This window comes from Bombina bombina, chromosome 4, assembly GCF_027579735.1.
Source record: "Bombina bombina isolate aBomBom1 chromosome 4, aBomBom1.pri, whole genome shotgun sequence".
NCBI lineage: Eukaryota > Metazoa > Chordata > Amphibia > Anura > Bombinatoridae > Bombina > Bombina bombina.
In genome coordinates, this window is record NC_069502.1 from 468,175,230 (window position 1) to 468,463,587 (window position 288,358).

Consider the following 288,358-nt stretch of genomic DNA (forward strand, 5'->3'; position numbering starts at 1 on the left):
AATGTATGTCCGTTCAAAGTCCTCGGTAGAAAGCATTATACCTCCTGAAAATTTCATCTCATTTGTTATTGACTCCGAATCTTACCTAAAGGGAGAACAACTAAATGATACAAACAAACCTTTACATCTACTACAGAAAAAAAGTAACGGTCTCTACTATTTTCAGGACAAATTGTACATTCCACCCACTCTACGTCAGATGGTTCTTGAATCCTCACATGACTCTCTACTCGCAGGTCACCCTGGTGTTAGGAAAACCCAAGAACTTATAGGGAGGAATTACTGGTGGCCGGCTATGTCGCGAGATGTGAGGACCCATATACTCTCCTGTAGAAAATGTACCATATCGAAGAGGTCAAAACATTCTCCTTATGGTTTATTAATTCCTCTTCCTACACCCAGTAGGCCTTGGCTAGATATCGCCGTTGATTTTATCGTTGATTTACCTAAATCAATGAATACCACAACCATCCTGGTTATTGTTGACCTATTTAGCAAAATGTGTCATTTCGTTCCATATCACAAACTTCCGACAGCATCTGAAACCATCCAACTTCTCATCTCTAACGTCTTTAAATATCACGGAATACCTGATAGCATCACCAGTGACAGAGGAACTCAATTCTCTAGTAAATTGTGGTCTGAGTTTTGTAAAACCTTTGGAATAAATAAAAGATTAAGCACTGCATACCATCCCCAGTCAAATGGCCAAACTGAAAGATCAAACCAGTGGCTAGAACAATTCCTCAGAACATATTGCTCATCTCAACCTCAAAATTGGTCCACTCATCTATCGTACGCTGAATTCTGTTTTAACAATACCGTTCACTCCACTACAAAAGAAACCCCCTTTTTCGTGAATTATGGGTTCCATCCAAGGTTTCAAATTCTACCTAATCTTCAGACTCCCTCATTGTCTGTTTCAGAACTAGCTGATATGATTTCTTCTAATTTCACTACCATAAAGGCCAGTATCGATGAGGCTAAAAGAACTCAAAAGTATTATTATGGTAGGAAAAGGACTCCGTCACCGGTCTATTCTGTAGGTGACTTGGTGTGGTTATCCACGAAGAACCTCAACATGAACACCCCTTCTAAAAAACTCTCGCCTCTGTTCATAGGGCCTTATCCTATATCTCACATCGTTAACCGGAATGCTGTTCGTCTCCAACTTCCAGATTCCTTCAAGATTCATTCTACCTTTCACGTTTCGCTGATAAAACCCTACAGAGCACTCAGGGATTCTCTTCCTTCTTCTTTGGCTGTTCCGTTGGTAGTGGATCCAAACACCGAATATGAAGTACACTCCATCCAGGACTCTAGACTTTCCCGTGGAATCCTCCAATATTTGGTCCGTTGGAAGGGCTATTCTCCGGAGGATGACTCCTGGGAGCCTGCCTGCAACATATCTGCTCCTAGACTTGTTGCCTTATTCCATCGGAGGAACCCAGATCGCCCTCAACCTTGAGCCCCGGGGTTGCTCCTTGAAGGGGGGGTCCTGTCAGGATCCTCCTAGCTGACAGCCTCATTTTCTTTGACATTATACTGTTTCTTTAAATTTCAATTATCTTTTCCAGCCAGCCTATAAATCTCCCAGTATCCTTTACTTCATTGCTTGGTATTGGATTTTTCCTCATCTAGCTACTGAACAACACGCAGTTGTCTACTAACCTAAAGCTATTTTGATCTTTGTCTATTTTGATTGCTGTCAAGTTCAAGTTTATTATCCTCACTTGCCTGCATACCTCAACCAGGCTCCGCTATTAGCACTAAGCGTATCAACTCTCCTACGTTGTTTTCCGGATCTCTTTCTCAGTCAGCAGTACAGGGATTCCTCCGCGGTGACGTCACACGCCAACTTCACGGTACTCACCAGCTCCTCACTGCTTCTACCGCTCCGGATTTTTACACACAGGTCAGTCACTTGCCTTCCTGACTACCGAAGCAAACTTTGTAGTATACTCTAGCTTCACTGTTTTGATTATTATCGCTGTACCACCAACGACTTGTGTGTATAAACTAGTGACATTCCATTCTCTCTAGACTGCCTTATGAAAAGTTGTTACTAGCAATACCGGTTTATAATTCATTTACTGCCTTTATATTTTTTCCTTATTTTTTCTTGCATATTAAGTTTCTCATATTGGTTGGCGGAATAGTTCCCTGCTGCACATATTTCACACTGTGATACAAGATGCAGGAATAGAGTTCTATTTTCCAGTATTCCAATTACAATAAATGCTATTTGTTAATGGGGTTTGCAAATCACCTCTTAGGTGATTTATTTGCTCATCCCACACATCCTAGCTACAAACCTTAAACTATAAAAATCTCAGCAGTTGAGATTCACATTATTTTTAACACTTATTTCTTTAGTGTTCTAGTTCGCCTGACAGATACAAGCTCAAAGGGAACTATCCACAGAGGTCTGTTTTTTTTTGCTATAGACCCTATAATCCAAACTACATGTTTTCAAACCAGAATTACTCCTTACCATATCCTGGACGCAAATTCCCAGACTTTTTATGTTTTTCCCGTTATATTCCGTTTCAACAGCAATATATTGTTTATTTTTATTTTTGTCGATGCTCTTTGAAATTTATTAATAAAGCTTGTTATGCTATTTATTTATTTTTTAAATCGGACAAATCCAAATATTTAAAAAAAATACTAAAAAAATGTCTCAGCATAATCTTGTTTCCTACCTCCCTATGCTAGGTTTAAGTTAAATTGGACAAGCGTGCATTACTAAATCCAACATTTAGTGTCTTACTGGCTGTTCCTAACATCAGTTATTAGAAATACTATGGCAGGATTGGACAGGGAACAGTGGACAAGAATGGTCAGACCTCCTGTATTTCATTACAAACAAATGAGCTGATTAACCAAACAATAGAGATATATCACCAATTTTGGATGACTGCATTTGTCAGAAGCCCGCACATTTCTAGACTCTACTTCACTTAAAGGGATAGAAAGGTCAAAAATTAAAAGTGCATGAATGCATTTTGATTTGAAATATAAGCACTTTTGCAATATACTTCCATCAGCAAAAATGCTTCTAATACAAGTTATTGCTGTTTTTCTGGGGCATATATACATATCCTGTAAAATCTATATTTGTATAACCCCTGTACTGTGTTCGACAATAACGCCATTTGTAGATGTAGGTGTCCTGAAACAAGTTTTCCTGCAGATCTCTTTAGCTGTACATGATATCAAGTAGTCTTCAGATTTACATATGTATATATCCCTATACATATATAATTGGGTGCCCTGTTTACTGTATACAGCCTCCCCAATAGGGATGAATGGAGCTTTAATGAATCAATACCACATATGTAAATAAACCTCTAGGATGAATCTAGTGGCCATTTTAGAGTGTTTAACATAGATGCTATGTAGAAGACTTTGGAAATAGCTGTAAAGAAGTCTATCAAGTGGCTGAGGTGCCAAATTCAATAAGCCAAAACTGGTCTCAAAAAGTGGTTGAAAAGTGAGCTGAAAACAGATTGTGATAGACTAGATGTTTTCAGCTCCATAGTGTAAATAGGACTTTGAGCAGCTTAAAATCTGCTTGAGAGTATGAGAATCAGCCGAAATTGCACTATTGTGATAGCACCAAATAGAAAAGTAGCCTTTTCAGGCTCCCGATGGATTGTGATCAAGGCCTATATGTTTATCCCCTTAAGGACAAGGCCATTTTTCAATTTCTTTCCCTTAAGGTCCAGGGCTATTTTTACATTTCTGTGGTGTTTGTGTTTAGCTGTAATTTTCCTCTTACTCATTTACTGTACCCACACATATTATATACCATTTTTCTCGCCATTAAATGGACTTTCTAAAGATACCATTATTTTCATCATGTCTTATAATTTATCATAAATAAATATATAAAATATGATGAAAAAATGGAAAAACACACACTTTCTAACTTTGACCCCCAAAATCTGTTGCACATCTACAACCACCAAAAAACACCCATGCTAAATAGTTTCTAAATTTTGTGCTGAATTTAGAAATACCCAATGTTTATTATTTGCTTTTTTTGTAAGTTATAGGTCAATAAAAACAAGTAGCACTTTGCTATTTCCAAACCTTTTTTTTTCAAAATTAGCAATAGTTACATTAGAACACTGATATCTGTCAGCAATCCCTGAATATCCCTTGACAGGTATATATTTTTTTTAGTAGACATCCCAAAGTATTGATCTAGGCCCATTTTGGTATATTTCATGCCACCATTTCACTGTTCACTTTTTCACTAACTTTGGGTTGCTCACTGAAATTATTTACAAACAGCTTGTGCAATTATGGCACAAATGGTTGTAAATGCTTCTCTGGGATACCCTTTGTTCAGAAACAGCAGACTTATATGGCTTTGGCATTGCTTTTTGGTAATTAGAAGGCAGCTAAATGCCACTGCGCACCAAACTTGTATTATGCCCAGCAGTGACGGGCTTAATTATGTAGCTTGTAGGGAGCTTGAGGGCTTAATTTTAGCTTTAGGGTAGAGATCAGCCTCCCACCTGACACATCCCCTGATCCCTCCCAAACAGCTCTCTTCCCTCCCCCACCCCACAAATGTCCTGACATCTTAAGTACTGGCAGCTGTCTGCCAGTACCCATTTTGCAATAAAATAACTTTTTTTTTTCTCAAAAATCTAACTTTTTCTGTAGTGTAGCTGCCCCCCACCATACCCTACCCCTCTCGCTTCCAGATGCTTGAAACCCCTGACGATGTACAGGGTACATCGCTGGTCTTTAAAGACCAGTTTGTGTAAGACGTACCCTGTGCAACATGCGTTGTTAAGGAGTTAACCCCTGTAAAATTCAGCTTCTGAGCAGCAATGCACTACTCAGGTCTATCTATGTAGCAACCAATCACAAGCTCCCAATAATGCCTTGCTACTCCAGAGACTGTGTCGGATCAGGTCCGCCAGACCTTAATAACTAGAGGCCTTTATATGAACCAATAAAGATTCATTTTGACCCTCATGTCCCTTTTGAACTAAAAGACTTCATCAGCATCTTGTAAACATTGTTTCATTTTTAAAATCAAAATGCATCTTTCTATCTCATTATCTTCCTGGAATTTCATGTATGTCTTATGAGGTTTATATTATTATACTCCATTTATGTCTTGTAGATGAAATTGTTTCTTTATAAAAAAAATATTTTCATTTAATAAGCAATATTGCTATATAACACTATTTCTTTGTACATTGTTTTTGTTTAGTCTTTTGTGTTTAAAATGTAGCTTGCTTTGTTATTTCCATAGTTTAATAATCATCAAATAAATGAAAATTCTCGCCAAGTGTAATATGAATCGTTTTAAGCATCTCAGTCAATGTAAATTGTATTTCTAAACCTGTCATTTATGTGTTAGACTGCCAAGTTTTTGTACACAGTCTGTGGAACGAATTACAATCTTAAACACAGGATCCAAGAACACTTATATTTAATTGTATCTGAATCTAAATTTGCAGTAGAACAATAGACAGGCAAACAATAGATTGCTACTCAATTTTCAGGAAGTAATGGGGAAAAAAAATCACAAAGTGTTTTCCCCCCATTGCCAAATGGAAAAAAAAAAATGTAAATTATTAATTTGAGTACATTAAGGGGTGAATATATTGGTTAGACATTTTTAATTTAATAATAACACTAATAATGCAAAACAAAAACAAAAAACAAATTAAAGGGGCAAACTAAAAAAAATATTCTCCATAAAATGTTGCATAATTAAAAAAAACTTTGCACTTTATTTTTTGCTTGCTTTTCCTGTAATTTTACTCAGACAATGGTAGTGTTTCCTTTCCCCCAAGGAATCTTGAGTGCATTCAGTGGAATTAAGAACCTTGACACTCCTATATGCTGTACAATTTTTTTGTTGAAATGTGCAGGAGCTCATTAATAGCTCTCACTTATTGGCCACAAAACAGGAAGTAAGATGGACAACATTCAAGAAACTTTCGGCTAGATTACGAGTTTGGCGTTAGGCTTAAAAAGCAGTGTTGGCCGGTCCCAACGATGCTTTTTAATGCCCGCTGGTATTAAGAGTGTTGCAGGTACAGTTGTACCGCTCACTTTTTTGGCCAGACTTGGAAATACCGCAAAAAAATTTCTTTCATGATTCAGATAGAGCATGAAATTCTAAGCAACTTTCTAATTTACTCCTATGATCAAATTTTCTTCATTCTCTTGGTATCTTTATTTGAAATGCAAGAATGTAAGTTTTGATGCCGGACCATTATTGGTGAACAACCTGGGTTGTCCTTGCTAAATGGTGGATAAATTCATTCACCAATAAAAAAGTGCTGTCCAGAGTTCTAAATAATAATAAAAAAAGCTTAGATGCCTTCTTTTTCAAATAAAGATAGCAAGAGAACGAAGAAAATTTGATAATAGGAGTAAATTAGAAAGTTGCTTAAAATTGCATGCTCTATCTGAATCAGGAAAGAAAAAAAATGGGTTCAGTATCCCTTTAATCTCAGATGAAAAGGAACGTTTCTGAAGCTGTGGAGCTAATTTTCAGAAGTTTCTGAACTTTCTTCTGTGCAGACCTTAGGGGGTTAACTTTTTTCCCACCAGAAAAGTGCTCTGTGTTCTCCTTTCCCTTATAGACAGTTGATATCTTTGGTGACAGACTGCAATTTTGCTTTAGAGCCTTAGAGTGATAAGCACTCTTAATTAAAGAGACCGTTTATACCTAAATCTTTCTCCCCTTTAATTTAATCCTAATGATCTATTTACCTGGTGGAGAGTATTAAATTGTTTACAAATAGCCACTTTGCCTTTATATCAGCATTTTAAATAGCCAATTTTGCCTGTGGTATCCCTACCTATAATGAATGTTTTTATACTTAAAGGGACAGTTTACTTCATTTTTTAATTGTTTGTTTAAAATGATAGATATTGTCTTTACTACCCATTCTCCAGCTTTGCATAAGCAGAATTGTTATATTGATATGCTTTATAAACTTTCAACTTTCTAAGTCCATACAGACACCTCTTATCTCAGTGATTGTTTATAGCTTTTTACAGTCAGACAGTGCTAGTTCATGTACTCCATATAGATAACATTGTTCTCATTCCCGTGGAGTTATGCAGGAACCAACATTAATTTTCTTAAATAGAAGTTTGGAAAAAACATTGAGATAATGGGCCGTCTAAGTGCATGTAAGCAGAGGCTTCGTTACAGGTAATCATAGGGGTAAAAGTGTATTAATATAACTGTGTTGGTTATTCAAAACTGGGGCATGGGTAATTAAGAGATTATCTATCTTTTTAAACAATAACAATTTTCAAGTAGACTGTCCCTTTAAGTAAAGGCTATTGGCAAGCCAACAGAAGAAATCACACTTCTAGGGCGAGATTACATATGCGGCATAGGTTTCAGTGCAACTGCTGAAACCCGCGTCACCTGTAAATTCACCTCACACATAGGGGCAGATTTATCAAATGTCTGTCCGAAATGATCCGCTCAGTGGATCATGTCCGATAGACATCGCTGAATGCTGACAGCGTACGCTGTTGGCATTTAACATTGCACAAGCAGTCCTGGTGAACTGCTTGTGCAATGCCGCTCCCTGCAGATTCACAGCCAACCGGCCGCTAGCAGGGGGTGTCAATAAACCCGATCGTATGAGATCGGGCGGATTGATGTCCGCAGCATTAGAGGCGGTGGACCAGTTAAGGAGCAGCGGTCTTCATAACTGCTGTTTCCGGTGAGCCTAAAGGGGCATTGGCCCTTGATAACGTGGCCCCATAGGTTAAATCACATATATGGCGCCGGCAGATCATGAACTACCGTAAGTCAGATTAACTGACGACGGTCAGAAATGTGTGGAAATACACATTTCTGGCGTTGCCAGTAACTTACGGCAGTTTATGAACTGCCGCGCCTAAGTAAAAAAATAAATAACACGTATAATTCTAACCCATAGGAAAAAAGTAATCCGACACGTCAAACCCCAAAACCACCAACCCACCATATCGCAATCTACCTAATACAGTTATTAACGACTAACCCACCAATCCCCTTAATGCAAAATACCTTATTCCACTTTTTTTTTTTTTTTTAAAGAAATTTTTTTATTGAGGTTTTCAACAGGTACAATAATATGCTCATGTACATCAAAGTAGGAATGACAGTTTGCCAATTATTCTCATGCGGAGACAATAAGAATACTTAACATTGAAAATTGTAGAACAGCAAAAATAGTATAATACAATATAAAGGTAGAACCTCTTTTTATAACAAGTGTGATTTCCTTCAATAACAGGTGGGGACATTCATGGACACTGCAGGGTTTTAAATACTATAGAGGAGGAGTTATTTTCCTGTGCATAAGTAATATGGGAAAATATATCATTACATTGCGATAGATTCAAAAGCTGCAATAAAAGCTGGTAATAATGTAAAAGAAAAATGTTAAACAATCTTGCTAATCTATAAATGGGAAATATGATCAATCTTATGTTGCACTGCAAGATGTAAGTATAAAGATAGTAGTTAGGGTGCGGTATGGGCAAGAGAAACCGCCTAGTGAACCCTCCTAGATTAGGAGGTTTATTATATGAGGGTGGTGGGGGTGGTAATTTAATTATAGTAGAAGCCTACTTAAATATCAGAAGGCTACTTCTAGATAAAGATTGAAGACGACGCCTGGATGAAGACTTCTGCTGGATGTAGGACCTCTTCTGCACCACTTGGATGAAGATTTTGACCCAGTTGGGTGAAGACAGCTCAAGGTAGGGTGATCTTCAGGGGGTTAGTGTTAGGTTTTTTTAAGGGGGGTTTGGGTGTGTTAGAGTAGGGGTATGTGGGTGGTGGGTTTTAATGTTGGGGGGGTTGTATTTTTTTTTTACAGGTAAAAGATCTGATTACTTTGGGGCAATGCCCCTAAATACTTTGTAATTTAGAATAGGGTAGGGCATTTTTTTATTTTGTTGGGCTTTATTATTTTATTAGGGGGCTTAGATTAGGTGTAATTAGTTTAAACTTCTTGTAATTCTTTTCTATTTTCTGTATTTTTTTTTTTTTGGTACTATAGTTTAGTTTATTTTATTTAATTAATTTAACGATAGTGTAGTGTTAGGTTTAATTGTAACTTAGGTTAGGATTTATTTTACAGGTAATTTTGTAAGTATTTTAGCTAGGTAGTTATTAAATAGTTAATAACTATTTAATAGCTATTCTACCTAGTTAAAATAAATACAAAGTTGCCTGTAAAATAAAAATAAATCCTAAAATAGCTACAATATAATTATTAGTTATATTGTAGCTATCTTAGGGTTTATTTTACAGGTAAGTATTTAGTTTTAAATAGGATTAATTTCGTTAATACTAGTAATATGTATTAAGATTTATTAAAATAATATTTAAGTTAGGGGGGGGTTAGGGTTAGTGTTAGACAGGTTTAGGGGTTAATAATTTTAATATAGGTGGCGGCGGTATAGGGGGGGCAGGATAGGGGTTAATAACTTTAATATAGGTGGCAGCGGGGTCCAGGTGCGGCTGTTTAGGGGTTAAACAATTTATTTAGTTGTGGCGGGGTCCGAGATCCACAGGATAGGGGTTAATAAGTTTATGTAGGTGGCGGCGGTATAGGGGGCGGCAGATTAGGGATTAATATGTATAATGTAGGTGGCGGCGGGGTCTGGGAGTGGCGGTTTAGGGTTTAACATGTTTATTAGAGTTGTGGCAGGGTCTGGGAGCGGCGGTTTAGGGGTTAATACGTTTATTTAGTTGTGGCAGTGTAGGGGGGCAGATTTGGGGTGTTTAGACTTGGGGTACATGTTAGGGTGTTGGGTGTATACATCTCCAATAGGAATCAATGGGATATTGGGCAGCAGCGAACATAAGCTTTCGCTATGGTCAGACTCCCATTGATTCCTATGGGATCTGCCGCCTCCAGGGCGGCGGATTGAAAACCTGGTACACTGGCCTGGAATAGTGGCGAGTGTACCTGGTAGTAGTTTGATAACTACCAAAAGTAGTCAGATTGTGCCGAACTTGCGTTCGGAACATCTGTAGTGACGTAACCATCGATCTGTGTCGGACTGAGTCCGGCGGATCGTAGGTTACGTCCCTATATTCTACTTTTGCCGGGCTGTAGGGCTTGATAACTATGGCAAATCAGCCTCACCATAAATACACTGTGGAATTCCAGCGTATTTGCGGTTGACGGCTTGATAACTAGAGGCCATAGAGTGAATGGGCATATTAAGGTAGTGTTTTTTGTCAGCAGGCAAATACCGGTTATGATGGTATAGCTTCGAATAGCTGAAAGCATGGGGACACATGAAGTTGGGCAGACATGGAAAGAAATGCAGGGGAAAAATAAGTAACCAACCTATGAAGCTAAACTCTAAATTAAGCTATGATTAACCTATTCATACCTCAATGCTGTAAGATGTTATTCAGCTATTAAATTAATTTTGTGTAAAAACCCAATACTTGAGCTGACTTAAACATAATCTGTGATAGGCAAATATACATGGGAGGCTATTGGCATTCCTCAAACAATGTTAAGGCAAGTAAATTTCAAACTAAATTCTAGATCCATCTAAATGGTATATTTTCAACAAACTGCAACTGTGGAAACATACCTATAGGAAACAACATACCATTTTATATATAAAGTAAAGCGTATTATAAGCATTAATTAGAAATACACACAAAGATATTCCCCAACTGCAGTAACGACTAGAACTACCCTAGGCAATAATGGCTAGCACTGGTAACAGAGAATATCAATGAAGGTAGCCCCTAAAAGTTATGTAAACATTAACAACTGACGCATATAAATAACCCCCTGAATCTGCGGTGGGAGCAAAACAACTGTTGCTAGTACTTCGAGTCTATGGAATAAGACTGTTATTTTTCAATTGAGAGAAAGTGCAGCTTCACACGTTACATGAGGTGTGAGAAGCATGGTGAAGGCTAGAGATGAGATAACTGTATGTGAGAGGCATCCCCCTTCACCTCTCCTGCCCTGGGATCGATCTGTCTCGGTAAGGAGCTCTAACCCATGCCTGTCTTCCACATCTGCGTCACAAACTTAGGGTATAATCCATTGCCATATACCTGAAATGCCATGATCAGTGAGTCCCAATAGGCAAGCCGACGTAGGGTCCTCTGCTGTCAGGAAAATCCGGTGTGAAGCAACCCACTTACGTGCCCGTATAGCTTAGGACACCAGCCATAACTTGCTCTAGTTGTTCCCCATGAGGGAGGGCGGGTATTCCATCATATGAAAAAGGCAGATCGCAGAGTGCCATACTTGGTGGCTCCAAGGTGCTATCCTCCATGTTTAGTGACGGCTTCATTGATTCACTGAATACCGCTCTATGATTACAGTCAGGACTCTGCGAAGCAAGCTTAATAAACAACCCAGTTGAGACTGAATCTGTGCCTGCCGGGTCTTGACTAGGAGAGCAAAATGCTTCTTCTATAGATTCTAAGAGTCTCACGTGGTGTGAATCCAATAAGTCAGTCAGGGCTGCAATAAATGTAAGCGGCTTCATCTTCCGTCAGATACTTGTTGCTTTTGAATACTAAGGGTGTAATTTCTTTTCCTGAAGAATCAACAAAGCCAGGCCAACTCAGTTAGTGCTAGGAAATGTGGCGCAGCTAAAATTTGCCATTGCATGGGGTCAGTTCAGTAACATTCAGGCGGCATGCAGATCACTGGGTTACAGCCTAGAAAATAGTCATACGATGGTTCCTCCGTACAGCTGGCAGGTTTAAGCTTTCACCCCCAACTTTCAGCCCAATTATTCCAATTAAGTATGTGCTTTAGGCTCTTTTTTGGTAATCCTTGTATAGAGCTTCTCTTTTAAGCGGCCATCTCCAGTGGCACTTGGCTCCGTCCCCCCTTATTCCACTTTTAACCCCAAATCTTCCAACCCCCAACAACGCAAAGTATCAATCTAATCACTAAGCCTCCTAACCTAACAACTCCGAATTTACCCCAAATAAACTACCATTACTGAAAATTAAAAAAAAAAAAATTAGCAAAATAAAAAAATCTTCCTATTAAAATAAAAAACCTAACATTACAGTAAAACATTTCATATAAAAAAGAAAATCTAATTACAAAAATAAAAAAATCTAAGATTACAAAAAATAATAAACCAAATTAAGCAAAAATAAAATAAAATGGAACTATAGGATTTAAGCAGCTCTCACCCTTTTGGCTGATTTCAAAATTTCAGCCAATAGGAATGCAAGGTATCCTAATATAAAACGGGTACCTTGCATTCAATCTTCAGTATGCGGCAGAGATATTATTTTTTGTAATCTTAGATTTTTTTTATTTTTAGTAATATTATTTTTTTTTTTCTTTCCTAAGATATGATGACTCCAGGGAATCATCAGTTACTAGTGGGAATATCACTCCTGGCCAACAGGAGAAGGCAAAGAGCACTACAGCAAAACTACTGTATTTATCCCTTACCCATAATCCCTAGTCATTCTCTTTGCCTGCGGTGCAAGGAGGAGGTGAAGTTTTGGTGTCATCTACAATCAAGATTTTCTAATTTTAAAGCAGAGTAGGTTTGCTCTGATTTTTCTAAAGGGTCTAGCCTTAGTCCATGTCAATCTCTTCAGTAGGGCAATGGTGGCTTTTAAGCAATTGGGAACTTGTGGGGTACAATCCTCACTGCGTTTTCCCAAAACATTTTGCTGCCCTATTTAGATAGCCTGAGTAAGTTTACTCAGTCTTTCTGTATTTCCACAGGCCCATGTGAGGTATGCCATCCTCTCAAACCAGGTGAGCTGTCCTACTGCCAGACAGATAAATATTAAGGTAAGTGCCAGTTTTATTTTTCTATGTAGCAGGGAAACATTGGACACTTATTCAGCTACAACGCTGCAGGGGGTGTTTTTTTTTATCATTCCTGTCAGGGTGCAGGTTTTTATGGCAGTTTTTGCAGGCACTGTTAGTGTGAGGATCCATTTTTAGTAACCGATTATGTACTTTTTTGGGGGGTTTTATTGTTTGTTTTTAAGCCTGTGTTTCAAGAAAGATTGTGTGATGTCAGATTATTTTTGGCACTTTTCTTCACTTCCTTTAAGAGTGAGGTGCACATATTTCAGATGGCTCTGCTGTTTAGAAGGCTTCTTGCTGTTTTTGCCTCTCTGGAAATCCGGATTGTAAACAGGATCATTTTCTCACACATTGGTGTGTCTGGTCCACAGCTTCATCCTTTCTTGTGGGAATATTCTCTTCCCTAACAGGAAATGACAAAGAGAGCACAGCAAAAGCTGTCCATATAGCCCCCCCTCTGGCTCCGCCCCCCAGTCATTTTCTTTGCCGCTCTGAACAAGTAGCATCTCAACGGGGATGGTAAAGAGTATGTGGTGTTAGTTGTAGTTTTATTTCTTCTATCAAGAGTTTATTTTAAAATAGTGCCAGTTTGTACTATTTACTCTACAACAGAAAGTGATGAAGAGTTCTGTTAAAAGAGGAGTATGATTTTAGCACCAGTAACTAAAATCCATTGCTGTTCCCACGCAGGACTGTTGAAACCAGAGAACTTCAGTTGGGGGGAACAGTTTGCAGACTTTTCTGCTCCAGGTATGACTAGTCTCTTTTCTAACAAGACATAGTAATGCTAGAAGACTGTCAGTTTTCCCTTATGGGATCGGTAAGCCATTTTCTTAGACTCATAACAGAATGAAGGCTTATAAATGGGCTCTATGCTGGTTGACACTATTGTGGGCTAAATCGATTGATTTATATCATATTTATATGACTTTTGGAGTGTTTTGTGACTTTGAAACACTTTTGGGAACGTTTTTATTACGCCTGGCAGTTGTTTAGACACCTAATCTAGTCAGGAAGGCCCCTTCACTCTGGTATGCAGAGGGAGGAGGCCTCATTTTCGCGCCTCAGTTGCGCAGTTACTTCTAGAGGCAGTGCATGCAGCTTCATGTGAGAGGGTCCTGTGGCCATAAAAACGAATTCAAGAAGGCTTATTTCTGTGGTGAATAATCCCCAAGGAAGGTAAAAGCTGCAGCAAAGTCTGTGGCAGGGACTGTAGTGTGTTTAAACCGGTAAATTGAACAATTAGCTCCGGTTTGCTCATTTAAGGGGTTACAGACTTGAAATTTGGTGTGCAATACATTCAAAGAATTAAGACACTAGGGTGCAAATTTTGTAAAGATCGGATATTTCCTTCATAGTTTTTCAAACATTCAGAAATAAAGTGTGCTCTTTTTATTATTTAAAGAGACAGTAACGGTTTTGTTTAAAAACGGTTTTATTGCATTCATAGCCTGCCAAAGTCTGTCTAACATGTCTATACCTTCAGATAGCATATGTTCTGTGTGTATGGAGGCCAAGGTGGTTCCCCCTTTAAATGTATGTTCAAATTGTGCCATGGCGTCCAAACAAAGTAAGGACAGTACTGTCACATTTAATAAGGTTGCCCAAGATGATTCTTCAAATGAAGGTAGTGGGGATAGCTCATCATCCTCTCCTTCTGTGTCAACACCAGTTTTGCCCGCGCAGGCGATACCTAGTACATCTAGTGCGACAATGCTTGTTACTATGCAGCAATTAACTGCAGTAATGGATAATTCTATAGCAAATCTTTTATCCAAACTGCCAGCATTTCCCAGAAAGCGTGATTGCTCAGTTTTAAATACAGAGGATGAGCAAGTGGGCGCTGACTATAATTTATCTGTTATACTCTCACACCAGTCTGAATTGGCAGTGAGGGAGGGTCTGTCTGAGGGAGAAATTTCTGATTCAGGAAAAGTTTCTCAGCAGGCAGAACCTGATATTGTGGCATTTAAATTTAAGTTAGAACATCTCCGCGCCCTGCTTAAGGAGGTGCTAACTACTCTTGATGATTGTGACTCTTTGGTGATTCCAGAGAAATTGTGCAAAATGGACAAATTCTTAGAGGTCCCTGTGCACGCTGATGCCTTTCCGATACCCAAGAGGGTGGCGGACATAGTGACCAAGGAGTGGGAGAAGCCAGGTATACCTTTTGTCCCACCTCCTATATTTAAGAAAATGTTCCCCATTATCGACCCCAGAAGGGACGCATGGTTGTGCGCTTGGCCAACGTTGGGACTTAAGGTTGAGGGGGCAGTTTCAACGTTGGCCAAGCGCACAACTATTCCTATTGAGGACAGTTGTGCTTTCAAAGATCCTATGGATAAAAAAAATTGGAAGGATTGCTTAAAAAGATATTTGTTCAGCAAGGTTTCCTTCTCCAACCAATTTCGTGCATTATTCCTGTCACCATGGCGGCGTTTTTTTTGGTTCAAGGAACTAGAAAATTCGCTCCATAAGGAGACTCCATATGAGGAAGTCATGGACAGAATTCACGCACTAAAGTTGGCTAATTCCTTTATTTTAGATGCCACTTTTCAATTGGCTAAATTAGCAGTGAAAAATTCAGGTTTTGCAATAGTGGCGCGCAGATCGCTTTGGCTAAAGCGATCTGGATGTGTCGTCCAAGACAAAACTGCTTAATATTCCTTTCAAAGGTAAGACCCTTTTCGGGCCAGAATTGAAGGAGATTATTTCAGACATCACTGGGGGAAAGGGCCATGCCCTCCCACAGGATAGGCCTTTCAAGGCTAAGAACAAATCTAATTTTCGTTCCTTTCGCAATTTCAGGAACGGACCGTCTCCTAACTCTGCAGCCTCTAGACAAGAGGGTAACAATTCCCAGCCTAAACCAGCATGGAAACCAATGCAAGGCTGGAACAAGGGTAAACAGGCCAAGAAGCCTGCGGCTGCTACCAAGACAGCATGAAGGGGTAGCCCCCGATCCGGGACCGGATCTAGTAGGGGGCAGACTTTCTCTCTTTGCTCAGGCTTGGGCAAGAGATGTTCCGGATCCCTGGGCACTAGAAATAGTCTCTCAGGGGTATCTTCTAGAATTCAAGGAACTTCCTCCAAGGGGAAGGTTCCACATGTCTCGCTTATCTTCAGACCAGATAAAGAGACAGGCATTCTTACATTGCGTAGAAGACCTATTAAAGATGGTAGTGATACACCCAGTTCCAACAGCGGAACAAGGACTGGGTTTTTACTCAAACCTGTTTGTAGTTCCCAAAAAAGAAGGAACTTTCAGGCCAATTCTGGATTTAAAAATTCTAAACAAATTCCTCAGAGTTCCATCATTCAAAATGGAAACCATTCGGACGATTTTACCAACAATCCAGGAGGGTCAATACATGACTACCGTGGACTTAAAGGATGCGTACCTGCATATTCCTATCCACAAAGATCATCATCAGTTCCTAAGGTTCGCCTTTCTGGACAAACATTACCAGTTCATGGCTCTTCCATTCGGTTTAGCCACTGCTCCCAGAATTTTCACAAAGGTGCTAGGGTCCCTACTAGCGGTTCTAAGACCGAGGGGCATTGCGGTGGCACCTTACTTAGACAACATCCTAATCCAAGCGTCATCCCTTTCCAGAACAAGGGCTCATACAGACATTGTATTAGCCTTTCTCAGGTCTCACGGGTGGAAGGTGAACGTAGAAAAGAGTTCCCTGTCCCCGTCCACAAGGGTTCCTTTTCTGGGAACAATAATAGATTCTGTAGAAATGAAGATTTTTCTGACAGAGGTCAGAAAATTAAAACTTCTAAACGCTTGTCAAGTTCTTCAATCTATTCCTCAGCCTTCCATAGCTCAGTGCATGGAGGTAATAGGATTAATGGTTGCAGCAATGGACATGGTTCTTTTTGCTTGAATTCATCTAAGACCATTGCAACTGTGCATGCTCAAACAGTGGAATGGGGATTATGCAGACTTGTCTCCCCAGATTCAAGTAGACCAGGTAACCAGAGACTCACTCCGCTGGTGGTTGACTCAGGATCACCTGTCTCAGGGAATGAGTTTCCGCAAACCAGAGTGGGTCATCGTCACGATTGACGCCAGTCTCTTAGGCTGGGGCGCGGTCTGGGACTCCCTGAAAGCTCAGGGTCTATGGTCTCAGGAATAGTCCTGTCAGACATGAGGTGTATCTCTTTAAATCCAACTTTACTTAAGGCTACTCCTCCCCCCCTCACCTGCCGTTTAATTCAGTTGTGAACTCTCTCTCTAGCAGAGACGCTGCCACGACTAAATCTCCTGGCTCTATATCCACTGTTATTATAAAGAATACCATATATATATATTTCATCAATGATATATTCAGAGATTTATTGGACGTGTGCCTAGTGATATATCTGGACGATATCCTCATCTATTCAGATAACTTAGAGGATCACAAGAAACATGTACGCTGGGTCCTGAATCGATTACGAACCCATCAATTGTATGCCAAACCCGAAAAGTGTTCATTCCACACATATGAAATAACCTTCCTTGGTTATAATATCTCTTCCTCTGGTGTACGGATGGAAGACGGGAAGATTCAGGCTATCCAAAACTGGCCCACTCCAACTTCCAGAAAAGATGTCCAACGCTTCCTCGGTTTTGCCAACTTCTATAGGAAGTTCATCAAAGGGTTCTCTAGTTTATCCAGACCTCTGTGTAAACTTACAGGTTCTCACACTCCTTTCCTCTGGGATACTGATGCCCAAAAGGCATTTGAATACCTCAAAAACTCATTCATCACAGCTCCCATTCTCCAGTTCCCGGATACCAAACTCCAGTTCATTCTCGAGGTGGATGCGTCAGATTACGCTTTGGGGGCCATACTTTCCCAACGAAAGACTCCCTCTGATCCCATTCATCCAGTGGCATTTTATTCCAGAGTAATGACACCACCGGAACAAAACTATCCCATAGGTGAAAAGGAGCTTCTCGTCATCAAGGTCGCTTTGGAACACTGGAGGCATTTGTTAGAAGGTACATCTTATCCGATTCTCATATACACTGACCATCGCAACTTAGAATATCTTCAGTCAAGTAAAACACTGTCGGCTCGACAACTTCGCTGGAGTCTCTTCTTCACCAGATTTCATTTCCACATCACCTACCGTCCAGGGTCAAAAAATGGCAAGGCCGATGCTCTCTCCAGACACCTACCTCATCCTATTCAAGCCATACCTGCCCAGCCTATGCTATCCCCAGAACATTTCATCGGGATCCTTACCGATGAACACCGGTTCTTACGTTCCCATCAAAAAAAAGATACTACCTATCCAAAGAATCAACTTGAAACAGACTCAAACGGAATCAGCTATGTACAAGGGAAGATCTATATTCCACCAACTTTGAGAACTCACATTCTCCAAGCTCACCATGAATCTCCTTTGGCTGGTCACCCTGGGATTCAAAGAACTACTGAACTCATCAGAAGAAACTACTGGTGGCCAAATCTACACCAGACAGTGGAAGACTACGTTAGAACGTGTCAAGTATGCGCTGTCTCGAAACATGAACACTCCAAACCATATGGTATGTTAAGATCTCTTCCAGTACCAGAAAGGCCATGGCACACAGTTGGTATGGATTTTATCGTAGACCTGCCAAGTTCAAACCGAGCGACTGTTATCATGGTTGTTGTTGATTACCTATCTAAGATGGCTCACTTCATCCCATACGAAAAGCTACCCACTGCATCCGAGACAGCGGCTCTTTTCCTATCACATGTGGTGCGCATTCATGGGTTACCAGCGATCATCATATCCGACAGAGGTTCACAGTTTACCTCCAGATTCTGGAGGCAACTTTGTTCTGTCCTTAAGATTGACCACCGATACAGCACCGCCTACCATCCACAGACTAATGGGCAGACGGAACGAGTTAATCAGTGGATTGAACAGTACATCAGATGCTACTGTTCCTACCAACAGGATCAATGGAAGTCCCACTTACCTTTGGCTGAATACGCCTATAACAACACCCTAAATGCATCCACGAAGTGCACTCCGTTTTTTGCCAATTATGGCTTCCACCCTACTTTTCATCTCTTCCCACATTTGAATACCACTTCCCCTCTTGTGGATGACACATCCAACTCAATGACTGAAATCTTCACTTTCCTCAAGGAAAACATAACTGCAGCCCAAAACAGACAGAAGTATTATTATGACTCCAAAAGACGTCGTCCTCCGAATTACCAAGTCGGTGACCAGGTTTGGCTTTCCACCCGTCATCTTAAACTGAAGACACCCTGTTGAAAATTCTCTCATCTTTTCCTTGGACCGTATGAAATCGTTAAACTGGTCAACGACAACGCTGTGACCTTGAACCTCCCACCTGAGTTTCAGGTGCATCCCACTTTCCATGTGTCCTTGCTTAAGCCTTATACCCCCACTAGACAACAGACCTCTACCACTGGAACTCCGCCTATAGTGGTTGATGATGAAATTTATGAGGTTTCTTCCATTCTTGACTCCAGGCTATATCGAGGGGTTCTGCAGTACCTCATCCGATGGAAGGGTTTCTCCCCTGATGAGGATTCTTGGGAGCCCTATACTAACATCAATGCCGCTCGACTGGTTGCCCGGTTCCACAGGGCCAATCCGGACAAACCTGCTCCTCCTGCTGCGGTGCAGCACCTTTGATGGGGGGACCTGTCAGACATGAGGTGTATCTCTTTAAATCCAACTTTACTTAAGGTTACTCCTCCCCCCCTCACCTGCCGTTTAATTCAGTTGTGAACTCTCTCTCTAGCAGAGACGCTGCCACGACTAAATCTCCTGGCTCTATATCCACTGTTATTATAAAGAATACCATCAAAGGATTACAATTTATCAAATTGAACTTTCGTTCCTGCTCTGAACCACAGCATTTCACTGAACTTATAATCTACCAAGACCGCAACGCTGTGAAGTGTATTTCCTTGCCACTTACGGCTTCCCAGCCTGGAGGCAGATCACCAGTTACCGGTACAACTCCGGTGCTTGTAGTACTCGGCTCTCACTTCAACTCATCTCCTCTGATTCAACGCGGTATTAACCGCTCTCGATAAAAGACTGTGTCCTAAGCAGCGCGGGCCTCCCCGCAATCCGGTACACTCTGCCTGTCACTCAGATACGCTACACGGTAGCCTGTCAGTAAATCCAGACTGGTAATTGGTGCTTACGCACACACCCTCTTTACACGCAGCACTGACTCTGCAGCTGTACACCTCTCCCTCCTTTGCTGTCAGCTACAAACGTAAGCTCTACAAACCTCTCAACAATCAGGAGGATTCCCACTGGCTACTATGTACATAGACTTTCACTAAGTGTACGACACTGATAATACTGACCACCATACTAGCAGACGCTTCCAAGTTACTATATATAACTTCAACTTCTCTCCTGTAACCTGTTAAACGGAACTTCCACAGGAGTGCTAATTATTTCCTACCTCTTTTCCAATCACAGTTCCTGTGAATTGCTCTTAAACTCCTATATAGCAAATTACAGATCTGCAGTTGAGATCCAGATACCTAACTATACTTTAACTCAGAGGAAGAGTGTGACAAGTCCCTTCTCCCGATAAACATTTTGGAACTGAGAGCGATATTCAATGCGCTCCTGGCCTGGCCTCACTTAGCGAAGGCCAGATTCATAAGATTTCAGTCAGACAACATGACGACTGTAGCGTACATCAATCATCAGGGGGGAACAAAGAGTTCCTTGGCGATGACAGAGGTATCCAAGATCATCAAATGGGCGGAGGATCACTCCTGCCACCTATCTGCAATCCACATCCCAGGAGTAGACAACTGGGAGGCGGATTATTTGAGTCGTCAGACTTTCCATCCGGGTGAGTGGGAACTCCACCCGGAGGTCTTTGCCCAGTTAACTCAACTATGGGGCACTCCGGATATGGATCTGATGGCGTCTCGTCAGAACTTCAAAGTTCCTCGATACGGGTCCAGATCCAGGGATCCCAGGGCAACACTGGTGGATGCATTAGTGGTGCCTTGGTCGTTCAATCTAGCTTATGTGTTTCCACCGTTCTCTCTCCTTCCCAGGCTGGTAGCCAGGATCAAACAGGAGAAGGCCTCTGTGATTCTAATAGCTCCTGTGTGGCCACGCAGGACTTGGTATGCAGACCTGGTGAATATGTCATCGGCTCCACCATGGAAGCTACCTTTGAGACAGGATCTTCTAGTACAAGGTCCATTTGAACATCCAAATCTAGTCTCTCTGCAACTGACTGCTTGGAAATTGAACGCTTGATTCTATCTAAGCGTGGGTTTTCAGATTCAGTTATAGATACTCTGGTTCAAGCCAGAAAGCCTGTGACTAGGAAGATTTACCATAAGATATGGCACAAATATATCCGTTGGTGCGAATCCAAGGGATTTTCTTGGAGTAAAATCAAAATTCCTAGGATTCTTTCCTTTCTCCAAGAGGCTTTGGAGAAAGGTCTGTCAGCTAGTTCTCTAAAGGGACAGATATCTGCTCTGTCTGTCTTGTTGCACAAACGTCTGGCAGCCGTGCCAGATGTACAAGCGTTTGTACAGGCGTTAGTCAGAATCAAGCCTGTTTACAGACCTATGACTCCTCCATGGAGTCTAAACTTAGTTCTTTCAGTTTTTCAAGGGGTTCCGTTTGAACCTTTGCATTCCATAGATATTAAGTTACTATCTTGGAAAGTTCTGTTTTTGGTTGCTATTTCTTCTGCTAGAAGAGTTTCTGAATTATCTGCTTTGGAGTGTACTTCTCCCTATCTGGTATTCCATGCAGATAAGGTAGTTTTACGTACCAAGCCTGGTTTTCTTCCAAAAGTAGTTTCCAACAGGAATATTAACCAGGAAATAGTTGTTCCTTCTCTATGTACGAATCCGGTTTCAAAGAAGGAACGTTTGTTACACAACCTAGATGTGGTCCGTGCTTTAAAATTCAATTTAGAAGCAACAAAGGATTTCAGACAAACATCATCATTGGTTGTCGTTTATTCTGGTAAGAGGAGAGGGCAGAAAGCTACTGCTACCTCTCTTTCTTTTTGACTGAAAAGCATCATCCGATTGGCTTGTGAGACTGCCGGACGGCAGCCTCCTGAACGAATTACAGCTCACTCTACTAGAGCTGTGGCTTCCACATGGGCCTTCAAGAACGAGGCTTCTGTTGATCAGATCTGTAAGGCAGCGACTTGGTCTTCTCTGCATACTTTTGACAAATTTTACAAATTTGATACTTATGCTTCTTCGGGGGCTGTTTTTGGGAGAAAGGTGTTGCAAGCTGTGGTGCCTTCCGTTTAGGTAACCTGACTTGTTCCCTCCCTTCATCCGTGTCCTAAAGCTTTGATATTGGTTCCCACAAGTAAGGATAAAGCCGTGGACCGGATACACTAATGTAGGAGAAAACAGAATTTATGTTTACCTGATAAATTTCTTTCTCCTACGGTGTGTCCGGTCCACGGCCCGCCCTGGCTTTAAGTCAGGTTTAAATTTTTTTATTTATGTACACTACAGTCACCACAGCACCCTATAGTTTCTCCTTTTTCTCCTAACCGTCGGTCGAATGACTGGGGGGCGGAGCCAGAGGGGGGCTATATGGACAGCTTTTGCTGTTCTCTCTTTGCCATTTCCTGTTAGGGAAGAGAATATTCCCACAAGTAAGGATGAAGACGTGGACCGGACACACCGTAGGAGAAAGAAATTTATCAGGTAAACATAAATTCTGTTTTTTTTCCCACAGTTTGCTGCGGGTTGCAGGACAGGTAGGGCACTTCAGTAATTCTTTTTTTTTTTTTTTTGAGTTTTAAATGCTTTTATTATGATAATTCCAGGATATACAATGAAAAACATAGAGAAAAAAACAAAAAACAAAAACAAACAAACAAAAAAAACGTTCAAGTTAACATCAATTGTTACAGTGAATAAAACATTGTCACAGTTATTTCCATAACAGTTATTTTTATAACAATAGACTCGAGGTTAGCTACTATAGTTGGAATAGATTATAAGTGCCAATCAACCACCGCTTAGTTAGGTAAATTATCTATGGGCGAGCTTGTGGTAGAAATGCCATTCTCCTGACTATTGTAGGTTGGCCATAATCTGCAGATATGTTAGATCATGAGTTGTAGAGAAATGGAAAATAATAAAAGAAAAAAGAGAGGGCACCTGCCTCATGGTCAGTTGTTGGGGGTGTGTAGGAGGGTAGATAGCTATTGACTATTTGCATGTTCTTCCCATAGGAATAATATATCGTGAAATTCTTCTATCCGCTTGGTGTGGGTGTAGTGGTATTTCTCTAAATGAAGAAAGTGCGTTACTTTTGCCCTCCACACTGCAGGGGACGGCAAATTAGTTTTTTTCCAATTTAGTAGTATCAATCTTTTTGCGGAGTTGATCATGATAGTGACAAGTGTTTGTTTTAATTTGCATATGATTTTGGGGAGTTTGTTAAAGAGAAAAATCCAAGGAGTGAGTGGGAGGGGCGCGCCCAGAACCTTTTCTATTTCTGGTTTAAGGGAGAGCCAATAGGACATCACTATCGGGCAAGTCCACCAAATATGAGCAAATGTTGCTGTCCCCCCACAGTCCCTCCAGCAGGTGTTGGTCATATTGGGGAATAGGTGGTGTAATCGGACAGGTGTGTAATACCATCTGCTTAGCAGCTTGATATTCATTTCTAACATCGAGATTGATGAGGAAGCTTTCGTCATTTGGTGGAAGATGATAGACCAGTCAGATGGGTCTATATTGATATTTAGGTCCGCTTCCCATTTACTCACATATGTGGGAGGTGTTGAGTGGGACACCCGTGATAGCATTTTGTATATCAAGGATAAAATTCCCCTATGGGGGTGAGGTTGAAAGCACATTGTTTCGAATTGTGTGAGGTGCCTTTTTAACTGAGATCTAAAAGGGTGTGTCGATAGATAGTGTTTCAGCTGAGTGTAAGTATACCAGTTTTGAAAGTGCATCCCTAGGATAGTACAGATTACTTGTTGTGGTTGAATTTCCTTGTTTTCATATAAGAGGTGGTGTGGGATAGAGTGTTGTATGGAGGAGGTGGGATGGACTACATTAGTAGTTCTCATCATGGCTGAGAATGGTGTATTTTTGCTGACCGGTGTTAGGGGGGAGTATGTGGTAGAGACCGTGGGGTGTTTCTTGAGTATTTTGTGCCATAGTCTAAAGATTTCATGCACCACCCTTGGAGTTGTGTCTAATAATTTGCGTTGGGTGCTGGGAATCCAACAATTCCCACACAGATGATACTTATCTGAGAGCGTTTGTTCTAATTGGATCCATTCCTTATTCAAGGAGTGTTTGCACCAGTCTACAATTCGTGTCAGAAAAACTGCCTGTCTATAACGCAGTAAGTTTGGGGCTCCAGTCCCCCCTAACTCCCTGGGACGGTATAAAGTAGAGGTGGCTATGCGGGGTCTTTTGTGCGACCATATGAAGCAGTTAATTTGTTTTTGTAAGGAAAACAGCAGGTGATCTGGAAGGGGGATTGGAAGGGTTTGCAAAAAATATAGGATTTTAGGTAAAATGATCATTTTGATCGCGTTGATTTTCCCTAACCAAGAGAGGGATTTAAGGGTCCACGAGTTGAGGGTGGTCTGGGTTGTTGTATTGAGGGCTTTATAGTTTAGTTATATTATGGTTTCTGCAGATGGTGAAATATATACTCCTAAATATTTGATGGCCTTGGGCTGTGTGCGGAAATGGTATCTCTGCTGGATTCTATCTATTATATGTGGTTGTAAGTGAATGGGCAGTAATTCAGATTTTGAGAGATTAATTTTAAAATTAGAATATATACCGTATATTTGTAGTGTTTGCATCAGATGGGGTAATGATTTTTCGGGTTCTGTTAATGTTAAGAAGATGTCATCTGCGTACAAGGTTATCTTATATGTTGTTGGTCCAATCTCAAACCCCTGAATGTCGGTATTACTTCTAACATGTAAGGCAAGCACTTCCATTGCCATTATGAATAGGAGGGGTGATAGTGGGCAACCTTGTCTTGTTCCATTTGTAATTGTAAAAGGGGATGAGATGGAGTCATTCAATTTGATTTTGGCCTGTGGGCTATAGTAAAGAGTGAATATTTTCCCTATGGTTTCTTGGGGAAAGCCAAATGAGTGCATGGTTTGCTTCAGAAAAGACCAATCTAGCCTATCGAAGGCCTTTTCTGCATCCATGGATAGAAATACCGACGGGATTTTCTGTGTATTTGCATATTCCATGAGGTCAAGAATTTTGGTGGTATTATCCCTAGCCTCTCTTGAAGGTGTGAAGCCGGCTTGGTTAGTGTGTATGATTGAGGGTAAAATTAGGTTTATTCTAGTGGCCATAATCTTTGCAAAAAGTTTTACATCAAAATTCAAAAGAGAGATGGGGCGAAAGTTTGCAGGTGTGTCTGGGGGTTTGCCTGGTTTTGGGAGCACTACTACTAGGGCTTCTAGCATTGAGGAGGGGAAGGGATTGTCCTCAGTTACTTCATTAAACATCGTGGTGAGGTAAGGTGTCAGGGTGGATTGAGAAGGTCTTATAGTATTTGGCTGTGAAGCCGTCTGGCCCAGGGCTCTTTCCAGTTTTCAGGGTTGTAATGGCTGATTAGACTTCTTGTAGGGATATTGGTTTGTTAAGCTGTTTTTTTTTGGTCATCCGTCAGCACTGGCATTGAGTGTTTTGTAATGTATTCTATAAGCTTAGCTGGGTGGTCAGCAGTGGGGTCTTCCCTCTGGAGGTTATATAATAAGGTATAGTATTCGTGAAAGGATTGCAAGATATCTGGGGTAGTTTGGAGTGGGTTCCCCTTAGGGTTTTGAAGTTCATAGATATGGGATTTAAGTCGTTTTTTCTTTAATGCTCTGGCTAAGAGTTTACCTGCTCTATTTTTTTCTAAATAAAACATGCTGTTGGTTTTTTTTGCGTTGGGATTGGTATTCTATATCCAAGAAGTTGTCTAATTCCTCTTGGATTGCTTGTATATCAATTAAGAGATTGGTGTTTGTTGGGTGTTGTTTGTGTGCCTTTTCAAGCTGTGCGTATCTGGTTGTTAGTTCTTGATACCTTTTGCGGTGACTCTGAGTGTAATGGGCTTTTATTTTGATCAGCTCCCCCCGGAGGACACACTTGTGCGCCTCCCAAATTGTGTAATTGTTATCAATTGAGCGTGAGTTTATGGTGAAATATTCTTCGATGGATTTGGTTAATTTGGGAATTAAGTCTGGGTGGTCAAGAAAGCTGTCGTCCATCTTCCATTGGTATGGGGTGAGGGGGATGTTGGGCCAGGTGAATTTAAGTTGGACTGATGAGTGGTCTGACCAGAAAGTAGGTATTATGTCACATCTGTTTATATGGGAGAGGCCGCTCTGGTTTGTAAGGATATAATCTAGTCTGCTGTAAGATCTATTAGGGTGAGAAAAGAAAGTATAGTCTCTCCTCTGTCTGTGCATGAATCTCCAAGCATCGTAGAGATTCATATCTCTCATTCCCTGCCAAATGGTTTTGGAAAGTTTCTTGGGAATTTTAATATTTACATTTGTGCTATCTATAGTAGGTTGTATGGGTACATTGAAGTCGCCCGACAAAAAGACTGGGCCTTTAGCTATGTCCACTACTTTTGTGAAAATAGTACGAAAAAAGGGAAGTTGGTGAGTGTTAGGGGCGTATATGTTGATAAGAGTTATGGGTCTTCCATATAGTAGGCCCGTCAGACCTAGAAATCGTCCTTCCCTATCTGCTACTCTTTTAATGATGGTAAATGGGGTGGATTTGTGTATTAAGATGCTCACTCCGTTTTTTTTGTTCGGGCCTGTACTATGGAAGTGTGTGGTGAAGTGTTTCCCGAAGTATTTAGGTATGTTGTGTGATTTAAAGTGTGTTTCTTGCAAGAAGAGTATGTCTATGTGTCGCTTTGTCAGATCAGATAAGGCTTTAGATCTCTTTTGTGGCAAATTAAATCCCTTAACGTTTTGAGTCAGGAGGGTCAATTGAGGAGCTGGGTCACAGTTTAGTGGTGGCATTATAGTACAGTGGGCATTTGAGATGTGGTTGGCTGCTGGGGTGTGCGTTGGCATGAGGTTCGAGAGTAGTGTGTGCGATAACAATCACCGTAACAACTATTGAAATTTCAATAAAATGAGGACATATCGAGTAACAATATAACCATCTTTTCTGAAAGAAAAACATACTAAACAAAATAAACACAGTAATCAACATATTAAACAAATTTAACAAACAAATGGTTCTCTTCCTAATATAGGTTGTTTTTGAGAACCCGCTCATAGGGGAATGCAGCTGGCTAGCCCCTAATGTATATGTGTATACTTATCTATCCCAAAGTTTGGAGATAACAATAAACCTGTAGTAGCTTAAGATAGCTAGATGATACTTCATCCAGCAAAGTATGTAAGTTCTGAACTATGTTCTATCGGGAGTATCCAGATATCAGTCTTTTGCGGAATAGTGTTAATACCCTGAGTTAATATTTGACTCATTTGGTGTTTATATCATGGGTTACTTTATATGGCTATGTGGTTATGTTGTAAGTCTTCTAGGAGTTCTGTATATCTCTACTGAGGATATACTGCATATTTGCCTATAGCGATATTGACCAGTGGGTTGTGAGGGAAATGGATACTTACAAATGAAAGGCCACTAACCCTTTCCAAAATGTGTATGCAGGGCTATGTCAGGGGTATATGTTTACACTTCCCAAGATTAACAATTTTTAACAAGTCATGCAGAACCATTCACAATTAGAGACGCAAAGGTGTCTCTTACATACTTATCAAAGCTTCAATATAGGATGGAAGGTCTCCTTCAATATCAATGAGTAGAGTCTTTATAAGTATCTTGGTTTTGCGGTGAGGCAAGCGGAGACATTGAGTGAATATGAGGAGACTGTGACTGGTTAGATTTTTTGCTCTGCTTGTTTGCAACATTCTCTACAGAAATAGGTGGGTCTCTGATGTTTCTTGATGGTGGGGACCCAGACTGTCTCTGTATAGTGGAGTCGGATGGGGGATCCATCCCCAGTAGTTTGCAGAAAGAGTCAATATCTTCTGGGGATCTGCATATTATTCACGTATTATTTCTGAGAACCCAAACCTGGGTGGGGAAGCCCCATCTGTACGGGATTTTTTTGTTGCGGAGGAGTGTGGTTAGTGGGGTAAATTCCTTAGAATTGAAGGACATTGCCGCGAAATCTAATCGGCTGTAGCTTTCTTGATTGGTTCAGGAGCATTTCCTTTTCCAAGAAATTTTTAAAGCGAATGATGATGTCTCTCGGAGGTGCAGTGTCCAGAGGTTTTGGCCTTAGAGATCTATGGGCTCTTACCCATTGGATGTCCGTGGTGCATGCGGGTTCTTTTATTTGTTGAAATAGGGACTGGAGGTAGATCGGATAGTCATGGGGAAGGACACTTTCAGGGACTCCTCTGATCCGTATGTTTTTACGGCGACTCCTGTTTTCCAGGTCTTCTAATTTTTCCTGTAGTAAAGAGATAGTTTCTTGGTGCGATGTTACTTGGTCTGTGAGGGACTGGACGTCCTCTTTTATTTCATCTTGGTTGGTTTCCAAAGCATCCACTTGGAGCCCTATTGTATGGATGTCTTGTTTCATGCCTGCTAGTTCTTCTCTGATGCAGGTGCGAACAATGTCCGCAATGTCTTGTTTAGACGGTTGATCCTGAAGAATAGTTGAGGGGAGATTAGTGTCTTCATCTTTTGAGATAGGCATGTTTGCAGAAAGGCGGTCTATGGAAAGTCTTTTGTTTCTCGCATCAGGTGTGTCTGTTGATTGCATGTATGAAGATATAGTAGCCGTTTTTACTACAGATGCTTTAGGAGGCTTGTCGTGTTTTAATCTTCTAGATGTCATTGTATCCAACTCAAGAAAGAATAGGCGGTATTAAGTCTTATTAGGTATATCTATAGGATACTAACACAGGTTTTCTGTATTTAATGATGCTGCCTGCGAAAGTAGTTAAACCAAGTACAAGTTCTTTATTTTTATAGAAGGATCTACATAAATAAGGGGCAATAAAGAGCAGTGTGCACAGATATGTATCAGCCACCTCTTTTCTGTATCTCTCCCTAAGGACTGGGCAGATTCTCAGGAGGGTATGGTATATAAACTTTCTCTAATCATATCCCTAGGGGTCTGACACCAATTCCTGGCGTTTGTTAAGTGTTACTGCAGGGGTGTTGAGCCTAGTGTCAGCTCTCTGGTGATTATGTACACTATTTTGTGTATATACAGTTTATTAGAAGGCACTGTGTTAATGTATATACATTTGTTAGGAGTCCCACTCCATGCAACACGTTAAGATGCGTCCCTGTGAGTTGTGCTTTGTAGGCTGAGGCGCTCTTGTATGGAAAAGGGATGTAATGCGTGGAAACGACCCCTATCACATAGCAAGGTTTCCCCTTCCCCTGTGACTGCTTCTTGCTTTATTTTATATGTGGCACTGGTGGCTTAAGTGGTTTTGCCCCGTTGTCTAGCCACTTATATCTGAGGCTCTCCTAGGCGATTAGCTGCTTGTAGCTGTCGGCCACCTGTGAGTGCGACGCAATGTCGTGTTAAGGCAGTGATGGCGGCTTAGGTATTTCCGGGAGGACGCTCCGGTCCTGTATAGAGTTAGGTCTGATGTGCTGATGTGCTGGCTCAGGACTCCGGGCTTCCCCCGGGAGTTTCTATTGACAGGCGGCCAAAGCTCTCTTTGCTGTAGTGTGGCAGCAAGAGGGTGCGACAGTGATGTTTGCAGGCAGCATGGGGCGTGCGGCTCGTAATGGCGGTCGGGGCGCTTCCGAAGTTATCAGCGTGTTGCCCGCTGCTGCCGCAATAGAAAGGGGGACTCACCACCAAAGTGTCTGTCAGGTAGGATCCAGCGGCAATTATCTTCTTGATAGTCCCCGCTCCGGTTAAGGCAGGGCGGGAGTTCTTTTCTTCCAGTCGGGTGCAGTGTGGGGTAGGTTCAGGCAGTTCTTGTCCTCTGTTACCGCATAGTAACCAAAGTTATAAGATTATATTCAGTGTCCTTAGCTTATTAGCAGTAGTTGTAGCCATATCTGGTGTGGGGTAGATAAGATTATTCTAGGATTTTTTATATTTTAAGGGCTGCCAGCTCAGAGCTCCGGATTTACGCTGCACTCATGGCAGCAGCCGGCTCCGCCCCCGGGCACCTCAGTAATTCTGCTCAGGTGTAGAGTGTTGCCTGGGGTATGTTTTCTTGATTTGGTAAATTTAAAGGGAACATTTATTTAAGAACGTTTTTTTTTGTTCTGTATTATATCCTTTGTTAAAAGATATATAAAAAAGTTTTTAAAAAAGTTTTTTTAAAAAGATGGAAAAAAAAGGTTACATTTTTTTATTTGCTTCTTTTTTTGTATTATGGATCAGGAGGCTGTGCAGGATGTTACCGGTAGCTTATGTTTTGATGCCCAGGTGGAACCCCCAGTACTTTTTTGTTCTTCATGTATTGAAAGAACTTTAGCTTATAGAAATAGACTTTTTGACCCTGAGCCATCATTAGCTAAGGCGGATAATGTTCAGGAGCCTCCTGTTTCAGATGTGCCATAACTTTCTACTCAAGCGTCCCAGTCTTATTAATCTGCACATGCAGTGCCCCGCGTTTCCTCTCATGCTCCGTCTGGAGTTACTTTGCAAGATATTGCTGCCCAGGTATCTTCTGCGGTATCTGAGGTGCTGCAGGGATAACGCAAAAGGAAATTTAACAAAACAGTAAGTAAGGTTTCTGTTCCTGAGGTGACTAATCAAAGTATTTCCTCTCAGAAGTCTGAGGATAAAGATTCTTCCGGTGCCTCTGAGGGTGAAATTTTTGATTCAGGCAGTATAATTCCTTCTACTGATGCTGAAGTTGTGTCCTTCAGATCCTTGTTACTTAAAGAGGTTTTGGCTACCTTGGATGAATCCAATACAACTATCATTGTTAACCCTAAGAAGTCTAGTAAGCTGAACAAGTATTTTGATGTTCCCTCTGCGGTGGAGGTATTTCCTGTTCCAGACCGTGCTTCTGAGATTATAGTGGGAGAGACCTGGTATTACTTTTTCTCCATCTCCTATTTTTAAGAAAATGTTTCCTATAGCTGACTCTATTAAGGAGTCGTGGCAAACGATTCCTAAGGGGGAAGGAGCTATTTCTTGGCTAAGAGGACCACTATTCCCATAAAGGATAGTTGTTCTTTTAAGCATCCAATGGATAAGAAAGATAGAATTCAAGACTTTTCCTCTCAGAGGCAGTTTTTTTCTCTCAAGGTTATCTGTAGACCAGATAAAGAGAGAGGCGTTCTTAAATTGTATCAAGGATCTTTTTGCCCTGGGAGTTATAGTTCCAGTTCCCCCGCAGAAACAATGTCTGGGATTTTATTCAAATCTGTTGCGGTTCCCAAGAAAGAGGGATCTTTCTGACCTATTTTAGACCTAAAGTGTTTAAACAAGTTCCTCAGAGTACCGTCCTTCAAGATGGAGACTATATGTTCCATTCTTCCTTTTGTTCAAGAGGGTCAGTTTATGACAACCATAGACTTAAAGGATGCGTACCTTCATGTTCCCATTCACCGGGATCATCACAAGTTTCTAAGGTTTGCTTTCTTAGACAAACATTTCCAGTTTGTGGCTCTTCCTTTCGGCCCTGCCACAGTTTCCATAATTTTCTCAAAGGTCCTGGGGGCTCTTTTGGCAGTGATCCGGTCTCGGGGCATTGCCGTTGCACCTTATCTGGACGTCATTCTGGTTCAGGCGCCATCTTTTCAACAACCTAACTCTCATATAGAGATCTTGTTGTCTTTTATTCGCTCCCATGGTTGGAAGGTAAATCTGGGAAAGAATTCTCTGATTCCAGCCACAAGAGTAGTGTTTTTAGGGACCATAATAGACTCCCTACTAATGAAGATATTTCTGACAGAGGTCAGAAAAACAAATATCTTTGATCTTCTGTCTTGTCATTCGGTTCTCTCCTCGGCCGTTAGTGGCTCTATGTATGGAGGTAATTGGTCTGATGGTAGCTTCCATGGACATCATTCCGTTTGCTCGGTTCCATCTCAGATCTCTGCAGTTATGCATGTTAAGGCAATGGAATGGGGACTATGTGGATCTGTCTCCCCAAATAGTTCTGGATCAGGAGACAAGGGACTCTCTTCTGTGGTGGTTGTCTCAAAAACACCTCTCCCAGGGAACTTGCTTTCGCAGACCTTCCTGGGTGATTGTGACCACGGATGCCAGCCTTCTAGGTTGGGGAGCAATTTGGGGGTCATTGAAGACTGAGGGTCTTTGGACTTGGGAGGAGTCAGTTCTCCCTATAAACATTCTAGAACTGAGAGCGATTTTCAATGCTCTACTGACCTGGCCTCAGTTAGCCTTAGACCGGTTTATCAGGTTCCAGTCGGACAACTTAACATTGGTGGCGTACATCTACCACCAGAGGAGAAGTCAGAGTTCCTTGGCCATGACAGAGGTGACCTGGATAATCCAGTGGGCGGAGTCTCACAACCGTTGTCTTTCTGCAATCCACATCCCAGGAGTGGACAATTGGGAGGCAGATTTTCAGAGCCGACAGACCTTTCATCTGGGGGAGTGGGAACTCCATCCTGAAGTATTTTCCAGTTTAATCCTCAATTGGGGGCAGCCAGAAATGGATCTCATGGCTTCTCAGCAGAATGCCAAGCTTCTGAGGTACAGCTCGAGGTCAAGGGATCCACAGGCTTTCTTGATAGATGCTCTGGCGGTCCCTTGGAATTTCAGTCTAGCATACATATTTCCTCCGTTCGCTCTCCTGCCAAGAGTCATTGCTTGGATCAAGCAGGAGAGGGCGTCAGTGATTCTCAAAGTGCTGACGTGGCCTCGCAAGATATGGTATGCAGATCTAGTGGAAATGTTGCTCTACCTCCATGGAGACTCCCTCTGAGGAAGGACCTTCTACTTCAGGGTCTTTTTCTTCATCCAAATCTGATTTCTCTGAAGCTGACTGCGTGGAGATTGAATGCTTGATTTTATCTAAGCGTGGGTTTTCAGAGTTGGACATTGAGACCATAATTCAGACTCGTAAGCCAGTGAAAAGAAAGATTTACTATAGATATAGCATTAATATCTGTATTGGTGTGAATCCAGAGGCTACTCTTGTAGTAGAGTCAGGATTCCTAGAATTTTGTCTTTTTTCCAGGAGGGTCTGGAGAAGGGTTTGTCAGCTAGTACTATGAAAGGTCAGATTTCTGCGTTGTCTATTTTGTTGCATAAGCGTTTGGCAGATGCGCCAGATGCGCAATCTTTTTGTCAGGCCTTGGTTAGGATTAGGCCTGTGTTTAAGCCCGTTACTCCTCCCTGGAGTCTTAACCTTGTTCTTGAGTTTAACAGCGGACTCCGTTTGAACTTATGCATTTCTTAGATATCAAGATTTTATCTTGGAAGGTTTTGTTTCTTTTTGCTATTTCTTCTCGGAGAGTTTTGGAACTCTCTGCTCTGCAGTTTGATTCTTCTTATCTTATTTTTCATTCTGATAAGGTGGTTTTACGTACTAAAATAGGTTTCCTACCTAAGGTTGTTTCAAACAAGAATATTAATCAGGAGATTGTGGTTCCTTCTTTGTGCGTGCATTGAAGTTCTATCTTCAGGCGACTAAGGACTTTTGTCAGTCTTCAGCTTTGTTTGTTTCTTTTTCTGGGAAGTGCAAAGGTCAGAAAGTTGCGGCTACTTCTCTTTTTCTTTGGCTAAGGAGTATTATTCGTTTGGCCTATGAGACTGCTAGAAAGCTACCTCCTGAGAGAATCACTGCTCATTCCACGGGGGCTGTTTCTTCTTCCTGGGTACTAAAAAATGAAGCTTCTGTGAAACAGATTTGTAAGGCTGCAACTTGGTCCTCTTTGCATACTTTTTCAAAGTTGTATAAATTTGATACTTTTGTCTCAGCTGAAGCTTTTTTTGGTAGAAGGGTTCTTCAAGCTGTTTTGTCTTCTGTTTAGGTCTACCTGTCTTGCCCCTCTTTTATCATCTGTGTCTTTTAGGTTGGGTATTGATTCCCACTAGTAATTGATGATTCCGTGGACTCACCATATCCTAGGAAAGAAAACATAATTTATGCTTACCTGATAAATTTATTTATTTCCGGATATGGTGAGTCCATGGCCCACCCTTTATTTAAGACAATTATTTTTTCTAAAACCTCAGGCACCTCTACACTTTTGTGTTATCTTCTTTTTCCATTTTTCCTTCGGCCGAATGACTGGGGATTATGGGTAAGGGAAGTGACATATATAGCAGTTTCGCTGTATTGCTCTTTGCCTCCTCCTGCTGGCCAGGAGTGATATTCCCACTAGTAATTGATGATTCCGTGGACTCACCATATCTGGAAATAAATACATTTATCAGGTAAACATAAATTATGTTTTTTATGTAATCTTAGGTTTTTTATTTTATTGTAATGTTAGGTTTTTTTATTTTATTTGGATGTTAGGATATTTTTAGTTTGCTACTTAGTTTTTCCGGTAATGGTAGTTTATTTGGGGTTAAGTTAGGGGGTGTTAGGTTAGGGGGCTTAGTGATTAGATTGATACTTTGCATTTTTGGGGGTTGGCGGTTTAGGGTTTAATAGTGTAATTAGGTAGTTGGCGTTGTGGGGGTTGGCGGTTTAGGGGTTAAGAGTGTAATTAGGTAGTTGGCGTTGGGGGTTTGGCAGTTTAGGGGTTAGTACTTTAATTATGTTATTTGCATTGTGGGTGAATGGCAGATTAGAAGTTAATCACTTTCAGTTAGATTACGAGTTTTGCGTTCCGTTTTTTAACGCTGAAAATATGGCATGCACTGCAGCCATTACAAGTCTTGTCGGTATAGGTATACTGCAAGCCTTTTAGCCTGTAACGCAACTTCAATACCGCACTCGTAAAAATGAAAAAAAAAAATTATGGGTTTCACCTAGCTGGTATTACGAGTTTTGCGGTGAGGCTAAAAAGCTTGCATTACAGCCTATACCGACACGATCCGTACCGCCATCTGAGAGCAGTAGTTATGAGTTTTATGCTACAAAACTGTTACATAAAACTCATAACTAAACTGCTACAAAGTACACTAAACACCCATAAACTACCTATTAACCCCTAAACCGAGACCCTCTCACATCGCAAACACTATATTAAATTTATTAACCCCTAATATGCCGCTCCTGACATCACTGCCACTAAAAAAAAATGTTAACCCCTATTTTGCCGCTCCCCGACATCGTCACCACTATAATAAACATATTAACCCATAAACCGCCGTCTTCCCGCATTGCAAACACTATTTAAATATAATTAACCCCTAATTTGCTGTCCGCCCACATCACCCCCACTATACTATAGTTATTAAACCCTACACCACCACCACTATAATAAACCACCTATTAACCCCTAAACCGCAAGCCCCCTCAACAAAATATACTAAAGTAAACTATTAACCCCTAAATCGAAAGCCCCCCACATCACAATAAACTAAATTAAACTAGTAACCCCTAAACCTAACGCCCCTAACTTTAGATTAAAATTACAATTTATATATCTTATATTAAATTAAAACCTACCTGTCAAATAAAAAGAACTAAGTTTAAACTAACACTTAAACTAATATAATTATTAAACTAGAATTAAACTAACTACCAATTAAATAAAACTAAACTACACATTAAAAAATCCTAACACTACTATAACAATTACAAACTATCTAATTACAAAAAATAAAAATTACTAAATTACAAAAATAACAAACGCTAAATTATGAAAAATTAAAAAGGAATTACACCTAATCTAATAGCCCTATCAAAATAAAAAAGACCACCCAAATTAAAAACAACCCTAGCCTACAATAAACTACCAATAGCCGTTAAAAGGGCCTTTTGTAGGGCATTATCCTAAGTTAAACAGCTCTTTTACCTGAAAAAAAAATACAATGAACCCACCAACAGTAAAACCCACAACCCAACCAACCCCCAAAATAAAAAAACCTAAGCTACCTATTGCCCTGAAAAGGGCATTTGTATGGTCATTGCCCTTAAAAGGGATTTAGCTCTTTTACAAACCCAAACCCTAAACTAAAAAAAAAAACACCCAAAAAAAACCTTAAAAAAACCTATCACTAACCCCCGAAGTTCCACTTACAGTTTTTGAAGTCCCTCTTGAACGATCTTCATCCAGGCAGCGAGAAGTCTTCATCCAGGTGGCCTCTTCTATCTTCATCCTGGTGGCAAGAAGTCTTCGTCCAGACGGCCTCTTCTATCTTCATCCAGGCGGCGAGAAGTCTTCATCCAGACGGCCTCTTCTATCTTCATCCAGGCAGCATCTTCTATCTTCATCCAGACGGCATTTTCTATCTTAAACCCAGCGGCGCAGAACGTGTCCATCCTGAAGACATCCGGCACAGAGCATCCTCTTCATACGGTCGCCACCGTACACTGAATCTTCAATGCAAGGTACGCGATTCAAGATGGCGTCCCTTGCATTCCTATTGGCTGAAAATTTTGAATCAGCCAATAGGAATTAGAGCTGCTAAAATCCTATTGGCTGTTCAAATCACTAACCCCCGAAGAACCACTTACAGTTTTTAAAGTCCCGCTTGACCAATCTTCATCCAGGCGGTGAGAAGTCTTCATCCAGGCAGCCTCTTCTATCTTCATCCAGGCAGTATCTTCTATCTTCATCCAGATGGCATCTTCTATCTTCATCCCAGCGGTGCGGGTCTATCCTGAAGACATCCGGCGCAGAGCATCCTCTTCATACGGTCGCCGCCGTACACTGAATCTTCAATGCAAGTTACGCGATTCAAGATGGCGTCCCTTGCATTCCTATTGGCTGAAAAATTTGAATCAGCCAATAGGAATTAAAGTTGCTAAAATCCTATTGGCTGTTCAAATCAGCCAATAGGATTCAAGCAGCTCTCATTCTATTGTATGATGAATCTTTGGGGGTTAGTGATAGTATTTTTTAAGTTTGTTTTGGGGTGTTTTTTTTTTTAGTTTATGCTAAATGCCCTTTTTTCTGTAATGGTAGTTTATTTGGGGTTAAGTTAGGGGGTGTTAGGTTAGGGAGCTAAGTGATTAGATTGATACTTTGCATTGTGGGGTTTTGGCGGTTTAGGGGTTAATAGTGTAATTAGGTAGTTGGCGTTGTGGGGGTTGGCGGTTTAGGGGTTAAGAGTGTAATTAGGTAGTTGGCGTTGGGGGTTGGAGGTATAGGGGTTAATACTTTAATTATGTTATTTGCGTTGTGGGTGGATGGCGGATTAGAAGTTAATCACTTTCAGATAGATTACGAGTTGTGCGTTCCGTCTTTTAGCGCTGAAAATATGGCATTTTCAGCGTTAAAACAGCACCTCAGCCATTACAAGTCTTGTCGGTATAGGTATACTGGAAGCCATTTAGCCTGTAATGCAACTTCAGTACCGCACTCGTAAAAATTACGTTTTTTTATGGGTTTCACCTAGTATTACGAGTTTTGCGGTGAGGCTAAAAAGCTTGCATTACAGCCTACACCGACACGATCTGTACCGCCATCTCAGAGCAGTAGTTATGAGTTTTATGCTACAAAAATGTTACATAAAACTCAGAAATAAACTGCTACAAAGTACACTAAACACCCATAAACTACCTATTAACCCCTAAACCGAGGCCCTCTCGCATTGCAAACACTATATTACATTTATTAACCCCTGAATCAGCCAATAGGAATTAGAGTTGCTAAAATCTTATTGTCTGTACAAATCAGCCAATAGGATTTAAGCAGCTCTTATTCTATTGGATGATGAATCTTTGGGTGTTAGTGATAGTATTTTTTAAGGTTTTTTTTGGGGTGTTTTTTTTAAGTTTAGGTTTTGGGCTTGTAAAAGAGCTAAATGCCCTTTTTTCGGTAATGCCCATACGAATGCTCTTTTCAGGGCAATGGTTAGCTTAGGTTTTTTTAGATAGTTTTTTTTATTTTGTGGATTTGGGGTGGTGGGGGTTTGTAATGTTAGTGGGTCTTTGTATTTTTTTTCAGGTAAAAGAGCTGTTTAACTTAGGGCAAAGCCCTACAAAAGGTCTTTAAGGGCTATTGGTAGTTTATTCTATATTTGTTTCTTTATTTTGGGGTGTTTTTAAAAAAATTGGGTATTAAAATAGGAATATTTTTTATTATTTTTGATAATTTGTTTGTTATTTTGTGTAATGTATTTTTTTTTGTTTTGGGAGGGTTTTTATTTTTAGATTAGGGCTTGGGCATTTCACAATAGAGCTGAATGCCCTTTTAACGGCAGGAAAAATAGCTTAATGCCCTTTTAAGGGCACTGCCCATACAAATGTCCTTTTCAGGGCAATGGTTAGCTTAGGTTTTACTTTATTTTTATTTTGTGGGTTTGGGGGTTGGGGTTTGTATACTGTTAGGGGGTGTTTTGTTTTGTAGCAAAAGAGCTGTTAACTTTAGGGCAATGCCCTACAAAAGGCCCATTTAAGGGCCCTTAGTAGTTTATTTTAGATTAGGTTTTTTTATTTTGGGGTGGGTTTTTTATTTTTTTAAAAGGGTATTAGAATAGGAATAATTTTTATTATTTTGGATAATTTTGTTTATTTTTTGTAATGATAGTTAATAACTATTTACTAACTAGTCTACCTAGTTAAAATAAATACAAACTTACCTGTGAAATAAAAATAAAACCTAAGCTATCTACAATATAAATATTAGTTATATTGTAGCTATCTTAAGTTTTATTTCACAGGTAAGTTTGTATTTAGTTTTAAATAGTTATTATTTAGTTAATAGTTGTAACTTTAATTTAGTTCTATTTTAATTATGTTAAAGTCAGCCAATAGAATGTGAGCTCAACCCTATTGGCTGATTGGATCAGCCAATAGGATTGAACGTCAATCCTATTGGCTGATTGCATCAGCCAATAGGATTTTTTCTACCTTAATTCCGATTGGCTGATAGAATTCTATCAGCCAATCAGAATCTAAGGGACGCCATCTTGGATGATGTCACTTAAAGGTACCTTAATTCTGTTTTAGTCGTCGGATGAAGAGGATGCTCCGCATTGGATGTCTTGAAGATGGATCAGCTCCGCGCCAGAAGGATGAAGATAGAAGATGCCGTCTGGATGAAGACTTCTGCCTGTCTGGAGGACCACTTCTGCCCGGCTTGGATGAAGACTTCTGTCTGTCTGGAGGACCACTTCGCCTGGCTTGGATGAAGATTAGTGATGTCGCAAACATAGAAATGTGGGTTCGCGAACGGCGAACGTGAACTTCTGCAAAAGTTCGCGAACGGGCAAACCGGGTGAACCACCATTGACTTCAATAGGCAGGCAAATTTTAAAACCCACAGGGACTCTTTCTGGTCACAATAGTGATGGAAACGTTGTTTCAAAGGGACTAACACCTGGACTGTGGCATGCCGGAGGGGGATCCATGGCAAAACTCCCATGGAAAATTACATAGTTGATGCAGAGTCTGATTTTAATCCATAAAGGGCATAAATCACCTAACATTCCTAAATTGTTTGGAATAACGTGCTTTAAAACATCAGGTATGATGTTGTATCAATCAGGTAGTGTAAGGGTTACACCCGCTTCAAAGTGAAAGACCAAACTACCGCAGCGGGTACAACATCATCATCATCACACCGTACGTCCATGTGTGTAATGCTGCCTGACTGAGACATATCCCTGTTATCTACATCCTCTGGCAATAATGGTTGCGCATCACTCATTTCTTCCAACTGATGTGTAAATAACTCCTCTGACAGATCAAGTGAAGCGGCTGTGGTGCTAGTGTTGGTGGTGGCGGCAGGCGGGCGAGTGGTAACTTGAGAGGTGCCCGAAGCTAAGCTGGAGGAGGATGGTGCGTCAAGGTTCCGAGCGGAAGCTGTAGAAGATTGGGTGTCCTGTGTTAGCATAGCCAGTCAACTATGTCCTCAGAACTTTTTGAGTTCCGGGTACGTGGCCTCTGAACACTGGGCATTATTCTAGGGCCAAAGGGAATCACAGCACCACGACCACGACGGCCCCTGCGGGGTGGCCTGCCTCTGCCTGTCATTTTTTTTTCGATTAGTGGTACTATGCGTGCAAGCTACTGTGACAACAGATATGAGTGGCAGTGTGCACTGGCAGAAGTTGGCAGAGTAGACGCTGTAGGCCTGCACACACGCTTGCAAACAACTAACTGCTATTCAATCTATTACAATCAATTTTTTTTTTTTTTTTAATGTACACTACTGTTACACCAGATATGAGTTGCACTGGTGTGACACGGTGCCCTGGCAGGCCCTGAAACGCACACGCGTGAAGGAAACTGACTGCTATTATTTCACAGTCAAATTACTAGTTTTTTTTAACCCCTTAAGGACCAAGGCCATTTTTCAATTTCTTTCCCTTAAAGGGACACTGTACCCAAAAATGTTCTTTCTTGATTCAGATTGAGCATGAAATTTTAAGCAACTTTCTAATTTACTCCTATTATCAAATTTTCTTCATTCTCTTGGTATCTTTATTTGAAATGCAAGAATGTAAGTTTAGATGCCGGCCCATTTTTGGTGAACAACCTGGGTTGTCCTTGCTGATTGGTGGATAAATTAATCCACCAATAAAAAGTGCTGTCCAGAGTACTGAAACAAAAAAAAGTTTAGATGCCTTCTTTTTCAAATAATGATAGCAAGAGAACGAAGAAAAATTGATAATAGGAGCAAATTAGAAAGTTGCTTAAAATTGCATGCTCTTTCTGAATTACAAAAGAAAAATGTGGGTACAGTGTCCCTTTAAGGACCAGGGCTATTTTTACATTTCTGCTGTGTTTGTGTTTAGCTGTAATTTTCCTCTTACTCATTTACTGTACCCACACATATTACCGGTATATACCGTTTTTCTCGCCACTAAATGGACTTTCTAAAGATACCATTATTTTCATCATATCTTATAATTTATTATTAAAAATATTATAACATATGAGGAAAAAATGGAAAAAAACACACTTTTTCTAACTTTGACCCCCAAAATCTGTTACACATCTACAACCACCAAAAAACAACCATGCTAAATAGTTTCTAAATGTTGTCCTGAGTTTAGAAATACCCAATGTTAACATGTTCTTTGCTTTTTTTGCAAGTTATAGGGAAATAAATACAAGAAGCACTTTGCTATTTCAAAACCACTTTTTTTCAAAATGAGCGCTAGTTACATTGGAACCCTGATATCTGTCAGGAATACCTGAATATCCCTTGACATGTATATATTTTTTTTTAGAAGACATCACAAAGTATTGATATAGACCCATTTTGGTATATTTAATGCCACCATTTCACCGCCAAATGCGATGAAATAAAAAAAAAATGTTCACTTTTTCACAAACTTTAGGTTTCTCACAGAAATTATTTACAAACAACTTATGCAATTATGGCATAAATGGTTGTAAATGCTTCTCTGGGATCCCCTTTGTTCAGAAATAGCAGACTTATATGGCTTTGGCGTTGCTTTTTGGTAATTAGAGGGCTGCTAAATGCCACTGCGCACTACACGTGTTTTATGCCCAGCAGTGAAGGGGTTAATTAGGGAGCATGTAGGGAGCTTGTAGAGTTAATTTTAGCTTAAGTGTAGTGTAATTGACAACCCAAAGTATTGATCTAGGCCCTTTTGGTATATTTAATGCCACCATTTCACCGCCAAATGCGATCAAATTGAAAAAAAAAACTTAATTTTTTTTCGCAATTTTAGGTTTCTCACTGAAATTATTTACAAACAGCTTGTGCAATTATGGCACAAATGGTTGTAAATGCTTCTCTGGGATCACCTTTGTTCAGAAATAGCAGACATATATGGCTTTGGCGTTGCTTTTTGTTAATTAGAAGGCCGCTAAATGCTGCTGCGCATCACACGTGTATTATGGCTAGCAGTGAATGGGTTAATTAGGTAGTTTGTAGGGAGCTTGCAGGGTTAATTTTAGCTTTAGTGTAGAGATCAGCCTCCCACCTGACACATCAGACCCCTTGATCCCTCCCAAACAGCTCCCTTCCCTCCCCCACCCCACAATTGTCCCCACCATCTTAAGTACTGGCAGAAAGTCTGCCAGTACTAAAATAAAAGTTTTTTTAAAAAAAAATTACATATGCTGTGGTGTAGCATCCCCCCTTAGCCCCAAACCTCCCTCATCCCCCCCAAAACAGCTCTCTAACCCTCCCCATCTGCCTTATTGGTGGACATCTTGGGTACTGGCAGCTCTCTGTAATTATTTCACAGTCAAAAAAGTGTTGTTTTTTTAAATGTACTCTACCGTTACACCAGATATGAGTGGTGGCACTGGGCAAGTGGGCACAGTATACGCTGTGAGGCTGACACACACGCTGGCAGTCAGGCAACTGCAATTAGATTACACAGAAAAAAAAAAAAAGCAGACTGATGTTCTAGCCCTAAAAAGGGCTTTTTGGGGTGCTGTCCTTACAGCAGAGATCAGATGAGTCCTTCAGGACTGTAGTGGACACTGAATACACTAGCCTAGCTATTAATTTCCCTATTAAATCAGCAGCAGCTACACTGTCCCTCCTCTCACTAAGAATGCAGCTTCCGAATGAATCTAAAATGGATGCTGTCCAGGAGGTGGGAGGGTCTGGGAGGGAGGGTCTGCTGCTGATTGGCTGTAATGTGTCTGCTGACTGTGAGGTACAGGGTGAAAGTTTACTCAATGATGACAAATAGGGGGTGGACCGAACATCGCATATGTTCACCCGCCGCAGCAAACGCGAACATGCCATGTTCGCCGGGAACTATTCGCCGGCGAACTATTCGCGACATCACTAATGAAGATGTCTCCCGGTAAGTCGATCTTCAGACAGGGGGTTAGTGTTAGGTTTTTTTAAGGGTGTATTGGGTGGGTTTTATTTTTAGGTTAGGGACTTTGGGCGGCAAAAGAGCGAACTGCCCTTTTAAGGGCAATGTCCCTTCCAAATGCCCTTTTCAGGCCAATGGGGAACTTAGGTTTTTTTAGTTAGTATTTTATTTGGGGGTTGGTTGTGTGGGTGGTGGGTTTTACTGTTGGGGGGGTTGTTTGTATTTATTTTTTTACAAGTATAAGAGCTGATTACTTTGGGGCAATGCCCCTTTAAGGGCCTTTTAAGGCTATTGGTAGTTTAGTTTAGGCTAGGGTTTTTTATTTTGGGGGGGCTTTTTTATTTTAATAAGGCTATTAGATTAGGTGAAATTAGTTTAAATTTCTGTAATTTGTTTATTATTTTCTGTAATTTAGTGGGGTTTTTTTTGTACTTTAGCTAATTTAATTTAATTTATTAAATTGTATTTCATTTAGTTAATTTATTTAATTATAGTGTAGTGTTAGGTGTTAGTTTAACTTAGGTTAGGTTTTACTTTACAGGTAAATTTGTATTTATTTTAACTAGGTAGTTATTAAATAGTTAATAACTATTTAATAACTATTCTACCTAGTTAAAATAAATACAAACTTGGGCCCGATCTGATATGCAGCGCCGCCCGCAAAAGCCGGCGACGCCAGATTTTGCGCAATTTTGGTATTACATATACGGCGTAGCATACAAGTTACGCGCAATTTGGTATCCAATATACAGCGTAAGGACAGAATTCAGAAAATCTACTCCATTCTCATCTCGCCACAAATTTCAGGCACAGGAACCCTTGCACTGACTAAAAAAACAACGTTACTCCCTGGAAGCCTTAACAAACACATACATTTAAGCAGCATCTCAAGGTTAAAGGGACAGTATACTATGATATTGCTTTTTTAAGGTTTATTTGTGTATTTGAAATAGTTTCAAGCCACAACATAATCAAATGGATTGAGCTTGTAGGTACTTTATCACATTGGGGACATATACTTGCTTATTTACTTTAAATTGTATTACCTTCATCTCTTTAGAACCCACTGGAGTGTAATTTATTCTAATGCTAACACAGCTTGGCACTGATGCCAAAATATATAAAGGGACAGTCAAGTCCAAAGAAAACCTTCTTCTTTAAATAGGGCATTTTATTTCAAACTACTTTCAGATTTAATTATAACACTTGCTTTGTTCTCTTGGTATTCTTAGTTGAAAGCAAAACCTAGGATGGCTCATATGATCATTTCTAAGACCTTCTTGAAGGCTGCCTCTTTGCAATTGTGTCAAACCAGTCACAGACACCACAACCTCTCACCTGCAGACTTAAAACACCTGATAATGCCCACCCTATCAGTAACATCACTACTATATATACCAATGTGTCAATTTGTATTGGATGTGAGATACATTGATTTACATCTTAGAAGTGAATATTACTATATATACCATTCAGAAACAACTATTGTGAATGTGATTTATAGTACAAGAATATGTCAAAAACAGGATAATATTACCTTTTTTGGGTCATTTCCACACAGGCCTTATTATATGTTTTAACACTATTAGTGTACTAAAACACACCTCACATGGATGTGGATGACAATTATATGGTAAATAACAGAGGACAAGATTTATGGTGAACTATAATAATATTTATTTCTTTTTTGGCTTCTTGGATGAGGGAGCTGAGGTGGCTGTAGTGGATTGCCTTGTTCTCCTGGTTTGAGAAGATTCTTCTGTTTCTGCTGGTATGCTGGCCACAGATGATAGGCCGGAGGCAGTGTCCTACTGGTGTGTAAAGTGCTCAACCAACACACCCAAGAGTTGATTTTGTTCTCTCCATCTATTGTCCATTTGCATCTGCATATCAGACAGAATTCGCATCATCTGTGATTGGTTATGAACACTTGCACTTAACGATGCTGCTATGTCCCTCTGTAGATCTATGCTACATTGTTGTCTCCTCTGTTGGCTCCTGAAGAACCTCTCTTGGCCTCTTTGTATATTCTCCATGCTTGTTATGAGCCTCCTCTGGAGTGCAATGTATTCCTCACCCAGGGGTGAATACAATGCATCCACAGGCTCTTGAGCATCAGGGCTTCTAGGTGCTTGAGGTGCAGGTTCAGCTGCATCTGTTGGTGCTTGAGGTGCAGGTTCAGTTGCATCTGCTGGTGCTTGAGGTGCACGTTCAGCTGCATCTTCTGGTGCTTGAGGTGCAGGTTCAGCTGCATCTGCTGCTGCTTGAGTACTTTCAGCTATATGTTCTTCTGCAGATGGTGAAACTCTTCCAAGTGAAGAGGATGGTAGAACTCTCCCAAGTGAAGAGGATGGTGGTGCTCTCCCAAGTGAAGAGGATGGCGGTGCTCTCCCAAGTGAAGAGTATGGTGGAGCTCTCAGGGTGGATTGATAGTCCCACTGATGACCAGTGTGTGACCACTCAGCCTGTCCATTTGGCACTTCTTGTGACATAGCCTGTGTGTGTAAAAGCCATGACTGCCCTGAGATTGTGTTGGGGGGGGGGGGGTAAATAAATGGACACTTTGTGGTTGGCTTGGCTCCCCCTCAAATCCAAAAGAAGAATATTCCTCTGGCCAGGAATCTTGCCAGGGGTCATATGTCAATGGTGGTTGCATCACTTCCGGGTCCTCAACTGAAGCCATCCAACCCTGTTCATGCCTTGGAGCATAATGTTCACGTGGTTGCCTGAAGACTGGTGGTGGTGGCTGCATGCCTGTGACTGGTGGTGGTGGTGGAGGTGGCGGCATGCCTGTGACTGGTGGTGGTGGTGGAGGTGGCGGCATGCCTGTTTGCATCCTCATGACAGGAGTTTCTATGGAGGAGTCAAATGATGAGAGGGATTAGTACAGTCATATATATGTGGGCATACAATGTACATTGATACATGCTAGAGCCTATACTGATTCTCATGTCAAACTCTATAACATGCATGTGCACATTGTGATTTGTGATATGAGGGATTTTAATATGCGCAGTATACAGGTATGTGTTTCATACAATAGTTATGTGTACATGTCAATGATGTAGAAAATGTGTTTTTGAGTGACACTATGGTCCCACAATTTACTTTAGCCTGATGTAGGCACTGAACCTGCTTTCTTGAGCTTAAAGTATTGTGATGGCTATAGTGTCCATTTACTGAAAACTCTACATGTGGCTTGTGCCCTGTGTTACTCTGAGACATGTTAGTATTGCACTATTCCACTATTTTACCATATGCTTAACACTTCAAGACGTCTTTAGTTTTGTTTTGTTGTTTTTCTTTTTCAGTAAAGCATTTTCTTGGAGCTTTGAGATTCAGTTTTTTTCTCATTAAATTTAGGGCAATTTTCAGCTTAGCCACATCTGCATTCATGTGTGATGAACTGATTAAATGTTATAGGACTGTCATTTAATATTGAAAATAATATATAAAATTTATACTACACTTATAAATGTGAATACATAATATTTGCTTTTATTTGGATTTTTTAAATTTTAGACTAGCTTAATAGTGCCAATTAATACCCCCATATAGAAGTTGTTTATTTTTTAGACTTAGTTATGTGTTGGCACATTTTGAATGTAAAAAAAAAAAATACTTATTTGCTTATATCACTGTGCTAAAGCATAACTCTTGTTTTTACATGAAGAACCTAGAAATTTTACAGTTATCAGATTTAGGGCTAGATTACAAGTGGAGCGGTATTTTGTGTTTTCTGCTATAGTGAAAACTCCAATAGGATTTTCATTTACGCGCTAGTCAGATTGCGCTGGTATCTCAAGTTGAAAGTAAACAGTTTTTTCTCCAGTGGTAACCCAAATCACACTAAAAATCAATATTCAAAAATCGCAATTGTATTTTTGCATTGCCCCATAGAAGTCAATGGAGAAAAAAAGTTGAAAAAAAAAACACTCTCTCGCGCATACACCATGATATATTCTCAGTAGCGCAAACCCGACATGAAAATATGAATATTTCATATTTCAATGTTCTTTACATAACAGAATATGTTCTATTTATTCATAATTAAATATTTCTACATATATCTGATGGTGTGTGTATATATATATATATATATATATACATATATATATATATATATATAAATATATATATATATATATATATATATATATATATACACATAACAAGAACAGTTAAGGTTAAATAGTTAAAAAGACACTTACCTTGGGAGACCAAGCGCCATCGTCCATACGGCGGAAGCTAACACACTGGGAGTGCTGAGAATGGAGTTCAAATAAATGCAGGATTCCCAAGAAAGATTTGTAGTTAAAGCTCGTTAGTAAGAGCAAACATTTCCAACAACATTTCCTATCTGGTATAGATAGACACTATGCACTCAGCACTTGTTATAAAATTCACATGAAAAATTTTATTGAATCAAAGTTTAAAAAGTTCACACAGGAGCTGCGATAGAAACACTCACGGTAAGTAGAAGGACAGGGAGGCAAATGACGTCTTGTGACGCGTTTCACGCCGGTTGGCTCTTTTTCAAAGATAGTTTGGGAGGTGACCATTCTGGGGTTAAGTACCCAATTCTGCCTTAGGTCACTCCCTTAAACCAAACGTATTGTTATTGCAGCAAGTGAGTATATGTATGAGCCAATTATAAAAGCCAGCAGCTCTTAGTAATATATTACAGCTAGATCTAAACGCAAGCATATTCAGCTCATAAGTATATTCCTCAATCTGCAAATTCAATACTCGAAACAAGCAAGACAAGGAAAAAGAAAAATGAATAATACTTACGGCTAGATTTAGAGTTCTGCAGCCAAAGGAGTGCATTAGCTACGTGTGCTTTTTTTTCCCCGCACCTTTTAAATACCGCTGGTATTTAGAGTTCACAGAAGGGCTGCATTAGGCTCCAAAAAAGGGAGTGCAGAGCATATTTAACGCCACTGCAACTCTTGATACCAGCGGTGCTTACGGACGTGGCCAGCTTCAAAAACGTGCTCGTGCACGATTCCCCCATAGGAAACAATGGGGCTGTTTGAGCTGAAAAAAAACCTAACACCTGCAAAAAAGCAGCGTTCAGCTCCTAACGCAGCCCCATTGTTTCCTAAGTCTGCACCTAACACCCTAACATGTACCCCGAGTCTAAACACCCCTAACCTTACACTTATTAATCCCTAATCTGCCGCCCCCGCTATCGCTGACCCCTGCATATTATTATTAACCCCTAATCTGCCGCTCCGTACACCGCCGCAACCTACGTTATCCCTATGTACCCCTAATCTGCTGCCCCTAACACCGCCGACCCCTATGTTATATTTATTAACCCCTAATCTGCCGCTCCTGCTATCGCTGACCCCTGCATATTATTATTAACCCCTAATCTGCCGCTCCGTTCACCATCGCAACCTACGTTATCCCTATGTACCCCTATCTGCTGCCCCTAACACAGCCGACCCCTATGTTATATTTATTAACCCCTAATCTGCCGCCCCCAACGTCGCCTCCACCTACCTACACTTATTAACCCCTAATCTGCCGACCGGAGCTCGCCGCTACTATAATAAATGTATTAACCCCTAAAGCTAAGTGTTAGGTTTATTTAAGGGGGGTTTGGGTTAGATTAGGGGTTAGATTAGGGGTATGTGGGTGGTGGGTTGTAATGTTGGGGGGGGGTGGTATTGTATGTTTTTTTTTACAGGCAAAAGAGCTGAATTATTTGGGGCATGCCCCGCAAATGGCCCTTTTCAGGGCTGGTAAGGTAAAAGAGCTTTGAACTTTTTAAATTTAGAATAGGGTAGGGCATTTTTTTATTTTGGGGGTCTTTGTTATTTTATTAGGGGGCTTAGAGTAGGTGTAATTAGTTTAAAATTGTTGTAATATTTTTCTAATGTTTGTAAATATTTTTTTATTTTTTGTAACTTAGTTCTTTTTTATTTTTTGTACTTTAGTTAGTTTATTTAATTGTAGTTATTTGTAGGTATTGTATTTAATTAATTTATTGATAGTGTAGTGTTAGGTTTAATTGTAACTTAGGTTAGGATTTATTTTACAGGTAATTTTGTAATTATTTTAACTATTATAGCTATTAAATAGTTCTTAACTATTTAATAGCTATTGTACCTGCTTAAAATAATTACAAAGTTGCCTGTAAAATAAATATTAATCCTAAAATAGCTACAATATAATTATAATTTATATTGTAGCTATATTAGGGTTTATTTTACAGGTAAGTATTTAGCTTTAAATAGGAATAATTTATTTAATAAGAGTTAATTTATTTTGTTAGATTTAAATTATATTTAACTTAGGGGGGTGTTAGTGTTAGGGTTAGACTTAGCTTTAGGGGTTAATACATTTATTATAGTAGCGGTGTGGTCCGGTCGGCAGATTAGGGGTTAATAATTGTAGGTAGGTGGAGGCGACGTTGGGGGCGGCAGATTAGGGGTTAATAAATATAATATAGGGGTCGCCGATGTTAGGGGCAGCAGATTAGGGGTACATAGGTATAATGTAGGTTGCGGCGGTGTACGGAGCGGCAGATTAGGGGTTAAAAAAAATATGCAGGTGTCAGCTATAGCGGGGGGCGGCAGATTAGGGGTTAATAAATATAGGGGTCAGCTGTGTTAGGGGCAGCAGATTAGGGGTACATAGGTATAATGTAGGTTGCGGCGGTGTACGGAGCGGCAGATTAGGGGTTAAAAAAAATATGCAGGTGTCAGCGATAGCGGGGGCGGCAGATTAGGGGTTAATAAATATTATGTAGGGGTCGGCGGTATTAGGGGCAGCAGATTAGGGGTACATAGGGATAACGTAGGTGGCGGCGGTGTACGGAGCAGCAGATTAGGGGTTAAAACATTTTAATAGAGTGGCAGAGATGTGGGGGGACCTCGGTTTAGGGGTACATAGGTAGTTTATGGGTGTTAGTGTACTTTAGAGCACAGTAGTTAAGAGCTTTATAAACCGGCGTTAGCCCAGAAAGCTCTTAACTACTGACTTTTTTCTGCGGCTAGAGTTTTGTCGTTAGATTTCTAACGCTCACTTCAGCCACGACTCTAAATACCGGTGTTAGAAAGATCCCATTGAAAAGATAGGATACGCAAATGGTGTAGGGGGATCTGCGGTATGGAAAAGTCGCGGCTGCAAAGTGAGCGTTAGACCCTTTCCTGACTGACTCCAAATACCAGCGGGCGGTAAAAACCAGCGTTAGGAGCCTCTAACGCTGGTTTTGACGGCTACCGCCAAACTCAAAATCTAGGCCTTAGTGTGTAAACATCAACAAACTTCCGCTAGTATGACAACATAAACAGTTACCAAATTGCAGTATTGAGTTTCAGCAAATACAATAAGTGAAACAAACTAGCCAATTTGAGAGTTAATACATGTTGATAACAATATCAAGAAAGAATACAACAGTAAACAAAAGAAAAGAGACTGTTACAGTATTGAAATAACTCATGTACAAAGATATACATAAAATATTATTATTAATAAAAACCAGTTCAGTTTGTTTATATGAAAAGAGGTTTTCTATAACGATACTGAGCTCAGATTGATTCAGGGTTAATACATTATATAGATATTACAGGGCGGATTGCTTTGGGCAAGATCCCATTGTATATGTACAAAACTGTTAGTTTGTGTCATACATGTACATAGACACACAGAAGGTTGTACCCTTAGTGCTTTATTGCACTTGTATTGAGTAGATTTAAAATGGCCTATTGGCATAAAATATCTCATTTACAATCATAATCGGCATATATTAAATGTCAAATAATTTGTGAATAGTTAACCTCATGTGATATATCGTTTACACTACCATCCTGAGAGGACCCATACTAAAAGAGGCCGAGGAAAAAAGGCTCCAACTCCCTGAAGTTTCACCTATAACCGGGAAAGTAGAAGGGAAAAAGACAAGCTCGTTGTTTGGAAGTTTCCCCTATACCCTAAGGGGCCAAGCCTACTAAGAGTGACTTCCTGATGTGCTGTTGCCTTACCTCATACGATTGAGGTTCTTTTCTGTAAGTTTGCATTTCACCCACATCCCAAGTCTCGAATTCTACAATTGTATATATATATATACAACATACAAGTTCTCCAGTATTTAGGACATTTTATATTCAACTCTCCACTCTATGTTATAGTGTTTTTTTCACATTGTGTTTGATTTGCTGTGTATTCTGTATTATATTTGGCATTGAGTCACATAATAATTGTGTTTAACATTGTCTCCTAACAACCAGCGCTATTATATCCCTTATCACGACCTCTTAAGAAATATATATATATATATATATATATATATATATATATATATATTTAGAAATACATAGAATATATTCTGCTATGTGCAGAACATTGGAATGTGAAATATTTACATTAAATACATAATTAAACATATGTGTTACGGGTAAAGTCAGATATTGGGTCATCCTAGGATTACCCGGGTAAAACGGATCCCAAGTGACTGTGGGTGATGCCTGATTTATGATCATAAATCCCCTCAAAGTGAGGAGTCACTGTATCAAACATATATAGTATGCACTGTAATTCCCCTATCGTCACTATCTTTTTTTTGCCTGGGGGTTTGAAGGGGGGCTTCCTCATTCACCAAGGTTCACTTGGGGTGGATGCCAGAGCAGTGCCTTCCTTGTATCCCCCAGGTAGAGGCAAAATAAATAGTGTAGATAGGGGAATTACAATGCATCAGGAATTACCCACAGCCATGTGGGTAATGTCCATTTTACCCAGGTGATTCTAGGAATACCCAGATTTCTTACCTTACCCATAACACACAAATGTATAGTACACAAATCTTCAGACCAACCCACCAAGTGCCAGCTGCCTGGGTGCAAAGATACAATACAATACTAAATCAAACAATCGCACTTACAGGACTTTCACAAACCATCTGAAAAAGTTTATTGGAACGTTTTCGAGGATACAATCCCGTTCATCAGCATGCCAAAGTGATTAAAATACACACCTTTTATAGTGATCACAACACACAAAATTTCTTACCTTCCTCTCATCCTAGTGGCGCCAAAAAATGTGTTGGAATGCAAGCTTGCGTTCCACTGTCTCGTGTTAGCAGAAGTACGTATACGTCACAACCGGAAGTGTATCTATCAATAATTTGAAGCGTGTCTAAATTGTAACTACATACAAATCAAACAAATATGTAAATCAGCTTGTCATAACAACCTCATCTTAGAGACATTATAACATTGTGATATATAACTCGTGTTAATCTTAGAGTGATGCACAAAGCCCTAGATGCTGATTCTTAAACGTGTCCCTTGTTTGTGTATATAGTTGCCAGGGCTACCACCCACACGTGTCAATACGCAATAACATCTATGCAAAGTGTCATAAGGGTTATACGGGAGATAGTAATAGATGTATCCAAGTGACCTGTATATACAGTATTATTTACTTGCTCTAAATGCATCCCCATGTATTCACGTATCAGACCCTATACAAGGTGGTCTCACAACTGGCAGAAACCAAATGGCTTATACTCAGGAGCGTGTCTAAGTAGCCAAGTTAGAATCACACGATTTCCAAAAAATTGGTGCTATATCAAGTGTGGGCCACCTTAGCAGATGCATTAGAAAAAATGAGTGTATAAAGCCCCCCTTCTGCCCCTTTATGCCATATAACACCAAACTGATACTATACTTCGTCCTACTTAATAAGTGATGTGCGTAACAAATATATAAACTCTTGATACCATATCTGTAATGAAATATAACACTAAATAACAGAAAACACTTTTGCAAGAAAAACAAACACAGAAAATAAATAGAAAATATATACATAAATACTCTACTGCCTTTCGTCATGAATTTGACAACAATGTCACTTCCAAATACATGGCATTATTTCTCTGACCATAATGCAAGTATAGGGCACTCCAGCTACAGATAAAAAACAGGAGAGCTTGTGTACGGTTTTTACAATACCCAACAATCTTTGATAGATGATACATCTTATCAGCAATGTAGAAACAGATTTGGTATCTACTTGTATAACTGCTTCTACTGACTTTCATGTCATACAGTTGTAGCCTTTCTAGATAAGCAAAACATAAGCTGATTACACTACCAGTATACCATCTCATAAGTCCAACCTTATGCAGGGGTCTCTTGGGTACCCTTCCCGTTAACCACCTCACCATCCAGCTAGGAGAATGTGACTCAAGAGCTCGCACCCCTGGTTTGTGGTACCCATCCCATAGGTTAATGTCCACCTCCATGAATATGCTCGGATATATAGTCCAGTACCAGTATTTAATAGGAGAGTAGATTTATTGAGTGACCACCTAAGCATATCCGGTCCACATGCAGAATCTGGGGCTTTTTCAGGCTCCAAATACTTGCATGGTATTGGTACTCAGATCACCCTGCTCAGAATTGCACTCCTGGAATATACCATACTCTGATCCTATGTTAGTAGTTTAAAATCTGGTGCAGAGTTAAGTCCTCCTGGGTGCACTGTGCCCAGCCTATAGATCCACTGGGCCTCATGGATCAGGAGTGCCTTGTTCCTATCTCCACCTCTATCAAGACTTGGAATGTAATTGATCAATATGTATCAAATGGATGATACTGGATGTTGTCTCAATGCACAGTGCTTTGCTACCGGTTGATCCGATTCACCCTTCCCGAGAGCCTGACAAATATTTTGTCTATGATTTGCCATACGTTCTCGTAATGTACCAATTGTCTTACCCACATAAAAGCTGGAATAGGGGAAGAACAACAAGTAGACCACATACGTGGTAGTGCAGGAAAGAGAATGCCTGATGGTGAACTTTTGGTTGGTGTGAGGATGATGGAAGATCTTTGTGCTAATTAAGCCATTGCACATAGTGCAGCCTAGGCATCTGTAGGAGCCTTTCATATTCACCTTGGAGTTAGTGATGTAGCTGTGTTTATCTCATAGGTTGGTCCCTCTTTTGTACCGCACCATAGGACTCAGATCCTTTGTAAATGCAGTTTAGGGTCTGAGGATACTATTGACCAGTGATTCCTTAATATCCGGCCCACATTCGTGGTTTTGGGTGTACACGTAGTTGCCATGATCAGCTTGACCTTTCCAGTTTCCTTTGGTCTCTTGTCAATGAGGTCAGCTTGGGAGAGATGTGACACCTCTTCCAAAATACAGTTTACTGACCGTGATTTACAACCCCTCTGACAGAATTTATTTCTGACTCCATCCAACTGGGAGACCCCTGTATGCTTGCCTGAGTTATTCCGCACAGTTCTGATCATCTGTGACCTAACTATTCCATTACAGAGTGCTGGAGGATGACAGCTGTCTGCCCTAAGGATAGAGTTCCTGTCTGTGGGCTTGCTGTACAATGTAGTCCCTAGTGTTTTGGTCAGCTATAAAAATACTAAGGTTTAGAAAGTGTATCTCTTGTTCACACTGAGTCATTTTAAATCTAACCGTAGTTTCAGTGCCGTTGATATTATCGAACCACTCCAGGACACTTTGCCAGCATTAAATGGATCCAGAAGGGAGTCTTCATTCTGAACTACTATGAAGATCATACACACTGATGAACCAGACATCCAGGCTAAGGTAGCCCAAATTGGGATGGCTTCCTATACCCAGGATGATGCGGCCAGGATTCTCTTTGCCCTGATCTCCAGGACATCTTGTGAGACCCCTGTTAACTTGTATTATGCCTTGTTGAAACTCAAAAAACAAGAGATTGATCTATCCCTGCATGGGAGTTACTTATCAGAATATTATAGAGCTATCAATATACCTAGGGGCTTTAGGGTTTATAATATACCAACTATAGGTAGCGATAATCCTGAGTTCAGAAAGAAATGGTGTTACATTCTGAACAAGTGCTCCTTGGACCTTGTTTTATTAGTAATAGAAGAGGTTACTACTATTCTAGCCAAGGTCAAAAAAACAAATCCACACATTTGAACATTTACATAGTAATACTCTCTCTAATGATCAGCAGGAGAATTAGATGACTAAAATCAGTCAGCAGATTGAGAAATATCAGAATGATCCCATTATATTCAAAAACAGAAAACTTGATACAGTTAACTCCGATTATGTACAAGACAAGGTATACAAATAAATTAACTACTTCACAAGAAGGACACAACAGAAGAAGACAGAGAACTAGGAGGGTGCAGTTTGACACGGTGGATACTAGTGGAGCAGAGTCCTCAGACACAGATAGGAATCTTTCCACTACATCTCAACCATCGCCCCCTGCACATAACACCCAAGCTCTGTATGGTTTTCCTAATACACATAAGGCCCATTCCACCCGAGTAATTTTTTAGGGGTGACCACGAGATCTCGAGGGGGAGGAACTATAGACCCCATATAAGGAGGATGCAGCAACAGACACAGACCACCCCGACGGGGCAGACAGAGAATATAGTTGTTAATTTAATCACACATAATCTAACATCTGATAAATGAGAGGTATTCAATAAAGGTCTTTCTTTTGTGCCCAGCACTAACATTTCGGAGCTGGACCTCAAGCTAAATATTTATAAATTTAATAAAGCTATGAAGGTTAAAGAATTTTTTCAAGACACCGATAGGAAGACAGTAACTACACCTTTTGAACATAAATGTAAGAAACTGAGTACATTTGAGCCCACTAACTGCAGTCCTAGTACAAAAGCTTTTATTAGGCTGGTGACACAGGATTTGGATTCTGAGCGGCAATACAAGGCCTGGAAGAAAAATGTATCCAGGTGTGAGATAGAGGCAATTAAAACTCTTCAAGTAGACTCCTCTATAGTCATAAGACCAGCCGATAAGGATGGAGCCATAGTGCCTTTAGACTATTCTGACTACAGAGGGGATATCCTTGAACAGTTGGCCGATCAGAACACATTTTAAGTCTTGTCCTTGGATCCTACTTTTATGTACAAAAAAGAGTTGGATGCACTAACTAAATTTGGCTTTGAACAAGGATTTATCACAGAGCAGATTCATGAATTTTGCATAACAGCATACCCTATCCTATATACCATCCCTAAAATTCACAAAACCCTAAAGAACCCCTGGGATGACCCATTGTGTTGGCTGTCCAGTCACTTCTACAGCCAGTGGCCCATTACATAGATTTACTCCTTCAACCAATTGTAAGGGGTATTCACTCTTTCATTTTGGACACCAATTACCTTATCAGACAGTTGAAAGGGGTACAAATCCAGACAGGAGACATTTTGGTCACCTTAGACGTTAATAGTCTTTACACTATTATCCCCCACAAAGTCGGTCTGTCAGCTGTTAAGGAGAATCTTATTCACCACCAGGAGTATATTGGCTCTCCAGTTGAGTTTTTGATGGCCCTCATTGAGTTTTGCTTGAGCAAGAATTATTTCCGTTTTGAACAGAGGTTCTACCTCCAAATTGCTGGCACAGCGATGAGGTTGAATATGGCGAACATTTTTTTGTCCCACTTTGAGGATAGATACCTCTGGGGTAAATGTGATGAGCCTATTATCTTCTACCGAAGGTATATAGACTATGGCCTCTATTTATCAAAGTCTGGCAGACCTGATCTGACAGTGCGGATCAGGTCCGCCAGACCTCGCTGAATACAGAGAGCAATACGCTCTCCGTATTCAGCATTGCACCAGCAGCTCACAAGAGCTGCTGAAGCAACACCGCCCCCTGCAGAATCGTGGCCAATCGGCCGCCAGCAGGGGGTGTACATCAACCCGATCGTACTCGATCGGGTTGAATTGCGGAGATGTCTGTCCGCCTGCTCAGAGCAGGTGGACATTTTATTGAGCAGCAGTCTTTAGACCGCTGCTTCATAACTGGTGTTTCTGGCAGGCTCACCAGAAACACAGGGCCTCAAGCTCTATCCAGAGCTTTATAGATATGCCCCTATGTCTTTCTCATATGGTGTGAGGGTCAGCAAAATCTCCTGGAGTGGTTCGATAATATCAATGGCCAGTATTGAATAGGAGAGTAGATTTATTGAGTGACCACATAAGCATATCCGGTCCGCATGCAGAATCTGGGGCTTTTTCAGGCTCCAAATACTTGCATTGTGTTGGTACTCAGAGATTTAGTAGCCCCACTCTGTAGGGCCACTGTTTCTCATTCCCAACCCGGATCACCATGCTCAGAATTGCACTCCTGGAATGTACCATACTCTGATCCTATGTTAGTAGTTTAAAATCTGGTGCCGAGTTAAGTCCTCCTGGGTGCACTGTGCCCAGCCTATAGATCCACTGGGCCTCACGGATCAGGAGTGCCTTGGTCCTATCTCCACCTCTATCAAGACTTGGAACGTGATTGATCAATATGTATTGAATGGATGATACTGGATGTTGTCTCAATGCACAGTGCCTTGCTACCGGTTGATCCAATTCACCCTTCCCGAGAGCCTGACGAATAGTTTTCTATGATTTGCCATACGTTCTCGTAATGTACCAATCGTCTTACCCACGTAAAAGCTGGAACAGGGGAAGAACAACAAGTAGACCACATACATGGTAGTACAGTAAAGAGAATGCCTGATGGTGAACTTTTGGTTGGTGTGAGGATGATGAAAGATCTTTGTGCTAATTAAGCCATTGCACATTATGCAGCCTAGGCATCTGTAGGAGCCTTTCACATTCACCTTGGAGTTAGTGATGTAGCTGTGTTTTGGGTCTGTTCTAACCAGCATATCTCGTAGGTTGGTCCCTCTTTTATACCCCACCATAGGACTCAGATCCTTTGTAAAATGCAGCTTAGGGTCTGAGGATACTATTGACCAGTGATTCCTTAATATCCGGCCCACATTCGTGGTTTTGGGTGTACACGTAGTTGCCATGATCAGCTTGCCCTTTCCAGTTTCCTTTGGTCTTTCATCAATGAGGTCAGCTTGGGAGAGATGTGACACCTCTTCCAAAATACAGTTCACTGACCGTGGTTTATAAACCCTCTGAAAGAATTTATTTCTGACTCCATGCAACTGGGAGACCCCTGTATGCTTGTCTGAGTTATTCCGCACAGTTCTGATCATCTGTGACCTAACTATTCCATTACAGAGTGCTGGAGGATGACAGCTGTCCGCCCTAAGGATAGAGTTCCTGTCTGTGGGCTTGCTGTACAATGTAGTCCCTAGTGTTTTGGTCAGTTATAAAAATACTAAGGTCTAGAAAGTGTATCTCTTGTTCACACTGAGTCATTTTAAATATAACCGTAGTTTCCATGCCGTTGATATTATCGAACCACTCCAGGACACTTTGCCAGCATTAAACGGATCCAGAAGGGAGTCTTCAAGCTGAACTACTATGAAGATCATAGACACTGATGAACCAGACATCCAGGCTAAGGTAGCCCAAATTGGGCCGGCTTCCTATACCCAGGATGATGCGGCCAGGATTCTCTTTGCCCTGATCTCCAGGACATCTGGTGAGACCCCTGTTAACTTGTATTATGCCTTGTTGAAACTCAAAAAACATTTGATTCTATCCCTGCATGGGAGTTACTTATCAGAATATTATAGAACTAACAATATACCTAGGGGCTTTAGGGTTCATAATATACCAACGATAGGTAGGGATAATCCTGAGTTCAGAAAGAAATGGTGTTACATTCTGAACAAGTGCTCCTTGGACCTTGTTTTATTAGTATAGAAGAGGTTACTACTATTCTAGCCAAGGTAAAAAAAAACAAATCCACACATTTGAACATTACTCTCTCTAATGATCAGCAGGAGAATTGGATGACTAAAATCAGTCAGCAGATTGAGAAATATCAGAATGATCCCATTATATTCAAAAACAGAAAACTTGATGCAGTTAACTCAGATTATGCACAAGACAAGGTATACAAATGATTAACTAATTTAGAAAGAGAATTTGACTGTAAAGGCTGATAGGGAATCTAGCTCACCTTCAAAAAACGTTATCCCAAAAAGTTTCCAAAAATATATGCAATATAAGGTGGCGCAATAAAAATTGCAATTCCCAATGTAATATAAAATAATTAATGAATTTAGGAATTTAATAATATATGTAATAAAAATATGTGGGGATGTCCTAATTACTGGTGGTGGACATAAATTCAGATTATGGTACCAAATAAAACCAATAAACTGTATACTCCAGTTACTTAGATAAAATACAATAATATCAATATATATATATATATATATATATATATATATATATATATATATATATATATATAAATGAAGCAAGAAAGGCACTCTCCGTGTTAACCACCAAATTTTACTTTAGGTGAACGTTTTCGGTGTTGCCACCGTCCTCATACCTGAAAACGTTCACCTAAACTAAAGTTTGGTGGTTAACACGGAGAGTGCCTTTCTTGCTTCATTTTTATATTACATTATTTTAAGTGCACCCCGGAAGCTGTGTTGCAATAGTGAGTGTGGGATCCATTTGGAATACTATATATATACAGGGAGTGCAGAATTATTAGGCAAGTTGTATTTTTGAGGATTAATTTTATTATTGAACAACAACCATGTTCTCAATGAACCCAAAAAACTCATTAATATCAAAGCTGAATAGTTTTGGAAGTAGTTTTTAGTTTGTTTTTAGTTATAGCTATTTTAGGGGGATATCTGTGTGTGCAGGTGACTATTACTGTGCATAATTATTAGGCAACTTAACAAAAAACAAATATATACCCATTTCAATTATTTATTTTTACCAGTGAAACCAATATAACATTCACAAATATACATTTCTGACATTCAAAAACAAAACAAAAACAAATCAGTGACCAATATAGCCACCTTTCTTTGCAAGGACACTCAAAAGCCTTCCATCCATGGATTCTGTCAGTTTTGATCTGTTCACCATCAACATTGCGTGCAGCAGCAACCACAGCCTCCCAGACACTGTTCAGAGAGGTGTACTGTTTTCCCTCCTTGTAAATATCACATTTGATGATGGACCACTCAATGGGGTTCAGATCAGGTGAACAAGGAGGCCATGTCATTAGATTTTCTTCTTTTATACCCTTTCTTGCCAGCCACGCTGTGGAGTACTTGGACGCGTGTGATGGAGCATTGTCCTGCATGAAAATCATGTTTTTCTTGAAGGATGCAGACTTCTTCCTGTACCACTGCTTGAAGAAGGTGTCTTCCAGAAACTGGCAGTAGGACTGGGAGTTGAGCTTGACTCCATCCTCAACCCGAAAAGGCCCCACAAGCTCATCTTTGATGATACCAGCCCAAACCAGTACTCCACCTCCACCTTGCTGGCGTCTGAGTCGGACTGGAGCTCTTTGCCCTTTCCCAATCCAGCCACGGGCCCATCCATCTGGCCCATCAAGACTCACTCTCATTTCATCAGTCCATAAAACCTTAGAAAAATCAGTCTTGAGATATTTCTTGGCCCAGTCTTGACGTTTCAGCTTGTGTGTCTTGTTCAGTGGTGGTCGTCTTTCAGCCTTTCTTACCTTGGCCATGTCTCTGAGTATTGCACACCTTGTGCTTTTGGGCACTCCAGTGATGTTGCAGCTCTGAAATATGGCCAAACTGGTGGCAAGTGGCATCTTGGCAGCTGCACGCTTGACTTTTCTCAGTTCATGGGCAGTTATTTTGCGCCTTGGTTTTTCCACACGCTTCTTGCGACCCTGTTGACTATTTTGAATGAAACGCTTGATTGTTCGATGATCACGCTTCAGAAGCTTTGCAATTTTAAGAGTGCTGCATCCCTCTGCAAGATATCTCACTATTTTTGACTTTTCTGAGCCTGTCAAGTCCTTCTTTTGACCCATTTTGCCAAAGGAAAGGAAGTTGCCTAATAATTATGCACACCTGATATAGGGTGTTGATGTCATTAGGCCACACCCCTTCTCATTACAGAGATGCACATCACCTAATATGCTTAATTGGTAGTAGGCTTTCTAGCTTATACAGCTTGGAGTAAGACAACATGCATAAAGAGGATGATGTGGTCAAAATACTCATTTGCCTAATAATTCTGCACTTCCTGTATATATATATATATATATATATATATATATATATATATATATATATATATATATATAAAGATTTAATAACAATATTGCTAAAAACAAGTTGACAAAATTAATAAAACATTCATTAATGTAAACTTATTAAATGATCTGGACAACGGTGTCAGCAAAAAGTAAATCTTAATATGGTAATAATAAGCTCTAATAGAGATCACGATTTGTCACAATTTATACAGTAAATAGGTAACTACAACGTGGCAAATATAAGTAGCAATGTGAGAGCAGCCCTAATAACGAGCAGCTTAATTGGTAACAATGTATGAGCAGCTAAGATAAATAGGTTGCAACCTTATGTAAGCAGTTATATTGTGATGCCAACAATGTTGCTATTGATCACTAGGGATTTGTTACTGTCAGATCTTAATGCTGTATTTTTATATATCCAGGGTTAAGTTATTGTGCTTTAATAATGTCTTCTAGCTGTGGTTTATTGCAACAAATTTCTCCGGCTAATTTACCCTGCAGTACCTGATAGTGTCCCGTATGGATACACTATTATATGTTGTAGCCAAGAGGGGAGCCCCAAAGTATTCTGAAGAGGACCTGGCTTGATGTTTAAACAAATCTTCTTCTGTGTTTATCCTCCACACTGGACTCTGATTGTCTATTCCAGTCCCTGAAGGTATAGCAGTCCTGCTATTTGGAGCGTCTGTACTGTGTGATATCTTCACCTTTTCTCCGCGGTCTGTGATAACCGCTTGTTGCAGTGCGGTGACGGATCAGCTTTCGGGACCCCTTTGGAGCTGAAGTGATGATGAGAAATAATTAAAATCTGATGTGCTGGATACTCAATGACTGGAGATGAGAAACAATCAAAAGCAGCAGCAACATATCCTCTGTATTAGAGAGAAAACACTTTAACAGCCCAGCCTCACTCTGGGTAGATTCATTAACTCTGAGTCTGCAGCAGTGAAATCTTTCAGATGTGCATAGTGTCTTAGAAAATGAAGGGAAACCAATTCCTCTTTGGAATACTTTGGAGATCTCCTCTTGGCTACAACATATAACATATAATAGTGTATCCATATGGGACACTATCAGTTACTGCAGGGTAAATTAGCTGGATAAATTTGTCACAATAAACCACAGCTAGAAGACATTATTAAAGCACAACAACTTAACCCTGGATATATAAAAATACAGCATTAAGGTCTGACAGTAACAAATCCCTAGTGATCAATAGCAACATTGTTGGCATCACAATATAACTGCTTACATAAGGTTGCAACCTATTTATCTTAGCTGCTCATACATTGTTACTAATTAAGCTGCTCGTTATTAGAGCTGCTCTCACATTGCTGCTTATATTTACCACGTTGTAGTTACCTATTTACTGTATAAATTGTGACAAATTGTGATCTCTATTAGAGCTTATTATTACCATATTTAGATTTACTTTTTGCTGACACCGGTGTCCAGATCGTTTAATAAGTTTACATTAATGACTGTTTTATTAATTTTGTCAACTTGTTTTTAGCAATATTGTTATTAAATCTTTTATGTATATATATATTGATATGATTGTATTTTATCTTAGTAACAGGAGTACACAGTTTATTGGTTTTATTTGGTACCATAATCTGAATTTATGTCCACCACCAGTAATAAAGACATCCCCACATATTTTTATTACATATATTATTAAATTCCTAAATTCATAAATTATTTATATTCCATTGGGAATAGCAATTTTTTTTGCGTTACCTTATACCGCATATACAAATGATTAACTACTTCACAAGAAGGGCCCAACAGGAGAAGACAGAGAACTAGGAGGGAGCGGTTTGACATGGTGGATACTAGTGGAGCAGAGTTCTCAGATACAGATTGGAATCTTTCCACTACATCTCAACCATCGCCCCCTGCACATAACACCCAAGCTCTGTATGGTTTTCCTCACACACATAAGGCCCATTCCACCCCGAGTCATTTTTTAGGGGTGACCACGAGATCTCGAGGGGGAGGAACTATAGACCCCATATAAAGGGCACAGCAACAGACACAGACCACCCCGATGGGGCAGACAGAGAATATAGTTGTTAATGTAATCACACATAATCTAACATCTGTTGAATGAGAGGTATTGAATAAAGGTCTTTCTTTTGTGCCCAGCACTAACATTTCGGAGCTGGACCTCAAGCTAGATATTTATACATTTAATAAAGCTATGAAGGTTAAAGAATTTTTTCAAGACACTGATCGGAAGACAGTAACTACACCTTTTGAACATAAATGTAAGTAACCAAGTACATTTGAGCCCACTAACTGCAGTCCTAGTACAAAAGCTTTTATTAGTCTGGTGACACAGGATTTGGATTCTGAGCGGCAACACAAGGCCTGGAAGAAAAATGTATCCAGGTGTGAGATAGAGGCAATTACAACTCTTGTGTAGGCTGTCCAGTCACTTCTACAACCAGTGGCCCAGTACATAGATTTACTCCTTCAACTAATTGTAAAGGGTATTTGCTCTTTCATTTTGGACACCAATGACCTTATCAGACAGTTGAAAGGGGTACAAATCCAGACAGGAGACATTTTGGTTACCTTAGACGTTAATAGTCTTTACACTATTATCCCCCACAAAGTCAGTCTGTCAGCTGTTAAGGAGAATCTTATTCACCACCAGGAGTATAGGGGCTCTCCAGTTGAGTTTTTGATGACCCTCATTGAGTTTTGGAAAATGGCAAATAGATGGCGCTGGTCTGTACAGTGATGTTTCTCTATATAGTGAAGAGAGAAAGGGCTTGAGGTGTATGTAGAATCCGATCAATATAAGTGCAGTATACTCACTCCATAAGTAGTGGGAGTTCAGCTGCGATGTAATGTGTCTCCAGAGTAATGTAGTTCCCCGGAATAAAGGTATGGTTTCAGAATCTCTCAAAAACCTGTTAGTAGGTCTGTAAGCAAATGAAGACTCAAAGTGACCAAAGGTGTCCAGTAAATCAAGAAAAAACAAAATAGTAACTTACTCCATGTATAGGAGAATCCAGCTTGTCTCAGCAAAGAAGGATATCAACAGTCTTCCAACTTTGATAAAAAGATATTTATTTAAGCTCAATGTGTTTCAACTTTTAGCAAGTCTTTCTCAAGTGCAATATAAAATCAATAAAAGCAAGTAGCTGTGTTTATATACAGAGGTGATGCTATCCAATTTCCTGTATAAAACAGGAAGTTGGATTTACAATATACAATTTAAAAAACAAAATAAAGAATATGGATTGGTGGCAGACTAATTATATACTTAAATTGTTATCAAAATTTCAAATGCCGATATTTTTAAGTAAATTTGTAGTTAAAATACATAGTCTGGCGTCAATCCGATTTTTAACCAATCAGAAGCGGTATCTATAAGTTGACCAATCAAGAATGACTCGAGATTCAGTCCTCAAACAGGTAGTCTGTGGTGTATATGTTCCTTTTCAGGTCCGGTTGGAGTCATGTGAGTCAAACTACCAATCCGTGCAAAGTTGTGTGGTAAACGAAGACGGCCAATCTGTATGAAGTTTGCAAAACTTTTCCGTCCGCAAGGGAGTTGTTGATAGGTCATTGAGTTTTGTTAATAGGTCATTGAGTTTTGCTTGAGCAAGACTTATTTCCGTTTTGAACAGAGGTTCTACCTCCAAATTGCTGGCACAGCAATGGGGTTGAAAATGGCAAACAGTTTTATGTCCCACTTTAAGGATAGATACCTCTGGGGTAAATGTGATGAGCCTATTATCTTCTACCAAAGGTATATAGACTATGTCTTTCTCATTTGGCGTGGGGGTCAGCAAAATCTCCTGGAGTGGTTTGATAATATCAATGGCACGGAAACTACAGGTACAGTTAGATTAAAAATGACTCAGAGTGAACAAGAGATACACTTTCTAGACCTTAGTATTTTTATAACTGAAGATTTATGTTTGTCTGAAGATGGGTTAGAACACTAAAACATTACACATTAAAGGTGACCCTTTATTAAAGTCCTATTAAAAGTAACTAGGAGTGCATAAAACAAATCAGGCTAAAGTGTGATAGGGGTCAATTTATTAAAGTCTGGCGGACATGATACGCTGTAGCCAGACTTTAATAAATTTTATTTTATTGTAATAATTTTATTAGATGGTGTTATTATGAGTGAAAGTGTACTTTGTAATGTATTTTTGATGTGTTTTGTGCAACTTTTAAGTTTCAGAAAACAGTTAACCACAGCTCTGAGATGGCAAGAATTATAGCGCAATTAAAACCTTTTGCGAAAACACAATATCGCTTGCTCAAAAACGTTAACGCCTCACTTGTAATCTAACCCTTAAATGGTAGATTTGACTTTCTTTTGTTTAGGAGCATTTACATTACTATGGAAGTTTATTTGCATATAGATCTTTTTTTGTGAGCAAAATACACTATCTTTATCATATATCTTAATTAAATATTTTAGTAAATCACGTAACATTCACATGTTTTAAAGTTCTAGTCATTGAGTATGTGACTTCTTAAGTAATAATTTAGATAAACACGTACTTAAATACTCTGTTAAAACTATTAGAAAATGCCAGGCTCTTGTAACAGATGTGGGATCACATTGTATCAGCACATTTATGATGGAGGTAGCCAAACATTATATTACTTAATCCAAAAAATATGATCCTGAAATGGAATATATTAACAACAGATGATAATCTGCCCTTTGAGGACATGGATCCCCCATGTTTGGGTTTCTATAGGGCAAGATCTTTAAGAGATATATTGGTTGTGACTGATCTTAAGAATTGCTATGTAATACATCTTGGATGGCAGATCCTAAATCGGGTTGCTATAGATGTTTGGGTTGTACTACCTGTAATGGTTTAACCTCTGAAAAGTTTTCTTGTGCATCCTGAAACCAGCAAAAGGGTTTTTAAAAAATGTAGAGTAACATATACTACAAAATGTGTTTTCTATTTACTCCATTGCCCACGTTGAAAGTATTATTTTGTCAAACTGGTAGATGATTTGTGAACTCAAAAGACTAATCATTGAGCGGCCGTTTGCGCAGAATGGAGAGATTGCAATTCAGAGCAACCTGTAGCCCAACAAGGATTGTGATATGTAATCGACCATGCTCTGTTGATTCCTGAGAAACTTAATACGTATTTGGTTTGTTGAGGTTGCACATTTTGATAATGTTTTAATAAAGTTTTTCTATCTGTATTTGCATTTCTCTAAGCAGTTTTTTAGTTTAACAACAACAATGCTTCTATGCTGTATTTATAGTTTTGTATTTGTTTTTAATATATCTGGTGTCCAGTTACCTAGGCAACCCTAGTGTTTGTGCATTAATGCTTGTGTCTTTTCCGGTAGTCAGAAATATGTGGTGATTGGTGAGCTATTTAAGATATGTTGTTTTAATAACACTTTATGTTTGTCTGAAGATGGGTTAGAACACTAAAACATTACACATTAAAGGTGACCCTTTATTAAAGTCCTATTAAAAGTAACTAGGAGTGCATAAAACAAATCAGGCTGAAGTGTGATAGGGGTCAATTTATTAAAGTCTGGCGGACATGATACGCTGTAGCGTATCATGTCCGCCAGACATCGCTGAATGCGGACAGCATACGCTGTCCATATTCAGCATTGCACAAGCAGTTCTAGTGAAATGCTTGTACAATACCGCCCCCTGCAGATTTGCGGCAAATCGGCCGCTAGCAGGGGATGTCAATCAGCCTGATCGCATAGGATCAGGCAGATTGCTGTACACAGCCTCAGAGGTGGCGTATGAGTTAAGGAGCAGCGGTCTATAGACCGCTGCTTAACTCCTGTTTCCGGCGAGCCAGAAGGCTTGCGCGGAAACAGGGTGAATTGGCCCAATTTGGCCAATAATAAATTGACCCATAGAATGGTGATATTTTAAAATTAAAAATCAATATATTATTTATTTTTACAAATTTAAATGTAGTATAATACATCAACATAAACAAAAAAACCAGTTAATAGTTTTATGGACTGGTACCATAGAAAATCTTTAACATATATGCGCATATAGTAATACGAATGTCCAAGTTGTGTGAAAAATGTCCAAGTCTGTGTAAATAAAATGTGTACAAAAGATGTATCCAATATAGAATGTTCCCTAATGAGTGATAAAAATCATATATAATATTTGTAGTCTTTATCCATAGAAAAACTCTGTGAAGACCGTAGTACCTAAAAAAATAATATATGTGTACATAGTGCAAAAAACCTGTGAAAGTAAAAATGAAAAGCCACCTCTATTATAAAGGCTTACCAGATACAATCTTGGATTAAACTTGAACTAATAACACCTCATGTTTCAGCCCTCATAAGGGCATTTATCATGACTAGTGAAAGCTCAGTAAATTACACAAGTCTTCTTTCTTCATGACGGCGGTCCTCCAGGGAGGTCCTTTTCATCTTCATGACAGTGGTTCTCTTCCATCTTCCATCCAATGCTTCTTTTCTTCTTATCTTCTTGCAGCGGTCTTCTTCATGTGGTCACCGCCGCACACTAAAGCTTGAATGTGAGGTTCCTCCTTATATAGGAGTTCCCTTTCATTTCTATTGGCTGTTTTTTTAATTCTGGGTGTTTTTTTTTTTTTTTTAAAGGGACTTTAGTTTTAGGATAGGCATAACTGTTTTTTTAATTTATTTTGATAGTGTTTTTTTTTTTAAATTTTGTTTTTTTATTTTGTTTAATTTTATTGTTTGTTTTTTGAGTAACTTAGGGGGTGTTAGCATAGAGTCTTGGATGTTAGCTGTTAAGTAGTTTAGTAGTGTAGGGGTAGTTTGCATTGGGGGTTGTGGCGGATTAGGGTTTAAAGATTAGGGTTCTTATTGCAATTGGGGGTTGTGGCAGTTTAGGAGTTAATAGGTTTGGGGGCTTATTGTGATGGGGGGGGTTGTGGCAGATTAGGGTTTAATAGGTCAGGGGTCTTATTGCGATGGGGTTGGGGCAGTTTAGGGGTTAATAGTTTAGGGAGTGATTAGGTATTTAGGTTAACCCAGATTAGGGGTTAATATTGAAGGTTGTGCTGGGGCTGAGGGTGCATAATGGGTTAATATTTTAGTGTAGTATTGCATTTATATACAATGTTAAAATTATATGATTTGTCATGTATAATGCATATTATTTTAAGTATTAAATATAATTTTAAAATGTAGTTATTTTTGCTTGTTCAATTTATTATTTTAAAGATAAATATATATTTCTTTCATGTAATTGGCAAGAGTCCATGAGCTAGTGACGTATGGGATATACAATCCTATCAGGAAGGGCAAAGTTTCCCAAACCTCAAAATGCCTATAAATACACCCCTCACCACACCCACAATTCAGTTTTACAAACTTTGCCTCCTATGGAGGTGGTGAAGTAAGTTTGTGCTTGATTTTTATGATTTCTTCTGTGATAAGCGCTTCTAAGCATTCTGAAGCCCAATTCCTCTCAGAGTACAGTGTTTGTCAGAGGAATGTGAAGAGAGTATCGCCTGTTTAATTTTATAGTTTTCCTCGCTGGGGCTGGAAATCTTTTCAAAGGTTCTCTGTTATCGGTCGTAGGGATTCATCTCCTACCTCCCTTTTCAGATTGTCGATATACTCTTATATACCATTACCTCTACTGATAGTTTTCAGTACTGGTTTGGCTATCTGCTATATGTGGATGGGTGACTTTCGGTAAGTATGTATCATTATTTTAAGACACTCTCAGCTATGGTTTGGTGCTTTATGTTTTAATTTAAAGTTTTAAATATATGCATTTTACTTATGAGTCAGGTCTATGTGTATTTCCCTTTGCAGTCCAGCAGTTTCGTTATGGGAATCATGTTTAGGAAGTTTGTCTTACCTGGGGTATAGTCTTTTTTCAATTTGACTTGTTTTTTTTGTAAACTTGCGGGCAAATTAGGCTCGTGAGGGCGCAAAATGCTGTTATTTATTGCGTGATTCTTGGCGCACAAATTTTTTTTGGCCGCGAATGTGCGTCTGTCATGAAGTTGTGTCTTAGGTGACGCTAGGTTGTTTGGTGCAAAATTGTGTTTGTTATGGCGCGAGTTGCATCATTTCCGGATGTTTGTTGGCACCAAAAAATTTTCAACTTCCTTTTGCGTTGTGCATCATACTTGGCCCCCCAAAAAAATTAGTTTTATTTTACCTCACTTCATATATGCTCCTTGCCTTCTTTATGCTCAGAGGGATATGCTATTTGCTTTTTTTGCCAATTTTAGTATTTGCATTTTTTCCCATTCCTGAAACTACTATATGTGGAAAAAAGATTTTTCTGTTTAATGTTATTTTTATTTTTTTATATTTTACAAGATGTCTCAATCTGATTCTGTCTCAGAAGCTGCTGTAGGTATCATGCTGCCTGAACACAGTTCTACCAAAGCTAAGTGTATCTGTTGTAAGCTAGTGGAGATAGTGGGGCATATTTATCAAGGTCTGGTGGATCTGATCCAACACTGCAGATCAGGTCCGCCAGACCTTGCTGAATACGGCGAGGAATACGCTCGCCGTATTCAGCATTGCACCAGCAGCTCAAAAGAGCTGCTGGTGCAATGCTGCCCCCTGCAGTCTTGCGGCCAATGGGCCGCCAGCAGGGGGGTCTCAATCAACCCGATCGTACTCGATCGGGTTGTATTGTGGCGATGTGTGTCCACCTGCTCAGAGCAGGCGGACAGGGTTATGGAGCAGCGGTCTTTGTGAGTCTGAGGACTCGCCAGAAACAGGGGCCATCAAGCTCAATACGGAGCTTGTTAAATAGAGCCCTATATCTCCAGCTGTAGTATGTAACAGTTGTCATGATAAGCTGATTATGTGGAGAGAGTGGTGTGTATATGCAACAACACACCACGCCCTTAGGGGGCGCTTCCTCAATATCAACTTAGTGTTAGATAGTGGAAAAAATATCAGAAATATAAGGTATTAGAATGGCATAGACTATCAGCCTTAGCAGAAATGGATGTCAGCAGATGTAATACTTGGTTAGCAAATGTAAAATAATGTATAAAAATATACAAAAAATAAAAAACAATATTGATAGCATACAATAATATTGTCAGTGTAGGTAATGACCAGATGACTGTAAAACAAACATAAAATCAAATGGAAAACAAAAATTCGAAAACAAATATAAAAAGTCCTTAAAACCAAAATATTGATGATCCAGACGTAAGGCTGCACTCTGTCAAAGGATGGCTGTCCTGGTAGTAGGTATCTAAAAAAGAATAAAAAATAGAGGCGCCAACATGGCCTAATATCGCCCAAACAGTAGATAATATCAGCACAAAGATATGTGAATACTCACAAACAAAAAGCACCCAGTTGGTGCTAATGGAGCGGGCTGAAACTTCACAGTGGTCCAGCACACTGAATCCTAGGCACAGAGACAGTCATGTATCCTCAGGAGGTCCAATGTTCAAGTGCCTATAAGTGTGTGAGAAGACAAACCAACATAGTCCAGTATCATCAGGACAAGGAAACAATGGCTCCAATATAGAGCACTTACTAGATAGTGAGCACCTGCAGGTGCATAATCAGCAAACTGGAACCAAATCGTCGCCCAGTAGACTAAATTAGCATAATCCTCAGCAAAGATCAGGAGCAGTACAAAATTATCACAATAAGTGATGAAAAACACAAGAGCAAGTGTATATAAAAAATTAAAAAGTCGGGGGCGGAGCCGGCCAGCGTGAGAGATGGCCGCACTTTAATGTGAGCTCCGAGTACAAGTGCCCTAGATCGCTTCTGCAGGGACTTATTAGAAGCCATCCAGCTGTAAAATTATTCACATACAACTTTGGGACAGATGGAGACTTGATTGAACACAGGCTGTATCGTTACAGCCCAATGCAGACCGCAGCTCCGTTTTGAGGCCTCAACAACGGCTGCCATCTTGGGAGCCTGAGGCTGGAGTTTAACACGCAAGATCCCACCGGAGCACTAAGGACTGTGTGACCGATGTCCTGAAAGACTGCAGAGACTGCACTAGTCACCGGATAGATCACTGACAGGTACTTTTAAAGCGCGGTGTGCGCTAGGCTTGGGGACTCCTGACATAACCGCTATCCTTTACAGCTCATGGGCTACGCATGTACTATCGGACCTTTAGGGGCTTAAAAGAGGCATGAAGCAATTGATATGGGAGCCATGAGACACATGTCTGCCAATTTACAAGGCATTATTAACCATTGAAACACAGAGTTATACCCGCACAGGCAAAATATATCCTCTATAGTATTAAGCACACAGATGTACACAGATAATGGGCCTTGAAAGGGAATCTACAGCAATACCTGCAAAACTGAGCTTTTACTAGCTGCTCCCATAAAAGAGCGTTATCATCATGCCTAGCAAGGACATACCCTTTCACAAAAAATAAGTATGCAAAGAGATCTCGCATGAGATTGCAGGGACATCACATGTTAAATTAATCATTGCTCATAGGTGGTGAGGGAGAACCTTATAACCGAAGTATTAGCACTGCCGCACACCCTGTTGACAAGTCCCTGTGCACAGTTTGAAGAGAGAGGGTAATAACATATAAAGTGAGACCAGAGGCAACCTATCATATTAACCAAAATGTCTCCAAAAAAAATAACAGCAAAAGGTAAAGAGGTCAAGAAACCTGCTGCCTCACGCAACTCAGTAAGCTCTTTTTTCAGACCCACTGAACCCTCCCAATCTACTCTATCTGACTCTAATACCCCGCGGAGGTCTGAGATGTCACCCTCCGAAAGTGAGGACAGTGACCTGGAAGAATCTGTTCACCTAACTAAATCCTTTCTGGCCACTATAACATGGCCACTAAAGTGATTTGGACAATATAGTTGTTAAGGTTCGAGATTGCATTAAAGAGGAGCTGGCTACCCTGAGAAAAGATATGACGGAGATAAGTAACAGGGTGGAAGCCATAGAAGAAGACAATGAGTTTAACCAGCAATAAATCTCCAGCCTGCAGACCACAGCTCAAATACATGATTCATTATTCACACAATTACAAGACAAGTTAGAGGACCTGGAGAACAGGGAAAGACGCCAGAATCTCCGAATTAGGGGAATTCCAGAAACAATCCTGCCGAACACTATCCCTGAATTCCTAAAAGGCCTCTTTTCCTCTATTTTGGGCCCATCTTCTACCACAGATCTCACAATGGATAGAGCCCACAGGGCACTCAGACCGAAACCCTCAGACCAAGCACCTCCAAGAGACGTCATACTCAAATTGACCCACTTCCAAACGAAAGAGGATATCTTGAAAGCTGCTAGACAACTTAAGGATATAAACTTTCAGAATTGCCATTTACAAATATTCACTGATCTCGCTCCCCGTACTTTGCAAAGGCGGAAAGAATATCAGCATTTAACAACGCTGCTCAGGGGAAAGGGGATCCCATATTGTTGGGGTTTCCCCTGCTCCCTTAATGTTTCCCATAATGGCACTAAACATACCTGTAAGTCCCCAGATGATATACCAGATCTCTTTGTGGCCTTGGGGATTGATCCCCCTCACCAAGCACCAGTGAGAGAGGATGAAGAAAGAACTGTGGGGGCGAGACCTGAAAGACCTCCCAAAGCTCAGTAGCAACAGCAAAAGCCTAAGAAGGCGAAGAAAGTCCAGGACACTTTACCTGCTAACAGCTATGGATGAATCTGAGGAAGCCAATTGGGTGAGATAATTCCGTGTTTTGTTACCTTATAAATCTTCCTTTAACTGGAGCTTCTTTGCTGTTATCTGAACTTTTCCAGTGAAGAGACTGAACATTTTACTATAATAACTTTTAAACTGATCAGGGTTGAAAATTTTTATTTGCAAAAATGTTCTTGTATTTTTCCTTTTTTTTTTTTTTTTATTACATTAACTTCTAAATTGCTCAGGGTTGAAAGCTTTAAGAAGCAACAATGTTCTTGTATTTTTATACCTGTTCAAGTATAAGCTTTAAATAGGGGCAAGCTATTCTACCCCTACGTAGTGACATATAATATTAGGTTATATGTTCAAGTTAAGTTTATTGTTTTTGTTATTTATGTTTGTGTTGTTGTTGTTTATGTTTAAATGCAATCTATCTGCCCTTAACAAATTTACAATGTGGGACTTTTGTAGACTATATTGGAACAGACTTCGTAGCTTTGTGACGAGACTTGACGATCAGACACATGCTGACCTAGAGAAGTGGACATGACGGGCTCTCAGCCAATTACTTTCATGACACAGAATGTCAAAGGTTTTAACATACCCCATAAAAGACGTATTGCATTTAGCGATATTAAACATAAGCAGGTAGAAGTATTATTCTTGCAAGAGACACATTATTTAGAAGGACAAGAACCTAAGTTCTTTACATCCACCTACACCAGCCACTACCACAGCAGTCATCCGACAAAGAAGATTTCTGGGGTGAGCATTTTACTTCATAGATCACTACAGTTTCATGTCCAACATGTAGATAGAGATAGTGAGGGGAGATATTTGGCACTAATGGGTCTACTACACGGGAAGCCAATTACATTGGTAAATGTCTACGCCCCAAACACACACCAGGCGTCCTTTTTTCGCAAAATATCTAACAATATCATGGCTTTTCATAAAGGCTCTCTTATTATTGGGACTGACTTAAATACGCCTCTTGATCCGGGGTTGTATACCTCTAATGCACATTCACAACTGTCAAGGAAGTCACTTAGATCTATCAAGGAGGATTTGACGCTATTAGGGATCCATGATGTCTGGCGTGTCCAGCATCCACTTAGTAGGAATTACACTTTCTATTCGGCACCACAGTACACCTACTCTCGCATAGATTATATCTTTGTAGACCACTACACTATCTCCTCCATATCATCTACTGACATCATACCCACTAGTTGGTCTGATCACTCTGCTGTGATCTGTAAGATGCAATGGTCCACACTCCCTTTCAAGCCATTTCAATGGCGCTTTGACGATACACTGCTTAAAGAAGACTTGCTAACACAACAAGTAGAAAAATCCATTAGGGAATATTTTGAAAATAATAACACACCAGGCATTGATGTGTTCACCTTATGGGAGGCACATAAGTGTGTTATCAGGGGGGAGATGATAAAGCTTAGGTCAATGCAGGGTAAGGCATATAGGCAGCAATATACAGACCTATCCGCTACATATCAGCACACTGACAAATTATATAAAAATAACCCACAGGATGTTTCCCTAAAACATCAACATGAAGAAGCCAGACAAAAACTTACAAAATTCCTTGACCAGTCGGCCCAGAAACAGGCACTAAAATTGCGACAGAAATTCTTTGTAGAAAGTAACAAACCTGGCAGACTCCTTGCCGGAGCACTTAAAGCAAAGCAGTCGGCACATTACATCCCTATGCTACAAGATCCCCCTAATAAGCCCACGGTGGAAACTCAGAAAATAGAAGAGATATTTAGAAGGTACTATGCTGCTCTATATAGTTTGACGCCATATAGAAACAAGACAACTCATCACTTGCATTGTCAACGATATTTAGATACTATAAAATTACCAAAGATATCCAGTGAGGAGCTAGACTCCTTTCACTCTGCGATAACGGCCGAAGAGATAGGAAATGCCATACACTCACTTAAGCAAGGGAAAAGCCCTGGCCCGGATGGCCTTACTAGTGGTTATTATAAAAAATTTAAGCACCTCCTCCTACCTCATTTGCTCTCAGTTATTAACAGTATTGATGAGTCCCATAATATGCCCCCTTCTATGCTTTAAGCTATCATCACAGTTATACCGAAACCGGGCAAAGACCCAACGGTCCCATCAAATTATCGCCCAATTTCTCTGTTGAACGTAGATATAAAAATCTATGCAAAAATTTTGGCCACAAGAATTAACAAAATCTTACCCGGGTTGATTCATCCTGACCAGGTGAGCTTTGTTTAGAGAAGCTAAAGACAATACAGTAAAAGTTCTTCACCTGATACAATACGCAACCACACATGACATACCCCTAGTTTTACTATCGACTGACGCTGAAAAAGCTTTTGACAGACTTGACTGGACCTTTCTTAAACTTACCCTACAGAAATTTGGCTTCCCCGACGGTTTTATACAGAAAATATTAACCCTTTACACAAGGCCCACTGCTAAAATTAAGGTTAATGGTGCATTATCTAGCCCCTTTTGTATATTAAATGGCACCAGACAAGGGTGCCCTCTATCACCCCTGTTATTCGTACTATCAATGGAAGTACTAGCTGCTAAACTACGCGATAATCTTGCCATCACTGGACTTCCCATAAACAATACCCACCATAAATTAGCACTTTATGCTGATGACTTACTATTGACTTTGACTCACCCGACCTCATTTCTCTCTGCGGTGCAGAGCAACCTGGAAGAATTTGGCTTATGTTCTAATTATTTAGTTAACAAAACTAAATACGAATTACTCCCCATCAATCTAACCGAAGCTGAGATTCACACACTTAGTACACAGGTGCCATACTCGATACAGAAGTCCTCACTGAAATACTTGGGTATTAACCTAGCAAATAACGTACAACAGTTACAGGAACTGAATTATGAACCACTCTTAGCAACTATTACCAAAGACACATCGAGGTGGCTAAACATAAAATATTTCCTGGCTGGGTAGGATAGGGGTAGCTAAAATGACTATCCTCCCTAAGATCTTATATGTATTTCAAGCACTCCCCATACCATTATCTGACACTTACCTTAGCAAACTGCAATCAGTGATGAACTCGTACATCTGGAGGAAAAGACCTCCCAGAATAGCCAGGTCCACTCTATCAAAAAATATGGAGGTTTGGGTGTACCAGATCTGAGAGGGTATCGTACAGCAGTCTTTTTACGTAGAATAGTAGACTGGTGCACACTTCCCTTAGTACACGACAAAATATGGATGACGTTGGAACATGACCTGACTAACCAGGCCCAACTTGGGGTATATTGCTGGCAACCTAAAGGACACCAGCCGGCCATAACAAAAGTGTACCCTATAATTAGGTAGACATTTGATGTGTGGTCCAAGGTTCTAACCATGTATCCACATCTTTCCACAGTCCCCTCCCCCTTGACGACAGCCCTTGCCAACCTTGACTTTATAAGCGGAATGTCGGTTACACCTAGCGTACAGGGCTGTTTGGATAGATTTCTCCCACTATATACAATACTGGACTCAGGCAAACTGATGCCTAGACAGCATTTATCAGACTTAGGAATCACACAATTCACTAACTGGTTTGGATATTTGCAACTTTAGCACTTTGTACACACCCACAAACTTAGACACCTAACCACTAGAGAACGCTCCCCATTAGAAAGATTATGTACTCTTGACTCGCCCCCACCACATGCTATCTCCACCTTATACCAATTACTAATCACACCCTCTGACTTCAAACAAACCTCGACTATACTTTATTGGCATAAAGAACTCCCTTATACACTCTCGGAAGACGAATGGTACACTATATTTATGCATACCAGCGAATCCGCACACTCGGCTGCATTATTAGAAACTAACTATAAATTTCTACTTTGTTGGTACCTTACTCCCCATAGATTAAAATATATTTTCTCGGAAGCATCGGATAGATGCTGGAGGAAATGTTCAGGAGAGGGCACGCCTTACCATATCTGGTGGGAATGCCCCAAGGTTCAGAAGTTCTGGACAGAGGTAAACCAGGAGATGAGCAGGTTATTGAATCACGATCTTCCAGTAGACCCCTTAGTGTACCTGTTTCATGTCTTGCCTAAACTCCCATTTAAACACTACTCATCCCTCCTTCAGTTAGCTATCTGTAGCGCCAAACAAATACTTCCCAGACTATGGAAATCTGAAGCCATACCCACTCTACAGATGTGGAGATCACAAATGGAAACAAACCTGTCACTAGAGAGGTACTTTTATTACACTACAGGTAAATTGGATTTCTATGCTGAAATGATGTTCTTTTGGGAATCCTATCAATGCCCCAGACAGAGGGGAACCCCCCATATGGATACCCTGGGCTTATATAATAGAGGAGTTTAGCATGGAGCTAGTTAGAAAGGGACTTAAAGCTCACGCTAGTACAGTAGTGAGAGAGGACACTCCTTGATAGTTGAGGGCACAAATGCACCCCTAGGGATGTTCAACATGACTTGGGTTGCTGGGAACTACATATATGAATAGAGGATGACATCGCCGAAGCAGCCACCTATACAGAGTATTATGGATACAGACCTTTCGATTTTAACATGGAGTCCATAGCTTGTTCTATAGGTTTTCACAGACCGGGTGGGAGGGAGAAGTCTTATCATGCTGAAGTCTGCACACATATGGGACTCATTATTACTGGAAAGGGGAAGAAGTCATGTGCTCCCTTTTACATGTACGTTTTATAAAAGTATCACAGGAATCACCGACTGTTAGGCTATTTATGAAATAGTTATGTGTTCTGCTGAAGTCCTGTTATTGATGTATTGTTGTATTGCAATTTTTATTGTACTGTGAAATTTGACATAAATAAAAGATTAAACAAAAAAATTAAAAAGTCTTTATTTACACAGCGACACGTTTCTCAGCCTACTCAGGGCTGTTTCATCAGGCTATAACAAACATTGTAAAACTTAGTTTAACAAGAAATAGCAAGAGCACTACACTGGTAAGTTTGGAACGCTCTGTGTATTCTTTTAATAAATACAGAGAATATATTTAAGTTGTTTGCAAACAACGTATCCTTTTCTATGACTATGTCTGGATATCGTGCATATGATTATCAAATTTCTGTATTTTTAATTTTTAATATAGGGTATATACATATACCTGGTGAGCTTGAGTGCTTGTGCATGAAATGACAACGATTGCGAGAATAGTCTATATCATAGAAGATATAGACTGAAAGAATGCACCTTGGTAGCACTTCGGTTCCTAATGCAAATATTGATATAGATATGAAACTTAAACAACCATTGTAAACCAAAGGTTTGAAAAAAAGAAAATTAAAACATAACTTTTATTAAATCAACATTGGATTAAAACCGTTCTTGATTGTGTAAGTGTGTGTACTTTAAAAACACATAGCAACTTTACTGAATATAAGAAAGTGGCACTGAATTTCAAATGGATAGATTGCCTCTATTATAGAATATTCAGGAATATCTGAATAGGAATTATTAATCTATCAAATAAATAATTGGCTGGTATTCTGGGGTATTCTACACCGCTGATTATTTCAACAATCTGTCATGCAGACATTCCAGTATATAGTTGAAAAACCGTATTTGAGAAATATATACTAAAGTACTATCAGTGGAGGTTACTTTAGTAACTGGTATATTTGAATAGTTTCGTGTTTTTCACTTGATGGATATATGAATATCTGTGTGGGTATTGTTAACTCCTTCAGTTAGATTACTGAGTTCCAGATAGATGTAAGTTCTTAATACAGCTTAAACTTTATCTTAGTATATTGTCCCTTGGGTTGCAATAGATTATATTATAGATATGTATACATAATATAGCTTTATGAATATCAGAAATGCTTTAGATATCTTTAGTATATATTGTGAAATTAATCAATTTTTGCAACAGGGTTTTTTATTAAGGATATCTTGGTTAGGAGTCTGGCAAATGTTGGTGCTTTGGTGTACAACCTCCTATGGTCTATGCTTAGTGGCAAACAGTATGTCTTACTAAGTATATTATCAACTGTTTTTAGTCACTTTGCAGCCTTGACAAATTTTGCTTGCATATTGTAATACATGAGAGACGGTATTTATAGACAACTTACTTAGAGTAATATATTCTGTGCAGCCTACTCAGGTTTGTATATCAGTAACCTGTCGCTACTAGTTATAGTGTATGTATAAGTAGCCAGTTGTAGGTTCTGTCTATTGTGGCATAAGAATATTCACATAATATTAATCTTAGCTATGTGTTAAAGAGGCTGTCTTTAATTTCTTTTAGAGTTGGCTATTGCAACTTTATACCGTCTAAAATAATTGAAGTAGTCTTAAGGTACTATTATTGCTAGTACCCAGCTTTTCTGCAGTTATGCTAACAACAGGTGATTGTTGTAGTATAATTTTGAGCTGCCTGTATGTGTGGCTAACAGTTAAAGTATTGGTCCGTAATTGGCTTTTCAAAGTTGTCACTAGCTGACCGCTATTGTTATAAGGTATTATTATATAGCTTTTTAAAGTCTATGTCAGTGCGATTGATTTCGCAAATTGACCGTTAAAGCTGTTATTTCTATTACCCTATGAATAGCTTCTGACAATTGCCACTAGCGGTTTTCAAAATGCCCCCAAATTATTAATACTAATTTTGCCCAGATGCCACTATATCGGAACGTTTACTAGTTAAAGTTGGCTATGCCATTAAAAAGAAAAACAACAGGGTATTGTCAGATACCCATCCCTAACATGTTTCGCCGATAGCGTTTCGGCTTTTTCAAATCACCTGTTGTTAGCATAACTGCAGAAAAGCTGGGTACTAGCAATAATAGTACCTTAAGACTACTTCAATTATTTTAGACGGTATAAAGTTGCAATAGCCAACTCTAAAAGAAATTAAAGACAGCCTCTTTAACACATAGCTAAGATTAATATTATGTGAATATTCTTATGCCACAATAGACAGAACCTACAACTGGCTACTTATACATACACTATAACTAGTAGCGACAGGTTACTGATATACAAACCTGAGTAGGCTGCACAGAATATATTACTCTAAGTAAGTTGTCTATAAATACCGTCTCTCATGTATTACAATATGCAAGCAAAATTTGTCAAGGCTGCAAAGTGACTAAAAACAGTTGATAATATACTTAGTAAGACATACTGTTTGCCACTAAGCATAGACCATAGGAGGTTGTACACCAAAGCACCAACATTTGCCAGACTCCTAACCAAGATATCCTTAATAAAAAACCCTGTTGCAAAAATTGATTAATTTCACAATATATACTAAAGATATCTAAAGCATTTCTGATATTCATAAAGCTATATTATGTATACATATCTATAATATAATCTATTGCAACCCAAGGGACAATATACTAAGATAAAGTTTAAGCTGTATTAAGAACTTACATCTATCTGGAACTCAGTAATCTAACTGAAGGAGTTAACAATACCCACACAGATATGCATATATCCATCAAGTGAAAAACACGAAACTATTCAAATATACCAGTTACTAAAGTAACCTCCACTGATAGTACTTTAGTATATATTTCTCAAATACGGTTTTTCAACTATATACTGGAATGTCTGCATGACAGATTGTTGAAATAATCAGCGGTGTAGAATACCCCAGAATACCAGCCAATTATTTATTTGATAGATTAATAATTCCTATTCAGATATTCCTGAATATTCTATAATAGAGGTAATCTATCCATTTGAAATTCAGTGCCACTTTCTTATATTCAGTAAAGTTGCTATGTGTTTTTAAAGTACACACACTTACACAATCAAGAACGGTTTTAATCCAATGTTGATTTAATAAAAGTTATGTTTTAATTTTCTTTTTTTCAAACCTTTGGTTTACAATGGTTGTTTAAGTTTCATATCTATACAAACATTGTAAAACACTTGGGCCTAGATTTAGAGTTTGGCGGTAGCCGGGAAAACCAGCATTAGAGGCTCCTAACGCTGGTTTTAGGCTACCGCCGGTATTTGGAGTCAGTCAGGAAAGGGTCTAACGCTCACTTTTCAGCCGCGACTTTTCCATACCGCAGATCCCCTTACGTAAATTGCGTATCCTATCTTTTCAATGGGATCTTTCTAACGCCGGTATTTAGAGTCTTGGCTGAAGTGAGCGTTAGAAATCTAACGACAAAACTCCAGCTGCAGAAAAAAGTCAGTAGTTAAGAGCTTTCTGGGCTAACGCCGGTTCATAAAGCTCTTAACTACTGTGCTCTAAAGTACACTAACACCCATAAACTACCTATGTACCCCTAAACCGAGTTCCCTCCACATCGCCGCCACTCGATTAAATTTTTTAACCCCTAATCTGCCGACCGCCAACTACGTTATACTTATGTACCCCTAATCTGCTGCCCCTAACACCTCCGACCCCTATATTATATTTATTAACCCCTAATCTGCCCCCCTCAATGTCGCCTCCACCTGCCTACACTTATTAACCCCTAATCTGCCGAGCGGACCGCACCGCTACTATAATAAAGTTATCAACCCCTAATCCGCCTCACTCCCGCCTCAATAACCCTATAATAAATAGTATTAACCTTTAATCTGCCCTCCCTAACATCATCGACACCTAACTTCAATTATTAACCCCTAATCTGCCGACTGAATCTCGCCGCTACTGTAATAAATGGATTAACCCCTAAAGCTAAGTCTAACCCTAACCCTAACACCCCCCTAAATTAAATATAATTTAAATCTAACTAAATAAATTAACTCTTATTAAATAAATTATTCCTATTTAAATATTCCTGATCGGAACAGCCAATAGAATGCAAGCTCAATCTGATTGGCTGATCGGATCAGCCAATCGGATTGAACTTGATTCTGATTGGCTGATTCCATCAGCCAATCAGAATTTTTCTACCTTAATTCCGATTGGCTGATAGAATCCTATCAGCCAATCGGAATTCGAGGGACGCCATCTTGGATGATGTCCCTTAAAGGAGCCTTCATTCGTCGGTAGTCCGTCGGGCCAGCAGGATGTTCCGCGTTGGAGGTCTTCAAGATGAACATGGATCCGGAAGAAAGAAGATTGAAGATACCATTGATAGAAGACTTCAGCCAGATCATGGACCTCTTCAGCTCCCGCTTGGATGAAGACTTGAGCCGGATCATGGACATCTTCAGCCCCCCGCTTGGGCTTGGATCAAGACATTGGAGGAGCTCTTCTGGATCGATCGGTGAACCTGGTATGGTGAAGATAAGGTAGGAAGATCTTCAGGGGCTTAGTGTTAGGTTTATTTAAGGGGGGTTTGGGTTAGATTAGGGGTATGTGGGTGGTGGGTTGTAATGTTGGCAGGGGGGGTATTGTATGTGTTTTTTTACAGGCAAAAGAGCTGAATTTCTTGGGGCATGCCCCGCAAAGGGCCCTGTTCAGGGCTGGTAAGGTAAAAAAGCTTTGAACTTTTGTAATTTAGAATAGGGTAGGGCATTTTTTTATTTTGGGGGGCTTTGTTATTTTATTAGGGGGCTTAGAGTAGGTGTAATTAGTTTAAAATTGTTGTAATATTTTTCTTATGTTTGTAAATATTTTTTTATTTTTTGTAACTTAGTTCTTTTTTATTTTTTGTACTTTAGTTAGTTTATTTAATTGTATTTATTTGTAGATATTGTATTTAATTAATTTATTGATAGTGTAGTGTTAGGTTTAATTGTTGGTAATTGTAGGTATTTTATTTAATTAATTTATTGATAGTGTAGTGTTAGGTTTAATTGTAACTTAGGTTAGGATTTATTTTACAGGTAATTTTGTAATTATTTTAACTATTTTAGCTATTAAATAGTTATTAACTATTTAATAGCTATTGTACCTGGTTAAAATAAATACAAAGTTACCTGTAAAATAAATATAAATCCTAAAATAGCTATAATATAAATATAATTTATATTGTAGCTATATTAGGATTTATTTTACAGGTAAGTATTTAGCTTTAAATAGGAATAATTTATTTAATAAGAGTTAATTAATTTTGTTAGATTTAAATTATATTTAACTTAGGGGGGTGTTAGTGTTAGGGTTAGACTTAGCTTTAGGGGTTGATACATTTATTAGAATAGCGGTGAGCTCAAGTCGGCAGATTAGGGGTTAATGTTTGAAGTTAGGTGTCGGCGATGTTAGGGAGGGCAGATTAGGGGTTAATACTATTTATTATAGGGTTAGTGAGGCGGATTAGGGGTTAATAACTTTATTATAATAGCGGTGCGGTCCGCTCGGCAGATTAGGGGTTAATAAGTGTAGGCAGGTGGAGGCGACGTTGTGGGGGTCAGATTAGGGGTTAATAAATATAATATAGGGGTCGGCGGTGTTAGGGGCAGCAGATTAGGGGTACATAGGGATAATGTAGGTGGCGGGGGTGTATGGAGCGGCAGATTAGGGGTTAAAAATAATATGCAGGGGTCAGCGATAGCGGGGGCGGCAGATTAGGGGTTAATAAGTGTAAGGTTAGGGGTGTTTAGACTCGGGGTACATGTTAGAGTGTTAGGTGCAGACGTAGGAAGTGTTTCCCCATAGACAACAATGGGGCTGCATTAGGAGCTGAACGCGGCTATTTTGCAGGTGTTAGGTTTTTTTCAGCTCAAACAGCCCCATTGTTTTCTATGGGGGAATCGTGCGCGAGCACGTTTTTGAAGCTGGCCGCGTCCGTAAGCAACTCTGGTATCGAGAGTTGCAGTGGCGTTAAATATGCCTGTACGCTCCCTTTTTGGAGCCTAACGCAGCCTTTCTGTGAACTCTCAATACCAGAGCTATTTAAAAGGTGCGGCCAGAAAAAAGCCAGCGTTAGCTTCGCAGGTCTTTACCGACAAAACTCTAAATCTAGCCGTTGGTATTTGACAGAAATATAAAATACAAGAAACTATTGTGATTGGATAATCAATGAAGTTACTGCACCTGTCTTTAATCACCTTTGTCTGGTTGTTTAGGTAACCCATGTAAACACATATAGATAAAATGTAATCCAGCATGTCATATCTCATTATAGTACAATGTATATCACAATCATATAATACAAATGACATAATGCATAATAGATGTACTAGAGTATAAATATATATAAAGAACCTCTTATGCTTAAACCGTCTCAATTAAAATAAATAAATATAACCAACATTGAACAGTGCAAAAACAATTCCTAAAGCCAGAACATAGCATCAGAAAATCAACAGAAAGCATCTGTTATTAGATCCATAATCCTAGCAATACCATGTACCCTTATTTTGCAATATGTTAGATAATAATAAATAATAAGACCCGTTGTAGTGGTTTTATGTCTGCTATATTTGACACGGATTTCTCATATGTGATGATACCCGTTAGAGCTGACTTGCTGTGTATTTTTGAAATGCCTTAAGAGGAACTTTTTTCTTAACTCGTTAGTATTAGGGTTTGTGTAAGATCAGTATTTTTCTTAACTCATTAGTATTTGTGTTTGTGTAAGATCAGTATTTGTTTCAGAAATCGAGCTGTGACCGGGTAATCAGTAAAAAAAAACCTTTACCGGATAACATCACAGCAAACAACATATCTCCAGGGACGGCTGTGTGTGATACATCAGCTGACAGCTTACGAAATATGCACTGTCGATAGGTCCATTGGAGAAAGGGAGTGTAATGGTACTACCAATCAGCAAAGGTTTGTGGTCGGCCTATCAAGTGGAGTCTTAGAAAAGCGGTCAAGTGTTGCTAGTTGCACTCTATTGTCAATGATAATTTATCATACATGCTTATTACATGTTTACCATTATTCTTTTATATTAGATTTTATTTATCTATACATTACCCATTACCTTATTGGTACAGTATAAATTGGTTATACTGATCTTTGACTACTATTTCACAATTAGTCCTTCACCATGGACTTTTGATTGTTATATATAACTAGTTTTTTCATGTTAATAGTATATATAGCAGGATATCTCCTACAGATCACTTTCATAATTATAAAATTTATAAAATGTATTAATCACTTTTTAATTCGTCTAATGTGTTGATCACAAACACATGAATATACTAATATATAAAATAATATCAGTTGCTAAAGAACTAAATTACACTCTAATATTTAGGTTTTACACTTACACATGTTCACTGAACATGATCTTCTATACACCTTTCTCTATACACTCCCATCTCCCTTACTCTTTTATCTAATATATTATATTGCTCCCAAGCCACCTATCATGTCTCCAATTTAATTTTATATCCCTCACATAGATCACAGTCCCAATTTTTAGACTTATAAACTAATAAAACTAATAACACCAAGTAATGTTACACTTGTACATATAGTGTCAGTCACACTAACAAGTTAACTTTTGTTTCTACTCTAATAAGAATTAGAATACACTACTCAATATATCTAATATAAACCATATGTTCATTTTGTGTATATATCAAACAGTAGCCCAAGTATTATGTTAAGCGGAATCTGTTCTTTTCAACAGTCTTTTTATTTTATACCTTTTTAGACTGTTCACTGCAAGTGTATTTTTCACCAAGGAATACATTACTATCACATAACCCATTTTTGATGATGATACATTGATTCACCTTAAATTTTCATGTTTAACATACAATCTAATATATTCATAATCCTGTACTTCTGTTCCCACCCCTAGCAATCACTACCGACAGGCACGAAATGACATACACTAGTCAGTACGATTCTGGTTTTTGATTGACCTTTGGATTAACCAATCATGAGTTTCCATTATCGGAACATATTACACACCTAGGCATTGTTGAAGGCGCGACAGTTTACAGTGCACGCCCTTACATGTATCCTTATTTGATGTTTCTTTGACCGCTTTTCTAAGACTCCACTTGATAGGCCGACCACATACCTTTGCTGATTGGTAGTACCATTACACTCCCTTTCTCCAATGGACCTATCGACAGTGCATATTTCGTAAGCTGTCAGCTGATGTATCACACACAGTCGTCCCTGGAGATATGTTGTTTGCCGCGATGTTATCCGGTAAAGGTTTTTTTTTACTGATTACCCGGTCACAGCTCGATTTCTGAAACAAATACTGATCTTACACAAACACAAATACTAATGAGTTAAGAAAAATATTGATCTTACACAAACCCTTATACTAACGAGTTAAGAAAAAAGTTCCTCTTAAGGCATTTCAAAAATACACAGCAAGTCAGCTCTAACGGGTATCATCACATATGAGAAATCCGTGTCAAATATAGCAGACATAAAACCACTACAACGGGTCTTATTATTTATTATTATCTAACATATTGCAAAATAAGGGTACATGGTATTGCTAGGATTATGGATCTAATAACAGATGCTTTCTGTTGATTTTCTGATGCTATGTTCTGGCTTTAGGAATTGTTTTTGCACTGTTCAATGTTGGTTATATTTATTTATTTTAATTGAGACGGTTTAAGCATAAGAGGTTCTTTATATATATTTATACTCTAGTACATCTATTATGCATTATGTCATTTGTATTATATGATTGTGATATACATTGTACTATAATGAGATATGACATGCTGGATACCATTTTATCTATATGTGTTTACATGGGTTACCTAAACAACCAGACAAAGGTGATTAAAGACATGTGCAGTAACTTCATTGATTATCCAATCACAATAGTTTCTTGTATTTTAGATTTCTGTCAAATAGCAAGTGTTTTACAATGTTTGTTATAGCCTGATGAAACAGCCCTGATTAGGCTGAGAAACGCGTCACTGTGTAAATAAAGACTTTTTAATTTTTTATATACACTTGCTCTTGTGTTTTTTATCACTTCTTGTGATAATGTTGTACTGCTCCTGATCTTTGCTGAGGATTATCCTAATTCATTCTACTGGGCGCCGATTTGGTTCCAGTTTGCTGATTATGCACCTGCAGGTGCTCACCATCTAGTAAGTGCTCTATATTGGGGCCATTGTTTCCTTGTCCTGATGTTACTGGACTATGTTGGTTTGTCTTCTCACACACTTATAGGCACTTGAACATTGGACCTCCTGAGGATACATAACTGTCTCTGTGCCTAGGATTCAGTGTGCTCGACCACTGTGAAGTTTCAGCCCGCTCCATTAGCACCAACTGGGTGCTTTTTGTTTGTGAGTATTCACATATCTTTGTGCTGATATTATCTACTGTTTGGGCTATATTAGGCCATGTTGGCACCTCTGTTTTTTATTCTTTTTTGTCATGATAAGTTTTTGAATGCAGAAAAGGTTTCTATTAGTGCTAGTACAATATCTGTTGTTCCTTTAACATCTGAAGTACATGATATCCCTGTTGATATGAAAAATTATATTGCTGATGCGATACAGAAGGCTATGGCTGCTATACTGCCTTCAAATAAACGTAAAAGGTCTCAACGTAAAAGGTCTTCAAATAAATGTAAAACTTCTCATAATACTGATGAAATTTGTAATGACCGGCAACATACTGATATATCTTCCTCTGATGAGGATCTCTCTGATTCAGAAGATCCTACTTCAGACATTGACACTGATAAATCATCTTATCTTTTTAAGATTGAATATTTTCATTCTTTGTTAAAAGAAGTGTTAATAACTTTGGATATTGAGGAGTCTGGTCCTCTTGAAAATAAATCCAGTAAACATTTAAATTCTGTTTATAAACCTCCTGTGACTACTCCTGAGGTTTTACCTGTCCCTGATGCTATTTCTGATGTGATTGCTAAGGAATGGTCTAAGTTTGTTCCTTCTTCAAAGTTTAAAAAGTTGTATCCTTTGCCAGTGGCTAAATTAGAGTTTGGGGGAAAAGTCCCTAAGGTTGATGGGGTTATTTCTACTCTTGCTAAACATACTACTATTTCTAGGATAGTACTTCATTTATGGATCCTTTAGATAGAAAGATTGAATCTTATCTAAGGAAAGCTTATTTGCATTCTGGCTATATGCTCAGACCTGCCATTTCTATGGCTGATGTTGCGGTTGCATCAACTGGGAATCCGTTCCATGTGGTTGCAGATTCTGGATTGCCTTCATCGTTCTATGCAGCGCCAAAAGTTCCAGGCTGACAAGTAGAAAACAATTGGATTTACAGGAATTGACGAGCCTACAATAGTTGTTACGTAAGCCTTGAAATGTTATGTCTCATCTGCTAGCTCTGAAATATAATAGGGTTCTTTCAACAAATCCCCTCTAAATCTAAAACTGGGAATCATTATTTCTTAAGGTACTGTTCCCACAGGTTAGACATTTCCGCGTACATATCCATCTTAAGATTTTTAAGATAGTAGTACTCTTCTATATTAAGTAATTCTGTAACTCTATTTTGTCACATGAGCAAGGTAGGGGCCTCTTTAGACCTCCAATTTCTAGCAAGGAGATATCTCCCACCGTTAGACATTATATAAAATAATTTGAGGCAATGTTTAGTTTTAATTTTGGGGGGTTTATTCAGAAACCATATTATAGGGTCCAATGGAAATTGGACATCAAATATGGACTCCATTTCTCCAATTATAGATCTCCAAAAGGTTTGAATTGAGTTGCACCACCACCACATGTGTACTAGGTTGCTGAAGCCATGCCCACAACTCCAACAACGCCTTGATTTGTTACTATATAAACGGTTTAATTTAACTGGGGAAAGATACCATCTATGCAGGAGTTTTAAGTTTATCTGTTGCATGGAAAGGGAAACCGAGGATTTAGTTACATTTTGAAATATGATGGCGCTAGTTTGTGGTAATATTACTATACCAAGTTCTTCTTCCCATCTTTCAACAAAAGAGGGCAAGTGACCCGGGAGGGTTTGTGTCAAAATTTTGTATATTGTTTACAGGGTATGGGTTATTGGAAGAGTACTTACACATAAAAGTTCAAAGTTAGTCAATGGTCTGACCATGTTCCCAAACTGTTTGTGGTGTGTTATAAAATGATGAACACGAGTGTAGTGGAACCAGTTTCGAAAAAAGGTATATCCTTTATATATTATAGCGTATTGGGGAGAATTTTTTCATTTGATGAAATAAAGTATATGGGAACGTCTCTATAGAAAGAATGTGGAGCTGCCTCTAAAAGGTGAGGTCCTAGTGTAAATTGGTAATTGTCAATAATGGATGTTAGTGGAGAAGGTCTCGAGGAGATAAACGGGTGTGTTGCTAGTATAGTGTTCCATATTTTATATGTTTCAGCTATCAATAAAGAACTAAGTCCAGCTTTTGGTGTCAGTTGGGTCAGGTTCCAGCAAAGTCCTTAGTTAAAGCTTTTTATTCACAAGGCTTATTTGGAGGTGGGACAGTCTCCACCTCAGAGAATTACAGCTCATTCTACTAGATCAGTTGCCACTTCTTGGGCTTTTAAGAATGAAGCTTCGGTTGATCAGATTTTCAAAGCAGCAACTTGGTCTTCTTTGCATACATTTACTAAATTTTACCAGTTTGATGTCTTTGGTAGAAAAGTTCTTCAGGCAGCGGTCTCAGTTTGATTCTTCTGCTTATGATTTAAGTTTTTTCTTGAAATTTATGTGAAATTTATAAGAAAGACTTATTTTTTTGTGGATTCAATTTTTTCAGCAGAAATAGCTGTTTTTATTTTATCCCTCCCTTTCTAGTGACTCTTCTGTGGTCTCCCACATCTTGGGTATTTCTATCCCATACGTCACTAGCTCATGGACTCTTGCCAATTACATGAAAGAAAACATAATTTATGTAAGAACTTACCTGATAAATTAATTTCTTTCATATTGTCAAGAGTCCATGAGGCCCATGGAGGTGGTTATGATTTTTGTATATAAGCAGCATTATATTTCCAGTTCCTCTTTTTGTATGATTTTTTACTCCTTTTTTATCACCCCACTACTTGGCTATTCATTAAACTGAATTGTGGGTGTGGTAAGGGATGTATTTAAAGGCATTTTGAGGTTTGGGAAACTTTGCTCCTCCTGGTAGGATTGTATATCCCATATGTCACTATCTCATGGACTCTTGCCAATATGAAAGAAATTAATTTATCAGGTAAGTTCTTATATAAATTATGTTTTTGAATTATATATTTATGTTTAAATCATAAAGGAGCAAGCAAAAATAACTACATGTTAAATTATTTACAAAAATTTAACAGGACAGTCTAGTCAAAATTAAACTTTTATGGTTCACATAGGGCATGCAATTTTAAACAACTTTCCAATTTACTTTTATCATCAAATTTGCTTCGTACTCTTGGTATTCATAGTGGAAAGCTAAACCTAGGTAGCTCTTCTGCTAATTTCTAAGCCCTTGAAGGCTACCTTTTATCTGAATTAATTTGACACTTTTTTAACAGCTAGAGGACTTTAGTTCATGGCGCCATATTGATAACATTGTGCTCACACACATTGAGTTACCTAAGAGTCAGCACTGATTGGCTAAGAAGCAAGTCTGTCAAAAGAACTGAGATAAGGGGGTAGTCTGCAGATGCTTAGATATAAGGTAATCTCAGAAGTAAAAAGTATATTTATATAACAGTGTTAGTTATGCAAAACTGGAGAATGGGTAATAAAAGGATTATCTATCTTTTTAAACAATAAAAATTCTGGAGTCGACTGTCCCTTTAAAAAATCAATACATATCTTTTTAACACTGTGTATAAATGTAGCAACTTAACTCCTATAGTTATAATAAGGAGACGCCTGTTTTTGCGCGGGTTTGGTATCCTATATATTTATATATTTCACCCATCGGACGTAGTTTTTTACCCATAGACTAACATAGAAAAGCCGCGCAATTTTGTATTCAATATCCAGCGCAAGGCCTTAAGTGGCGAAAATTGAGAAAACTTACTCCATTTTCACCTCGCCATAAAATGCAGCCATAGCAGGCCTTGTGCTGAGTATGGGAGCACCATAACTCCCTAAAATACCTGCAAATAAAAGCCTAACACCTAACGCATGCGCAATGTCTATCTACCTGTCAACCGCAATCCCCCACCGCAATACCTAATAAAGTGTATTAACCCCTAAACCGCCGCTCCCGGAGCCCACCGCCACCTACATTATATGTATTAACCCCTAAACTGTCACTACCGGACCCCGCCGCCACCTACATTAAATTTATTAACCCCTAATCTGACCCCCCTACACCGCAGCCACCTACATTAAATATAGTAACCTCTAATCTGACCCCCCTACACCGCTGCCACCTACATTAAATATAGTAACCTCTAATCTGACCCCCCTACACAGCCGCCACCTACATTAAATTTATTACCCCCTAAACCTAGGTCTAACCCTAACACCCCCCTAACTTAATTATTATTCAAATAAATCTAAATAATATAACTATTATTAACTAAACTATTCCTATTTAAAACTAAATACTTACCTATAAAATAAACCCTAAGATAGCTACAACATAATTAATAATTACATTGTAGCTATTTTAGGATTTATTTTTATTTTACAGGCAACTTTGTATTTATTTTAACTAGGTACAATAGCTATTAAATAGTTAATAACTATTTAATAGCTACCTAGTTAAAATAATTACAAAATTACCTGTAAAATAAATCCTAACCTAAGTTACAAACACACCTAACACTACACTATCAATAAATTAATTAAATAAATTAACTACAATTATCTAAAATAAAATACAATTAAATAAACTAAACTATAGTACAAAAAAAACAAACACTTAATTACAAAAAATAAAAAAATATTACAAGAAGTTTAAACTAATTACACCTAATCTAAGCCCCCTAATAAAATAAAAAGCCCCCCAAAATAATAAAATGCCCTACCCTATACTAAATTACAAATAGCCCTTAAAAGGGCCTTTTGTGGGGCATTGCCCCAAAGTAATCAGCTCTTTCACCTGTAAAAAAAAATACAATACCCCCCAACATTACAACCCACCACCCACACACCCCTACTCTAAACCCCCCCTGATCCCCCCTTAAAAAACCTAACACTACCCCATTGAAGATCACCCTACCTTGAGCCGTCTTCACCCAGCTGGGCCGAAGTCTTCATCCGATCCGGGCACAAGTGGTCCTCCAGCCGGGCAGAAGTCTTCATCTGATCGGGGCAGAAGAGGTCCTCCATCTGTCAGAAGTCTTCATCAAAGCGGCATCTTCTATCTTCATCCTTCCGGCAAGGAGCGGCTCCATCTTGAAGACCTCCGGCACGGAGCATCCTTCCTGCATGACGACTACCCGACGAATGGCTGGTCCTTTAAATGATATCATCCAAGATGGCGTCCCTCGAATTCCGATTGGCTGATAGGATTCTATCAGTCAATCAGAATTAAGGTAGAAAAATCCTATTGGTTGATTTAATCAGCCAATCGGATTGAACTTCAGATTAGAGGTTACTATATTTAATGTAGGTGGTGGCGGCGGTGTAGGGGGGTCAGATTAGAGGTTACTATATTTAATGTAGGTGGCGGCGGTGTAGGGGGGTCAGATTAGAGGTTACTATATTTAATGTAGGTGGCGGCGGGTTCCAGGAGCGGTGGTTTAGGGGTTAATACATATAATGTAGGTGGTGGTGGGCTCTGGGAGTGGCGGTTTAGGGGTTAATACTAGGATAGGTTTATTGCGGTGTGTGCTATGGCGGTTTAGGGGTTAATAATTAGGCTTATTGCGTTGTGGGGGGTTGCGGTCTAGGGGTTAATAAATTTATTATTAGGAGTGAGAGGGGGGATTGTGGATATAGGGGTATACGTATCGGGCTGATTTTTGGAAAGGCGTGTTAGACAGTAACGGGAGATTTAATATTTTAGTAAGTCACTGGCAACTCTAGAAATTTGTAGTTATGCTCATTTCTGGATTTTATCCGACTTACAGCACTTTAGCAACTGCCGGCGGGGTATATGTAATACCCCGATGTGCAAGGTGAAACTATGGGTGGCGTGGGTTCCCTCGCTTGCGCTGAAAACGATGCTGTATATCGGATCGCGCCCCTGACGTATTACATAGGTGTACACAGTATTAAGGAGTTAGCTGAGCATTTCAGGGGGAGTATAGCTAAAGAGTTACGTAGGTGTAGGCATTCTGTGGGAGTTAGCTGGGCTTTCCAGAGGAGTCACCTGCCAAGGCTTAGATGCACAGCAGTAAAAAGTATATTGATATAACCTCCTTGGTTATATAAAATGGGGAATGGGGAATAAAGGGATTATCTATTTTAAAAAAAAAAATTAAAAAAAAAATCTGGAGTAGACTGACCCTTTGCTATAAAGTTTTTTGGGACAATATTTTCTGAGCACATGTGAATGGATTATAGATATAGGATGAGTTTTACTTTGATTACATTCTTTATTTCCTTGTGTAGTCATATTTCAATGGTTGTTAATCCACACATTATTTACTGTAATGATACAAACATGGGGATTTGACTAGGGGTACATTTGTGTTTTGAGTTTGCATACTTAATGATGAAGTCATAAGTTGACAGATGTTTAAAAGAATTATAATCACGAAGGTGTCTTGCTACTTTAGGTTTGCATAACCGCAGGGTCCATGGTACATAATTAACTGCACTGCATATTAATTTATATAATTGTTCTATTAGAATTGAAGTTTTGTCAGGTTTTTTTTTCTCTGTTCCTTTACTAGCTCATGTTTTTTTACAAAATTTGATATACAGTGCAAGAACAATCTATTTTGATGGCACTGCTGTTTTATCTTTGCCAACAGGATGAAACAAAGTATTATGGTTTCCATGGGCTATGGGATAAAGTTATCCATAAACAATTATTTTGAGTTCTATAGAGCTCCCTTGAAATAGAAATGGTATTGTTTACTGCAGGAAAACTGTTCTTATTCTATAAAAAATAAAATGGGAAGAACAGCTTGACTTACTGCTTTGAATGCAAGTGCTCAATGAATCAGTTCCACAGAACAACAGCATGAAGTGATATTTACCTCTTGTGAGTAAGAATAAAATATATAGTACCAAATAATCTGTTTTCAAGACATTGGTTCCAAAAGAGGTTTTATAGCAAATATTCCCAGCAGCAATTATTTATAAATTTCAAAGAATCAAAAGACTGCTTTTGATTCAGGTTTGTTGGTGAGAACATTTCTAGATAAGCTCAATTATTTTGTGTTATTTATGAATAAAAAAATCATATTGCATATGCCTTGTTTTTGAAAAATGTCAAGTATGTCATGGATTTTGCATATTTATTTAAGAATATGTAATATTTGGGTTATTATACAGCCAACATGGTTACTGTAACACCAACCATGAATTATTTTTGAGTATTATGTAGTCAACTTTGAATTGGGAAGCCCTTCTTATTGTAAGCACATTAATGAAGTAGAGATAGCAGTAAGGAAATGTATTATAGTATGCAGAATGTCCTCGTGAGACACAGCGGGTTATCCATGGTTACCATGGGATTCAGACTCCCACAAATTAATTCAACACTGCTCATTTATAGACTTGCCAGGAAGGAACAACATCTTAATAAAAATAGATGGGAATCAAAAAAGAAATGTATTGTTCAATTGGAAATACATAATTGGTTTTGAAATTTATAATATATTCTGAAAGTGGTTAGTAAACAGTGTTGTCACACATGAGTTTGTATCTGTAAGCTTTCATTTGTAATGTTTTACCTGCAGGCTGTATAATAAAGTATTGTCAGTGAAATCCCGTGGAATCGAATTGCTGTTCAAGAATAATTATATTGATTTTTTTTTTTTCAACGTGAAAGTTATAAAGCAACATGCAAAAGCATTTTTATTTGTAACAAAAGTAAATATATTGATGGGGAAGTTGCAGTTTCTTTTTTTTATTTCATGATTCAAATAGAAAATACAATTTATATTTTTTTTACAATTGACCTCTTTTATAAAATGGGCTTCATTCTAGGGGCGCAATCCGATATAGATCGTAGTTTGCCCCTAATCTAAATCCCCCTACACCGCCGCCAGCTATATTACATTTATTAACCCCTAATCTAATCCCCCTATACCGCCGCCACCTATATTACATTTATTAACCCCTAATCTAATCCCCCTATACCGCCGCCACCTATATTAGATTAATTAACCCCTAATCTAATCCCCCTATACCACCGCCACCTATATTAAATTAATTAACCCCTAAAATACTAAACTATCCCTACCACTAAACCTAAGTCTAACCCTACAAATAGCCCTGAAAAGGGCTTTTTGCGTGGCATTACCCCAAAGTAAACAGCTCTATTGCCAGCCCTTAAAAGGGCTTTTTGCGGGGCTTTGCCCCAAAGTAATCAGCTCTTTTACCAGCCCTTAAAAGGGCTTTTGGCAGGGCATTGTCACAAAGTAAACAGCTCTTTTGCCTATAATCTAAATCCCCCTACACCGCCGCCACCTATAATAAATGTATTAATCCCTAATCTAATCCCCCTACACCGCCGCCACCTATATTAACTATATTAACCCTAATTATATTAGGGTTAATATAGTTAATATAGTTATTATATTATATATATATTAAGTATAATAACCCTATCTAACTCTAACACCCCTAACTAAATTCTTATTAAAATAAATCTAATTAATATTAATATTATTAATTAAAATATTCCTATTTAAATCTAAATACTTACCTATAAAATAAACCCTTAGATAGCTACAATATAATTAATAATTACATTGTAGCTATTTTAGGGTTTATATTTATTTTAGGGTTTATATTTATTTTACAGGTAACTTGGTTAATAACTATTTAATAGCTACCTAGGTAAAATAAATCCTAACCTAAGTTACAAATACATCTACATTATCAATAAATTAAATAAACTACAAATCTTTAAACTAAAATACAATTAAATGCACTAAACTAAATTACAAAAAAAAACAAAACACTAAATTACAAAAAATAAAAAAAGATTACAAGAATTTTAAGCTAATTACACCTATTCAAAGCCCCCTAATAAAATAATAAAGCCCCCCAAAATAAAAAAAATGCCCTACCCTATTTTAAATTAAAAATTAACCAGCTCTTTTACCACCCCTTAAAAGGGCTTTTTGCAGGGCATGCCCCAAAGTAAACAGCTCTTTTGCCTGTAAAAAAAAAAACACAATACCACCCCCCAACATTAAAAGCCACCACCCACACACCCCTACTCTAAACCCACCCAAACCCCCCTTAAAAAAAAAACTAACACTAAGCCCCAGAAGATCTCCCTACCTTGAGTCGTCTCCACCCAGCCGGGCCGAACTCTTCATCCAATCCGGGCGATGTCTTGATCCAAGCGGCAAAGAAGAAGTCTTCCATCCGGCGATGTCTTCATCCAAGCGGCAAAGAAGAAGTCTTCCATCCCGGCGATGTCTTCATCCAAGCGGCAAAGAAGAGGTCCTCCATCGGGGCGAAGTTTTCCTCCAAGTGGAATCTTCAGTCTTCTTTCTTCAGCCCTCCGACGCGGAACATCCAGCTGGCCCGACGACTGAAAGACGAATGACGTTTCCTTTAAATGACGTCATCCAAGATGGCATCTGTCGAATTCCGATTGGCTGATAGGATTCTATCAGCCAATCGGAATTAAGATAAGAAAATCTGATTGGCTGATTCAATCAGCCAATCAGATTCAAGTTCAATCCGATTGGCTGATCCAATCAGCCAATCAGATTGAGCTCGCATTCTATTGGCTGTTCCGATCAGCTCCTATTGAGCTACCTATATATAAATGCTTTATTCCAGAGTTAAAAGCATACAGGAGACATGTGGGTTTCCTCCATGGCAATACAGAAGTCTGACTGGTTTCAATCTAACTGACCATAATCATAGACTGATTAGTCTCATGTGAAACACCAATTTAAACACAGTGCATCACCCCCTGATAGGTTAAAAACAACTGGCCAAGAATTAACCCTATACATTCAAGAAAAAGTTACACACACTTAACCAGAAATTGGTGCATGTTCAGTTATATTACACTATATATATATGTATTCAAAAGAACAAAAACCATATTATTGATAACATGTCAATTCTGGACATACAATGAAATGATGCATAAACATAGATAAAAAATATACACACTCTTAATAATCAAGCGTTTTGTGAGCAACAAGAAATCATATGTTCATTAACTCCTGTAACACTTAACGAAAGTACTTAATTAAACCATCAATAGATAGTACTAGTGAACTTGTATATTGAATGGGCAACTGTGATAACGTGGTTGAAATGCAGGAGTAAATAAACAGTATAAAGTATGGTGTAAAATAATTTCCCTTTATACGTTCTATTAATCAAAACATGAAACAAAGGCCACTTATAGACCTCTACCTTTTTAGTCACTAATATAATTGGATCTATATTTAAGCATTACCACAAACTATAGAGAACATATATTTATCTTGAAGCATACTCAAAACGTGCATTAAGATGATATGCTAATGAATATTCTGATGTACTCAAAAATAGTAGCATTGTGCATAAAATCAGATAAATTAATATTATTGTTCAAGTTGTACTGGATAAGAAAATCAACCCTTTATTCCAAAGAACAAAAGGAGGGGGGGGGGGGAGAAAGGGCAAGTGAATTTAGCATGTTATTAAAGTATAGGAGTAAAATTATTTGAAAAATAAAATTATATTAAGTGGAGAAAAACAACTATCTCTGCCAGAAATTGATTATGTCGAATCCTGAGTTAGAACCTTGTGGAAGCACAATGTGGATGTCGTTTCGTTGTACTCCTCCATACCATATACCAATGGCCTGACTGCTGTGGTTACTTTTTGGGTCTGTATACAGATCTGTTTCCAACAGAAAAGAGCTTTGATTATCAGAATAGTCAAGTTTCTCTTGGAACATCATTTTTTTATGTTTCAGGGGCGCTACTACCTCCAGAGGCATGGGACTGCGATGGGAGCAAAATTTGCCCCATCATACACCAACCTGTTCATGGGTTGGTGGGAAAGGTCCCACATCTATGGAGATAGTACCGTCCCCTCAGACCATATTGTTAGATATTGCAGATTTATTGATGATCTGCTCATTATTTGGTCATCCGATTCTCAAAATGCTAGTGAATTTGTTAACACATTAAATGTAAGCAATTTTGGCTTACAACTCACTTTTGAATGGCGGAAGGAGAAGATTAACTTTTTTTAAGTGTTTCTTTTTGGAGACGCAAAAAGTGGAAAAATGATCTCCACTATCTATAGGAAGCCCATCTCGGGTAATAGCTTGCTACATGCCCGTAGTTGTCACCCGAAGCATGTCTTCAAGGGCATAGCTAAGGGACAATTCTTAAGAACCAAACTGAATTGTACATTAGATGGTGCCTTCAAAATAGAAAGCAGGAATTTAAAATAAAGATTGACTTGTAGGGGATACCCAAAATAGGTTATAGACAAGGCATATTTTGAGACTCAGGGAATAAATAGAGAAAAAGTATAACAAAATAATGGTTAAAGAAATATGAGGGCTAAGTCATATGATCAACAGAAACAAAAATTCATCAATTCTTATGCCAGTCAATATGAAGAAGTGTTTCAGGTGGTAAAAACAAATTTACCAACCCTGATGGGTGATAAAGGACTAAGGAAAATTGTGGAAAAAGGCTGCTTGTATATAAGAAGAATGTTACTCTTGGCAATATACTCGCACCTAGTATGTTAAAGGAGCACAAAAGTACTGCCAGTTCCTGGATGCGCTTTAATGGCACATATAAATGTGGTAGAAGGACATGCACGTCCTGTGACTGTGTTAATCTATCAACCTCATTTAAATCGCATATCACAGGGGAGGAATTTCCAACTAGGTGGTGTATAAATTGTAAGAGCACCTTTGTTATATATCTAGTCGAGTGCACATCATGCCAAAAAGAGTATATAGGCAGGACCACTAGAGAGGTTGGAAAACGCATCAGGGAACATTTGTCTTATATTACTGGAGAATGACCTTGCTCTGCCCTCTCGAAACATTTTATTGACAGACACCACAAAAATGTTAATACATTCAGGGGGCAAGCGATAGAATAAACCGATACATTTCCAATTCTGTGTAGACAAGAAACTTACTGGATCTTTAAAGTTTGCTTCCACAAGGTTTTAACTCAGAATTCGATATAATCCATTTCTGGCAGAGATAGTTGTTTTTCTCCACTTAGTATAATTTTATTTTTCAAATAATTTTACTCCTATACTTTAAATATACTTTGGAATAAAGGGTTGATTTTCTTACCCAGTACAGCTTGAACAATAATTTTAATGTATCTGATTTTATGCACTATACTACTATTTTTGAGTACATCAGAATATTCATTAGCATATCATCTTAAAGCATGTTTTGAGTATGCTTCAAGATGAATATATATACTCTATAGTTTGCGGTAATGCTTAAATATAGATCCAAGTACATTAGTTACTAAAAAGGTAGAGGTCTATAAGTGTGGTTTGTTTCATGTTTTAATTAATAGAACGTGGGAATTATTTTACACGTGGGGAATTATTTTACACCATACTTTATAGTGCTTATTTACTCCTGCATTTCAACAATGTTATCACAGTTGCCCATTCAATATACAAGGGCACTAGTACTTTCCACTTGATGGTTTAATTAAATACTTTCGTTAAGGAGTTACAGGAGTTAATAAACATATGATTTCTTGTTGCTCGCAAAACACTTGATTATTAAGAGTGTGTATATTTTTTATCTATGTTTATGCATCATTTCATTGTATGTCCAGAATTGACATGTTATCAGTAATCTGGTTTTTGTTCTTTTGAATACATATATATATAGTGTAATATAACTGCACATGCACCAATTTCTGGTTAAGTATGTGTAACTTTTTCTTGAACGTATAGGGTTAATTCTTGGCCAATTGTTTTTAACCTATCAGGGGGTGCTGCACTTTGTTTTAAATTGGTGTTTCACATGAGACTAATCAGTCTATGATTATGGTTAGTTAGACCAAAACCGGTCAGACTTTTGCATTGCCATGGAAGAAACCCATGTCTCCTGTATGCTTTTAACTCTGGAATAAAGCATTTATATTTTTTTAAGGCTTTGTTTTGGAATTTTCTTTTTTAGAATTTATATACAATGTATAAATGGTATGCATTTTCTTGTATAATGCATATTAATATAAGTAATATACATATATATATATATATATATATAAAAAAATTATTTTGCTTGTTCTTTTTATTATCATAAACAATATATCATTTAAAAGATATAATTAAGGTATAAAAGACAGTAGCTGAAAATGTATAGTGTTAAATAACTGCATATGTTTAACTTTGGACAGTTAAACAAATGCTGTTATTTAAAAATTTATATTTTCACCTACTGTCCTTGATAACATAATTATATATTTTATATTAAATATTAATGTTTAAAATAATAAAAATAACATAAAAAAGATTACAATCTATACAATATTTAAAATAACATGCACTATACAGGGCATTTGGTAGGACATTGTCCTAAGGCGATTAAGCGATTATAGCTCTATTTTTTTTAATTAAAAAAATCCCTATTCTGAAAAACCTAATCTAAAAAAAACTCTACCCTAAAAAAAGATTGCCCTGATTATGGAATTTGGTTGGGTATTGTCCTTAGAATGGCCTTTTGTAGGGCATTGTCCTTAAATGATTAAGCTCTTTTGCCCAAAAAAATAAATAAAAAATCTTGGTTGTAAAAAATCCTAATCTAAAAAAAAAAATGGCACTGAAAAGAGCATTTCGTAGGGCATTGCGTTAAAGCAATTACAGCTCTTTTTTTAATTAAAATAAATAATTCTATGCTTAAAAAAAGCCTATCTTTAAAAAAATTAAAAAATAAAAAACTAAGGGAAAAAAAATAACAGCCCTATTATAGATAAAATCCCGCCCAAAAAAATCCTAACTCTAAACCCCAAAGTTTCTACTCACCTATCTTGAATCCGGCTCCTATGTGATCAGCTATGGCAGTGCTCCTCTTCATCCATGACTGCGCTCCACTGTGACTGTCCTCTTCCACCTGGTCTTCATCCATCTTCCATCTGATGCTTCTTCACTTCTGATCTTCCTTCCGACGTCCTCTGCATGCGGTCACCGACGCACACTGAAGCTTGAATGCAAGGTACCCCTTTGTATATTGGTGCCTTGCCTTTATATTGGCTGAATTTTTTTAATTCTTAGTCTAATCAGCCAATAGAATGAAAGCTGTCTCTTGTAAGGTGTATCCAGTCCACGGATCATCCATTACATGTGGGATATTCTCCTTCCCAACAGGAAGCTGCAAGAGGACCACCCACAGCAGAGCTGTCTATATAGCTCCTCCTCTCCCCACCACCTCCAGTCATTCTCTTGCAGCTCTTGACAAGAAAGGAAGTAGCTAGAGATGTGGTGTTTTTATTTAGTTTATCTTCATTCAAAAGTTTGTTATTTTCAAATGGTACCGGAGTTGTACTATTTTAGCCTCAGGCAGAAAGTAGAAGAAGAGTCTGCCTGTGGTCTTTAATGATCTTAGCAGGTTGTAACTAAGATCCATTGCCATTCTCACACATAACTGAAGAGAGAGGTAACTTCAGCTGGGGAATGGCGTGCAGGGTTTCCCGCTATGAGGTATGTGCAGTTTAAATTTTTCTAGAGAAATGTAAATGCTAGAAAATGCTGTTAATACCGGATTTATCTGAGGTAAGCCTGATTACAGTGATTTAACAACAACTAGTATCATGCTTGCTGTTAGAGGTAATACTCTTTTTTTCACATTTCTGACATATAAAAAGTTTGCTGGAAGTGCTTAAACGTTTTTTATATGCATATTGGTGATAAAACTTTATTGGGGCTTAGTTTTTTCCACATGGCTGGCTAATTTTGGCCTAGGGATAGTTTTGTTTGGCCTCTCACTGTGAATACATAAGTGGGAGGGGCCTAATTTCACGCCTAAATGCGCATTAGATTTTGCAGTCTGAGACATCCAGTTTCCCTGAAGGAGTCCCCTGAATGCTTAGGACCTCTCTGAAGGGTTTTGTGCTTTCCAAAGTCGATTGTATGGGAAGGTAGGGCCACAGCTGTGGCAGTTTGTTGTGACTGTTAAAAAACGTTTATTTTGTTTTTTTGATCCGTTTTTGAAACTAAGGGGTTAATCATCCATTTGCAAGTGGGTGCAATGCTCTGTTAGCCTATTATACACACTGTAAAAATTTTGTTTGATTTACTGCTTTTTATCAATGTTTTTCACATTCTGACCTTTTTTATTCTTCTTAAAGGCACAGTACCGTTTTTATTTTTTGCTTGTTTACTTTCATTAAAGTGTTTTCCAAGCTTGCTGGTCTCTTTGCTAGTCTGTTTGAACATGTCTGACATAGAGGAAACTCCTTGTTCATTATGTTTAGAAGCCATGGTGGAACCCCCTCTTAGAATGTGTACTGATTTTACTTTAAGTTATAAAGACCATATTCTGTCTTTAAAAGATTTATCACCAGAGGAAACTGACAAGGAGGAAGTTATGCCGACTAACTCACCTCACGTGTCAGAACCTTTAACTCCCGCTCAAGGGACTCCTGCTCAAGAGGCGCCAAGTCTAGCGCGCCCATGGCGTTTACTTTACAAGACATGGCGGCAGTCATGGATAATACCCTTTCAGCTGTATTATCCAGACTACCTGGGTTACGAGGAAAGCGAGACAGCTCTGGTATTAGAAGGAATACAGAGCACTCTGATGCTTTAGTAGCTATGTCTGATACCCCCTCGCAATATGCAGAAGCTGAGGAAGGAGAGCTTCTTTCTGTGGGTGATTTTTCTGACTCAGGGAAGATGCTTCAACCTGATTCTGATATATCAACATTTAAATTTAAGCTTGAACACCTCCACGTGTTGCTCAGGGAGGTTTTAGCTACTCTGAATGACTGTGACACCATTATAGTGCCAGAGAATGTGCAGATTGGATAAATACTATGCAGTGCCTGTTTACACTGATGTTTTTCCAATACCTAAAAGGTTTTCAGAGATTATTACTAAGGAATGGGATAGACCAGGTGTTCTGTTCTCTCCCCCTCCTTTCTTTAAGAAAATGTTTCCCATAGATTCTGCCACACAGGACTTATGGCAAACGGTCCCTAAGGTGGAGGGAGCAGTTTCTACTCTAGCTAAGCGTAGTACTATCCCTGTCGAGGACAGTTGTGCTTTCTTAGATCCAATGGATAAAGTTAGAGGGTTACCTTAAGAAAATGTTTATTCAACAAGGATTTATTCTACAGCCTCTTGCATGCATTGCCCTGGTCACTGCTGCTGCGACCTTCTGGTTTGAGTCTGGAAGAGGCCTTACAGGTAGAGACCCCTTTGGATGATATACTTGACAAGCTTAGAGCACTTACGCTAGCTAATTCATTTGTTTCTGATGCCATTGTTCATTTAACTAAACTAACGGCTAAGAATTCTGGTTTTGCTATTCAGGCGCGTAGGGCGCTATGGCTTAAATCATGGTCAGCTGACATTACTTCAAAGTCTAAACTTCTTAATATTCCCTTCAAGGGGCAGACCCTATTCGGGCCTGGATTGAAGGAGATCATTTCTGATATTACTGGAGGAAAAGGTCATGCCCTTCCTCAGGATAGGTCTAACAAGTTATGGACCAAACAAACTAATTTTCGTGCCTTTCAAAACTTTAAGACGAGTGCGGCATCAACTTCCTCTAATACAAAACAAGAGGAAAATTTTGCCCAGTCCAAGCCGGTCTGGGTCTGGAGACCTAACCAGACTTGGAACAAAGGTAAGCAGGCCAAGAAACCTGCTGCTGCCTCTAAGACAGCATGAAGGATTGGCCCCTGATCTGGTAACGGATCTAGTTGGGGGCAGACTTTCTCTCTTCGCCCAGGTTTGGGCAAGAGATGTCCAGAATCCCTGGGCATTGGAAATTGTGTCCCAGGGATATCTTCTGGACTTCAGAGCTTCCCCTCCAAAAGGGAGGTTTCACCTTTCACAATTATCTGCAAACCAGATAAAGAGAGAGGCATTCTTACATTGTGTTCAAGACCTCCAAGTTATGGGAGTGATCCTCCCAGTTCCAAAGGAGGAACAGGGTCAAGGTTTCTATTCAAATCTATTTGTGGTTCCCAAAAAAGAGGGAACCTTCAGACCAATATTAGATCTCAATATCATAAACAAATTTCTCAGGGTCCCATCATTCAAGATGTAGACTATTCGAACCATCCTACCTATGATCCAGGAGGGTCAATACATGACTACTGTGGACTTAAAGGACACTTATCTTCACATTCTGATACACATAGATCATCATCGGTTTCTCAGGTTTGCCTTCCTAGACAGGCATTACTAGTTTGTGGCTCTTCCCTTTGGGTTAGCTACAGCTCCAAGAATCTTTATGAAGGTTCTGCGGTCACTTCTGGCAATCCTAAGGCCGCGGGGCATAGAAGTAGCCCCTTACTTAGACGACATTCGGATACAGGCGTCAAATTTCCAAATTGCCAAGTCTCATACGGACATCGTTCTGGCATTTCTGAGGTCGCATGGGTGGAAGGTGAACGAAAAGAAGAGTTCTCTATCCCCTCTCACAAGAGTTTCCTTTCTGGGAAATCTGATAGATTCTGTAGAAATGAGGATTTACCTGACAGAGGCCAGGTTATCAAAACTTCTAAATTCTTGCCGTGTTCTTTATTCTACTTCTCGCCCTTCGGTGGCTCAGTGTATGGAAGTAATCGGCTTAATGGTAGCAGCAATGGACATAGTTCCGTTTGCCCGCCTACATCTCAGACCGCTGCAACTCTGCATGCTCAGTCAGTAGAATGGGGATTACACAGATTTGTCCCCTCTACTAAATCTGGATCAAGAGACCAGGGATTCTCTTCTCTGGTGGCTATCTCGGGTCCATCTGTCCAAAGGTATGACCTTTTGCAGGCCAGATTGGACAATAGTAACTACAGATGCCAGCCTTCTGGGCTGGGGGGCAGTTTGGAACTCCCTGAAGGCTCAGGGATCGTGGACTCAGGAGGAGGTTCTCCTCCCGATAAAAATTCTGGAACTAAGAGCGATATTCAATGCTCTTCAGGCTTGGCCTCAGCTAGCGACAATGAGGTTCATCAGATTTCAGTCGGACAACATCACGACTGTAGCTTACATCAACCATCAAGGGGGAACAAGGAGTTCCCTAGCAATGTTGGAGGTTTCAAAGATAATTCGTTGGGCAGAGATTCACTCTTGCCACCTATCAGCTATCCATATCCCAGGAGTAGAGAACTGGGAGGCGGATTTTCTAAGTCGACAGACCTTTCATCCGGGGGAGTGGGAGCTCCATCCGGAGGTGTTTGCACAGTTGATTCAACGTTGGGGCAAACCAGAACTGGATCTCATGGCGTCTCGCCAGAATGCCAAGCTTCCTTGTTACAGGTCCAGGTCCAGGGATCCCAAGGCAGCGCTCATAGATGCTCTAGCAGCCCCTTGGTCCTTCAACCTGGCTTATTTATTTCCACCGTTTCCTCTGCTCCCTCGTCTGATTGCCAAGATCAAGCAGGAGAGAGCATCAGTGATTTTGATAGCACCTGCGTGGCCACGCAGGACTTGGTATGCAGATCTGGTGGACATGTCATCCTTTCCACCATGGACTCTGCCTCTAAGACAGGACCTTCTACTTCAGGGTCCTTTCAACCATCCAAATCTAATTTCTATGTGACTGATTGCCTGGAGATTGAACGCTTGATTTTATCAAAGCGTGGCTTCTCCGAGTCAGTCATTGATACCTTAATTCAGGCACGGAAGCCTGTCACCAGGAAAATCAATCATAAGATATGGAGTAAATATCTTCATTGGTGTGAATCCAAGGGTTACTCATGGAGTAAGGTCAGGATTCCTAGGATATTGTCTTTTCTCCAAGATGGATTGGAGAAGGGTTTGTCAGCGAGTTCCTTAAAGGGACAGATTTCTGCTTTGTCTATTCTTTTGCACAAGCGTCTGGCGGATGTTCCAGACGTTCAGGCATTTTGTCAGGCTTTAGTTAGAATCAAGCCTGTGTTTAAACCTGTTGCTCCGCCATGGAGTTTAAATTTAGTTCTTAAAGTTCTTCAAGGGGTTCCGTTTGAACCCTTGCATTCCATAGATATTAAGCTTTTATCTTGGAAAGTTCTGTTCTTGGTAGCTATCTCCTCGGCTCATAGAGTTTCTGAGTTATCTGCCTTACAGTGTGATTCCCCTTATCTGATCTTCCATGCAGATAAGGTAGTTTTGCGTACCAAACCTGGGTTTTTACTTAAGGTGGTATCTAATAAGAATATCAATCAGGAGATTGTTGTTCCGTCACTGTGTCCTAATCCTTCTTCAAAGAAGGAACGTTTATTACACAATCTTGACGTGGTTCATGCTTTAAAGTTTTATTTACAAGCTACTAAAGATTTTCGTCAAACATCTGCATTGTTTGTTGTCTACTCTGGACAGAGGAGAGGCCAAAAGGCTTCGACAACTTCTCTTTCGTTTTGGCTAAGGAGTATAATATGCTTAGCTTATGAGACTGCTGGCCAGCAGCCTCCTGAAAGGATTACAGCTCATTCTACTAGAGCGGTAGCTTCCACATGGGCTTTTAAGAATGAGGCTTCTGTTGAACAGATTTGTAAGGCGGCAACTTGGTCTTCGCTTCATACTTTTTCTAAGTTCTATAAATTTGATACTTTTGCTTCTTCAGAGGCTATTTTTGGGAGAAAGGTTTTGCAGGCAGTGGTACCTTCCGTTTAAGTACCTGCCTTGTCCCTCCCTTCATCCGTGTCCTATAGCTTTGGTATTGGTATCCCACAAGTAATGGATGATCCGTGGACTGGATACACCTTACAAGAGAAAACATAATTTATGCTTACCTGATAAATTTGTTTCTCTTGTGGTGTATCCAGTCCACGGCCCGCCCTGTCATTTTAAGGCAGGTATATTTTATTTTTAAACTTCAGTCACCACTGCACCCTATGGTTTCCCCTTTCTCTTGCTTGTCTTCGGTCGAATGACTGGAGGTGGCGGGGAGAGGAGGAGCTATATAGACAGCTCTGCTGTGGGTGGTCCTCTTGCAGCTTCCTGTTGGGAAGGAGAATATCCCACAAGTAATGGATGATCCGTGGACTGGATACACCACAAGAGAAACAAATTTATCAGGTAAGCATAAATTATGTTTTTTCTATTGGCTGATTAGTCTAAGAATTAAAAAATTAACCAATAGAAATGCAAGGCACCCGTATATATTATATATTGTAGAATAGTTTTTTTTCAACTGGCAAAAGAACTATAATCACATATGCCCTTTTCATTGCATATTTTTTGCCAGATAGTTTTTTAATGTAGGTTTTTGTTAGTGTAGGTTTCTTTAAGATTGCTCTTTTAAAAAAAAAAATCCTAAGATTAATTCACTGATCTCAGGGCAATATTTTTAGGATCGTTTTTTTTAAAGATATTTTTTTTTTTTTAGTGGGGTGGTTACTTTGGTTTTAGTATTGGGATGGCACTGTCCGACAAAGGGCAATTTTTGGAGTAGGTTGTAGAGTTAGTGTAGGGTTAGAGGTGGCCTTTTATAAGGGGACTTTAGTTTTAGCATAGGTTGAGCTGTTTTGTTTTTTATTTTTGGTATTGTGTTTTATTTTTTGGTAATGTTTATATTTTTTGTAATGTTATTTTTTTATTTTTTATACCTTTGGGATAGTGGTTGTTAGGGGGTTAATAGTTGAGGTCATTGGCGGCTGGTGAAGTTTTAGAATGGGGGTGCACAAGACCCTGCCCCATTTAGAAAGCCACGCCCCTTTGAAAAACATGACCCTTTTTAAAAACCACGCTGCTTTTAACAAGCCACACCCATTTTTAAAAGCCACACCCCTTTGCGAAAGTCTGCAGCTGTTAGAAAATATACAACTCAACTTGAAGTAATAGTTTAATATTTTGGCGGTTGTTATCTAATATTATATATATAACTTGTAGGTAGGTAGCTCTGCAGCTGTTATAAAATATACAACTCAACTTGAAGTAATAGTTTAATATTTTGGCGGTTTTTATGTAATATATAACTTGTAGGTAGCAGGTAGGTAGCTCTGCAGCTGTTATAAAATATACAACTCAACTTGAAGTAATAGTTTAATATTTTGGCGGTTGTTATCTAATATTATATATATAACTTGTAGGTAGGTAGTTCTGCAGCTGTTATAAAATATACAACTCAACTTGAAGTTATAGTTTAATATTTTGGCGGTTGTTATCTAATATTATATATATAACTTGTAGGTAGGTAGCTCTGCAGCTGTTATAAAATATACATCTCAACTTGAAGTAATAGTTTAATATTTTGGCGGTTGCTATCTAATATTATATATATAACTTGTAGGTAGGTCGCTCTGCAGCTGTTAGAAAATATACAACTCAACTTGAAGTAATAGTTTAAATAGTTTGGCGGTTGTTATCTAATATATAACTTGTAGGTAGGTAGCTCTGCTGCTCTGCAGCTATTAGAAAATATCAACTAGAAGTTGAACTAAATTGTTAAAGAACTCCCTAAAACTCCAGTATACTCCTAAACTTGCTAATCTCAGACTCAGACTGTGTCTGTTGTTTAAATTACAAGTAGAAAAATAAATTTATTTTTTAACACTAGTTCAAGTTCAAGACTCAACTCAAGTTACTCTATATCAAAAGCAATCTCAGACTCAGACTGTATCTGTTGTTTAAATTACAAGTAGAAAAATGAATTTATTTATTTATTAACACTAGTTCAAGTTCAAGACTCAACTCAAGTTACTCTATATAAAAAGCAATCTCAGACTCAGACTGTATGTGTTGTTTAAATAACAAGTAGAAAAATAAAAATGTTTTTTTTTTTAAACACTAGTTCAAGTTCAAGACTCAACTCAAGTTACTCTGTGTTGATGGCTGCCAGCAGGCAGCAAAACAAAATCGTTTTTTGCAGTTAACAGATTTTTGCACAACAGAGCTGAATCTAAAGTTAAGTTCTAAACTCTATTGCTAAGCTAAGCTAATTGTAATAATGGCTAACTGAACTCTAACTCACTCACTCACTGTCTATATTAGCCTATATTTATTAATTAGCCTAAGGAGCCCTAAGGCTATTTGCACACTGCAGCTCAGGCTCAACAGCAGCAAATATGACTGTGTTGACTGTTGATGGCTGCCAGCAGGCAGCAAAACAAATTCGTTTTTTGCACAACAGAGCTATGCAAAACACCTCCTCTCAGCTCAACGGCTATCTCCACAAAGATTTTCATGCCGTTGAGCCGGGAGGAGCCTCGTGGGGACCATCACGTGAGCCAGGGAGCCCTCTCAGCCTATCACACAGTCCGGATCAAGAGGCTGGGGGAGGAGACAGAGCACAGGCTGAACGACCGCACAGTTTAGCCTGTGCAATTATGCCTCTATAGGCATGAAGCTGGGGAGGAGCTACGCCTGCACAGTGAATACATTGCGATCACTGTGCAGGCATATAGAGCTCCTTACCGCACGTGCGAGTGGGGGGTGGAGACTGGAGCCTGACTGTCAATCTATGACTCACAGACTCAGCCTCTCTCAGCCCCCTCAGGCAGCAGTGCGACGAGCGCTGTGGTGCTGTGGTGTGTGTGACGTCACGGACGTCAGCACACACTGAAGTGTCCACCCGGTCCTAGCTCCTGCCTCCTGCCTAATAAACTCAAATGTACCTGGTACCAAAATGAAAATATCTGATGTGATAGCATTGCAAGCAGCTTAAGCTGGCAGCCTGGCATCATGATCATGATACTGATAGTATACACTGCACACTGCACAATAAATATAATAAATACAATATAAAATAATATACATAAAAAATAAAAAATAAAATTTTTCATATTTTTTTTCCTGCTCATTTTTTTTTCCTGCTCATTTTTTCCCCTCCTCTGCCCCCTGGGGTTCACGTGCGACAGTGCACATATGGAGGAGCCTCCACTGGTTGAGGTAGTATTTTGCAGAGGGGGATGGTGGTGGTTAGGGGGTTAATAGTGTAGGGAGTTTATTGAGGTAGGTGTTTGTGGTATTTAAGCAGAGTAGAAAATGTATTGCTATTTGGGGTTGCGAAGGTTAGGGGGTTAATAGTGTAGGCAGTTTATTGCAGTGAGGTATTGGCAGTTTAGGGGTTAAACAGAGTAGGGAGTTTATTGAGGTGGAGTATTGGCAGTTTAGGGGTTCATAGTTTTGTTTATTAGGTTTGGTGATTTATTTAAAAGGGATCCTTTACTTTAATCACCAATGTTGGTGCCGATGGTGCTTGGAATATTTTGCCAGCATCACTACCCATTGAGATATATAGTAAAACCACCTCTCATTGGCTGCCTTTAAACAATGAAGTCAGCCAATTGGAATATTTTGCCAGCTTTCTCAACATTTCATCAGATCCATTTTGAACATATCTCCACATTGCAGCACTTTCGATCATCAGGGCCTTATGGAGACTCCCCAAGGGTCATAATTTGCACACATTAAAAGAGAGAAGCGCTCAACCAGGGAATGAACTATAGCATAATAGCTTGTGCTATGGCTAGTTACAATTGAGTAATAGCTTGTGCTATGGCCAGTAACCACCACAGAAGCAGCCTCTCTTTGCCCAGCATGTGCCTTTCACAGAGAACTTTCCTGCAGTACATCAGTCTGATCCTGACTAAACAGTGCAATCCAGCCCTAAAGTACCAGGCAATCCCTCTTTGAACAAAATACTTGGCAAACCTCAGACTTATGTTTCAGCCTAGTGTAGACCTTGTCTTGTTTCAGAGATAGTCATGAACACAATATATAAGGTATATAAGGTTTGGGGTGCTGTTTTGAATTCTTTTTTCACCTCTTTTCCACACCTTTTTGGTTGCTTTTTTGTTACTTTCATAATTGTTATATGAATTGTATTATCCACATAATAGTAAAAATCCTTCAGTGTCAGGTCCTTTATTATCAGTTTTTCACTTTAACCTGGGTCTCCTCTAAGGTTCCTCTTCCATAAAAAATATTAATGTTGTTAATCTTCCTTGGTTCATGATATCAATAAATCAGAATTGAAAATGGGTTGTCAAATTGATTTTTTATTTTCTTCGGATCCATTAATGTGATTAATTATGGGGCTACAAATGGGAATTTGGAATTTCTTGGTTTGTGTTTATGTTCAGAGTATCCTGTATAGGGGGTTTAGAAATATGGGTGTTGCATTGAGGGTCCTGTTGAGTGCTATTATTAGTATTGTGTGGTGGCCTGACCGCCAGGTCACAGTTAGGGTTAATGTATATGGAGAAAGATTTGCTTACTGGGTTATTTGTAATGTGGAGGGCTAAGTCATTAAATAGAGTTAAATCTGATAGGATAAGGTTGCAGCTAGGGAAAGTGAGCACTAACATAGTTGATGACGGTTGAAAAAAGACAAAAGTCTATTGAGTTCAACCTATACAATAAAAGCTCCAGTTGAGCTTAAATTAATCCCATTAAAAAATGTAACCCATTTAACACTTGAAATCATATCCCTGAATTCTGTTTCTAGCCAGAAATGTATCTAAGCCATTTTAAATGTATTCAAGTTATTGGCATTTACTATCTCCTTAGGTAATGAGTTCCACAATTTGATTGCTCTGACAGTAAAAAAAAAAGTTTAGGTTGCTGGAGGTTAAATCTCCTTTCCTTTAGCCTTAAATTGTGACCTCTTATCACAAACAATTTTCTTGGAATAGAAAGAGCTTCTGCCATCTCTGTATAGGGGCCTTGAATATATTTATATAAAGTAATCATGTCAACTCTCAAGTATCTTTTTTTCCTAAAGAAAACTGACCCAGTTAGGCTAACCTCTCTTCATAGCTTACATTCTCAATTCCCCTTATTAGCTTTGTGGCCCTTCTCTGAAATTTTTCTGTCTTCAATGTATTTTTTTTAAATTGGTTCTAAAAACTGCACTGCATACTCAAGGTGAGGTCTTATCAGGGATTTATATAGTGTCAGAGTTATTCGTTCCTCCATTGCATCAATGCCTCTTTTAGTTATTGCTAGTATCTTATTAACCTTAAAAGCTGCTGCCCTGAATTGTGCACCCATCTTTAGCTTGTTATCTATAATCCTGAATCCCTTTCCTCCTCCTGTTTTGCAAACTCTAGTCCCATTTAAATAATATGTTGCCTGCTTATTTTTACTTCCAAAATATAGAACCTTACATTTTCATTTCCTTTTACCTGCCCGTTCTTCTATTTTTTGTAGATCCCCTTGTAATGCCATTTCATCTTGCACATAATGACCTTAAACAACTTTGTATCATCTGCTCAAATAGAGATGTTGCTATTTAGGGGTATATTTATTAATGTGCGAGCAGACATGATACAATGTAGCATATCATGTCCGCTGCACATCGATAAATGCTGACGGAATACACTGTCTGCATTTATCATTACACAAGCAGTTATTATGAACTGCTGGTGCAATGCCAGCCATTGCAGATGTATGACCAGTTCACTAGCAGGGGGTGTCAATCAACCCAATCGGTTGATTTCTGTCCGCTGCCTCAGAGCAGGCAGACAAGTTACGGAGCAGCGGTCTCCATACGGAGCTTGATAAATTGGCCCCTTAATCTTTGCTCCAAATCATTATAAAAAATATTAAAAAAAGAACAGGGCCCAGTACTGATAGGTATCAGTCTTATTGCGACTGAGTGCAAAAATTACATGGTTTCAGGGGTCCAGTCCAGCGGAAACGCATGGGAACGGCGTTCCTGCACTATTATTGCAGGGGGAACAAAGTTCCCCCTAGAAAAATAGTCCCTCACTAACTGGAGAAGAAATATCTCTACTGCTACTTCCCTCTCTAGTCCCACCTCCCACCCACAGCAAAGTTCCAGTACAGGTCAGGTAGCTCACAGCCCCATCCCAGTGGTGGGATTTAGCCGGTTGTTCTCAGCTGCCTATATAGCGTGCTTCACTGCTGAGCATTGTACTAGTGACCAGCTGTCATTATTAAATCATTGCTACCTAGATTGGTATATGGCGGCAGTGCGGCACCCACTCAGCTCACATTTAACACCGTGGCCCCTATTTATCAAAGGTGTTGCGGACCTGATCCGACAGTGCGGATCAGGTCCGCAACACCTCGCTAAATGCGGAGAGCAATACGCTCTCCGCATTTAACATTGCACCAGCAGCTCACAAGAGCTTCTGGTGCAACGCCGCCCCTGCTGACTCGCGGCCAATCGGCCGCCAGCAGGGGGGTGTCAATCAACCCGATCATACTCGATCGGGTTGATTTCCGGCGATTCCTGTCCGCCTGCTCAGAGCAGGTGGACAGGGTTATGGAGCAGCTGAAGACTCGCCAGAAACACGGGCCCACAAGCTCCATACGGAGCTTGATAAATGGGCCCCAAAAAATCAGCTTGAAACCAAGTGGTAAAACCCACCAGCTTGCTTACCGGTACATGCGATCTTGGGAAACCTTTGGAACTTGATCGCAATTAATATTCCCCCGCATGCTCTGCTGACTTATTCGCACAGACAATGCCAGGAGTCAGTGTCACTCAGCCTGAGTGTCTGTCAGGCAATTGTTAAATTCTGTGGCCTGGAGAGGAACTGAAGAAAAGGTAATGTCAAATGGTGCCATGATCAAAGGGCTTGAAACTAGGCAGCCCCTATTTAATTTGTAATATTATATTGCTAAACCACTATTGTAGGTAATATATACATTTCCAACAAAGTACATCAATATACTGTTCGAGGGATTTCTTTAAAATCTACTATAGTGTCTAAGTTATTAAGCACTTGGCAAAGTTACACTTTATAATCACTTTATTAACTTGGATGTAGTGGAGGAAAATATGAAGAAAAATAACTTTTAAAGCTAGGATTGTCTTCTTACTTTATTTTTTGTTTCTTCATATTTTGCTGCACATCCAAGTTATTATGAATAGTGATTATGAAGAATGCCATTTAATACATGTAATTGTACAGAAATCCCCAAAGTAGTAAATGAAGTTAATATACTGGTTGGGGGATTTATTTCTGTATATATCGACAATGGTGGCTAATTAAGCACAAGTAGTGCTTGAAACTGTGCATAATAACTTTTCCTATAAACATGGATGTGTGTGTGTATGAATATATTGGTGTGTGTGTATTTATACAGTATATATTTATTTCCTAATATATGGTGAGTCCACAACGTCATCAATTACTGTTAGGAATATCACTCCTGGTCAGCAGGAGGAGGCAACCAGCACCACAGCAAAGCTGTTAAGTCTCACTTCCCTTTCCACAAACCCCAGTCATTATCTTTGCCTTGGTGCATGGAGGAGGTGAAGTTTTGGTGTCTGATGAAATTTGGATTTATTTCACTTCAATCAAGATTTTATTATTTTGAAAGCCAGGATAGGTTTGCTCTGATCTTTCCTGTGTTCTGGGTATAGCTGTACTCCATGTTAATCTCTTCAGTAGAGTAGTGGTAGCTTTAAAGTAGTTTGGAACTTGTGAGGTGGGCATTGCTGCATTTTCCTAACATTGCTGCTGTCCTCAAATAGAAAGCCAGAATAGGTTTACTCTGTTCTCTCTTTTTTCTACAGGTCTCTGTAAGGAGTGGCATCCTATCATATCGGGTAGGCTGTCCTCCTGCCGGTCGGCTAGATACAGGTAAGTGCCTTTTGTCTTCTAAGTAAGGGAGACTGTGCACTTTAAGGACTAGCTAGGATGTTAATAATTGCAGTGTGCAGGCACTTATTGTGAGATGTGAGAGAAACTATTTCCCTTTTAGTGATTGGAGGGGTTAACAGTTACATGAGGCTCTTTTATATTTGTACAATATTGCATGTATGAGACTTTATGGGCTTATGTGTGATCGCTTTATGTATAGCAGTCTGGTGGCCTGATTACCGATCTTTTCAAGGGGTTTCTGAGATCTTTGCTCCTGTTACAGAGAGGCGCCATTTCCTCACTTATACATGTATAAGTTTGTAACAGACTTTACTTAGGCAGTCTCAGCTGTAATTCCCCTGCAGTTTTCTCTCTCGTACATAGGTTTATTAACTTTTTAGCGCAACATTTTTATTTTTGCTACTCACTTTCTAGCAGTTCTAATAACTCCGCCTCCTTCTTGGAGGATTGGAGCAGAGAAATTTTTTTGAGTTTCTGTGGCGCTCACGTGACCCAGGTTCCGTCTCAGACTGAGAATGGAGTGGCGGGCTGGTATACAGTCTCGAGCTGTTTGAAGCATGTATTTTTATCGGAGCCCCTGATGTTACTATATGCTTCCTGCATATGTAAAAACGTCTTCTTTGTTTTTTTCCTTTGTTTTAGGAATTATTTTTATAAATGCCTCATTATTGACCTTTCTATAATTGGAGGGGATTAAGCTGATATTGATGTTATGTATCAGGGGTCTAAGATTGTCATCCATGTACATATGTTTATGAAGGAATTTCCTTCTATTAAGGAATTATTCACATTAATGTCCCAATAAAGAATTTTCTATAGATAGAGAATTGGGGGTTTTCATGGTTATACTACAGGAGTATAAGTTTGGAACAGAGGTCTGTTCCTATTTATATGTATGTTTGTCCTGTTTCACGGCAAGTCTCTATACTCTTAAAGTGACAGTGTTCATTTTTAAGAAAAAAAAATATATATATTTTTTTGCAAATTTATTTTGTTAGCCTCATGTTTCTCAGGAGGATGCTGTTTAGGCAATGCCACAACTTTTTCCTCAAACATCCCAAGCCTCCTTGGCATTACATGCAGTGCCTTGTGGTTCCTCTCAATCTCCTGAAGGAGTGAAATTTTCCTACAGGTTTTGCAGCTCAGGTATCCTCTGCGGTATCTGTGGCTGTATCTGTTTTTCCTTACCTACAGGGAAAATACAAGAGGACATTAAAGTTTTTCAGATAGTAAGGTTTCTGCTCCACATTTGGCTACACAGGCCGCTCTATCTCCTAAGTCTGGTGAGGAGGATTTGATGATAGCTTCTGAGGGTAAAATCTCATATTCGGACTGTATAATTCCTTTATCTGATGCTGAAGTGGTCTCCTTCAGATGTATGCTTGCACACCTCATGTACTGTTAAAGGATGTTTTAGCTACTTGGACATCGATAACCCTGTTATTGTCAACCCTTTGAAGTTTGTTAACTTTATCATTTCTATGATGTTCCTTCCTATGAGGAAGTGTTTCTAGAAATGTTCTCAGGAATAGGAGAAGTTACGGTAGCTTTTCTCCCTGTCTCCCATCCTTTAAATGATTTTCCTGTCGCTGACTCTATAAAAATGCCTTAGGTAGAAGGGAGCTTTTTCTACTATGGCTCGGTGTACTTCGATCCCTATGGAGGATAGCTGTTCCTTTACGGATCCATGAATAAGAAGCTGGAGGTTTATTTGATCATCTAGAGTGATGCCTTGCCTATTTAGACTTGCTGTACTAGTCTACAGGGCATTGTGGCTGAAATTTTGATCAGCTGAGAAGCCTATCCGTGGCTTAGTGGCACAGCCTTGGCTCTATAATACTGCAGATGCAAGTTCAATATCTAATTTGACCAAGACATGTATCATTATTTGGATTATATTTAATTTTTCTTCCAAAATCTAAGCTTCTGGCGCTTCCTTACAAGGGTGAGACCTTGTTTGGACCTGGTCTGGCAAAAAGGTCTTTCTAACACATGTCAAGTTGAATAAACTAGAGTAAAGTCTTCCTTTCACTGTTTCTGCAGGGTCAGTCCACACAACCCTGAATGCGCCCAATCTCGTCTGATCTTGGAAGCTAAGCAGGGTTGGGCCTGGTTAGTACTTGGATGTTAGACCGCCTGAGAATACCAGGTGCTGTAGTAGCAATCTAAGTTTTTTCCTCCCAGGGGCAGATTTCACCTTTCTAGGGTATCTGCAGTCCAGGTCTAATGAGAGGCGTTCTTGAACTGGGTTCAGGACATTCCTTTCTGGGAGTGATAGTTCCAGTCCCATTCAGGGAACGGGATCTAAGTTTTTGTTTCAAGTTTTTCAGAGTATAGTCCTTCAAAGTATTATTCATGCTCTTTTGATTCTAGAGGGTCTGTTCATGACAAACATAGACCTGAAGGATATGCATCTTCTTGTTCCCATTATCTGGGATCTTCTCAAGTTTCTTTCCTTGAAATACTCTTTAGGTCTTGGAGGATTGCAGGGGTGCCCTCCTGGACATTATATGAGCAAACTCTTTTTCAAGAGATCTTGTTTTTCTACATTCCCATGGAATGAGAATTTAGGGAAGAGTTATCTTGTTTCAACTACAAGGGTGAGGGATCTTATTAGATTTTCTATCTATGAATATATTTATAAACGGAGGTCAGACAATCAAATATTTCTTCCTCTTACCTCTCTCTTCAGTCTACTGTTTGGCCAACAGCAAGCTATAGCAAACCAGTATATAGCTTAGCCATCCTGTAACCAAAGTTGGGAGTTTGAATCCAGCTGTAGCTGATTTTCTCTTCACTTTCAGTGCCTAATGTATGGAGGTAATGGGTCTGAGGGTCCCAGGGACGTCATCCCTTTTCTCAAGTCTATTTGAGTACTCTGCAGTTATTCATGCTCAGTCAATGGAACGGTGACCATTCAGATCTCTTTCAGAGGATAGATCTGGTTCAGCTTTAAGAGATTCATTTTAGTGGTGGTTTCTCAGGAGTATCTGTCTCAGGGCGCATGTTTCTGGAGATATTCCTGGGTAATGTTGACCACGGACACCAGTCTGCTGGGTTGGGGAGCAGTCTGGAACTCATTAAAGGTGCAAGAACTTTGGACTCAAGGGGAGTCTGCTCTCCCCATCAACATCTCGGAGTGGAGAGTGATTTTCAATGCTCTGAGGGGCTTGGCCTCAGTTGTCCTTAGACGGTTTATCAGGCTCCAGTCAGATACTATCACCTCAGTGGCATGGGGAGGAACAGAGTTCCTTAGACATGAAGGAGATGGCTCGGCTTTGTTCAGTGGGCAGTAGCTTGCAATTGCTGTCTATAAGCCATCCACATTCTAGGAAGAGGACTTCCTGAGCAGACATAATTTTCATCCCAGGGAGTGGGTTCTCCATCCGGAGGTGTTCTCTAGGTTAACCCTCACATGGGGGGGGGGGGGGGGGGGCTGGAATTGGTTCTGATGGCGTTGCTGCAGAATGCCAAGCTTCCAAGGTACAGTTCAAGGTCAAATGATCCGCAGGCTGCTATTTTTCATGCTGATAAGGTGGTTCTTCATTCGAAGTTGGGTTTTCAGATGCTTGCTGTTCCTTCTCTATGTCCTTATTATTCTTCATAAGGAACATTTGTTGCACAATCTAGATGTTTTGCGTGCTCTGAAATTCTTCATACAGACGACTATTGATTTTCGCCAGTTCTCTGCCCTGTTTGTGTGTTTCTCATAAAATGTTGGGTCACAAAGCTTCTGATACTTTTCTTCTTTATGGTTGAGAGGTTTAATTAATTTTTCTTATGAGACTGCTGGTTAGCAGCCTCCTGAGAGAATTGCAGCTCATTCCACAAGGACTGTTTCCTCCTTTTGGGCATTCAACAAGGCAGCTTCTGTAAAATAGATTGCAAGACTGCAACTTAGTCTTCTCTGCATAATTTTTCCAAATTTTTTAAATTTGATTTCTTTTGCCTCTGCTGAGTTTTCTTTTGAGAGTAAGGTTCTTTAAGAGGTGGTGCCTTTGGTTCAGGTCTACCTGTCTTGTCCCTCCCTTGTCATCTGTGTGCTCTAGCTTGGGTATTGGTTCCCAACAGTAATTACTCAAGCCATGGACTCAACATATCTTAGGAAAGAAAAGCAAAATTTATGCTTACCTGATAAATGTATTTATTTCCGACAGATGTCACAAAGGCCCTGAGCTTTTAATGAGTTCCAGACTTCTCCCCAGCCCAGCAGGCTGGCGTCCATGCACATGATCACCCAGGCAGGTCTCCGCAAGCATGTTCCCTGAGACAGATGTTCCTGAGAAATCCACTATGGGAGAGAGTCCCTTGATGACTGATCTAACTCTATTCTCTGACATAGATCTGCATGGTCTCCATTCCATTGTCTGACCATGCACAACTGGAGAGCTCTCAAATGGAATCAAGCAAAAGGAATGATGTCCATGGAAGCCACCATCAGACCGATTACCTCCATACATTGAGCCACTGAAGGATAAGCAGTAGCCTGAAGAGAGAGGCAAGAAGAAATTATTTTGTTTTTTCCTGACCTCTGTCAGAAAAATCTTCATCAATAGAGAATCTATTATGGTCCCTAAGAACACTACTCTTGTATCTGGGGAAAGGGAGCTTTTTCCCAGACTCACAATCCATCTGTGGGAACGAAGAAAAGACAATATCTCTGTGTGAGCTTTTGCTTGTTGAAAAGATGGAGCCTGAACCAATATGTCATCCAGGTAGGGTGCCACAGCAATTCCACGAGAACACATCACTGTCAAAAGAGCCCCCAGAACCTTTGAAAAAAATTTGGGAGCTGTGGCTAGACCAAATGGAAGGGCCACAAACTGGAAATGTTTGTCCAGAAAGGCAAATGTCAGGAATCTGTGATGGTCCCTGTAGGAACATGAAGATATGCATCCTTTTGGTCTATGGTTGTCATGAACTGACCCTCTTGTACTTAAGGAACAATGGAGCATATAGTCTCCATCTTGAAGGATGGAACTGTGAGAAACTTGTTTAGACCCTTCAAGTCTAGAATTGGATAAGGAAAGTTTCCTCTTTTTTTGGGAACCTCAAATAGGTTGGAGTAGAACCCGAGACCTTGTTCCTGCACTGGAACTTGAACTATCACTCCCAGGGAGGAAAGATGTTGTATTCCTTTCTTAAAGAACACCTCTCTCTTTATCTGGTCTGCAGATAATTTTGAGAGATGGAATCTGCCTCTGGGGCAAACCCTTCATGCTGATTTGGAATCAGCTGTTGGTTTATTTCATTGTTTCCCCTTGTTCCAAGACTGATTGGGTTTCCAAGAAGACTTGGATTGTTCCTGCTTAGAAGAAGAAGTGGAAGGCTTTTCTCTGAAGTTACGAAAGGAAAGAAAATTACTCTGATGTCCTTTAGGCCTATTCTTCTTAAGTTGAGGTAGAAAATACCCTTTTACACCCGTAATATCAGAGATAATTTCTGCCAAACCAGGTCCAAACCAGGTTTTGCCCTTGTAAGGAATTGCCAGAAGCTTGACTTTAGAGGAAAAGTCTGCAGACCAGGATTTCAACCATAATGCCCTGTGGGCTAGGAGAGTGAAACTAGAAATTTTAGCTCCCAGTCTAATAACCTGTAAAATGGCATTTGCAATAAAGGAATTGGACAACTTAAAAGCTTTAATCCTATCTTGAATTTCATCCATGAAAGTCTCTACTTGAAGAGGATCAGACAAGGCGTCGAACCAATAAGATGCCGCACTAGTCACAGTGGCAATACACACCTCAGGTGGCCATTGGAGACCTTGATGAACATAAATCTTTTTCAAATAAGCCTCCAGCTTCTTGTCCATTGGATCCTTCAAAGAACAGCTATTCTTACTAGGAATAGTGGTTCTCTTAGCCAGAGTGGAAATGGCCCGTTCAACTTTGGGTACAGTATATGAAGGGTCTTTAATGGAGTCCTCAACAGGAAACATTCCCTGCTTTTATTTAATTTAGCTCTGGAGCCACTCATACATCTCCTAAAAAAAAACTCCCCAGGTATCTTGATCGAGAAAACATACATACAGATGGCCTTATTTGTAGATGATTTACTACTTTTTGTATCAGATCCAGAAACATGTATAGAGCAGATTATAGAAAGTATTTCTCTATTTGGATATAATTCAGGATATAAGATAAATATGAAGAAATCCCAGATATTATGGCTATATGAAAAAATGAAGGAAAAAAAATATGCTTTTGAGGAAGTAGTAGAGATCATGACGTATTTGGGAATAAAAATATCTAACGATCCTAATAGAATATATGATCTTAATTTTCCACCGTTAATTAAAAATATTCTTAAAGATCTTAAAACATGGCAGAACTTAAATCTAAATCTAATGGGTAGAGTTCACGTAATTAAAATGTCTATCTTACCTAGGTTATTATACCCTATTCACATGCTTCCACTAAGAATCTCCACTAAAGATTAAAATTACTCAATACTCCAATAAGGGAGTTTTTATGGAATGGAAATAAATCAAGAATTAGTGCCTCTAAGTTACAATTGCCCGCAAAGAAATTAGGATGGAGTCTGCCAAATATAAAATATTACAATTTGGCGGCATTAGCAAGATACAATATGGAATGGATAACAGGAAAAGATAAATATGTCAATGTGAAACTAGAGAAAGAATTGATTAAATCTATATCAATAGCATATTTACCCCATGCTGAGGTCACCGAAATTCCTAAAAATATTAAAAACCATATAGTTTTCCGAGATTCTCTGGCAATATGGAAACTTAGTTATAAATAGATTCTTAGGGATAAATTACAAGTATTCACAATATATTCCTATTACAGGCAACCCTAAATTTCAAATGGGTAATAATTACCCATTTCGTAATTGGGGAAATTGTGGAATTAATAAAATAGGGGACCTCTATCATGAGAATAATAAAGTTGTATACTCTATTCAAGAGATTTTTGAAAAATACGAAGTTAAAATTAAAAATTATTTTTATTATTTTCAGATTAAATCATATTTAAAAAAGGTTATGTGAGATTTAATAAGTAATTGTACAAAGAATATAACAGAATTGTGTGAAAATTATGAAAAAGGTAACCACAAACTAACCAACATATACAATAAATTAATAAATATGCTAGTGGAGGTAAATAACCCCAAGACGGTTAAAAAATGCAACCAGTTAATGGACATAGAAAACACTAAGAAACAACTATATTATAGTGTGAAAATTGTGAAGCAAACTACACTGGCAAGCGATTTGAGAGAATCACAGTACAGAATTTTACACAACGACTATATTACATCGACTAAAAGATATAAATGTGCAAAGGGAAACTGCCCAATTTGCCCAAAATGTTCATACCCATTTCCTAATCTATCACATTATTTTTGGGAGTGCCCAAGGATATATCAATATTGGGCACAGGTTTAATTTTGGATATCTCAGATAATCAAAATGAATTATATCATTCACAAACAAGCAATTTTTCTATTACAAATATCTAATCTAAAGATGTCACAATTTAAATTATTTATTGTGATGGTTATAGTTTTGGCAAGAAAAACAATTACAAAATTGTGGATTGAAAGAAAGTGTCCATCTTGTACAATTCTTAAGAAAGCAATATGGCAAAAATTAATAATAGAGAAATATGATACATTAGGTGACATTAGAGGGAGAAAACTTGGTTTTATGAATAAATGGGAACAATATATAAATACACTGAACGAGGAAACTCAAAACGTGGTATATAAAGGTTTAATATAGAGATCATACCAACAGTAAAGATAATAAAGTTTTGACTTAAATATTTGAACAGATGTTAAAGGGGGAAAGGGTGAGGATGTCGTTGTTATCTGCTTTTTTTTTTCTCTCTCTCTCGTCGTCTCTCCTTATATTTTATAAAACTATATCATCTAGAAAATTGGAAGAATTCCCTGGTACTTAGATGTATGTACTTAAATAAATGTTCAACTGATACCTTCTATGAATTGTTATATAAAATTGCTATATAGACATGTGCGTGCTTTATATATATATATATATATATATATATATACACACACAACACATAGAAACACCCAGCACTCACCAGCTAGCTCACAGCTAAGATAAAATCACAACTGGAAAGGTTAGTCACCGCATCTGGCCAAATGGGAAAGCTCAGGCACCACGTCAAGGTCCTTTCCATTGCCTGAGTCCCTAACACAGCCATACTATCATGCGAGCTCACAAAGCCAAACAGACTGAGAACAAAGAAGGGGTGCACAGGTGGCTGTAATCACCCATAGAAAATACAAAACATGGAAGGGATCTGCACTCCAAGACCGGATCAGGTACACATCCTGTAACTCAGCAACATCCAGCCCTGGGTGCTAAATAGCACTCCAAAAAAGCTGTGATGTCACCAGAGCCACAGGCAGTTAACCCCAGTCCGAAATGGGTGCAAGAAACAAGGGGGATTACAAATAAAAAGTAATACAACACATAGAAACACCCAGCACTCACCAGCTAGCTGACAGCTAAGATAAAATCACAACTGGAAAGGTTAGTCACCGCATCTGGCCAAATGGGAAAGCTCAGGCACCACGTCAAGGTCCTTTCCATTGCCTGAGTCCCTAACACAGCCATACTATCATGCGAGCTCACAAAGCCAAACAGACTGAGAACAAAGAAGGGGTGCACAGATGGCTGTAATCACCCATAGAAAATACAAAACATGGAAGGGATCTGCACTCCAAGACCGGATCAGGTACACATCCTGTAACTCAGCAACATCCAGCCCTGGGTGCTAAATAGCACTCCAAAAAAGCTGTGATGTCACCAGAGCCACAGGCAGTTAACCCCAGTCCGGAATGGGTGCAAGAAACAAGGGGGATTACAAATAAAAAGTAATACAACACATAGAAACACCCAGCACTCACCAGCTAGCTCACAGCTAAGATAAAATCACAACTGGAAAGGTTAGTCACCACATCTGGCCAAATGGGAAAGCTCAAGCACCACGTCAAGGTCCTTTCCATTGCCTGAGTCCCTAACACAGCCATACTATCATGCGAGCTCACAAAGCCAAACAGACTGAGAACAAAGAAGGGGTGCACAGGTGGCTGTAATCACCCATAGAAAATACAAAACATGGAAGGGATCTGCACTCCAAGACTGGATCAGGTACACATCCTGTAACTCAGCAACATCCAGCCCTGGGTGCTAAATAGCACTCCAAAAAAGCTGTGATGTCACCAGAGCCACAGGCAGTTAACCCCAGTCCGGAATGGGTGCAAGAAACAAGGGGGATTACAAATAAAAAGTAATACAACACATAGAAACACCCAGCACTCACCAGCTAGCTCACAGCTAAGATAAAATCACAACTGGAAAGGTTAGTCACCGCATCTGGCCAAATGGGAAAGCTCAGGCACCACGTCAAGGTCCTTTCCATTGCCTGAGTCCCTAACACAGCCATACTATCATGCGAGCTCACAAAGCCAAACAGACTGAGAACAAAGAAGGGGTGCACAGGTGGCTGTAATCACCCATAGAAAATACAAAACATGGAAGGGATCTGCACTCCAAGACCGGATCAGGTACACATCCTGTAACTCAGCAACATCCCGCCCTGGGTGCTAAATTGCACTCCAAAAAAGCTGTGATGTCACCAGAGCCACAGGCAGTTAACTCCAGTCCGGAATGGGTGCAAGAAACAAGGGGGATTACAAATAAAAAGTAATACAACACATAGAAACACCCAGCACTCACCAGCTAGCTCATAGCTAAGATAAAATCACAACTGGTAAGGTTAGTCACCGCATCTGGCCAAATGGGAAAGCTCAGGCACCACGTCAAGGTCCTTTGCATTGCCTGAGTCCCTAACACAGCCATACTATCATGCGAGCTAACAAAGCCAAACAGACTGAGAACAAAGAAGGGGTGCACAGGTGGCTGTAATCACCCATAGAAAATACAAAACATGGAAGGGATCTGCACTCCAAGACCGGATCAGGTACACATCCTGTAACTCAGCAACATCCAGCCCTGGGTGCTAAATACCTGATCCGGTCTTGGAGTGCAAAAGAAAATCTTGACAATTACAGACTCCGAATTCTATAGGTAGTTTGCCTACCCAAAAAACAATATTCCATCAAAATACATTACCACAATATAGTCCAGTGAAGTGTGCCTTACTTCACTGGATCTCATTCCATATTTACATTATTATCAAGTCCTGGTGACTCTAGGACCCAAAAGAAACAAAAAAGAGGGAAAAGAAAAAAGAAAAACCCCACCCGAGAAGGAGAGGGGGCAATAAATCCCCCTCTCACCGACAGCCTAGTCAAATGACCATGTTCTTGGGAACTCCTATCTGTATCTACTGCAGGAACCACTCGGGCTTCTTAAAGACTACCACTATTTGCCTCTGAATGGTTAAGGGAAGGGATAGAATCATCAATTTCCATTTGGTAAAAAATTGCCATAGTTTTTTATTATTGCTGATTTTTATATTGTGCTGATCCAATATTATTTGATACTGGGCTTTCCTACAAAATTCAGACAACTTAAGGTCATCTCTACTCTTCCAGTTAGTGAGGATCACATTTCTCCCTACTAATATCATTGCGTTCAGGAATTTGTGGTTGATTCCAGGTTTGCTATTGTTATATTGAAATAGAAAAAATACCTCAAGCTGTGAGAAATCCACCTGGATTCCCATGACCTTATTGCACCAGTAATTAACTTTATTCCAGAATTGCCTAACTTTAGGACACTTCCACAGGCAATGAATTAAATCTGCCCTTTCTTGTCTACATTTGGGGCACTCCCCTGATACTATATTACCACTCCATATAGATACTCGGGCAGGGGAGAAATATGCCATATTCAATAGTTTGATATGGGATTCCCACCAGGCAACTAGAGTCGTTGCTTTCGTTCTTAACCTAACACTGGTGGTGATCCGCTCTTTTTCTACTATGTCCCCTTTCCCAAGTAATCTGTTCGTATGAATTTCCCCTTGGGTGATAATTAACATTTTGTATACTTGTGAAATTCTTTTGACCTCATCAGTGTAGGATTGGATTACTCTACCTAATTCCCCCCTTTCTAATTCCATCCCCGTTTCAGTTCTTAAATTCGCAATCCAGTGGCATATTTGTAGATAGGCATAGAAGGATGACCTTTCTAGATTATATTTACCTTTCAACTCCTCAAAGGATCTTACTACTAGCTTATTTTCCTGACATAATTGGCCTAGAAAATGAAGGCCAGCTTGCGCCCATCTAGAAAAGACCGACATATTCAGCCCTGGCGAAAAGCTTAGATTTTCTGTTAGTGGGAGAAAGACCGACTTGTGAAAATTAATTTTAGTTCCTAAACACACTTTCTGCCACATCCTAACAACATCTTTAATGGTAACATATTGTGTTATATTAGTCTGCAATTTTATCGCTGGGTTATGTAAAATTGCTTTTAGATTAAAAGTGGGAATCAAATGCGATTCCAGGTCATACAGTGTAACGTGGCCTTTCTCAGTAATCCAGTCTAACGCAAACTTGCACACAGCTGCATAATAATAAATTCTAATATTTGGGCATGAGAGGCCTCCACAATGTTTTGGGAGTGTTAGGGTTACAAATGCTATTCGTGGCTTTTTCCCTCTCCAGATAAGATTATTAAAAGCCCTCTGTAGCATAAGAATGTCTTTATTATATAGTAACAATGGAAAATTTTGAAGGAAGTATAACAATTTAGGAAATATGATAGCTTTTATAAGCATGATTCTAGCCGAGGTGCTCAGTGGTAAATTGGACCAAATTTGAACTTTTTCTTGTATTTCTTTAATACATTTAGGAAAGTTCAGTCCATACCAGTCCCTAGGATTTCTACTCAAGCTTATACCCAAATATTGTATACACGCAGTTTCATGAAACGGATGGGTTATTGCCTGGGCTGGTTTATATATCCATAATAATTCCGATTTCTCGTTATTAATCCTATAACCCAAAAAGGATCCAAACAGCTTAAATATGGATAGAACTTGTGGTATGGACTGGGCTGTACTGCTTAGAAATAGTAAAAGATTGTCCGCAAAGAGTGAGAGTTCTAAATCCTGAGGGCCTATTCTAATCCCCTTCAACTCCTGTCTTAAATAAATTGCCAGGGGTTCTAGGGACAAATTAAAAAGTAATGGGGATAGAGGGCAGCCCTGTCTTGTCCCTCGCCCCAAAGGGAATCTATCTGATGCTTCACCATTTACTATGATTGCTGATAGTGGATTTTTTATAAATTCTCTGTATGAACTGATGGAATACCCCTGTCAGTCCAAATCTCTCTAATGAGTTAAAAAGATGATCCCACCTGATCGAGTCGAACGCCTTTTCGGCGTCGACTGTGAGAATTGCAAGGTCGGGTTTGGAGTGTGCTGTCTTATAAGCTTTATTTGCAAAATAATCCAGGACCAGCTGTACTCTTCGTATATTTTTGACTGGATTACGTCCTGTCATAAATCCTGACTGGTCTGGATGTATAATGTAGTGCAAACATTTTTTAAGACGGTTAGAGATAATAGCCGTCAGCAATTTATAGTCCTGATTTAGGAGGGAAATAGGTCTATATGATGAAGGAGAACTAGGATCTTTTCCCTTCTTTAAAATCAGAACTACATTTGAAGCTGTAAACAGTGAAGATTGTGATTTGTTTCCAATAAAATAATCATTGAATAACACATGTAGAAGGGGAAGAATTTGTTCTCGCAAGAGTTTATAAAATTTGGCTGGCAAAGCATCCGGCCCTGGGGATTTACCTCCTTTGAGGTTGGTTATAGCATCTGATATCTCTTTTATTGTGATTGGTTTGTTCAACATTTGTAAATCTTGATTTGTAATCTGGGGTACTTCAACCTTCTGCCAGAACTTCTCTTTATTGTCTTGTTCTATTACACTAGGAGAATATACCTTTTGGTAGTAGTCTAAAAAGACTTGTCTTATTTCTGAACTCTTGTTAAATCTCATATTCTGATAATCAATAACTGAGATAAAGTTTTTCTGTTGTCTAGTTTTTGTGATTTTAGCTAATATTTTTGCCGAAATGCCCTGGCTCCCTGCGAAAAAAGCTTTTTGCTTCTGATCCTCTTCTACCATCTTTTGTTTAAGAAAGAGATCACGTTCCCCTCTAATCTTTCTGTATTTATCCCAACTAAGTATAGTTTTATCCTGGATATAGCGCGTATATGCATTTTTGAGTGTATTGGCTAGTTGTTCCTCTCTCTGATCCCTTTTTTTCTTCATCCTAATTAGGTATGCTTTTATTTCGCCTCTAAGGACCACCTTTGCGGTTTCCCAGAGGATTCAGGTTTATTCAAATAATCTTTGTTGTGGTTAAAAAACTCTCTCCATCTTTCTTGCAGCCATGACCTAAATTTGATATTCTGATCCAGATATTGTGGAAAAAAAAGCGCGCATTACTGCTCCGGATGGGGGCCCTATATTGGATCTCCAGTGAGATGATTGCATGATCAGATAGCGTGATATCTTTGATATCCGATTTTATGTCGGATTTCATCAATTGGCTAGAGACTAAGAAAAAGTCTATCATAGAGAAGGATCTGAATGACCTGGACTCGCACGTATACCGCCTCTGATCTGGGTGTTGAACTCGCCAAACATCCTTAAGTGCCAGTTTCAGACAGAACTTGTGTAGTATCTTAGTTTCCCTTGTCTTTTTGTCCATCGATCTGCTATTAAATCTGTCTAAAATATCTGAAAAAGTCATGTTGTAATCAACAACTACTATTATGTTTTTGCCGACAAACTGAAAGAGTTTCAATCCCAATATATCCCAGAAGTCTCTATCTGTTTTGTTGGGGCCATAAAGATTGCAAAAAACATATAATTTTTTGTCTATTACAATTTCTAAAATTTGATACCTTCCATCTGGATCATTATATGATGCTAGAATTTGATAGTCTAAATGTTTGTTAAGCAATATAGCTGATCCTCTTTTCCTTTGACTATAGGGTGTAAATAATACCTCCCCTACCCATTTAGTTTGTAGTTTAACAGCTTCTACCGGGGGTAGGTGAGTTTCTTGGATTAAAGCTAAATCCGGTTTGTGGGATCCCAGAAGTTTTATCATTAACTTCCGCTTAATAGGTGAGGAGATCCCTCCTATATTCCAGGATAATATATTAAGTTTGTTCATCTCTATTTATCAGGTCCTTTGCTAGGTCGCGGCGAGAGAGAGGGGAAGAAAAAAAAAAAAAAGAAAAAATAGGGGGAAGTAAATTAAACATGTAGGGAGGTCCCGAGTCCCAGCAGGCAAATTGCTAATACTGCAATACCTGAGCTTAACATTCAAGTGTCTATTAAAATGAACATATCTCAATGGTTGTTGGGGGGCCTGTGCTCCCCCAACACTACTAAACAGAATTCCCTTCCCATTTTTCAGCATGGATGGAAAAGTAAACAAAGAAAATAAAAAGAAAAAACATACATCAAAACACCATAAACCTAAAAAAAACAGCATTCTCAACATTAGAACTAACATCATTCCAGTAATTACAGATTTCCGCCTAAGGCGCCTGATAGCATCACTGTACCCCATTCTTTTGACAGTAGGCCTTGATTTCTTCAACTTTCGAAAATGTGAGTATGGCGCCATCCTTCTCCAGCACAATTTTAGCAGGATACAACAATCTAGCCTTCAAGTTGGCATTAATAAGCCTGGAGCAGTATGGCGCCATTTCCCTCCGCTTTGTTTGTGTTTCTATCGAAAAATCCTGAAACAATAGTAATCTCGTCTGGCCTACCTTAATTCCATTATTCTTATGATACAATCTTAAAATGTGAAACTTATCTTGGAAGTTTAAAAATTTTATTATTACTGGTCTGGGTTTATGTACAACAACAGATTTGTCACGTACTGGCCCTAATCTGTGTGCTCTCTCCACTGGAATCACTAAATTTTCTATGTGACTGCCAACCATTTGCGGGAGTGTAGTAGAGGCAAATTTTAGAAGATCGGAATATTCTGCTGTTTCAGGGAGCCCAATAACCCTAAGGTTATTGCGCCGCGACCTATCCTCCAAATCCTCTAACTTAGCTTGTAATATATGTAGGGTCTTGTATTGTGTCTCATTTATCTGTTCCTGAGTGGAGAGTTTATCCTCCATGTCGGAAGCTCTCGTTTCCAATTCCATAAGTCTAGGGGAGAATTGCTTGACTTCTGCCGATAAATTACTTATTTCTTGTTTCAGGGCATCAAACTGAGGCATTAACAGTTCATATATTTGATGTAATAGTGTTGTAGTATCAATACTACTCAGACTTAAGTCGCTGCAGGCCTCCGGCTCACTGGGCTTGGTCCTTTTGTCCTTCTGTTTTGGTGGCATCGCGGGTGAATTTGGTTTAGAGTGGGACATATATTTGTCCATGAGTAGGGGAGCAAAAGAGCTTTGTTCCAGTTAGGTGTGATAAAAAGAAAAATGAATCCAATTGGAGTGGTTCTGTGGTAGTGTAGAAAATCAAAAAGGTGAATAGGAAGTGAGAATAGTGGGGGTAGGGGTGAAGGGAAATGGGGAAACTCAAGAAGAGGGGGTAAAAGACACGAGAAGACCCCCACAAACCAACCCTAGTGACACTAAGTGAGAGAAATTTATCGCGTCACCACCCAAAATCGGGACCTAAATTTCAGGACCACCTGAAACAGTTGGTCTGAATACCCCAGCGAATTTGTCTGCAACCTCTAACTGAGTCTTTAGCTCTAGCAGTAGAGCCTTAGAAAATTGCTCTTAAGATGTTAAGATATACTATACCCTGCAAATAGTGGGCCTAAGACTTCCGTATACTTGTTCTAAGTCTCAATGGACTGGCACCTTTTAATTTGTAACAACCTAGAGGAGTCAAAACCCACCTAAACAAATCACAGTCTTATTTAACTAATTATCTGGGAGAAGACACTAGGAATACCCTTATTTAAGTGTCAAAACACCCTATCCAGAATGATATGCTCAGACTCAAGGCCTATGGCCGTTTAACCTCTGTCTGTACAACCTGCTGGCAGCAAGTATAAACAACTTTTTTATAATTAGGTCCTTAAACCGGTATAGGGATTTTTCTCATTACATACTTAAACTCACATTAAATATTCATATCCCTAATGAGTACACACTGAGAAACCACCAGATACAGATATTCAACACCTGCAAAGCCTATAAAAAAGTTAAATTGTAATCACATCAGCTGCCTGCGGTATCTTCTCTACTAATCAGCGTTAAATACCGATATAATGCGTACAATAAGATGGCAGTCAGTCCAAATGTAAATGGCATCCGCTAAAAACCATCTGGTGAACAAAGGCCTATAAACTATGATACTTGGGTTCGCGCCCCAATCCTAGTCAAATATTGGCCCACTGATAGAGAGATGACCTGTCTCTGAATCAAGAATTGCTTCTCCTAGTGGCTAAGTATGCCAGGGTATGCCAATGTCCCTATTCCTGGCAGGTTTGTGAGGAGCCTGCGACTCCCTGCTCTCCACACTGAAGAGATTACTTTCCCAGCTCCTGATGTGCCTTGCCCAGTCTGTGCCGGCCTAGGGTATTCTAATCTGTAGTAAGAAGAAGCCCTCCAATCAGATTTAAGCGTTTCCCTTCTCCGGGTAATACTCAGTCGTCTGGTCGTATTCTAAACCAGACCACACAAGGTTATAGAGTATTGATACTAAAAGTCTTGGTTATCTGAGCACCTTATATTCCTTGATCTCCAGTCTCAAATGTAAACATCTGCCCTTCTCAGGGCTAGCTGGGTTTAATCAGATCCATGTCTAGTAGTGGTGAGCCAAAAAACATTTCCTGAATATACCACAGGGGGTTCAGTTACAAGGCCAAACCATCGCCCCAACCTTAGCAAAATATGAGACCCAGTAAAATTAGTAGCAAAAGTCTTTCCCAGATGCGTTCCAAACTTTAATATAACTTGCCGCTATTAACATATATTGATCTTCAACAGTCATATCAGATACGGGACAAGAATTAACCTGTAGTATCTAGTTAAGGCAATATATACTTCTGGGCCATATTCCCTTCAGTACAGACGTCAAGCACTCTTTAACTTGCTTAAGATTGGATCTTAGTCACTGTAATTTAGGCATAAGCAAGCAGTGTGTGTTAGTGCAAGCAAGCTATATTTGTTAGTGCTATTCAAGAGGCCTATTATGAGCCGTCACCCTTGCCTCTCCCTTGTCGGCACCTTCCTTCAAATAAGTCCCACAGTAAAAAATAAAACATAGAGTATCGCAGGATATAACTCACGAGTCAGTGAACTCCTCCGGCAGGTCTCCTTGTGTTCACTCAGGGGCCGCTCGTATCTGGCTGTGCAGCTACGTGCCCCCAATCTCCAGCATGTTTTTACACGCTCCTCCGGCGTCTCTGAATGACCCGGCTCTCCTCTGGTCCAGCGCGCCTAATTGCGCTGTTACTCCAGCGTCATGTGTAGTCTGTGCCGGTCCTTGTCAACAGGAACTTGTTTTGTCCGTCTTAGCCGGTCAGAAAGCCCAGCTGTTTGCTTTGATTCCCTTCACATAGGCGGTCCACAGGTAAGGTTCACAGAGGGAGGGCACCTTTGTATTCACACCACATCACCTCCGCCTGGAATGCAGCTTGCCTGATAGGTGTTTACCTGGATTCCCTTAATGCCTCCGTATGCCGCGGCACTCTCCACTTGGCGTGTAAACACTTCTGGTGTCACTCCAACTTCCTGTGCAGATTGAGCTCCCGTCCACAGGTCAAGGTATATGTTTAAGGTAACCTAGCCTGCTACTGTGCCCTCACCGACAGGGCCGATAGGTGATAGAAGGCTTCCTAGCGACAGCTAATGCTTCCAAACCCCTTTGGATTTTGGGTCAAGGAAAGTGGTCACTTGGGTCCGTTAGAAACTGGCTCTTTCCCACAGAGCGTCGTGCTAGCGCTCCCTCTGCTAGCTCTGCCCCCACAGGAAGCCACCTCCAGTGTAATCTAATTGCAGTTGCCTGCCTGCCAGCGTGTGTGCCAGGCCCACTTGCCAACTAGTGCCACCACTCATATTTGTTATAACAGTAGTATAAATATAAAAAAAAAAAACTTTTTTGACTTTAAAACGTCAGTCTGCTAGTTGCAGTTGCCTGCCTGCCAGCGTGTGTGCCAGGCCCACTTGCCAACTAGTGCCACCACTCATTTATTGTAACAGTAGTGTAAATATTTAAAAAAAAAACTTTTTTGACTGTGAAACATCAGTCTGCTAGTGTAATCTAATTGCAGTTGCCTGCCTGCCTGCCAGCGTGTGTGCCAGGCCCACTTGCCAACTAGTGCCACCACTCATATTTGTTGTAACAGTAGTGTAAATATTTTTTTAAAAAAAACTTTTTTGACTGTGAAACATCAGTCTGCTAGTGTAATCTAATTGCAGTTGCCTGCCTGCCAGCGTGTGTGCCAGGCCCACTTGCCAACTAGTGCCACCACTCATATTTGTTGTAACAGTAGTGTAAATATTTAAATAAATAACTTTTTTGACTGTGAAACATCAGTCTGCTAGTGTAATCTAATTGCAGTTGCCTGCCTGCCAGCGTGTGTGCCAGGCCCACTTGCCAACTAGTGCCACCACTCATATCTGTTGTAACAGTAGTGTAAATATTTTAAAAAAAAACTTTTTTGACTGTGAAACATCAGTCTGCTAGTGTAATCTAATTGCAGTTGCCTGCCTGCCAGCGTGTGTGCCAGGCCCACTTGCCAACTAGTGCCACCACTCATATTTGTTATAAAAGTAGTGTAAATATTTAAAAAAAAAAACTTTTTTGACTGTGAAACATCAGTCTGCTAGTGTAATCTAATTGCAGTTGCCTGCCTGCCAGCGTATGTGCCAGGCCCACTTGCCAACTATTGCCACCACTCATATTTGTTGTAACAGTACTGTAAATATTAAAAAAAAAAACTTTTTTGACTGTGAAACATCATTCTGCAAGTGTAATCTAATTGCAGTTGCCTGCCTGCCATTGTGTGTGCCAGGCCCACTTGCCAACTAGTGCCACCACTCATATTTGTTATAAAAGTAGTGTAAATATTTCTCCTACATTGGTGTATCCGGTCCACGGCTTCATCCTTACTTGTGGGATATTCTCTTCCCCTACAGGAAGTGGCAAAGAGAGCACACAGCAGAGCTTTCCATATAGCTCCCCCCAGGCTCCGCCCCCCCAGTCATTCTCTTTGCCGCTCTGAACAAGTAGCATCTCCACGGGGGTGGTAAAGAGTATGTGGTGTTAGGACTACTGGTTGCGGCAATGGACGTGGTTCCTTTTGCTCGAATTCATTTAAGACCATTGCAACTGTGCATGCTCAAACAATGAAATGGGGATTATGCAGATTTTTCTCCCCAGATTCAGATGGACCAGCAAACCAGAGACTCACTCCTCTGGTGGTTGTCTCAGGATCACCTGTCTCAGGGAATGAGTTTCCGAAGACCGAAGTGGATCATTGTCACGACCAACGCCAGCCTTTTAGGCTGGGGCGCGGTCTGGAAGTCCCTGAAGGTTCAGGGTCTATGGTCTCGGGAAGAATTTCTTCTCCCGATAAACATTTTGGAATTGAGAGCGATATTCAATGCGCTCCAGGCATGGCCTCAACTAGCGGAGGCCAAATTTATCAGTTTTCAGTCGGACAACTTGACGACTGTTGCGTACATCAATCATCAGGGGAGAACAAAGAGTTCCCTGGCGATGAGGGAGGTATCCAAGATCATCAAATGGGCAGAGGATCACTCCTGCCATCTATCAGCAATTCACATCCCAGGAGTGGACAACTGGGAAGCGGATTATCTGAGTCTTCAAACTTTCCATCCGGGGGAGTGGGAACTCCACCCGGAGGTTTTTTTGCTCAGCTGACCCAGCTATGGGGCATTACAGATCTGGATCTGATGGCGTCACGTCAGAACTTCAAAGTTACACGTTACGGGTCCAGGTCCAGGGATCCCAAGGCGACATTGGTAGATACCTTAGTAGCGCCTTGGTCGTTCAATCTAGCTTATGTCTTTCCACCGTTTCCCCTTCTCCCCCGGCTAGTAGCCAGGATCAAGCAGGAGAAGGCTTCGGTAATTCTAATAGCTCCTGCGTGGCCACGCAGGACTTGGTATGCAGACCTGGTGAATATGTCATCGGTTCCACCATGGAAGCTGCCTTTGAGGCAGGACCTTCTAATTCAAGGTCGATTCGAACATCCAAACCTAGTTTCTCTGCAACTGACTGCTTGGAGATTGAACGCTTGATTCTAGCTAAACGTGGGGTTTCGGAATCAGTTATAGATACCCTGATTCAGGCTAGAAAGCCTGTCACCAGGAAAATTTACCATAAGATATGGCGGAAATATCTTTGCTGGTGCGAATCCAAGGGTTACTCATGGAGTAAGATTAGGATTCCAAGGATACTATCTTTTCTCCAAGAAGGATTGGAGAAAGGTCTGTCAGCTAGTTCTTTTAAGGGACAGATATCTGCTCTGTCTGTTTGGTTACACAAGCGTCTGGCAGCCATGCCAGATATTCAGGGTTTGTACAGGCTTTAGTCAGAATCAAGCCTGTCTACAGACCTGTGGCTCCTCCATGGAGTCTAAATTTAGTTCTTTCAGTTCTTCAAGGGGTTCCGTTTGAACCTCTACATTCCATAGATATTAAGTTACTATCTTGGAAAGTTTTGTTTTTTTGTAGCTATTTCTTCTGCTAGAAGAGTTTCTGAATTGTCTGCTTTGCAGTGTAATTCACCCTATCTGGTGTTTCATACAGATAAGGTCGTTTTACCAAACCTGGTTTTCTTCCAAAAGTGGTTTCCAATAAGAATATCAACCAGGAAATAGTTGTTCCTTCTCTGTGTCCTAATCCAGTTTCTAACAAGGAACGTCTGTTACACCATCTTGATGGGGTTCGTGCTTTAAAGTTTTATCTAAAAGCAACTAAAGACTTCAGACAAACATCGTCCTTGTTTGTCGTCTATTCTGGCAAGAGGAGAAGTCAAAAGGCGACTGCGACCTCTCTGTCTTTCTGGCTGAAAAGCATCATCCGGTTGGCTTATGAGACTGCTGGAAGGCAGCCTCCTGAACGAATTACAGCTCACTCTACTAGAGCTGTGGCTTCCACATGGGCTTCCAAGAATGAGGCTTCTGTTGAACAGATTTGTAAGGCAGCGACTTGGTCTTCACTGCATACGTTTGCCAAATTTTACAAATTCATTACTTTTGCTTCTTCGGAGGCTATTTTTGGGAGAAAGGTTTTGCAAGCAGTGGTGCCTTCCGTTTAGGTTACCTGACTTGTTCCCTCCCTTCATCCGTGTCCTGAAGCTTTGGTATTGGTTCCCACAAGTAAGGATGAAGCCGTGGACCGGATACACCAATGTAGGAGAAAACAGAATTTATGTTTACCTGATAAATTTCTTTCTCCTACGGTGTATCCGGTCCACGGCCCGCCCTGGCATTTTGGTCAGGTTTAAATTTATTTTTTGTAAACTACAGTCACCACTGCACCTTATGGTTCTCCTTTTTCTCCTAACCGTCGGTCGAATGACTGGGGGGGCAGAGCCTGGGGGGAGCTATATGGACAGCTCTGCTGTGTGCTCTCTTTGCCACTTCCTGTAGGGGAAGAGAATATCCCACAAGTAAGGATGAAGCCGTGGACCGGATACACCGTAGGAGAAAGAAATTTATCAGGTAAACATAAATTCTGTTTTTAAAAAAAAACTTTTTTGACTGTGAAACATCAGTCTGCTAGTGTAATCTAATTGCAGTTGCCTGCCTGCCAGTGTGTGTGCCAGGCCCATTTGCCAACTAGTGCCACCACTCATATCTGTTGTAACAGTAGTGTAAATATTTAAAAAAAAAAACTTTTTTGACTGTGAAACATCAGTCTGCTAGTGTAATCTAATTGCAGTTGCCTGCCTGCCAGCGTGTGTGCCAGGCCCACTTGCCAACTAGTGCCACCACTCATATTTGTTATAAGAATAGTGTAAATTTTTTAAAAAAAAACTTTTTTGACTGTGAAACATCAGTCTGCTAGTGTAATCTAATTGCAGTTGCCTGCCTGCCAGCGTGTGTGCCAGGCCCACTTGCCAACTAGTGCCACCACTCATATTTGTTGTAACAGTAGTGTAAATATTTAAAAAAAAAACTTTTTTGACTGTGAAACATCATTCTGCAAGTGTAATCTAATTGCAGTTGCCTGCCTGCCATTGTGTGTGCCAGGCCCACTTGCCAACTAGTGCCACCACTCATATTTGTTATAAAAGTAGTGTAAATATTTTTTAAAAAAACTTTTTTGACTGTGAAACATCAGTCTGCTAGTGTAATCTAATTGCAGTTGCCTGCCTGCCATTATGTGTGCCAGGCCCATTTGCCAACTAGTGCCACCACTCATATCTGTTGTAACAATAGTGTAAATATTTAAAAAAAAAACCTTTTTTGACTGTGAAACATCAGTCTGCTAGTGTAATCTAATTGCAGTTGCCTGCCTGCCAGCGTGTGTGCCAGGCCCACTTGCCAACTAGTGCCACCACTCATATTTGTTGTAACAGTAGTGTAAATATTTTAAAAAAAAACTTTTTTGACTGTGAAACATCAGTCTGCTCATGTAATCTAATTGCAGTTGCCTGCCTGCCAGCGTGTGTGCCAGGCCCATTTGCCAACTAGTGCCACCACTCATATTTGTTGTAACAGTAGTGTAAATATTTAAAAAAAAAACTTTTTTGACTGTGAAACATCAGTCTGCTAGTGTAATCTAATTGCAGTTGCCTGCCTGCCAGCGTATGTGCCAGGCCCACTTGCCAACTAGTGCCACCACTCATATCTGTTGTAACAGTAGTGTAAATATTTAAAAAATAAACTTTTTTGACTGTGAAACATCAGTCTGCTTTTTTGTGTCAGGCTCACAGCGTATACTGTGCCCACTTGCCCAGTGCCACCACTTATATCTTGTTTAATAGTAGTGTAAGTGTACATTTAAAAAAAATAAACTTTTTGGATTGTGAAACATCAGTCTGTTTTTTTTTGTCAGGCTCACAGTGTATACTGTGCCCACTTGCCCAGTGGCACCACTAATATTTTGTTTAATAGTAGTGTAAGTCTACATTTTAAAAAAAAATGACAGGCAGAGGCAGGCCACCCCGCAGGTGCTGTCGTGGTGCTGTGATTCCCTTTGACCCTACAATAATGCCCAGTGTTCAGAGGCCACGTACCATGAACGTGAAAAATTCTGAGGAGGACCTAGTTGACTGGCTAACACAGGACACCCAATCTTCTATAGCTTCCGCTCGGAACCTTGACGCACCATCCACCTCCAGCTTAGCTTCAGGCACCTCTAAAGTGACCACTCGCCCGCCTGCTGCCACCACCAACACTAGCACCACAGCCGCTTCACTTGATCTGTCAGAGGAGTTATTGACACATCAGTTTGAAGAAATGAGTGATGCACAACCATCATTGACAGAGGATGTAGATAACAGTGATATGTCTCAGTCAGGCAGCATTACAGACATGGATGTACGGTTTGATGATGATGATGTTGTACCCACTTCTGCTTCCTTGGTTGATTTGTCAGATACAAGTGAAGCGGTTGATGATGATGCGTCCATGGATGTCACGTGGGTGCCCGCTAGAAGAGAAGAAGAAGAGGGGGAAACTTCAGATGGGGAGATAGAGAGGAGGAGGAGACGAGTTGGAAGCAGGGGGAGGTCGTCGCAAGGAGCTAGTGGCACAGTCAGACAGCATGCATCGGCACCCGGGGTCAGCCAGACAGCACGCCAATCAACGCATTGTGTTGCCACCACCAGAATGCCGTCATCGCAGAGCTCAACAGTGTGGCAATTTTTTTTTTGTGTCTGCCTCTGACAACAGCGATGCCATTTGCAACCTGTGCCAAAAGAAACTGAGAAGTGGGAAGTCCAACACCCACCTAGGTACAACTGCTTTGCGAAGGCACATGATCTCACATCACAAACGCCGATGGGATGAACACATGAGTAGAAGCAGCACACAAACTCAAAGCCGCCATCCTCCTCCTGGTCCAGCATCTTCAGCCACGTCAACCACTGCTGTCCTCCTTGCCCCCTCTCAACCATCCGCCACTCCGTCTCTCTTCCGTAGCAGTTCCTGCTCATCTGCCCACAGTCAGGTGTCTGTCAAGGACATGTTTGAGTGTAAGAAGCCAATGTCCCAAAGTTACCCCCTTGCCTGGCATCTGACAGCTGGCTTGTCTGAAGTCTTAGCCCGCCAGCTTTTACCATACAAGCTGGTGGAGTCTGAGGCGTTCAAACAATTTGTAGCTATTGAGACACCATAGTGGAAGGTACCCAGCCGAAATTTCTTTGCACAAAAGGCAATCCCCAACCTGTACTTGATTGTGTGAAAGGAAGTAATGGCATGTCTGGCACACAGTGTTGGGGCAAGGGTCCATCTGACCACTGATAGCTGGTCTGCAAAGCATGGTCAGGGCAGGTATATCACCTACACTGCGCATTGGGTAAACCTGCTGACGGAATGCGTGGCTCTGCAGAGGAGTTGGTGACACAGCCACGACTTGCAGACAGGCCTGCTGCCACCTCCTCTACTCCTCCTACTCCATCCTCTTCCATAACCTCTTCATCGGCTGAGTCCTCTTCTGCTGCTGCTCCTTGCTCCACATCAATGGCACTCCCCCAGCTCCGCAGGTACTATTCCATATCCTGGATACGGCATTGTCACGCCGTCTTGGGGTTGACTTGCCTGAGAGCAACTCCTGTCCGCCCTGAACGCACAGGTGGATTAATGGCTGACTCCGCACCAACTGGAGATCGGCAAAGTGGTTTCTGACAACGGAAGTAATTTGTTGGCGGCATTGAAATTGGGCAAGTTGACACATGTGCCGTGCATGGCACATGTGTGTAATCTGATCGTACAACGCTTTGTGCATAAGTACCCAGGCTTACAGGACGTCCTGAAGCAGGCCAGGAAGGTGTGTGGCCATTTTAGGCGTTCCTACACGGCCATGGCGAATTTTGCAGATATCCAGCAGTGAAACAACATGCCAGTGAGGCGCTTGATTTGCGACAGCCCGAAACATTGGAATTCAACACTCCTAATGTTCGACCGCCTGCTCCAACAAGAAAAAGCCATTAACGAGTATTTGTATGACCGGGGTGCTAAGAAAGCCTCTGCGGAGCTGGGGATTTTTTTGCCATGTTACTGGACACTCATGCGCAATGCCTGTAGGCTCATGCGTCCTTTTGAGGAGGTGACAAACCTAGTCAGTCGCACCAAAGGCACCATCAGTGACATCATACCATTTGTTTTCTTCCTGGAGGGTGCCCTGCGAAGAGTGTTGGATCAGGAAGTAGATTAGCGTGAAGAGAAAGAGGAAGAGTTGTGGTCACCATCACCATCAGAAACAGCCTTATCAGAATCGCTTGCTGGAACAGCGGCAACGCTGGAAGAAGATTGTGAGGAAGAGGAGTCAGAGGAGGAATGTGGCTTTGAGGAGGAGGAGGAAGACCAACCACAACAGGCATCCCAGGGTGCTCGTTGTCACCTATCTGGTACCCGTGGTGTTGTACGTGGCTGGGGGGAAGAACATACCTTCAGTGAGATCACTGAGGACAAGGAACGGGACATGAGTAGCTCGGCATCCAAACTTGTGCAAATGGGGTCTTTCATGCTGTGCCTGTTGAGTGACCCTTGTATAAAAACGCTGAAGGAGAAGGACCTGTACTGGTTGTCCACGCTACTAGACCCCCGGTATAAGCATAAAGTGCCTGAAATGTTACCAAATTTCCACAAGTCGGAAAGGATGCAGCAGTTCCAAAATAAATTAAAAAGTATGCTTTACACAGCGTATAAGGGTGATGTCACAGCACAACGGGAATCTAACAGGGGAAGAGGTGAAAGTAATCCTCCAACTCCCACGACCACGCCAGCAAGGACAGGATGCTTAACAGACGTGTTGTTGATGGAGGACATGCAGAGCTTTTTAACTCCTATGCATCGCCACAGCCCTTCGGGGTCCACCCTCAGAAAACGACTCGACCGACAGGTAGCAGACTATCTCGCCTTAACTGCAGATCTCGACACTCTGAGGAGCGATGAACCCCTTGACTACTGGGTGTGCAGGCTTGACCTGTGGCCTGAGCTATCCCAATTTGCTATAGAACTTCTGGCCTGCCCCGCTTCAAGTGTCCTGTCAGAAAGGACCTTCAGTGCTGCAGGAGGTATTGTCACTGAGAAGAGAAGTCGCCTAGGTCAAAAAAGTCTAGATTACCTCACCTTTATTAAGATGAATGAGGGATGGATCCCGAAGGGACTGACATTAGGCGATACATTCGAGTAACAAAGGCCTAATGAGATGATCTGCCTTGGGCTATAAATGGTCTACAAGCTGCTGTATGTTATCTTCGAATGCCGGATGACTTGAGTGACTTATCCGCCACCAACTAGGGTTCAAGCCGCAATTTTTAGGGCACTTTCTGCCAGGGAAACAAACATCAATTTTTCTGGCTGCTGCTACAGCAGCGGCTGCAACAATACCTAATTTTTCAGGCATGTGTACATGCAAAATTTTTCTGGCCTTTGGTGCTGCACTGTGGCTTCAAAAAACAAAACAAAAAAAAGGCACGTAACAGGGATTAAAGTGATAGGAATAGTACTACTTAACACACCACTCATATCTGGTGGCACAGTAGATTGCACGCGCAGTGCCCCAAATTTGAAGTAGGAAGACCGACCAAGCATCTTTTTCCATCTCCCAGTTCCTAAAATCCATGCCATATACACGACCACGTCCCCTGATAGGGGACACCGCAGTGGAAGGTACCCGGCCGAAATTTCTTTGCACAAAAGGCAATCCCCAACCTGTACTCGATTGTGCAAAAGGAAGTAACCTTACCATGGGTCCCAGACTGCACGTCTTGTAATTCTCTGTCTGGGAAATTATCTATCTATCAAATCTATCTATTGCTCTATCAAATCTATCTATTGTATCTATCAAATATAGCTATTGCATCTATTGATCTATCTTTCTTATCTATGTATCTATCAAATCTATCTATCTCGTGGCCAGACCGACCAAGCATCTTTTTCCATCTCCCAGTTCCTAAAATCCATGCCATATACACGTATCCTGATAGGGGACGTAACAGGTATTAAACTGATAAGAATAGTACTACTTGACAGACCACTCATATCTGTTGGCACAGTAGATTGCACGCGGTGCTCTGACAAAATGCAGAAGGACATTTGGCAGACAGACATTTGGCAGACGGACATTTGGCAGATGGGCATTTGGCCAACAGATAGAAAGCTCAAGAATGTTCCGATTTCGGCCGAGGGCAGATACGTTCCAGAGTGCTCTGTTCTAATCAGAGCCTCGGGCGCCGCAACTGCCTCTGGGAACCTTACTATGGGTCCCAGACCGCACGTCTTGTAATTCTCTGTCTGGGAAATTATCTATCTATCAAATCTTTTGATCTATCAAATCTATCTATCTATCTATCGTATCTATCAAATGTATCTGTTGCATCTATTGATCTTTCTATCTAATCTATGTATCTATCAAATCTATCTATCTCGTGGCAATGGGGAATTTGCAGTTGTGCAAATGGACTGTTTGCGGTTGTTTGCGGTGCGTTAAATGGGGAGTTTGCTCTGTCACTGTGAAGCGGGCGTAACCCTTACACTACCCGATCGATACAACATCATACCTGATGTTTTAAAGCACGTTATTCCAAACAATTTAGGAATGTTAGGTGATTTATGCCCTTTATGGATTCAAACCAGGCTCTGCATCAACTATGTAATTTTCCGTGGTAGTTTTGCCATGGATCCCCCTCCGGCATGCCACAGTCCAGGTGTTAGTACCCTTGAAACAACTTTTCCATCACTATTGTGGCCAGAAAGAGTCCCTGTGTGTTTTAAAATTCGCCTGCCTATTGAAGTCAATGGCGGTTCGCCCGGTTCGCCCGTTCGCGAACAGTTGCGGAAGTTCGCGTCCGCCGTTCGCAAACCAAAATTTTTAGGTTCGCGACATCACTAGTGTCTGGATACACAGATTTGCGACTAAACAGCAGACCTTAAATTCAGGATATTTAGGTAAGTACATTGATATCAAGAACCACATGTATATAAAGTTAGATATCAATATACATAGGTATGAAACTAAGTGGCAGAGCTGATACTCAGGTACACTGTGATTCAGGAACACAGGAGTGTAGGAATTGATGTGGGTTCAGGGGCTGTAGGAAATAGACAAACACTAAAGTAATGGTCAGCTAATGCTTTTTTAATGACAACAGGAATTTGAGAAAACAACTGGAATTGTAGATTCAAGCTTCCTGAATTGCTACTAATAGCAGTGGATAAGACACCAGCGAGTCATGTGCAGAGAGCCACAGCTATAATAAAATAAAGTGGTTGATGAAATATTGTCCTCTCTGCTAAAAATAAACACACACACAAGACTCTCATTTTAATAAGAAATAGCAGGGTCTCTACTATTATATAAAAATAATTTGACCCTTTAGAAATCACATAGTTCCATTTACAATGATTCTAGCAGCAAGATTTATAAAGATCAACTGTGTGATTGCATGTTTATTATGCTATAATAAAGTCCATATTGGTCAAATCATAAGAGTTTTTCATGTTTACTTAAAAAAAACTTCTTTTTTTTTTTATCCCTTCTACACTTAACAAATGGATTCTAGTCTCAAATTTGTTTCCCTGAATACAAAGGGACTTAATTCACCATCCAAAAGAAGCTTATTACAATCGTTCTTGAGAAAGCTACATTGTGATATAACCTTTCTACAGGAGACACATTGGGCTTCTACTAAAACTCCAATCCTTATGTCCAAGCATTATCCGGTGGTACTCAGTTTGGTCTACCATGAGAAAAGCAGGGGGGTATCCATATGCATCAGCAAGGAGGTGGCTTTTCAGCAGATACATGTGGAAACGGACCTGGAGGGGAGGTTCTTGTTGTTGGTCTGTAGACTTAATTCACATCTTTACACTCTTGTAAATATATATGCCCCTAATCAGGGACAGATAAAAATTTTGCGCAGAATATTACATTTCATTGAGGGCCTGAGACAGGGCACATTGGTGTTAGGAGGAGATTTTAATTTAATTTGGGACCCGCAGACAGACAAGAAACTCCCAAGTGGTAAGGCACTTGACAATTACTCACTGTCCACAGCCCCTAAATTCCAGAACCTTATTTATCAGGCCTCGCTATATGACGTATGGAGAGCTTGCCATCCAGACTCTAGGGACTATATGTATTTCTCGCCCCCTCATCGGTCCTATTCGCGATTAGACTATTTCTTCGTAGATTCCTGGACTATGAATTTAATCACAAGCTCTAACTTGTGCAGCTGCCCGTGGTCAGGCCACGATGCTGTGACAATGTCAATAAAGGTAGGTGGGTATGACTTGGTCAGACCGTCTTGGAGGCTCCCCAAATTTTTATGGGAAGACGCATAATTTGCCCCTGAACTGATGGAGAAGATAGATGAGTTTCTAGAGATGAACCAGCCCAATCAAACTTCACATCAAATCAGATGGGCAGCCTTGAAGGCCTATCTTAGTGGGTTTTGCATTGCAAAAGCTGCAAACATAAGGAAAAAATGGGGCGCCCCGCTAGGCAAATTGACCTGTGATTTAAGAACAAAAGAAAGACAAAATAAATTAGCCCCCACCGCCGGCTTGTCTAATGACATTCTGAGTTTAAAGTCACAAATTAAAAACTTGGAATTGGAAAAAATTAAACTGGCACTCTCCAGGTTTAAAATTGTTATGTACTCCAAGAGCAATAAAGCGGGCTCGATGTTGGCAAACAAGCTAAAACAGCGGACTGCTACCTCTAGGATCCCGTATATTAATCATGATGGGCGTAAGATATATGCTCCTGAGGATATAGGGAAAGCTTTCGCAGACTTTTACAAGCGGCTCTATAATATTGAATCTTATGAAAAACCCAAAACGGCAACAACCTCGGACATTTCCTCCTTTTTGGGAAGTTTAAACTTACCTTCACTGCCGGAAGAAGATAGAGACAGACTTATAGAACCTTTTACTGAAACAGAGATAGAACAGGCAGTCAAACAATTAAAAAATAGTAAAGCTCTGGGCCCGGGTTGGGTTCCTGGGACAATTCTATAAAAAAACTGCAGATACAGTTGAAACCCCTACTATGCCAGGTCTATAATGAAATTAGTTTGAAAGGTGAGATGCTAGAGGAATACCTTGAGGCGACCATTATCGCTATCTCGTTGATAAATGTTGATACAAAATTATACTCTAAATTATTGGCAGACAGGTTGGCATTTTTCTTACCACCCTTGATAGAGGTAGACCAGGTGGGTTTTGTGAAGGGTCGGCAGGACAACACACAACGTTTAATAACTATATTATCGGAGGCAAGGAAATCTGGAACCCCCCTAATGGCCCTGTCACTGGATGCTGAAAAAGCATTTGACAGGGTCAGATGGGATTACTTGTGGGAGGTCTTGGAGGTCTTTGGATTTCCACCTAAGGCTATTGATATGATTAGGGTTTTATACTCAAATCCGAGAGCCAAAGTGAGAGGGATGGGCTTCTGCTCCCCGGCATTTGCCATTTCCAATGGCACCAGGCAGGGGTGTCTATTGTCCCCCCTGCTTTTTGCCCTGGCTATGGAGCCACTTGCGAAGGCAATTCGAACTTCACCTGATATTGAGGGCCTGCTAATGGGCTCTAGTCAAGAAAAAATTGTTCTATACGCTGATGATGTTACCCTCCTTCTCACAAATCCTACCTCTTCAGTTCCAGCGGTTTTTACTGTATTGGAACAGTTTAGTGCATTCAGTCATTACAAAATAAACATGGCAAAAACCGAGGCATATTGTATCAATTTCTCTCAGGAACAGCTTTTAGATCTACAAGGGAACTATAATTTTCAATGGTCCAAGGAGTCTATAAGGCACCTGTGTATTCAATTGAGTGATAAATTAGACAAAATAATAACACTAAATTTTGATGCTCTGATCACCGAACTGAGGCTATTAACAAATAGATTGGACTTCAGAGAGATCTCATGGATGGGACGTGTGGCCATGGTAAAAATGTCACTGCTCCCTAAGGTACCATATTTGTTCCGATGCATACCTTTAAACATCCCACATGTTGTTTTGCAAGAGGTCCATCGGATCTTCTCCAGATATGTCTGGATGAAGAAAACCCCATGTATCAGTCACAAAATTTTACAGAGAGAATTCTCAAGAGTTGGAATTTCCTTCCCTTATATATTTCTCTATCATGAAGCAACAAGATTGTCACAGATTACAGATTGGGGTCCTGGTACTGAGAAACCAGGCTAATTCAGATTAGAGGAACTATACTTACCTGAGGGCTTGGATCTTCCAAGCATCCTGTGGGTTACTAGCTACAAACAATTAGTTTACAAAGTTACTAACCCTATCATCCATCAAAATATACGACTGTGGCACACGCTTAGACATCATTCAGGGATCGCTCCACATCCCTCCCCAATTCACCAACTAAGGGGTCTATTATGGGTCCTCCCTAATATTCATGTGGAGTTCTGGATCGAACATAATTTCACTGTGGTTGCACAACTATTCTTTAATAACAAGTTGTCGACGGTCGTTTCGGACCTTGATTCTCTCACTGGACCACCACTATGGTTCCATTTCGAATGCTACAGAATACTCAGTTTATTACCCTCCTGGAAATTCAAAACTCAAGGACTTAGGCCTTACTCTAAATGGGAAGAGAGATGGATGAGTGGAATGGGGACGTATAAACCCCTTACATTTCACTATAGGGCCATGCTGCAAGACCATTCTGTTGGCCTCCCAGGGCAAATCAAAATGTGGTGCAGGGAGCTAGACTTGAGAATAACAGACTTGGAGCTTAGTACTGCAGTAATTCTGACAAAAAAACTATTCATTGTGTAACAATATTTGAAGGGTACATGAAACTCATGCTAAGATGGTATAGAGTTCCCACTAGATTGTCCAAAATGTTTGCTGGTTCCTCGTCACGGTGCTGGAGGCTATGTGGGGGTGAGGGCTCTGATTCCCATGTATGGTGGACCTGCCCGAAAATTCATAATCTTTGGAGGGATGTTGAAATACTTCTGCAATCCATGAATATAGATATACAGCTGACTCCATGATGTGCTCTCTTCCATGTCTTTGATGATGGGCTATTTAAATGTACTAAACAACTTGTGATCTATATAGTGGCCGCCACCAAGCTCTGTATCGCCAGGGCTTGGAAACAAATTGACCCACCCACAATATCGGATGTTTGTGATGTAATACAATATCTGGCCAGTATGGAAAAGTTTGCGTATAATGCCCTGGAGGGTATGGAGGACTACTGGATGATATGGATGGATTGGTTACAAATTCAGTAAAACCAGACATGATCTGGTAATATCATTTCTCAGTCTAAAACATGGAGACCAGAGACAATATGTATCACATAATATCATTATTTTCACTTCCTCCCCCCTCCCCTCCTTTTTTTTTTCTTCTCTTCTCCCCTGTTTGTCTGATTGTTCTCTTCGCTCTTTTTCTACCCTCTTTAACTTCCCTAATCCTTCCCATTCCCCTTCATAATATGACCCCTTTCCCTTATCTTTCCCTTCTCACACACTACCCCCGACTAGACAGGATGGGCTAGACTTCAGGGACCATTATAAAGTATCAAATCTATGGGTACGTTATTCATGTCAAAGTCTTGATTTATGTGTTTTATTTAGTTGAGATCAACATTGAACCGGAAGATATTTCCTAACTATCATTCACATATGTGCATGCCATTTAATGTATATATGTACACTTTTCATTTTGTGTTTTATTTAGATGCAGTATATTAGATTTCTGTATTTCCTCTTTGTTTTATATGGAATACTTAATGGCTGTATGATATTTTTTATCTCAATAAAGAAATATTTAAAATTTAAAAAAAAAAAGGTATGTAACAAATCACCACAACCTATATATCGTATACAAATAGAAAACTCAATGCTATCTTTAAAAATCATTTGAAAGCTTGGGGGGGGGGGGCGAGCCAAGCCATGCAGGTAAATGGCCGCATTACATTAGGAGTGCTCTGTACTAGTCTAAGCTCTTACCTTGCTAACCAGTGGTGGTGGTCAGATACAGACCTACAAGTGGTCGGAGTGGGAGCCTCTGAGGAACCCGCACCACAACCATTCCCCCTCAAGATCCCCATAATGCTGCACTGAAGCCAGGTTCCTAGTGAGCACACAGAGCACCACCATCTTACCATGCAAGACCTTCTGGGCTTCTTACCTACCCGCCCGATCTCAGGGCTGTGACCCCAAACGGACAACCACCTGTTCTCTGAAACCGGGTGATCTTGGGAGGCATGTCACTGTGGACTGGTACTGTCTGGCCGCATGCTGACAGTCTCCAGGGCCAGCTCAGAGATCGGCCCCTGCCAGGTTATAACCATGATGAACTGCCAGTAATATAAGGGGATATATTTACTTTTTTGACTCACGGAGGTGGGCTTGGGAGACTTTAACTTTGCCAGAAATACAGCAAGATATTATAAGCTACAAGAGTGTCTTTTACTTTCGAGGGGCCAAGCCGCATACTATCAACCAACCCGATAATAGAGGGGCAGATAATTTCTTTTTTGGCACTCCATATTTATTCCATGGCTGTGTTTATACCACCCACATACAATGATGCCAAAAAAGGGCCAGAAGACTGACAAACCATCCAGGGCCCTTACACAGACCCCCTCTGTCTCTAGCTTTTTTCACACTAGTGATCCCAATGCTCAGATAAATTACTATCAAGCTACTGCAGGTGCCCAGGGCCACATGTCCAGCCAGCAGGACTCCCTTCAGGCCATTCAGGTACAATTGGCAACATTACCATCTAAGTCTGACCTGGAGTCCTTGAAATCATTTATAAAAGAGGAGATCAGGGACTTAATGAAAGAACTAAACGAGATGGGCTCGAGGATTGATTATTTAGAGGAGGGTCAGGACACCTTGAATAATCTTGTCAGTTCAAACACCCAGCAACTTTCTATTCAAGATTCTATGGTTCAATCATTGCAAGATAGAGTATCCGCGGCATTCCTGATTATATTCAGCAAGAACAACTGAAGCCCTATCTGATCGGTTTATTTCTACATCTCTCTCCAAACTCATCCCCTCTACTCCCTGAGGACATTGATAGAGCCCACAGGGCCATACGGCCCCCTTTCAAGCCCCCCCACCCCCAAGGGATGTGGTCATCAGATTTCTTTGGTATACTGCGAAAGATGACATCTGGCAGGCTGCCAGAACTAGCTGCACTATTTCCTATCAAGGCCACTCTCTATAAGTCTATCAGGATCTGAGTCCTCTCACTATACAAAGGTGCAGAGAGGTTAAATTCATCAGGCCACCTTGCAGGAACACTGTATAAAGTACCACTGGGGCTTTCCATTCAGCCTGATTGTTTCAAATAATGGCTCACAGGTGGTCTACAAGGACTTTAATGACCTTGAGCTCCTCTCCAGATCTCTCAACATCAAGTTCTGCTCACCTGCTGATGCTGCCCTCAGTGTGCCCCCTATTCCAGCTGACCCTGGTCCTTCAACCGCAAAGGAACAAAGGCCCCAATGGCTCAGAGTTCAGTCTAAGAGAAGGAAGATGTGCCCATTACCCTCAGAGGAAGGCGATCCCCCACGCTGAAGAGTTTGCTCCCCCTGTTCTTATTTGTCCCTTGTTTCCCTTTTCTTGGCGAGTACAGAACATGTGACTGTTCTCAGGACAGAGTCTACTTGAATCGCCGGGATGATTCAGGTGATATCTGGGACTGAGACTGGTAATATGTTGATACCTATAATGTTTAACATCAATGTCAGGAGGTTAATGTAGGGGATGATATGTTTATTTGCATGTAACTTGTTTTTCCCTTTGATAACACAATTACTTTAGCGCAGTAATTTGCAACCTTTTTTTTGCTGTGGCACACTTTTTTACATTAAAAAATCCTGTGGCACACCACCATCCCAAAATGTTACAAAATCACACATTGTAGCCTAATACAGGATATATATATATATATATATATACATACATACACACACACACTGTACTGTGCTGTCATGCCATGCCTTCTACAAACTATACATTACATATTGACATTCATTCACAAACAATCAAAATGATTGTCTGTGAATGAATGTCAATATGTCATGGTTGAAAATGATGCCTGATGAGCCTGTCACATACCTCCCAATATTTCAAAATTTGAAAGAGGGACACCCCCGCACTGTTGTCAGTCTGCCACGGCACACCCGAGGATCTCTCACGGCACACTGGTTGAAAAAAACTGCTTAAGCGCCTCCTTGCTGTATTTTAGAAATGCTACATTTTATTACAATGACATCACAGTCATGGCCCTGCAGTCCTGCTCGATTGTGGCCTACCCTGCTTGGGCCATAAGCCGCACTGCGACTTCACATTGCCATCAGTCTCTTATTACATTCTAATTACTCCCCTTCTAACCTACTACGATTATCCAGACCCTGGTCACATGTTAGGAAGCATAATAACTTCCCTCTCTAGGTCTAGGGCCCACTAATGTTCACCCCCATAGCCAACTCAGTCCCCACTGGCCACCGTATATATTATTGCCTTCATAACTCGGTTATAGCGCCTTGAACTAAGCAGGTCTGACCCATTACCCGTGGATAGATAAATCAAAAAAAGAGAAAATAGGGCACTCTTATGGTGAAGTATATCTCAGTAATCTTCCAAAAATAGCTAGCGTATAAACAGAATACTCACAAACATATCACACTCAATAGTGCAAATGGGGCAGGCTGAACTCTCAGAGTTTGTTGCTGATAGCGTATTTGTTGCTGATATGGCAGCACGAAGGTGAAAAGGGAAATCACATATTAACTTTTTCCATCCACTGACTAGATTTCGGTTAGAACCTATTACATGCTTTGGAACAGGTGGAAGTTAAAGGTACCAACACTTGCAACTGGAAGTCAGCAAGCAATCACCCTACAAAAGGCCCATTACCCTACACTCTAATTACTCCCTCGCTAACATGAGAGCTAGTTAGGCTATACTTCTCCTCCCCATGGTATGGTGTATTGTTCCTATATGTATGCACTTATTACAAATGTTGTTGTTAATTTTTATTTGCGTTTACTATTGTATATTCAAATTATCAATTGTACTGTTTATTGCCTGTCTCAAATTGTATGCCTAACTCAAGATATTGCAACAGTTCCTGGTTTTCTGAGTGGTCCTAGGGCTTTCCCTAGCTATTATGTGCCATATAAATCCCTGAACGACTATGGCTGACACCCTAGCTAAGGTCACGGTTATTTCCCATAATGTTAAGGGTCTTAATACTCCTCAGAAAAGATCTATGGCCCTGAGGGATTACAAAAAGAGTAACGGAGACATCCTGCTCCTCCAAGAGACCCATTTTAAAAGAGACTCAGAGCCTAAGTTAGCCTTAATGAAATTTGGACCGACCTACCTCTCCTCCCACTCCACTAAACGTAACGGCGTAGGGACCCTAATTAGTAAAAAAACTTCCCTTCAGGGAAACCTCTGTTTATAAAAATAAGGAAAACAAAATCATATGAAAGCTTGTATGTTTGCAAGGAAATCACATGAAAGTTTGTAAATTGTCATTCATACGACTTTTCATAAGACTTAGATCAATGCACATCTGCAATGTAGCATGTATGTTCCTTAGGGATGCGTGGGGATTATTTTCTGATTAGCAGTGAGTGCCAAGCCCCTTACAAGATTAGAAATGACCCATTTTATAATAAAATAAAATTAAATATTTTTTTTTTTTTTTTAACAAATGTATTTTTGAGGTGTTTTCCTCTGTATTATCAACATATCACTATTTCAGTCAAATAACATAGAGCACGTAGGACTGTCAAATATGTTGAAATCAAAGGTTTTTAATCAATGGAAATTATTAAATTCTTATGCTCCATTAAAAAAAATTCAGGGAAAATGTGAACATAGATCCCCTATCTAACATACAGAATATACAAACAATCGGCCAGATTACGAGTTTTGCGTTAGAGGCTGTGCGGTGCTAACGAGCAGTTTTTTGTCACCGCTCACTTACCTGCAGCGCTGGTATTACGCTTTTTTACAAACCCGGCGTTAAAAGGCAATAAGTGAGCGTTGAGAAAAATTGTGCTCCTTACCACAATTCAATACCAGCGCTGCTTAATTCAGCGGTGAGCTGGTCGTACGTGCAGAGCCGGATGAGAAAAAGTCTAACACCTGCAGAAAAGCAGCGTAAATCTCAATAACGCAGCCCCATTGATTCATATGGGGAAATAAAATTTATGTTTACACCTAACACCCTAACATGACCCCCGAGTCTAAACACCCCTAATCTTCCACTTATTAACCCCTAATCTGCCGTCCCCGACATCGTCAACACTATAATAAACATATTAACCCCTAAACCGCCGCACTCCCGCCTCGCAAACATTAGTTAAATATTATTAACCCCTAATCTGCCGTCTCTAACATCGCTGCCCCCTACCTACATTTATTAACCCCTAATCTGCCACCCCCAACGTCGTCGCCATTATACTAAATGTATTAACCCCTAAACCTAAGTCTAACCATAACCCTAACACCCCCTAACTTAAATATAATTGCAATAAATCTAAATAAATATTAATATTATTACCTAAATAATTCCTATTTAAAACTAAATACTTACCTGTAAAATAAACCCTAAGCTAGCTACAATATAACTAATATTTACATTGTAGCTAGCTTAGGTTTTATTTTTATTTTACAGGCAAGTTTCTATTTATTTTAACTAGGTACAATAGTTATTAAATAGTTATTAACTACTTAATAACTACCTAGCTAAAATAAATACAAATTGACCTATAAAATAAACCTAACCTAAGTTACAATAACACCTAACACTACACTACAATTAAATAAATTAACTAAATTAAAAACAATTAAATAAATTAAATTAGCTAAATCACAAAAAAAAAACCCACTAAATTACAGAAAATAAAAAACAAATTACAGATCGTTAAACTAATTACACCTAATCTAATAGCCCTATCAAAATAAAAAAAATCCCCCAAAAATAAAAAACCCTAGGATAAACTAAACTATCAATAGCCCTTAAAAGGGCCTTTTGCGGGGCATTGCCCCAAAGTAATCAGCTCTTTTACCTGTAAAAAAAATACAAACAACCCCCCCAACAGTAAAACCCACCACCCACACAACCAACCCCCCCAAATAAAATACTAACTAAAAAAAACTAAGCTCCCCATTGCCCTGAAAAGGGCATTTGGATGGGCATTGCCCTTAAATGGGCAGTTAGCTCTATTACAGGCCCAAACCCTAACCTAAAAATAAAACCCACCCAATACACCCTTAAAAAAACTAACACTAACCCCCTGAAGATCGACTTACTGTTCTGAAGACAGGACATCCATCCTCAAGGAAGCAGCAGAAGTCTTCATCCAACCAGGCCGAAGTCCTCAACGAAGACGGGAGAAGTCTTCATCCAAGCCGGGTGAAGTGGTCCTCCAGACGGGCAGAAGTCTTCATCCAGACGGCATCTTCTATCTTCATCCATCCGACGCGGAGCGGGTCCATCTTCAAGACATCCGACGCGGAGCATCCTTTTCATCCGGAGTCTTCTTACTGAATGAAGGTACCTTTAAGTGACGTCATCCAAGATGGCGTCACTTAGATTACGATTGGCTGATAGAATTCTATAAGCCAATCGGAATTAAGGTAGAAAAAAATCCTATTGGCTGATGCAATCAGCCAATAGGATTGAAGTTAAATCTTATTGGCTGATCTAATCAGCCAATAGGATGGAGCTTGCATTCTATTGGCTGATTGGAACAGCCAATAATTTGTTTATTATTTTCTGTAATTTAGTGTTTGGTTTTTTTGTACTTTAGCTAATTGTATGTAATTTATTTAATTGTATTTAATTTAGGTAAGTTATTTAATTGTAGTGTAGTGTTAGGTGTTAGTGTAACTTAGGTTAGGTTTTATTTTACAGGTACTTTTGTATTTATTTTAGCTAGGTAGTTATTAAATAGTTAATAACTATTTAGTAACTATTCTACCTAGTTAAAATAAATACAAACTTGCCTGTAAAATAAAAATAAACCCTAAGATAGTTACAATGTAACTATTAGTTATATTGTAGCTATCTTAGGGTTTATTTTACAGGTAAGTATTTAGTTTCAAATAGGAATTATTTAGGTAATAATATTAATTTTTATTTAGATTTATTGTAATTATATTTAAGTTAGGGGGTGTTAGGGTTAGACTTAGGTTTGGGGGTTAATACATTTAGTACAGTATGGCGGCGATGTTAGGGACGGCAGATTAGGGGTTAATAATATTTAATTAATGTTTGCGAGGCGGGAGTGTGGCTGTTTAGGGGTTAATATGTTATAGTGGCGGCGACGTTGGGAGCGGCAGATTAGGGTTCAATAAGTGTAGTTAGGTTGTGGCAACATTGGGGGAGGGAGATTAGGGGTTAATAAATATAATGTAGGTGTCGGCGATATTGGGGGCAGCAGATTAGAGGTTAATAAGTATAATGTAGGTGGTGGCGATGTCCGGAGCGGCAGATTAGGGGTTAATAAGTATAATGTAGGTGGCGGCGATGTTAGGGGCAGCAGATTAGGGGTTAATAATATTTAACTAGTGTTTGTGAGGTGGGAGTGTGGCGGTTTAGGGGTTAATATGTTTATTATAGGGGGTTAATATTTTTATTTTTGTGTTTGCGATGTGGTAGGGCCTCGATTTAGGGGTTAATAGGTAGTTTACCGTGTTAGTGTACTTTTTAGCATTTTAGTTATGAGTTTTATGCTACAGCGTTGTACCATAAAACTCTTAACTACTGACTTTAAAATGCATTAGGGATCTTGGAGGTAGAGGGTGTACCGCTCACTTTTTGGCCTCCCAGGACAGACTTGTAATATCAGCACTACGGAAGTCCCATAGAAAAAAGACTTTACAAAGTTTACGTAAGTCGTTTTGCGGTAAGGCCAAGGAAGTGTGCGGTGCCCCTAAACCTGCAAGACTTGTAATAGCAACGGTAGTGAAAAAGCAGCGTTAGGACCTGTTAACGCTGCTTTTTCAGCCTAACGCACAACTCGTAATCTAGCCGAATATTTCCAAAATTAGCTTACAATATTTCTTGCAACCATATGTAATATGATCTTTTTCTTGAGATTTTACTGCCACCATCAAATCCCTTAGGCACTGAGAACAGAGCAGGATCTACTTGAGAGAAAATCTAATATTTAACATTAAAAAAAAATCACTGAGCATGTCCACCACTTATGGAAAAGAGTAACCAAATGTCCAGAGTTGTATCAGTAGGGAAAGATGAAGATATGTTCTATATAGTCAGGAGGGATCCCAGTATTATATAAATCTTATCCTGAGAGCAGATTCTACATTGCAAATTTAAAGCTAAATAATACTGGCATTTCTAAAAAAAATTTGAGGCTTGTATATGTGGGTATATATTATACATTTCTCTCATGCAGCTTGGGATGTCAGAGATGGACAAGTGTTATCTGAGAAAAAAAGAAGGCGTGAAACAGTAACCTCTTACAACACTAGTAGTAAAGCACTTTTGGTATAATCCATTGAATCATTGATCTTTCAATTGATAAAATGTCTTAAAGGGACAGTATTCACCAATATTCATATAACTGCATGTAATATACTTTATTATAAAGAAGAATATGCACAGATACTGATAAAAAACAAATATAAAACCTTTTAAAAGCATTCTTAGAAGCTCCCAGTTTAGCACTGTTGATGAGGTTAGGCTGGAACATCCAGTGAAATAGGCTGGGAAAGCATGAAAGGCAGAGACTTCCCCCTCCCCATGCCCTGCATATGAAAAGACCCATTACACAAACAAGAGTCTGTAGACATCCATATACATATAAAACTTTGGAGCTTGGTTGGGAGTCTAAAAATCAGCACAATTTTATTAAAAAAATAAGCAAAATATTTATGCAAAGAAAAATCTAGTGTACAATGTCCCCTTTAAGTTAAAAAATAGCATTAGGCAACAAAGAGAGTACATCTGAGGGTCAATGCTATTGTAGCTTTTGTTTTAAAGTGAATAAAGAAAACCTGAATCCAGCACAACATATGTGCTGCATCAATCACATGTCAGTGATAAACATGTAGATGTCCTTTTAACCCCTTTCTGCACTTAGGACGTTCTATGCCATCCTAACTGCACTGAGCTTTAACGCCCTTAGGACAGCATAGAACGTCCTCATATTTTGAAGCCAAAGCCGCTTCCTGAATGGGATTGTGGGCTGGAGGGCGTGCCTAGTGTCATAGGCATTCCCCCCAGACACAATCCCATCATTGAAATCACTTGATCGTGTGATTTCACTTTTTAACTTATTTGTTTACATTGGAACTTTGTTCAGTTGTAGACAAATAAGTCTGAGCAGGAAGGGGTTAATAGTTACTGCTAATTATATATCTTTTGAACTTTTGATTCGTTGTACCTTCAACTTAAAAGTTGTAAATGTTGACTGAAACAAAATCCCTGTTCATTTTTTTTTGCTTTCAGCTAAACAATGTGAAACATTTTAACCCATTAACAACCATTGCACCCTGTACATCGCACGGTCATAAAGGGTAACAAAGAATAACATGAGAATGTAATGAAGCAAATTTGATAAAAGAAGTACATTTTTTAAAATGTAGGTTTCATGTCCCTTTAATAATACTCGGTAAAACAACTTTGCAATATATTTACAATATTTATTCTGCCCCATTATCCTGAAATTTAATTCTGGAAGTTGTGGATTTTCCAGTCTATATAAATGTAGGAGCGCATGGTAGGATTCACAATTCCTCCCTAGCAAACATTAGAGATTTTGTTACCACAATGATAATTCCAAGCTCTTTCTTCTCAAGACTTGAGTCCAGATTGCCTCTCCCAAATAAGGAAAGTTCTGGGTGAAGGTTGACCATTGAAAAATAATTGAAGCAAACACATTTTTATTCTGCATTAATAGTGTCCACACCCTGATGATATATTAACGTATTGGAATACTGGAGACAATTTTAATTATAATGTTTACTGTCCCTTTAAAGGGTAATGAAACAGTGCTCTTTTAGTAAAAACTTTTAAAATGAGGCCACTACCTGCAGCTAGATAAGGGAGCAGACATGTTTGAAACTTAGGTTACATGTTGCCTGTTCTGAGCATGGGCAAACCTAACTCTCTGTTTATCTAGTATTAACTTAATAGAAAACCAGCTCATGTTACTCTAGAAGTTTTATGACATCACGTTATAAATGCCTTTCTACAGAGGCCCCAGTCTCCTCCAAATGAAGTTTAAAAAGATAATTAAAAGATAAAATCAATTTAAAATGATGAATAATAAGTATTTAAATTATTTATAATAAGCTTAAGCCACTGTTTAGTCTTGATTTTTTTATTTCAACAATATAAACAGACTGTTTTATATCCCTTTTTTTGTCTACCCAGAAATGAGGAGTACTCTTTACACATAATTAGGATCACATTTGGAGAAGGATATTAATAGAGATCTTATAATGACTTCTAACTTTTCATGGATAGAGTGATTGGGTATTTGGAACCCACTAATGCTATTATTGATTTATTAAACAAATGTATGAGTTAACTGTTTATTTTTCTCACTCTTGCAATTTTTACGGTAAATATGTTTATTTTTCTAATGATTGCCTCCCTCCAACATGACAGTAATAAGAGATGACAGATTCTACTTAAAGGGACAGTCCGCCATTTTTTTATTGTTTAAAAAGCTAAATAATCCCTTTATTACACATTCCCCAGTTTTGCATAACCAACACTAATATATAAATACACTTTTTACCTCTGTGATTACCTTGTATGTAAGCCACTGCAGATGGCCCCTTATGTCAGTTCTTTTGACAGACTTGCGTTCTAGCCAACCAGTGAGCACAGGAGTGAGCACAATGTTACCTATATGACACACATGAACTAGCAGTGTTTAACTGTGAAAATGCACTGAGATAAGAGGCAGTTCAACAGCTTAGAAATTAGCATATGAGCCTACCTAGGTTTAACTTTCCACAAAGTATACCAAGAGAGTGAAGCAAATTTGATGATGAATGTTAATTGGAATTTTTTTTTAATTGCATGCCCTATTTGAATCATGAAAGTTTAATTTTGACTTGACTGTTCCTTTAATTTTAAAACCTTACATGTGATTGGTATATTAGATGTAGCTTTCATGTTAGTCTATTTCAGACATCATGTGTATCAAGCATGAAGTCTCATTAACCCTCTGAAAGAACTTCACACGATTCTCAGGTATACCTTTATAAGACTTCACTGGATATGCTAGCAGCATGAGGGTTTGTTTCATTTTGTTTCTTATAATCATGTCAAGAACGAAGCTTTGGTCCTTAGTATTCATTTTACCTTAATTCATACTAAATGAAGTATAGGTGTTCTGGTTTTTGGGGGCTCTGGTTAATTTATTCAAGGTGTCACTGCCCCATATTAGAAGTGAGATCTGCGTCGTAATGTGTTTTTACATTTGTAAAAAACTGGCAAGATTGATAACCCAAAAACACTGTCTGTCTGGTCAGCAATCAGCAAGTTCTTAATAAAATTGTATTTACTTGGGGGCATGTCCAGCCTGCGGCCATGAGGAATCGCAAAAACAGAGGCTCCTATTACTCTAATGATAACCCATTGATTATCTAAGGAACTAATAATAATCCAAGATCCTTCTTAAGTGATCCTTCAGAGGGAAACATATCTCCCGAGATAGACTTCATTTCAAGGTGAATGCACTATCTAGAGCCCTAACTCAGGCGGTTAGTAAAATACGGTGGCAGCCTTGAGACAGCTATCGTAACCACAGTATGTACTAACACTATAGTGGGACTTGTGGAGGTGAGATATAAGTATGCCTAGAAAAAGGGAACTCCTGGAAAATTCTCTTTAAGATGCTGTTTGATGCGTCACATAAAAGTCACATTTAGAATGGAAGCGGCAGCTATATTACTCCTGAAGAAAATGGAGGCATCACTAGATGATCACTAGCTCAAACTCCATGTAGTATTTACAGAGGGAAGGAACCCCTGAGAAGCAGTTGCTGGTCCCTCACCTAAACACTTGTTATATCAACAGATGAGGATTTTACCAAACGAAGAAGGCGAGGGGGTGAGAAGAAAAGGGGGGACCTAAAGTAATAAAAATTAACTTTTAATAGTAGTAGTAGTAAATCCCTCATCTAAACAGCCAGAGCCTCTAGCAGCACTCCCAATACCTCACCACTCACCTGCTGCATGTGAACCCAAGGTACTCAGTCTTAATGCCTTAGTTACGCTCAGCAGCTCTCAGTATGGTTTTCTGGTGGAAAAGGATAGATTCAGAGAGTGTTTACGATGGGCACACCGTGAGTTTCTTCCAGGCGGTCACTTAATTGAATCATACAGTGCAAGCGGCATATCGGCTGGAGAAAAACACGAGACAGCCAACCTCATAGCTGATACTTGGAAAAGAGACCACACTCGTGGATCACAACCACTAATTCCCCAGATTGCTACGACTTGGCCGAAAAAATCACTACCGACATGAAGCTCAGCCAGGGCGCACAACCCACTGAGGGTACCTTGCTGAACATATTTCAGACTCTTGCAGTCATCCATTTAATTCAGCCACAATGTTTTCCTTGCACTGAGATTGGGAGTCGGCTAGAGTTTTAGAATAGTCCTTGTTTGTTTAGGTTTATAGCGTGACAAATTATTTTGCAAATATGCTCCTTTTGCTCGTTACTGTTTCAAGTATATTATGCTCACATTACGACTACAATCTCTGATTCTCAGTCTCATGTTATATATTTTTAATACAAAGGAGGTCTAGCCCCTAGCTTATTTAAACCGATTGATTTGAGAGAGGTGACCCTAGTCACTATCTGCCTGACTCTCATTATGATACATCACCACACTTTTGAGTTGTACTTTAAATAATTTTATAGAAGTTAACATAAGTTGGAATTCTAGTATACCATTAGCAGGGTTACTCCACTTACATTCAGCAGCAATGTAAGCGTAACATGCTATTTATAAATACCTATCTGGTCCCTGTAGACCCTCCTGTCGGCGGCTGAGATGTTGGGGTCTGTTGTGTCCAGAGCAGAATAGCTATTTTCAAGCAGAACCCCTGACACTATAATAGATAAATGGCATCCTCCCTACTCACAAAGAATGTATAATTTTCATTCTCATTCTGATGCTGTCACAGATGACATCAGGACCTTGTGAAGCTAAGGAGGTTTGTAGCACAGCGATGGACAACATTTTTAAATATATATGTCTATGAATATATACATATATATTTATGTGTTAATATGAGTATATACACATATGAACAAATACATATATATGTATATAACAATATACATATATATTTTCATTGTGTTCTATGGGAACACACAGTTCCCATAGACAGCAATGTAAAGGCACACCACTCCCACCAACTTTAAAGCCCAAAAACTGCTAGTACAGTTTTTTTTTTAAATAAAATAAAATGCTATATTCTATTTTTAATTAAAAAAAACTACAATGCCGTTTATTTTGAGGGCATTTGGGGCACTTTAAGAAAATTAACCAGAGATCTAATCTCTGGTTAATTTTTGGAGCGCTAATTGCACTTTTAATGGCTGGTTAATTATTGAGCTCAGCTCCCTCAAATTGGCAAATTTGCCAATTTGCGGGAGCTCAATAATTTAGCACTCCACTTGTAATCTAGCCCTTAATGTTTGCTTTTTTACCATCTCCCTATGTGCATGTGAAAACAGATATGTGAGGGCATTATAGACAGAAGGAATAGATATTTTATTCTCACTGGTTTTCTGTGGTTTGACATAAACAGGAATACAGTTTTGCTATCCCTTTAGAAGGTGGAGAAACAGTTTAGGCACATGTAATTATATAGCCTTTTATGAAAACTATCAGTTGATTATGAGTTGAAGATTACACCTCTATGCCGTACAAATGGATAACTCATTTCGGAAAAATATACATTTCTTATAGTCTATGTAGTGTATGGTGGGTAATTACTACTTCATTTACCTATTTAAGCTATTCTAAACAAGAAAAGATGGGATTTTTATTTCTACATTGCAGACTTTCTACAGAAAATAATACTCTGAGTTATATATATATATACATATATATATATGTGTGTGTGTGTAAATGTTTTGCTATTTATTTATTCATAACTGTTTCACAAATATTAATGTTGCACTAAGGTACTGAATATCAATAATTATTTAACTATAATGTTTGGGTTTATTTTTTATAGATTGTTAAAAAAAAACTGACTACAATATGTTAATAAATATCTGCTACGAATGTGATTTAAGCTCTTGTCTGACTTCCTATGGTATATAAATGTGTGGAATGTTAATTAGGATCTATGGTCTATCTCTAAATCTCCTTTACTGCAATAATCTAGGACACAGTTCCTCAAATAGGCTGATGCGTTGCAGACCAAAAATAATACATTTAAAAAATGATCTAGTAAAGAAAAAATGTCTGATACTCATTATAGAGAACTGAGAACATTATGGCCTCTAGTTATCAAGCTCCATAAGGAGCTTGAAGGCCCGTGTTTCTGGCGAGTCTTCAGGCTCGCCAGAAACAGCAGTTATGAAGCAGCGGTCACAAAGACCGCTGCTCCATAACCCTGTCTGCCTGCTCTGAGCAGGCGGACAGACATCGCCGGAAATCAACCCGATCGAGTACAATCGGGTTGATTGACAACCCCCTGCTGGCGGCCCATTGGCCACGAGTCTGCAGGGGGCGGCGTTGCACCAGCAGCTCTTGTGAGCTGCTGGTGCAATGCTGTATACGGAGAGCGTATTGCTCTCCACATTCAGCGAGGTCTGTCGGACCTGATCCGCAGTGTCGGATCAGGTCCGACAGACCTTGATAACTAGAGGCCTTGGTGTATGTTGAATAATTAAGTATTCAATTTAAAGAACTTTTTAAAAAAAAAAAAAAATCAATGTATTATTTGTGTGAACTAACAAATGAAAATGCATGTGACAAATGTGCTATCAGTTTTTTTATTATGTTTTATGTCTTGTGCTTGTTCCATAAAGGTGTTGCCTGGAATTCTGCAGAAGCATTGCTGTATTTTACCAGACAGAAACACAGGTAAAAAATGACTCTTGTTGTCTTGTCTGGGATGATTTTCCTTACTGTTAACTTGAATATTTTAAGTATTATAACAACAATAACTGAATATATTTGACAGCATTATATCTATATATTACTAGTAGAAATATATGATGATTCATTTTCCATTCATTTCCAATTAAAAAAAGCAGAACTTTGAGTAACAAGTTTATGTTTTAATTTTGTGTAAAAATGGTTTCATTTTAAAATAATTTGAAATCAGTGGGAGCACAATTTGGCTGATTTACAAATCTGTACCCCAAGTTACAGATAAGCTTATACTTTTTGTACTTTTCCAGTAATAGTCCTGCCAATATTAATTAACAATAAGCATACTGTAAAAGTGTCCAGCCATTGAAAACATTTTTTCTCATTATTTATTCTCTTATATTAAAAGTTTGTCAGTTATATTTCCATTGTAACTATGGACGTGTTAACATTTTTGCTGATAATGAATTATTGTCTTCTGTAAAGCATTAACTTTTCCTGTTTAAGACTTAAAGGGACAGTCTAGTCAAAATTAAACTTTCGTGATTCAGACAGGGCATGCAATTTTAAACAACTTTCCAATTTACTTTTATCATCAAATTTGCTAGGAAGGCTTAAACTGATTTCTAAACCGTTGAAAACCGCCTCCTAGCTCCGAGCATTTTTAAAGTTTTTCACATTTAGACTGTACTAGTTCATGTGTGTCATATAGATAACATTGTACTCATTCCAGTGGAGTTATTTAGGAGTCTGCACTGATTGGCTAAACTGCATGTTTGTCAAAAGCACTGAGATAGGGGGGCAGTCTGCAGAGTCTTAGATACAAGGCAATCACAGAGGTAAAACATATATTAATATAACTGTGTTGGTTATGCAAAACTGTAGAATGGGTAATAAAGGGATTATCTATCTTTTTAAATAATAAAAATTCTGGTGTAGACTGTCCTTTTAATGTCCCTCAGCAATTTACATTGACTTAAAAAATCTCATCCATGGTTATTATTTACTATCAATCCTCACTCTCATAGTACAGGCGGGGGTTTCTCTTCTCCGCATTTCTATAGCTGTTAGAAGATAGCGGTTACACAGGCAAGACTGAATGACAAATATTTAAAGGGGCAGTCTACACCAGAATTTTTATTGTTTAAAAATATAGATCATCCCTTTATTACTCATTCCCCAGTTTTGCATAACCAACACTATTATATTAATACATTTTTTTGCCTCTGTGATTACCTTGTATCTAACCCTCTGCAGACTGCCCCCTTATCTCAGGTCTTTTGACAGACTTGCATTTTAGCCAATCAGTGCTGACTCATTAAATAACTCCACAGGAGTGAGCACAATGTTATCTATATGACACACATGAACTAGCAGTGTCTAACTGTGAAAAACTGTCAAAATCCACTGAGATAAGAGGCAGTTCAACCTACCTAGGTTAATTTCCACAAAGAATACCAAGAGAGCAAAGCAAATTTGATGATAAAAGTAAAATGGAAAGTTGTTTAAAATCACATGCCCTATTGAAATCATGAAAGTTTAATCTTGACTAGACTGTCCCTTTTACTCCAGAGAGTAACCTTGTTCTAAGGACAAAAATACTATACTTTACCATCTCTAAAATGCAAGTATGAAATAACATGAAAGATCTTAATTGTGTGTTTGGTAAATGCCATTTCTCGATGTTGTAATTTCTGGTTTCTCGTTTCTTTAGATCACGTTAGCTGTACAGGGTATCAGGTATATGTATATTAATATAATATACATAAGTAAAAACTCAGTACCCCCCACTACTTACAGACTATACAAAAACAATTGTGTCTTGCTTAGTCAAAACTTTACAACTGCCGATTATTGGCAAAAATGTAAACGCATGCCCATGTAGGAGTATACTGAGCAAGAAATAAGAGCTAAAATGTGTTTGCGCTTTTAATTCTGGAAATCTTACAATATGCTCAACTAAACCATATTCATGTTGTATAATCTTAAGTTTTAAAACCATGATGTAACAGCTTTGGATGACTTGTGAAAACGTTTGTGAGACATCTGTTTCTATGAGAAATACTGAGTACATGCATCAGGGCAAATAAAGAATTATTTCATCATGATTTCAGTTCCAGGGTTGTCTGTTGCTTACTACTAAAATTGCTCTAAACTGTTTTCTCTGCAATTTGATTTCATATTACACGTTTGTTTTTTTTATAATGCTGCAGAATTATGAATATTTTAATGTATACAATTATGAGTTGTACACGCATGTTTTACATATGATTTCATTCATTATCAAAGTATTTATTTGAATTTCTGTTCCCAGGGTTGGACATATTAATCCTGAGATGTTCAAAAATGATAAAATATACTGAAACGTATACTGAAAAATAAAGAGAATTTGATGGATATATTTTATGGCCAAATGTATATTCACTACATGAAGTTATTTACACGTCTGCTGTCTTTTTAATCACTCAGAAATAATTAAACATGAATTTTCCAAAAATCTGAAGCGATTTCCTTGTTTGTCTTTGTTATGAAACCCAAATACTTGTTGGTGATATTGTGATTATAGAGTTTCTTGGTTCACTGTGAGAAATAATGCTAGGAAATCTATTAGAATGACTGGGGATAAAGTATTTTTGTATTGTCATGGCAGAGTGGAAAATATGCTTTTAAATGCGAAAATAAACTGTGTCCTTTGCAATTTGATTTCATATTACCCTTTTTTTTATAATGCTGCAGAATTATGGATATTTTAATGTATACAATAATATGTTGTATACACATATGTTTTACATATGTTGTTCATTCTCAAAGTATTTATTTGAATTCCTGTTCCCAGGGTCCGAGTATTTATTTGAATTCCTGTAGAATTCTGAGATGTTTAAAAAATGATGAATTATACTGAAAAATAAAGAAAAAGTGATGGATATATTTTATATGGCTACATTTATATTCTTTACATGAATTTATTACACGTCTGTTGTCTTTTTAATTACCCAAACATAATTCAATAATATTTTTCCATAAATCTGAAGCTATTTCCTTGTTTGTCGTGTAATGAAACACAAATACTTGTTAATGATATTGTGATTAGATAATTTTTTTGGTTTACCGTGAGAATTAATGCTATGAAATCTATTAGAATGCTATGGAATAAAGTATATCTGAAATGTTGTGGCAGAGTTTGAAATATGCTTTTAAATGTGAAAATAATTTAATTAATTAACCCCTTGAGTGCTAACGACGGCTCTTAGCTGTTGCTAGCACTCACCCAACTTGAGGGCAATCTGGGGGCTCCCACCCGCTCCCACCCCAGCGATCTGGCTTGTATAGTGACAGGCATCGCCGGGGCTTCACGTTTGATGTGGTGACATCACGCACAATGATGTGATGACGTCACTGCGCACCTTTATTGAAAACTGACAGTTATAGGGAGATTGGGGCATGCTGCTTAGAAGCCTGTATCTCAGGCATCTAAGCAGCTACAGACCCTCAAGACCCACCATTGGAAAGGTAATTGCCTTACCTTTCCAACTATATAAGTCTTGTAAAAAGTAATGTGGGGGTCTTTAGGGGCTCATAAATACAGATCAAAATTGCCTAGAGACCCCCAAAATCTATTTTTCGAAAAATAAACTAGTATATCTTTAAAAAAATATATATTGGTTTATGTATTCTAGCTAAATGATCACTGTAGTAATCAGTGTAAATGCAGTGATCACTTAGCTATGAAATGTCACATTCCCTTTTCCAATATGGCTCCTCCTGATATTATATTTGTAATTCCACGATCACCTAGATCATGTGGTTACAAAATACCAATGGTAGAGGGATGTTTTTATGAAAAACAAATAATATTTTTATTATCAGTCTTTTGGCCTGTGTGGTAGGTGAGTAAACATCCCCATAGTCTAAAATGTATATCTTTAATTTCTAGCAGCATAATTTATTTTAAAATATCTTTATTTTTGTAAAGAGAATTATGGCTATGTGTCTGATGAGTGCTGAGGAAGCAGCTGAGATTCTTATGAACTCAGACTCTGATTCCTTTTCTGATGACACATCTGCTGCAGAAGATTCTGACAACTTTTTTCCCTGGGCTGTCATTATATAGTGACAGTTCAAATAAGACAGATGAACTAACTGAGCTACGGCATGGCCACAGACAGTTCAGAGCTGTCAGTTCCCATGGCAGAGGGATGGCAACAACATCCACAGTGGCCCCACAGGATACTGTTGGAGTCATGGGAATGGGGGATGTTGCAACAGCATCCGCAGTGGTCCCCCTATTAATATTACAGTATTTACAAATTTAAAATTAACCTGGAGTCTAGGTGTTTGAAACATAAAGACAATGTCCTCTCTATCTAGCTTGACCTCTACTTCATTAATTTTATTTAACCAGTAATTGAGTTTATGCCAAAATTTTTGAATTTTTGGACAGCTCCAAAACAGTGAACTAATTCTGCCAATGGCATACTACATTTCTCACATTTATTCAATTATGTTTTGTCCCACTTTGCTTTCATTACTGGCGTAATATAAGCTTTATTGACCAATTTAATGTGCGATTCTCTCCACGCAACTGATAGCGTCGCTCGATCCACAAGATCAAAGCTTTTTTGGAGTCTTTCTACTGATTGATGCCAACTGAATGCTAACGCTCCTATTTTTGTCCATTCTTGAAACTTTTTAATTGTTTTTTATAAAAAAAGGAGATTGAATGATTACCTTGTTTATACAGATTAATCACTGTCTTTAGATTTTCCCATTTATCCCATTTATCCTCTACTTCCTCTTTATTAATTCCCTCAAAAAAATGTCTTATTTGTAGATATGCATAAAATTCTTTATTTATTCTTTATTAGGGATTCCAAATTCATTATTTAGATCTTGAAAAGTTCTACAGCCCTTAGTTTCATTATCTCTTAATTGATATAGAAATACTAAGCCCTTAGTTTTCCAATTATCAAATAATTTAGCGTCTATTGCAGGAATAAACTCCGGGTTCCCTTTTATTGTCAAATAATGTGAATATCTGGGATTAATATTTAATATCTGTAATATTTTATGCCATGCATAAATTACATTTTTTATCGTTTTTAAGCTTTTAACCTTTTCTGGCAGTTTTTCCCTGCAATGAATAAGGGCTTTTAAAGTATATGGTGTAACTAACTGTTCTTCCACTTCCGTTACTGCATAATAATCCACTTCTGTCAGCCATTCCATTAAAAACTTCCCCATGCACACTAAATTATATATTTCTAAATCTGGAAAGGCTAGACCTCCTCCTGACTTTAGAAGCATCAGATTATGTACGGAAAGAGCTCTACGTTTTTTACCCCATAAAAATTTTAAACAATTTTGTTTAAACATTCTAAGGTCCTTAGATTTAATAAAAATCGGTAAATTCTGTAACAGATACATTATTTTAGGGAATACTACCATTTTAATTAAATTAATTTTACCTGAGAGGGTCAATGGAAAGTTGGCCCATCTTGTCAGTTCTTTAAATACTTTCGTCCATATTTGAGGATAATTTACTGTATACCATTTATCTGGATCTCTGGCCAAAACAGTACCTAAGTATTTCAATTGTTCCTCAGCCTCTTTAAAAGGTGGATTCTTATAGCTATCTTTCTGCTTATATAACCACAAGATCTCTGATTTATTTATATTAACTTTATAGCCAGCAAAACTACCACATTTTTCTAATATTATTTTTTTTTACAAGTGTGATATTCACTTATTTGTTGCACACTTTAGATTTGTGATAAAAATACAAATAAGACCTCATTTGATGCAGCTAGGGGTGTAGTTTCTAAAAATATATAGTTTTGTTGACATATCTTAACTTCCCAGGCAACTAAAGCTGTTTAATTGCTGGCAATAATACATTAAATTTAAAGATGCTTTTTGTTAAGGTCTATCAAATTGACACGTCAGCAATAAAACAGTAGAAAACACAGTGAAATTTTATCATTTTCTGCTTATTTTAGACAGGTTACCTACTGCAAATATTTAGCAACACAGGTTTTGATGATAGAGTTTCGAAAAATAAAATTACAAACTAATTTGTATTGAGTATGGAGTAAAAAAATACACTTTATTCATATTTTATGCTTTATTTTTAAAACCTGTTGAGACATACGCATATAATAATGGTATATTTGGCATCTGCTAGGTCTGCTAAGAAAAACAATATATAGTTTGTATAGTTTATTCACAAAAACTGTACTTCTAAAAGTGTTTAAATGTGAACTGCAACAAAAAGCTCAAAATCAGCTTAGCACACATGTGGGAAATGGCTTAGCAGCCACAGGGTTAAAACAAACATTCCTGTCCACATTTTTAAGAATTAGGTTTAATTATTGATATGATTGATATTGCAAAGTGTAAAATTATCAAATCCACTATTTAGTTAACTATCTGAAAAAAGGAGATACAAAGAATAAATTAGGATTAAAGGGACAGTCTACACCAAAATTTGTATTGTTTAAAAAGATAGATAATCTCTTTATTACCCATTCCCTAGTTTTGCATAACCAACACAGTTATATAAATACACTTTTTACCTCTGTGATTACCTTCTATCTAAGCCTCTGCAAACTGCCCCCTTATTTCAGTTCTTTTGACGGAACATCCATTTTAGCCAATCAGAGCTGGCTCACTGGAACTCCACATGCATGAGCACAGTGTTATCTATATGACACACATGAACTAACACCCTCTAGTGGTGAAAAACTGTCAAAATGCCCTGAGAGAAGAGGCAGCCTTCAAGGGCTTAGAAATTAGCATATGAACCTCCTAGGTTTAGCTTTCAAATAAGAATACTAAGAGAACAAAGCAAAATTGGTGATAAAAGTAAATTGGAAAATTGTTTAAAATTACATTCTCTATTTGAATCATTAAAGTTTATTTTGGACTAGACTGTCCCTTTAACATGCTAAATACACGTGAATTTAAAGTATTATAATAATATTATTAGAATAATAACTATAATAATAACTATAGTTAATTGTTTCTGCTCTATGTACTATTATTATTATTATTATTATTTTATTATTATTATGATTTATTTGTACAGTGAGTGCAGAATTATTAGGCAAATGAGTATTTTGACCACATCATCCTCTTTATGCATGTTGTCTTACTCCAAACTGTATAGGCTCGAAAGCCTACTACCAATTAAGCATATTAGGTGATGTGCATCTCTGTAATGAGAAGGGGTGTGGTCTAATGACATCAACACCCTATATCAGGTGTGCATAATTATTAGGCAACTTCCTTTCCTTTGGCAAAATGGGTCAAAAGAAGGACTTGACAGGCTCAGAAAAGTCAAAAATAGTGAGATATCTTGCAGAGGGATGCAGCACTCTTAAAATGTCAAAGCTTCTGAAGCGTGATCATCGAACAATCAAGCGTTTCATTCAAAATAGTCAACAGGGTCGCAAGAAGCGTGTGGAAAAACCAAGGCGCAAAATAACTGCCCATGAACTGAGAAAAGTCAAGCGTGCAGCTGCCAAGATGCCACTTGCCACCAGTTTGGCCATATTTCAGAGCTGCAACATCACTGGAGTGCCCAAAAGCACAAGGTGTGCAAAACTCAGAGACATGGCCAAGGTAAGAAAGGCTGAAAGACGACCACCACTGAACAAGACACACAAGCTGAAACGTCAAGACTGGGCCAAGAAATATCTCAAGACTGATTTTTCTAAGGTTTTATGGACTGATGAAATGAGAGTGAGTCTTGATGGGCCAGATGGATGGGCCCGTGGCTGGATTGGTAAAGGGCAGAGAGCTCCAGTCCGACTCAGACGCCAGCAAGGTGGAGGTGGAGTACTGGTTTGGGCTGGTATCATCAAAGATGAGCTTGTGGGGCCTTTTCGGGTTGAGGATGGAGTCAAGCTCAACTCCCAGTCCTACTGCCAGTTTCTGGAAGACACCTTCTTCAAGCAGTGGTACAGGAAGAAGTCTGCATCCTTCAAGAAAAACATGATTTTCATGCAGGACAATGCTCCATCACACGCGTCCAAGTACTCCACAGCGTGGCTGGCAAGAAAGGGTATAAAAGAAGAAAATCTAATGACATGGCCTCCTTGTTCACCTGATCTGAACCCCATTGAGAACCTGTGGTCCATCATCAAATGTGAGATTTACAAGGAGGGAAAACAGTACACCTCTCTGAACAGTGTCTGGGAGGCTGTGGTTGCTGCTGCACGCAATGTTGATGGTGAACAGATCAAAACACTGACAGAATCCATGGATGGCAGGCTTTTGAGTGTCCTTGCAAAGAAAGGTGGCTATATTGGTCACTGATTTGTTTTTGTTTTGTTTTTGAATGTCAGAAATGTATATTTGTGAATGTTGAGATGTTATATTGGTTTCACTGGTAAAAATAAATAATTGAAATGGGTATATATTTGTTTTTTGTTAAGTTGCCTAATAATTATGCACAGTAATAGTCACCTGCACACACAGATATCCCCCTAAAATAGCTATAACTAAAAACAAACTAAAAACTACTTCCAAAACTATTCAGCTTTGATATTAATGAGTTTTTTGGGTTCGTTGAGAACATGGTTGTTGTTCAATAATAAAATTAATCCTCAAAAATACAACTTGCCTAATAATTCAGCACTCCCTGTATAGTGCCGCAAAATTTGCTAGCGCTGGGTACAGAGATAGGGTATACAATGAAAAGGGGTATACTAGTAAAAGAGGAAGAGGGCCCTACACCTAAAAGCCTACAGTCTACAGGTTGAGGGTTCAGAGACATAAGGTTTGGAGCAACTTGTGGATTGTAGTTGCAGCAGTGAGTCAGGCATTTCAAGATTTATTTTGGGTAGGATGAAAAACAGAAGAGAGATGGTAAGCCTCTCTGAATAGGTTGGTTTTCAAAGAGTGTCTGAAGCTATTCAAGGTTAGAAACAGTCTTAAGGAGTGTAGTAGAGAGTTCCAAAGGACAGGAGCAGCACATGAGAAGTCCTGGTGACAGGAGAGGGACGTAGAGATAATAGAAGTGGAGAAGCGTAGGTCAGAGGTTGATAGAAGAGGACGAGTTAGTATTTGGAGATGAGAAAGGAAATATTTTTGGGAGTGGGACTGTGCTTCATAGGTTAGGGTTGATACTTTAAATAGTTTTCTGGAATGTATGGGGAGCCAGTGTAGAGACTGGCAGAGTTGAGCAGCTGATGCAGGTCGATGACTTAGGTGGATGAGTCTAGCTGAAGCATTCATAATAGAATGGAGGGGAAGAGGCGGTGTTTGGGAAGGTAATTTAGAAGTAGATTGCATTAGTCAATGCAAGACAAAATGAGGGAATTATTATTTTTGCAGTTTCTCGATTAAGGAAAGGTTGCATTCTGGAAATGTTACGTAGGTGTGCACAGCAGGATTTGTTGATCACTTGTATATGTGAAGTGAATGTGAGTTCAGAGTCAAGTTTGACCCCAAGACAGTGGACCTGTGGTGAGGTGTTGAGAAACAGACAGATTGAGTTGGAGATAGTACGAGGACATACACAAGGAAATTGCAGAGACACAGTTAGTAGTAATCTGGTTGAGTAAAGAGGGAGAGATATCAGGAGAGGACAAATAGGTTTGAGTATCATTAGCGTACAAGTGATACTGGAACCCAAAGGAGTATATAGGTTTTCTAAAGAAGGATTTGTAGAGAGAAAAAAGCAAGGGACCCAAGACAGAGCTTTGTGATAACTAACTGAGAGAGGCAAAGGATCAGGGGATATTCTGTTAAAGGAAACTGTAAACAAAAGGTTGGAGAAATATGAAGCAAACCAGGAGAGGGCTGTGTCTTGGATACCAAAAGAATATAAGATTTCTAAGAGGAGAGAATAGTTAACTATGTTGAAATCAGCAGATAGATCCAGGAGAATTAGTTAGGAGTAGTGTCCTTTTGCATTAACTGATAGCAGATCATTTGTTACTTTAGTAAGAGCAGTTTCTTTTGAGTGTTTAGGGCAGAAACCAGATTGTAGTGGATTAAGTTAGGTGATTATACACTAGTTGTTCTAATGATTTAGAGGCAAAAGGGAAGTAAAGAGACCTGCCGATAGTTAAAAGGGTTGGAGAGGTCAAGCAAAGCCTTTTTTAGGATTGGTGTGATTGATACATGCTTGAATGTATCAGGACATGCACCCGTGGTGAGAGGCTGGTTAAAAGATGGGTTAGGTCAGGGGTTAGAGAAAAAGAGAGAGGGAAGACGTCACAAAGTAATAGGGTCAAGTGGACAGGTTGTGAGATAAACAGAAGAAAGGAGTATACATACTTCTTCCTCTGTTACAGAAAGAAAGTAGCAGAGAGCTTTGTTAATAGAAGGGGGAGTGTAGGAGGGCTGGGTTTTAGGGGTGTAAGGGAGAGAGCTCTTTTCTAATTTTGTCAATTTTATTTTTGAAAGGATCAGCAATAATCTGAGCAGTGAGTTTGGTAGTGGGCGGATTTGCAGGTGAGTTAAAGGTGGAGAACAGCCTTCTGAGGTTGGATGCATGAGTTGACACAAGGGAGGAGAACTAGACATGTTTGGCCAGAATTTCCAATTGGTATGTTGAAGTCCCCTAAGATGAGAGAAGGGATATTACAAGAAAGGAAGTGTGGGAGCCAGGCTTCAAATTGGTCTAGAAATTGTTATGAGCCAGGAGGTTGATAGATAACAGCAACACTGAGATCTACAGGGTAAAGGATGTAGATAGCATGAAATAAAAAAAAGATGAAAAAGAAAGGGAGGGGGTGAAGGAATGCAGTGAAAGGTAGAGTATGGAGACAGAAGAGTGCCTACTTCCCCTCATTGTCTGTTTTCTGGTCTGAGAGTGTGACTGAAGTGCAGACCACCATAAGTCATAGAGGCTACAGGAGTTGTGCGGAGAGCCAATTTCTGTGAGGCTAATAGATTAAGTGAAATGAATGAAGGATGGAGGCTCTCCAAATATGCCAATATTGCATCTTTATTTAAATTGTTGCAAAGTCAAACAACCACAACGTTTCGGGGCAGCATGCCCCTTAATCATGTGATCATCGCATGATTAAGGGGCATGCTGCCCCGAAACGTCGTGGTTGTTTGACTTTGCAACAATTTAAATAAAGAAGCAATATTGGCATATTTGGACAGCCTCCATCCTTCATTAATTTCGTAGATTTTTTGGAGTTTGGTAGTAACTCCAGGGGGCTCTAACCATTGGGATCGTGTGCTGGATACAACTCGATTTGAATCTAATAGATTAAGTGATCATGAAATTAATAGGTTGTGAATAGAAGTGAGCTTATTGCATACTGAGAATGCATTCCAAAGAGCACAAGAGAATTGTGGGGTATTAACAAAAGGGCAGTTAATGAGGTTGAAAATGTTACATGGGCAAGGTTTTGGAGGTGTCAGCCGGGGTAGTGAGCAGAGAGAGGCAGAGGGGGGACCTGCGTTAGGCAAGACATTCCCACCTTCAAGGAGAAGAAAGATGGTAAGAGAAAGAAGATGACAGTGTGTCTTATGTGAGTCTCTTAGTGAATCATGCTTGGCTGAGTGATGCGAGATAGTAATAGAGTGCATGTGTGTTGTAGAGGGGGAAGATAGAAGAGAAGGAGAGATATGAATAGCCTGAGTGCTGTTTGCAAAAGGAAGAGTTGTGACTTTAACGAGAAAGGAGGATAAGGTAAAAGCATATAGGAGAAAGTTTAGCATATTTAACAGGGGAAATTTATGGATATTAAAAATTAGAAAGTACCTTTGTTTATCTCTGTGTATAACTCAATACACTTACAGACTACAGACTACACAATATAAAATACAGAAATGTTGTCCATGTTTCCACAGGATTTTATTTTCATATACTTTTCTACTAAATGTTCCAGTAAAATCTGCCAGTGAATTTCATCCTTTAGTTAATAGTGAATTTCAATTTAAAACCAAGAAGCTGGAGCCAGGCAAGTTAAAACAGTAAATATTATATATGGTTAATGAGGGGGTTAATACAGCACCCCTAGTAATTATTAGATTGCCTATTTTTTAAAAAAATATAAGGGACATTCAATTCTATTTTGTATTTATTTGTGGATCAGAAATGAATCAATGCTTTGCAAATTATCTGTAAGCAAAACAAAAACATTTAAAACTTTTGTTAGAAATATATGCGTTGTTTTCCAGGCCTAGGACACATCTCTTAAAAAGCTTCTTGAATGTTATTTATCTTAGTTCCTTTGACAAATAGGGACATGTATAAATGACCTCCTGTACTTCAATCAATAAATCGCTCAGCTGCTTTGAGAAGTGTCAGTGTTCTAAATGCCATAGAATGCACCCCAGCGTCTCCAGAAAGAGTGGGAGTATTACAATATTCAGAGTTAATTTACAGGAAATGCAGGCAAAATAAATAATTACATTACACTGCAAAGTTGTTTTGTTTTTTAAATTATGCATAGTAAAATGTTTAGTTTAATGTTCTGGAAATGCACTGCTCAGCTCAGTTACTAACTACTAATGCTCCACACATCTTAGTCTGTCTCCTTAAATCTCCCCCTAAGCCTTATTATTATTACTATTATCGGTAGATTATTGTAGAGCGCCAACAGATTCCGAAGCCTTAAAGCAGCATTGGACAACTAAGGCTATGAGAGAGGGTTTGTAAATCCTAATGATATAATATAGAACTATTGCTTAATAGGTCCCTTTTACTTCCAGTGAAATGAGACTGCACTATACTGTGCTGATAGCTTAGCCAGCTATGTTACAGCATCAGTATATAAATTAATTTCAAAATACTGCAATGGTTGAATGCAAGACCATATAGAAACACTTCATAGGTTACAGCTTTCCTTTAAAACAATAGGACTTATGTCCTATAAACTAGGAGTACCCTAGTTTGGTACTCATTTAATTCTAGCCACTGGTATATCCTGAAGACTTTACTTGGGCAGCTCTGCAGTAAACCAGTAGCACTGGAAATACTTTCCCAGGATATGCTACAGACTGCAGTGTGTTCATATGAAATAAATCTTGTAACTCAGATTTATAATAATGTTTTCTTATACATTTTAGATGATAATATACCAGTGAGCTATTCATTATAAGGGTTTTCAGAAATTAGCTCCTTTTCATCTTATTTTAAAGTTTTGAATTAAAATGATGTAATTTTATAATGGCTGACAAATTACTCTTACAGAGAAAATTTGCTTTAAGGGACCCATTATTGAATGGCCACAGGATAAGAACTGCCCTGTTGCTTTCAATAGGACAAACATCACATTCAAGCTGCATAAAAGCAGAGTGACTCAAGCACTTCAGCCTCTCCCAGGTAATAACATAGTAACATAGTAACATAGTAGATGAGGTTGAAAAAAGACCGAAGTCCATCGAGTTCAACCTATACAAATCTAAAATATAAACAAAAAGCTCCAGTTTAGCTTAAATAATTCCACTAAAAGGTGACCCATTTAATATTAGCAATCATATCTATGAATTTTGTTTATTGACAGAAATGTATCCAAATAATATTTAAATGTATCTAGGGTATTGGCATTCACTACCTCCTTTGGTAATGAGTTCTACAATTTTATTGCTCTTACAGTGAAAAAACGTTTCAGTTGCAGGAGATTAAATCTCCTTTCCTCCAACCTTAAATTGTGACTTCTGGTCACAAACAATTTTCTTCGAATAAACAGAGCTTCTGCCATCTCTGTATATGGGCCTTGAATATATGTATATAAAGTAATCATGTCACCTCTTAAGTGCCTTTTTTTCTAAAGAAAACAGACCCAGTTTGGCTAGTCTCTCCTCATAGGTTAAATTCTCCAATCCCCTTATTAGCTTTGCAGCCCTTCTCTGAACTTTTTCTAGTTCTGCAATATCTTTTTTTTTGCGATTGGTCCCCAGAACTGCACTCCATACTCAAGGTGAGGTCTTACCAGGGCTTTATATAGTGACAGAATTATGCTTTCCTCCCTTGAGTCAATGCCTCTCTTAATACATGCTAGTATCTTATTAGCCTTTGAAGCTGCTGCCCTGCATTGTGCACCCATCTGTTATCTATTACTACCCCCAAATCCTTTTCCTCCTGTATTTGGCTAAGTCTTGTCCCATTTAAATAATATGTTGCCTGCGTATTTTTGCTTCCAAAATGTAGAACCTTGCATTTTCCCGTATTAAATCTCATTTTCCATTTACCTGCCCATACTTCTAATTTTTGCAGGTCCCTTTGTAAGGAAAGTTCACCCTGCACTGACCTAATGACCTTACTTAATTTAGTATCATCTGCAAAAATAGAGATGTCCCTATTTAATCCTAGCTCCAAGTCATTTATAAAAATATTAAAAAGAATAGGGCCCAGAACTGATCCCTGGGGGACTCCACTGATTACCTTTGTCCAATCTGAGTATGATCCATTTACTACTATTCGTTGCTCCCTATATTTTATCCAGTTATTTATCCATAAGTTTACATTTTCAGCTATTCCCAGTCCCTTAATTTTGTGCATTAATCTCTCATGTGGCACTGTATCAAACACCTTTGCAAAAGCTAAGTATATCACATCAACCGATTCCCCTTTATCTATATTTTTACTTACTTCCTCATATAATCTAATTAGATTAGTTTGACATGATCTATTTCTCATAAAACCATGCTGATTAGAACTCATAATCTTGTCTACATGAATATGCTCATCAATATAATCCCTTATAATCCCTTCAAATATCTTCCCCACTATTGATGTCAGACTAACTGGTCTATAGCTTCCTGGATCATCCCTACTTCCCTTTTTGAAGAGTGGCACCACATCAGCTTTACACCAATCCTTGGGTATCATGCCTGAGGATAATGAGTCTTGAAAAATTAAGAGTAGAAGTGCTAAATTCCCTTAACACCCTTGGGTGTATTCCATCTGGGCCTGAAGTTTTATTTACCTTAATATTATCCAATTTGTTCCTGATATCCTCTATACATAACCCAATTAATGGTATGGGCTGGCATGTTCTATTTTGATCCAAAGTATCATCCAATGGTTCCTCTCTTGTGTATACTGAAGAAAAAAACTGGTTTAGTAACTCAGCCTTCTCCCTGTCACTGTTAATCATGCTACCCTCCCCGCATTTTAATGTACCTATATTGTCTTTCTTAGATTTTGCTATTTATGTACTTAAAGAACCTTTTAGGGTTAGATTTAGAATCCTTTGTAATTAATTTTTCATTTTAAATTTTGGCTAATTTGATTGCTTTTTTTGCATGCTTTGTTACATTCCTTATAAATATGGAATGTTAAGTCTGTACTATTTTCTTTGAATAATTTAAATGCCCTACGTTTTTTCCTAATTTCTCTCAACACATTTATATTCAACCACATTGGCTTGGATTTTTATTTTTATATCCATATGGTATTTGTTTGTATGTATATTTATTTAACAAAGTTTTAAATGTTATCCATTTATCCTCTGTATTTTTATTAGAGAAAACATTGTCTCAATTTATGTTATTTAATGATTTCCTTAAATCGTTGAATTTTGCTTTCTTAAAATTAAAAGTCTTGGTTAAACCTTTAAGACACTGCTTATGAAAATAGATTTCAAATGTGACCATGTTATGATCACTGTTACCCAAACGTTCTTTGACTTCTATGTTTGATATTATATATGTATTATTTGATAGCACTAAATCCAATATAGCGTTACTCCTAGTTGGCTCCTCTATTAATTGTGACAAGAAGTTATCCCTGAGAACATTTAAAAATCTATCCCCCTTAGCTGAATTACTAGTTTCTTTGGTCCAGTTTATATCAGGGTAGTTAAAATCTCCCATAATTACAGCACTGTTATTAACAGCCTTACTTATTTGTATTAGTAGTTGAGTTTCATCCAGGTCACTAATGTTGGGGGGCTTGTAGCACGTTCCTAGTAATATTTTTTTAAGATTTTTCCCCCCACTCTTTATTTCCACCCACAGGGTCTCTACATTGTCGCCTGTATCAGAAATATCTTCCCTTATTGTAGGTTTAAGGTTAGGTTTAATATACATGCAGATTCATCCACCCCTTTTATTATTCCTGTCCCTCCTAAATAAAGTATACCCTTCTAAGTTAACTGTCCAGTCATGTGAATCATCTCACCAAATTTCAGTTATACTGATAACATCATAGTCCTCTTCTGCAACTAAGAGCATCGGCTCCCTCATTTTACCTGTCATGCTTCTTGTTGTCATACATTTAATTTCCATGTGCTTTCGGCTGCTACTTGGTGTGCTTTCCTCCATACTTTCTAATGTGACATTTCTTAAGTCATCCCTTCCTTGAGATATCAAAGGAGTGACAGAATCACAGACTGATCCCTCTATTCTATTGTGTTCTAACTGACCCTCCCCCCCTTTGCCTAGTTTAAAAGATTCTCTAAACTTGCTACCATCCTTTCCCCCAACACACCTGCACCCATGTCATTCAGATGCATTCCATCCTTACTGTACAAATTGTACCCAAATGAAAAGTCAGCCCAGTGCTCTAAAAAGTCAAACCCCTCATTTTTACACCATGTTTTTAACCATGAATTAACAGACCTTAGCTCCTTCTGCCTTACTGAATTAGCACACTGCACTGGTAATATCTCCGAAAATATTACTTTGGAGGTCATTGCTTTAAGTTTGCTACCCAACTCCCTAAAGTAATTTTTTAGGACTCTCCATCTCCCGCTGATTCCTTCATTAGTACCAATATGCACCATGACTGCAGGATCAGACCCACATCCCTCTAACAATCTATCAATATGCTCCACAATATGCCTAACACGAGCCCCTGGAAGACAGAAAACTGTTCTATTTAAAGGGTCTATTTTACAGCACTTACTATATGAGTCATAAGAGCAGAAGAGGGAAAGTATTCTATGGGGCCGAATTATCAAGCTCCTGAAGACTCACTGGAAACAGAAGTTAGGAAGCAGCGGTCTAAAGACTGCTGCCCCATAACTTGTCACGCTGCTCTGAGGCCGCTTACAGAAATCAACCCAATAGAATACGATCGGTTTGATTGACACCCCCTGCTACCGACCGATTGGCCGCAAATCTGCAGGGGACGTAATTGCAAAAGCAGTTCTGGTGAACTGCTTGCGCTATGATAAATGCCGACAGCATATGCTGTCGGCATTTGTCGATGTGCAGCAGACATGATACACTACATCGTATCATGTCCGCTCACACTTTGATATATATGCCCCATGACTGTTGTTATTAAAAGGGAATGGCCACAGTACACACCCTGACTTATTTTAGATAATAATACCTTGAAGCATTTCTACAGAAGATTTTAGCTGTCATAAACCAGTTAAGGTAGGTAAAATTGAATGCTAAGGAGCAAAAATAGTTAAGTACCCACAAAAGTTTATCTATAGTCACAGTCACCCAAACACCCCAGCATTGTTTACACTCACCAGGTCTGACTAGACCCCCTACTCCTATTAATTCTATCTGCAGACTCCTCACACTATAAAGAAACAAAATGGCTGACTGAGCCTCCATGGCTACTGTCTCCACAACATTCACTTCTCCTTATCTACTGGTAAAACACAACCTACCTCTTAAACTAACCTTTGTATTCATGATCACTCCTTGCAAACCATCCAAACATCCAAATGCTTTCACAATATTTTACCAATTTAAAACCAGTTATGTAGTGATACAATAACAAAATAACAAAGTGGATATGCCCTTGCAATCAAATGACCTTGAAGTGTATATTTTTACTGAAGTTTGGATGCCAGACTGTAATCAGAATAATTGCAAATATTTCAGTAGCAAGAATTGAGCTATGGAATCATGAGGGTTTTTTCATTATATACAACTGTAAAAAGGTTAAACTTTCCATTTAAAATATTTGTACTTATTTTCAATTGAAGAATTCTTGCACACTATAATTATTTACCTTTAGTTCACTCTGAGGATATTAGAGCAAACATATTTGAAACAAATATATACAAAGTATCGAGCCTTTGGGGAGCGCAGCGTCAATCTTAGCTCCTCCTCCGTTAGTATCCAGACAGCACAATGGAGAGTTGGCGGGCCTGCAATGCACGCTATGTAAAGTAACCTAAATCCAAATAGTAGAAGAAGCGCACTGACAGGCAACGGCTACTTAAAAAAAATCCAAAATGTATTGAAGACAAAGATAAAACCAAGTCATACGGTCAGTAATAAAACCAAAAAGACCACCAGGTGTGTGAACAGGAGCTCCACGCAGACGCGCTTCGTGCGCTTGCGCACTTTGTCACTGCATCACAGTGCGCTTCTTCTACTCTTTGGATTTATGTCAGTGAGCTTCTTCTACTCTTTGGATTTATATTTGAGACAAAGATGGTTCTGGGGGTACTTCTGCTATTTGTGATGTTCTCCATTTTGTTACAAAGTTGTATGGTATGTGGTGAAACAGGCACATTATTCCACTTCTGACACATTTTTCTAGAGTTTGTACTCATCTTGGGAAATACATTAATTCTAATTAGGAAAACAGAATGGTATTTATGCAATTTATTAAGCCTCAGATTAATATTTTAAAAAAAGAAAATATAATCAAGAGTTGCAATTCCACCTTGAAAAAATATATAAACAATGTTAAACTAATATCAAAATATCACATTTTCAACAACAAAAAATTTCTATTAAATACACTGCAACAAAAGTCTCTGAGAAATTATGCACTTCTACTAAGTTACCAAGTGCATAAAAGTCTTTTAATAAATTAGTGATAATAATGTAGTAAAAAAATGCTTACAATACTTACTATTGTTTATTCAAAAACACATTAAAAATCTATGGACATGAATAGAGGCAAATTATGTCTTAATAAATGTAAAACAAAGGTTTACTAAGAATAAAAAAATACTCTGGGTAAGGTATTAAAGAGAGAAGGTATTTGACAAGGGATGAGAGTGGGAAGGGGTCAAGGGTGTTTTATATGTAAAATTTACGTTAAAAGTGTATAACAAAGAACTAAATAAAAACTTCACTACTTTAGCAGAATTTTTAGCTCAAACATTATTCAACAAAAATAATTTTAATGTGGGCCCACATAGAAATCCGTTATATGAGGCAAATTACTAATTTGCATTATCCAACATTAATACTGTAGCGCTCATGATAAATATTTAACATTGACTTACAACCTGAGTGCTTTAAGTCAAGTGGTAGGGATTGTGCTTAAGCAGTCTTCATGGTACCCTTTTATTTTTGCACTCAGAGTGTTATCTAAACCTTAGTGTTTTGGTAAAATTCTCAGAAGTTTCAGAGAGATGTGAGCTACATTCCATAGAAAGTAACAAAACTTTCTGGAACAGAGGAGCCCCAAGCGCTGATATAAATTTCGGTTTGCATCAAATGCAAATGAAAGAGGATTTGTATTTGCATCTAGTCTAGATTGCATTACTTTTCAGTCAATTACAAAAGTTTATATAAAATTTTGACCAAACTTAACCAAGTTGTTCCCCCCCTCACAGAAATATATAAGTATGGCACTAATTTGTTAAAGTTACACAGAAACATTCATGCAATCATAATTTGTAAAATCACAATCATAAATATGTTGATGTATACAAATGTTAAATGCATTAAAACACAAAATAAAAATGGAAACTAATAACTGCTACAACATCACAACTTGAAAATGGCAGAATTACTTCTCACCATAGAATGAGTTCAAGTGCCATGAAGGATGTCGGCGTCACAAAGATGCCTGCAATATAAATAATGAAACTAAAACAAACAAATAAAACACCTTACACACAATAGTTCACTTAAATCTACACACAAAAGAGAACTTTGGAAAAGTGAAATAAAAATAAAAACAAGATAACTTTGTCTTTGAGTAGAGAGAAACGACTGTGAGACTAGGCACCTAACAGAAGTAATAGAGTCTTTATGAACTCCATGTGCTTGGCTGAGGTTTTGGTGAAAATCCTCACTCATGCCCCCCACCCCCACCCAGAATGCCCAGGGCCAGCCCTTTATTCTAAATGTGAGGTTTCTGAGCAAAACTCAATTTCTATAACAGAAAACAGACTTACAATTATTCTACACTTACATATACATGTACTGTGTTTCAAGTACATGTATACAAATAAGCCTTAAAAAAGCAAATCTCATACATTTTATACTCTGCAGCTGGTAAAAAAAGTAATTGGAAACACATTAAGGGAAAAACAATTTTATAGTATACTGTCCATTTAAGGCAGTTCTGAAGGTAAAAAGGGGTCCAAACTGGTACCTAATAAAGTGGCAGGTAAGTGTACATATACAGTATATATATGTGTGTGTGTTTGTGTGTGTATGTATATAATTATATATGTGTATATACTGTATGTGTGTATATATATATATATATATATATATATATGCGTGTATATATATATTTATATATGTATGTATATATCAAACTAATGACTTTACCAAGTAAAATATCTCAGACATGGGGGCTGTAGCGAATCATGTCTGCCTGACATCGCTAAATGCTGACAGCATACGCTCTCTGCATTTAACATTGCACAAGCATTTCTGATAAAATGCTTGTGCAATGTCACCCCCTGCACATTCGCGGCCAATCGGCTGCTGGCAGGGGGTGTCAATCATCCTGATTGGATCTGGATGATTGCCATCCGCCACATCAGTGGTGGCGGACGAGTTAAGGAGCAGCAGTTTTACGGTCGCTGCTTCTTAAAGGGACACTGAGCCCAAAATTGTTCTTTCGTGATTCAGATAGAGCATGCCATTTTAAGCAACTTTCTAATTTACTCCTATTATCAATTTTTCTTCAATCTCTTGGTATCTTTATTTGAAATGCAAGAATGTTAGTTTAGATTCCGTCCCATTTTTGGTGAACAACCTGGGTTGTTCTTGCTGATTGGTGGATAAATTCATCCACCAATAAAAAAGTGCTTTCCAGAGTAGCGAACCAAAAAAAGCTTAGATGCCTCCTTATTCAAATAAAGATAGCAAGAGAACAAAGAAAAATTGATAATAGGAGTAAATTAGAAAGTTGCTTAAAATTGCATGCTCTATCTGAATCATAAAAGAAAAAAAAAATTGGGTTCAGTGTCCCTTTAACTTAAGTTTCTGGCTTGCTTGAAACTTCGGGGGTAGATTGCAGCATCCGCTGCTTGGTAAATCTGCCCCATGGTCTAGATTTGAATGTCATTGACATAAGAATACTACAGTAAGCGACAGTAGTTTATTCATAATAAACATAATAATAGGGTGAAGAAAATGGAGAGCAACTGAGTCTTTTTGGACATTAATAAGAAAAGGAATATGTTTTAATTATAAGCAACATAATTTCTTTTTTATGAAATATAGTATTGAAAGAGGGAGGCCTTTATATTGTGGGTTGTTACAGAAGATAACGTACTAGGGAAGAGGGTAGGATACAACCTAGAGAGAGGTACAAAAGAATAAAAAGATAAAACTTTTGTATCTGCCTAATGGCATTTTATGAATTTAGTTGTAATAGAAACATACAGCAATATTTCAAGTGTTGTGGTACGGCTATACCGCTGAAAAATTGGCCATTGCGTGCGGAATATGCAGTTCTCCCGTATTACAAGACGCGGGGTACGGCTATACCGCTAGCATTTTAGCCTTTATGCAACTCTCCATTCCGCACTCAAAAAAATTACTTTTGAGTGTGGAATTTTCATTGAGCCTGTATTACAGGTTGTGTGGTTCGGCTATAATGCTAGCGATCAAGTAGTTATGGATTTTGCAAAACAAAAATGTTTCAGAAAACTCATAACAAAAATGTTACAAAGTACACTAACACCCATAAACTACCAATAAAACCATAAACCGCCACCATCGAATTGCATATACTATATTAAATTAATTAACCCCTAATCTGCCGCCCACCCACATAGCCAACACTAAATAAATATATTAACCCCTAAACCGTCGACCCCCCACATCGCCAACACTAATTAAACCTATTAACTCCTAAACTGCCGGCCCTCCACATTACAAACACTAAACCAAACCTCATAACATCATACAAGTTTTGGAACAAATAGAAGGTGAAAATATAGTTTACGATCAAAGCACTAGAATTGAACAACAGGATCAATTATCCCTAAATTTCAGTATTCATGAAAATGAAGAGGAAGGCCCAGTTCTACACACTAACTATAAACCTCCTTCTACCTTTTTTTTCCAGTCAGGGAGAGCATGTCAAGATTTTCAACAAATTAGTTAGTAGAGGCCTGTCCAATATGTGGGAGGAAAATAAGGGAAAATGGGTCAACCAATTTAAAGGGACAGTCTACACCAGAATTTTATTGTTTTAAAAGATAGATAATCCCTTTATTACCCATTCTCCAGTTTTGCATAACCAACACAGTTATAATAATATACTTTTAACCTCTGTGATTATCTTGTATCTAAGCCTCTGCAAACTGCCCCTTTATTTCAGTTCTTTTGACAGACTTGCAGTTTAGCCAATAAGTGCCTGCTCCCAGATAACTTCACATGCACGAGCACAGTGTTATCTATATGAAATACATGAACTAACACCCTGTAGTGGTGAAAAACTGTTAAAATGCATTCTGAAAAGAGGTGGCCTTCAAGGTCTAAGAAATTAACATATGAACCTCCTAGGTTAAGCTTTCAACTAAGAATACCAAGAGCAAAATTGGTGATAAAAGTAAATTGTAAAATTGTTTAAAATTACATGCTCTATCTGAATCATGAAAGTTTATTTTGGCCTAGACTGTCCCTTTAATGACAATTAAATCAGTACAAGAAAGACAAATTCTATTTAAACTAAAGAATGATACTAATCTAGTAATTAAATTGGCTGATAAAGGCAGTGGAGTGGTGGTTCAGGACAGACCAGACTACCTTAATGAGGCTTTCAGAATACTCAATGATCAGAATACATATAAAAGGATCACGTTTGATCCAACTAATACATACAGTATATCAAAAAACTCCAAGATATCTTGACTAAGGCCAAATCAGAAAATTACAAATGATGAATTTAATTAAATTTTTGAGAAAAATCCAAGCATACCTACTTTTTACCATCTCCTTAATGTGCATAAAGCCTTAGTGGATCCCCCCGGGAGACCCATCATTTCTGGCATTGGGTCTTTGACAGGCAATTTATCAACCTATATAGATCACTTTTTACAGCCTTTAGTCATGAGTACCAAATTCTACATAAAAGATACCACACAAACGATTAAGACTTTTGAAGCGATGAAGTGGGAGGATGATTATCTTTGGATCACGTGTGACGTTACAGCTTTGTACATGCGTATCCCCCACAATCTGGGGATTAAAGCAATAGAGGAAAGTATAGAGGGTAGTTCCCTCCCGACGTCCCAGATTAAATTAATTCTATCAGGAATATAATTTATTTTACAACATAAATATTTCCAGTTTGAATCCCAATTCTATATAAAAACACAGGGGACAGCGATGGGCACTACTTTTGCCCCATCATACGCAAACCTTTACATGGATAGGTTTGAGAATACATAAACTTGGCATCAGAATTCCGATTATCCTAGTATGTGAAGGTATAATCTAGATTTTATTAAAGACACAGAGACGAGTATTTTTATGCATTACTCTTTCTTTACTACTCAATGCAGCCTTTTAAAGAACAAGATATATAAGATAACATAACATACACATAATAAGGACATAACATAGGCTTATTATAGTGAGAAAAAACAGCCAATCAGCACAGAGCATAGACTATAAACAGAGCACCCAATTAACATACTTCCTCTTTCTAATTGATGCTCAAAAGGAATAAAATATTGAACATCATAAGAAAACCAAAAAGTCCAAAACAACAGAGGGTAATGAACGCCAACTTCTTGTAGAAATGATGAACGAAATCCCATGGGATGTTGAATTTGATAGAAGATAACGCAGGTGTCCAGGGTTCAGTGAGAGAAGGTTGAGATTTCTGAATTGACGGGAAGAATCCAGAGGATGAGAAAGGATTGGATTTACATGGATACTGTTAAAAAATATAAGAGTTAGTAACATATAATGACGGTTATTAGGGTGGGAAAAAACACCATTATCTATGTGTGGAGGGAAAATACTCGTCTCTGTGTCTTTAATAAAATCTAGATTATACCTTCACATACTAAGATAATCGGAATTTTATTACAAGACCAGAGACTCCTATTTTTATGCAAGTTTAAAGCAGTTAGGAGAATAAATTAAGCGAGGCATGTTGAATGGGTCTGAAATAAAATTGTTTGAAGATGGAGTCTGAAGACCAGTCTGCAGCATTTAATATCTGTTGGAGAGGAGCCGCTTTTAAAAAGGCTTTCGAAGCAGCGGAACCTCTAACAGAATGAGCTGTGAAAGAAATGTTAATACCGGCTTCTTTCATGACCCATTTAACCCACCTAGCGATAGAGGTAGAAGTGATAGGAGCATGGGGGGAACAAAAGAAATAAGCAGTTGATCATGGATAGGTTTCCTAAATATCAGAGTTCTAGATTGGTATGACTTTAAGCATTCGACCACACACAAAGAGGGTTCAGAAGACAGGTAAGGATAAAAGATGGAAGTAGATAAAGTTTTTGTTCTGCGAGAAAGGAAGAAGGTGACTCCTTCCGGGGAGAAACGTTTAGAGTTCCAGTCTAATGCTTTTACATCTGATACCCTTCTGAAAGAAATAAGGCAAAGAAGGGTAGCGAGTTTAGCGGAAAGTTGTTTTAAAGTCAACAAGTTATTAGCTGGCCAGGATTTGAAAAGAGAGAAAACTAGGTCTACATCCCAGAAGAATTCGTGTTTGGGAACAGGAGGTCATTTTAATCTAATGGCTTTAAGAACTCTACAGACTAAAGGGTGTTTACCGATAGGTGAATTATTGATAAGATGATGTCTGGCAGAGATAGCCGATCTATGGACATTAATTGATCTGTAAGCAAGGCCTGAATCAAAGAGGTGTGACAGATAATTAATGATTTCGGTTAAATCCGCAGAAAAGGGATCCAAATCCCTTTGCAAGCACCAGCTAGACCATTTTGACCATGCGGCAAAATAACATCTGCGGGTACCTGGAGCCCAAGAGTCCTGAATGAGGGATCTAGCTCTCTCCGAAAGGCCTCGGAGAGACCAGGGTCCCCTGAAATTGTCCAAGCTATCAGAAACAGAGAGCCTTGGAGAATTAGACTGTGAAATTCGCCCTCCGGACTGACTAATAGGTGAGGAAGTGGAGGAAGAAGAATTGGGAGACTGGTGGACATCTCCAAGAGGGAGGGATACCAAGACTGGGTTGGCCAAAGGGGAGTCACTATAGTCAGGCATAGGAGATCCCTGCGGACTGTTGAAATTGTCCTCGGGATCATGGAGAAAGGAGGGAAAGCATAAGCTTTCTTGGGGGGCCAAGGTTGCAGAAAGGCATCTATGGCCGCAGCTTCTGGGTCTGGGCGCCAGCTGAAGTATGGGTAAATCTGGAAATTGGTCCTGGATGCAAAAAGATCCAGGCAAAAGGGACCTCTGAGAGATTGGAGGATTAGAAACATTTTCCTGTCTAATTTCCAATCGCTCGAATCTGTCAGATGACGAGATCCCCAATCTGCAGCTGTATTTGATAGACCTGGAATATATTCCGCTTTGATCGAAATATTCCTGTCTAAACAAAGGTGAATAAATTCCTTGGTAATGTTGGACAAATTCCTTGATTTGGTGCCACCTAAACGATTGAGATATCGTACTGCTGAAATATTGTCCATGCGAAGGAGAATAGAAACTGGAGAAGAAAATTTGGCAAAACTTTTGACTGCAAACGAGCCAGCCAATAATTCCAAACAATTGATGTGGAAGCGTTTCTCCTCCAGTGTCCATTTGCCGCCGGTGATGGAAGGGCCGCAGCGTGCACCCCAGCCAGGAAGACTGGCATCGGATTCTATAATGAAATCCGGAGTTCTGCCAAAGATGGCTCTCCCATTCCAGGCTTCTAAATGAGAGAGCCACCAAGACAATTCTTCTTTGGCTTCTAGAGACAAAGGAATCAAATGAGAATAAGAAAAACCTTTTCTCAGATGAAGAATCTTTAGTCTCTGAAGTTCTCGGTAATGTAAGGGAGCAGGAAAAATAGCCTGAATAGAGGATGATAGTAACCCTACTATTCTGGCTATGGTTCTGATGGGAACTAAGTCTTTGGATAAAGTTTTGGAAATTTCTTTTTTGATATTCTTTACTTTGTCTGAAGGAAGACTCAGAGTAGAGAGTATTGAGTTGATTTTGAAGCCTAAGAAAATCAAAGATTTTGTGGGTAAGAGAACTGATTTCTGTTTGTTCACAATAAAACCTAATGATTCTAACAAAGAAATTGTGGTAAATAGATGATTCTGAAGGGAGTGGAAATCTTGGTCCATAATCAAAATATCGTCCAAATAAATTATTAGACGAACTCCTCGGAGTCTCAGCCAGGCCACTACAGGTTTCAGTAACTTGGTGAAAATCCAAGGAGCAGAGGACAGACCAAAGGGAAGACAAGTGAAATTCCAAAACTGGTCTTCCCAACGGAAAGTCAAGAATTTCCAATGTTCTTGGGCGATTGGAACGGTTAGATAGGCGTCTGTGAGATCCAATCGAACCAACCAATCGTTTCCTCTTAGACATTCTCTTAATAAGTGAATACCTTCCATTTTGAAATGATGGTAAACTACAAAGGTATTTAACGTTTTTAGGTTTATGACAGGTCTGAATTGATTGTTTTTCTTTTTTACCAAGAACAAATTGCTTAGGTAAAAATCTTGAGGCTGGGAGACTGGAAGAATTGCTTTTTTGGAGAAGAGAGAAGAAATTTCTCTCTTGACCAAAAGAGAGTCCTCTTGAGAAAATTGAATTGGATGGGGAAGACATACTTGAATTGGGGGAGAAATGAATTCTATGAGGATACCTGATACAGTTTGTAAAACCCAAGGGTCTGAAGTAATTGCAGCCCAATTTTGAGTAAACAGGGCGAGTCTGCCTCCAATTTTTTCTGGGAAAGAAAGGGTGTAGAGGGGAAATGAAGAACTTACCTGGAGCTTGTCTAGCTCTGGCTCTGGTCCTAAAACCTCTCTGAGTCCAGGGGCGACCTCTTGTTGGAAAAAAGGAGGAGGTGGATGGATCAGAGTAACCTCTTTGGAATTGAGATTGAAACTGGTGTTGGTATTGTGATTGTTGGGGATAGTAATGAGACCTGGATAAGAAGGTTTGGCGGCCGGGAAAGCGGCCTCTGCCTCTCCCGGCCCTGTCGGAGAAACCCTGGTTGGGGTAAAAAATTTTCTTAACGGATGTTTTCACTTTATTTAGGTTAGAGAAAGTATTTACGTATTGGCTTAAGTCCTTTAAGTAAGAGTCTCCAAATAAAAGACCTTTGTTGTCTGAAGCAATATTACTTGAGGAAAAGTCAGAAATTTTCGGGTCTATTTTCCTCAAGATATTACGTCTTCTTTCTCCAGACATTGCACAATTCGTATTCCCAATAAAACACAGGAGTCTTTGAACCCATTCTCTGACCACATAGGGATCCAAAGGGCAATTTTCGGCTACACCTTGCTCAGATAATTCGAATAGCTTAGTGAGGGGACCAACTGAATCTAAAAGTTTATCTTGGCAAATTTTCCAGGATCTATCAATTCCTTTTTTCAATTTATATCCTGGAGAACCAATGAATTTTAAAATTTTGGGGTCAACTTCAGGGGTGATGGAAGCGTTCTTTGGTAACAGGGGACGAGGACATTCGGCTTTCATTTTGTTGCGGGTTTGCTTTTTTAGGGGTTTACGTAGCTGGTGGTCAATAAATTTAGCTAAATTTAGGGGGGGACACCACTCGGCGGACCGGGGATGGTGTAAGTCATCAGGTTTAAACCTAGGGTTACCCAAGCAATCTAAAAAGTCCTCTTCATCCTCACTGTATTCAACAGATTTTCTGGCTTTCTTTTTAGGTTTTTTAGCGGCCGGAGAGCCATCGGAATTATCCGAATCATTTAGATTATCTGAATTGATATCAGTGTATTCGTCACCATCTGATTCCTCAGAATCTGAAGATGGATTATCAATATTAGTTTTTGACTTAAATTTTAATTTTTTGCATACATGAGTATCCCCTGTTTGGTTACCCTCAGGGTGCAGGGTTCTGCTAACAGCTGTTTTCCTTCCTTTGCTGTGAGGAATATTAGTCTCAGTTAAACATTGGCGAGACTTTTCGATAAGTTTTTTACTTGCCTTATAAGCAATGGATGGGTTCTTTCTTTTTAAAGATATTTTTCTTTGTTTCTCTCCCATCAAAGAGGTCATTTTATTAAATAAATTATTCATAGAGGAGTCAATCATCGATTGTACTGTATGCAAGGTCAAGGGAGGTGATTTAGATTGAGCTTCAGACATTGTTTATAATGTTTTGTGAAAAAACAATGTGAAGTAAAACTATTAAAATTAATAAATTGAATATTAAATCTCCCTTGTAAGCAAAAAAGTTTTTTATGTATAAACTTAGAAATATATATAAATGAAAGGGCCTGACAAAACAGACTATTGAGAGGGCAGACAAGAATTTTTTCCCTGAGGTAAAATATCTGGTTCAAATAAATAACCTTAGTTCGTTTAGTACAAAAAATATATACACTGTAAATGTAATGAAATATAACTGCCAGAAGATGGCCACAGAGGCTGGGGAGAAAACTTTTAAAGTATAATGCAGGAAATATCCGGACCGAGTGGGAAAGATACAAAGTTACCACTCGGTTCACAGCAGAGGTACAGCTGACAGGAGACAAGATATTACGTCGGCAGTAGTGGGCGGGAGAGACGGCCCACAAAATGGCGGACGGACTGAGAGAAAAAAGACATGCAGGAGGGGTGATAAAACACTGAGCGAAAACGGAGATATTAGAGTTTGAAGCAGAAAGTCAGTAGGTGGTAAGTTAAAGGTTCGATAGAGGCATAAAACATGAGGGTAGGGGAAAGAGAAAAAACCGGAAGAAATACATATATAAGAGAAAACAAATTATAATTACAAATGTGGTAAACAGAAAAACGGAAAAAACGATAAAGGGATAAAATATCAATAAGAACAATAATGATAATGTTTAATAATAATATTATGACTGCACTACTTATCTGAGTGAGCAGCAAAAAGAAAGAGGAAGTATGTTAATTGGGTGCTCTGTTTATAGTCTATGCTCTGTGCTGATTGGCTGTTTTTCTCACTATAATAAGCCTATGTTATGTCCTTATTATGTGTATGTTATGTTATCTTATATATCTTGTTCTTTAAAAGGCTGCATTGAGTAGTAAAGAAAGAGTAATGCATAAAAATAGGAGTCTCTGGTCTTGTAATAAAATCTGTTTAGAGAACATCTAGTACGCTATTATAGGTACATAGATGATATAATCATCATATGGAAAGGTCAAGCAGGTGTAGTCAATAATTTCATAGAGTTTTTGAACAGCAACAGTATTAATCTGAAATTTACTAGTAATACTAAGAAGGATAAAATTACATTTTTAGAGCTACTTCTTTTTGTTGGCCAAGATAATAGAATTGCTGTAAAAAAACTATAGAAAACCAACAGATAAGAACGGGTTCCTCAATGCAAATAGTGGACATTTTTGGAGGTTAAAAAATAACATCCCTCTAGGCCAGTACCAGAGAATAAGAAGAAATTGTACACACACTTCAGATTATAACAAATAAGTTAAACTGTTGGATAATAGATTTAAAGAAAAAGGGTATGATTCCATGTTAATTAGTGAAGTTAAGAACAAAGTATCAAGAATGAATAGACAGGATATGCTTAATCCCCCAAACAAAAGCATGAGAAATAATAACGATGAAGTCAGATTTATTACCACATATAGCCAGGGAAGCAAGTGCATTGAAAATACCTTAAAGAAACATTGGAGCATTCTAACTAGTGACCCAATTCTAGGAAACATTCTCCCCGAAAGGCTATTAGTAACTTTTAAAAAGAATAAGGATTTTAAAAAAATGTTAGCTCCATCTAAGTTAAGACCCATAAGATCTCCCAGCTTAATAAATACCCCAAACTCGAATTGGCTACGTAGAGCCAATGGGACATGGCCTTGTAGCCATAGCAGATGCGGCATGTGCACGTATATATTAAAAGGTGATAGTTTCAGCAACACTAATAATACCAAAGAATATAAAGTAAAACATAAATTCACATGCAAATATGCATAGGCAAAATCTTATTGTAATATATTGTTCCATTGGTGTTTTTGCTTGTATGAATTAGAAATGTATTATTAAGAGTGTATCAATTGGTTATGTGCTAGTATTAATCGCTAAAATATTATAGCAAATGTTTGTGATATAAAATCATTGAGAGTTGTGATGAACTAATCAATCTTGAGGACATTGGCATTGCATCACCAATTATTCAGTTTTTGTGGCTGTTATCTATTAGATATATTTTTATAATGTCTGTATAATATTTGTTACTAACATCAATCAGAATGACTTTGTGCATAGAAATCGGATCAAATTTCTTAACAGCTGTCATGATTGACACAGGAATTCGACCAATCAGAGACAGGGCTAATATTAGCCTATCACACGTCCATAAGAAATTGGGAAGGCTATTCTGGCTGCTATAAAAGAAACAAGCTATGAGGCTCCTTAATAACCCTCTTGAAAAAGTCTGGACAATACCAGAAGAAACGCATTGAGGTAATGTTGGTCCAGTCTGACGCAAGCTGCAAGTTTCTAAGATGCCTACACGCTCACCTGAAGCTTATTTATTACAAGCAGAAGCAATAAGGATTGTTAGCAGTTTTAAGCAAAGACTGACAGCTCGTTGCTGAGGAGGACTACACGGTGACAATTTTATATTGCATAGTGTTTTTAAAATCTTGTATGTTTATTTTTAGAGTTTCGCTTTTTAAGTGCTTATTAAAACTTTTACCCTTAGAGTGGATTTTGCGCTCCTGTCTATTTTTTGTTTTTTGCGATATTTACGCACCAGGTTTAGCGCACAACTTGTAATCTTGGTGAGTGATTTTTATGGCAGATAAGAACAATAACACCATATTTCCTATTAAATTTAAACTTTATTATTTTGCAGTATAGCCTCATGCTTATCCCAGACATTCTAGAAGTTCCCCACATTGTTTGTCTTTACCACCTAAAATGGAGGTTTATTCTATGAATGAAAAATTCTTTCTGTAAAGAGGAGCTTCTGTAAATTACACCTGAACCTGCTACCCTTCAACTTGAGATTGTATGTTCTTGTTCTCGTGTTGCTCTTTTTATGAAAAATATGTTCAGCCTTAGCTTCATGATGTCCCTTAATATACATTAAATTATATCACTTCTCTCCCTTTTCACTTTTAAGCTTTTAAAGTCTTTCTTTTCAAGTTGTATTTTTTAGACCTTGTACTATTTTAGTAGCCTCCATTTGAATAGGTAATTTATATCCTTGTATAGATATGGCCTTCTGAACTGTACAGAGTTACAGTGAGGCCTTACTAGTAATTTGTAAAGTAGAATAAGAACATTACTGTTACAGCTTCAAATACCTCTACCTACATAATCAAGTATTCTTCAGGGCTTCGCTGAACTTGCACTGTTTACCATTGCCTTTTGTAACAATCACAAGCGATATTGGATCTATAATATTTCGCACTTTGTGATGTTTATTATGCTTGTGCAGCCTAGAACATTTTGTTTCATTTAAAATTTTCGGAACAAATAGTCAGGGAAATTAGTTTCCCTGAATATTCGTTGGTTGCTCTATTCGGTAGAAACGAATACTGAATTTTAGTTAAACATTTACATTCGTTTTCGTTTAAAGAAATGTAAATGTTCAAAGCTTCAGGTGAAAAAGTTTACAGGTAGCTCTATTCTTTCCTTTTTTTGCTCTGGAGAGCAATGCTATCCTGGTTATCTTCTTGCCAGAGAGCCGCCTCGCTAACAGCAGAGATTGATCCGACCTAGTTATCAAAGCCTACAGACCGGCAAATGTTGAAATTTGAGATGTAACATACGAACTGGCGATCTAAATCCGACGCAGATCAATGCTTTCGTCATTACAGATGTTCCAAATACACATTCGGCTCTATTTGACACTTTTTTCTCCCAGTTATCAAACTTTTAACAGGTACGCTTGCGTCTTTTCCGACCCAGTGTACCTGGTTTTCAATCCGCCACCCTGGAGGCCATGGATACCATAGAAATCAATGGGAGTTTGAAAGAAGAAAAAGCTTATGTTCGATGCTGCAAGACAAAGAAATATAACCCGTTGATTTCTATGGTAGAAAACAAGTAACATTTACACCTAAAACCCTAACATAAACCCCCAGTCTAAACACCCCTAAGTTGGCGCAACCTAAATAAAATTTATTAACCACTATTCCTCCTCTCCCCAACACCGCTGCCACTAAATAAAAGTATTAACCCCTAAACCTCTGGCCTCCCACATTACCACCACATCGCCAAAAACTAAATTAAGCTATTAACCTCTAAACCTAACAACCCCCTAACTTTAAATTAAAATTACAACATCCCTATCTTAATAAAAATTAAAACTTACCTGTAGAATTAAAATAAACTATTTTAAACTATTAATTTACCTACCCTAACTATTATACTACAATTAAATCAAAATACCAATTACATAAACTAAATTACATATTAAAGAAACCTAACCCTACTCAAATTATTTAAGTATACAATTAAATATTATTAAAAGTACTAAATTACAGAATAAAACAAACACTAACACCTAGATTACAAGTTTTGCGTTAACAGGGGTGCGGTGCTAATGAGCAGTTTTTCCTCACAACTCACCTACAGACAGCGCTGGTATTACGGGTTTTTACAAACCCGGTGTTAACCGCAAAAAAGTGAGCAAAGAGCAAAATTTTGCTCCACATCTCACCTCAATACCAGCGCTGCTTACGGTAGCGGTAAGTAGGTAAAACGTGCTCGTGCATGATTTCCCCATAGGAATCAATGGGGGAGAGCCGGCTGAAAAAAAACACCTGCAAAAAAGCAGCGTTCAGATTCTAACGCAGCCCCATTGATTCCTATGGGAAAATACATTTTATGTCTACACCCTAACATGAACCCCAAGTCTAAACACCCCTAATCTTACACTTATTACCCCTAATCTGACGCCCCGACATCGCCGACACCTACATTATATTCTTAACCCCTAATCTGCTGTTCCGGACACCGCCGCCACCTACATTATACTTATGAACCCCTAATCTGATGCCCCCAACATCGCTGAACCCTACATTATATTTATTAATCCCTAATCTGCCACCCCCAATGTTTCCGCAACCTAACTACATTATTAACCCCTAATCTGCCGCCCCCAATGTCGCCCCCACTATATTAAATGTATTAACCCCTAAACCTAAGTCTAACCCTAAACCTAACCCCCCCTAACTTAAATATAATTTTAATAAATCTAAATAAAATTACTATCATTAACTAACGGCTAGATTCCGAGTTTAGCGTTAGGGTTAAGAAGCAGCGTTGAGAGGTCCCAACGCTGGTATTACGAGTCAGGCAGGTACAGGTGTACCGCTCACTTTTTTCCGCGACTCGAGCATACAGCAAATCCACTTACGTAAATTGCGTATCCTATCTTTTCAATGGGATTTTACTAATGCCGGTATTACGAGTCTTGGAAAAAGTGAGCGGTACACCCTCTCCTGTCAAGACTCCTACCGCATTTAAAAGTCAGTAGTTAAGAGTTTTATGGGCTAACGCCGTAACATAAAACTCTTAACTAAAGTGCTAAAAAGTACACTAACACACATAAACTACCTATTAACCCCTAAACTGAGCCCCCCCCCATATAGCAAACACTTATATACATTTTTTAACCCCTAATCTGCTGACTGGACATCGCCGCCACGTCAACAAATATATTAACCCATAAACCGCTGCACTCCCGCCTTGCAAACATTAGTTAAATTTTATTAACCCCTAATCTGCCGTCCCTAACATTGCCGACACCTACCTACATTTATTAACCCCTAATCTGCCGCCCCCAATGTCGCCGCAACTATATTAAATGTATTAACCCCTAAACCTAAGTCTAACCCTAACCCTAACTTAGATTAGGTTTTATTTTACAGGTATATTTGTACTTATTTTAGCTAGGTAGTTATTAAATAGTTACCTAGTTAAATAGTTGTACCTAGTTAAAATAAATACAAAGTTGCCTGTAAAATAAATATAAACCCTAAGCTAGATACAAATGTAACTATTAGTTATATTGTAGCTAGCTAAGGGTTTATTTTATAGGTATTTAGTTTTAAATATAAATAAAAATATTAAATTATTTAAAATTATATTTAAGTTAGGGGGGTGTTAGGGTTATACTTAGGTTTAGGGGTTAATATATTTATTATAGTGGCGGCGACGTTGTGGGCAGCAGATTAGGGGTTAATAAGTGTAGGTAGGTTGCGGCGACATTGGGGGTGGCAGATTAGGCGTTAATAATTATAATGTAGGGTTTGGCGATGTTGGGGGCAGCAGATTAGGGGTTCATAACTATAATGTAGGTGGCGGCGGTGTCCAGAGCGGCAGATTAGGGGTTAATAATATAAAGCAGGTGTCGGCGATGTCGGGGATGGCAGATTAGGGGTTAATAAGTGTAAGATTAGGGGTGTTTAGACTCGGGGATCATGTTAGGGTGTTAGGTGTAGACATAACTTTTATTTCCCCATAGGAATCAATAGGGCTGCGTTAGGAGCTAAACGCTGCTTTTTTGCAGATTCAGCCGAATCTGCCCCATTGATTCCTATGGGGAAATCGTGCACAAGCACGTTTTGCCAGCTCACCGCTACCGTAAGCAGCGCTGGTATTGAAGTGAGATGTGGAGATAAATTTTGCTCTCGGCTCACTTTTTTTGCGGCTAACGCCGGGTTTAAAAAAACCTGTAATACCAGCGTTGTTTGTAGGTGAGCGGTGAGCTGAAACTGCTCATTAGCCCCACAAGCCTTACTGACAAAATCTCGTAATCTAGCCGTAAATTATTCCTATTTAAAACTAAATACTTACCTGTAAAATAAACCCTAAGATAGCTACAATATAACTAATAGTTACATTCTATCTAGCTTAGGGTTTATTTTTATTTTACAGGCAACTTTGTATTTATTTTAACTAGGTACAATAGTTATTAACTATTTAATAACTACCTAGTTAAAATAAAGACAAATTTACCTGTAAAATAAAACCAAACCTATGTTACAATTACACCTAACACTACACTATAATTAAATTAAATACCTAAACTAAATATAATTAATTACAATTTAAACAAACACTAAATTACAGAAAATAATACAATAATTACAAGAATTTTAAACTAATTACACCTACTCTAATCCCCCTAACAAAATAAAAAAGCCCCCCAAAATAAAAAAGCCCTACCCTACACTAAATTACAAATAGCCCTTAAAGGGGCCTTTTGCGGGGCTTTGCCCCAAAGTAATCAGCTCTTTTACCTGTAAAAAAAAGTACAAATCCCCCCAACATTAAAACCCACCACCCACACAACCAACCCTGCTCTAAAACCCACCCAATCCCCCCTTAAAAAAACCTAACACTAACCCCTTGAAGACAATCCTACCTTGCCGAAGTCCTCCACGAAGCCAGCAGAAGTGGTCCTCCAGACGGGCAGAAGTGGTCCTCCAGATGGGCAGACGTCTTCATCCAGGCGGCATCTTCTATCTTCATCCATCCGGCGCGGAGTGGCTCCATCTTCAAGATATCCGACGCGGAGCATCCTCTTCAAACGACGGCCAACTGAAGAATGAAGCTTCCTTTAAATGACATCATCAAAGATGGCGTCCCTTCAATTCCGATTGGCTGATAGAATTCTATCAGCCAATCGGAATTAAGGTAGAAAAAATCCTATTGGCTGATGCAATCAGCCAATAGGATTGAGCTTGCATTCTATTGGCTGATCCAATCTGCCAATAGAATGCCAGCTCAATCCTATTGGCTGATTGGATCCGCCAATAGGATTGAACTTCAATCCTACTGGCTGATTGCATCAGCCAATAGGATTTTTTCTACCTTAATTCCGATTGGCTGATAGAATTCTATCAGCCAATCGGAATTGATGGGACGCCATCTTGGATGACGTCATTTAAAGGAACCTTCATTCTTCAGTCGGCCGTCGGATGTCTTGAAGATGGAGCCGCTCCGCGCCGTATGGATGAAGATAGAAGATGCCATCTGGATGAAGTCTTCTGCCCGTCTGGAGCACCACTTCTGCCCGTCTGGAGGATCACTTCTGCTGGCTTCGTGGAGGACTTCGGCACGGTTGGGTGACGACTTCTCAAGGTAGGGTGATCTTCAAGGGGTTAGTGTTAGGTTTTTTTAAGGGGGGATTGGGTGGGTTTTAGATCAGGGTTGGTTGTGTGGGTGGTGGGTTTTAATGTTGGGGGGGTATTTGTAATTTTTTTTACAGGTAAAAGAGCTGATTACTTTGGGGACGATCCACTTACAGTTCTTGAAGTCCCGCTTGAAGGATCCATCCAGCCGCAGGAGTCCTCATCCAGGCGGAAAGAAGTCTTCATCTGGGCGCCCTCTTCCATCTTCATCCAGATGGAGAAGTCCTCTGTCATGTATATCCCTTTAAATCCTGTATCTGAACCCTATAAAAGTCTCCTCCCCAACCTCTCTTTGCTTAGTATTGTCTTCTGATACCTGGATCACATTAACTACTGTCTAAGTAGTTCAGCTAAGCCTCCACTTAATTTACCATCTCTCCTTTGTCAGCTGTAACCTGGAAAACAACTACTGCTGCAGCATTAAGCTCTCTCTGCCCTGGCAGTCTGAAGTAAGAGCTTCTGTTAAGGTAATCTTTACCTCTCCTTTCACAGGCATATTCCTGGATACCCTGCTGGAATTGTAAGTCTTACCTTCCTTACTGGCACCTCCTCCTGCTCTCCAGCACTTCCTGACTCAGTCTGCAAGCTGTTACACAGAAACGGATTTCACAGCACCTCTCTCTGTCTCTCATCACACTGCAGCTGCCAAACGAACTGCAACTCCTGGGGTGAGATTACTTTAAACTTGTTTTCTAAAACTCTGCACATTTGCCTTGCAAGACTTGATTTATATATTGCCTGCATTCTCTAGACATTCCTGTAATTAATCCTGAACTTGCTGCATCTGTTTATAAAGAGACTGCACCATTGTTTCTGATATCCATATTAACTGGAATACAAATAATCTGCAATATTGAGTGTGATTGATTTATTTTATCCTGTCTGTTGATAACTTTGCTACACTGGGAGTGTTTGTTATACCTTGCTATTTGGAGTGGTTACAGCTCAAAGCACCAATATTTAGAGACAGTTTGCAATCTCTGCAACACATTGCTGCTATTCCCTTTTGGGCCCTCAGTCTATGAGCAGAACAGGGATTATTTTATTAATTCCGCTATTTTGTGAGACTGAGTGGAACTTGAACCTAATTCCCAATTCTTAATAGAGTCCTGGTATTACAAAATACTAACCCATAAAAGGAATTATAATGGAAATAGCAGACCTTACAAATAAGGTGAATGCTCTCACTCAGAATATGGATCTCTTAATACAGGGGATAAGAGAGATCCAATCTGAGAATCAATATTTACGTACTGTAATCATATTGATAAAAGACCTTCAGTATCTGAGACTCAGCCTGAACCTCAGGTTTGTCTCCCTGAAAGGTTCACAGGTGATAGGAACTCTTTCAGGGAGTTTAAAAACTCCTGTTTGTTATATTTTTCACTCAAACCTAAAACATATCCCACTGATCGTATCAAGGTTCTTACCGTGATATCATATCTTAAAGGGGAACCTAAAACTTGGGCTACTAATTTTTTCGAAACCAACGATCCAGTGTTGGATTCACTTCAGTTGTTCTTTGATAAAATGTCTTTTCTCTATGAAGACAAGAACAAACAGAGCACCGCTGAGATAGCCCTTAAAGCTCTAAAACAGAACAAATGCCCTGCTGAAGATTACATTTCAGATTTTAAAAGATGGGCACCTGACACCCTCTGGAATGAGGCAGCTCTATTTTTCCAGTTTCGCCAAGGGTTATCGGATCTAATAAAGGATGAACTAGCCCGGAGTTCTATGCCAACCACTCTGGATGCTCTTATGACCCAAGTGGTTACTATTGATCGCCGTCTAAGAGAGCGCAGACATGAAAAAGCTCCCACAGAACATACTTGGAAAAGGCCTCCCACATCTGCTTATCCAAACCCCACTCTACGTTTGGATGAACCAATGGAAGTGGCCTTTACTAAAGGACCACTTTCAGCTGAAGAGAAAAATAGAAGAAGGATAAACAATTTATGTTTATATTGTGCAGCAAAGACACATTCTGTCAAAGAATGCCCAAGTCTTCTTAAACAAAAGGGTAAGAGAAATTCTAGCAATATTATCTGTACAAATAGCACATTTTCTAATACTCATTGTAATCTCTCTGTTACTCTACAGTGGGAAACCCAAAGAATACAGACCAAAGCAATTATTGACTCTGGAACTTTTGGTAATTTAATAGATAAGTCTTTCACAGAGTTGTATGATATTCCATTAATAAAAAGAGGTGATTCACTTGCCATCCGTGTTATAGATGGTTCTTTTATTTCATCTGGGCCAATCACTCACCATACCACACCTCTTCTAATGACCACTACTTCAGGTCATAGGGAACATGTTACCTTTGATGTTATAGCCTCTCCTCTTTTTCCTATTGTACTAGGCTTACGGTGGTTACAAACACACGAACCACATATTGTGTGGAATACTTCAGAGGTAAACTTTATTTCTGAGTATTGCACTAACACTTGTTTTACATCCACACATATTCTTCAGACCACGTCAGAACAACATCTTATTCCTGACTGTTATTCTGACTACTCAGATGTATTTGATAAAGTAGAAGCAGAGAGGTTACCACCTCATAGATCATATGACTGCCCAATAGAGCTCCTACCAGGTTCTGATATTCCTTATGGGCATATATATCCACTGTCAGAACCAGAGCTAGTACATTTAAAACAATACCTTGATGATAACCTAAGAAAGGGCTTTATTAGGCCCTCTACGTCGCCCGCTGGGGCAGGTATGTTTTTTGTTCGTAATAAATACAACACCTTAAGACCTATAATTGACTATAGGGAACTGAACAAACGAACCAAGAAAAACAGATACCCGCTACCCCTCATACCTGAAATAATAGAACGACTTCAGGCAGCTACGATATTTACAAAACTTGACCTAAGAGGGGCATACAATTTAATAAGAGTAAAAGCTGGACATGAATGGCTGACCGCGTTTAGAACAAGATATGGATTGTTTGAGTATACGGTCATGCCGTTTGGGCTATGTAATGCCCCAGCGGCATTTCAGAGTTTCATCAATGACTTGTTTCGTGACCTTTTGGATGTGTATATGATTGTGTACCTTGATGACATACTCATTTACTCTAAAACATTAGACCAACACATATCACATGTTAGAACTGTGTTACAGCGACTGAGACAAAACTCATTGTTTGCCAAACCAGAAAAATGTATATTTAATACTGATACTATCTCTTTCTTGGGATACCATATATCTCCTCAGGGCATACAGATGGAGAATAAAAAGGTAGAGGCTATAGCATCATGGCCCATTCCCAAAACTAAGAAAGATGTACAGTGTTTTATTGGATTTTCGAACTTTTATAGAAAATTCATAAAAAATTTCTCTCTAATAGCTAAACCCTTAACTGCTCTCACAGGTTCCCATACTCCATTTTTATGGACATCACAGGCTAATACAGCATTTAATAAATTAAAGAAAGCTTTTACTACAGCACCTATCCTTAAATTTCCTGATCCCCAATTACAATATGTCTTGGAAGTGGACGCGTCAGATTATGCCTTGGGAGCTATTTTGTCCCAACGCATGTCTCCTAAAGATCCTCTTTACCCAGTTGGATTTTTCTCAAGAATTATGACCAGTTCTGAAATCAACTATCCAATTGGTGAGAAAGAGCTCTTGGCAATTAAGAGCTCACTAGAATTTTGGAGACACCTACTTGAGGGCACCAAATATCCTATACTAATTTACACGGACTACAAAAACCTAGAGTATTTAAAAACTAATAAGACCTTGTCTGCACGCCAGATTAGATGGAATTTGTTCTTCTCCAGGTTTGATTATAATATCACATTCCGTCCTGGAAGTAAAAACAGAAAGGCCGATTCTCTGTCGAGGAAAGATCCAAGACCCACCTTTGCTGTTCCCGAGTCAACCGTAATACCTCAAGAGAGGTTCATTGCTTTAAGTATCGATTCTTCAACTCAGTTAAGACTAGCCCAACAACAAGATCAAGATCTGCCTACTAGCATCCTTGAGAAAGGTAAAGATGACCTATATTATCACCAAGGAAAGGTATATGTACCTTTACAACTTCGTACTGAAATACTCAATTCAACACATAACTCAATTGTATCTGGACATCCTGGTATACATAAAACAATTGAATTACTTAGACGAGACTTCTGGTGGCCTGCTATGAATTCTGATGTTACTAACTTAATTAAGTCCTGTGATACCTGTGCCAAAGTCAAAAATGACAGAGCACATCCTTATGGTTTCCTCATGCCTCTACCCATACCAAATAAACCATGGAAGGACATTGCAATGGATTTCATTGTAGAATTACCTCCGTCAAACAACCATAGTTGTATAATGGTTGTAGTGGACTTATTTACAAAGATGGCACATTTTCTCCCATTACATTCGCTACCGACTGCTTCAGAAACTGCTCAACTTTTTCTCACACATATTGTCAGATTACATGGTCTTCCGGATACCATCACTTCAGATAGGGGTTCGCAATTTACCTCCAAGTTCTGGACCCAGCTTTGCCACATTCTAAAAATTCAACCTCGGCTCAGCACTTCCTATCATCCCCAGACAAACGGCCAAACCGAGAGAACAAATCAGACTCTCGAACAGTATTTAAGGTGCTATTGCACTCAACTACAAGATAATTGGTTTTCTCTTTTACCCACGGCTGAATTCGCTTTCAACAATACATTAAATTCATCAACTAAGATGTCCCCATTCTACGCTAATTATGGTTTTCATCCCCAATTTCATCTATATCCCAGAGAAGAGAGTACTTCCCCATTGGTTAATGACATGTTGAATGAACTAGCTCAACATTTTACTGTGATTCAAGACAATCTCAAGACCGCTCAAGCCCACCAAAAGGTTTATTATGATCTACGAAGGCGTGTCTCTCCATCTTATCAGGTGGGTGATTTTGTTTGGCTTTCCACTAAACATTTAAGACTCAAGTATCCTTCAAGAAAACTCGGAGCCCTCTATATTGGTCCTTTTTCCATTGTTAAAATTATTAATCCTAATGCTGTAACTTTGGATTTGCCTGAAACTCTACCGATACATCCTTCATTCCATGTATCCTTTCTCAAACCTTATACTTCTGACAAGCCTCCAGTTACTGGTTCAGCTTTCACACCTACTTATACCATTGAACCTGAGTATGAAATTAATTCCATTTTGTATTCCAGATATCATGGTGACACTCTGCAGTATCTTATTCATTGGAAGGGTTATTCTCATGAGGAGGATTCCTGGGAGCCTTCTTCCAACCTCTCTGCTCCTCGAATGGTTTCTTTATTTCACCGCAGGAACCCCGATCGTCCCAGACCCTGAGCCCCAGAGTGGCTCCTTGCAGGGGGGGTTCTGTCATGTATATCCCTTTAAATCCTGTATCTGAACCCTATAAAAGTCTCCTCCCCAACCTCTCTTTGCTTAGTATTGTCTTCTGATACCTGGATCACATTAACTACTGTCTAAGTAGTTCAGCTAAGCCTCCACTTAATTTACCATCTCTCCTTTGTCAGCTGTAACCTGGAAAACAACTACTGCTGCAGCATTAAGCTCTCTCTGCCCTGGCAGTCTGAAGTAAGAGCTTCTGTTAAGGTAATCTTTACCTCTCCTTTCACAGGCATATTCCTGGATACCCTGCTGGAATTGTAAGTCTTACCTTCCTTACTGACTCAGTCTGCAAGCTGTTACACAGAAACGGATTTCACAGCACCTCTCTCTGTCTCTCATCACACTGTAGCTGCCAAACGAACTGCAACTCCTGGGGTGAGATTACTTTAAACTTGTTTTCTAAAACTCTGCACATTTGCCTTGCAAGACTTGATTTATATATTGCCTGCATTCTCTAGACATTCCTGTAATTAATCCTGAACTTGCTGCATCTGTTTATAAAGAGACTGCACCATTGTTTCTGATATCCATATTAACTGGAATACAAATAATCTGCAATATTGAGTGTGATTGATTTATTTTATCCTGTCTGTTGATAACTTTGCTACACTGGGAGTGTTTGTTATACCTTGCTATTTGGAGTGGTTACAGCTCAAAGCACCAATATTTAAAGAGACAGTTTGCAATCTCTGCAACACATTGCTGCTATTCCCTTTTGGGCCCTCAGTCTATGAGCAGAACAGGGATTATTTTATTAATTCCGCTATTTTGTGAGACTGAGTGGAACTTGAACCTAATTCCCAATTCTTAATAGAGTCCTGGTATTACATCCTCATCCAGCCAATAGGAATGGCGTCACTTGCATTGAAGTTTCAGTGGATGCTCCACGCCAGATGTCTATGGGATGGACCCGTTCCGTGCCGGATGGATGAAGATAGAAGATGCCATCTGGATGAAGACTTCTTGCCACCTGGATGAGGACATCTCCGGCTGGATGAAGATGGAAGAGGCCGTCTGGATGAAGACTTCTTGCCGCATGGATGAGGACTTCTCTGGCTGGATGAAGATGGAAAAATCCGCCTGGATGAAGACTTCTTGCCGCCTGGATGAGGACTTCTCCGGCTGGATGGATCCTTAAAGCGGGACTTCAAGAACTGTAAGTGGATCGTCGGAGGTTAGTGTTAGGTTTTTATAAGGGTTTTTAGGGTGGGTTTTATTTTTAGATTAGGGTCTGGGCATATAAAAGAGCTAAATGCCCTTTTCAGGGCAATAGGGAGCTTAGGTTATTTTGGATAGGTTTTTTATTTGGGAGTTTGTTTGTTTTTGTGGTGGGTTTAACTGTTTGGGGGGTTTGTATGTTTTGCAATGTATAAGAGCTGTTATCTTGGGGCAATGCCCCACAAAAGGCCCTTTTAATGGCATTGGTAGTTTATTGTAGGCTAGGTTTTTTTTTTATTTTGGGGGGCTTTATTTTATTTTGATAGGGCTATTAGATTAGGTGTAATTCTTTTTTATTTTTGATCATTTGTTTTTTATTTTTCGTAATTTAGTGGGTTTTTTTGTAACTTAGTGTTCTTTTAATAATATTTAATTGTTTATTTAAATAATTTGAGTAGGGTTAGGTTTCTTTTTAACATTTAATTTAGTTTATTTAATTTGTACTTTAATTTAATTGTAGTATAATAGTTAAGGTAGTTTAATTAATAGTTTAAAATAGTTTATTTTAATTCTACAGGTAAGTTTTAATTTATAATAAGATAGGAATGTTGTAAATTTAATTTAAAGTTAGGGGGTTGTTAGGTTTAGGGGTTAATAGCTTAATTTAGTTTTTGGCGATGTGGGGGGCTGACAGTTTAGGGGTTAATAGGTTTAGTTAGTGGTAGTGATGATGAGTGAGGCCAGAGATTTAGGGGCTAATACGTTTATTTAGTGGCGGCGGTGTTGGGGAGCGGCGGGATAGGGGTTAATAACTTTATTTAGCTGATGGCAATGCCGGGGAGCGGCGGGATAGGGGTTAAACATTTTAGTATAGTGGTGGTGTTTAGTGACAGGGTATAAATAAAGTTGGGAAAAAGCCGAATAGACATGAGATTGATGACTGCTAGTTAACAACAGTCCGATGCTCATCGCCCTGTACTTGGTGTACGTCTTTTTGCTAGCTTTTTTCATAAATAAGGAGAGTGTATTGAGATATGCGGCCGCAATGTTAGGCCGAGCATATTGATGCCGGCGAATGCCACATAGTTGACGCTTTCATAGATATCCCCCTTAGCCTCCTGCTAGCCCATCCTGGGCTCTGGCAATAAGATTATCTGGTTAGTGTGCTCTCAAGTGCAAAAAAAAAAATTAACCCTTTTGTCAGTATTTGTATTCTTTAATCCCTGTTGAAGCATTTATTCGGATATTCGTTTTGTCAGAAAGAAACTTTGTATTCATAACAAAATAGGTGCACATCTATAATGTTTATCACCCATCTCCGTCTGGCTCATTAACTCTATTGCACATTTCTATATTGTCTGCAGATATAAATTCTGCTGTAGCCCTTTTGAGATATTACAAGTATAACAAACAAGAAGAAGTTCAAACAATAATTGATACACAATTATAGCAAAAAGGGGGCTTTAGTCTGGTAAGTAAGTGTAATATACCAAAGAAAAAAGAGAGAGAAAGCTGTACCAAAATACGGTGCAGCAAAAAGACCAGTTCAAATTGCCCACTTAATAATAATGACTAGAGTACCAGAACATAGCAAAAATTATATACAGTTTAATGTAGCATGATTTCATATAGAATAAAAGGCATTAAATAACTAATGGCTTTCATAAAATACAGAATACATTAATGCAACACATATAACATGGAACACACACAAAAGACAAACAGACAGATCACATGGGCCCCTCATACCACTCTAAATAACATCCTAAGCCGGCAAAGTAGTCCAGAAAATAAGGATAAGCAAAAAAAGCAAAAAACAACAAAAAGATGATGTATTTACTTTCGATGATACTACAGACCATTCAGAGATGAAGATGAAATATAAATGAGACACTTGAATGTAACAGTTAAATGAATATGGTATATGATATGATGATGATAAATTATATTTCCAATGTCACAGCAGTAATTGTGTCAAAGTAGACTGATGACGATGAAGATGATAGATGACAAAACAGAACTGGAACTCAAATTGCCATATAATCAACATGTACAGCAGCCAGAATAGTAAGTAAGTCCAGATAGTAAATGTGTGGGATTTATGTGAGACAGGTTATCAGCAGGGCGAGTGTACTAAGTATAGAGGAATCCAGTCAATGCAATATAGGTGCAACACAGTTCATACCACACTCAAAAGCAATTAAGTTGATGATCACACATGTAACCCTTCCAAGAGTACTCACTAACACCTCACACTTGACTCAGTTTTTCTGCACTTGGCAGATATTACCACTGGCGTGCTGCTCCAAATGATAGAGTGGGGGGATCCCACGGAATAAGGAGCTGCTCACCGACGCGTCCTGTTGCGTGTTTCACTCCTGACTTGCAGCATGGAGCTTCTCCGGGTTGTGACGTACAACGTACAAACGTCTTTTTTTTTTTTTGAAAGTTTTTTATTGAAAGATATTCAAAACATTACAAGTATCTATTCATCATCATTGAGAATAGTAGTACAAACGTCTTTTTTATTGGTGAAAGGCAAGTCATCTGATGCTAGATTCATCACTCCTTAAAGCGGCACATAACATAGTGCCGTATTTGTAAATCCTTTAAAGGCGAAATGCCAGAGGCTAAACATAACGTAAAGGCTTAAGATGAAAAATGACTATGCCTATAACGATCACTCATCACACAATACATAGACGGACAGCAACAAGGGGACAAACATAAAACAAATGTATATTTTTAAACTACCTACTATTTACAAATATACCTTAAGGAGTTATCCATATACAAAAACCGTGAACAGTTATATTTACATAAGCTCCATTAAGCATAAGTCTGGATTTGTCAGTGTGCGTGCTGCAATAAAATGATTGTACTCTTTACATACTTATTGCACATACATTAAACTCTTTTTATTATTAAATATATTAATGGATACAGTAGTAATTCATTTTCAATTTTAATTTTTAAATTTTAAATATTTAAATTCAAATTATGCGTGAGGAGCCGGACAGGTACACTGGGAGGATCCCGGCCACTGAGAATCAGGGAAGAGAAACACATGAGTTGGATATATACTCATACATTAATTTTGATATTTTAATTTTTAATTTTTTGGAAGGAAAGAAACAAATTCAAGTTTTTCGTTTAATCCGACAGGGGACAATGTTTTTAGATGGTAAATCCATTGTGTTTCTTTCTGGAGAAGTGTGGTATCAATGTTTCCACCTCTTCTATGTGGGTTTACTTTTTCAATACCTATAAACTCCAAGCCATCTAGCTTGGAGTTATGGTATTGGGCAAAATGCCTAGCAATTGGACTATCCACTTCCACTTTCTTGATGTCATCTCGGTGCTCATAGATTCTGGACCTGAATTCCCTATAGATTTTCCCTGTATAGAAACACGGGCACGGGCAAGACAGTAAATAGATAATACCTGTGCTGGAACAATTAATGAAAGATTTAATTTGGTATTTTCTGCCTGTGCTGGTCTCAAATGTTTTTGTTCGTTTTACAAATGTGCATGCTGCACAATGACCACAGGGAGAGCAGCCCACAATATTTTGTGAATGGTTTGTTAGCCAATTCTTTGGAGTTGTTTTTACAAATTCACTTTTGACTAGTAAATCGTTAAGATTACTAGCTCTCCGTGTGGTCATTGATGGGTATTGGTCAATACACTCAGAGAGATCCTCATCCTGAGCCAACAAGTACCAATTATTTTGAAGAATCATTTTAAGCTTTCGCCAGTGAGAATTAAACTTAGTTATAAAGCGCACTTTGTTGTCAACAGGAGGCTGATCTCCCTGCCTATTTAACAGATTGCTTCTTTCTTGAGTTAAGGCACGATATTTGGCTTTCTTTAAGGCCCTCTTAGAATACCCTCGTTGTAGGAATCTTTCTGTCATCTCAGAAGCTTGTTTTTTGAAAGTATATGTGTCAGAACATGTGCGGCGCAACTGTAAAAATTGGTCGTATGGGATACCTTTCTTCAAGTTCTCAGGGTGATTGCTGCTACCTAGCAAAATGCTATTTGAAGCTGTAGGTTTTCTGTACACTTCTGTATGGATTAGGTAACCTTTTTTTGCTTATAAGCAGATCAAGGAAACTGATATCAGTATAGCTACTTGTGCAAGTAAGGAAGATGTTATAATCATTCTTGTTCAGAATTGTTACAAATTCTTGCAATTCTTCATCCGTGCCTTCCCATAGTATCAGTATATCGTCCACGTACCTAATCCATAGGGTCACATGTGCCTCCACCCATGCGGCCAAATCTCCAAACACAACCTGGTTCTCCCAGAACCCTAGGTGTAGGCAGGCATAGGTGGGGGCACACGTGGCCCCCATGGCAGTACCGCAAAGTTGACGATAATATCTACCATTAAACACGAATATATTATTTTTAAGTACAAAGTCCAGAAGTTGGATTACACATTTTGTGTGCATATTGTAATCAGTACCTCTTGTTTTTAAGAAGTATTCACAGGCCTGAATCCCTACAACATGTGGAATCGAAGAATACAACGATTCCACATCAAGGGATACAAACAAGGTTTTTTTTCGATATAGTAATACCATCCAAATTCCTAATGAGGTCTATTGAGTCTTGAGTGAATGTTCTTAGTTCTGGTAAGAAGGGTTTCAAAAAAGAGTCCACATATTGGCTAATACCCTCTGTAGGGCCCCCTATTCCCAATATAATTGGGCGTCCGGGGTGTCTAGTGGCTGACTTATGCAGCTTAGGTATCCAATAGAAAACTGGCACTTTGGGTTTGTTATTATAGAGAAAGCCCTGCTCCTGGCTGCTTATGAGACCATTTCTTCTAGCATTGTTGAGCAGAAACAGCAATTCATTATTAGATTTCAGATAAGTATCATATGCTACATTTTGGTATTGTTCTGCATCCCCCAATTGTCTGTTGGCCTCCTCCATGTAATAGGCTTGATTAAGGATGACTACATTGCCTCCTTTATCCGCCGGTTTTATCACCAGCTCGTTGTGTCTCATAAGTTCATTCAAGGCACGGCGCTCTCCATAGGTCAAATTGTCATTTGTTATTCCAGTCAATTGGATTTGTTCAAGTTCTACAGTAACATTTTTAACAAAAGTAGCTATACTAGGTATAGTTGTAAAGCTTGGCATATACGTGGACTTTCTTTTGAAACCCGTCTTGGGTTTGATTTCAGTCCTGACTCCACTTTCCTGGTCAGTTAAAAGTTGTTCAAGTGTATTTAAAGCTTGTCTTTCTTTCTGATCAGTCAAGTCAATTGTAGTCCTAGGTCTCATGATTTTCTTTAGTGCTAGCTTGCGTGCGAAAAGATGAAGGTCTTTGATGACTTCAAAGGTATCTAATCTGGCACTGGGGCAAAAACTTAAGCCTTTTTCTAACAGTCTAATATGTTCAAGATTCAAATTGAAATCAGACAAGTTAACAATGTTGGTGGTATTCCCAGGGGGGGATTATTTAGAAGAGAGGTGTCTAATTGAAACGTAGCCTGTTCCGGGTCATCATGTGATAGCGTCTGTTGTTGCTCTGTGTGTTCCCACCTCCCCCTATTCTGTTTCTTTGAGATCTTTGTGTCGTATGTTCTCCTCCTTCCCCCTCTGTTCCTCCACCTAAAGGGACTTGTTCACTATTTATGACAGATTGTGTTGGTTTTTCATTGTCAGAATCAAAGTCTGAATTGTCTGAATTGTCTTTCCCTGAGTCATAGAAATTACGTGTGTACAGTCTATTTCTGTAAATATATACCTTATCTCTACGATAATCATCTTGGTCTCTTATTAATTTGCGCCTTTTTCGGCACTTCAATTCACCTTGCAGTTTTTCAATTAGTTTCTGAACCTCCTTATTTAATTTTTCAAAAGAAGAGTCAGATTCATATTTCATCAAACAATCATATACTGTTTCAACTTCTTTTTTGCATTGGTCTAATTTCTTTTCGTCCTCAGCTATCATAAGTGCAATTAATTCCAATGAACACTTTGTTAGAATCTCATTCCATTTGGAAAGGAATTCAGTGTTTGCATCAAACCCCTAAGATTTATTCCAGGGTCAAGTCTTATCTGTAACCCCCAGGGATTATATCTCATTTTAAATAATTAGAAAGACTCTGATGTTCCCACTTTATTTTTACCTGCTTAATCAGCTTTTTCTTGTAGCTTTTAAAAGCTATTATGTCATTAATGACATCCTCTTCACCCTCAATTTGTGTTCCTTCCGGTATAGTAAAATCCTCTGATATGTCAATCTTCTACTGCTCATCAGATAGCCTAAATGCCATCCCAAAAATGTGTCACCAAATCCAAATCCTCACCACAAGATGAATTTAATATTAATATATCAAAACGTTTTTGTTCCTATGTAATTCTCCAAAATAGCTAGATAATTCTTAATTTTAATTGTTGCTTCTTCAGAAAACTCTGTGAGTAACCTACTCGTAGTAGAGAGTAAGACTATATACACTTCAAGTATAACAAACAAGAAGAAGTTCAAACAATAATTGATACACAATTATAGCAAAAAGGGGGCTTTAGTCTGGTAAGTAAGTGTAATATACCAAAGAAAAAAAGAGAGAGAAAGCTGTACCAAAATGCGGTGCAGCAAAAAGACCAGTTCAAATTGCCCACTTAATAATAATAATGACTAGAGTACCAGAACATAGCAAAAATTATATACAGTTTAATGTAGCATGATTTCATATAGAATAAAAGGCATTAAATAACTAATGGCTTTCATAAAATACAGAATACATTAATGCAACACATATAACATGGAACACACACAAAAGACAAACAGACAGATCACATGGGCCCCTCATACCACTCTAAATAACATCCTAAGCCGGCAATGTAGTCCAGAAAATAAGGATAAGCAAAAAAAAGCAAAAAACAACAAAAAGATGATGTATTTACTTTCGATGATACTACAGACCATTCAGAGATGAAGATGAAATATAAATGAGACACTTGAATGTTACATGAATGAGACACTTGAATGTTACAACAGTTAAATGAATATGGTATATGATATGATGATGAGAAATTATATTTCCAATGTCACAGCAGTAATTGTGTCAAAGTAGACTGATGACGATGAAGATGATAGATGACAAAACAGAACTGGAACTCAAATTGCCAGATAATCAACATGTACAGCAGCCAGAATAGTAAGTAAGTCCAGATAGTAAGTGTGTGGGATTTATGTGAGAGAGGTTGTCAGCAGGGCGAGTGTACTAAGTATAGAGGAATCCAGTCAATGCAATATAGGTGCAACACAGTTCATACCACACTCAAAAGCCCTTAAGTTGATGATCACACGTGCGACCCTTCCAAGAGTACACTCGCCCTGCTGACAACCTGTCTCACATAAATCCCACACACTTACTATCTGGATTTACTTACTATTCTGGCTGCTGTACATGTTGATTATATGGCAATTTGAGTTCCAGTTCTGTTTTGTCATCTATCATCTTCATCGTCATCAGTCTACTTTGACACAATTACTGCTGTGACAATGGAAATAGTCTGTAGTATCATCGAAAGTAAATACATCATCTTTTTGTTGTTTTTTGCTTTTTTTGCTTATCCTTATTTTCTGGACTACATTGCCGGCTTAGGATGTTATTTAGAGTGGTATGAGGGGCCCATGTGATCTGTCTGTTTGTCTTTTGTGTGTGTTCCATGTTATATGTGTTGCATTAATGTATTCTGTATTTTATGAAAGCATTAGTTATTTAATGCCTTTTATTCTATATGAAATCATGCTACATTAAACTGTATATAATTTTTGCTATGTTCTGGTACTCTAGTCATTATTATTAAGTGGGCAATTTGAACTGGTCTTTTTGTTGCACCGTATTTTGATACAGCTTTCTCTCTCTTTTTTCTTTGGTATATTACCTTTTGAGATATTACTAATAACTATGTTATAAATATATGTAAGTCATAATTATTTCCCTTAAAAAAAGTTACCATTTATTTCCTACTATTAAAGTGAAATTTACCACTCTGTAGTTATCAGAATCTTCCTTACTGTCTTTTTTATGGTCCTACATTAGCTATTCTCCAAACATCAGAACAACTCTTGTCATTTGTGATTAATTAAATACATTAGCTAATGCAGCAGCTGGTACACATCAAAGTTCTTTTAAAAGCCTTTTGTGAATATTACCTGGAAACACATCATTTTGTTTTTACTTCTATTTTTTTTAATGCCAATAAAACCTCTGTTAAAAAATGCCCATATCCATTTTTAGTAGCATCTCATGTAGTTTGATCTGTTTTCACAAATGATTATGAACATAGATCAGATGTATGTTGTGTAAGAGTTCCAGACTTTCTGTGACTTATGTATTGCGGATGCGTTAAAGATGGCTCTACCATAATTATGTATGATCTTGTAAAACAACTTATTGTGGGTAGAAAAGTGTTTGTACAAAAGAAATGCTGACAAATAACACATAGTAACAATATATAGTCATTGAAGAAAAAAGCTTGCTATAAAGCTAGAACATTTGTAAAAGTTACTGTTTCAAATTTCAGCTTAAGCAATAAAAATAGAATGTGTTAAATTTAGTATTTTTTGCTTACAATGTACATTCAGACATAAGTTTAGAAATTGTAGAAGGCAGATCTGGGTTATTTGTTTCGATTGCTTCTCCACAGTATTATTAATAGTGAGGCTGTGTAACACTTTGCAACTCCTTTGAGGGAAAATGTTTCAGAATACAAATGTTTGTTTTCACCTGAGGTCATGATTGATTTATTATTTAAAGTCAAGTTACTTCTCCAAGTAAATGAAAAGGAAAAAAAGATTAATTGTGTTTGCATCACAGTGAACAACTCACCGTATTTAGTGCACTGTGTTATGAATACAGACAACATGAGATCTAAATGTCAATCTTAAGTAGTCTTATATAAAATAGAGCCACATAAATGTACATAAATAGTTATTATTATTTTTTAAATGTAATATAAATGTTGTGCTTGTCCCCATGCTTATTAAGAGATAAACAATACCATAAAATATACATAAAAGTGAGATAAAAGTGCTAAAAGGAAATGTTCTAATGGGTTATTGTACTGATGTTTACATTTTACTCTTTAGATGTAAAGATGTTACACATCTAGTTAAACCAACTTCAGAGCAGTAATGCACTAATGGAACCCAGGTGGACACATCTGGTGAGTCAATAACAAGAGACATATATGTGCAGCCAGCCACCAATCAATAGACATGTGCTTTTGTTTCAATACAATTGCACATAACACATATATTGATCTTGTTTCCACAAAATGAATTTATGAACAAATGTAGCATAAAAATAAAAAAAGAATATTGATGAATTAAGGATATTTGTGCCATATTGAGGAAGCATCTTCATATTCTGAGGGAGGATGAATTCCTAGGCGATATCCATCAAACATGTAAATTTGTTTCAAGGAAACCCCCCCTCCTTAGCGACTAGACTAGCCCCAAGCATGATTAATAAGTCTTGCCCCACAGGCTGTGATTGGATTAAGAAAAAGGGTACACATAAATGTGGTACCAGATCTTGCATAACATGTGGAGTGATAAGCGAGAGTGATACTTTCTCAAGCTCTGTAACTCAGGAAAGATTTAATATTGAATTTTATGTCAATTGTAGGACTGAGTTCATTGTGTATCTGTTGGAATGCTCTTTCTGTTCCCTTCAATATGTTGGTCAAACGACCAGGGAACTAAGATCGCGTATCAGAGAACACATCAGAGACACGAAGAATTACAACAAGGACTCAGCAATAGCAAGGCATTTTAATCTAGTTCATATGACTCATAAAGCTCATTTAACAGTTAAAGTAATAGACAGGATACAGTCTTCCATAAGAGGTGGTAACAAACTCAAAATGTTATTAAAACGTGAGTTATTTTGGATTTATAAATCCATAATAAAAACCATTACACCCTTAGGTTTAAATAGGGAATGGGATATGTCATATTTTGTTGATTGATTTCATTCTTGCTATCTTATGACTACACCATAGCCCATAATCCAGTATTGCAGCTGTGTGTTCTACCACCTCGATACATATTGGCCTTTTTATAGGACTAATATGGTATAGTTTCAGTGAACTATGGTATATTGAACAGACTTGTAATATCAATATTAAATAGGTTGGTATTTCATGTGTCGCTGAGTACATTACTCAGTGATTTGTAAATCTGTTTCATTTGGTTGCTTTGAGGATAGCCTGCCAGCACTGTGTCAGGGTTACTATGGTATATTTCACTTTTAAGAAGTTACCTGGTGTTACCCTATACATGAATAGCCTATCTACTAGTATATTGAGTTTTGATGGGCTCTAATATTGGTATGACCTTTTATAAAATACAGTTTTAGGACATCTTAGGTATCTTTATATACTTTTTTACATCCTCGCACATTCTATACCTGGATATGGGTCATCACTTAGATCTATGTGAGCTATACTACTCCATTTATAATAAGATACATACATATATGAAGTTATCAAGTTCTGAACAGTATAGAGTGACACATAACAATATTTACAGGAGTATTTAAGTTACTATATATTTTTAGTGTACCTGCCCTTGCAGGGGATAATTTTTCTATGATATATTTAACATGTTTTTTCTTTCGCCCTTTTTTTGTATCCCTCAAATTAGTAGTTTTTTCTTTAGTTAATCTTTATTTTTCCATATTTTGAGCTTATGTTTTGTGTATTTAAGATGTTTTTATACTTAATTGCATACGCATAACATCTAGAACATGATTGGATACTGTCCCTTTAAATTGCAGAGGAGGGATCATGAACACTATTCCTATTAATAAGTGCCAAGTGCAGGCAAGAAACATGTAAGGAAGTTCATCTCTGCTGCCCTATGTTTTTATTTTCGTTCAAATAAAGTTAACTTTTAACTTTGATCACCCTGCAGTGTGCAGTCGTTTTTTCTTTTTTCATTGATGAATTCCACTTCTGACCAGTAGGAGGAGGCAAAGATTCCCAAAATGCCAAGAGCACTTAAAAACCATCCCATCTCACTGGTAGACTAGTCTTATCTTTGCCTCCACTGGGGGAAGATGAAGAATGGAGGTGCTCCAGATGTTCATCTGTGAGTTGGGTCCTTAGACCGATTTGAGGACCATTTTTCCATCAGAGAGCTACTGTTTGGACAGAGGAAAGTTTATGGAGTATTGGGTAGAGGCACAATTACTCCCACAATGCCAGTGGGAGTTTGTGTCCATAGCGTCTTTCTATTGGTTCATCGTTCTGCTCCAAATACACAGATTCTCAGCAGTCATGCGTACAATACTGGATAGGTTATCTACTAGGGGTTTTCTGCAGATGGTAAGTCCAGTAGTGTGGGTGCTTATTAGGTCAGATTGGGTTTTATTTATGTAGGCAATCAGTTAGCCTATAGGCTATTAGTAGGTACACTTAAGACTACATTATTGATTTGGTGCAGTCGTTTTGTGCCCAACTCAATATTAGAGGAGCAGTGTTTAAATTACCACAAGTTTGTTTGTGTGAATTTGTAAAATGTGTGCTCCCTATACTTTCAATGTGCCTTGTCCAGCACAAGAGTCCACTTGTTTTATAGGTTGAAAGAAAATACAATCGCTCAAACACATTTGCATGATACGCTCAAACTTTTTATGCATCTTCAAAGCTTACGTAGAGAGTTTATCTAAGAAAAAAAGTGGCACTAAACACACACACAAAAATAAATAATGTTTTTCCATCTAAACTATAGATTACCACACCCTGCATCGCAAATTACCCTGCTACACTATTAAACCCTAAACTGCCACATACTGCACCGCTATAAACTCCCTACACTATTATCCCCTAAATGGCCACTACCCCCACTACCCCCACTGCAAATTACCCCCTAATTGACACAACCCCTCATTACAATCTACCCCTTAACCTATTAACCCCCTAACTGCACAAACCCCCATCGCAAACTACCCCTACATTACTTAACTCCCTAAGTTATAAAAAAACAAAACACTAGCATTACCAAAAAAAGAAAATAAACAAAAATAATAAAACCCAACCAGTATAAGCCCTATCTTAAAACAAAAATCCCCTTTTAAAAAAAAAAAAACTATACTAAAACCTAATCTACAAATTGTCCTTAGCAGGGCATTTTTTGGACAGTGCATCGAAGAGCTCTTCTGAATAAAAACACTATACTAAAACCAAAGTAACCCCCCAAAAAAAACTATCTTTAAAAAATCCTACTCAAAAAATTGCAAAAGGGCATTTGTCGAGAATTGCCCTGAAGTAATCACAGCGCTTTTGCAGGTACATAAAAATATAAACATATCTTAAAATCTTACAAACTATTTTAAAAATCCTAATATAAAAAAACTAACGCCTAGATTTAGAGTTCTGCGTTAGGCGTCAAAACCAGCGTTTTGAGCTCGCATTCTATTGGCTGATCGGAACAGCCAATAGAATGCGAGCTCAATCTGATTGGCTGATCCAATCAGCCAATCCGATTGAACTTGAATCTGATTGGCTGATTCAATCAGCCAATCAGATTTTTCCTACCTTAATTCCGATTGGCTGATAGAATCCTATCAGCCAATCGGAATTCAAGGGACGACATCTTGGATGACGTCATTTAAAGGAACCTTCATTCGGACTTAGGACGTTGTTAGAAGAGGATGGATCCACATCGGCTGCTTCAAGATGGTCCCGCTCCGCGCCAAATGGAAGAAGATAGAAGATGCCGCTTGGATGAAGATGTTTGCCGGTCCGGATCTCCTCTTCTTGCCGGATAGGATGAAGACTTCGGACCCTCTTCTGGACCTCTTCTTGCCAGATAGGATGAAGACTTCGGACCCTCTTCTGGACGGATAGGTGATACCCGGCATGGTGAAGATAAGGTAGGAAGATCTTCAGGGGCTTAGTGTTAGGTTTTTTAAGGGGGGTTTGGGTTAGATTAGGGGTATGTGGGTGGTGGCTTGTAATGTTGGGGGGGTATTGTATGTTTATTTAAATGCAAAAGAGCTGTTTTCTTTGGGGCATGCCCCGCAAAAGGCCCTTTTAAGGGCTGGTAAGGTAAAAGAGCTGTTAAATTTTTATTTTAGAATAGGGTAGGGCATTTTTTTTATTTTGGGGGGCTTTGTTATTTTTTTAGGGGGCTTAAAGTAGGTGTAATTAGTTTAAAATTCTTGTAATCTTTTCTTATTTTTTGTAATTTAGTGTTTTGTTTTTTTTGTAATTTAGTGTTTGTTTTTTTGTAATTTAGTTTAGTTGATTTAATAATTGTAGGTAGTTTATTTAATTAATTTATTGATAGTGTAGTGTTAGGTTTAATTGTAACTTAGGTTAGGATTTATTTTACAGGTAATTGTGTAATTATTTTAACTAGGTAGCTATTAAATAGTTATTAACTATTTAATAGCTATTGTACCTAGTTAAAATAAATACAAAGTTGCCTGTAAAATAAATATTAATCCTAAAATAGCTACAATATAATTATTATTTATATTGTAGCTATATTAGGGTTTATTTTACAGGTAAGTATTTAGCTTTAAATAGGATTAATTTATTTAATAAGAATTATTTTATTTCGTTAGATAATAATGGGGAGGGCGGCAGATTAGGGGTTAATAAGTGTAAGGTTAGGGGTGTTTAGACTCGGGGTTCATGTTAGGGTGTTAGGTGCAGACTTAGGAAGTGTTTCCCCATAGGAAACAATGGGGCTGCGTTAGGAGCTGAACGCTGCTTTTTTGCAGGTGTTAGGGTTTTTTCAGCTCAAACTGCCCCATTGTTTCCTATGGGGGAATCGTGCACGTCTTTGAAGCTGGCCGCGTCCGTAAGCAACGCTGGTATTGAGAGTTGCAGTGGCAGTAAATATGCCTGTACGCTCCCTTTTTAGAGCCTAACGCAGCCATTCAGACAACTCTAAATACCAGCGTTGTTTAAAAGGTGCGGGGGAAAAAAACCACGCCTAGCTAACGCACCCCTTTGGCCGCAAAACTCTAAATCTAGGCGTAAGTTACAAAATGCCCTGAAAAGGGCATAAGTGATACAGCTCTTATGCTAAATAAAAAAAACTATCCTTCACCCCCCCCCCCCAAAGTTTGTACTTACCAACTTGAATCCAGCTTTTTGGGAGGGAGGGCAGCTGTGGGTCCAAGGTGTCGCTTCTCTGGGAAGATTGCAGATTGAAGAAGAGGACATCCCCAGAGGAGTGACACCTTGGACCCGCAGCTGCCACTGAAAGGAGCCAGATTCAAGTTGGTGAGTAGAAACTTTAATTTTGGCCATTTGCGTGTTTGTCAGTTTGTGCTGTAGTTCTTGGTATATGTACATCAGCCTTTCCCTTTTGTGCTATTGTGCTGTGTTGGGTTAGTATACGTTGCTCCTTTCCTGACGCTTTATGGATGCACAACTCTCCTTTCTTTGCTTTGACCTTATCTGGTGGAGGGGTTAAGCTTTTAAATACTGTCAAGAGCCATTTATTTGGGTTTAAAGTTCTATGCTTATGTTTTTAACTTCCTATTTTCCTTAACTAGGACTTTTATGCTTTATACTTATTTATGTTTTGTCTACCACATTAATTGTATTTTCAGTATAAGCCTGTATTTTTCATGATGGAGCATACTGGTACTGCCCCCACTACTTTAAATGTTAGTTCCTTAGAAGCTAGATCCTCTGGGTACTTTCCTACTAATTAGGGATGCACCAAAATAAATATTCTGGACCGAAACAGAAAATTCAGGATGCTCTTAGCCAAAAACCGAAACCGAAAATGACTTTTTTTAAACAAATGATTTAAACACCTATATAAAGTTTACTATAAACATGTTTTCTCAGGCAACTATTTTAAAATATTTTTGTTTTAGTTTTTTTTTGCATAATTAGATTATTTAATGAATGAATCTGAATTGAAAAACTGCAAGCAAATAAAATAACAACTTATATTCAAAGTAACACACTAAAATATAACAAAAAAAACCTTAAAACAATAATATGCTACACAATAATTTTACCAAGAAAAAAAACAGGCAAAAAAATGCAATGGTACATTCCTACACAATATTAAATAATATCAATATACTGTATTATTCGTTATTTAGTTCTGTGTAACATAATTAGATTTAACAGGTGTTTTTTTTTTTTTACCAATTATTCAAATAACGTATAGTCTTAGAAAATTATTATTATATGCAAAACAGTAAGTCAAGTAATGAACTCAAACAGCAGCTCTAGGCTAGCATTAAATTTAAAATATGCTACACAATTAATTTTACTGAAAATAGACAAAAAATCTGAAAAAATACATAACCGACAATGCAATTTTCTGCCGAAACGTTTCTGCAGCTGAAATTTCGGTGCATCCCTACTAATAATATTAAGGCCCTTATTTAACAAAGGTCTGTCGGACCTGATCCGACAGTGCGGATCAGGTCTGACAGACCTCGCTGAATACGGAGAGCAATACACTCTCCTTATTCAGCATTGCACCAGCAGCTCACAAGAGCTGCTGGTGCAACGCTGCCCCCTGCAGATTCGCTGCCACCAGCAGGTGGATGTCAATCAACCCGATCGTACTCGATCGGGTTGAATTGCGGCAATGTCTGTTATGGAGCAGCGGTCTCTGGTGTTTCTGGTGTTTTCTGGCGAGCCTGCAGCCTTTGTCTGCCTTTTCTTTCTTACACTTTGAGCCCATATAACGTTTGTATGCAACATTTATTTTATAATTTGTATTAGATAGTGTTATTATGAGTGCAACTGTAATTTGTAATGTATTTTCAATGTGTTTTATGCATTTTTTTTTTTTGCAAAACAGTTAACCAGAGCTCTGAAGTTGTGGTAATCATTCTAGCGTAAATCTTGAGAGCATTCGCGTTTACTTTCAACTCGTAATACAAACGGTAAGCCTGACAAGCACAAACACCCGTGATAAACCCCTTATCGCTTGTGAGCAAATGTTTGCCCTCCATTCGTAATCTGGCCCTTTTATCTTTTAAAAACTAATAAATAAATACTACATTTTTAACTGCACATTTGAAGCCAATCACTTTAGCAAATGTTCAGCATGGGTTAGCTTATTTAAAGTCTATGAGGCCCATTTATCAAGCTCCGAACGAAGCTTGAGGTCCCGTGTTTCTGGCGAGTCTTCAGAATCACCAGAAACGCAAGTTATGGAGCAGCGGTCCAAAGACCGCTGCTCCATAACCCTGTCCACCTGCTCTGAAAATGCGGACATAGATCGCCACAATTCAACCCGATCGAGTACTATTGGGTTGATTGACACCCACTGCTGGCAGCCGATTGGCTGTGAGTCTGCAGAGGGCGGCGTTGTACCAGCAGCTCACAAGAGCTGCTGGTGCAATGCTGAATATGGAGAGCGTATTGCTCTCCGCATTCAGCGAGGTCTTGCGGACCTGATCCGCACTGTCAGATCAGGTCCGCACGACCTTTGATACATAGGCCTCTATGTCATCTGTATATTTCTACAGTTTCTTTTTTAATGAGACCCCAAATATTTTACAACTATTGGAAGTGATTAGTTTTTACATAATAATTTTTGCATATTTTTGAGTGATTACAATCCAAAATGAATTTGGCCACTAAAAGCTCACAGACACAAGTACGTTTTTGCTAGAAAAGGTATTGGATCGAAACTGGGAATCCAACCAAAACTGACAAATACAATGGCTCTTTCATACCTCTTAAGGTTACATTACAGTTCTTTTGAATTAACCCTTTTCTACAGCGTGTAAGGGAAATCATCATTTAAATGTGTGAGTTTAAATAATTGAAACCGAATCCATCCTGATAACTGGTAAACAATGTGAATGTGATGTGTATATAGGCACGAATGGCACACCGGACACCTTTAATATATCCAAATTATTGTATTTTTTCATTATTTCTTATTATTTATTGAGAAAGCATAGTTTTCCAGTTTGGCGAGATATACATGTGAAATCAAGAAAACTATCGGCTAGATTACGAGTTTTGTGTTAAGCTGAAAAAGCAGCGTTAACAGGTCCTATCGCTGCTTTTTCGCTACCGCTGATATTACGAGTCTTGCAGGTTTAGGGGCACCGCACACTTCTTTGGCCTTACCGCAAACCGACTTACGTAAACTTCGTAAACCCTTTTTTATATGGGACTTCCATAGCACTGGTATTACGAGTCTATCCTGGGAGGCCAAAAAGTGAGCGGTACACCCTCTACCTCCAAGATTCCTAACGCATTCTAAAGTCAGTAGTTATGAGTTTTACACTACAACGCTGTAGCATAAAACTCATAACTAAAGTGCTAAAATGTACACTAGCACCCATAAACTACCTATTAACCCCTAAACCGAGGCCCTCCCGCATCGCAAAACACTATAATAAAATTTTTAATCCCTAATCTTCTGCTCCAGACATCGCTGCCACTAGAATAAACATATTAACTCCTAAACCGCCACACTCCCTCCTCACAAACACTAGTTGAATATTATTAACCCCTAATCTGCCGCCCCTAACATCGCCGCCATCTACATTATACTTATTAACCCCTAATCTGCCGCTCCGGACACCACCACCACCTACATTATACTTATTAACCCTTAATCTGCTGCCCCCAACATCGACGCCACCTACATTATATTTATTAACCCCTAATCTACCACCACAATGTCGCCACAACCTATCTACACTTATTAACCCCTAATTTGCCGCCCCAACGTCGCCGCCACTATATTAAATGTATTAACCCCTAAATCTAAGTCTAACCCTAACACCCCCAAACTCAAATATAATTTAAATAAATCTAAATAAAATTAATATCATTAACTAAATTATTCCTATTTAAAACTAAATACTTACCTATAAAATAAACCCTAAGCTAGCTACAATATAACTAATAGTTACATTGTAGCTAGCTTATTGTTTATTTTATTTTACAGGCAAGTTTGTATTTATTTTAACTAGGTAGAATAGTTATTAAATAGTTATTAACTATTTAATAACTACCTAGCTAAAATAAATACAAATTTACCTGTAAAATAAAACCTAACCTAAGTTACAATAACACCTAACACTACACTACAATAAAATAAATTACCTATATTAAATACAATTAAATAAATTAAATTAGCTAAATCACAAAAAAAAAACACTAAACACTAACACTAAATTACAGAAAATAAAAAACAAATGACAGATCTTTAAAATAATTATACCTAATCTAATAGCCCTATCAAAATAAAAAAGCCCCCCCAAAATAAAAAATCCTAGCCTAAACTAAACTATCAATAGCCCTTAAAAGGGCCTTTTGCGGGGTATTGCCCCAAATAAATCAGCTCTTTTACCTGTAAAAGTAATACAAACAACCCCCCAACAGTAAAAAACCCACCACCCACACAACCAACCCCCCAAATAAAAGCCTAACTAAAAAAACCTAAGCTCCCCATTGCCCTGAAAAGGGCATTTGGATGGGCATTGCCCTTAAAAGGACATTTAGCTCTATTGCAGGCCCAAAGTCCTAACCTAAAAATAAAACTCACCCAATACACACTTAAAAAAATCCTAACACTAACCCCCGAAGATTCACTTACCGTGAAAAGTCTTCATCCAAGCGTCAAGATGTCATCAAGGAAGCCGGCAGAAGTCGTCCTCCAGACGGGCAGAAGTGAACCTCTAGACGGGCAGAAGTGGTCCTCCAGATGGGAAGAAGTCTTCATCCAGATGGTATCTTCTATCTTCATCCTTCCGACGTGGAGCGGCTCCATCTTCAAGACATTTGGCGCGGAGCATCTTCTTCAAACGACGGCTTCTTTGGAACTAATATCACTTTAAGTGACGTCATCTAAGATGGCATCCCTTAGATTCCGATTGGCTGATGAAAAAATCCTATTGGCTGATGCAATCAGCCAATAGGATTGAGCTGGCATTCTATTAGTTGTTCCAATCAGCCAATAGAACGCAAGCCCAATCCTATTGGCTGATTGCATCAGCCAATAGGATCTTTTCAACCTTAATTCCGATTGGCTGATAGAATTCTATCAGCCAATCGGAATCTAAGGGACGCCATCTTGGATGACGTCACTTAAAGTGATATTCATTCCGAAGAAGCCGTTGTTTGAAGAGGATGCTCCGCGCCGGATGTCTTGAAGATGGATCTGCTCTGTGTCAAAAGGATGAAGATAGAAGATGCTGTCTGGATGAAGACTTCTGCCCGTCTGGAGGACCACTTCTGCCGGCTTCCTTGAGGACATCTTGCTGTTTGGATGAAGACTTCTCCCGGTAAGTGAATCTTTGGGGGTTAGTGTTAGGATTTTTTTTAAGGGTGTATTGGGTGGGTTTTATTTTTAGGTTAGGACTTTGGGCCTGCAATAGAGCTGAATGCCCTTTTAAGGGCAATTCCCATCCAAATGCCCTTTTCAGGGCAATGGGGAGCTTAGGTTTATTTAGTTAGGCTTTTATTTGGGGGGTTGGTTGTGTGGGTGGTGGGGTTTACTGTTGGGGGGGTTGTTTGTATTTTTTTTTTACAGGTAAAAGAGCTGATTTCTTTGGGGCAATGCCCTGCAAAAGGCCCTTTTAAGGGCTATTGATAGTTTAGTTTAGGCTAGTTTTTATTTTTTATTTTGGGGGGGCTTTTTTATTTTGATAGGGCTATTAGATTAGGTGCAATTAGTTTAAAGATCTGTAATTTGTTTTTTATTTTCTGTAATTTAGTGGGGGTTTTTGTGATTTAGCTAATTTAATTTGATTTATTTAATTGTATTTAATGTAGGTAATTTATTTAATTGTAGTGTAGAGTTAGGTGTTATTGTAACTTAGGTTAGGTTTATTTTACAGGTTAATTTGTCTTTATTTTAGCTAGGTAGTTATTAAATAGTTAATAACTATTTAATAACTATTCTACCTAGTTAAAATAAATACTAACTTGCCTGTAAAATAAAATAAACCATAAGCTAGCTACAATGTAACTATTAGTTATATTGTAGCTAGCTTAGGGTTTATTTTATAGGTAAGTATTTAGTTTTAAATAGGAATAATTTAGTTAATGATAGTAATTTTATTTAGATTTATTTAAATTATATTTAAGTTAGGGGGTGTTAGGGTTAGACTTAGATTTAGGGGTTAATACATTTAATATAGTGGCAGCAACGTTGGGGCGGCAGATTAGGGGTTAATAAGTGTAGGTAGTTTGCGGCGACATAGGGGGCGGAAGATTATGGGTTAATAAATATAATGTAAGTGTCGGCGATGTTGGGGGCATCAGATTAGGGGTTAATAAGTATAATGTAGGTGGCGGCGGTGTCCGGAGCAGCAGATTAGGGGTTAATAAGAATAATGTAGGTGTTGGCGATGTCGGGGGCGGAAGATTATGGGTTAATAAGTGTAAGATTAGGGGTGTTTAGACTTGGGGTTCATGTTAGGGTGTTAGGTGTAAACATAACTTTTATTTCCCCATAGGAATCAATGGGGCTGCATTACTGATATTTACGCTGCTTTTTGACAGGTGTTAGACTTTTTCTCAGCCGGCTCTCCCCATTAATGTCTATGGAGAAATCATGCACGAGCACGTATGACCAGCTCACCGCTGACTTAAGCAACACTGGTATTGGATGTGGTATGGAGCTCAATTTTGCTCTACGCTCACTTCTTGCCTAATAACGCCAGGTTTGTAAAAACCTGTAATACCAACGCTGCAGGTAAGTGAGCGGTGAGAAAAAACTGCTCATTAGCACCGCACAGCTCCTAACGCAAAACTCCTAATCTCGCCGTTTGTGTTTCTATTAGAAGGATGTAGCTACAATTTATCTCATACTCTAAATATATATTTAAACAGTTCTCATACTTTTAACACTGAAAACGATAAGTGACGAGTTTTGCAATAATGTAGCTGCAAAACTGAAAAACTGGACTGTTATGAATGAGTTTTGTCTTTGCACAATTTCTATTACTGTAACTGAATTGCAAAACAAGGTTCTGCATATTGTAAGTCACATTTTTCAGAAACAAGATTGTTGTGCCTTCCAATTCCTTTAAAAAACGGTTATCTTGTTTGCAAACAAGCAAGACAGAGTGTGATAACAAATACCAAAAAATCACAAAACCAAAGAAAATGTGAAATAAATGTGATAAAGTAATAAACGTGACGAGTGATTTATAAAGTATACTTGAGTGTAAACTAAATACTTATAAAAGTTCATATAAGGATATGTATGTTCTTCCACAATCTTCACGCTTCTATTTTCTTTTGATCCTCATATGAAAAGAAAGAAAGAAATGCCACATAGCGTAATTCTGTAACCTTTTCAAATGCAGAATGCGTGTGTACAAATGCTTACTCACATGAGATGGAGCTATAGCCAAGCTCAGGTTTGTGCGCACACCCAATGTTATACTGTTGGGTAAACAGTTGCTTGAACCGGATATTTGAATAAAATGGATTTATTTAAAATATAAGTATAAAAAGCGCCACAAGAGCTGCAGAAATCACCAAATACAATGGAATCGGCAATACAATCAAGTAATTGCTCAAATTGAGCTTATACACAATGCTAGAGACCTTGGTAAGGAGTGCAGAAACTTAACCACACAACCTCCCCCTTAAGAATCCAGCATATGTTGCTCTCCTCGCTGGTGTGCAGATTCTTGGAAGGACGCCAAAGAACAAGAAACAATGTATCCGACGTACGTTTCGCAAAAGAGCTTTTTCAAGGAATTTATTTCACAAGCAAGACAGAGTGGCAAACAGTAAAATCCTGATTATCAAAATACAATTCTGTTTGAAATCCTGTTGGCAAAATCCTGGTCACAAAGACACGACTCCTTTTACAATCTGAGTCAAGAAGATGCAATTCTGTTTGAAATCCCATTTATGAAGATGACTGTACTGAAACGGATAGTCACAACTATATGATTGTGTATTAGAAACAAGCATTTACAGATAGCAATTGCTACATACCTATGGTGGCCATATTGCCACTTTAAAACATGACCATATGAGGAATACATATGTCAGGGAGTATGAGGAATGCATATGTCAGGGTTCTTATAATGGAATATTATTCAAAAACATTTCTTGAAACAGCCCTGACATGTATTTTCATAAGTGTCCAGTTTTAAAGCGGTAATATGGTCACCCTATCATACCACTTCTATATGTTGTCTTCATTTCTGTTTTCTCACTTAGTTACATACAGATATTTAGCGCTGCAGTATCTGTTGGCACTCTACAAATAACTGATAATAATAATTTATATTCTGCCCAATGCAGAGGACTATACAATAGTTATGAATATAGCTTTTAGGAATGTAGAATATGTATACAAATACACCTGTAAAATGTTGTCTTTGTCCATTTTCAATGTCTTGCAAATGTGCATCATAAAATAATTATTCTAGACTGTCTTGGAATGCTTGCAAATATTTTAAAACGGCCAGTTCAGACTTTACTAAGTGCTTTCAGTGTTAACTGGTCTAAAAGCCCTGGAAAAAGTATTGAGAAAAAAGATTGTAATAACCGTGAACTTTTACAAACCAATTCTTGGGTAATTTCTAGATGATCTATATCTGAATGTTTTTGTTTCAAGTCCTATAGCTGCTCTTTAGTATACACAATAGTTTATCTCTTATCCCACTGTACATTTAAAATGTGTTTTATTAAGCTTATTACTTTACAGAGAAATTAAAATATGACCCTTGTGTGGGCCAGTGTTTGAGAAATACATCTGTCATTAAACTATTAAAGGTACAGTAAACATTCAAAATAATGATATATAATTCTGCACTTAGTGCAGAATTATATAGCATTATCTTAGCGGCACCTTTATACATCTAAAGCATTTCCTGATTTTTTTTATCCCAAAGTTGGACTCCACTCATGGTTCTACTGAGTGGGTCTTGTTTTTCAAATGCGCTTCGTGGGCGCGCTGTCTAGTCACAGCCTGCCCGATCGTGCCATTGAAGTGAATGTAGCTTGCTCCCGCTACCAGATCAGAGCGGGAGCAAGCTGTATTCACTTCAATGGTGTTAATGGTGCAGGCTGTGACTAGACAGCGAGCCCACAAAGTGCATTTAAAAAACAAACTTTGGGATAAAAAATCAGAAAATGCTTTAGATGTATAAAGGTGCCGCTAAGATAATGCTATATAATTCTCTATATAAAATCTCTTGTTATCTTTATTTGAAAAAGAAGGCATCTAAGCTAAGGTGCCAGCCAATTTTTGGTTCAGAACTGGATAGCACTTATTTATTGGTGGGTGAATTTATCCACCAATCAGCAAGAACAACCCAGGTTGTTCACCAAAAATGGGCCTGCATCTAAACGTACATTCTTGCTTTTCAAATAAAGATACCAAGAGAATGAAGAAAAATTGATAATAGGAGTACATTAGAAAGTTGCTTAAAATTGCATGCTCTATCTGAATCATGAAAGAAACATTTTGGGTTCAGTGCTCCTTTGCCCTATAAAAATAAAAAAGCCCCCCCCAAATAACCCTAACCTACAATAAACTACCAATAGCCCTTAAAAGTATCTTTTGTAGGGCATTGCCCTACGTTAAACAGCTCTTTTACCTTAAAAAATTACTAAGTCCCGCCTAAAAGTAAACCCCCCCATCCAACCAACGCTCTGTGCCGCTGGGATGAAGATAGAAGACGTCCCCAAGATGGATGAAGGTGTCAACGCCTGGATAAAGACTTTTAGCTGCCTGGATGAAGATGAATGTCCGGACTTCATGAACTGTGAGTAGATTTTATGGGGTTAGTGTTAGGTTTTTTTTTTGGGGTGTTTTTTTTTTTTTAGATTAGGGATGGGCACTTGTAAAAGAGCTGAATGCCTTTTTAAGGGCAGTAAAAGAGCTGAATGCCCTTTTAAGGGCAATGCCCATACAAATGCCCTTTTAGGGGCAATGGTTAACTTTAGGATTTTTTAGAGTTAGTTTTTTTATTTTGGGGGTTTGGTTGGGTGGGGGTTTACTTTTATGGGGTCTTAGTACTTTTTAAGGTAAACGAGCTGTTTAACTTAGGGCAATGCCATACAAAAGGTCCTTTTAAGAGCTATTGGTAGTTTATTGTAGGTTAGGGGTTGTTTTCATTTTGGGGGAGCTTTTTTATTTTTATAGGGCTATTAGATTAGCTGTAATTATTTTTATTTTTGATCATTTCATTTTTTATTTTTCATAATTTAGTGTTTATTATTTTTTGTATTGTTAGAATTTCTTTTCTTTTTTTCGTAGTGTTAGGTTTTTATTAGGTAGTTTTGTTACTTTATAAGAATAGTTATGTTAGGTTAATTTATTATTTAAATTATTTAATTTAATTATATTTTTTTATGTCACAGGTAAGTTTTTATTTTTTTAAAGATAGTTATATTGTAATTTTAATTTAAAGTTAGGGGGTGTTAGTTTTAGTGGTGTTTAGACTAGTGGTTTATGTTAGGGTGTTAGGATTAAACTTCATTTTCTTTTCCCTATAGACATCAATAGGGTTGCGTTGCAGCAATCTCCATTCCGCGATCACAGGTGTTGTTTTTTTTTCTAACACTCTCTCCCCATTGATGTCTATGGGGAAAAGCGTGTGCGAGCACGTAAACTCAGCCCTTGGCTTTTGTGCGGTATGGAGCTTAAAGGGCAAGTCAACCCAAAAAATGTTTTTACTCATACAGATAAAGTTTACTAGGATAACTAATTGAAACTGTAGCCCAACTTTACTAAATATATAGTTTTCAAGTAAAATTACTTACTACATGTCCCTCGGCCATTTTGAGATGGCCGCCAGCCCCCTCCTCTTCCCATCTTCCTCCCTTCCTCTTCTGCCAGTGACAAGAGTAACTTTGCAATGTAATAGTTATGTGAAGTATAGGCTTATTATCATATTAAGATACATACCTATAACAATCTTATGCAGAAGTAGGAACTGCTTGGTGACTGGTGTTGGCCAAAAACTTGGCCACTGTTTTATATGTTTCCTGTTACCCGATGTCCCCGAAAAGGTATTGAATAGCAATGATCACAAACCAGCAGGACGCCAGCAGAAGAAATTGTAGCAACCATACCTTATTTTGTAGTCATACTGAAAAACATTACATATCTCGCTGAAAATTCCCCTGCACCACTCTGCCTTATCTATGTAATTTACATGAACTTGTATCTTCAGAAGAAACAGGACAATCAGCACAGATCCATACTAAACCACAGACAGCGAAGCACTGACAACAGCTAAAGGGTGCTCTTACATTGCTCACTGCTGTCTGTGTGTAACTCATGTTCCCATGTAGGGCAAAGGTGGGACGTTACTGACTGACTCTGTCAGCCAACCAGCGCAAAGCATCATTCTGAGTGACAGGAGTGTGAGCCACCCTGCAACTTCTGGGCTGTCAGACTGACAAAGTGTTAGTGCCAGGTAACATCCTGCTCTGCCGCTTCTGCTCTAATGATTCGTGGGATTTATGCTTGTAATGCATGAGGATGTTTTATATGTTCTTTATGTGAGTGTGACCATTCTATCTAGCTAATCTATCTATACTCCAAACATCCCAGGGAGATCTCACACTTCCAGGTGCTGGTTGTAATCTGGGAAAACTTGGTGCTATAGGGGAAGCAATAACTTACCAGCTAGTGCAGCACTGTGACGTAACTTAGAAACTTTTTTTTCTTCTGAAGATACAAGTTCATGTAAATTACATAGATAAGGCAGAGTGGTGCAGGGGAATTTTCAGCGAGATATGTAATGCTTTTCAGCATGACTACAAAATAAGGTATGGTTGTTACAATTTCTTCTGCTGGCGTCCTGCTGGTTTGTGATCATTGCTATTCAATACCTTTTCGGGGACATCGGGTAACAGGAAACATATAAAACAGTGGCCACGTTTTTGCCTAACCCCGGTCACAGAGCAGTTCCTACTTCTGCAAAGTATTGTTATAGGTATGTATCTTAATGATAATAAGCCTATACTTCACATAACTATTACAATCCTATGCAGAAGTAGGAACTGCTCTGAGACCGGTAGATGGAGAGAAGCCCACTGGTCTGGTGCATATAGGAACCGCTAGGATACTGAGCGGTTATTTTTTATTCCTGCTTCAAAAGGCCCCCTGCACTAAAATCTGCACATTGCGCATACGCCAAAAACAGGAGCGTGGAGGATCACAAGATCACTGGCAGAAGATGAAGGGAGGAAGATGGGGAGAGGAGGGGGCTAGCGGCCATTTCAAAATAGTCGAGGGACATGTTTTAAGTCATTTTACTTGAAAACTATATATTTAGCGTAATTGGGCTACAGTTTGAACTATTTATCATAGTAAACTTTATCTGTATGAGTAAAAACATTTTGCAATAACGCAATTTTTTGGAGTTATTTTCACACCCTGTTTAACGCAAAACTCGTAATCTAGGTGTATATTAGGCATGTGATGTCTGACTTACCAACATGGAGCCAAATTACATTACATTTGTATCTTAGAAGTCTATAAAGCAAACCAGTGATTTTGATCAAGAAAGTTCTGCAGAAGGAGAATTCACACTATTAAAATCTTATTGGTTGTTTTTGATTGCATCATAATATTATTTATTTTTTGGTGATTGAAAAATGTTACATTTGCAGTCTAATATATCCTTGGGAGATTTTTTCCTTAGAATGTTTGCTTTATCTTGTCTGCAGATACTGACTGTCCTGTATAAAGGTGGCTATTCAAGAATGATTGGACTCTTGTGGCATGTTAAATATCCAAAAAGTCCACAGCACCAAATGACATCGCATTTGTCATATGATGTAAAAATTAAGGTATAATTTTCTGAATATAATTTTTGGTGCTGTGGACTTTTTGGATACTTTACTGGTTTGGGGGTAACAGTAACCCCTTACCACGTGCACCACTAGCGAAAGAGGAGAGATTTAATATTACAGGGTGCTGAGCTCATTTACTGATTTAGTGGCATGGGGATATGATCCCCTAGGGAAAGGCAAGCATGGTTGCCCCAGGGCCTATAACATGAATAGGAAGTACAAAGCATCTCAAATATACCATTTTGAAGTTTAAGTGGTATCAGCTATCATAGAAATATTTGGTTTAGGAAACACACATCAGTGTTCATGCTGGTTTTATTGGCTAAAGTCTCATTACTTTGTATAGTGTAATGTTTTTTATTTTTATAGTTAGTATGTATCTATTAGCACATATCAAAACCATAGCTCCGCATTACAAGTTTAATGAATGCATGACTAAATAGCCCTAATTAAAAAGCAGGTAAATATATTTTTCAAGAAAGGATCTTTAATTATAACATGGGGGCATATTTATCAAGCTCCGTATGGAGCTTGATGCCCCTTGTTTCAGAAATCAACCGATCAAATACGATCGGGCTGATTAACACCCCCTGCTAGCCGATTGGTCGCGTATCTGCAGGGGGCGGCATTGCACCAGCAGTTCACAAGAACTGCTGGTGCAATGATAAATGCCAACAGCGTATGCTGTCGGCATTTATCGATGTGCGGCGGACAATGATACGCTACTTCGTATCATGTCCGCTCACACATTGATAAATATGCCCCTTAATCAGCAGGTACATTTCAGTGTATTGACCCAAGAGCCTTAAGACCTCAAACCACGTTCTTTTCACCAGTAATTTTTAATTTAAAAATACTATATATAGTAATTTTCCTGACAATGTGGATATGCTTACATAAACAGTGAGAGGCCTGTGGGGAAAACAGAGGGAGCATGTCAGACCATTAACATACAATATTAATCTTTTAGTACTTTGACAGTAGTATAATGTGGAGATGCTGATTGTTAGTAAGAATTTTAACATAGGGCTAGATTACGAGTGGTTGCACAGTGGCACGTGAGCAATATCGGGTTTATCGCTGCTGTTTGTGCACTTCGGTAGTAGCGCAAACAGCATTGCAAGTTGGAAGTAAACACGATCGCTCGAGTACAATTTAATTTAATGTGCTTCGAGTTAGCACGACTTCAGAGCTCTGTTTAACTGTTACATTTGAATAAAAAGTGTCACAAAACATCAAAAATACATTTAAAAGTACAGTTACACTTTTACTAACACTGTCTGATAAAAATTATTGAAAAATCACAATAAAAAGTTATAAGAGCTCAAAGATATTTCTCAGGTGTTAGGAAAAAAAAGGTATGCAAAGGGCTTTAACATAGAGATACATACATACACATGACTAAATATGTTTATGTATATAATATATATATATGTATAATGGCTGATGGACCCCATATATTGGTTTTGGGTTTCCACATCTGTACACTGGTAGTCATGTCTTTGACTATGTATTTATGGTCGTTTGAGGAACGTTAATTTCTGGGTTTTCACATCTGTACACTGGTAGTCATGTCTTTGACTATGTATTTATGGTCGTTTGAGGAACGTTAATTTCTGGGTTTTCACATGTGTACACTGTTAGTCATGTCTTTGACTATTTATTTATGGTCGTTTGAGGAACGTTAATTTTCTCTGCATTATAATGAGAATATGCGATCCCATCCTTATTTTGTTGTATACTCTGGTTTATACAGTAGCTGAATGCAGTTACCTCTGGTTTATTATGGCTTCCATTCCTTATCTACTATGTTATTTACATCTGTGGCACTTGCCAATTCTAAGCATCCATAGTGTATGTATTTATGGTCGTTTGAGAAACGTTAACTTGCTTTGCAATATAATGAGAATATGCAATCCCATCCTTATTTTGTTGTATACTCTGGTTTATACAGTAGCTGAATGCAGTTACCTCTGGTTTATTATGGCTTCCATTCTTTATCTACTATGTTATATAGTGTCTGCTGCTGTGGTTGCAGCTGAACATGGTTATAATTGAGTTAATTAGAGTATCCAGCACTGTCTGCACTTCTCTGTAGTTGATACAGCTACTACAGGTGTGTTTTTGACACACCCCTATTGCCAACCAATGAGAGCCTGGTGATCAGGGCTTAAATAGTTTCCGGTTTCTGTTAATGGCATTCTGTTTTGCCGGTGGTGTTGTGTGCGGCTGCTAGTCGCCGTTGTGAGGTAATATAATTTGTCTGCTTCTTAATATTGTGGCCCAAAACATGGGGGTTGTTTATGTTTTTGCTAGGGCTGTGGGCGCCACATGTTGTTAACTATGGGTGTGTAATGCATAAGACATGCAGCTGACATGGGACAATAATCTTGCTATAGTGCGGTCTGCTTAAATATTGCCCGAGTTTAATCTCTATTTGTGGACTGGAAAGTTAGACTATATATTGAGCTTATACCATGTGGGGCACGTATTAACGGCAGTGTGGATTTGCAATGTTGTAACTACTGTCAGATGCTGGTAAGGTACATGCGTATATACTTAGGGGGTACTAGTGCAATACTAGGGTTTGCACATGACTGTAGACCTAGTTGAGTCTTTTGAAAGTGTTACGAGTGCAAAACTAAGATGTGCACATGCTTGTATACGTGGTTGTGGTTTTCTTTGAAGGTAGGGTCCAGCGTGACTACTGCACGCAATGTCAGGTTGTCAGATGCGAGATAAATGAGCATCAGGAAGTGATATAGTGCCTTTTTGTTGCTAAATGTATAATGTATGGTGCACCTATCTGCTTTGAAACATTAGAACAACTATATATGGTCTCAGAGCCTGAGGCGGTTTCTAATGAGGTATGGGGACTTGCTAGTCTCTTTTGAAGGGTCTTTTATGTATATGGCAGGCCGGCGTATACCGGACTTTGCATAACACATAAACTGTGCAGCGGTATGGTGTTTTACCTACAATTGGGTTACATACACTTTGTTTGCTTGCTAAGATTATAATATATACCCCACCAGTGTATATCCAGAGCAGATTGAGAGTATTGGAGGGACTGTATTGTTGTATCTCCTAGCGCTATGTGTATGGGTTTGCCTTATTTTTAGTTTTATTCTTATTTGTATTTTTTCTATGTTTATTTTCATTATTTGTGGGTTTATTTTTCTGCCTGCAAACAATTTGGTGGTGGGATTACGTATTGATGCTGTGTTTTGTGCTTTTAAATCTGTTATTTTTTCTTCTTCGTTTAACAGTTGTTCATCTGTCTTGATGAAGGCTTCTATGTAAGCAGAAACGTCGACCTATCCTTATGACTTTCTAACGTTGTTGTTATAAACAATAAACTAACTTTGATGTATATAAATCCTGAGAGTGCCCTCCCTTTCCTAGCTCTTATCTACAATCCATTGAGGATTGCACCCAGGTGCTTCATTATTAGTTGAGGCTGGAGTGCTGGAACACGTGCTAATTGGATTATATATATATATATATATATATATATATATATATATATATATATATATATATATATATATATATATGGTAAAACACACAGATAGTATGAGCGCTAAACAGGTTAAAAGTACACCATACATATAATATTAATCACTGTCTTTTCCATATGTTAAATATAGTCACTTTGTTATAAGAAGGTGAAGACAATCCAAAAAACTTTTGCAGCCTGAATCCCTTAAAAGTTCAGAGGTGACCCAGCAGGAAGTCTCATCAGAAATCTATGGAAACAGAAGAAGGGAAGGGGCACACCATGGCCCCTATTTAAGAAAGTCTGGCGGACCTGATCCGACAGTGAGGATCGGGTCCGCCAGATCTCGCTGAATACGGCGAGCAATACACTAGCCGTATTCAGCATTGCACCAGCAGCTCACAAGTGGTGGGTGTGGAGTGAAAAGTGCCTTTAAAATGCTGTTTATGGGGAACTGTGTGTTCTCTGTAAATATGTATATGATTATATATTTATGTGTAAATATGCACGTATCAGCTAATTTTAACCCCTTGTAACTGCTTTTAGATTTATTTTTTTTTAAACCAAAACACATCACTTTATTTTGGGGGCAATTGGGGGACATTTAAAAATTAACCAGATCTCTGGTTAATTTTATAAGTGCTAATTACTACCGCAAGCTCGCAGTAATAATAACCAGCAACTTGTAATGGCTGGTTATTTATTGCAATAAATGAGCGCTCCACTTGTAATCTAGTCCATAATGGGCATATAGCAGTAAGCAAGAAAAGCCACATAACAAATAACACAATTGGGCAAGTACACTAGCTTTCCAGAGATGTAGATGGTATCCAAGCTATGTTGTTGTGACCACAGAATTGAAGAAAATCTGAGTTAAAGGGACTGTAAACTCAAAATTAAATCTCCATGATTTAGATAGAGCATGCCAATTCACTTCTATTATTTAATTAGCTTTTTTCCTTTTTGTATCCTTTGTTGAAAAGCTTACCTAGGTAGACAAAGGAGCAGCAATGCACTTCTGGGAGCTGATTGGTGGCTGCACATATGTCTCTTGTGATTGGCTCACTCAGGCCTAGATTTGGAGTTCGGCGGTAAAAGGGCTGTTAACGCTCCGCGGGCTTTTTTCTGGCCGCACCATAAAATTAACTCTGGTATCGAGAGTTCAAACAAATGCTGCTTTAGGCTCCAAAAAAGGAGCGTAGAGCATTTTTACCGCAAATGCAACTCTCGATACCAGAGTTGCTTACGGACGCGGCCGGCCTCAAAAACGTGCTCGTGCACGATTCTCCCATAGGAAACAATGGGGCTGTTTGAGCTGAAAAAAAACCTAACACCTGCAAAAAAGCAGCGTTCAGCTCCTAACGCAGCCCCATTGTTTCCTATGGGGAAACACTTCCTACGTCTGCACATAACACTCTAACATGTACCCCGAGTCTAAACACCCCTAACCTTACACTTATTAACCCCTAATCTGCCGCCCCCGCTATCGCTGACCCCTGCATATTTTTTTTAACCCCTAATCTGCCGCTCCGTAAACCGCCGCAACCTACGTTCTCCCTATGTACCCCTAATCTGCTGCCCTAACATCGCCGACCCCTATATTATATTTATTAACCCCTAATCTGCCCCCCTCAACGTCGTCGACACCTGCCTACACTTATTAACCCCTAATCTGCCGAGCGGACCTGAGCGCTACTATAATAAAGTTATTAACCCCTAATCCGCCTCACTAACCCTATCATAAATAGTATTAACCCCTAATCTGCCCTCCCTAACATCGCCGACACCTACCTTCAATTATTAACCCCTAATCTTCCGAGCGGAGCTCACCGCTATTCTAATAAATTGATTAACCCCTAAAGCTAAGTCTAACCCTAACACTAACACCCCCCTAACTTAAATATAATTTACATCTAACAAAATAAATTAACTCTTATTAAATAAATTATTCCTATTTAAAGCTAAATACTTACCTGTAAAATAAACCCTAATATAGCTACAATATAAATTATAATTATATTATAGCTATTTTAGGATTAATATTTATTTTACAGGCAACTTTGTAATTATTTTAACCAGGTACAATAAATATTAAATAGTTAAGAACTATTTAATAGTTACCTAGTTAAAATAATAACAAATTTACCTGTAAAATAAATCCTAACCTAAGATATAATTAAACTTAACACTACCCTATCAATAAAATAATTAAATAAACTACCTACAATTACCTACAATTAACCTAACACTACACTATCAATAAATAAATTAAACACAATTGCTACAAATAAATACAATTAAATAAACTATCTAAAGTACAAAAAATAAAAAAGAACTAAGTTACAAAAAATAAAAAAATATTTACAAACATAAGAAAAATATTACAACAATTTTAAACTAATTACACCTACTCTAAGCCCCCTAATAAAATAACAAAGCCCCCCAAAATAAAAAATTCCCTACCCTATTCTAAATTAAAAAAGTTACAAGCTCTTTTACCTTACCAGCCCTGAACAGGGCCCTTTGCGGGGCATGCCCCAAGAATTTCAGCTCTTTTGCCTGTAAAAGAATAAATACAATACCCCCCCCCCAACATTACAACCCACCACCCACATACCCCTAATCTAATCCAAACCCCCCTTAAATAAACCTAACACTAAGCCCCTGAAGATCTTCCTACCTTGTCTTCACCATCCAGGTATCACCGATCCGTCCTGGCTCCAACATCTTCATCCAACCCAAGCGGGGGTTGGCGATCCATAATCCGGTGCTCCAAAGTCTTCCTCCTATCCGGCAAGAAGAGGACATCCGGACCGGCAAACATCTTCTCCAAGCGGCATCTTCGATCTTCTTCCATCCGGAGCGAAGCGGCAGGATCCTGAAGACCTCCAGCGCGGAACATCCATCCGGACCGACGACTGAACGACGAATGACTGTTCCTTTAAGGGACGTCATCCAAGATGGCGTCCCTCGAATTCCGATTGGCTGATAGGATTCTATCAGCCAATCGGAATTAAGGTAGGAATTTTCTGATTGGCTGATGGAATCAGCCAATCAGAATCTAGTTCAATCCGATTGGCCGATCCAATCAGCCAATCAGATTGAGCTCGCATTCTATTGGCTGATCGGAACAGCCAATAGAATGCGAGCTCAATCTGATTGGCTGATTGGATCGGCCAATCGGATTGAACTAGATTCTGATTGGCTGATTCCATCAGCCAATCAGAAAATTCCTACCTTAATTCCGATTGGCTGATAGAATCCTATCAGCCAATCGGAATTCGAGGGACGCCATCTTGGATGACGTCCCTTAAAGGAACAGTCATTCGTCGTTCAGTCGTCGGTCCGGATGGATGTTCCGCGCTGGAGGTCTTCAAGATCCTGCCGCTTCGCTCCGGATGGAAGAAGATCGAAGATGCCGCTTGGAGAAGATGTTTGCCGGTCCGGATGTCCTCTTCTTGCCGGATAGGAGGAAGATTTTGGAGCACCGGATTATGGATCGCCAACCCCCGCTTGGGTTGGATGAAGATGTTGGAGCCAGGACGGATCGGTGATACCTGGATGGTGAAGACAAGGTAGGAAGATCTTCAGGGGCTTAGTGTTAGGTTTATTTAAGGGGGGTTTGGGTTAGATTAGGGGTATGTGGGTGGTGGGTTGTAATGTTGGGGGGGGGGTATTGTATTTATTCTTTTACAGGCAAAAGAGCTGAAATTCTTGGGGCATGCCCCGCAAAGGGCCCTGTTCAGGGCTGGTAAGGTAAAAGAGCTTGTAACTTTTTTAATTTAGAATAGGGTAGGGAATTTTTTATTTTGGGGGGCTTTGTTATTTTATTAGGGGGCTTAGAGTAGGTGTAATTAGTTTAAAATTGTTGTAATATTTTTCTTATGTTTGTAAATATTTTTTTATTTTTTGTAACTTAGTTCTTTTTTATTTTTTGTACTTTAGATAGTTTATTTAATTGTATTTATTTGTAGCAATTGTGTTTAATTTATTTATTGATAGTGTAGTGTTAGGTTAATTGTAGGTAATTGTAGGTAGTTTATTTAATTATTTTATTGATAGGGTAGTGTTAGGTTTAATTATATCTTAGGTTAGGATTTATTTTACAGGTAAATTTGTTATTATTTTAACTAGGTAACTATTAAATAGTTCTTAACTATTTAATAGTTATTGTACCTGGTTAAAATAATTACAAAGTTGCCTGTAAAATAAATATTAATCCTAAAATAGCTATAATATAATTATAATTTATATTGTAGCTATATTAGGGTTTATTTTACAGGTAAGTATTTAGCTTTAAATAGGAATCATTTATTTAATAAGAGTTAATTTATTTCGTTAGATGTAAATTATATTTAACTTAGGGGGGTGTTAGTGTTAGGGTTAGACTTAGCTTTAGGGGTTAATACATTTATTAGAATAGCGGTGAGGTCCGCTCGGCAGATTAGGGGTTAATAATTGAAGGTAGCTGTCGGCGATGTTAGGGAGGGCAGATTAGGGGTTAATACTATTTATGATAGGGTTAGTGATGCGGATTAGGGGTTAATAACTTTATTATAGTAGCGCTCAGGTCCGCTCGGCAGATTAGGGGTTAATAAGTGTAGGTAGGTGTCGGCGACGTTGAGGGGGGCAGATTAGGGGTTAATAAATATAATATAGGGGTCGGCGGTGTTAGGGGTAGCAGATTAGGGGTACATAGGGATAACGTAGGTGGCGGCGCTTTGCGGTCGGAAGATTAGGGGTTAATTATTTTAAGTAGCTGGCGGCGACGTTGTGGGGGGCAGGTTAGGGGTTAATAAATGTAATACAGGGGTCGGCGGGGTTAGGGGCAGCAGATTAGGGGTACATAAGTATAACGTAGGTGGCGGTCGGCAGATTAGGGGTTAAAAATTTTAATCGAGTGGCGGCGATGTGGGGGGAGCTCGGTTTAGGGGTACATAGGTAGTTTATGGGTGTTAGTGTACTTTAGGGTACAGTAGTTAAGAGCTTTATAAACCGGCATTAGCCAGAAAGCTCTTAACTCCTGCTATTTTCAGGCGGCTGGAATCTTGTTGTTAGAGCTCTAACGCTCACTTCAGAAACGACTCTAAATACCAGCGTTAGAAAGATCCCATTGAAAATATAGGCTACGCAAATGGCGTAGGGGGATCTGCGGTATGGAAAAGTCGCGGCTGAAAAGTGAGTGTTAGACCCTTTAATCACTGACTCCAAATACCGGCGGTAGCCTAAAACCAGCGTTAGGAGCCTCTAACGCTGGTTTTGACGGCTACCGCCGAACTCCAAATCTAGGCCTCAATGTTTACAGCTTGCTCCCAGTAGAACATTGTTGTGCCTTCACCAAGAGAATGAAGCAAATTTTATAATTTAAGTAAATTGGAAAGTTGTTTAAAATCATTTGTTCTGTCTGGGTTTTGTGTCCTTTTAATACTGGGTTCCTGCAGGTCTAACAAGTAGTTTTTCATGGCACTACTAGCATTCTGTAAGCTTCAGACTTTATTCGGCCAACTTCGCTCTAGCGCTACCTATACTTTCATAATACAAGTTGAAAGTTATAGTTTGCGCTCGAGCACAAGCCAAGACTGCGCTAGAATTTTTAGCGTGTCTTGAGACCTAAAGTAAACTGTAAGGGTTAAAAAGACTATAGTTACATTAAAACTATTACATTCATATATACACATCAGTTTAATATTTAATATTGTTTTGTTTTTTTTAAAGTATTCCCAACGCACATTCGGCTTTAGAGCAGTTTATCTAGCGCAATGTCAGGTTAGTGCAAGAGCGATAAATATCAAAGGATTTTTTGTAGCTCACCCCATTGAATTCTATGGAGAGAGGAATTGAGTAGATATCTGAAGTGCTGAAATTAGCGTGCCTGATTATTTCACTCTTGCGCTAACTCTTTACACTTGAAATCTGGGCCATAGTGTATTATTTTTATATCTTATATTTATAGATATTATGGGGCCTATCTATCAAGCTCCAAATGGAGCTGGATCCCCTGTGTTTCTGACGAGCAGTTATGAAGCAGCGGTCACAAAGACCGCTGCTCCATAACCTGTCCGCCTGCTCTGAGCAGGCAGACAGACATCGCCGGAATTCAACCCGATCGAGTACGATTGGGTTGATTGACACCTCCCTGCTGGCGGCCCATTGGCCGCGAGTCTGCAGGGGGTGGCGTTGCACCAGCAGCTCTTGTGAGCTGCTGGTGCAATGTTAAATGCGCAGAGGGTATTGCTCTCCGCATTCAGCGAGGTCTGGCGGACCTGATCCGCAATGTTAAATAGAGGCCTATGTATGCATTGTTATAAATCTTATCAAAATCCTTGCTGTGCCTGATATGTTTAATGAAGACATAATTAAATAAAACTAATTAGAAACGATCTTTAATAATAATGCAGTCAGCAGGTATATCTCAGTGCATTATCCCAGGGGCCCTAAGATTTCATCTCACATTATTTTAAGACGTAGCTTCAGCAGTACCTTTTTAACTAAATAATATATTGATGTTTTCCTAACAATTCAGGCTACCATTAATAAAGCAATATTAATAAATCAGTACTGTGACAGGAATATGAGTTGTGGAGATGTTGATTTTAATAGGAACATTAACAACATAGATAAATAAACCTGCATGCCTGGAGTAGGTCCCAGTATCAGATTCTTCTACAAATAAAGGAGTGGATTGGTTATAGTGAAATAAATGAACTAAGTATAAGTTAGGGCACTTTTTGTTGTATTTGTACAGCTTTACATGGTGTGATGATATAGAAGCTTTATGGGAGAAGGTTTAGTGATTTAGCTCTAATCTAGAAGAAATGTAGATCTGGATTATTTACATTATCATCTTTACTGTTTGATCAGTAAATTCACAGTCACTTGTATGCAGGAGCGATATTTTGCGCTCAACTTGTAATCTGGTCCTATATTTCTGAGATGTGTTAGATGCAGTGTTTTTAAGCACAATATCTGCAATTATTGTAGCCATCGGCAAGGTCTCACTTTCGCTAGATATTTTCCCAAGATATTTGGGGCTGGTGTGTATGTTAATTGTTATTGAAAGTGAGAGAGCTACTGCATGGTGACTTCTTTTTATTATTAAAAGTAACTTGCAAGTAACCCATCTAATCTTAGAATTCATTTAGCAGACTGCTACATAGTGACAATTATTCTTTTTTTAGCAACATTATCTTTAAGGGATAGGAAAGTCAAAATTAAACTTGCATGATTTAGATAGAGTATATCATTTTAAAACACTTTTAAATTCACTTCTATTTTCAAATGTGCTTCGTTCTCTGGGTATCCTTTGTTGAAAATCAATACGCATATATCCTACACTAGTGGCAGCTAGTTGCTGATTGGTGCCGGCACACATTTGTCTCTTTTGATTGGCTAACTAGATATGTTCAGTTAGCTGCCAATATTGCAATGATGTTCCTTTAGCAAAGGATAACAAGATAATGAAGCAAATGTGATAATAGAAGTACATTGGAAAGTGGTTTAAAATTGTATGTTCCATCCAAATCATGAAAGACAATTTTGGGGTTTCCTGTCCCTTTAAGTCAGTATTATGTGAAGCTTGTTGTCATGTGTGCACAAACCCATTTTTTCTTTTGACTTCTTGGTCTGTTGCAAAATTTTAGATCAGCTCAAGGTCGCCTACAATGTAGATGTAACAAAAATAAACGGTCTGTCTGTACTGAATAACGGCTAGATTTGGAGTTTTGTCGGTAACGACCCGCGTAGCTAACGCTGGCTTTTTTCTGGCCGCACCATAAAAATAACTCTGGTATTGAGAGTCCATATAATGTCAGCGTTAGGCTCCAAAAAAGGAGCGTAGAGCATATTTAACGCAGCTTCAACTCTCGATACCAGAGTTGCTTACGCAAGCGGCCAGCCTCAAAAACGTGCTCGTGCATGATTCCCCCATAGGAAACAATGGGGCTGTTTTAGCTGAAAAAAAACCTAACACCTGCAAAAAAGCCGCGTTCAGCTCCTAACGCAGCCCCATTGTTTCCTATGGGGAAACACTTCCTACGTCTGCACCTAACACCCTAACATGTACCCCGAGTCTAAACACCCCTAACCTTACACTTATTAACCCCTAATCTGCCGCCCCCGCTATCGCTGACCCCTGCATATTATTTTGAACCCCTAATCTGCCGCTCCGTAAACCGCTGCTACTTACATTATCCTTATGTACCCCTAATATGCTGCCCCTAACACCGCCGACCCCTATATTATATTTATTAACCCCTAATCTGCCCCCCACAACGTCGCCTCCACCTGCCTACACTTATTAACCCCTAATCTGCCAAGCGGACCTGAGCGCTACTATAATAAAGTTATTAACCCCTAATCTGCCTCACTAACCCTATAATAAATAGTATTAACCCCTAATCTGCCCTCCCTAACATCGCCAACACCTAACTTCAATTATTAACCCCTAATCTGCCGACCGGAGCTCACCGCTATTCTAATAAATGTATTAACCCCTAAAGCTAAGTCTAACCCTAACACTAACACCCCCCTAAATTAAATATAATTTTAATCTAACGAAATTAATTAACTCTTATTAAATAAATTATTCCTATTTAAAGCTAAATACTTACCTGTAAAATAAATCCTAATATAGCTACAATATAAATAATAATATTATTATTTTTATAATATCATTATAATTACATTGTAGCTATTTTAGGATTAATATTTATTTTACAGGCAACTTTGTAATTATTTTAACCAGGTACAATAGCTATTAAATAGTTAAGAACTATTTAATAGTTACCTAGTTAAAATAATTACAAAATTACCTGTAAAATAAATCCTAACCTAAGTTACAATTAAACCTAACACTACACTATCAATAAATAAATTACATAAAATACCTCCAATTACCTACAATTAAACCTAACACTACACTATCAATAAATAAATTAAATACAATTCCTACAAATAACTACAATGAAATAAACTAACTAAAGTACAAAAAATAAAAAAGAACTAAGTTACAAAAAATAAAAAAATATTTACAAACATAAGAAAAATATTACAACAATTTTAAACTAATTACACCTACTCTAAGCCAGCTAATAAAATAACAAAGCCCCCCAAAATAAAAAAAATGCCCTACCCTATTCTAAATTACTAAAGTTCAAAGCTCTTTTACCTTACCAGCCGAATTGTATTTAATTTATTTATTGATAGTGTAGTGTTAGGTTTAATTGTAGGTAATTGTAGGCATTTTATTTAATTAATTTAATGATAGTATAGTGTTAGGTTTAATTGTAACTTAGGTTAGGATTTATTTTACAGGTAATTTTGTAATTATTTTAACTAGGTAACTATTACATAGTTCTTAACTATTTAATAGCTATTGTACCTGTTTAAAATAAATACAAAGTTGCCTGTAAAATAAATATTAATCCTAAAATAGCTACAATATAATTATAATTTATATTGTAGCTATATTAGGGTTTATTTTACAGGTAAGTATTTAGCTTTAAATAGGAATAATTTATTTAATAAGAGTTAATTAATTTCGTTAGATTTAAATTATATTTAACTTAGGAGGGTGTTAGTGTTAGGGTTAGACTTAGCTTTAGGGGTTAATACATTTATTAGAATAGCGGTGCGGTCCGCTCGGCAAATTAGGGGTTAATAATTGTAGGCAGGTGGAGGCGACGTTGTGGGGGGCAGATTAGGGGTTAATAAATATAATATAGGGGTCGGCGGTGTTAGGGGCAGCAGATTAGGGGTACATAGGGATAATGTAGGTGGCGGCGCTTTGCGGTCGGCAGATTAGGGGTTAATTATTGTAGGTAGCTGGCGGAGGCAACGTTGTGGGGGGCAGGTTAGGGGTTAATAAATATAATATAGGGGTCGGCGGTGTTAGGGGCAGCAGATTAGGGGTACATAGGGATAATGTAGGTGGCGGCGCTTTGCGGTCGGCAGATTAGGGGTTAATTATTGTAGGTAGCTGGCGGCGACGTTGTGGGGGGCAGGTTAGGGGTTAATAAATATAATATAGGGGTCGGCGGTGTTAGGGGCAGCAGATTAGGGGTACATAAGTATAACGTAGGTGGCGGTCGGCAGATTAGGGGTTAAAAAAATTTAATCGAGTGGCAGCAATGTGGGGGGACCTCGGTTTAGGGGTACATAGGTAGTTTATAGGTGTTAGTGTACTTTAGAGTACAGTAGTTAAGAGCTTTATGAACCGGCGTTAGCCCAGAAAGCTCTTAACTACTGACTTTTTTCTGCGGCTGGAGTTTTGTCGTTAGAATTCTAACGCTCACTTCAGACACGACTCTAAATACCGGAGTTAGAAAAATCCCATTGAAAAGATAGGATACGCAATTGACGTAAGGGGATCTGCGGTATGGAAAAGTCGCGGCTGAAAAGTGAGCGTTAGACCCTTTTTTGAGTGACTCCAAATACCGGAGGTAGCCTAAAACCAGCATTAGGAGCCTCTAACGCTGGTTTTCACGGCTACCGCCAAACTCCAAATCTAGGCCTAAGAGAATAAGGTTTAACCTCAAGTTGCTCTTCCCTCATAAGCAACAAAAAATTAACAACATACAATTAACTTTAAACTTGACTTGGCCTTCAACGCAATGAATTCTAATCATGTCCTGACACTAACAGTCAACCAAGCCCTCACCACAATAACTGTTCCTGAACCACCCGAGAAGCTCGCACAACCCCACTTCTAAACTTCTCCCCACATTAATAACCCCAAACTAAAGGAAACCACTTACACAATTCCACCACCACAATATCCTCCAAACACCCAAAGGACACAACCTACATGACCCTCCCACCCCAATGACCCTCTCACCAAAATGCACTAATACAATAACACATATGTCCTCCGCAACACCTAAACACCCCAAACAACTAAAGGACTGTTATACACCCTCATCAAAATATAAATATATGACAACAGCAAAAATACAACTGCAGAATTTTCTAATTTTATCCTGGTTTCAGCATTGTATTTCTTCAGTTCCTTCTAGCCAGGAACAACAGGGTCTCTCATGATCTTCTTCTTTGCCACTTGTTTGGGTCTGTCTAGTCTTACATTCCCTCCTTTTCATCCAATTTTAAAGTAATCCTGACTGGTTATAAAATAAACTAATTGGTGTTGTGTAGGGGGATCATGTATGCTGTCTCTTGAGCTACAGGAGTTGCTGTGAGCACAGTATACCGGGTTTGACAAGTAGTTCTTTAAGGAGAAAAATCCCTGATAGACATTTAAATATGTGATGTAAAAACATGCATTATTACTGTACATATGTAAAAAAATGTAATTTGTAGAGCACAGTGACAGCTTTTATATAAAAAGGTATATTCTGAGAGCAAGGTGTTGCATTGCATTTATTACCCTTCTAATACTTTCTTAATTTACTAAACTGTTTGCAACCATAGACTACTTTCTCATCAAAGGTTGCTGTGTAATCTCAGTTCAAATGGTCATGTGGGACTGTGGGTATTGCTGTGATGACTCTGCAGACGAAGATGAGCACCAGAATCCAGGGGGCGCAAGAGAACTCTGTTCAGTTGGATGACTTGGATGGCTTTGTGAGCTTCTCTGTAATACATTATTAGACAGTGATGGTATTGAGAGGTATTCTCCAGTTTCTTCAAATATTTGCTTGTGAGTAAGAAATTCTATGTCATTAGTATTTATTGTAAGGTTTTCTAATGACTTGATCAAACATTCAAGTTTCTGTTTCTCATCAATGGCTTCTTGTATTTTTTTATCCAGGCAATTTTGCTTTTCCTTGCAGCCATGTATTGCCCAATGAATCTGCTCTCTGTACCTCAGTGCTGCTGACTCTGCCTTTTCCACCTTATGTAGCTTTTGTGTCACATGCTGAAGAGCACAGCTAGGGCACAGTAACCTTATAAAAGAAAATGTGTAGAATACTCAGATTAATTAATTGGCTTCAATTAAATACTCTACATTTAGGGAAAATTCTCAAGATATTAATTTGCTGTATAGTTATTACAAGGAATTCAGTGCCAGAACTATGTTGTTAATACTGAAAGCTACATATCCATTAAAAGGGGCAACCTATTCAGCACATTTGTGCTGAACTTTCATGGAATGTTACCCAAATTCTAATCAACTGTTTGATGTCTACCTATTATGCCATTCATTTTTTATCTCAATGCTACAGTTCAGTTTATCATATTTAACTGAATAAAAATACATTTGAAATAGCAAAATAAACAATGGAATGTTATTTCTCACAGAGATTGCAATGTATGATAATCTACATTAAGGTATTCAAATATAGTAAAATAATACATTTAGGCATAGATTACAAGTAAAGCATTATAGATAGTGCAGGTGCGCTATAAATATTGTTGGATGCAAATTGATATTACAAGTCCATGGTAAAGAAGAATGTTTAGCGCAGTCAACGACCCTTTAGCACGCTCTTTACTTTTAATGGATATTGCTAAACATTGCTCATAAGTTAAAGTTATGTGTTGCTCTCAAGCGCAACACATAATAGCGCTAAAAAGCTAGTGCCATTTAGGACCTGAAGTAAATTATTAGGGCTAGAATAAAAGTTTAACAAAACACAAGTAAAACATATTAAAATACATATTAAATATAAAATGTATGTTTATTATTGAAATAGATGTATTAAAAGGGTTTAAAATAGATATGGTACATGTCAATGTGTTGGACTAGGAAGTGCTCATAAGTATGTGTATGTATGTATATATGTATATATATGTGTGTGTGTGTATAAATCTGTATACATGTGTTTATATTTGTTTTTGTTTTTAATAGAAATACTTCAAATACTTTGTTCATCAATTTTTATTCTTCGTTCTTCACTTTTATTTTTAAATCTCTCTATCTACAGTCAAGGCCAACAATATTGGCACCCCTGCATTTCTGTCAGATAATGCACAACTTCGCCCAGAAATTTGTTCAAATTACAAATTTTTAGGCATTCTCATGTTTATTTTTTTGTTTTTATTGGTATGACACAAAAAAAGTGGAGGGGAAAAAAGCAAAATCTGACACTTTCCATGCAAAATTCCAAAAATGGACTGGACAAAATTATTGGCACCCTCAATTTAATATTTGGTAGCACACCCCTTGGAAAAAATAACTGAAATCAATTGCTTCCTGTAACCATCAATGAGTTTCTTACACCTCTCTACTGGAATTTTGGACCACTCTTATTTCGCCAATTGCTCCAGGTCTCTTTGATTGGAAGGATTCCTTTTCCCAACTGCTGTTTTCAGATCTCTCCACAGGTACTCTATGGGATTGAGATCTGGGGGTATATTTACTAAACAGCGAAATTTGCCTTTTCCGCGCGAGCCTTCTGGCTTGCCGGAAACAGGAGATAAGAAGCAGCGGTCTTAAGACCGCTGCTCCTTAACTTGTCCACCACCTTTGAAGCAGCAAAGGACTGTAACCTTGAAATCGTCCATGCTTTTCCACAATTTTTGTTCTCAAATCATCAGACAATTCATTGCTGCTCTTTCTCTTGTCCATGAGTGTGGCACACAAAGACATACAACAAAGTTTGACTCAATATTTTACCATTTTAACTGGTTGCCGGAGTGATTTTTATATTGTCAGCACCTGTTAATTGATACAGGTGAGTTTAATTACAAATTACAGGAGCTTCACAAACTTGGAATGCAATTATTTCTTACAATTTTGAGAACAGTGCCCCAGGGAAAAAGGGCTGGGGATCAGGATCCGGTGTGTATCCTCAGTTGTCCATAACACTTAAGCCAGCGCAAAGAGATTTGAATAATCACCTTTAATGTATCAAAACATAACGTTTTGGCCTTACATGGAGGCCTTGATCACATGCAAAAAAAACACATCACAGGCATACAACATATCCCAAAGTGCTACCTTATATACCCCATCCCCTAAACCTGATATGCTAAATGACGCCCAAATTCATGGAGAACAGCTGAAAGAGATCTGATTGATTGCTGAGTCATCACAGTGAGACCATAGTTATAACAACAGACAGCACCAGATAGGTATTTGCATAACCAGCAGACCACATGTCTGCATTGTGTGATGACGTCATAAAAAATGGTGTCCGTTGCTATCAAAATGTCTATCCTACCAAAAATGTTGTACATCTTTCAAACAGTCCCAATACAAATCCCAGACTCCCACTTGAATACATTACAAAACACATATATATGGTAGAGTAAAAAACAGAGAATTGAAAAAGCCACAATTTACCATACAAAAGAGAAAGGTGGCCTAGGGGTCCCACATTTACAATACTACAGATGGGCTACCTTCCTTTCATGAATTATTAACTGGTGCAAGAACTCTCCACACAAAGATGACTCTAGAACATGCCTTGGTGGACGTGACACAACTAGGGAGCTATTGTTGGCTCAACCCCCCCCCCCCCTGCAGAAGCGATTTTGCCCTCACCAGGCTGACTGTGGACACATATAAGTTGTGGGATAAATATCTTTAGAAAAACCCACCATCTCGAGAAGTCCCTCACCATTACTTATTAACCCTAAATAACTCCAAAAGGTTAGAAAATTACCTATGTTCTTCATATGGGAGGAATACACTGCCTCCAGCCGGTACCCTACCTGATCAATACCAACATAGTTCTACTAATAACCAATGTTTCCTACTCACATCCTTGAAATTCTTATAGATTCTCAACGCCTCTTATCAACTAAGGTAGCACCCTTATCTTACTACACTTCTATTGCGATGTGGAGTTGAACTTACTTATGCTTGTTTGTTTTTATTAATATAAAGGCACTTTTTTCTTTCTTTTTCTTCCCTTCTTTTTACCGCAAATGTAACAATTTAACACTGTGCATTATTACCTTCATTGTACCTGTAAACCTTATTTCTTTATCTCACAATAAAAATAATAATAATAATAAAAAAAATCTAAACAATGATTCATAATCTTAGCAATGAGGGAAGTGTCCCACATCGTAAGTTGCACAAAATGTTATATTTGCAAGATTTCTACTATCTACATTCTGAATGTGGGTGAGAATAATTGTGAGGCAGCCTTTTTTAGTCAGCAGTTTCTTTACCCAGGAGAGTGATCTCAAAATCATGATATTTTCGACCAGATTGTTAGATATTTGGGTTTTGGTTTTCCAGAGATAGATCTCATGGCCTTCGCTTAAATTACAAAATTATCCTTTATTGTGCCAGGTCTTAGGACTCTTGAGTTTGATAGATATCTTAGTGTTCCTTGGTTTTACATCTTTTCCCTTGTGTTGCTATACAGAGTGATAGCCAGAATCAAACAGGAACAAGACCCACCAATTCTGATTGATCTGGCATGGCTTTGCAAGATTTGATTTTGTGTATATGGTTCAAATGTCCTTGTGTCTGCCTTGGAGGCTTCCTCTAAGAAGGGATATACCTTTTCAAGGTACTTTATTTGATCAGGATTTCATAACTGAATTTGATGGCATGGTGATTGAATGCTTAGTGCTGTCTCAGAATGGTTTGATAAGATTTGCAAGGCAGCTACTTGGTTTTCTTTGAAGTTTTATCACTTTGATGTGTGTTTCATCCGAGCCTGCTTTTTGTAGGACAGTTCAGCAAGCTGTAGTGTCTGAATGTTTGTCCACCTTTATTTCATGATGATCTTGTTGACTTCACTGCTTGAGTATCTATTCCCACACATGGTGACTTGTAGACTCTCACCATCTCATGAAAGAAAACAAAATTAATTCTTACATGCTAAATTAATTTATTTAATGATGGTGATATTCCTTGAGCATGCCCTTTCTTTTGTTCAGGTGGCGGCTGTAGTTGTTTTGCACTTTTTTGTCCTGCTTTATCTTTTCTGTTTCCTCCTTCTGCTTGGCTATATGTATGGCTGAGGATTCATGAAAAGGGGAGGGATTTAAAACTCTGGTGTGTTGGGGTATCTTTTGCCTCCTCCTAATGGTCAGGAAGGGAGTTCCCACTCTTGAAGGCTTGTGGATTCTCACCATCATGAAATGAATTCATTTATGAGATAAGCATACATTTTGTTTAGAAAGGAAACTTGTACCGTAGGAATTGTGTATCTCATTAAAAGAGAGTTTGCAAATATTATTTGTATGCAGAAGAGACCACTTTACAATATAGTGCCATCAAAATGAACTTCTCTTCATGAAGGAGACTTTTAGAGAATTGAGCCCTAAGGGCCCCATTATCAAAAGGCCTCTTGACTTGTAAGATTCTCTAAGACAGTGTTTTTCAACACTAGTGTGCCATGAGAGATCCTCAGGTGTGCCGCAGCAGACTGACAACATTGTGACTTATTTTTTTAAATTTTGCTTGTTTTTTACTCTGGGCCATTTTTTTATTTTGAGTGAGATGATGACTGAGGGTAACTGCGCAGTGGCAGCTCGCCTCCCCGACCCGTGTTCACACTTGGAAGGAACCCCCCCCTGATCGGAAACAGCCAATAGAATGCGAGCTCAATCTGATTGGCTGATTGGATCAGCCAATCGGATTGAACTTGAATCTGATTGGCTGATTCAATCAATAGAATCCTATCAGCCAATCGGAATTGAAGGGACGCCATCTTGGATGACGTCCCTTAAAGGAGCCTTCATTCGTCAGTAGTCCGTCGGTAAAGAAGGATGTTCCGCGTCGGCGGGATGAAGATTGAAGACCCCACTTGGAAGATGACATCGCCCGGATAGAAGACTTCTTCAGCGCCTCTTGGAAGATGACATCGCCTGGATGGAAGACTTCTTCAGCGCCGACTGGAGGATCACTTCATCGGATGGAAGATTTCTTCAGCGCCCCTTGGATGATGACTTCTGTCGCTCCGGATCTCCTCTTCGGTTCCATCGCTGCTCAGCTGTGTGAAGACGACTCAAGGTAGGATGATCTTCAGGGGATTAGTGTTAGGTTATTTTAAGGGGGGTTTGGGTTAGATTAGGGGTATGTGGGTGGTGGGTTTTACTGTTGGGGGGGTTGTATTTTTCTTTTACAGGCAAAAGAGCTGAATTCTTTGGGGCATGCCCCACAAATGGCCCTTTTAAGGGCTGGTAAGGTAAAAGAGCTTTGAACTTTTTTAATTTAGAATAGGGTAGGGCATTTTTTTATTTTGGGGGGCTTTGTTATTTTATTAGGGGGCTTAGATTAGGTGTAATTAGCTTAAAATTGTTGTAATATTTTTAAAATGTTTGTAACCTATTTTTTTTATTTTTTTGTAACAGCTTTTTTTTTTTTACTTTAGTTAGTTTATGTAATTGTATTTAATTGTAGTTATTTGTAGTTAATTTATTTAATTTATTTAATGATAGTGTAGTGTTAGGTTTAATTGTAACTTAGGTTAGGATTTATTTTACAGGTAAATTTCTCTTTATTTTAGCTAGGTAGCTATTAAATAGTTAATAACTATTTAATAGCTATTGTACCTAGTTAAAATAAATTGAAAGATGCCTGTAAAATAAAAATAAATCCTAAGATAGCTACAATATAATTATTATTTATATTGTAGCTATATTAGGGTTTATTTTAAAGGTAAGTATTTAGTTTTAAATAGGATTAATTTAGTTCATAATAGAAATATTATTTAGATTTATTTAATTAATATTTAAGTTAGGGGGGTGTTAGGGTTAGTGTTAGACTTAGGTTTAGGGGTTAATAAATTTATTACAGTGGCGGCGGTGTAGTGGGGGGCAGGATAGGGGTTAATAAATGTATTATAGGTGGCGACGGTGTAGGGGGGGGCAGATTAGGGGTTAATAAATTTAATATAGGTTGCGGCAGGGTCCGGGAGCGGCGGTTTAGGGGTTAAACTATTTATTTAGTTTCGGCAAGGTGTGGGATCGGCAGGATAGGGGTTAATAACTTTATTATAGAGGGCGGCGGTATAGGGGGAGCAGGATAGGGGTTACTAGGTATAATGTAGGTGGCGGTGGGCTCCGGGAGCGGCGGTTTAGGGGTTAATACATATATTATAGTTGAGGCGGGGTCAGGGAGTGGCGGTTTAGGGGTTAATATGTATAGAGTAGCTTGCGGTGGGCTCCGGGAGCGGCGGTTTAGGGGGTAATAACTTTATTTAGTTGCGGCAGTGTAGGGGGGACAGATTAGTGGTGTTTAGACTCGGGGTACATGTTAGGGTGTTAGGTGTAGACAGCTCCCATAGGAATCAATGGGATGTCTGGCAGCAGCGAACTTGTACTTTCGCTATGGTCAGACTCCCATTGATTCCTATGGGATCCGCCGCCTCCAGGGTGGCAGTTTGAAAACCAGGTACGCTGGGCCGGAAAAGTGCCGAGCGTACCTGCTAGTTTTTTGATAACTAGCAAAAGTAGTCAGATTGTGCCGCACTTGTGTGTGGAACATCTGGAGTGACATAAGAATCGATCTGTGTCGGACTGAGTCCGGCGGATCGAAGTTTACGCCACAAAATTCTACTTTTGCCGATCTCTAGCCTTTGATAACTAAGGCGAATGAGCCTCGCCACAAATACGCTGCGGAATTCCAGCGTATTTGAGGTTGACGGCTTGATAACTAGGCCCCATAGTATTTTTTAGTTTAAAACAAAACAAATACCAAATAGTGCAGCCACCAAATATTCAGGGTAGCTTATTTCCCTAAATATTATTTTGAAAAAAATTGGCAGAACTGAAATTTTCACGGCTCACAACTTGTAGGGACAGACTCTTTTTAAAAATAATTCTGCGAGGGTATCCCTTGTGAGTATCAAAATGATTTTTCACACCGGACCCACAAAAGTTCTGATTATAGGGCCCTAAGTGTTTGTACGTCCCTTTTTTTCATAGATGGAGCCATTGCTCTCAAATCCATATTTATTAAAGATATACTTTTATCTGGAGCATACAATCCGAACAGATCACACATTTCCACATCATTATTTCATCCTTAATATGAAGCTTATCAGTGATTTTTCAGATGAGACTTATCGTCTGTTTTTATTTTCACAGTCTGGCCTTAAATATGTTGACTAAATCATTTTAAGGCAAACAATACTCCTAGAAGCTTTTTCTCAATCTGTGCAGACCTGATATCAATTTGATATGGCTCATCCACATGCCTTGGCAGTTATCACTGTACAGATTGGCATGCTTCTGGTACAGTACTTCTGGGGAATCTATATACAGACTATCTGTTAAAATGTAAATATGCACTACACTTATGTTACTTAAAAAAACACTGGCTCTTTTATTGATCATCCCTTGTGGGTTCTATGTTAACCTTGAAGGTTCCAAATGTGGCTACCATAACTGGCAACATTAATATGCTTGACTTGTCTTTAATCAGATTATTTCGTTTACAAATAATAAATCCATGTCAATCTCTTTTTTTAAAAGCAGTCTTCTGATTTAATGACAAATTTGTAGTTCTAGCAGCTGCCAAGATTCTTTAAATCCTATAAATCATTTATTTTTTATTTGTATCCAAATTAATGATCATCTGTGGAGTTACTGACACCTTCAGTTCATAGACTATAATTCTATTTTGGTGTGACAAGTATTGCTCTATAAGTATTACAGTATATAATAACAAAGCATTCCAAGAATATATGTATATATAACATTAAAAAGTATGAAAATTCCAGAATAACACCCCCCCCCCTCCAATCAAAGATTATGTTTTATAAATCTCTGGGATGGAAAGTTTTTACTTTTTAATGCTTGATGAGATCTTAACTGTTAGTGCAAGTTTTTTTTTTATTTTATTTTATTTCCTACATTTGTGAGTAGTGTTTGTCTGGTGTGTGCCTATAGCGTATGTGTGTACAGTGTGCTGATTTGTGTAGTGTGTGTATGTAATGCCTGTGTGTATTTTGGCATCTCCTATATGCATGCATACTACAGGTAACAGGATATTGCTGTTGGTGCACACTGCAGGCTACAGCACAGTACAGACCATTGTCTCTGCATACACAATCCTTTGCTGCTAAATTCAGCTACTAATCATGTCCTTACTTATTTTTTTAAACCTTTATATATAATCAGCCACTTCTTGTGTATTTCTATCTGTATAACATAATTCATGAAGATTGGTGAAGCAGTTTCTGCTGTAGGACTGGCTATTTTCTTTATTCAGTAAGAGCGAATATCTTTTTTCCCCCCCCCCCCAAAAAAAATGTTGTCAATTTACTTTTAAATGTTCAGCCTTTTTAGTAACTGAAGATGTCTATAACATACAGTTTCAAAGAAATTCATGCATGTAATCCAAAGAGAACCTAGGTTTGACACTGAACATTTAGGTGAACTTATAGGTAACAATATGTGTAAAATGTAAAATAAAAGTATTGTTTAGACTAACTGCAAATAATGTAATATACAAACTATTAAATGGCAACAAACACTTAGATGACAAATCTAATACAAAAAATCGTACAAGCCAACACCTAGACCTAGATTTGATGTGTTATAATGGTTACGCTATAATATATATATATATATTTATATATATGCCGCTTGCTCTATTTTAGCAACCTGGTCAAACTCACATGTTGATTACTTAGTGATAACAAGCTATACCCAGGACACTTAATAACAGTAGATGTGCCCAGCAACAAAGGAGTTTCTTACCCCTGCTGGTTTATAGCCCATTAATCTTAAACACAACTTAATTTTGTATTGTTAATAACACTAAACACTTTTAATTCAGCTTCCCAGCTGCAATAAAATCTTAATATTAATGCTTTCTTAACTAAATTAAACTACTGTGCCCCTATCCACCAATATTAACCCTATGGATGATTTTGGACTTTACTTAAAGGGACAATCTACACTAAAATTGTTATTGTTTAAAAAGATAGATAATGCCTTTACTACCCATTCCCCAGCTTTGCACAAACAACAATGATATATTAAAATACTTTATAACATTTAAACCTCTAAATTTCTGCCTGTTTCTAAGCCACTACAGACAGCCTCTTATCACATGCTTTTGTATTTGATTTTCCCAACAGGAGACTGCTAATTCATGTGGGCCATATAGATAACATTGTGTTCACACCCGAGGAGTTATTTAAGATTTAGCACAACACAGTACTAAATGCAAGTCAATAGATAGTAAATAAAAAGTCATGTGATCAGGGGGCTGTCAGAAGATGCTTAGATACAAGGTAATCACAGAGGTAAAAAGTGTATTAATATAACAGTGTTGGTTTTGCAAAAGTGGGGAATGGTTAATAAAGGGATTATCTATCTTTTTAAACAATAACAATTTTATTGTAGACTGTCTCTTTAAGTTGAACCTGTACAAAACCCAATCTCACACAACAATACCAGCTCCTACCTCACAAACAAACCCCCCACATGATAAACCCACCACAAAAACTCTTCATCCAATACTCTCAAACCTAACTGCCTCACCTAATTGCCCAAATAAAACGATCTTAATGTGAAGAAGAAAAAATCTTTAGTGCCCATTAAAATATTAATGTCTGAAGGGTCTTTTTATTTCAACCTATACTAAGCCAGCTGTAACGAACCATCTCCTTCCGTCCCTCCTATGTATTGAGTAGTGAAGCTCACTGCGAAAATCTAAAAAACCTGTCCATTCTGATAATGGTTAATTAAAGTATCCAAAAATAAAGCACCTGGAAGTTATGTTATGATGCCTCTTCAGCAGATCTAATAAAGAAGACAATCTCCCAATGGTAAAGCTCAGAGGATTATGGAAGTTACAATTAAACTTTCATGATTCAGACGGAGTGTGCAACTAAAAACATAAAATCTTAATTAATGATGTTATCAGACTGACCTCCTGATTAGCTCCTTTCCATGAGAGCATGATGGGTTCAAGAGTGTGCACCTCTTCAGTGTAGAAGTAACTTAGAATTTTTTAATAGACATTCTGGGACATATTTATCAAGCTCCATATGGAACTTGAAGCCCCGTGTTTCTCGTTGCTCCATAACCTGTCCGCCTGCTCTGAGGCGGTGGACAGACATCGCCGAAAATCAACCCAAACCAATAAGATAGGGTTGATTGACACCACCTGCTGGCGGCCGATTGGCTGCGAATCTGCAGGGGTTGGCGTTGCACCAGAAGTTCACAAGAACTGCTGGTGCAATGATAAATGCCAACAGTGTATGCCTTTCGGCATTTATCGATGTGCGGCGGACATGATCCACAATATCGGATCATGTCCGCTCGCACATTAATAAATAGGCCCCCCTATCTTAAATATGAAAGTTTAATCTTTATTTTATGTTTTTTTACATGTATCATATGCAGAATGTTTCATACAGGACTCAGGAGGTGGATATCATTTATAACTTGACAACAGAAATTAGAAATCTGAAAGACATTTTGATGCTAAAATACCATATTTGGCAACATAATCAGTATGTTCATTTAACACACAGTACTAAATGTTCATTTTCTCACACTACTTTAGTGATATTGATATGATTATCTTTAGACTCATCAAACCCACTCTCTAATGTCCATCTCTTCAACAGTCTCCAATCACCTGTTTCTCATTTTCTCTTGCTCTTTGCCCCCCGCCTTCTTTCTCTCTCTTTCATACTCTCCATTTCCTTTTATCACTAACTAAAATTACCTGAGATACTCAACAACAAAAAAGTATTGTATCTGCAATTACAACAAATGGACACCAGGGGTATCCCTTCACATTAAAGAGACACTGAACCCAAATTTTTTATTTCATGATTCAGATAGAGCATGCAAATTTATAATTTACTCCTATTATCAATTTTTATTTGTTCTTTTGCTATCTTTATTTGAAAAAGAAGGCATCTAAGCTAAGGAGCTAGCCAACTTTTGGTTTAATACCCTGGACAGTACTTGTTTATTGGTGCTGTCCAATCAGCAAGGACAACCTAGATTGTGAACCAAAAATGGTCCAACTTCTAAACTTACATTTTTGCTTTTTAAATAAAGATAGCAAAATAATGAAGAGAAATTGATAATAGGAGTAAATTAGAAAGTTGCTTAAAATTGCATGCTCTATCTGAATCATGAAAGAAAAAAATTTGGGTTCAGTGTCCCTTTAATTTGTCATAACATAGGGATAAATTGACAATATGCCTTGTAAGAAAAAGAAAATATGTTTTATAGCACAGATTTAGGGCATTTACTTCAGTGGTGAAAAGTGAAGGAAGCAGTATCTAAGGTGAATACATTGTCCTGTGATTACATTTTTATAATTGCCTAACTGTTTTTCTCACAGACCTCTGGTAAATTTTGTAATACATAAATATATAAGTATATACTCATATACATATATTTTAACAATCTGCTGCCCATCGCTGTGCGCTAGTTCTCATGCTGTGTCTCATGGCATGAGAACAAGGCCCCATTGGAGCCTATAGAAACACGCTCTTGTGGGTGCAATGCTTCCCGGCGCTGTGAATGTGAGGTTGCGTTCACGTTGTACCTCATTTGTAATACCAGCACACATTTGCGTGTGCCGGTATTACTAATTTGAGTGCAAATATCGCTTTTGCAGAAGCAGTATTTTGTGTTCAACTTGTAATATAGCCTATTATGAAATAGAATAAATCTTTGAAAATGCTTTTTACAGTTTTATTGTATTAGACTGGAAATTGGCTGCGAATGTGTATATATGTATTTACGTGTATGTATATATGTATGTATATAAATCTACACTAGGAATTGGCAAATGTGTTTATATTTGAATTTTAATGTTAGAATGAATGTTATTGTAGAAATTCGATTTACATAATAGAATGTTGATAAGACCGAATATTCTTAAAAATTCAATTTTCAAATGTTATTTACAGTTTTCTAATGTCACATTCAAATTCGAATGTCACATTCAAATTCGAATGTCCCATTACATTTATAAAACACAATTGTAGACTAGAAACACTATTTCGAATATTGCATTTATAAAACACAATTGTAGACTAGAAACACTATTTCGAATTTGAATGTCACATTCAAATCCAATATCACATTCGAATCCAATATCACATTCAAATTTGAATATTACATTTATAAAACACAGTATTGGACTAGAAATACTATTTCAAACTTGAATGTCACATTCAAATTCGAATGTGACATTCAAATTTGAATATTACATTTTAAACACAGTATTAGACTAGAAATACTATTTCAAATTCGAATGTGACATTCAAATGTACCATTCGAATTCGAATATTACATTTATTAAACACGGTTGTAGACTAGAAATACTATTTCGAATCCGAATGTCACATTCAAATTCGAATATTACATTTAGAAATTTAATGAATACATAACTAAATATTCTATTATTCTAACAAATATTTTCGAATTTTATTGAAAAATTTGAAAACGAAAATTTGAAAATAGAATGTTAGAATGTTATATAAACATTCGAAATTCGATTCGAACGAACGTATAAAAATTCATTTTAAATTTCGAATTTTTAGAAACATTCGCCCATCCCTAATCTACACATATATGAACATATAAATACACATGTGAATACACATATATGCATATATACACACAGACACATATATGTATACATTATGGGGCCTATCTATCAAGCTCCATATGGAGCTTGAGGACCTGTGTTTCTGGCGAGGCTGCAGGCTCGCCAGAAACACCAGTTATGAAGCAGCGGTCTAAAGACTGCTGCTTCATAACCTGTCCACTTGCTCTGAGGAGGCAGACAGACATCGCCGCAATTCAACCCGATCGAATACGATCGGTTAATTGACAGCCCCCTGCTAGTGGCGGATTGGCCGCGAATCTGCAGGGGGCGGCGTTGCACCAGCAGTTCACAAGAGCTGCTGGTGCAATGCTGAATGCGGAGAACGTATTGCTCTCCGCATTCAGCGAGGTCTGTCGGACATGATCCGCAATGTCGGATCATGTCCAACAGGCCTTTCATAAATAGGCCCCTATGGGGGGTAGTTATCAACGCGTCTACTTTACCTGGCTTCGCCGGTTCAATACGCCCGCCTAAGCTCGCCTACCATCGCCGCCACGGACCTGCAAAATTTCGCCTAAGTTATCAATAAAGCTGTCAAAAAGCCGCGCACCAAGTACGGGGCGATGAGCAGCCGACTGTGAGAGTTATCACTCATCCGATCTCGCTGCTGTTCGGCTTTTTCCCAGCTTTATTGCTAGCCTGTCACTAAGCACCCACACTAACTACACTGTACCGGTGCCCCCTAGCCCCCTGCAACTCAATAATGTTATTAACCCCTAAACCGCCGCTCCTAGACCCCGCCGCAACTCTTATAAATGTATTAACCCCTAAACCGCCGCTCCCGGACACCACCGCCACCTACATTATACCTAGTAACCCCTATCCTGCCCCCCCATACCGCTGCCCTCTACAATAAATTTATTAACCCCTATCCTGCCGATCCCGGACCTTGCCGCAACTAAATAAATAGTTTAACCCCTAAACTGCCGCTCCCGGACCCCGCCGCAACCTATATTAAACTTATTAACCCCTAATCTGCCCCCCCCACACCATCGCCACCTATAATAAATATATTAACCCCTATTCTGCCACCCCCATACCGCCGCCACTGTAATAAAATTATTAACCCCTAAACCTAAGTCTAACACTAACCCTAAAACCCCCCTAACTTAAATATTAATTAAATAAATCTAAATAATATTTATCTTATTAAATAAAGTAATCCTATTTAAAACTAAATACTTACCTTTAAAATAAACCCTAATATAGCTACAATATAAATAATAATTATATTGTAGCTATCTTAGGATTTATTTTTATTTTACAGGCATCTTTCAATTTATTTTAACTAGGTACAATAGCTATTAAATAGTTATTAACTATTTAATAGCTACCAAGCTAAAATAAAGAGAAATTTACCTGTAAAATAAAAACTAACCTAAGTAACAATTAAACTTAACACTACACTATCATTACATTAATTAAATAAATTAGCTACAAATAACTACAATTAAATTAAATTAAATAAACTAACTAAAGTACAAAAAATAAAAAAAGCTAAGTTACAAAAAATAAAAAAATAAGTTACAAACATTTAAAACATATTACAACAATTTTAAGCTACTTACACCTAATCTAAGCCCCCTAATAAAATAACAAAGCCCCCCAAAATAAAAAAATGCCCTACCCTATTCTACATTAAAAAAGTTCAAAGCTCTTTTACCTTACCAGCCCTTAAAAGGGCCTTTTGCGGGGCATGCCCCAAAGAATTCAGCTCTTTTGCCTGTAAAAGAAAAATACAACCCCCCAACATTAAAACCCACCACCCACATACCCCTAATCTAACCCAAACCCCCCTTAAATAAACCTAACACTACCCCCCTGAAGATCATCCTACCTTTAGTCGTCTTCAGCCAGCCGACCCACCGATGGAACCGAAAAGGAGATCCGGAGCGGAAGACGTCATCATCCAAGGGGCGCTGAAGAAATCTTCCACCCAATGAAGTCATCATCCAGGTGGGGCTGAAGAAGTCTTCCATCCGATAGAAGTCTTCATCCATGCGGCGTCTTCAATCTTCATCCATCCGGAGCGGATGCGGAGCCATCCTCTTCTTCCCGACGACTACCGATGAATGGATATTCCTTTAAGGGACGTCATCCAAGATGGCGTCCTTTCAATTCCGATTGGCTGATAGGATTCTATCAGCCAATTGGAATTAAGGTAGGAAAAATCTGATTGGCTGATTGAATAAGCCAATCGGATTGAACTTCAATCTGATTGGCTGATTCAATCAGCCAATCAGATTTGTGCTACCTTAATTCCGATTGGCTGATAGAATCCTATCAGCCAATCGGAATTGAAGGGACGCCATCTTGGATGACGTCCCTTAAAGGAATATCTATTCGTCGGTAGTCGTCGGGAAGAAGAGGATGGCTCCGCTCCGCTCCGGATGGATGAAGATTGAAGACGCTGCATGGATGAAGACTTCTATCGGTTGGAAGACTTCTTCAGCGCCGCCTGGATGATGACTTCATTGGATGGAAGATTTCTTCAGCGCCCCTTGGATGATGACTTCTTGGGCTCCGGATCTCCTCTTCGGTTCCATCGGTGGGTCGGCTGGCTGAAGACGACTAAAGGTAGGATGATCTTCAGGGGGGTAGTGTTAGGTTTATTTAAGGGGGGTTTGGGTTAGATTAGAGGTATTTGGGTGGTTGGTTTTAATGTTGGGGGGGGTTGTATTTTTCTTTTACAGGCAAAGAGCTGAATTCTTTGGGGCATGCCCCGCAAAAGGCCCTTTTAAGGGCTGGTAAGGTAAAAGAGCTTTGAACTTTTTTAATGTAGAATAGGGTAGGGCATTTTTTTATTTTGGGGGGCTTTGTTATTTTATTAGGGGGCTTAGATTAGGTGTAAGTATCTTAAAATTGTTGTAATATGTTTTAAATGTTTGTAACTTATTTTTTTTATTTTTTGTAAATTAGCTTTTTTTATTTTTTGTACTTTAGTTAGTTTATTTAATTTAATTAAATTTAATTTAATTGTAGTTATTTGTAGCTAATTTATTTAATTAATGTAATGATAGTGTAGTGTTAGGTTTAATTGTAACTTAGGTTAGGATTTATTTTACAGGTAATTTTGTATTTCTTTTAGCTAGGTAGTTATTAAATAGTTAATAACTATTTAATAACTATTCTAACTAGCTAAAATAAATACCAAGTTACCTGTAAAATAAATATAAATCCTAAAATAGCTACAATGTAATTATTAATTACATTGTAGCTATCTTAGGGTTTATTTTACAGGTAAGTATTTAGTTTTAAATAGGAATAATTTATTTAAGTATAGTGTAGTGTTAGGTATAATTGTAACTTAGGTTAGTTTTTATTTTACAGGTAAATTTCTCTTTATTTTAGCTAGGTAGCTATTAAATAGTAATTAACTATTTAATAGCTATTGTACCTAGTTAAAATAAATTGAAAGATGCCTGTAAAATAAAAATAAATCCTAAGATAGCTACAATATAATTATTATTTATATTGTAGCTTTATTAGGGTTTATTTTAAAGGTATTTAGTTTTAAATAGGATTAATTTAGTTAATAAGAGAAATATTATTTAGATTTATTTAATTAATATTTAAGTTAGGGGGTTTTAGGATTAGTGTTAGACTTAGGTTTAGGGGTTAATAATTTTATTACAGTGGCGGCGGTGTAGGGGTGGGGCAGGATAGGGGTTAATAAACTTATTATAGGTGGTGACGGTGTAGGGGGGTGGAGATTAGGGGTTAATAAGTTTAATATAGGTTGCGACGGGGTCCGGGAGCAGCAGTTTAGGGGTTAAACTATTTATTTAGTTGCGGCGAGGGCAAGATAGGGGTTAATAGGTATCATGTAGGTGGCGGCGGGGTCTGGGAGCGGCGGTTTAGGGGTTAATACATATATTATAGTTGCGCCGGGGACCAGGAGCGGCGGTTTAGGGGTTAACATATTTATTATAGCTTGCGGTGGGCTCCGGGAGCGGCGGTTTAGGGGTTAATCAGTTTATTAGAGTGGCGGTGGGCTCCAGGAGCGGCGGTTTAGGGGGTAATACATTTATTTAGTTGCGGCGGTGTAGGGGGGACAGATTAGGGGTGTTTAGACTTGGGTTACATGTTAGGGTGTTAGGTGCAGACAGCTCCCATAGAAATCAATGGGATGTCTGGCAGCAGCGAACATGAACTTTCGCTATGGTCAGACTCCCATTGATTCCTATGGGATCCGCCGCCTCCAGGGCGGCAGATTGAAAACCATGTACGCTGGGCCGGAAAAGTGCCGAGCGTACCTGCTAGTTTTTTGATAACTAGCAAAAGTAGTCAGATTGTGCCGCACTTGTGTGCGGAACATCTGGATTGACGTAAGAATCGATCTGTGTCGGACTGAGTCCGGCGGATCGAAGCTTACGTCACTAAATTCTACTTTTGCCGGTATCTAGGGCTTGATAACTAAGGCGAATCAGCCTCATTACAAATACGCTACCCCCCTATAACTCTTTACATTCAAACACCTTGTCATATACCATATACCTTTGAACCCTTATAAAACATTTTTATTAATATTTACATGACTACTTTTTATTAGTGTATATATGAGTTTAACAGTTTATTTTAATGTATTTATGTTGTGTTTGGTAAACTTTTTTTATCTTTAACTCTTTACGCTAGGTCTCCACTCGTGCAAACCTGATGCTCGCTATTTTAGTTTGTGCTCAAGCTAACGTATTTACTTTTAAGTTGTAATACATGCGCAAGTTAACAAGGGCACAATATTGATATATTGTGAATGCTAACTTTAACTTGTATCTAGCCCTCAAACTGGTTAATTGCTATAGTTCAGGGATGGCTGACTGGTGGCCCTAGGGCCTCATGCAATCCTCTGTACTAGTATTTGTGGCCCCAGGAAACATCAGAACTAAGAATATGTGCCATAGTTTATTTCAGAAGTGAGTAAGGCTCCCAGTGGCAAACCTCATCCTTCTAGGCTTTAATAAATTGGGCCAACTGTCTTCAAGGACACATTATTACTTTGTTATTTTTAGGTTTAAAGAATGGTTTCAGTCAACTTGTCTAAATAGAGACTCAAAGCAGTTAGCAGTTATGGAATTTTCTTACAGTTATATTGACTTTCTGCCTAATATGTAATATAAAACTTCCAATTTATAATTTGCAAAATAACTTTTTTAGTGTGAGGATTTATTGCAACCAAGCTATTTGTGCCATAGACTATTGCTTGAGTACTAAGAAATAACTTTAGACTTGCATCATGAGTGCTATTGATTGTGCTTAAGCAATGTCAATGCACAATAACGCTAATACTTTTGCTCTCCATTTAATGTAGGCCTTAGTGTTTGGGAGGCACTGTATGATCCTTTATTCATATCGACAAAAACATTAAAAGAATAAGCAGCTCATTGCTGTATTTCATTTGCGTACTACCTTGATTACTACTAGCCAAATGCTACCTTACATTATTACACAATAATTATGTTTTCTTGTTTTGATTAAGTGCCTCTGGAAAATACCTGGCAAGCATCATATACTCTTAAAACATGCAATTGAATTTGCAGTGTATCCTTAGGCCTAGATTTGGAGTTTGGCGTTAGCCGTGAAAACCAGCGTTAGAGGCTCCTAACGCTAGTTTTAGGCTACCTCCGGTATTTGGAGTCACTCAAAATAGGGTCTAACGCTCACTTTTCAGCCGCGACTTTTCCATACCGCAGATCCCCTTACGTCAATTGCGTATCCTATCTTTTCAATTGGATTTTTCTAACTCCGGTATTTAGAGTCGTGTCTGAAGTGAGCGTTAGACATCTAACGACAAAACTCCAGCCGCAGGAAAAAAGTCAGTAGTTAAGAGCTTTCTGGGCTTATGCCGGTTCATAAAGCTCTTAACTACTGTACTCTAAAGTACACTAACACCCATAAACTACCTATGTACCCCTAAACCGAGGTCCCCCCACATTGCCGCCACTCGATTACATTTTTTTAACCCCTAATCTGCCGACCGCCACCTACGTTATACTTATGTACCCCTAATCTGCTGCCCCTAACACCGCCGACCCCTATATTATATTTATTAACCCCTAACCTGCCCCCCACAACGTCGCAGCCAGCTACCTACAATAATTAACCCCTAATCTGCCGACCGCAAAGCGCCGCCACCTACGTTATACTTATGTACCCCTAATCTGCTGCCCCTAACACCGCCGACCCCTATATTATATATATTAACCCCTAATCTGCCCCCCTCAACGTCGCCTCCACCTGCCTACACTTATTAACCCCTAATCTGCCGAGCGGACCGCACCGCTACTATAATAAAGTTATTAACCCCTAATCCGCCTCACTAACCCTATAATAAATAGTATTAACCCCTAATCTGCCCTCCCTAACATCGCTGACACCTAACTTCAATTATTAACCCCTAATCTGTCGACCGGAGCTCACCGCTATTCTAATAAATGTATTAACCCCTAAAGCTAAGTCTAACCCTAACACTAACACCCCCCTAAATTAAATATAATTTTAATCTAACGAAATTAATTAACTCTTATTAAATAAATTATTCCTATTTAAAGCTAAATACTTACCTGTAAAATAAATCCTAATATAGCTACAATATAAATTATAATTATATTATAGCTATTTTAGGATTTATATTTATTTTACAGTTAACTTTGTATTTATTTTAACCAGGTACAATAGCTATTTAATAGTTGAGAACTATTTAATAGCTAAAATAGTTAAAATAATTACAAATTTACCTGTAAAATAAATCCTAACCTAAGTTACAATTAAACCTACCACTACACTATCAATAAATTAATTAAATAAAATACCTATAATTATCTACAATTAAACCAATAACTACAATGAAATAAACTATCTAAAGTACAAAAAATAAAAAAAACTAAGTTACAAAAAATAAAAAAATATTTACAAACATAAGAAAAATATTACAACAATTTTAAACTAATTACACCTACTCTAAGCCCCCTAATAAAATAACAAAGCCCCCCAAAATAAAAAAATGCCCTACCCTATTCTAAATTACTAAAGTTCAAAGCTCTTTTACCTTACCAGCCCTGAACAGGGCCCTTTGCGGGGCATGCCCCAAGAAGTTCAGCTCTTTTGCCTGTAAAAAAAACATACAATACCCCCCCCCAACATTACAACCCACCACCCACATACCCCTAATCTAACCCAAACCCCCCTTAAATAAACCTAACACTAAGCCCCTGAAGATCTTCCTACCTTGTCTTCACCCTGCCAGGTTCACCGATCGGTCCAGAAGAGCTCCTCCGATGTCCTGATCCAAGCCCAAGCCCAAGCGGGGGGCTGAAGAGGTCCATGATCCGGCTGAAGTCATCATCCAAGCGGGAGCTGAAGAGGTCCATGATCCGGCTGAAGTCTTCATCCAAGCGGGGCAGAAGAGGTCTTCCATCCGATTGAAGTCTTCATCCAAGCGGGATCTTCTATGGTCATCCATCCGGAGCAGAGCGGCAGGATCCTGAAGACCTCCGACGCGGAACATCCATCCTGGCCGACGACTGAACGACGAATGACGGTTCCTTTAAATGACGTCATCCAAGATGGCGTCCCTCGAATTCCGATTGGCTGATAGGATTCTATCAGCCAATCGGATTGAACTTGATTCTGATTGGCTGATTCCATCAGCCAATCAGAATATTCCTACCTTAATTCCGATTGGCTGATAGAATCTTATCAGCCAATCGGAATTCGAGGGACGCCATCTTGGATGACATCATTTAAAGGAACCGTCATTCGTCGTTCAGTCGTCGGCCAGGATGGATGTTCCGCTTCGGAGGTCTTCAGGATCCTGCCGCTCCGCTCCGGATGGATGACCATAGAAGATCCCGCTTGGATGAAGACTTCAATCGGATGGAAGACCTCTTCTGCCCCGCTTGGATGAAGACTTCAGCCGGATCATGGACCTCTTCAGCTCCCGCTTGGATGATGACTTCAGCTGGATCATGGACCTCTTCAGCCCCCCGCTTGGGCTTGGATCAGGACATCGGAGGAGCTCTACTGGACCGATCGGTGAACCTGGCAGGGTGAAGTCAAGGTAGGAAGATCTTCAGGGGCTTAGTGTTAGGTTTATTTAAGGGGGGTTTGGGTTAGATTAGGGGTATATGGGTGGTGGGTTGTAATGTTGGGGGGGGGGTATTGTATGTTTTTTTTTACAGGCAAAAGAGCTGAACTTCTTGGGGCATGCCCCGCAAAGGGCCCTGTTCAGGGCTGGTAAGGTAAAAGAGCTTTGAACTTTAGTAATTTAGAATAGGGTAGGGCATTTTTTTATTTTGGGGGGCTTTGTTATTTTATTAGGGGGCTTAGAGTAGGTGTAATTAGTTTAAAATTGTTGTAATATTTTTCTTATGTTTGTAAATATTTTTTTATTTTTTGTAACTTAGTTCTTTTTTATTTTTTGTACTTTAGTTAGTTTATTTAAATGTATTTATTTGTAGGTATTGTATTTAATTAATGTATTGATAGTGTAGTGTTAGGTTTAATTGTAGGTAATTGTAGGTATTTTATTTAATTAATTTAATGATAGTATAGTGTTAGGTTTAATTGTAACTTAGGTTAGTATTTATTTTACAGGTAATTTTGTAATTATTTTAACTAGGTAACTATTAAATAGTTCTTAACTATTTAATAGCTATTGTACCTGGTTAAAATAATTACAAAGTTGCCTGTAAAATAAATATTAATCCTAAAATAGCTACAATGTAATTATAATTTATATTGTAGCTATATTAGGATTTATTTTACAGGTAAGTATTTAGCTTTAAATAGGAATAATTTATTTAATAAGAGTTAATTTATTTCGTTAGAATAAAATTATATTTAATTTAGGGGGGTGTTAGTGTTAGGGTTAGACTTAGCTTTAGGGGTTAATACATTTATTAGAATAGCAGTGAGCTCCGGTCGGCAGATTAGGGGTTAATGTTTGAAGTTAGGTGTCGGCGATGTTAGGGAGGGCAGATTAGGGATTAATACTATTTATTATAGGGTTAGTGAGGCGGATTAGGGGTTAATAACTTTATAATAATAGCGGTGCGGTCCGGTCGGCAGATTAGGGGTTAATAATTGTAGGCAGGTGGAGGCGACGTTGTGGGGGGCAGATTAGGGGTTAATAAATATAATATAGGGGTCGGTGGTGTTAGGGGCAGCAGATTAGGGGTACATAAGGATAATGTAAGTAGCGGCGGTTTACAGAGCGGCAGATTAGGGGTTTAAAATAAAATGCAGGTGTCAGCGATAGCGGGGACGGCAGATTAGGGGTTAATAAGTGTAAGGTTAGGGGTGTTTAGACTCGGGGTACATGTTAGGATGTTAGGTGCAGACTTAGGAGGTGTTTCCGCATAGCAAACAATGGGGCTGCGTTAAGAGCTGAACGCGGCTTTTTTGCAGGTGTTAGGTTTTTTTTCAGCTCAAACAGCCCCATTGTTTTCTATGGGGGAATCGTGCACGAGCACGTTTTTGAGGCTGGCCGCTTGCGTAAGCAACTCTGGTATTGAGAGTTGAAGCTGCGTTAAAAATGCTCTACGCTCCTTTTTTGGAGCCTAACGCAGCCTTTATGTGGACTCTCAATACCAGAGTTATTTTTATGGTGCGGCCAGAAAAAAGCCGGCGTTAGCTACGCGGGTCCTTACCGACAAAACTCCAAATCTAGGCCTTAATGTTTTACACTCAATAATTTATTTCATCAGATAGTGAGACTCCACAAGACATCATATGTGGCATTATACTCCAGTCTGCTAGGAGGAGGAAAAAACAGCCCCATATACCAGAGCAGGGCCAGATTGGGCCGCCGGGATACCGTGAAAAACCCCGGCAGGGGCAGTCTGCAATTTTCTCCAGCATTGTAAGATGGAATAAGATGTAGGCAGAGAGAACTTGGAAGCGCGAGTGGGAAATGCCAGCAGTAGTGTTGGAGAGAGGAAGGACTCATACTAATTGTGAGTCCGGTAGGCTGAGCCACTGCAAGGGGAGGCGCTAATATTTCAGAGGGACAGGCAGCGAGAGACCCACAGCACCCAAGCAAGTGAAGTCTGGAGAGACACACACAGCTTGGTTAACGGGCTGGTTATGGTACAGTGCTACAGTGTGCTATTCCATGTTAGATGTATGGCACTGTGTTTGCACTGCCTTGGATGGACCCATCTACTGGAAGCACTATTCAGCTGAGGTAAGCACAGTAGATGAAGGTAAATACAATGCACCTTCATAGCCCACCAGCTGTTAGAATGAACATGTACACATGATTAAAACAGTCTGGGGACATATACTCATACACCCCACAATTTCAATAGTAGTTTTGAGGCACGAGTTAGGTTAAATTTAGTGGGTGGACTTTCTCCTCACCAATGTCTACACCCAGGGGAGTGGTTTCTGTACCAGGTGGTTTTCGATTAGACAGTAAGAGATTAGTGCTTGCCAGAGATAGATCTCATGCATGAATCATAAGCTGTCTGAATATTGTGCCAGGTCTCGGGATCCTCAGGCAGATCTATTAGATGCCCTAGAGGTTCACTGGCCATTCAACCTGATGTACATCTTTCCTAAATTTGTGTTTGTATTCAGGGTGATAGCCAGAATAAAACAAAAACAATCTTCAGTCATTCTGATTGCTCTGTTATGGCCTCACTAGATTTGATTTGAGGATCTGATTCAAATGTCCTTGAACTCCTTGGCAGCTTTTTCTCGAAAAATACCTTCTTTGAATTTGAGGATCTAGCAATTGAACTCCTAGTGCTGTCCAAAGAGGTTTATCTGATAAAGTTATCAATATATTGAGTCAGGCCAGGATGCCTACCACCAGGCATATATATCATAAGGTTCGGAAAACCTTTTTATCCTGGAGTGCTAAATAGACCTGCTATTCGACCAGTAACATTTCTGTGAAATCTTAATCTGGTTTTGAGAGTTTGTCAACACTTTTAAACCTATGGTTTAGATCTTCATCTTTTATCGTTTAATCCTGAAAATGTTTTTTTCTCTTGGCCAGTTCTTCAGCCAGAAGAGTTTCTGAGCTTTTGGCTTTATTTTACAAAACTTCTTTCCTGATTTTTCAGGACAAGGCTGTTCTTTGAACTAGCTATTCCTTTCTTCCCGATGTTTTATGTACGGATACTGACAACCAGGAGATTGTGGTTCCTTCTTTAAGTCCACCTCATACGAATTACTCACAACTTAGATGTTGTGAAAGCCTTAAAATTCTGTATTGAAGCAACTCAAATTTTTAGATTTTCATCTTCTATGTTCATCCATTTTACTGGACCTCATAAGGGCCATAAAGCTATGGCATTTACCTTAGTCTCTTGGCTTAAAGGGACAGTCTAGTCCAAAATAAACTTTCATGATTTAGATAGCGAATGTAATTTTAAACAATTTTCCTATTTACTTTTATCACCAATTTTGCTTTTGTTCTCTTGGTATTCTTAGTTGAATGCTAAACCTAGGAGGTTTATATGCTAATTTCTAAGCCCTTGAAGGCTGCCTCTTCTTTCAGGGCATTTTGACAGTTTTTCCCCAATAGCGGGTGTTAGTTCACGTGTGTCATTCAGATAACACTGTGCTCATGCACGTGGAATTCAGGTGAGCCAGCTCTGATTGGCTAAAATGGATGTCTGTCAAAAGAACTGAAATAAGAGGGCAGTTTGCAGAAGCTTAGGTACAAGGTAATCACAGAGGTAAAAAGTGTATTTATATAACTGTGTTGGTTATGCAAAACCAGGGAATGGGTAATAAAGGGATTATCTATCTTTTTAAACAATGAAATGTATGGTGTAGACTGTGCCTTTAAGGCTTTAATTTGTAAGGCACAAGTGGTAATGGGAAAGACTCCCCCTGAGTGCATTACTGCTCATTCCACTAGATCAGTTGCCACTTATTGGGACTTCCGTAATGAGACTTCCATCGATCAGATTTGTAAGGCGGCTACATGGGGGCTGATTTATCAAGGGCCGAATGGCTCGCCTGAAACAGCAGTTATGAAGCATTGGTCTTAAAGGGACACTGAACCCAAAAAAATATATTTTGTGATTCAGATAAAGCATCTATCTATCTATCTATCCATCTTAGGAGAAATATTTATCTGTTTTTCTAACCTTGCCAAGTACTGAAAACATAACGTTGTGGATTAATGGAGAACTCTTAAATGGACATGAAATCCAATTTTATTTTCTTTCATGATTCAGATAGAGCATGTGGTTTTAAAAATATGTTAACAAATTACTTACCTATGTGGCCTCAAGAGCTGCTGATTGGTGACTGCACAAATATGTCTTATGTTATTGACTCACCCAATGATTTTGGCTAGCTCCCAGTAGTGCATTGCTGCTTCTTCAACAAAGGATACCAAGAGAAAGAAGCAATTAATTGAATTAATTGAAGTAAATTGGAAAATTGTTTAGAATTGTATGTTTTATCTTAATGGTGAAAGAAAAATGTGGGGTCTCATGTCTGTAGAGAATGGGAAACTTTTCATGATTCTATACACAAATAATCAATAATCAATGTATTAGCGTTTTATATGAAACCTTTGCTAATTAGAGAACACACATATACAGTATGGGTACATATATTTAGCATATATACAATTTTAACAAGTGTATGCCTTTAACAGAACTGCCTTTAAAGGGACAGTCTAGTCCAAAACAAAGTTTCATGATTCAGATAGAGAATGTAATTTTAAACAATTTTCTAAGTTACTTTTATCACAAATTTTACTTTGTTCTCTTGGTATTCTTAGTTGAAAGCTAAACCTAGGAGGTTCATATGCAAATTTCTAAGCCCTTGAAGGCCTTCTCATGGCATTTTAACAGTTTTTCACCATTAGAGGGTGCTAGTTCATGTGTGACATATAGATGATACTGTGCTCATGCCCGTGGAGATCCAGTGAGCCAGCTCTGATTGGCTAAAATGGATGTCTGTCAAAAGAACTGAAATAAGGTGGCAGTTTGCAGAGGCTTAGATACAAGGTAATCACAGAGGTAAACAGTGTATTTATATAACTGTGTTGGTTGTGCAAAACTAGGGAATGGGTAATAAAGGGATTATCTATCTTTTTAAACAATAACAGTTCTGGTGTAGACTGTCCCTTTAAGAATTATGTAACACTGTGTTGCATGTATGTCTGCTTTCAGTGCCTTGTTCTCACCACAGCATCCATATCTAGAAGTAGAAAGGGCGCATTCAAATGCACTTTATTTTGCAAAAAAGTTGTAAGCTAACTAACATAAGTGCTACGAAATATGATTGGCATATCTCGTCAACATGCCAGCACACTGAGGGCTAGATTACGAATGAAGCAAAAATGAATGCTCCCGCTTAAGAGTTAATTCCGCTAGAATTAAGATTTTTGTGCTCGTTGAGTTGCACTCTTATTATGAGTTGAAAGTAAACTGTTTTCGCTCTCGTACTAACTGACTATTGCAAAAAGCCAAAGTTAGAATATCGTGTACGCATTCACGTAGTCCCTCATAGAAGTCAATGGAGAAAAAAAGTGGAAGAAAACATTAACACCCCACTCTCGCGGAAACCTGATTGCATATTCTCATTTGCACTAACCCAAAATCAGAATATTTCACATTCCAATGTTCCGCACATAACAGCATGTTATTTTTATTGGAAAAAATTATATTTCTACATTTATTTGATGTTCTTTTGGTAAAATATACATATATATATATATATATATATATATATATATATATATATATATATATATATATATATATATATATTTAGAAATACATTGGAATGTGAAATATTTACATTAAATACATAGTTAAAACCTTTATTAAAAAAAGAAATTTGCATAAATATGCTTTTACATTTTCAACTACTTAACTGCAAAGGGCTCCAATGCACTTATATATATGTCTATATATGTATACATATGTATATATGTCTGTATATACATATATAATACACATATAAATATATAAATACATATAAACACATATATAGACATATATAAATACATACATAAACATCTTTAGACATGTATATGCATGTATCTCTTTGTTAAAGCCCTTTGCCTGCCTTTTTTTTCTCTAACTCCTGAGACCTCATATCTTTGAGCCCTCATAACGTTTGTGTGCAATATTTTTTTTAAATATTTTTTTATTAGTGTTATTATGAGTGCAACTATAATTTTTTATGTGTTTTGTGATACTTTTTTGTTCCTCGAAACAGTTAACCTAACTCTGAAGACACTGTAATTATTCTAGCATAAATCAAGATTGCGCTCAATCGATAGCATTTACTTTCAACTTGTAATACTAGTGCAATGTAACCTGTGTGCAAACCATCGTGAAAACCCAATATCGCTTCCTCACAAACATTTACGCTCCTCTCGTTATCTGGCTCTAACTGTTTTAATTATTAGACTTGCTAAGGGGGTTAGCTTAAAATAATTAGATAGAGGAAGTTATTTGGTAAGAAGTTTCTGGTCTAACATATGCCTTTTTTGACATCTGTAGATAAGTTTATAATTTAATCATCACTTTGCTTATAAACTGATAACTGATTTACTGTATATGATTGTAGTAAGTTCATAATACACACTGCTGTTATTATACTGCATTCTTGTGTCGAGTTCAGTTTCTCAGTACTAGTGAAAGTGCTACCACTGTTGTCAGGACATATCACATGTCCCTTTAAGGTTTGATAGTAGTTAAATACTGAGGGGGGTAGTTATCAAGCCGTCAACTTTTCTGACTTCGCCGGCCCAATACGCCCGCCTAAGCTCGCCTACCTTCGCCGCCGCGGACCTGAAAAAATACGCCTAAGTTATCAAAAAAAGCTGTCAAAAAGCCGCGGGGCAATGAGCAGCGGACTGTGAGAGTTATCACACATCCGATCTCGCTGCTCTTCGGCTGTTTGACAGCTTTCTTGCTAGCCTGTCACTAAGCACTCACACTAACTACACTGTTCTACCCCCTATACCGGCGCCCCCGGAGCCCCCCGCAACTAAATAAAGTTACTAACCCCTAAACCGCCGCTCCTAGACCCCGCCGCAAGTCTTATAAATGTATTAACCCCTAAACCGCCGCTCCCGGACACCGCTGCCACCTACATTATACCTAGTAACCCCTATCCTGCCCCCCCTATACCGCCGCCCTCTGTAATAAAGTTATTAACCCCTATCCTGCTGATCCCACACCTCGCCGCAAATAAATAAATAGTTTAACCCCTAAACCGCCGCTCCCTGAACCCGCCGCAACCTATATTAAATTTATTAACCCCTATCCTGCCCCCCCTACACCGTCGCCACCTATAATAAATTTATTAACCCCTATCCTGCCCCCCCTACACCGTCGCCACCTATAATAAATTTATTAACCCCTATCCTGCCCCCCACTACACCGCCGCCACTGTAATAAAATTATTAACCCCTAAACCTAAGTCTAACACTAACCCTAACACCCCCCTAACTTAAATATTAATTAAATAAATCTAAATCATATTTATATTATTAACTAAATTAATCCTATTTAAAACTAAATACTTACCTATAAAATAAACCCTAATATAGCTACAATATAAATAATAATTATATTGTAGCTATCTTAGGATTTTTTTTTATTTTACAGGCAACTTTCAATTTATTTTAACTAGGTACAATAGCTATTAAATAACAGGCAACTTTCAATTTATTTTAACTAGGTACAATAGCTATTAAATAGTTATTAACTATGTAATAGCTTACCTAGCTAAAATAAAGAGAAATGTACCTGTAAAATAAATCCTAACCTAAGTTATAATTACACCTAACACTACACTATACTTTAATAAATTATTCCTATTTAAAACTACTTACCTGTAAAATAAACCCTAAGATAGCTACAATGTAATTAATAATTACATTGTAGCTATTGTAGGATTTATATTTATTTTACAGGTAACTTTGTATTTATTTTAGCTAGTTAGAATAGTTATTAAATAGTTATTAACTATTTAATAACTACCTAGCTAAAAGAAATACAAAATTACCTGTAAAATAAATCCTAACCTAAGTTACAATTAAACCTAATACTACACTATCATTAAATTAATTAAATAAACGACCTACAAATAACTACAATTAAATACAATTACATAAACTAACTAAAGTACAAAAAATAAAAAAGCTAAGTTACAAAAAATAAAAAAATATGTTACAAACATTTTAAAAATATTACAACAATTTTAAGCTACTTACACCTAATCTAAGCCCCCTAATAAAATAACAAACCCCCCCAAAATAAAAAAATGCCCTACCCTATTCTAAATTAAATAAAGTTCAAAGCTCTTTTACCTTACCAGCCCTTAAAAGGGCCATTTGTGGGGGCATGCCCCAAAATGTTCAGCTCTTTTGCCTGTAAAAGAAAAATACAACCCCCCCCAACATTAAAACCCACCACCCACATACCCCTAATCTAACCCAAACCCCCCTTACAAAAACCTAACACTAATCCCCTGAAGATCATCCTACCTTCAGTCGTCTTCACTCAGCCGAGCAGCGATGGAACCGAAGTGGACATCCGGAGCGGAAGAAGTTAATCCTCCAAGCGGCGCTGAAGAAATCTTCCATCCGATGAAGTCATCATCCAGGCGGCGCTGAAGAAGTCTTCGATCCAGGCGATGTCATCTTCCAAGAGGCACTGAAGAGGTCTTCTATCCTTGCGATGTCATCTTCCAAGCCGGGTCTTGAATCTTCATCCCGCCGACGCGGAACATCCTCCTTTCCCGACGAACTACCGACGAATGAAGGCTCCTTTAAGGGACGTCATCCAAGATGGCGTCCCTTCAATTCCGATTGGCAATCGGAATTGAAGGGACGCCATCTTGGATGACGTCCCTTAAAGGAGCCTTCATTCGTCGGGAAAGGAGGATGTTCCGCGTCGGCGGGATGAAGATTCAAGACCCGGCTTGGAAGATGACATCACATAGAAGACCTCTTCAGCGCCGCCTGGATGATGACTTCATCGGATGGAAGATTTCTTCAGCACCGCTTGGAGGATTAACTTCTTCCGCTCCGGATGTCCACTTCGGTTCCATCGCTGCTCGGCTGAGTGAAGACGACTCAAGGTAGGATGATCTTCAGGGGATTAGTGTTAGGTTTTTGTAAGGGGGTTTTGGGTTAGATTAGGGGTATGTGGGTGGTGGGTTTTAATGTTGGGGGGGTTGTATTTTTCTTTTACAGGCAAAAGAGCTGAACTTTTTGGGGCATGCCCCCACAAATGGCCCTTTTAAGGACTGGTAAGGTAAAAGAGCTTTGAACTTTATTTAATTTAGAATAGGGTAGGGCATTTTTTTATTTTGGGGGGGTTTGTTATTTTATTAGGGGGCTTAGATTAGGTGTAAGTAGCTTAAAATTGTTGTAATATTTTTAAAATGTTTGTAACTTATTTTTTTATTTTTTGTAACTTAGCTTTTTTTTATTTTTTGTACTTTAGTTAGTTTATGTAATTGTATTTAATTATAGTTATTTGTAGGTAGTTTATTTAATTAATTTAATGATAGTGTAGTATTAGGTTTAATTGTAACTTAGGTTAGGATTTATTTTACAGGTAATTTTGTATTTCTTTTAGCTAGGTAGTTATTAAATAGTTAATAACTATTTAATAACTATTCTAACTAGCTAAAATAAATACAAAGTTACCTGTAAAATAAATATAAATCCTACAATAGCTACAATGTAATTATTAATTACATTGTAGCTATCTTAGGGTTTATTTTACAGGTAAGTATTTAGTTTTAAATAGGAATAATTTATTAAAGTATAGTGTAGTGTTAGGTGTAATTATAACTTAGGTTAGGATTTATTTTACAGGTACATTTCTCTTTATTTTAGCTAGGTAAGCTATTAAATAGTTAATAACTATTTAATAGCTATTGTACCTAGTTAAAATAAATTGAAAGTTGCCTGTAAAATAAAAATAATTCCTAAGATAGCTACAATATAATTATTATTTATATTGTAGCTATATTAGGGTTTATTTTATAGGTAAGTATTTAGTTTTAAATAGGATTAATTTAGTTAATAATATAAATATGATTTAGATTTATTTAATTAATATTTAAGTTAGGGGGGTGTTAGGGTTAGTGTTAGACTTAGGTTTAGGGGTTAATAATTTTATTACAGTGGCGGCGGTGTAGTGGGCGGCAGGATAGGGGTTAATACATTTATTATAGGTGGCGACGGGGTAGGGGGGCAGGATAGGGGTTAATACATTTAATATAGGTTGCGGCGGGTTCAGGGAGCGGCGGTTTAGGGGTTAATACATTTATTATAGTTGCGGTGGGCTCCGGGAGCGGCGGTTTAGGGGTTAATATGTATAGAGTAGCTTGCGGTGGGCTCCGGGAGCGGCGGTTTAGGTGGGAATAACTTTATTTAGTTGCGGCGGTGTAGGGGGGACAGATTAGTGGTGTTTAGACTCGGGGTACATGTTAGGGTGTTAGGTGCAGACAGCTTCCATAGGAATCAATGGAATGTCTGTCAGCAGCGAACTTGTACTTTCGCTATGGTCAGACTCCCATTGATTCCTATGGGATCCGCCGCCTCCAGGGGTGGCGGTTTGAAAACCAGGTACGCTGGGCCGTAAAAGTGCCGAGCGTACCTGCTAGTTTTTTGATAACTAGCAAAAGTAGTGAGAATGTTCCGCACTTGTGTGCGGAACATCTGGAGTGACGTAAGAATCGATCTGTGTCGGACTGAGTCCGGCGGATCGAAGCTTACGTCACAAAATTCTACTTTTGCCGGTCTGGAGCCTTTGATAACTAAGGCGAATCAGCCTCGCCACAAATACGCTGCAGAATTCCAGCGTATTTGAGGTTGACGGCTTGATAACTACCCCCCTGACTATCAGATACATTTTATAATCAGCTTTATAGAATCAATGCATCCTTAAACATTGGCTCCTAAGCAAATACTATGAACCTTCCCAACATGTATAAAGAAAATGATGGCAAGCACCCTAACAAAGTGCACTAACAAAAGCGCCCTAGCAAAGCGCCCTAACAAAAGCGCCCTAGCAAAGCGCCCTAACAAAAGCACCCTAACGAAAGCAACCGAAATGGGTAGGCAGGTTCTATGCAGACTCTACAAGTTATCACATACAGTAAAGATGCTAAAAGTTATTAAACATAGAATTAAGAAGCACCTTTAACAACTGCCTGTAGCAGCCCAGTCATGCTAATTACTGTTACAGGAGGCTTTTCATATTATGTCACTAAGGTGTTTTTCTTCATAGTGCAACCATGTGTCTGGTTTTCATTATGTCTATATAATTCCCTAAACTCACAATATATTTAATGTGGCCTTGATGTGGGACTTAAGTGTACCAAGCTGATAGGCTGCAGCTGTATTGTACATTCAGCACTAAGGAGTTAAAGCACTAAAACATGATTTTAAAATTTCAACCAAGCTCATTAAAAAGATTGACACATTTAGTTTTCCTATTGCTAGATACTTCCTATGGCAGACTTCAGCCACATCCAGTAATGTCTGTTTTACATTGCCATTCTTTGCTTTCAATTAAAAATAATGATTTACACCCTGGCAGGTTTCTTCTACAGCTTCACATACAATATCCTGGCTTTTACTGTCTAGTCAGATTTAATGCATATGTAACAAGTCTCACTCTCTTTATCCTTCCCTCTATAGCTCTCTCTTTTTGTCCTTCCCTTCCTTATTCCCTCCCTCCATATTTCTTTCTATTCTCTTCCTTCCTCTATCTCTTCCTCCTTATACATATTTCACTCTGTCTCTTCCTCACTTTTCCTTTCTCTGCATCTCTCTGATGACCTTCTCTTTCTCCCACTCCATCTAACTCTGTTACTATCTCCCTCTACACCTCATCTCTTTATCTTTCCCTTTTGCTATCATTCATTTTCTCTTTCTTTCTCATGTGTTTATTATGTGTCCTCAGTTCAGTAAAAATGTGTTGATTTATTTAATTAAAGTTATTTTTAATTCATAAACCAAATAGATCAAACTGAAATATACAATGCAAGTTTATGTATTAAATGTGTTTCAGTCTACAAAATGTTAGGATTTTAAATAAATGGAGCAGTTCTAATCTGTCAGTCATGTTATCTTGTATTTTTGTTTTTTGCTCCTCAATATGATTTAAGATGTTAAAACAGTGTTGCGGTAGCTTCTAGACAGTTTACAAACCTTTTACACTGATCACAGAAAAACTTGATTTTTTCATCTTTGTGCTTCTTGCAATACTTTTCTGGATCTTCATCAAAGTGGAAGTTTATACAGTTAATGATGGCAAAATTGTCCAGCAGCTGCGAAACACAGCTGGCATCAAGCAGCAAAGTTGTTTGTCGGCACGTTGGGCATTTGAGGATTAGACGTTTTCTATGAGTTTGCAGCTGGTTTGTGAGTTCTTGCAGACAATGCATGCAAAAGGTATGGCCACATTGTAAAAGCTTAGGTCTTCTAGCATTTCCGTTGTATTGCTCTGTGCAAATTGAACAACATAATAAATTGTTTAAGCAGGAAAAATGAATATTCATGATCCTTCTGATGTTGTTTCCTTATCTGTATATGTGGATCTACCTGGGACTAAGATTTAAGGGTCACACCTTTTGGCACTTTGTATTTCAATGACAGGAATATTTTATCCTGTTTGTTTTGTGTTAATATGTTTCCTTTAACATAGTATCAAGGCAACTGACTTAAAGAAACATGAAACTGTGTTTGTGTTATTATCAGTTATTATCAGACTAATTTTTCACTCCATCTAATACGTTTTATTAAAGTAACATTTTAAAGCCTTTTGGTCATATGACAAAAGTAAAATCTGACTTTATAAAAACTGCCTTTTTACCAGTCTGCAAATCAATTTGTTGCACATTGGTTGCATTTTTTTAATTATAATACATACCTACCAGAGCGTAGATGTATTTCAATTTGAATATTGGGGCTCATCTTCTGAGAGTAAGGTTTAGTTATTATTGAAAACATTATGTCAAATTGTATTTAATTTGGGGCAGCCACTACCTCATAAGAGTGAGGTGTTGCTATTTCAGGATACATGAAATTCCTGGTAGGGTTATTTTTTAGGTCCTCCTCACCTTAAATTAGCAGGAAGCAGGTCTGTGTCTCTAAGAGTCTATAAGAACTATAGGCAGTCTATTTAAATTTTACTATCACACACACCCTGTGAGTGATATGGTGATCCCCACATTGAGTTAATTAATTTTAGTTGTTATTACCAAGTCTTAGGGGTTATGAAGGCATTAAGACTGGTGTTTTGGGGTTTCATATCACTATTCTAGAAGCTAGGCCTACTGTATATGTTAAAGTGGTCTGTAAGGATGACTTCATTTGTTTGGCAACATCTCAGGGGTGAAACAATATTGTTAATTCATTTTCACCTCCACATATAATCTTTTGTATTATTGGGGTCCTTGAGGTTGTCTCTCTTTTTTATTTATTTTAGTTCTTTGTATATAAAGCCCCTCCTGGTATGCATTTGGGTATACAGAACTTAAACAGATCACTGTAAGACAATATCTGTTTTGCCAGGTAGTGCAACAGTTCATGCAACCTTATGTAAAATCAGTCAGAGGTCAATAGAAATATGTTTCCAATATATTCAAGTACCAGTGTTTCCATATTTAAACACAATTTACATAATATATTATGAGGAATATGGAGCAGATGCAGGACTGAAATAGCTTTAGAAATAAAGTGGCTTGGCACTAAATTCCCAATGTAGATACTCATTTAAGAACAAGTCATGATTACAATTATAATACATATCAGCATGTCATTAACATTTGGAAATATATTGTTTTTGCAAAACTAATCTTCAGGTAGTGTTTCTACTACAACTAAAGATTTTGTCTACAGGGAACCTAGTATATATGAGGTGAAAGAAATTTAAAACATTACATTTTAACTTGTATTAGAAATTGATCTATTTAACCTAATATAGGGACACCACCTTGTGTAATAAAAGTAATCAAACAGTGTCTAATTCACTATTTTCTAATGCACTTTATTATACATAAAATGTTAACCATATTTAATGATACATGATTTAAGCATTATTAATTTTCTTCCTACTGATAATTTTGTTGCCTGTCTACCTGTTTTTCTTAGTGCCCAGTGTTCCTGCTTATCATTACTGGCCTTTGTTCCTGCTGGTTATTAATGTCCTGCTTTTACTGGTTATTACTGCCTGTGTACCTGCTGACCATTTTCTAGCCCTGTACCTACTGTCTTTTACCCACTGTTGTGCCAGCTGGCAATTGTCCAGTGCCAAACATACTGACCTATTACAGGTACTGTTGGGATTGATCACCTTGGATTCCAACAGCACAAAATACAAAAATCAATAGGACCTATGCAGCAATAGCTGGTGTTGGTTGAAATAAAGTATAATGATGTAATATATTGTTATGCAATAATCACTGCAGTATTATGTATAAACATGTATAACAGGGGTGCCCAATAGGTAGATCGTGATCTACCTGTAGATCCCGAAGGCGCTCCTCGTAGAATGCAGCCGATGTGATTAAAATTATGTGGTCATGTTACACAATCTCAACACTGGGGAGTGAGTAGAGTATGGTTGCTAGGAATACCGTATTATCTACTGTGTGTGAAGGGGCAGGTCATTAAACAGTCTGATGGTAGGACACGAAAAGTGCTACAGGATTGGATTTTGAGGGACATTGATTTCAACCAATCAATGTAGATTATTTTTGAACAACAACACAATTGGCCTATCAGAAGCATGGTTGAGTTAGTAATCACCCAATGGATATGGCTGTATAGTATAGTTAGGGTAAGAGTAAAGGCGGAGGCTGCTGTGCTATGTAAAGGAACAAGTCTGATTGACGTCTAGCAAATAAACGTTTTGACCCAGTAAGAAATGGTCTGCATGGCGTGCTATTGAAATTTATTTGTATAATCCTCACTGGGTCATATCAGGCCAAGCCTACGGTGCAAAGTAAAGGGGGTCAGTGGCAGTAATTTGAATGCAGTGTTTTGTAACATGGCACAAGGGGTTGCTCCTGTTAACCCAAATTAAAGTCAGTGCTACTTTTGTAGTCAGGATTAATCTGTTGTATATTTATGCTTTTGCACATACACGTGTTGCTAAATCATGTAACCTTAAAGGGATATGAAACACACATTTCTCCAACATTGGTGTGTCCGGTCCACGGCGTCATCCTTACTTGTGGGAATATCTCTTCCCCAACAGGAAATGGCAAAGAGTCCCAGCAAAGCTGGCCATATAGTCCCTCCTAGGCTCCGCCCACCCCAGTCATTCACTTTGCCGTTGCACAGGCAACATCTCCACGGAGATGGTTAAGAGTATGTGGTGTTTAGTTGTAGTTTTTTATTCTACTATCAAGAGTTTGTTATTTTAAAATAGTGCTGGTATGTACTATTTACTCTGAAACAGAAAAGGATGAAGATTTCTGTTTGTGAGAGGAAGATGATTTTAGCAGACAGTAACTAAAATCGATTGCTGTTTCCACATAGGACTGTTGAGATGAAGTAACTTCAGTTGGGGGAAACAGTTAGCAGACTTTTCTGCTTAAGGTATGACTAGCCATATTTCTAACAAGACTGTGTAATGCTGGAAGGCTGTCATTTCCCCTCATGGGGACCGGTAAGCCATTTTTCTTAGTTTCAAACAGAATAACAGGCTTAATATGGGCTATAAAACTGGTAGACACTTTTATGGGCTAAATCGATTGCTTTATTTGGACATTTTATTCATGTTTATGCTGATAATTCACACTTATAAACTTGGGGAACGTTTTTTAACGGCAGGCACTGTGCTAGACACCTTTTCCAGTCAGGGAGGGCCTTCCCAGTTGTAGGCTGAGCCTCATTTTCGCGCCATTACTGCGCAGTTGTTTTTGAGAGCAAGACATGCAGATGCATGTGTGAGGACCAGAAAGTTGTTGGAAAAGTGTCTGGAAGGCGTCATTTGGTATCGTATTCCCCTCTGGGCTTGGTAAAGTCACAGCAAAGGCTGTAGCTGGGACTGTATAGGGGTTAAATTTGTAAACGGCTCCGGTTCCGTTATTTTAAGGGTTAAAGCTCTGAAAATTGGTATGCAGTACTATTAAGGCTTTAAGACACTGTGGTGAAATTTTGGTAAATTTTGAACAATTCCTTCATACTTTTTCACATATTCAGTAATAAAGTGTGCTCTGTTTAAAATTTAAAGAGACAGTAACGGTTTTGTTTTAAAACGTTTTTTTGTGCTTTATTGACAAGTTTAAGTCTGTTTAACATGTCTGTGCCTTCGGCTAAGCTATGTTCTATATGTGTGAAAGCCAATGTGTCTCCCCACTCAAAATTGTGTGATAATTGTGCCATAGCGTCCAAACAAAGTAAGGACAGTTCTGCCACAGATAATGAAATTGCCCAAGATGATTCCTCAGATGAGGGGAGTAGACATGATACTACATCATCCCCTACTGTGTCTACACCAGTTTTACCCACGCAGGAGGCCCCTAGTACATCTAGCGCGCCAATGCTTATTACCATGCAACAATTGACGGCTGTAATGGATAATTCCATAGCAAATATTTTATCCAAAATGCCTGCATATCAGAGAAAGCGCGATTGCTCTGTTTTAAACACTGAAGAGCAGGAGGGCGCTGATGATAATTGTTCTGTCATACCCTCACACCAATCTGAAGTGGCCATGAGGGAGGTTCTGTCAGATGGGGAAATTTCAGATTCAGGAAAAATTTCTCAACAAGCTGAACCTGATGTTGTGACATTTAAATTTAAATTAGAACATCTCCGCGCACTGCTTAAGGAGGTGTTATCTACTCTGGATGATTGTGACAACTTGGTCATCCCAGAGAAATTTTGCAAGATGGACAAGTTTCTAGAGGTTCCGGTGCACCCCGACGCTTTTCCTATACCCAAGCGGGTGGCGGACATAGTGAATAAGGAGTGGGAGAAGCCCGGCATACCTTTTGTTCCTCCACCTATATTTAAGAAATTATTTCCTATGGTCAACCCCAGAAAGGACTTATAGCAGACAGTCCCTAAGGTCGAGGGGGCAGTTTCTACTCTAAACAAACGCACTACTATCCCTATTGAGGATAGTTGTACTTTCAAAGATCCTATGGATAAAAAATTGGAAGGTTTGCTTAAGAAGATTTTTGTACAGCAGGGTTACCTTCTGCAACCCATTTCGTGCATTGTTCCTGTCACTACAGCAGCGTGGTTCTGGTTCGAGGAACTAGAAAAGTCGCTCAGTAGAGAGACTCCGTATGAGGAGGTTATGGACAGAGTTCACGCACTTAAGTTGGCTAACTCTTTTATTTTAGATGCCGCTTTGCAATTAGCTAGATTAGCGGCGAAAAATTCAGGGTTTGCAATTGTGGCGCGCAGAGCGCTTTGGCTAAAGTCTTGGTCAGCGGATGTATCATCCAAGACAAAATTGCTTAACATCCCTTTCAAAGGTAAAACTCTCTTTGGGCCAGAATTGAAAGAGATTATCTCAGACATTACTGGGGGGAAAGGGCCACGCCCTTCCACAAGATAGGCCTTTCAAGGCCAAGAATAAGTCTAATTTTCGTTCCTTTCGCAATTTCAGGAACGGACCGACCTCTAATTCCGCATCCTCTAAGCAAGAGGGTAATGCCTCACAGCCCAAACCAGCCTGGAAACCTATGCAAGGCTGGAACAAGGGTAAACAGGCCAAGAAGCCTGCTGCTGCTAACAAAACAGCATGAAGGAGTAGCCCCCGATCCGGGACCGGATCTAGTAGGGGGCAGACTCTCTCTCTTTGCTCAGGCTTGGGCAAGAGATGTTCAGGATCCCTGGGCACTAGAAATAGTTTCTCAGGGTTATCTTCTGGAATTCAAGGAACTACCCCCAAGGGGAAGGTTCCACATGTCTCACTTATCCTTAAACCAAATAAAGAGACAGGCGTTCTTACATTGTGTAGAAGACCTGTTAAAGATGGGAGTGATACACCCTGTTCCAATGACGGAACAAGGAATGGGATTTTACTCAAATCTGTTCGTAGTTCCCAAAAAAGAGGGAACCTTCAGACCAATTCTGGATTTAAAGATCCTAAACAAATTTCTCAGGGTACCATCGTTCAAAATGGAAACCATTCGAACGATTCTACCCACTATCCAGGAAGGTCAATTTATGACTACCGTGGATCTAAAGGATGCGTACCTACATATTCCTATCCACAAAGAACATCATCAGTTCCTAAGGTTCGCCTTTCTGGACAAACATTACCAGTTTGTGGCCCTCCCATTCGGGTTAGCCACTGCTCCAAGGATTTTCACAAAGGTACTTGGGTCCCTTCTAGCGGTTCTAAGACCAAGGGGCATTGCAGTAGTACCGTACTTGGACGACATTCTAATACAAGCGTCGTCCCTTTCAAAAGCAAAGGCTCATACAGACATCGTTCTGGCCTTTCTCAGATCTCACGGATGGAAGGTGAACATAGAAAAGAGTTCTCTGTCTCCGTCAACAAAAGTTCCCTTCTTGGGAACAATAATAGATTCCTTAGAAATGAGGATTTTTCTGACAGATGTCAGAAAGTCAAAACTTCTAAGCGCTTGTCAAGTTCTTCACTCTGTTCCACGTCCTTCCATAGCTCAGTGCATGGAAGTGGTAGGGTTGATGGTTGCAGCAATGGACATAGTTCCTTTTGCACGAATTCATCTAAGACCATTAGAACTGTGCATGCTCAAACAGTGGAATGGGGACTATACAGACTTGTCTCCAGTGATTCAAGTAGATCAGAAGACCAGAGAGTCACTCCGTTGGTGGCTGACCCTGGACCATCTATCCCAGGGAATGAGCTTCCGCAGACCAGATTGGGTCATTGTCACGACCGACGCCAGTCTAGTGGGCTGGGGCGCGGTCTGGGAATCCCTGAAAGCTCAGGGACTATGGTCTCGGGAAGAGTCTCTTCTCCCGATAAACATTCTGGAACTAAGAGCGATATTCAATGCTCTCAGGGGTTGGCCTCAGCTTGCAAAGGCCAGATTCATAAGATTCCAATCAGACAACATAACGACTTTTGCGTATATCAATCATCAGGGTGGAACAAGGAGTTCCCTAGCGATGAAAGAAGTGACCAAAATAATACAATGGGCGGAGGATCACTCCTGCCATCTATCTGCGATCCACATCCCAGGTGTGGAAAACTGGGAAGCGGATTATCTGAGTCGTCAGACTTTCCATCCGGGGGAGTGGGAACTCCACCCGGAGATCTTTGCCCAGTTGACTCAATTATGGGGCATTCCAGACATGGATCTGATGGCGTCTCGTCAGAACTTCAAGGTTCCTTGTTACGGGTCCAGATCCAGGGATCCCAAGGAGACTCTAGTGGATGCACTAGCAGCACCTTGGACTTTCAACCTAGCTTATGTGTTCCCACCGTTTCCTCTCATTCCCAGGCTGGTAGCCAGGATCAAACAGGAGAGGGCCTTGGTGATCTTGATAGCTCCTGCGTGGCCACGCAGGACTTGGTATGCAGACCTGGTGAATATGTCATCGGTTTCACCATGGAAGCTACCTTTGAGACAGGACCTTCTTGTTCAGGGTCCATTCGAACATCCAAATCTGGTCTCCCTCCAGCTGATTCTATCAAAGCGTGGGTTTTCAGATTCTGTGATAGATACTCTGGTTCAGGCCAGAAAACCGGTAACTAGAAAGATTTACCATAAAATATGGAAAAGATATATCTGTTGGTGTGAATCCAAGGGATTCCCATGGAATAAGATAAAAATTCCTAAGATTCTTTCCTTTCTGCAGGAAGGTTTGGATAAAGGATTATCTGCGAGTTCTCTAAAGGGACAGATTTCTGCTTTATCTGTCTTACTAAACAAACGACTGGCAGCTGTGCCAGATGTTCAAGCATTTGTTCAGGCTCTTGTCAGGATCAAGCCTGTTTACAGACCTTTGACTCCTCCTTGGAGTCTAAATCTAGTTCTTTCAGTTCTTCAAGGGGTTCCGTTTGAACCTCTACAGGGAGTGCAGAATTATTAGGCAAGTTGCATTTTTGAGGATTAATTTTATTATTGAACAACAACCATGTTCTCAATGAACCCAAAAAACTCATTAATATCAAAGCTGAATAGTTTTGGAAGTAGTTTTTAGTTTGTTTTTAGTTATAGCTATTTTAGGGGGATATCTGTGTGTGCAAGTGACTATTACTGTGCATAATTATTAGGCAACTTAACAAAAAACAAATATATACCCATTTCAATTATTTATTTTTACCAGTGAAACCAATATAACATCTCAACATTCACAAATATACATTTCTGACATTCAAAAACAAGACAAAAACAAATCAGTGACCAATATAGCCACCTTTCTTTGCAAGGACACTCAAAAGCCTGCCATCCATGGATTCTGTCAGTGTTTTGATCTGTTCACCATCAACATTGCGTGCAGCAGCAACCACAGCCTCCCAGACACTGTTCAGAGAGGTGTACTGTTTTCCCTCCTTGTAAATCTCACATTTGATGATGGACCACAGGTTCTCAATGGGGTTCAGATCAGGTGAACAAGGAGGCCATGTCATTAGATTTTCTTCTTTTATACCCTTTCTTGCCAGCCACGCTGTGGAGTACTTGGACGCGTGTGATGGAGCATTGTCCTGCATGAAAATCATGTTTTTCTTGAAGGATGCAGACTTCTTCCTGTACCACTGCTTGAAGAAGGTGTCTTCCAGAAACTGGCAGTAGGACTGGGAGTTGAGCTTGACTCCATCCTCAACCCGAAAAGGCCCCACAAGCTCATCTTTGATGATACCAGCCCAAACCAGTACTCCACCTCCACCTTGCTGGCGTCTGAGTCGGACTGGAGCTCTCTGCCCTTTACCAATCCAGCCATGGGCCCATCCATCTGGCCCATCAAGACTCACTCTCATTTCATCAGTCCATAAAACCTTAGAAAAATCAGTCTTGAGATATTTCTTGGCCCAGTCTTGACGTTTCAGCTTGTGTGTCTTGTTCAGTGGTGGTCGTCTTTCAGCCTTTCTTACCTTGGCCATGTATCTGAGTATTGCACACCTTGTGCTATTGGGCACTCCAGTGATGTTGCAGCTCTGAAATATGGCCAAACTGGTGGCAAGTGGCATCTTGGCAGCTGCACGCTTGACTTTTCTCAGTTCATGGGCAGTTATTTTGCGTCTTGGTTTTTCCACACGCTTCTTGCGACCCTGTTGACTATTTTGAATGAAACGCTTGATTGTTCGATGATCACGCTTCAGAAGCTTAGCAATTTTAAGAGTGCTGCATCCCTCTGCAAGATATCTCACTATTTTTGACTTTTCTGAGCCTGTCAAGTCCTTCTTTTGACCCATTTTGCCAAAGGAAAGGAAGTTGCCTAATAATTATGCACACCTGATATAGGGTGTTGATGTCATTAGACCACACCCCTTCTCATTACAGAGATGCACATCACCTAATATGCTTAATTGGTAGTAGGCTTTCGAGCCTATACAGCTTGGAGTAAGACAACATGCATAAAGAGGATGAAGTGGTCAAAATACTCATTTGCCTAATAATTCTGCACTCCCT

The 288,358-nt window shown here is 38.8% G+C and overlaps 1 protein-coding gene, 1 long non-coding RNA gene and 1 pseudogene across 3 annotated transcripts; 2 read left to right on the forward strand and 1 right to left on the reverse strand.

Annotated features, from left to right (window-relative positions):
• Nucleotides 1-44,431: 44,431 nt before the first annotated feature.
• Nucleotides 44,432-83,895, reverse strand: LOC128655440 (uncharacterized). Of its 2 annotated transcripts, XM_053709064.1 has the most exons (3): nt 83,847-83,878; nt 46,883-46,936; nt 44,432-45,524 (listed from the first exon to the last, which is right to left on the reverse strand). In XM_053709064.1, exon 3 carries the CDS (start codon nt 45,161-45,163, stop codon nt 44,480-44,482), a length of 684 nt encoding a protein of 227 aa, XP_053565039.1. In that variant the 5' UTR covers nt 45,164-45,524; nt 46,883-46,936; nt 83,847-83,878; the 3' UTR covers nt 44,432-44,479. The 2 variants fall into 2 exon arrangements, 1 of the variants encoding a protein (XP_053565039.1); XR_008401798.1 differs by lacking the exons at nt 44,432-45,524; nt 46,883-46,936 and adding an exon at nt 81,330-81,536 and having other exon boundaries at nt 83,847-83,895.
• A 1,379-nt stretch (nt 83,896-85,274) lies between these two features.
• LOC128656447 (uncharacterized) lies at nt 85,275-163,647 on the forward strand. Its single transcript, XR_008402006.1, has 3 exons — nt 85,275-85,324; nt 161,081-161,135; nt 163,459-163,647. It is a non-coding gene; the product is annotated as an uncharacterized LOC128656447 (long non-coding RNA).
• On the forward strand, nt 115,907-116,026 carry LOC128658470 (uncharacterized; annotated as a pseudogene).
• Nucleotides 163,648-288,358: the final 124,711 nt, after the last annotated feature.

Coding starts and splice junctions, on each gene's coding strand:
- LOC128655440 (XM_053709064.1), bottom strand. CDS start 45,163: ATGTCACAAGAAGTGCCAAATGGACAGGCTGAGTGGTCACACACTGGT.